This window comes from Balearica regulorum, chromosome 5 (genome assembly GCF_011004875.1).
Source record: "Balearica regulorum gibbericeps isolate bBalReg1 chromosome 5, bBalReg1.pri, whole genome shotgun sequence".
NCBI classification, from domain to species: domain Eukaryota; kingdom Metazoa; phylum Chordata; class Aves; order Gruiformes; family Gruidae; genus Balearica; species Balearica regulorum.
Window position 1 is genome coordinate 64,831,565 of NC_046188.1, and position 288,358 is coordinate 65,119,922.

The 288,358-nt window shown below is 38.0% G+C and overlaps 3 protein-coding genes across 5 annotated transcripts; 2 read left to right on the forward strand and 1 right to left on the reverse strand.

Annotated features, from left to right (window-relative positions):
- The first annotated feature begins 16,642 nt into the window (after positions 1–16,642).
- Positions 16,643–34,075, forward strand: SLC5A12 (solute carrier family 5 member 12). Its single transcript, XM_010308246.2, has 15 exons — positions 16,643–17,273; positions 19,648–19,713; positions 20,758–20,809; positions 22,076–22,143; positions 23,203–23,357; positions 24,396–24,536; positions 25,945–26,074; positions 26,415–26,503; positions 27,784–27,896; positions 29,117–29,184; positions 29,539–29,625; positions 30,299–30,480; positions 30,706–30,809; positions 31,027–31,148; positions 32,591–34,075. The coding sequence occupies exons 1-15, from the start codon at positions 16,917–16,919 to the stop codon at positions 32,747–32,749; spliced, it is 1,893 nt and encodes a 630-aa protein (XP_010306548.2). The 5' UTR covers positions 16,643–16,916; the 3' UTR covers positions 32,750–34,075.
- Positions 34,076–35,271: 1,196 nt separating this feature from the next.
- On the reverse strand, positions 35,272–239,402 carry ANO3 (anoctamin 3). 3 transcript variants are annotated; one of them, XM_075755328.1, is made up of 27 exons: positions 238,889–239,402; positions 125,057–125,269; positions 123,997–124,068; positions 111,558–111,694; positions 99,561–99,713; positions 98,527–98,627; positions 94,171–94,215; positions 88,685–88,816; positions 87,200–87,306; positions 85,801–85,856; positions 83,345–83,466; positions 82,471–82,605; positions 76,630–76,726; positions 71,045–71,105; positions 55,793–55,875; positions 54,696–54,836; positions 54,172–54,336; positions 53,047–53,083; positions 50,842–50,953; positions 49,539–49,596; positions 48,444–48,541; positions 46,474–46,619; positions 46,214–46,366; positions 45,379–45,526; positions 43,444–43,524; positions 42,466–42,571; positions 35,272–41,691 (listed from the first exon to the last, which is right to left on the reverse strand). In XM_075755328.1, the coding sequence occupies exons 1-27, from the start codon at positions 239,040–239,042 to the stop codon at positions 41,509–41,511; spliced, it is 3,096 nt and encodes a 1,031-aa protein (XP_075611443.1). In that variant the 5' UTR covers positions 239,043–239,402; the 3' UTR covers positions 35,272–41,508. The 3 variants fall into 3 exon arrangements, with proteins under 3 accessions (XP_075611443.1, XP_075611445.1, XP_075611444.1); XM_075755330.1 differs by lacking the exon at positions 238,889–239,402 and adding an exon at positions 173,152–173,294; XM_075755329.1 differs by lacking the exon at positions 94,171–94,215.
- MUC15 (mucin 15, cell surface associated) lies at positions 60,909–70,259 on the forward strand. The gene is made up of 4 exons (XM_075753083.1): positions 60,909–61,127; positions 65,142–65,870; positions 67,128–67,283; positions 68,172–70,259. Exons 1-4 carry the CDS (start codon positions 60,920–60,922, stop codon positions 68,330–68,332), a joined length of 1,254 nt encoding a protein of 417 aa, XP_075609198.1. The 5' UTR covers positions 60,909–60,919; the 3' UTR covers positions 68,333–70,259.
- Positions 239,403–288,358: the final 48,956 nt, after the last annotated feature.

Consider the following 288,358-nt stretch of genomic DNA (forward strand, 5'->3'; position numbering starts at 1 on the left):
ACAGTTGTCTTGCCATCTTCCACAAAGGTTTCTATTTCACTCAGATAAAATGATTCTTCATCTCCACTTTCTTATGCATAACATTCACCCTGTGACTCTGAATTTTCGGAAAGTCCTATAACAACACTTTTTGGAGCTGGCTGCACATTTTTCAAGGTTGTCTAGACCCTGAATTATTTGAAAGCATCAAGGACTGTACACACTCACTTTGAGGAGAGAGTGACAGAGCCTCCCCTCCCCAAGCCTCCTGATGCCACTGAGTATTGATTCTTAAAAACAACTTCCCCCCCTGCCCCCAAAATAACCCAACCCAAACTTCAAAACCACAGGATGACCAGCTGTACTTCAATTACTTGTATAGAAGAATACTTGGGTTGTCCAAAAGAAGCGGAATCACTTTAATCTATAAAAATGAAAAGGTTTTTTCCTAGCTTAAATTTTGCTTTTCAAGTAACAGGCATCTTCAGTGTAGGAAGGGGAAGTTTTGCCTGCATTCAGAGCACGGGCTCTGATTAAGGAAGAAGAAAGTTTGACTGTATTGGAAAAGAAATGAAAGGTGAGTGGGTACTAGACAATAAATTATGAGCTGAAGCAGTTCTTTCTTCTAGTAAAAACTGGAAAATAATACCACAACCTACTTACGCAATTTTAAAGAGGATCCACCAGCAGAAAGGCTTCTGGTATCTGCTCTAGTCCCTCCACTGTGTCACGAGGTTGTAAGAGCAAACCCTCCTCTGCCCCTTACCCCAGCTTTCTTGCCAAGATCTTGGATTGGTTCCTCCCAAGCTTCACCTTGGAGCAACTACTCTGTCTGCAGTATAATCATTCAGGATAATCACAGCTTTGTGGCGAAACACAGAGAAGAAAAAAACCCCCGAAATAATACAGAAGCAATCCCTTGCATACAACAGCAGCTACCAAGCACTATGGGTCCAGATGTGCGTGGCCTTGCAGCTGTATCCATAAGCTGCTGTATTTGGTATACCAACATAGTAAATTATACCAACGCTTATCTGATAAATTTATGTAGGCTGTTTATTGAGCATGCATGTACACACACACACAGAGCAGCCCCTTCCAAAGTCTCTGATATTCCCTACACACTTTGCTCTTGGGAAACTACTGTCGTAGCCCATAAAAGTTAAAGACAACAGATACGTGTATTTTTCCATCAGGTTTAACTGTAGCTGAGATGCAATACAAGTCTTGGGTAAAGCAGAACAAAAATCAAAGAGTGTTCAGGAGAAATGTGGCTGGGGAGGGAAAAAACCCGCAACCAATAGCGCAAGCATAAAATTTTAAATATTTGGAATACATTTTCCAATGGCTACATATCTCAATGCTGTCAACATTCATGTAAATTAAGCACAAATGAGGAGCAAAACATATACATGCCCTTGAGCATGTATGAACTTGCACTCATTCATTACACCAAGACACTTAAAATGGGCTTCTTGTTTCCATGCAACTGGTAATTCCTTGCCTTGATCTGGAAAACAGAGCAATTAAAACTTTTAAATCACACCACCAAATCATTGCCAATGTAGGACGTTCACATTCAGAATCAAACCATGCTCTTACACCAAAAATAAGGCTTGAGACGTGAACCACGGCTTGCCTTTCAAAGGTGCTGCTCAGCGGCACAGTGTCTTTTCATACTCTGCGTTGCTTTTGAGCTCTACCCACGCAGAGCCCAAAAACAAGTCACTGGAACACAAACAACAACGTGGTGTTTATATAGATGCTTTACCCCAATTATAAAGGTCTTTACTCAATAAATTATATAGTCCTTATGTCCCTTCTTCTAAATTAGCCAACTCCTAAGAAAGTTGTGATGTAAATATGAAAGCGAAGTGCAAGAGTGATAGTCTTACTACTACTCTTACTTCTACACAGTTGTAAGCAAAATGCCTAAGTCTCTATCAGATCAATATAAAAGCAGGTCAAACCCTGCCTTACAAATTTCATAGAATCATAGAATGGTTTGGGTTGGAAGGCACCTCAGAGATCATCTAGTTCCACCCCTCCTGCTGCGGGCAGGGACACCCTCCATTAGACCACGTTGCCCAAAGCCTCATCACTCAATCTCTGAGATTTTCCCAAAGGGAAAAACCTGACTCATTCCCAGCCACTTGTTTTAATCCAGTATTAGTCCAAGCCTTCCATCCACACAGCTATGTTCCAATTTCTATATTATCATTTCCAGATTATTCCTATCTCATCTGTCCTCCAGAAACATGAGTTATCAGCTGTTTCTGTGTTACGGAGCTGTGCCTCATCACCAACCCTTCTGGAGAAAAAGGATAAGGAACTATGCACCTTGCAAAATGAATTCACAAATGTTTAACGCAGGCTGCAGTAGGCAAGAGGAACAGCACTTCTGTGAGTGCTCATTTGTATTAGCATGATTAGATTACCAGAATAGATAACGTTTTGAGAACAAAGTGTCCTACAGTTATAAATCAAAGATTTACTACCTGTAAAGAGCATTCAGGTCGTAACTCCAAACACATGTGAAAACCTACTGATGGAACTGAGAGGAGTAGCGATACAGGGACACAGGTATTTTTGCACTGCAAGTGGGATATGGACCCATCTGAAAGTGTTTCCTTGTGCAGCACCACTAGATGCAGTAACCTTTGGCTACCTGTTAAAAGACTAATCAGTCATGCCTTTTCCTACATCTCAAGTTAAGCATCTGGTCTTTTTTATTTTCCTATGGAAAAGGGAGATAAAAGGCTGAGTTCCTAATGCAGAGCCACACAGCCGGTCGGCAGGAGTGAGGCATCGCTTCGGAAGTCCTGTTTCCAAGTCTTCACCCACAGGCAAAACCTACTCAAAAAATAAAACCAAAAAAAGACAGCTGTCTCTCTTTTATTTTTCCCTTTGCTCCTCCAAATAGAGAGCAACAGAGAGGTACTGTTCCACAGATGTTACAGGGCAAAACACAACCAAAAATAAAACAACAACAATGTTAATAAAAAAAAAAAAAAGGAAAAAATTCCCAAACCAAAACAACCAGACTTTGAAAGAAGCAGGGAAAAACCCAAATGACAGTATTAAACAGATTATCCAGAAATTCTGCCTACTGCTACTCCGTACTGGGCGCAGTATGTACAAGAGGGAGAAGTAGCGAGATGAGTTGCAAAAACCAGGAGGCTGAAAAACAGGTCCTGTCATCCCCACATCCAAAATTCTTCAGCAGTGAAGTTCTCAGACTCCCGACAGCAAGCAATTTACCCTGACTTTTTTCAGTTACCCTGTCACAGATTCAAGAGGAACATAAAATAGAAGCAAAGTAATTGATCTATTCTCAAGCAGTAGACAGGCAAGATATATTTCACTTCTAATTTTTCAGCTGCTTGTCCATCAGGGCACCACAGAGCAAAGATGGAACAGGGAGATGCCCTGTTTTCATTTGCATAAAATAACGGATAAGTTTTTCTTCTCAAAGGATGTGTTTAAAATGCTCCAAGTGTCACACGAGGAGGAAAGCTCATGTCTTGTGAACAATATATCCCGCATTTAAAACTGTAGCTTTTCCACCATAGGCCTTCATATATAGCAAACATCTAGATCCAGAATTTATTGCTGAACCCAAGTTTATTTCCAATGTCCTTAATTTCAATGTCTAATTTACTACCATTCATAGACCACATTCTACTATCATAATATTTTTCTTTTCCCTACTTAACTTCAGGGGTTAGCTTTCCAGAACTGTTCAACATGTGTACTCTGAGTCAAGTTTTCAAATGAATAAATGACTCAAACTGCAACAAAGTAACATTCAACTCCCTGCAGCTTGCACTGAGAACCACCCCAAAGTATTTTGATACACAAGAAAAAAAAAAAATCCAAACCAAAACCAACATGATGAATGGAAGAAGAAACACACACCAAATCTCCATGGCACTCTAATTCACAAACATACATATATACTTTTTAAACATATATATATGTGCACACACAAAGGCACAAAATTGAAGGAGGGGATCCAAGTAGCCATGAGGCAATCACATTTTACATAAGATACAGACACAATCACACACAATACGATATTTGGGACATTTGCCAGCATACAACAAACATTGCCAATAAGTGATGAAGTAAAACTTCTGTAATTTAAGCTGCCACCTAGGCACAAACACGATTTTTCTCCTTTTTCCATTACCTGTGAGACAAAAGCTTCAGCAGGCAACAAGCAAGGAAGTTCACAGCAGAATGGAGCCCTAATTTTTCCTGTAACTGGCTTTAATTTAAATTAGGATTTTTCATGTAGCATGTGATCCCATCCCAAACCTCCACTAGTGGGATTTGGAGATCCCAAGCCAAACCCCTGCGCAGCCACGTGCCTGTGCCCGTGGGTTGGATGAGCACCGGTGGGCTGCGGGCACAGCCCCCGTACCCTGCGAACACTTCTCCTGGGCATCAGGAAGATGCTCACTTCTGAGTGGGGAGCTGTTATTAATCTACTTCTAAAAGACGTAAAAAGGGCTGTTGATGATCTGAGGTGTCGTTTCCTTCACTGTGGTTCACGATAGTTGGGGTGAACCTGAGATCTTTCTCTAGTTTATCCTTCCAAGACCGCCCGGTCCTGCTGTGAGCTGGAGTCCTTGTGATACCTGTTCAGAGACTCTCTCTTGAGTCTCTGTCCTAAATGCAAAGTCTTTCACTGATCTGCTTCCCCTGTATGCACTCTCTGCCCCCAGATAAACAGGGCACACGCTTCCTTAATTTATCCCCAAGTTACATCTCTGGTTTACCCAAACAAGTAAAACAAAAGTGTCCCTGCTATACTGGAGTCAACAGCACATAAAAAGCTGAGCAATTTATCAAAAGGACGAACAGATGTAGGAGCAATTGTTCGCATAAGCAAATTCCAGGGACTTTTTTACAGCTATTCATGCTGTTATGACGTCCCTTCGCCTGATTTCAAAGCAATTACTGTGGCAGCACATCACACGTCCAGCTTCACATGAGGTGCAGAGCACACGCTCGGCGCTTACAAAAACAGGCTAACGTGGCACCGCATGTGAACTCCCCTACTCTCTACTGTCTAAGGGCAAAGTCTGCTTTCCATTAAGCCAAATACATTTCTCCAATTCCTAATGCTCACTTTATGTCATATTATTTTTTGTTACCCTCCAGAAGTCCCCCCTCCCCCCCTTCCTTTTTGGCCTTTCAGGGAAGGATAAGACGAGTACAGCCTTAAAGATAGTTCAAGTAAAGGTCCATACAAAAGCTCATGTACTTGAATTTAAATTACGAAATTTTAGTAAAGCAGTAAGAGCTTTACATCCCTCAGATGTAAGAGAGGAGAGAAGGTCCATCAGGGCAAAGACCTACAGAATAGCCACAGCCCGGCTCCTTTCCTGTCACCCCATGCATGTTAGAGGCAAGACTAGAGCAGGCCAGCTCTTTCACCCAATTCTTTCAAGAGAAATGTATCGTCACAGGCCAATTTCTATTTATTTATTTAAAATTTTTGCTGGATTATTTTAACTATGACTAACTCTTTATCTTTGATTAATTTATTTTAAGCTAGAAAAAAAAGTATGGCTAATAATTTGTGGAGTACAATGATAACAAGCAATATCTGATTAGTTAAACAGCTCAAGAGAAGCTATTCTCTTTTCAGAAAAATACATGAAACCTTTTTGCAGTGTGGTAATATTGCACTGTAATCTATATCAAGATAAGGATGCGAGTATGTAAGGAGAGTGAAATTACATAGGCAAAACAGGATGGAGAGATCCATTTGAACTATATTAAAGAAAAGTGAAAGCGATACAATAAATCAATCAATAAAAAAGAATTATTAAAGATGATTGATCTGCAAGTCCTACTAAAAAGGTCTTCCTTTGATTTGGGTTTTCTATGATGTGGGAAAAGATACTTTTTATAACACAAGTTCTCCGGAGTGCGTGAAACCTCTAATCTGGGGAAAGACGCCAGGCCAATTTAGTGTTAAACAGCTTCATTCCTCAGGGAGTGTCTGAATTTCCCCTTCCCCTTTAGCAGAGTGACATGTGGGTAACCGAAGGGTTGTGATCCTCAGCTTTGTTCTAAGTAGAGATGCTCATTAAAGCTGTCCATGAACAGCACAGGCCTCCTGTATGGACCATTAACGGCGATCCTGTTAAGTATACATCATGTTTCTATCCCTAAGCTCGCTGTCAAACTGTTTCCAAATGCTTCTTGCAGCGTTGAGGCAGTATTTCTACTACTTATTCACATTTGAAGACCAACACAGATGATTTTGGTTTCTGGAGCTTCTAATGGCCTAGAAACAGTGAAGCACACATTACTTTTTCATCCTTTTAAAGTGCACTCTGTGCTTCTTTGTCCTTAAATCACCTGCAGTGAGATCTCAGCTCCCTCTTTCCTTCCCATCTGCTATATACTTCCCAAAGTGCTGTTTGATCAGCGCATAAGATGCCTTACTTTTGCTGTACCTTATCCTCATTTTAAAACAAACTAGAAAGTAGCGCTGCTATTTTGTTCGGTCCTTGATTGCTACCTTTTGATGAGATACGCTGGGATCAGGATGGCTCATCGTCTGCCAGTCCATGCATCCCTCTGTTAACAGGTAGTAAAACTTGTTCAGCTAATGAAATGAAAAACCCAGCTTAACGGCCTTAGTTTGGAAAGCTAGTTCTGCCTGCAAGCCAACCAGAAGTTATGTTTTCTCATATTATTAGTACTCTGCTCTCCCCTGCAAGAATCTGAAATAGTCGATGCAGTACGAATTTCCCAGCGAAGCCTTGCCCTGCCTTCCATCAGTCCCTCTCCTTCCTTTTCTGCCACGATCACCCTCATGTGTGCTCCCTCTTTCTCACACAGACATTTTCAATGGCAAAACCCGGGGCAGGGAAAGACATCTGATTCTGGAAGCTTTCTCTGAAACCCGGGGACTTGCAGCAGGGGCCAGACATCAGAATGGAGCAAGTATGAGACACAGGTAAAGCATCCCAGTGTGATAACTGGGGAGCACTCCAAAAGAGGATGGGCTGTTCCCCAGCCCCACCTTTTAAGGAGCATTTATCACAGTGTCTAAGTGGAAAATAGAGATGATCCAAAGGACAGTCTTATCTCCTCGGTGTCCACACCAAGAGCCCAGCAGCCTTTCTGACTCATCCTGTTTCGCAATCAGGTCGGCACCAGCTGTCTCAGCACCTCCGCCCAGCTCCTATCTATTGCGTGAGCTATTGCATGGGCTACGCAGCTTATGGTCTTGACTGATCATTTATTTTGACTGATTTTGGATAAAAACATCTTTCTACATCATATCTGTGCCATTCCTGGAAAATTAATCATAACCCTGCATAGATAAGTAGCAAACTACTTTCCTATATGCTATTTTTCCCTCTACAAAAAAAAAAAAAGGGAACCAGAGGAGTGAAGCCAGGCTGCTGCCCCGCATGCAGGGTGGCTGGTGTGGCCCCACGGAGGAGCCCGTGGGAGAGGCAGCTGGGGAGTGGTGAGGATGGCTTGGGGCTGTGGGAAACTGCAGCCACACAGTAGAGAGACCTTCTTCCACTGCACTACAAGTCAGGAGGGGTAAATGATAACTGACATATGATGTTAAGCTCTTTTTTTTTAAGAATATGTTTATTCAAAATCCAGTGTTTCAGATTAGCACTTTCTTCTCATGCAGCTCCCCAGCTCACTCTCTTTGTAGAAGAGACTCCAATTCCTAGTGCCGACCACGCGTTTTTCTCCTTAAGCAGGTATGCAATAAAAATCCACCTCTGTACAGCCCAAACGGCCGTGCTCACACAGCATGCAACCGTTTGCAGTAACTCTGCAAACTTTGCATCCCAAGATGCAAAATAAAGTAGATGGAAGCAGACGGATGGGATGAGACTTCACCACCGGGCGGGTGCCCTGACGCGACCTGGTGCTGCCGCGGAAGAGTGATCCCGTGGGGAGGACTCCGTGTCCCCGGGGAATAATCTATTTTGAAACTATAAGCAATACCTGCAGTTGCCCATACTACTGGGTTACAATGATCTTTGTATAGATAAATAAGCATGTCTTTCTGAGGAAAGAGTAATCATTAAAGAGGAGACTCTTAAGAAAAGACAAAGTCCATCGTCAAAGAAAGATAATAACCCGTAAGTTTAACAGGGATTTCTGAATGATACACCTTTGATTTTCAGTGTATTTTGTGTCCCAGAAATTTACTTTTCCTCAATAAACTAGCTACTATTTCTTTTTCAGCCACCTACTTAAATGTCACTTAAATCTTCCAGTGCCTGTTTCAATGAATTTTTCACAGCTCTATATTGAAAAATATTGAGAAGGAAGCTGAAAAATAATTCAGTCATATATTGGAGTACAGTAAACCACTTGTGTACTATATAGCAAAACAAACTGTTCACAGACTCGATTTATTATCTGCATTAAAAGGAGACAACAATATCTTTCAACTACTTCAGTATTGCACACGTTTACCTGACAGCTGCCGTTTAAATGCTTTTTAGTGGAAACCAGCATATACAAAATAGAGGACCTTTCTGATCTAGGTGTTAGAAAAGAATTGCTTAGAGAAATACATGCAATATTTATTTTTTATAATGCTATTAAGAGAGGTGGTTGCTCTTTATGGATACTATACAAAGTATGTACCCACAAGGAGACCTTAATTTTGTAGGCTAAATCAAGTGTATTTTATATGTATAGATCTAACCATTTGGAGCAGCACCAACAAATCAATATCTAATTTTACATGTGATTTGATATTATCTTCCAGAATGACTCTTACATTTATAATAATGGACAAATCTCAGACTTGAATATTAAACTTAAGCATCAAAGTGAGTGCAGGATCTACAAAATTTTTAAGCCGTTTCGGAAATCAAACCTCATTTTTACCTCTTGTCAGTACTAACAATCAGACAGTCTGTGATGAACGGTCAGGTCCTGGATGTGTCACTCATGAAAAAAAATATTCAGACTAAGTCAGCTGGAGCCAGTGAAAATGCCTATGGTCTGATCATCAAGCATCAGACTACACGATGCTAGTCTGGTCTCAGAAAGGGATGACTTCTGTCATTTGAAACTGGAATCTACTCCAAAGGCAAAGATCTCATATCAAGGAGAAAAAAAAAAATACAGGTAGAAGGAAAAATTGTTACTTCCAGAACAGTGCAATACACAAGTACAGCTACCAATATTTGAATGCGAAAAGCTGAATTTTTGGAGCTGCTGTAGAAATAAGAATCATACCAAAGACTCATCACACCACTGAGAAACGTACTCAAAGAACTTGGTGTAGCAGATTGCGCACATGCGCCAGCTTGTGTACATACTGGAAGACACTGACATGATCATGAAATGCACTGTACACATCATTTAGGATAAAAAGACAGAAAATATGCAAAACATGTTTGTCAGATTAAATACTTTATATATGCATTTGAAAAAGAGGACCTTAAAAAGCTCCCTGTGTGCTCTACTCGAACACTTGGCTGCTTTCATGAGCTTGCATTTAAGTTTCTCAATTATTAATACTCTCAATCTCTGGGATAAAAGCAAAGCACGTTCCCCTGCCCTCAACCCCCCCATTACTTTACACAGAAGATTTCCAGCTTTTCTGTTATCAATAAGAAATAGACACAAGTTGACTGGTACCATATGGGAAGGAAATCTTAAATATTCATCGAGTCCCTATTGAATTGTCTGCTGGACGGGGCAAAGGGTGGTGTTTCCTTTCAACGGTGCATGCCCGCAGCCCTAGGAGACAGCTGTGTCCCTGGGAAGAAACCTTTTAGCACCCACTGCATGTCACTGTGCCATAACATTTCCTGCTCAGAAAGAAGGCGGCACATCTCAAGACTGAAACTCTTCAATGCTACCTGCAGGATTATTGTACAAGAAAAGGAATTTATCTCCAGGATCCTGAATTTTTCCATCATGAGGGAGAAGCAGATAGCAGAAACTCAGGAAACATTTCTCTGCCTTCACTTTATAGATATAAGGAATAAAGCTGTATTCTTGTGAGCAAATTCTCTATGGCAAAGGGAAAGTCACTTCAGTACACCAATGTCTTGGAGTAATTCACATTTTGCTGTTTGTGTTTGGTCCTAGATATCAGTAGAAAAGTTTCATCGTGGCTCTCTAATACTGGCAAGTAGGTGGGAGAGGCTGCTCAGAGGGGATCATCCTGCCACCTTTACGCCACAAGTCCACTTCTACCAGATTCTGGTCCCATTGTTTCAGGCCCTATCAGGTGTCTCAAAAAGACCATCTGGCCATGCAGATGTGTATCCTCACTTTACCATTTATTGTATTATGTGTTACCATAATGCAGATGCGCATGTCATTTTTCTGAAGGTTCTTGCAATCCTTTCACATCTCAACCAGCCTACATGAGATCAATTTTGTCACTCTTCACCCTCTTCTTTCATCACATCTAATGATGTTGCCTAAAGTCATTGGGAGAACTGACTCCTGGTTGGATAGTTACCAAAACCCCAGCTGTCATCTGCTGATTATTAATGGAATACTTGATAGGCAAATCCTAAAAGAATATCATGACCCCCATTTGGGGTCTCCAGGGTTGGGGGTTTTTGACACAGAAGAGTGGGCTCAAACAGATAAGAAGAATTAAAACTTTCTCAGCCCTAAAGGTGGGATGACACAAGCTTCACTGAAACTGTTCACACAGAGCATTCCGGTGCACTTGTGAAGGCTGCCCAAGTGACTCCTTTAACCAGTGCATTTTCACAGGACATGAAGAGTTATTTTGTTAGAAAAGTCTTTGGGCAAAGCCAGGAAAGAGTCAGGTATTAAAAGTTAGGTTATATTCTAGAGCCTTCTTAGCAAACCCTCTATCCAGAGTTAGAGCTCACGATTCCTGTAGATGCCACCTTGGAGAAACGCTACTGCCTCTTGTAGATTATTATTCAGTATCAACAGGAAAGACATTACACCATTTTTTTAATACGTAGCTGTTACTTGTCTCCCATTTGTGGGGAAGGAGAGTTTTTACCTTACTGAGAGAGTAAGGCTCATCTTAAAATTTGTAGCATCTTCTACAATGGAACTAGCTGCTTTTTGTGAAAAGAACCCTCCCAGCAAATCAAACCATCAATACCTTAATACACATGAAAACCAAAACTTGAGATATATATTACTAGTTATAAAATACCCATACTAAATTAGTTTAGGAACTCTGATCTGGAGGGAAATTTCAGATTATTAAAAAAAAATAACTAAAAAAACCATGCAAATTTTTGATTCAGGAGTCTATTTCAGCCTATATAACCCCCAAACAGGGTTGCATATATTGAATTTTACTAAGCAAAGCCTATCTGTCCACCCTCCAAAGGGGAACTACTTTTCACTGGAAAAACCTCATGCAAACTGAAATATGACCTTAAAATTTGAAGAGTCTATGTAAGCAGTAATATGCCAAGATTTGAAATATTTGTATTACACTAGAAATTTATGACAAAGGCATTTCCATTTTCAGACTGAAAAGGGCTAGAGCTAGAATTTGGGTTAATGGAAGCAGAAAGTCTGAGAAATCACTGTCCTACATGATTACATTTATTGAACAAATAAGACAGTTAGCTATAACCAATCATTTCTCTCCCCCTCCCCCCAAATAAATACCAAAATATATAACTAAAGCACTTAAAAGATCTCACTTAAATGTATAACAGCAGGTGATCCACATAGGTTATTCAAGACAGGCTATAATTCCAAACAAAGAACTGAATAACTGATGAAAAACATTCTCCTTTCACATGTTCTTACCTGTGAAACAATTACCACAACCTAGCGTAAAGGATGCTGCCAACTTAAACCACAATGGCAAAATATAATTCTTTGGATAGTCTTCACTTTATAAATTTCCAGTGATTTCATGTATTATATATTTTCTTCTCTGGTTGTCTTTTCTGTGCTCAAACGCCTTGAATTCCTATCATCAGTAGGCTTCATTAGCAAGCAGCATTGAGATCTACGAAGAACTTGCAAATAATATCCTCTGGTTATTTAGAAATCTACCTATAAAGCATCACGCTGAGAAAGTTTAAGTACTAGCCACTTTTGAAAAGCTAGCTCAAAGTTAGTCATTGAGGATGGTCAAATGTGGCCTTGAAGTGAGCAGTTTATGCTCAATGAACATCATCAATGGTTATGCAATGTGAGACCGTCCCATGTGGATGGCACGTGGGCACCAAAACCTGGCAGATTTCTCAGTTTGAACCTGTTCTCATGATTATGTTAATATCTAATTGGCATCATAGGGTAACAGGGACAGAAAGTAAAAGGACTCAGCAAATTAAAGCTCTGAAAGTTGTTAATCCACTAGAAGATGAGGAACCCCCATAATTATAACTATCCAAACATAAGCTATCATGAGACACTGCAGTCATTGAGATGATAGCAGGAGAACTTGCCTTATGCTTTATCGAAGTCTCTAAAGCAAAACTTCTTTAAATAAAAATAACGAAGAAGAACGAGGTGTGGCTCAATTAATTTCCAGTGATGCCAAAATCCAATGAACACCTGAGTACTATCAGTCTAGAAGCAAGAATCTAATAAATGTTCAGATAAGCTTTTGACCACTGTGAAATAATTGTGCTGCCAAATGGGGATCTTCACACTCATAACACCTCTAATTCAGGCCTGGGGGGCTATCCAGCTCAGTCCCCAAATCCCTGACCTCGGTAAGAAATTGCCTTGCTGTTCTGCATAGCATCCTATGGGACTCACCTCCATGTGCAAGACCTGTCCTGACAGACCTTGGATCAACCTGCCAAAACAACTCTAAATCTAAAGATCTGCCCTTTGTGAAAAGTTGTAAATAATTTCACTTAGCAAAGAGTCCAGGGTGTGTGTGTGTGTAATGACAGAGAAAATGTGGCTGTAGAAAAGAAAACCACACATCCGAAATTTGATAGCAAGCTAAGGGACAGGACATAAGGGGATGGGCAGGAGGACAAGGGGGTAGATGTAGCCCCTGCCAGAAAGGCTTTGGTCCTGGAGATGGAGGGACCACTGCTGCCCATGCCCAAGTAATTTGATTATTTAGAGATGTAATAATTATGTAAAAAAAAAAAATCATCTGTAGCATACATTTGCTTGTACTGCTTAAATGCAGTGCTTGGATTAGAGAGAGATTTTCACCATATATTAATTTAGGCTCCTGTGGATGTGTGAAACTCAGGATCTGGGTGGACAAGGTGGCTGTAATGGGGAAGGCTGCGGCCAAGAGAGCAGCTGGCAGAGGCGGCTTCAGCGTTGCTATGTTTCTTCTAGGGAATTGCTAATTTGCAAATATGCAAAGCATGGTACATATAGCATCACTTTTTGGGAGATTAGGAAAAGACAAGTGAATCTGGCAAGTATTGGAGAGGAATCCTCAAGTGAATATAATGCCAAGCCAAGGCCTGCTGTTTTCCTGATCTCAAACAGAAAGATGCAAGTGATATATACCCATTCACTCGAACTACGCTGATCTCTCATCTGCTGCTTAAAGGACTGATGTTCCCCTAAAACAGAGGCAAAAAAAGTAACAGCAGTTCATGGGAAAGAGCATCCATTGCAGGTTTTCCTGCCTGCAGGAAGCTGGGCTGCGGCTAATTAGAAACACCCTTATTTTTGCTATCTCTAGCACCTATTATCAGATCATAGAATGGTTTGGGTTGGAAGGGACCTCAAAGATCATCTAGTTCGAACCCCCCTGCCACGGGCAGGGACACCCTCCACTAGACCAGGTTGCCCAAAGCCTCATCCAACCTGGCCTTACATGCCACAAAGGGGCCTGAAACAGGCCCTCCAAGTTGGATTTTTTGTCCAGTTCTTGGTTCACAGTCAGATACTGAAAGGGGTATTGATGATTCAAGAAATCAAGCTTCTTCCTTGGGTTACCCTGGCTAAAGCTTCATTTCATAGGAGTTTTCACAAGTGAAATATGAAACTATTGTTATTATTTCAGAGAAATAAAAGTTTCAATTATTCCCAGCTAAGGAATATCATCATGACAGAATAACAAGTGTTTTTATACCATTTTAAAATAATATTTCTTCTTCAGAAATTGTACTTCTAAGGTATAATTTTTTCTATGCGAGATTTTGCTAAAATGGCTGTTCTGAACACCACCATGAAGTTATGCTGAGAATGTATCAGAGGATTATAGCACAATATCCAAATTTACATTTCTAACTTGATTTCCAGTTTATCCCATTAGCTTTTTCCTACTTCCTGTGTAAAATACTACCAACCAAAAATACTTTTCTGCTAGAAAGACCATTTATAATTTAAAAAGAATAATAATAAAAAAATATCTTTTGTAGGCTTACATGTATGCCAATAGGAATTTTGCTGTTTGGGAAAACTTCCTGGAGTCCAACCCAAATTGCTATGCACGGAGCCCATATGAGCTGACAGGCAGCTTTATTTGTCACTGTGTGACAACGCAGTTAGCCCAGCTGCTAATTAGCAGGGTTTGCTGATGGCAAACAGGCCATTTTAAAAATGTGTTCAAGCCAGTAATAATATAGTACACAACATTTATTTTCCTAGAATGGATGTTAAAGGGATCTTCCACTTACACTTTCTCTGGTAACATGACCAGAACAGAAACCTTCTGACCTAGATGATTTTTTTTTTTAAATTTTTATTTAAAAAAAAAAAAAAAAATATCCCAGGCCCCATGAACAGTTTTCCACCCTCTCCGCAATGTGAGACTGATGCAGTCTTACTTAAATGGCACATTTCAGCGGCTCAAGTTTAAGACGTAATACCCTCAAGTTTGATTCTTTGCAGCTTTTTGTGAATTCACTCGGCATCATCCTGACTGAGCTAGCAATCAGCTGTGGTTTGTGGGAAGAAGCACGCACGTGGTTTGCCTAGTTAGCTCTACATGCTGCATTCACACCCCATTAAATTAGCCTCCTGCCAGCCTGGGTTGATGGTTGACCCTAGAAACTCACTGTTGTAATGGCATGGCTTTTACCATCACCAGAGACATTTATTAATCAGAGTCTGTAGATATGAATTAAAACCTGCAGGAAAACATCCATGTTCTCACATGGTTGATGAGAGAAAAAAAAAGAAAAAAAAAGGGTGCAACCCCCCCCTCCAAAAGTAGAGGAATGCCTGGCAAGTGAAAGTCACTGCTTTTTTGAGAGCGGACACACCTTAAGACATTTGTTCTGTACAAAAGAGAAATATTAACCAGTGGTGGGGGTATACTTAGATAAACAAATTACTCTAAGGCAGTTGGATGAGAATTTACAGATCATTTACCTATAATGTTTCCCTTTGACAGATCCACAGTAATGCAAGATGGTTTATTGCTCTCTGATCTGGTCCCTCCACCGCACTACCCACAGGTTACAGCACACAAACAAGTGCTACAGGAACTGATGTGGTTTTAATTGATATCCTGGCTTTCACAGAGAGCTGGATCATACCTCACAAACGGTCACTTCACGCTTTTTAAGCTAAAAGTATTTCAGCTATAAATGAAGCAGTGCCTTTTAAGGAGTATCTTGCCTTTGTTTTTTTTTAAAGTCACATTCTGCAGCGGCGATAGTCCTTTCAACTCCCCCTTTTACACTCGGTCTAACCAAAATCAGCCACAAAAATTTAACAATCTCTACTGCACAAGTGGACAGAATAAATCAGTTCCAGCCATAGGCTGTCCTGGATTTCCTTTGACTCCATGCTAAGCAACAAAGGTTGCTGTGCATGTGCTCCTCTTTCTCCTGAGCAGATGGATGGGAACAGGCAAGGCGTCAGGTCTGGACACTCATTAATTTGCTGGGTACAACTGCCACAGAAAAACCATCTCTGTTTACTTATGACTTAAGAAGGAGAAGTGGGGATCCATCCCCAAAGACAAGTCTGAAGAAAAGGACTTCTGCTATTAAAGGCTATCCCAGGTTACTGCACTCTTGCCTCCAAAACGTACCCTCCACCCTTCCTTCAGGGCTGTGACTACACACACACTACCTCTTTGTACAAGTTAATCCTTCAAGACGACAAGTCATTGCCTGCCTCTTTGGAAAATGTATTGTCATGGCTTAGATAGAGAGAAAACAAGTCTGACCAAGTTGTACGTGGATAAATACAATAAGCCATCTCTCACATGAACCTGTATAAACTGTAAGTAAAGTTGCTGTTAGTAGTGGTGAGTGAAAATCAGCTGCTGACTGAAAATCATCCTCAGCGTACCACAAACAGCACTTCTGCTCGCTTGGAGGTGCCCTGTGTTCCCAAACGCACGGAGGCTGGTCTACGGTGGGTGGGGGGAAAGCACCACGGTTACTTTTAACCATTAAAGGCTCCAGTTCCTTAAGGCAGCCTGAGCTTCCAGAAGGTCTGTCAAGGAGCACACTTAGAACGTCAAAGGACAATTCTGAACCCTGTCATTGATGTTCAAGTTTAGTTTTTAACCGTATGAAGGAATTGCTGCTCTGAAAACAAACTCACGAGTGGGTTCATAGGTCCGTACACTGAGCTTTCCTTCATTTCGCTCTCATTTATTTCTTGATTGCTTTCATTTTATTATTTAAAAATGCTGAGAGGTTAGAAAAGAGATCAAGTCAATGTGTCAGGCTAATGTTTAACCTTAAATTAAAACCTCACAGATAAAAAGGGAGCATACTACAGATTTCACAGCTAAGTCCCCCACTCCAGCCTGCCTGACAGAAGCATCAGTAGCCCTAGGGTCTAAGTGCATTCAGCACCTTCCTAATTCATCCTCTACTATTTTATTTTCCTCCTTAGAAGGGAACTGGATTAAAAAAAAAGTCTCCTAGCTGAATAGTCTTTCTGTTTATTATTTGTCATTGATGAGCTGCAGATAAGCTTCAACTTTGCCATCAACTGAGTTAATCTGTTTGGCTATAGGAAACCAGAATCCTCCATCAGAGAATTGCCCGACTGGTGCTATGTCAAACTTTGTAGCTCCAGAAGTCAAAAAATTTGTGGCTTGGGACTATGTTGTTTTTGCAGCACTATTTTTAGTAAGTGCTAGCATTGGAGTCTTTTTTGCAGTTAAAGAGAGGAAAAAGAAAACTTCAAAGGAATTTTTGGTGGGCGGTAAGCAGATGACATGTGGACCAATAGCTTTCTCTCTCACATCAAGTTTCATGTCAGCAGTCACCGTTTTGGGAACACCCTCCGAAGTTTATCGCTATGGGGCATCCTTTGTTCTCTTCTTTCTTTCATATGCGCTTGTCATCATTTTTACTGCTGAACTTTTTTTACCTGTGTTTTACAGATCTGGCATTACAAGCACTTATGAGGTAAGTAAAAATAACAAAAAGGCACTATGCCAACAAAAATCAGTATCATGTACATAGGTATTTCTAGAGAAAAATCTGACAGAAGATTTTCTGCAGTGTTTTACAGAACAAGTGCATTGATACATTAATTATTTTTAGTAACTGGTTGCATTAATTCAAACTAGTTATTTATACTGCATAAGTGGAAAGCAAAAATTAAGGGTCAGAGCTCCTGTTATGCATGTATAGCAAAGACAAGATAAGGGCTTACCAGCACCAAACTAAGCTACAGCTGGAAAAATATTTAAAGTGTATCCAAATGCTTTGGATCTTACAAGTAACTATTCGACTCTGGTTTAGAGAGCACATATTAAAGATGGACTTTAAGAACAAAATTCAGTGGCATCCAATTAAAAAGCTCTAGATCTGGCAATTTGATAAAATTTCCTACGAAAGTGGGCTCTTTGGTATCTAAAAAGCTGAGGGGGGAGGGAAAAGGAGGAAGAAGATGGCAGGTGTGTCTCAAAAAAAAATAAAAAATCAGGGCTGGAGAATGAATTCAGTGATTCTCTAAGAAATTAAATGAATGACCTCTGAATTTTCTAGAGTTTTTGCCTGGCATTCCTCCTGGAACACATTATTTACTTCATATCACAGTTCAGTAGTTAAAAAAATAAGATTAATCAGTAGTCCTTGTTAAGTTATGGCTGGGCGCACAGCATACTGCCCTTATCACCTGCACACCCATAGGACAGTTTCTAAGCATTTGGGACAGCCTTTTAGTCACTTGAATCAACTGCCACAAATTTGGTCGCTCCTGTTTGTGGGCAGGTTCAAGTAAGCAAGAACTGGATGAAGAAAGCCAAGTTAGTTCATGAGGAGCTTCCTGGTAACAGAAAGGCTGCTCATGTTTTCTAAGCCCAAACCCAAGGAGGGGCTTTGGTCAAACAGCCAAATACAGCTTTGGTGTTTGGAAATGTTTCAGTTACAGGTTGGCAAAAACTGACCATCTATTTGCCTTACCAGAACTAACTGCATTTTCTAGCTGGTTTTGATGCAAGATCAGAGAATGAATTGCTTCTCTCATCTGAACCACTGAACGTGTCACTGCAGTCAGAAAGTTCCTTCAAGCATGCTGGAAGATGACTCTGCTGGCTTCATTAGTTATTTTTAGAAACAAGTCAAGTTACATAAATTATTTATTTGTATAGAAAACTGTGGGGCTTATTATGCAAAGGACAAAAAAGACAAACATGAACAAAATTAGTAAGAATCATAGAATTGTTTAGGTTGAAAAAGATCCTTAAGATTATCGAGTTCAACCGTTAACCTAGCACTGCCAAGTCCACCATTAAACCACGTCCCTAAGCACCACATGTACATGTGTCTTGAATACCTCCAGGGATGGTGACTTAACCACTGCCCTGGGCAGCCTTTTCCAGTGATTAATAACCCCTCCACTAAAGACATTTTTTCTAATGTCCAATCTAAACCTCCCTTGGTGCAACTTGAGGCCATTTCCTCTTGTCCCATCACTTCCTATTTGGGAGAAGAGACCAACATCCGCTGCTTTGGAAGTACAATGCCTAGGGACTTGTTAAAAACAGAAGTCTTTTGCAGCCTGTGCCTGGGGTCTGCTGGGAAGCACACGGGACTGTGGCCCAAGCAGAGACCCAGTCCACCCAAGGCTACTTGAGAGGCTGCCACAGGGTTAGCAACACAGATGTAATTTTTTTGGTCAACACTACAGAGACTCCAGGTGGTGACTCAAGCTTAAAATCTGGGCTTTTGGGGCTAGAGATCTACTCACCTCTGTAGCTATGTGGTAACTGGGAGACTCTCTACATCCACCTGAAGTACACAAGAGCCCCACTTACCTTTCCCTATTGATGACGCGCAGATTTGGCTTTAGACTGAGACAGAGCAAGTGAGAAAGCCAGCTTAGCTCAAGCACTGTGAAAGCCTCTATGTTACTGCTTCTCAATCTGCTCCACCACCACCTCTCTCACTACTGGAGTCAAACTGTGCTATTTCTCCTAGAGATGACCTCAAGTTTCCTCTCCATATAGTTAGAATATACTTTCATTTGCAGTTTACAATTTCTTTTCCTTGTAGCCCCTGGGCTCTTTCAGTTGTTCCCAACACAAAACAGACATTGAGCACTGCAACTCAACGTATAACTTCAAGTACATTCTACCGACGAGAACATTTCTTAAATGTAATTATCACAACGTGTAATAAACAAGGATGGTCTCCTGTTCATTACCCATAGCAGTAGTGCCTGCTGCCAGTAATTTTACTTGCATAGCAAGCTGTTACACAGGGCGAACAGAAGGTTAATAGCAGTGTCTCAGATGCTACATGTGCAATTTACAGAGGTTCCTCTTTTTCCTAGTATTTGGAGTTAAGATTTAACAAGATTGTCCGTCTTGCTGCAACATTGATCTACATCCTGCAGACGGTAAGACGACATTGACTCTTTGTGCCAATTTCGCTCAACGTTTATTTTGATGGACTAATCTCAGACTGCACATTTTTTATAATGAGATGTTTTAATGAGTACTCTTTTTTTCCTTAATTTTTTCCACTTGGACTGTGAATATTAAAAAGAAAGAATGGTTGCCTTCCTAACTTTCTAGCTTTCCTAACTTTTCCTGTTTAGGATTAAAAATGACATTTTTTGGGTCTTTGACACTTGGATGTTGTGCTGAACTCTCAAAGCTTCTCCAATGCTTGGTCTCATTACGTTCCCTTGAAGTCTCTTTCCAAATGAGTAGATTCTTGAGAATCTAGACAAGCTGTACTTGGTACATTTAGCTCATCAGTTTAACTCATCAGTTACCCATTTATGACACTGGGGTGAAGCTATCCCATTTGAAAGCTGTTGCACGTGGCATCTTCTTGGGGGGTGCCCAGGTAGCTCCAGCCCCGTGATGGTCCCAGCAGGTACCATCTCAAAAGATTACATTTGTCATGTATTTGATGGAAAGGTGGGATTTGATGGGACATTGGCAGACATTTCTTTCTACATTAATTCCATTTTATTAATTCCAAAATCTTTAGCAATAGATTTGAATGCTTATTGACTTTCAGGCTTTGTGTCTCCCTCAGTTCTGTACATGTGAAGAGCACCGAGTCAGCTACTTTGAAAGGGACTGAATGGAAAAATGGAAGCTTAATTTCCAAAATCAATCTTATTTCTGTATCACTGTTTGTGTTTTCCTGAGAGCTCCTCTTTCTATTTGACTAGGATATTTTTGTCATCTAGGCATCTTAGCAATGGGTGAAATAAGTAATACCAAGACAGATTATGGTCCTTCCATCAAAAAGGAATTTAATGAAAATATTTTTATTTTGTAAAGGCTGAAACAGAAAGCCATATGTAATACAAGCTGATCTAAAGAAACCTCTAGATCTGGTATTTTGCTCGACCTCCACTCTAAACAGAAGCCTTATCACGGAGTATTCACATACATGGTTTTTTCATGATTTTTTTTTCCTTCAGATCCTTTACACAGGAATAGTGGTTTATGCTCCATCACTGGCACTCAACCAAGGTGAGTTCCCATGCTGCATTACATGCCTACCCCAAATAACCACACCACGAGACAATCAGAACAAATGCAGTGAGGAAAATTAAGTCTAAAAAAAAAATTCCTCAAAAGTTCTGTAAGAAGTTTTCTGCCTGCACCTCGTAGCTCTGCATTTCTGACTCCCCAGCTCGCTCTCTCACATCAGTACACTAGCAGAAGCTCCGCATTTGCTGTTCTGCTCTCCTTTGCACTCAGTAACCACCTGAAGAGGTTAGCAATGAACAATTTCTCAACATCCTGATAAAGGTCACAGTACAAGCTGACGATCCAAGACCGAACCCTGTACTTTGATTCCCCCTTCCCTGTCTCCCACGTTCGGGTTCCCATGGGCATAACTCCATTCCCTGTAGCCGAATGCTGCGCTGCTGTCTGTCCACATGCTGCTTTAATCCTTGCAAATCCATCACGATAAATAGGATTAGTAATTTTACTGCCATAGGGCATAAGGAATCATCATGGCCCAACTCCTGATTTCACCAAAATCAATTAGGAAGAGATTGGGAGGCTCTCTTCATCGTTTGTCATCTGAGTTGCATCCGGTTTGTCCAACCCACCTCTCACACAGTGCCGAGCTTCCTTCCTCTGGAGCTCAACTGTATTTTATGCGGCAGCTCACGTTCATTATAAGGCCATACTTTGTTAATAAAAGAACCTTTACAAACAGATTTGCCCTCACAAACTATGCCCAGTGGGAAAGACGTCAATATAAGCCAAACCAAAATTTGTACATCTTGTGTAAAGTAACTTTATGAAGTAAAAGGAACATGAAAAATTGCTTTAACGCAGCACATTTTCGTGTCAAACTGTTCCTATTTGCAGGGAATGGAATTTAGTTTAGGGTTGGGTTTTTTTCTTAGGATTCTTTGGAAATCTCTAAAGAACTTGATTTCTCAAGAGAAAATTCTGGAGTGAGAACAGAAGGAAAGCATTGCTTATAAAGCTGTGTCCCTTAAGAATTATGTTTTTGCTTTGTGCAATTATTCTTCTTACATATTACTTTTGCATGCTTGAAAGTTAGTTAAATCCAATTTGCCAGAAAACAACAATGCAAAACAGCATCCAGTAATATTAAGAAACCTGAACAATCCCACAAAGCTCCTAATAGACACAAAAGATTAAAATTAATGACGACTCCCATCCTTCTAAGGCTAAAGGATCATAGCTTTTCTGTTACCATCCAGATGACCTACCTTCATTGCGCTAACCGTTTGGTTTTCTTTGGTTTCACAGTCACTGGATTTGATCTCTGGGGCTCTGTAGTTGCAACGGGAATTGTCTGCACTTTCTATTGCACTCTGGTACGTAACAGGCATAACCGAACAGCTGGAACACAGATTGTTAATTCAACCATCCTTTAGACATGACAGGCTAATGCAGACGGGCGGCTTCTAAATACTGAAGTTTAAAGTAGTAGAGCATAGAGATAAATTTCTTTTAGACTCTGTGGTATAAGTAAGTCTATTTGGAGAAAAAATATTTTCTCTCAAATCCTCTGCTGCATGTCTCAAGGTTTAAACCAGACAGCTTGAGGCAGAGTCCTGATAAGGAGGTGATAACCTTCCCTTGCCATATTAAATCTTTTGAGAAAATGATTCTTCTTATCTTTTACAAGTTATAGACTGAAAACCATTGTAATGAAAAACGTGCCTCTGGTGTCACCGCAGATCAAGAACAGAGTGATAAAACCTAGGAAGGATGATCAACAGGTCAGAGAGAGCTTTGCTTCTGAGTGGAAGCAACATGAGACTCGGGATTAGAGAAAAGATAAACATCACAGTGGAAGTGGCAGAGCCCTAGGGCTCAGAACAAAACCTAATTTCTGTGCTCGTTACCACTAATGAATATTTTCAATATTTTAGTCCACCCTGGTTGAAAACACTTATTATGTTGCTCTAGTACAGATCTGATCAAATATGAAAGTAGCTATGGAAGAAAGCCAAACCGCACATTTTCTGGAGCTATTTTTCTGTATTAGACTAATTTTGGACCACTGGGCTCCGAGAAACGTACAGAGTGCTATGGGAAGTACAAACAGGTCAGCTGGTATTCCCCAAGCTTTTGCTCCACACCATGATATATTCTTCAAATGCATATAAAGAAGGCAGGGAAAAAAGAAAAGGCATTTAACTGGAGGTCAAATATTCTCATATGACTGTGGACAAACCATGTAGGCTGTGTTATTTTCTGATCTGCAAAAATACAACCTCCATGGGAGAATACAAAGTTTAGCAAGAGTCCCGATTTGCTACATGTTATACATACAGCTCATGAGCTCCTGAATTAAGGGGTCTTTCTACATTTGCTGTACTTGAACAACAGGAAAGAAGATGAGAGCATATGGTTTCTGTTTGTTCTAGGGAGGATTAAAAGCTGTTGTCTGGACAGATGCATTTCAAATGATTGTCATGGTGGCTGGCTTCGTGACAGTTTTGATTCGAGGAACTACTCTGAACAGTGGACCGACCAAGGTCTGGGAAGATGCCTATGAAGGATCACGACTAAACATATTTGAGTAAGAAACAAATGGTGCAAACCTTTTTGTGTATTTAATTTTTAGAAGCTCTCCTCTCACTAAGCCAAAAATACTCAGACTTGTTATTACACTACCAGTGAACTAGTTATTACACTACTCGATGGTTCAGAGAAGTCTATTCCCTAGTTCTTCAGTTCTTGGGAACACAGCTGACCTTCCAGGAGAGCTTAACTCCTCTTTCTGTTACCCTCCTTGAAGAAATCAAAGCCCTGCTGAACTCAAAGGGAGCTTTACCATTTTTCTTTGTGTAGCTACAAAAGCAGCCCAATTATTCCTTCCAATTGCCTATCTCTTTCATTTTCTAGTCATAAAACTGGCCCTTCATTTTAAGTATACTCACCACAGCAGCTAGCAATGGTGCAGCAATACGCTGGGATAGCAAACTGATCTTCCTCTGGCTGTTTGTGGCCTTGACTGAAAAGTTCATTGATTATCATAGTTATCTGCTATACGTATCAAGATTAGCAGAATTGCAAAGACGACAGATGCAAGACAGAAAGATGTACTGGTTAGAATTACCGAGTAATGAAATTTCATTGGTTAAAAAAAGGTAACACTGCAGCTGAAGGAATTTCTTGTACAGGAAACAACACATCATGATGACGTAACTAAGAGTTTGGAGGATTTTGAGAGTTTAGTAAGTGGTGGCGTTCCTTGCAGAGGATGGGGTTCCAGGCTGGATGGCTTGCAGGTCTGTTGCTGCAACAGGACACAGATCTGAAGTCCCAGCATAAAAAGCCTTATCAATGTGATTTATCTCAATTAATTGGTCCTCTGACCAAGCCTGCATGGTATATATTTATCCTGACTGGATAGTAATGTGTTCCAATATAAAAGTAAAAAACCACTTCCAAACCCTAAACGCATTAAATGTTGCCTGTGCTGGAAAACAGTATTACCAATGCAGTACTTCTGATTCACAGGTTAGCACATACCAGCTATTTCTGAAAAAATCACCTACCTCTTGCTAAATAAATGTGTGTGTAAATAACTGAATTGCTTCTTCCTCTCTTCTAGCTTTGATGTCGACCCTTTGAGACGACATACCTTTTGGACAATTGTTATTGGGGGAACGTTTACATGGCTAGGGCTCTACGGAGTTAATCAGTCCACAATACAGAGGTGCATTTCTTGCAAATCAGAAAAGCACGCTAAACTGTAAGTTACCTGTCATTAATCTATTCTGGCAATGAAACATACTGACATGGAATTATAATAAATATAGTAACAGTTTGTCAGTTTTGGCAAATAAATATTGGGATGCCTTTGGGCAGTAGTAAGCTAATTTTGTGCTAACCGTCTTAATTTCTCTGACCATAAATGACAAACAAATCAAGAAAGAAACATGGGTAGCTATCTAACTCTTGCAGTTTATTCATTTGGGGTTAGGCTGCTAAATTAATCCTCAGAAGCAGAGCATGGAAAAGACGCCCACACAGACGTTGTGCTATCTACAGCTTTATTGGGAAAATGCATTTATTGGAATTGTGTTTATGTTGTATTTTATTAAAAATGGTTATTGATTTAATGGGGCATTATAATACAAGGCATGATCTAAGCAAAATGAGATCAATAAGTTATTAAAATTTTAAAATATAAGAATAATTAGAATCAATGGCAAAGAACCAAGAGAAATTTCACAGTATAGATATTTAAGTCTCCAGTCTGCTACCTTCCTCAAGTTCAGTATTAGTATGTGCGTAGCTAGACACACATTTTTCTAAACAACCAGATTTTTTTCATATACCTAAGGCTAACTGCTTGCCCCCTTGGCTAAAGCATAAAGGTGATAATTTTTTCCTTTCGTCAAACAGCTAGCGTTTTTTTCTGGCTGCAGTCATATTCATTTTTCTTAAGGTTATGACAGATTATATGAATTTACCCTGCTGAAATTCAGTCTCTGAAAATGTTTGGAAGTCATAACTGCGAGAACATCACTAGTAACATGTCCTGAAAGACCTTTGGGTCCCAGTAGCACAGCTCTGAACTGGCCCTAGCAAGAAACCTCATGTAAGGCGATGTCCCAATGTGACGTGGGCTCTATAAAATCTGGCAGCTCTCAGGAAGTGCAGGAGTACTGAACCGCAGCCACACAACCTCCCCAGCAGATGCTGTGACCCACATCCATTTCACGGACTAGTGAAAACACCCAAGTGTGTTACTTTGCAATGATGGCGTCACAACGACGACAGAATCCATGCCAAACAGTACTCTGCGTGGCTCAAAGGGACAGCAGCAACAACAATCTGCAGGCAACAATCTGCTCTTACAGGGAACAGGAGGGACGGACCCAGTGCTGGGTACAGCCTGTTCTGCCTACATGTTACTGGTCTTAGATCAGTCTCTCCCAGCTGTACAGTTACATAGAACCTTGCCCTAGAGGCTGTATTTTTTCATGTTTTTTAAAATCAGTATTAGACACAATTTCTTATCCTGGTGATGCCTTTAAGAGATTATATAGCTAGCTTTCATTAGGGTCTCTCTCCAAAAATTTAGTTATTTCTAACTTGTAACAGCTTTTCTGTATTTATCTTCTATTAAATAGAGTTTCTCTCCTCTGTTCTAGGGCACTTTACCTGAATCTATTGGGACTTTGGACAGTCCTGGTGTGTGCAGTATTTTGTGGTTTGGTGATGTACTCTCATTACAAGAGTTGTGACCCTTGGACTGCTGATTTCATTTCAGCACCTGATCAGGTACAGATACCCATTATTATAATTAGGAGCTGCTTTGGGCCCAGACATAGCACATATGGAGACAGCTAAAGTTTTGTGGGATGCTTTATGTCCTTTCACTGCTAAGGCACTAAGGTGGTTGCCGAATCAAGGCTATAATATCTATTCTGGCACTTCTGCAGTATTAATCTGATTGACCACTTCTGCCAAACGATATCCCCTTCGCTCAAAATCTGACACCCCTTGTTAGTTGGAACAAAACCAGAATTTAGCAACATGCTCAGAAACAGCTACTTCTCTCCACCACCCAGGAAAATCTTAACTAATTGCTTGTGTTGCTCTTGTGTTCCTTCTACCCCAGCTCATGCCGTATTTTGTTATGGACATTTTTTCTTCGATGCCAGGAGTGCCGGGACTGTTTGTCGCCTGTGCATTCAGTGGAACGCTAAGGTCTGTGAATGTGAAATGACACTTTAGCTGTGTACCGTTGATTTCCTTGAGGACCCAGAATGAGGTCAAAACATGAAACCCTAAGAAAAGCCCAGCTGTTTTTCTTAGCACATTGTAGGAAGAAGCAGTAGTGCTTTATCAAGTTACATTATATTTATGCCAAAGTCTAGCTCCACTTCTCTGGTATCTTTTTATCCCAAATACATTTTAGAATATCATCATCAACAGTCAAAAGGCTATAAAACCTGAGCAAACACTAGTTCTCTTCGTAAAAGAGCTCAGCTTCCTGAAATACCTTTGGAGCTGCTTATGGTGAAATTACCTTTACTCAACCCGACTGCCACAACATCATGGGGTAGAGAGCCTTTCAGCAAGTCCACCTGCACATGAAACAGAGTCAGACTAGGAAAAGAGATGTCTGCACTGAGAAATTCTAGAAACTGTGTGTTCTTCAGGGGGTGCTGCATGTTATTGTAGTTTCTACCCTCTATAGGCTAAACATCAAAACTTCATTGGACACTAGAAAGAGAGAAGTTTCAAGTTCACAGTGACATTATTCAAATGCCATAGAGACAATCTCCAACAGGCTGTTTCTAAAGACTATCTAAAGTCTAAAGACTTTTGTAGAAAAAGCAAGAGAGCTATCAAAACAGGATAAAAAAAAAAAAAAAACACCCAACCCCAAACAAACAAAAACCCCTCAAAAAATCCACCTAAAAGGCACTGGCTCCTCCTGGCAGGAGGCTGAGAGCACAGTTAAGGGCACCAAGTACCAAATACTATGCTGTATATGTCAATACTGCCATATTGTCACAACAAATTCACAGAGATCGTATTCACCAAATATGGGTGAATTCACCTAGCTAAGACAGTCAGACTATTCCTAGTCTGTATTTTTCAATTATGAGAGAAAACAGAACAGGCATTTTACGGAGGAACAGGGTATCACTAGTGGTCACTGCACATCCTTTGGCTTGTAAGGAAGCAATATCTTTATTGTGGAACATGTCTACATTTTGAAGGCCTCTGCAGCTTGGTAAACTGAAGGGTCAGTTAGGATGAGTTTCTGTCTTGTTCTGTGCCAGCACGAAGCAGGGCCCCTAGCCATCGCAGAAGGGACAGAAACCTCACCAGCATCAGCAGCGTACGCAAAAAGTACCCTTCAAGAACTGTATATTTTATAGTATTAATGCTGAACCAGAGGCAGTATCTCTCTATAAATACAACTTTATTTCAGATTATATTGCTTCCCATTTATTTAACATTCTCCATTTCTACAGCACGGTAGCTGCCAGCATCAACGCTTTAGCAACCGTTACCTTTGAAGACTTGGTCAAAAAAGGTTTCCCAAACATCTCCGAGAAGATGAGCACATGGATCAGCAAAGGCTTATGTAGGTACCCCAGATGGGATCCATTTGTTTAATGGCAAAGGTGTCCATCCCCCCAGCTGCTATTTACTACAGAAGAAAATTGGGGAGGATTTTGTATCCTTGGAGCCTTGAGAGTCTGAGACTCTCAGTTGACTCCGAGAGCAGTTCTGTGAGCAGTGAAGAGCACTGTCTAGAGGTACTACTTCAGAAATGCGCTTGTGCTTCGGAAGCCTCCACAGGAGCATAACCCTTTATAAACTCTCAGGGTGAACATCAGCAAGATGCTTCAGTAAAATTAATCACATGCATTATATGGTGCACTACTCAAAATCCTTTGAAAAGTTTTGTCTACTGGAAATACTGGGGAACAGTCTGGGATCTTCTTTACAGTACAGAAAGAATATCAATGTAGTTATTACCACATTACACTATAGGAGTATCGTACTACTATAAGATAATAATATTCAGTAGTAAGGCATTTATATTCAAACTTAGAGAATCACGTAAGCAGGTTGTTCAGTTTTTCAGAGAAAAATAAAAATGTAAAAAAGATAAACAAAAAACAGACCATCAAAATATCAAGCATCCAAAGTGCTTTGAATTTTTAAGACACTTTTTACAAGCATTGTAGTAATATCGTAGCCCTTTTATAAGTACTGTAATAATATCATAACCGCTTGTTGATGTTGGCAAAGATCACAGAAGAGCCCAACCAATGCTTTCTCTGTCTCCAATCTTTACTGCTCCTGCTTTTCCACTTACTGCTTAATTTTTGCACTCAGGACCTAGAAAGGTAATTTTTACCTCTGAAACCAAGGTGTGCTAGCACAGATGATGAGTTTTGGTTGGCTTTCCTCAAGACTACTAGACAGAGCTTTGTCTACCACAAAGTTAAAACTGGTGTCAAAGGGGCAAAGCCATGTTGTTTATCAGTGCTCCATTCATTCATTAGATTATTTTAAAAGTGTTATTTAAAGGCAACAGAAACGGAAACATTTCTACATGAGACTTCTAAATTAATTTCATCATTAAGTTCTGCTTCATAAGAAAAAACAAACAACCATCCAAAGACCCAACAAGATTTCACGCAAGACACTGCTGGGTGCTTAATGGTCCGCTTTAAATCAAAGACCAAAGTGCAAATTCCTCCATGCTACCTGTCCTCATCGGACACTAGATGAATTAGAAATTATCCACACTCTTAACCAGCACTGACAACCTCGCTGCCTGATCTTTTCCAGGTATCTTATATGGCATCCTGTGCACTTCAATGGCGGCAGCAGCATCGCTGCTGGGAGGAGTTGTGCAGGTATCTTGTGCTTCAGAAATGCAGGGAACTGAATGTGAACAAACAGCAACACAGTGAACTGAATAATGCTGGCATCCCTGGGGACCGCTAGGTTACCCGAACAATACCTGTGAACACTCTGCTGAGAAGAATAACTAGTAAAAAAAAAAAAAAAATCATAAATCCCTCAGCTCCTTCACTATTTACTCACTGCTAGGAAACAATACCGAGTGTCTTTCTTTAATTGTGCACTGAAATCACTGTTGGTCCCTTCTCCCCCACCATTTCCCATTGAAAATTACAGATCGAAACCAGAAGTGCGCATTCTCCCTCCGGCTGCTGCACTAAGCTCCTGTCTCTTCTCTGCATCCACAGGCTTCCCTCTCCATCCATGGGATGTGTGGGGGGCCCATGCTGGGATTATTTACCCTGGGAATTGTGTTTCCTTGTGCTAACTGGAAGGTAAGGAAAAAAAAAAAAAAAAATCCTTATCTAAAAGAAAATCTCTTTGTGTTGTTTGGTTAAAACTCCAACTTGAATTTTTTTTTTTTATTTTTTTTTTTTTTTTTTTTAGATTTAGTCTCTGGGCTGCTGCTTTTCAGCTTTAGAGCCTAGGGAATCCAAGATCTGTTTAGAGGTTTCTTTTCACTGTCTGAATTTATCCCATTTGAATTTAACTCTACCCAACTGTGAAATAATTGCTGATTAGATCCACATGAAGGCTTTATTAAAAATTATTTTTATTTCTGAGTTACTTTCATTAAAAAGAAAAAATATTCGATACTAACTCCAGCCTAGATTCACCTTGGGACGCACAGAATGATTTCAATTGCTCTGCCTTTACTAATTCAGGCAAAACGGAGTATGAGCTCATTTCATATTGCACCATGAGGAGTCCCATCACATTTACCCAGAAGTAAAACTAAACTCTGTATTGCAGTTTTGATCATCACAGTTTTGCTTCAACTTTTATTACTAGAGGGCAATAAATCACCATGTTTTATACCTTAGATGAGAGAGAACAGAATGAATTTACGCTGACAGAGGCTGTAACCAGTCATTACCTGCTCCTACTGAATTCAGGTTTGCAGAGAAGTACTTCCCACCTTTAATGTTATCTTTCTATACCTGCAAGGGTGCTATTGGAGGCCTCTTAGCTGGGATCACCTTAGCTTTTTGGGTCGGAACCGGCTCTTTCATTTACCCTGCACCACCGACAAAGTCCATTCCCCTGCAACTGTCGACCCTCAACTGCACACTGGCTAACAGTACCGAGGCGCTGGTGATGGCGGCGGCTCCCACGGCAGCTCCAGACAGGTATTTCCCCTGTCGTTACCACTTAAACCTGTGTTTTGGCACAGCGCGCTGCCTGAGCCTGCAGCCGGTAAGCACCAGGCGGGCTGGGAGCACAGACCGCTGCTGGGTCATACAGCGACCGCAGCATGAGCTACATGTGTTTTGGTGGCACAGTCAAGAGACAACGTGAACATACCCATCGGTATCATGCTAGCTGCTGCTTTCCCTTTTGTCACCTCTTCACAGGCCTTTCCTGGCAGACACCTGGTACTCCCTGTCCTACCTGTACTTCAGTGCCATGGGCTGTCTAGGCTGTGCCATCATAGGGCTGTTGATAAGCTTTATAACAGGTTGGTGTTCAATGTATCTCTCTATATAAATGCTTTTGCGCAAGAATCTGACTCAGCTATTAAAAGAGCTTTAAAAAAACCCAGCAAGCAGCTTACGAGACACAGACTCAGGAGAGGGCAGCGGGCTCTGATCCCACTCCCCACCTCATGCTCAGAGGCTCCCAAGGCTCACGCCTAGCTTTCCGTAGACTTAGGTATCATTATTTTCTCCTTTCAGGACCTAATAAAGGAGAAGATATCCCACCAGTGTTAATTAAGCCAGTCTGCAACCTGTTTTGCTTTTGGTCCGAAAGACTCAAAGCTTTCCTCTGGTGCGGCGTGCGGCACGACAGCCAGGAGGTGAGTACCTGAACCCATCGGCTCAGCCGCAGCCCGGGAGCGGTGGCTATACACGCACGTATGTATGTGAGGGCACATGCCACGCAGAGAGCAAACTAGCTTTCGGCAATCGCTTTTTAAAATTCTGCAAGGGATGCTGCGCAGGCACCACATACTGGAAATGAGATCAGTCAAACCCTGCTCAGCGTTAGTCTGTAATAAGTTACTTATTCCCTGTTTGCGCAGCACACGGGGACTCAGGTTCTCTGGAGACAAACAGCCCTCGGGACAGCCAGCAGCCCGTGAAATGGGGGCTGACCTCCCTCTCCCTGCCCTCCCGCTCCGGCAGCCGAGCGGGGGCAAAACCACACTGTACACCCCAGAGAGAAGTTCACCGAGCTACTACCTCCTCCCACCAAGCGCAGAGAGAAAGACTTTAGTACTCACACGTCCATGAAGCTCTCCTGCTGCTGCCATCCCACCTCCAGGCCTTCTCCCCTCCAGGCCAGCACTGCCGGCCCCTCAGGCAGAGCTGCAACCGCCAGCACCTGGGCTGCTCCTGCCCACCACCTCCTCCACAGAAACAGGACCAGGTGCGTTAGGGTTTCCTAGCTTGTTAACAAGCACCTCATTTTCTTGCACTGTTGTAACAGTTTGCAGAGAAACAGCATTGCTCCATCTTAGCAGAATCCAGTAGGTTTATAAAAGGAACATGAAGCAATATGTGTTTTCAGCTCCTTTAGCATATTCCACAGGTGCCTTTAAATCTTGAAAGCAATCATTCAGCTGCAAGGCTCACAGTATGCAGAGATAACGTCGAAGCTGTCCTTCCCCCTAGCTTGCATTGAATTTGACATTAATGATCTAATTTGAAGAGCAGCTGTGACTCTAGATTTGCTTCAGCTGTTTCCCTTGGCTTTTAGGTGCTCAACACAGACTTCATCTAGAACTTTTCTGGAGAAAAAACTAATCATCTCAATAAAAGCAGTAAAAACAATAAATCACATATGCATTTACACCCTTGTATTTGCTTAAAATGTAGAATTACAACATTAATCAGGTAGTTGCAGTGTGAAACCAGAGGCAAGTGTCAGCCAGCCAAAAACCCAATCCACTCAAATGTAGATAAATATGCAAATGAAAAATTAAATTTAAGTGATTGGGAACGCACCGAGGGCATGTTTGAAGACTTCTACATGAACAGAGGAGTTTGAGAAGTTGTTTTCATTCCTTTTGGCAAAGACTTTCTGTGACGGAATGAGAAAAAAACAGTGGCCGTGTATGGAGGGGACACATACACTAAAGTGTGGGTCTGAGAGTCATTTCATGTAATGAACTAACTCCTCAGATTTGTAAGAAAGGATGTCAAAATTTCAAAATGCAACAAGATACCCTTTAAGCAATGGAAAAAACCAGTGAACATAGGCTTCAAACTACTGGGCTATTTTGTCTCTTTTTTTCAGGTGGACTTTGGAAAAAATCTGCCTAAAGTTATTACAAATAAAAATGGAACCGATGACACCTTCAAGAATAATATCGACAAAGAAAACAAACGCCAGTTCCCTGGTTACAATCCCGAGGAAAATTCCTATACTAATGTGAGCAGAGAATCTCGCCTTTAGAAGCTGAGGGACAAGGGACATTTAATTAAACTTTATTTCTCTAGCTTCAGAAATGAAGAGCTCTTTTTATCGCATTTACCAGCTTGTAGATGACCAAGAGGGAACAATTGCTCTCTATAGCAATAAAGGCCAGATTCCTATTTATGAATTTCCTGACAGGCCTGGGAAATCACCGGACAAGGGGGTTTTGGAGGCACTGCTATTTCAGAGGAAAAGTTGTTGTGGAAGCTCCTGCACGGAAGTAGCCACAACATGTCTCTCATACTCTGTTCAGTAACTAGTCATTGAAGGGAAACGTGCAAAGGTGAACTAGAGATAAAGCACAACTTCAGAGAAATTTCTGAGGTCTCTTACGAAGGTGAGGCTGTGAACTGCCCTCGGACGGAGGGAGCCTGGGGGAGAGGAGGGAGGTCAGGCTGAGGTAGTCTCTGCCTATTTTTAGGTACCTCAAAAAGCCTCCCCACAGGCACGTCGTATAGACCAGACTGGTCTTCTAGTGACTGAGGTAATTGTGTTTGCTTCCTCTGTGGAACTAAGATTTCTTTATAATATCTTATTCTAAAAGCTAGAGGAGAGAGTAACAAATTTTACTTCAAATTCAGGACAGTTCTTTATCTGTGTCAGTCTTGGAAAGACGTCCTTTCAGCTCAAAAAGATCCACCTACTCCCTTGATGCAACAAAGAAAATAAAATAACATTTGATGCCTCCTAATTGATAATCCGTGCTGAATTTTGGAAAAAGGCATGTGGTTAGGCAAATTAGTCTGTCCTGTAAAATGTCTTGGAGGAAGGTACCTAGTCCACTAAGTACTCTGTTTCAGTGAAACGCATTTCCTCTAAAATTTGCCTGATGTAAATCAAACTCAATAGACCACCTCTCACCTTGACAAACTTCTGGACAGAGTTTTTTGGATGAAATTTTTTTTTTTTTTTTTAAAAACCCCTCACAACTGAATGAAACAGACCAAAAATATCAAAGACGACTCAGACAGTTATGGACCCAGCTAATATTTACCTCATATTGCTCTGCAGAACCCAGTTGTTGCTTTTGCTTCATCAGGACCACCTTTATGATGTAAATCTAGGTCAACCTGGTCCTTGAAGTTACTTCCCCTGCCTGTGTTCATGCCCTACCTCTGGGAACGGTTCCAGGATATTCAATTAGAGAACAGAAATAGCAGTCTGTAAATGACAATGCCTTGCTTGGGCGGGACAGTTTGTCAACAAACTGAGAGTTAAGTCAATATGTCTGTTAATCCCTTTTACACCACTTTTATAATCTCATAAAAGCTTACAGCTGAGTCTGGCTGGCAGCCTGCTGTCTCACATGGCAAGCTTTCTGATCATACTTCCATACTTGATACAGACATGGAGGCAGAGACTGAAACTCAGTCAATAACATTACTGTATCATTTATATCTCATGGCCACACACATTATCACTTAGACACTATCACGTTTATCAACTTAAGATTGTAAAATAATTCCGGAGTGAAAGTGGTTTAAAACACCAGTGTGAAGCTACACAGTTAGATGTTGGATTAACCCCCCCCCCAGTGGTAGTTGCAGGATATCCGATTCAGAGACATCTAACTGTGAAAACAAGTCTGCTCTGAGTATTTCTTGAGATGCTTATTCATTGCTGTGTTCTTATGCTTTACATGCTGGAAGATGCACAGCTTGCATTTTTCAGTATTTTCAGTATTTTTTCACAAGTTTAGCAATCCTTTACATTAGATTCGCTACAGACTTAGTCTCTTTCCAAGTCCTTTGCCACGAAGGAGAATCTTGATTAGTCCATTTAATGTCAAAAAAAGTGAGTGAGGTTGGCTAGAATTGCATTGTCTCAAAATGTCTTTGAAGAAATAGTCTGAAGAATTTCTCTTTAACTTCATATTTCTGGACTAGTTTTGTTTCAACTAAAGCTGCTCATGGAGCCCAAGTGTTTTCTGTATTTGTAAAGGAGCCAGGCATTCCACAAGGTTTTACTAAGTCCAAAACGTGGACTTAGTATGATGGCTAAAATCGTTAATCAGTAGTTCATTATTCAGTCTTCTACCAAGATATAAAGGTGTGGGGCCTAGCAAAACTGGAATTCAGAAAAAATTACCACTCTGATTAAATGTTCAGATCAGCGTTGTTGACAGTTTTCTTCTTATTATCTTCTTGCTTGCTTTATACCCCGAGCCATCGATCCTTCCAGAGAAGAGCTAGCCTGTGCACTTGTGTTGAAAAAATAAGCTTAAGAAACTAGGAACTTGTAAATTCTAAAACAAGAGCTTAAATTTAAGAAATTGTTAGTTACTAGCGAAAGCATAGACCGTAAATGACTGAAAATTTGAAAAGTGAGTCTATATGTGCCTTGAGACCTTAATTGTTAAAAGGTAAACAAGTGTCCAAGTCAAGTTTAACCCTTAAATTACTTCTAGGGTTTGAAGGCACGTCAGCACTCACTTTTCAAGTGTACATTTATTTTTTTTATAATTAACTTTGAATATTTGGAATAATGAAGTTCAAAGCCTCTTTCAAAGATATCCCAGTTTATTACTGAAAAAATGCAATATTCAAATGTGTATGATACAGTAAGTAGTTGCATTTGTACATGTAAACCTTGATAAAGTAAACAGCATCTCAAAGACAAATTTATGCCAAAAGTGTCTTAATCAGATCAACAACTTTTTCCTCAGTGAATTCTTTTAGTTCTGGGGTACATACCGGCTTGTAAAAGTAATCTTAAAACACAAAAGAAACCAAAAGCTGAGACGCCAGAGGAACTTCTAGCTTGTAGTGCATAAAAGTCAATTTCTCTGAAATGCTCTGTGGTACTGTTATTTTAAATATTACTTACAAAGTGTGGATTTATGAATAGAAAAAATAGCTGAAATTTTATTCTTATTCCTTACTTAGAAACCAAGTTGTATTTAAATATTACATAAATTTCAAATATATACACATTTTAAGAAATCTCTTACGATCATGATATTGCAAGTTAGCCAGGACTATCAGAGTAAAAAATGACTGAACTGTGTTATTCAGTTAGATTTCACATGAGATTATTTCAAAGAACTGAAATTTCAGTGATACTACTCTAGGTAAAAATTGGAGCCAACAGTTTGGAAGATTTTTTAATACAAAACTCTGAGTCATCCAAATAGAACAGAAAATAAAAAGATGATCTGAATTGTTTTTCAGTATTAACAGAAAAATTGTTGTGTTCTCAGTGTTTAGAATCTCATTAGCTTTAGAGTGCATTGGGTTTAATCCTAATTTCTCACCCAGTAGCATCCTAACAATTAGTTTACAGCAATAAGAATGCAAACTACAGAGAACATATAACATTATCGAGGTTACGGCAAAAAGTTAGAACAAGCCAACAGAACTAACACAAGGTAATTTCCAGTGCAGTGAGGAGGGAATACTCCATTAAGATTTCAAGACTAAATCACAGTCCTGGATTAAAAAAGTTCCTGTAGAACATGGAATTGCAAAGTAACTTCTCTACAGTTCCTTGTTGTACTGTTAGAACTTTGTGCTGTTGTGGTTACATTGTGCTATCATGGCTACGCCAAAGTCATACCAATACAAATTTCTGGTAAATGTGGTTGCAATACTAGACAAAAAATTGTCAATATGAGTCTATTATATAAATTTAAAAATGCTAGGATGGTGTAAGGTATTTAGGATGCCTGTGTGCGTGTAGGGAGGGACAGAAGGAGTGCAAAACATAGTGCTTGGAAAAGTGGCTGGAGGGACAGGTCCAGAAACGGATGGCCTAACGGCACACGTAGGTGCACCCTGTGCTTCCTCGCAACGCTCCATCCAACACATCCGAACTTGTAAAAAGCACCAGACAAACTACTATTTGTGCACTTTTTGCTTTGGCTTCTCAGTTAGGGATATCCAAAAAGAGCCTGCAAAAAATTCCGCAGTTCCAGAATTGCCCTGGAAATTGGACTGTCAGCAAGAAGGCATCATTTAATAAAACACTGAGGGTGAGTAAAGAATGAGCCAGAGGAGAGAAGGAAAAGGATCAGGAGGGCTGTCACCATGCTCCAGCTTCAAACCCTTCTTTTGCAGAACCGATCGGGGTTCTGGAGCAAAACTCGCTGAAGAGGAGCCCTTTGCTTCCTCTGCTCACCCCCAGCCTCAAAGGGCTGGCTTGTACCCCAGTAAAACATGGGCTTTGTGAGCATGAGGTTGAGTATGAAAAGACTTAGGGATCTTTTAAAGCTGCTAAAATTTCCACCACAGGAGTTTAGGTTTGCAAGTCACTTAACACTTTCAAAAAGTGTCACTGCACACATTTTAGTCAAAGTATGCATTGGAACTAACAAAATAACAAGTCTGTCTAAATGTGGAATTCTGTTGGGATTCTAGTGTCAGCCTTAACACCAAATAAACATTATTATGAAAGGCTGGCTGTTATTTGTTTCAACCTTTACCCCCAAATAAGCAACATCAGTAGTTTATGAGGATTACAAAAAATATGTTTCAGGAAGTACTACCGCATTGTAAGTGATTGTTGATACTGTTATTTTTATCTCTGTCCCTTTTCTCCTATGTAACACTTCATAGAAAATGTGATTGATTTTCCATCAAATTTATTGCCTTGATACTTAGCTGTTTGTATAAAATGATTTTATTGATATGGCCATTGGCCAGTGTATGTAAAAAATCTAGTTTATAATAGTTTTAATGAAAATTTGTGACACTCGTAAGTTAACTATGCAAGAACCGTTTACTTTTCATTTTACGGGCATGGATCATATTCAGTTAATCAACTCCTGCTTGGAGTCTGCAGTGGAAGAAGCCGCGGCAAGGAAACAGCAGATGTGCACTACTTATATTAGACTGATCATCTGAATGGCACATTAAGAATAAAATATCACCAAAGTTCTTGCCTTTCCCCATATTAACACTCACCCTAAAGCTGTGTTTCCCAAGACACTTTTCCTTCTGCAGAACTTTTCATGAAGGAAACCTCAGGAGATTAATGAATTTATGCATTAAAGTATGGACCTATTAAGCTATTTTCACTAGGCCCTCCAGATATTTTTCTTTTGAGCTTTCAACAGGACACAATTGAGCCCAACTCTGATCCTCAGAACACAATTTAAGACAAACTGTTGTCAGAAAAGGGCATAGCAACAGCTAATGCGTGTTTTGTAGTAATGGAGAAATGTACTTCTAAAGAAACATCTAAAAACCCCCACTTATTGTCCATCATCACTATGGAAATTTTAGCCTTGTCATCATCAACATTAACTTCAATGTTCATCTACATTTCCTCTATAAATCCTTTAACAAAAAGGGGTAGGAAAGAAAAAACAGAATTTAGCCATCGTGTGGTTTGCCTTGTTTCCAAATATTGGTACGCTGTATCAGGATGCTCAATCACTGTGCTGTCTTTCTGGTAAGAACAGTGAATTACAGCCTAACAGAGAGCCTGTGCTCAATCTTCAGGCAACCCTGGTAGCGCTCAGTTGTGAATGCTGAGCTCTTAACGCACCCCTCTACATGGAGACAGACTTTGAGCTCTAAGAAGGAACCTCTCATTAGGATCACTAATGAAGTGGAACTCTTTTTTTCCTTTTTTATTCACCAGAATTCAGATCTCACACATTAGGCACAAATTTAGAATGAAAATTCATTAGAAATGAGATGTGTATAATGTATGTGCACTTTTTGCTGTTTCTGAAATGGAAATTTCTTTTATCTGAATCAAGACACAGAATTTGGTTAGGAATAATTAAGACATTTTGGACTAATCCTTTGTATTTAAAAATACCTAGTTGCTCATGCAGTCTCTCTAAGGGCGCATGCATAGAGCAAAGTTGTCGTAGATTAGATCAGCAATGATCTAAAGCATTTTTGCACAAATTGAAGTTCTAAAGCTTTGTCAGATTTCACAAACGCAGCTTGCATGCACAGTCTATTCATACTGGTCATTTGTTTGGAAAGACAATATTTAGAATATGAAAAGATCATTCACTGTTCATAAAATACATTATTCCTGAGGACAGTGTGTGCCTTATACTTCAGTAAAATAACGTGCAGTCAAATGCAAACAGCATACTAAACGAAGTCTAGCAAAAAGTTTACTCGGCTTAAGCAAATGGGTAGATAATGGAAAAACCTTTAGACATTGTTCATGTCCTCCAAAAAGAAAGGAACACACAGAGTGTTTCTCCAAAACTTCTTGTGCTTTTCCAGTGTGTAAAATGCACAATGTCAGATCTACATACTTGCCTTTGATATACTCCTATACATCAGTGTTGAAAATCTTTAATAATATATATATTTAAATCTCAAATACAAAAAGGTTTTCTTTCATATGTGTTTCTGAAGTCCAATTGGAATTTGCCTAAGTATGTATCGACATGTGCTAATATCCACAGCAGAAACAGGAAAGCATAAAACAATCAACCAATATTTCTGATTTTTGCCTAATTTTATCCTGTATCTTTATACCTTGGGCCAGCCAAGGCATTTTGTTTTTAGAGAAAACATTAAAAAGAGAGCTCATCTGTGACCTTCTGAAGAACTGAAGTACTATCACTATGTGGCACAGAAACAGAAGCTGTGACACGCAGTTAATGCTGTTAAATAGTGCTTGACAATCCACAGAAGGAGAGACAATAAATTAAATCAAACTTTGTGATTCTAGAAGCACTGAGGAGAGTGCATTAATTTTTTCTGGTAAGGACTCCTGAGGAACTTAACGCACAACCCAGAATATGAAGGAACAAAACAACCTTTCCAAAATATGGGAGGCTGAGTTCCACCAGCCCTTTATCACAGAACTAATGGGTAACATATCAGATTAGACCGTACCTTCCAATTTCTTTCCTTCTTTGTGTGATACTGTAGATACTCCTATAGTTGCCTTGTCTGGTCACAGAGAGCTGGAATTAACCAAGAAATCTCATGAATATGGTGAAACGACTACAGAATTAAGGTCTGATGCTAGGCCCCCTGGAGACATTAGATCCTACTCATCCACTTTCATGGGCTCTTGACTCTTAACATTAATTTCATATGGCACAGTAAAATAAAATGATTGTGCTAATACATGCAAGTGAATACTGGAATCACACTTTTTGGGTACTGTAAGTAGTAAAAATTCAGGTCTTTTCATATTTGTCAGCAGTGATTTTGCTGCAGCTTTATCCCTAAAAAGAATGTTAAAATTTGCAGCCTTTAGAATTACTGTGCTTTGTTGACTGTTCAGTTTTTAAATTCTTCTCATCCGATATAGAGGAGCATTATTTAAAATTGTACAAGAGAAACGGTATGATTGTAACTCGGTTTCTCCACTCCCTTTTCTGCAACTGAACCCTGCACAATTGTTTAAATTAAGTGCTTATCTTTTCCCACATTAAGAAATGTTAGTAATAGACAATTTCATCACCAAAATGTGACTATAACCCTAAGCAACACCGACATATGCTGTATGCACATAAGAACTGAAATTTGATGCTTTACATGAACATCTACCTTTTATAGTGCTTTTATCCAAAAAGCCCCCCCAAACTGTAAGAAGGCATACAAACAATAATAAAAAAAATTTAAAAGTAACCACTGTATGTGTGTGCATTTATATACAATCTGTATACATATCTGCCTGTATCTAATTCCCATGCTTTGACTTATTTAGGCCAATAAAAGAAGTGCACATTACTGGAACATTTACTATTACAATAAGAAGAGCATTGTTATAAAGTGCTCTGCTTCTCCTTCCCTGAACAAGCAAGTCACAATGTTATACTGTGTGTCTGATATATATCTGCATAAGCTTGCATACTATAAAGAGTTAATTGTATATTCAGGACGAAGTCATTCGCACTGTGTAAGAATATTTCAAGTTAGCATTTTGTGAAGTCATGGAATCATTGCCCAGACAGGTCAAAAGGAACAGTAACACAGACATCTGCATGCTACGTCAGAGCATGAAAATGACAGTTCTTTCATCCTGGAAGCGTGTGGAGGTGGCCTTTCTGCACACGAAAGCGGAAAGACAACTCAACAGCCATGTCATTTTCAAATACAGCTGCAATGTGGGCAATGCGATACGTTCTCTTAGTGCTGCTGTTTTCTCTTTGAATTTAGAATTTTTGGTTTTCAACTAGAAGGATAAATTAATGACACTGATGTGCAAATCTTAAACTGCATAGTATATATTAAGCAGCCATAGACCCCTTTTTTTAGGGTAGGACCACATCCACAATCTCAACAAGAGACTAGGAAAAAACCTGACAAAACAGTAAGCCTGAAAGATCATTTACATCAAGTTATGGCCACAAAGGCAACAATTGCTCTTTTCTTCAGAGGCATTACAGATGGAGCTGAGCAATAAGAAGCTGTAGAAGTAGTGGATATCATGTAAGTTGGTCTTAGTCATGCCCTTACTGTATAAGTTCACAGGTAATTTTTTATTTTCATTGCACTGTTAGTATCTTCATGAACAGCATGAAAATTCATTGCCTTTTTTAAACCAGAATGTCCAAATTTTTAATCTGTCTGTGCATTCCTGAGTGCCAATTCTCCTTGGTGCTCACCACAGACCAGTACCAGGTAAGGCTCTTCATTTTCTTCATCAGAAGCATCTATCTTCCAGTTCCCACCAAAGCCTGCAACTGTACTGCCCAGCAAGAACATATATACACCACGAATCTCACATACTCATGCCACGCTCTGACTTCATTTTGTAACTGCACTCTTCAGTTTCCAAACAGTGTTTTTGTTGCAGCATGGTAGTGACTAAGGCCATTCATGGTGATACTGTTTCCCATTCTTTTTCCTTTCTTTCTGCAAATGCTCCAGTTCAGCCTCATACATCATTTCCTGGACTAAGTATTTCTCTCTCCTCATTCTGTCGCACAAGTCTTTGGGCATGTCTGGAATCAGGTAGGCAATGAAAGACTTTATTCCAAAAACAAGGTGCTGAAAGGAAGAACAAACATAATTGCTTCAAAGGTACGTAAATATTCATTTCTAGGACCACATTTTAAAGCCTAAAAGTCTGTGGCAAAACTGGAACTGAGATTCTACTCATGACTGAAAAGCAACTCCTTTGTTTTTTAATCTACACACATACACACACACACACATAGAGGAGTAAATGACCGGTCTATCAGAAACCTGAAAGTGCTGAAGTCTTCTGAAAAGTAAAACTAAGTGTATAGCTAGTGACCCAAATTAAGATGTGACTGCAGGATAGGCTAGTTTGATTAATGATAGCAAACGCTACCTACAAGCTGTCTTTGTTAAGAGCTTGTAATCGAAGTGAGTATCCAGACTCCTGGACAGCATGTAATACGTTCTTCAAGGTCTGTAGGCACCTCTCTACTTTTATATTAGGCTACTATCATGTATCATTTTCCTGACACACATTTTAACTTGTTATAACTGTGCTTAATGTACACATAAGTTGCATTTCTTCTCTTTCAATAAAACATGAAAGATCTGGTTGTGAACCAACGTGATTTATAAGACAACTGTTAAGGAAATATGATTTTGTAGGAACTCTAAAATCTGTGCATGCTCCATCAATTCAATTTGAAGCGACTGATTGACAACAGTTTGGGAAGGGCGATGATTTTTTTTTTTCCCCTCACTCTTGACTGTAATGAACAAGCAGTTGATGATACTAACAATATATTTATGGGACTCGGACTTTAACGAGGTAAAAAGGAATTGTTCCTTTCCATGACTAACCTCAAATACTATGATGAAGGCCAGCCGTGCTGCCAGGACATGCCAGAACTGCAAAGTGAATTCATATGGAGTTGAACTCCATGGTGGGGCTCTGTAATCTCTATACCTGTAAAGCAAAGAAAAGCCCAGTAAGTTGGCCTGTGCTGAGAAACCTGAACGCAGCGAAGAGCTCTCTAGCTTATCCCAGATCTGAGTAAAAGGAAAGAAACTGAAGTGAAAGAATACTTCAAGAGGAATTAAACAAGAAAGGAGAAGAATAGTTCACAATACAGGCAATTAAATACGGCTGCTTATAAGATCGCACTTTTTGCTTCCAAAAAATCCAGAGCAAACAGTTTCTTTTGTTGTTACAAAGTTGACGCCTTGGAGTGTTAAGTTCAAGTGTGTTGACTCTAAATTGGTTCTTGTCTTTGCTTATAAGCATTTGAGATTCTCCAAAGTTTGCACAAATGTAACACGATTCTGTAACTTTTTAGTCCATTCAAGCTAACTCTCACTGTAAAACTAAATCTGAAACCAGAAGGAGTGCACTCATGCAATGTCGTATTTCATTTTTGTGCTGCATCTCTTGTATTCATCTTGCATAACTGTTTGGGATCTCGACCTGCATTAGAGCCACAACACAAATGTCAATTGTGTATTTCAATTAATAGACCTCAGAATGCTTAACAAAACTGAAATGATACTTTTTACCCTTCTTAGCAGCTGGGGAAACTTCGAAATGAAGTAATTCATAGAGGCATGAAACACATGGCTTGCAAGAGTCTTGGAGAAACTTAGTTTCCAGTGTGTTAGTATTGCATCCTACCACGCAGTGCTTGCACCTGAGACTCCCATGTTGAACAAACTTGAACTCCAATGCTTTTACAGCCAAAAAAAAGAAACTATTCTAGCAGTAATTTAAGCACTGACTTTCAATTTAACGTCTGTATTAAAGTCTATGCCTGTATTACAAGAAGGGAGAGCACTGAAACATACCGGCAGTATCCTGAGTATCCCATCCCAAGTTCACTCAAATCGAATACTGATAAACTGCTGTTGACATACCCTTTTAAGCATCTGAAAGGAAAAGACATAGGGTCAGGACTTTCTTCATAAAGTGGTTATATAGCATAGATCCTATACATAAACATATTCTGCTATCACACATTGTGAGCATACTATTTTACTTGCTTATCAGGACAAAAGCCATTCTAAAATTTTAAGCAGAGGAGCAAAGCTTTATTGGAAAGAAACAAGTAACATGTTTCAGGGATAACACTGTTTAAAAATCTGTTTTCTGTAATTTTCATGTGTTTGCTTCTCATCTACCAGCAGATATAAACCAAAAATTGTTGCGACAGTGTTCTTCACTGTCTCCTAAAATTACTGAACTTAGAAAGATGGCTAGAGAGGCAGAGAGGAGAATGAGAGGAGAATGTTTTAAAGTCATTGCAGGATCTGCCACCAGTCTTGCAGCATATACCAAAAAAATGACAGTTTTTACGAGTTCAATCAAAGAAGGATTTTCCCCATCAGTAAAATGAATGGTGCATATATACCAAACAGCCATCTTAAAGGTAACAATTTATTTGTATTAGTGACAGAAATCACATAAATACATTGAATTATGACTGTAGGAGTGAAATTTTTGTCTGTTCTTGGAAAACCACATAAGACATCCCATCTTCTTGGAAATCTGTCCTGTAAATTAACACAGGGCCTTCTGAAAAGCAAAGAACATTTAAGAAGAGATGCATCAGGAGTCCTACTATACCTACTGAACCTTCAGGTTTGCTGTGACACCTCAAATCACTACTGGCAAAGGAAGAAATAGAATTACATAGTTCTCTATTAAATGGGTAGTGCACATTAAGCACTAACGTTTTTCTGCTGTTGTCTCTTTTCATCCTACCCTGTGTCATTCTTTTTTGCCCTTGAATTCTCTCTTCCTGTGACACCACGGGAAGAGTCAATCTCTACTGTGAATCTTTAGAGGTGGAGCAACGAGGGAAGGAAGTGCAGACCCCTGCAGTTTGGGCTGAAGCACAGTCTGTGAATGCAGAGTTACTAGCTTGCTGGACAAGTCTCGATGATTTCACTCTTATCCTTCCTCCTGTGCAATAAAGAACGTAAGTTTTGCTTGTGAGATGCGCTACAGTATTAGAAAGTGATGCTTCCTTTTCACAAGGTAACCCTGATTTCCCTATTAAAAAAAAAAAAAAAATCAAACAAAAACCCCCTCCAAAGCCACCTGTAGGGCACTGGTCTCCAAATGAAAGAGAGGATCCCCATGAGTACTGTGATCTGTTTTAGATCATTTAAAACATCACGATAGACAGTGGGAAAGGCAGACAGAGCATGGTGGACCCACAGTTCAGACACACCAGTAAGTGTCTGGAGAAAAGCGCAGGAAACCGTCCTGGTGGTGCAAAGACAGGCAAGATACCTTGCTTGAAGCTAAGATACACTATATGAGCTAAATAGTGTCAAGGCCAATTTTGCTGGAGCTTGGCTGCAAGCGTTTCTGAAGAGAAACGGACAGAGAAGGTTGAGGGTGAACAAGGCTTAGGATAAATAAAGAGTTCGGAAGTGTATATATGTGTGTGGGAGCATGGTGGGAGAAGACAGTCCAAAACTATTGCAGAAAAGAAGAAAAGCTTATCTAGAGAAAGCCTGAAAACTGCTCCAATGTATATTGAACTTTGTTGTTTGCCTTCAGGTGGGAAGACGTGATTTTCCACTTCTATAACTATGGAGTTAGTTTGCAAACTCTCTGGCTGAGTTACTTCCACTTAACATCTGTGAAGGTTTGCACAGATGTAAAAGGTAAAATGCGACTGATGCGTGTTAAGTATGTTAACACAGAAAGACAGTAGCAAAAGTGTGTTTCCACTGAAATATACACATATACATAAAGAATATCTTAATTACTTTTCTTGTCTGTATCCTTGATCTGTACAGGGACCGTATTTGTATGCATAGACAAAACGTGGAATGTAATCAGAAGTAATGGCAATAACAAAGGCATTGGTGATGACAGCCAGAACACCGATTCCTTCCAGAATCCCATACCAGATACCTAGAAACAAGAGAATTGACAGCAAAGTCATGAGTTTTAAACAGTCATATTAAATTATATAAAATCATACGAGTGACATTAAAGTCATTATTAGCCATACGGTTTTCCTTTCTTATTGAGAAAGAATTATTCTGTCAGAAAAGCTAGTCAAGATTAAGCCATGTTCCCACATTCCTGCCACCACCGTCTCCACCCGAGTGAAATCTTACAGTAGGGCACACCCTGCTGAGAAGAGCGAGCTAAGCAACAAAGGTATAACCATAATCTTTGGTTATAAAGGCAAAATGCAAGATTTTGGAAAGAGATTTCTTATTTTTATTTAACTGAGTTTTAAACCAAAAGTGAATTCAGTCCTTATATTTAAATTTTAAATTCAGTTGATTTTGGATAGCATTTTAGACCTGGACTTCCACAAATCAGAAGCCTAAACCACAATATATTTAGCCTGTTTTCAAAATTCCAACTACTATGATCCCTTACTGGAGATGGAAAGCAAATTTGAGGCGTCCTCTTAGCTAAGCAACTGAGTATGCTCCCGCTGCTTAACAGAAGAGTTGTCATTGAGATCTGTAGGTTACATGATCAATTTCACTCTTGGTGCATGAAATATTTCAGGGGTTAAGCTACATGAAAGAAGGAAACACAAAGAGACGGTACCTGACAGCGACAGTCATTAGGTTCTCTCACCTATATCTGTTGCTCTTGCAGGCATCGGTCTTCGCCACTGAGTGACAAACTTGTACGCATCTAATCTTATTTCTATGATGTTGTTAAGCAGTGCCAGGAGAGGTGCCAGTGGGAAGGCAGCAACGAAGATGGTGGTAAAGCCAAACTGTAAAACTAGACAGGCATTTCAATGGTTAGAAACTGGAAACACAAAAGATCATTTAACGTGCAACCTAGTTCCAGTTTGTTAAGAAAACTGACATCTCCCTAAATTTGCTCACCCATCTCTAAGTATTCATCCATTAAACCATGGAGATTCATAGGCTGCAGATTCCAATCTTTTTCCCACTGAGGTAGAGAAATTTTATGCTCCATTAATTGCCCTCCTCTCTTCATTTTGCGTCGTGACCACCAATTCTGTAATAAACTTTATTAGATAAACAGAGCATTATTGAATGTACTTGTTTGGTAATTTACAGTACTTGCTAGTATTGTTAAGAAGTAAGCAGGCCTACTTTGAATAGCATCTGAGTGTTTCCTTAGGTTTTTTTCTGGAAATATTTACAATATCATATAAGATACAATTCAAAGAACTTCCAAAGTTCTCAATTCTGCATTATGATTTTAATTACATCTTTAATGTGGCATGTTAAGCATTGTACAAATAAGCTTTTTGGAATATGGAATTTGCTTGCATAGACTTTTTTGGTAGGATTTACCTGCATGCCTAAATAAAAAAAACAGGAAAAAAAATCATGCATAGTGAGAAGTAAATAGTGCTTTATTTTTAATCATATAAAAGACAACCCAAATAAGTGGAGCTCAGTAAGAAGTCTATGATACTAGAATATATTGAATAGTAGAATATGTCTACCATTCTTTGAACAAACCTACAGCTCTAGATGCTCTACGGAATATTTTGTTCTTGAAGCAGGAAAAAATGTCTAGAGGTGTTGCTGAAGCTGCAAATATTTAAGGCTATTTTTCATAAAAGTGTGCAGAGGTCCTTTCACAAAGTAATTATAAATATTAAGTAGGTAATAGCCTCACAAATTAAAGTGTTATACAAATGAAAAATATTATCCAGTACTGACACAGGTGGCTATTTAAGGCTATTATTTGTTTCTAGATGTAACAGAAAAGAGATTGAAGATATAATAAGATATAAGAAATACTTTTCTTACAATTATTTTTTTTATTAACAGGCTGCTATTTTTTCTCAAGCTAATTAGGTGTTTACCTCTCGATGTCTCTTGATACTGAAAGGCCTCAGTTGCAAACAATGGTTTTGGCAAAACAAAACACTGCTTTCCATAAAGGGCTGTAAGCACGGTCCCAAACAAATTCTAGACAAATTTTAGATGCTGCTAGGCCACAACAGGAAGCCTGATAGTTCAAGTAGGTTTCTTCTTGTCAGACATCCACGTCTCGCATCAATACAGGGCACTGCACCTCACTTGCAGAATGATTGCACATGGTGAGCATGAGAACCCTTTCTGACATATTTTCAAGGCTGAGACTTTGATTAAATTAATATTTGACAAACAACCTTTTACTGAAAACATATTCTTCCAGTTTCAAGAGCACTGTAAGACTCCTAGCCCATTACTCTCTGAGTAACGTTCACTAGCTGAACAGCTCTGTTTGTATTATGGAAAAGAAAACCACAATAAACAATTTCGATGGCTAACCTACCCTGAGAAGCTTTATCTTGGAGCAGCAGTTAATGCTTCCCTTGGGAATAAAGTTACACTATGAGAGATGCACAAAGTGGAAACATTCTCCAAACATGTATTGTACTTGAAATAGTTATTTTGGCACAAGTGGACTATTTGTGCCCTTTGCTTCTCCTAGCACATAGAACGTAGACCCAGTTAGGTCTTTAACAACTGTATTTTTAGGCCTCAGAGCTAGTACTGAACACAAGCCTTGTGTAAGCACTAGTAGCAAGTCCTCCTCACCCTTCAGGGGAAGGTAGAAAATCAGCACTCATGATTAGGTTTTGAGTGATAACATACAACATGTACACCTGCTGAAGTATCCCATTTTATGTGCTTATGAGCATATACTTCCAGAGATCAGAATTTCAGGTGTTCATTGTCTTCATAAATGAATGATGATGAAGATAATGAATTTCAATTAATGATGAAATTGTGCCCTCCACTCAAACGAAAAAATATTTTTCTCTGTCACTGAATCACATTAATACATAATCAGTGTTTGTAAAACAAATTTTAACATTTGAACTTACGGATATCCTAGTTCCATGAAGTTGTTCCACATTTGTTTTAAAACCATAATAACTCCCATTTGCAAACACAGATCTATCAAGCAACCACTAGGATGACACTGAAATGAAATGCAAAAAGATCAGTACTTAAAATCAGAGAATTCCCTTCATTTTTATTTCTTCACGGGGTGAACGGAAAATACTCATATACGTTTGGTGAAAAACACTAATCTCTGGCTACGGAAATATTAAAAGAAATATTAATAACAGAAGTATTAACACAGACTTTAGTTGAAACACCTTTCAACACACTATTTCTTGGAGAACTCCCTCATATTTCCTAAGCTAAGTGTACGTGTGCTAGATAAATTATAAATGATACAGTCCATTTCACTTAGACCAATACCTATGCATTCATTTCAAAAGAATGGAGCAATATTTCATTTGTAATATCCTAAATCTGAACAGAGACTTAGTAGCTGAATCTCTGCTTGCAGTATCTTAACTATACAAATTCCCATATTAAAATGTTTAGTAATTACAAAACCTTTTTTTTAGACCACAGAATACAAAGTTATGGTATTTTACTCTGCAGCTACCAAGGTTCAACAGAAGAAACCTTACTCAGAGATAACTTCAGCATGCTAGTTATACCAAAGGAGGTGAAATTTTAACTAATTTTCAAGCTACATTTTGAAAATATTATTTTTCTTCCTTTAAATCAGTATTTTCACACTGGCAGAAATTTAAGAAGCTGATAAAAAAACCTGATGGCATTATATTTATGTCCTCCATCCAAAAATTCCACAGACCCAGGAGATACCGATCATGTAGGAGTCTGTAGTGCCTGTGAGGTAAGGGACTATCGCTGTTTGCTTTTCCCAACGAGAGAGGCAGAAAGAACTGTGTGTCTCGGGCAGAGTCACTCAGGACAGTGGAGAATGCAGAAGGAAAAGCACATCTCCTGTTTCCTATCCTCTGCTATAAATAAGAGTTTACTCTTCACTGCATTCAGATGGAATAATAAATCTTTCAAACTGGACATAATTCATGTCCTTCTGCCATTTCCTCTTTACTCATGGAAATTTCACAGGAACACAAAATCAGATTGCTTACCTCTTCCAGTCTCCATCTGTTAAAAAGCTTGTTGTACTTTCCCGGGCGGCCTGCAAATCTGGAAAATAAGATTTCTGTTTCTCAGTGGACAGTCCCAGAACACCCTGTATCAGTAGTTATTTCACAACATCCACTGAGCAAACTCATGAAATATAAACAGATTAAATCACACAGGCTTAAATCTGGTATCTGTAGGATATGGTAGTTTGAGAATGCAAACAAGGCCCATCATTTTGCAAACGATCCTAAGCTTTTATTATGTCCAGAACAAAAATCCTAGCTTCAGAGGTTTTAGATGTTAGATATTCAGACTCTCTAATCTACTTCTAAGAAGATAAGCCATTGCAATACGTAGAAATTTACTGCAGCACAGGGTCTGCATGCGTGCACTGGATTGCACCCTCAGACATGGATACAGCGGCAGAAAATAATTTCCAAACCCATCACAAGTAAATGCTTTTTACAGATCTAACAGATTCTTGTATAACAAACTGAACCAATATTCTTAATTGCCTCAGTGAAAGTTATCTATGAGAGAGAACAAAACCCCATGCCTGGTCCTACCAGACACAGGAGATAGCAAGATACAAAGTAGTTTAGAAACTGTATGGAAAAAGCATCACTGGATGTAACAAGCAGATGTTACTAACAGTCTTCACTAGAGGGTTTTTTTTCTTTTACACAATCTTGAACTGAAATGATACTATAAAACTTTGTAGGAGGTACTGTGAAATATTCTGGAGGTTCTGCACGAACGATAAGTCTGATCATACCGAAACTGAAGTGAAGATGAAGCAAGATTAGACCTGTCCAGTACCTCATGCTCTGAGGTACACACAAAAACCGGAGCCAGAATTTCTGACTCCTACTCTTGTATAAAACCTGCCAAACAATATTTACTATTTACAGAAATACAGCCTGGGAAATGTAACCAAAGGGGAATAAACAAGAAAAAAATGAATAAAGTCTATCAGTGCAGGGCTAATTACAGACCTGCGTTTAGGAAGTGGCTGTATTTTCAGAGGTTCTGAATTCTCACTTAGTAAGAAAGTCACGCACATAGACCCACTCTAAAAAGTAGACTCTTTACTGCCTAGTTTCATGAATAAAGATTTCAAGGGTCCAACCTTCACATACAGTTAAAAACATTAATTTTGCCTTATTAATTATCCTCAGAAACTGACTTGCACCTAAACCTGGCAGGTCAAACTGTCACTGTGTTTTCTTTAAACCTACAAAATTAGCAAGGTTTATGAGTTCTGTGCAAGTTTTCCCTTAAGAGCGGTTAGCAAAGATAACTTACCTGCCCAGAAAAAAGGCAATGTAAAAGATGGAGCTGTTCAAGTTGACGAACTGGAAGAGGAACATTTTCAAGGCAAAGCTGTTTTCCCATTCAGATTCTGTTCTAGGGTGCTCTGCGGAAAGACACAATATACATTATATAAACAAGAATGAAATCGAGTTATGCCTAACTTTGCTCGCAGATGAATCAACACTAACAAAACAAGTGATGGTTTCAAGTCACGGTGCCCCATCAGGTTGCAATCAATTTTTTTTTCTCAGAGCGTTCAGTCTGCAGGCCACAAAACCTTTGCCTCAGCTCAGACTATGTTGGTTTTATCTGGAAACAGGAGATACAAGCCCCTCGGTACAGAATAGGTCACAACTCTGTGGGAAGATACCTGTTCCATTTCCATGAAAAAAGTTCTGAATTCAGTGTGCATCTTTAAGGCTACAAGTATCTTGATTAAAAATTTAAAAAACCCAACAACCCAACCCAAACAAAAAACCACAACACAAAACACAACAAAAAACCCCAAGAAAAAGCAAAAGCACTTGGCATCAGCAGAGCAATAGACAGGGGCTGCCAAGGAAAGCAGAGGGAAAAGAGACAACCAACAGCCAGTTGGTTTGTTGGTTTGTCACCCAAGCATCTCACCTTCTAAATACTTCTCTAAGACCACTACTTCATCTGCAAGACTTCCCTATCATAATACTTGTCAAGTGTTAAACAGTTTATAATGCAATAAGGAAAGGATGGAGGTCCTTCTTTCTTTTTTTGGTGGTGTGGGTTTTTTTGGGTTTTTTGTTGGGTTTTTTTTTTTTTTTTGAAAGAAATGTAGAAATGCGTTGTAGGGCTACAAGTATTCTGTGTGGGTCTGCACTGCCTTGGATGTTTTTCCTTATGGTCTGTAGAACAGGATTTATGTCTGAATTAGAATTTGGTGATAATGATTAAAATTAATTTTGTTTTTTTTATAAAAGTTTCAAATTTCTTTGATGGAGTATCAGACTTGGAATATAGTATATCAATAAAAGTTTTAAAGCACATATGAGTTGGAAGTCTAAACTGCCTGGATTTTTCAGTTAAAATTTGTATTACTTTGGTCTAATGATGACTAAATAGGATACAAATGTACAGGACAGTAGCTTTACATATGGACACGTTGCTCAGAAGTTAGGATTGTCCTCTTTGATGTAAAACACTTTACAAAGTGGAGTGAGCTGCCTAGCTCAAACACCTGATGCTCCATCATGCTTAATTCAAGAAGACTTAATTCAAAACTTAATTTTTTTCATATATCTTGGGAGAAATCAGCTTGTATACTTAAATAAAATCATTATTTTCTTTCCCATTCCCTGGTCTGTAACAATATATTTAAAAGTTAAGTAGGAATACAAATCAGTGTGATCTGAAAAAATATTTTAAAATATTTGAATAATTTGAATAAGTTGACTATATATTCTGAATCTTTCTAACCTGTTTAACTGCCTGTTATCTGAAATACTATAAAGTTTTGAGCATCTTGCTTAATGCATGCTCTTCAATACTTTAACCAGAAGAGGGAGATGTTAAATTTAAGCAGCGAGATTGCTTTTAAACTATGAGAAGATCAACTGCATATTTTGATACGGTCTAAAAGAGAGCATGTAAGAAGAAACACTAAAAGATAATATACACACATAGTGTATCTTAAATGCTGTCTTTGCTTTCTTGTAAAGAAAGCTTTACCTCTATGACTGAAACATGACTAGAGGCTTCAGTATAAATTTTTAATGTGACAGAATTAGAGCTACTGTAAAATTTATGGCAACATTTTTCTCTTGGACAATGTAATTTTAACTTAACCTATTTCTCCACATGAATGTTCAAATTAGAAAACTGTACAAAAGATAACCAAACATTTGGGAAGAATGGAAAAAATCTGTTTTAGCATTCTAAGGAAAAGTATGTTTTGACTTTTGTTCCATTATAACATAACTTTTTTTTCAATTTATACTATAAAACATTGAAAAAAAAAGGTAGAAGTAAATAGATTCCTTTCTTTTCTATTATTTCCTTAGTGAAATAATCATAACATTTCTTTCTCTGATATTTCTCACTTGCTTAGCGAAATGCCAGTATCATACTACGCATAGATGAAGTTTTCAAAATCCTATTTTATGGAAATATAAACGTATATGCCACAGCTAGCAAGAACCATACCACTCGTAAAGACCTACATACCTAGGTCTGTCAGGAGATAGGCAACCTTTTCATATACCTAAAAGAGAAACAAGAGATGGTGTAAGTGTAGCCCATCATGCCTGCTGTGATGTCACATCCAGAATGAAAAAAAAGCATCAAAAGCACAGGAGCTCTTAATGAGCTGTTAGATGCTTATCCTCTAACTTCAGGAACAAACCTATGTGATCTAAAAGCAGACAAAAGCCTTACCACAATACCATTTTCCTTTGCACACATGTGCATACCGGTGGGGTTTTCCAACTGAAAACTTTCTTATCTGTCTATGTATTGATTATCTCTGGTCTTTATTTTAAACAACACTTAGCCCAAGGTAGTTACCAACTCTGAAAAATACTTCCTTGAGTATTTACTATTAATAGCAAGCTATTTTCAGTAGCTTTGCTGTGCTTGTTCACTTGAATGTACTTTTTATGACTTAGAATTATCATACATAATAACAGAAACAAATACATGACAGTTTGTTTTGAAGAATGCTTTCTTATTGCAATGAGTGTACAATCTCCTTAACAGAATTAAAAGCAATTGTTTGCTGTGCCATTATTCCTTTTTACCTGTTTGTGCCTGCATGGGAATAGAAAAATGATAAATTATATTGCAGCTGAACAATAGAGTTCATATCAATGTACATCGTGCTACCACAGCAAATGATTAAACCCGTGCTGTTACATGACAGGAAAAGCTTAAACCAAAATCATGTATCACAGTGTTTCTAGGGTTGTGCAACACTGATATCACAGCTGCATTTTACATAAGGGAAGATTTCAAAGTTATCAATTAAAAAAAAACAAAACAGAAAATTCTCAACCAAGAAAATAATGAAATTTTATTTAGAGATGCATTGTAAAAGGTAATAAAAAAAGAAAAAGCAAATGTAGAAAGCAGTAGTCTCTACCACTGTGACTTGGTGATATAAGCAAAGATGTGTAGTGACGAATTAGAGCAGGCAGTAGAGAAAAATATTGACAAACATAGTGTTAGAAGAGGAAAAACCCCTGAAATACTAGCTTCAGGCACTGCTATATGAATAAGCAAGAACATGTATATATCTGATATACAGTAAAAATTACTCTTTTAAATTATTCCTTCCTTTAAAAGAAGACTTACAACATTGAGTGACATGATGATCATAAAATTGATACAGACTCCAGTGCCAGATGTTGCAAACTGCCAATACTTCTTGATGAAATACCACTTGAAAGAAGCAAACTGTTCCATAGCTACCAGACGGTACACCACAACGGCAAACACTGCAGTGAGGACCAGTGAAATCTATAGGTGTTTATGAATAGAGATATTAGAACACAATAAACCGATTCTGAAATAATTTCCACTGAATTAATAAATTAACAAGTGTTTTAAAGATTGCTGTTTGTTTTGGTGACTAGACTGAGAGAGCAAAAATACCAGATTGCTGAATTAAAACATTTCTTTACTGTCCTTTTACAATACAACTGCATTACATCTTTTAAAAGAAAGAGATCCATAAACAAACAGTAAGACAGAGACAATCAGTTTTGCCTATATTATGTAAATCCACTAATCTTAATGAATCCACTCATGACTTGCATTACTATTTACATCAGATTAAGATTAATGGCTACGATAATTCCAATATCATTAGGCATTACCATGAAGAATATTCCTGAGACAGACACCATCAGTCGACTGAGTTTATCAGGGAAAGGTTGAAAAGGTTCAGGTTTTCCTGTGATGGGATTTACTCTTTCCACTTGGGAATATTTAGCTTCAAACTGGGGACGCAGCTCTTCCTGGAATGACAGGGCAGTTTCCAGTTGTTGTACTACTTATTTCATTGAAGTATTAAAAAAAAATATAAAAAAATCACACATACATGTGCTATAAAGTAGATTTATATTGATACAAATTCTTTTTTTATAATGCCCCAACTCAATTACCCAAATAATTTGCTCTCTTGAAAATCCTTGGAAACACTGCCAGAGACCAACAAAGCACAGAAACCGTAAGAACCTTCCCTGCTATGTACTGGTATCATGGGTCATAACACTGACTTAAAATACTAGTTTCTCTGCAGAAATTGATAAGAAAACTATAAATTAATGCCAGTTATGATGGTGCTTTTTGAAACCATTTATTAAAAGCCACCAGCTTGTATCCATGCATCTATGGAAAGTTATAAAACAAATAACGATAAAAGTCTCTATTCAGTTAGACTGCATTTGAATCACTAGTACAGTTCAATTGCAGCTATACTCACTAGTGATTTATGAAGTAAAGTAATAAAATCATTTGATTATTGCTGATGTTAAAAGATATTAAAGCAGAATGTTAAAGGATAAGTTATGTGTCTCAGAAAGATATGAAAATCTAGATTCTGTCCCTTTGCTCATCCTGGTTTTAGGCAGGATAAGGAATTTCCAGTACAAGAAACTATAGAATTGAAAGGCATCAGTGCTGACACCACTAGTAGCTCCTGTCCGTTGTATGGGCAGTATTTCCACTCAATTTTTCAAAGGATACTTTTAATAAATGTACAACTGTACTTGGAATTATAGTACTAGTTGCAGAAAGCAAAGTATCCTTGCATAGTCTCAAATATACTTGTTTATTCTGCAACTAGGGTTATAAATAAAAATACCATCTGGATGACAAATCCAGATTACTGGCATACAATGCCAATAATTGATATTTACACTTAAATCATGCTGACAGCAAGATTTACAGGTTTACCTGTGTTTAGTCTTACCTCTTCATCTTCCCAGTCTATGAGGTCCCAGTCATAGGTTAATACAGCTCTCCGTCTTTTCCAAAACTCTAGAAAGACTGTAGCTGTGGAAATCATCAACTGCATTTTAATTATGGAAAAGAAAGGAAAAAGGCCATGCAGATCTCAAGAAAATCAGCAATATCTAACACGGTAACTGCCATTAGCCACTTTCTGGTTGTTTTCCCCGTAGAATCCGAAAACTATAAGCAACTTCAGGATAATCACTGTTAAAATTGGAACACTATTTTACAATGTTTCTCTAAGAATCATTTTTTTGCTGTCTGCTGTACCTGTACAGAGGTAGGTACCTGCCGATATGAGATGCTGCCATCTCTTTTCGATCATCATTTTGCTTTAAATTTTATTCAAAACTTACATGGTTTAAAATCTTTCCTTGAAGAAAAAATTATTCCTAATCTATGTGCGAGATCATAATCAGATCTTTCATGTACTTAGTGTTTTTGGTAGGGCCTATAAAAATAATTACAACCAATAAATAACTCCAAGTTTCCCAAACACTGTAGTTCGCCACTGAGGGCAAGACACCTTGTTTTGGTGGGATTCCTGACAAAACGTGGGATTGTCCAATTGTTCCCTGGAAAACAGTGATTTCAAATAGGGAGCGAGAAAATTTGCTTCCTTCTGGCAAGTCAACTGCTCAGAAGGAGTATTGCTAACTCAAACTGAATAGGATGGTCTTACATTCCTACCTTTTTCTATATTATGTTTAACATCTTATTGGGTTTATATATAGCTATCATAATTATATACATATATAATTTATCCATACACTATATTAAAGCACACTGACTAGAAGTTAGCAGCAGTTCACCATACCACTACCCATAAATAACAGATGGCTGAATGAAAGGAACTTGTCCCTGAATATTATTTCTAGGTAGTATGCTCTTTTATTCTTCTAAGCGTGGATCTTTTCTTCACCACAGATTTCATTTAAATTTTGGATGCTCCTAACCAGAACAACACACAGCTCTCCTATTTAAGCAGCAGTGGGGTTTGCACTTGAATAACCTGAGGGTGAAACAACCTTTTCACATGGTCATTAGAAGTGCTATCACAATCAGTGCAGCATGGGACTCCCAAATGTTACAGAAGACACCACCTTGCAAGAGAAATCCCTTTCCGACATGCACTCTGCGAGGACTCAGGAGCAACGTAAGCCCGTGCTATACACAAAACAACAACGCTTTTCGTATGTGACAAAATAGGGAGAAATACAACATATTCTGCAAAACACAGTACTGGGTGTTCCTCTGCATGTCAGGCTGCTCTAGGAAGCACACCCAAGATATCCACTAGCCCTGTGCCAAAGGTAGTATGCCTGCAATTGCACAAATGAAATAATTCACTTAGTTACACTCAAAGGTAATAGAAATTAAGGAAGTGGCTCAGTTATCAGGAATAAAATAATGAATTTTAAATCCCACTGACTTAAAACACCTGAGTCAGAGAAACTGAAACCAAGCCATTGAATTAGTGGCTTTTTTTTTTTCCTTCAGTGCAATTACTGAAGAAAAGAATGAGGAAGGGCGGACTATTGAAGTGCATGCAACTCTTCTGGACTGGGAAGTATTTTAGCTTGTGTAAATATCCGTTGAAGTTTTGGAAATACAATGAGGTATTTGTAGTCTAGAAGTAATACTAGTCTATGGATAAACGGTGTCCTCAGTTGAATACACACTAATCTTATCATGCTATTTATTTCATCCTGTCTGTCCCTGAAGATTTGGGATGACTTGCTTATTCTTTAAATCAAGATCTGTCTCTAAGTTAGCATTTTCAGGCTCTGGTGTAGCATGAATAATAGGCTCTAGTATAATAACAACAACAACAATAATAATAACAACAACAACAGATGTTTTTAATGTTACTTATGTACATGAAGCATTTGATAATGCAATGATCAAGAAAATCATCCATCTAGATGAAGGAGGGGAGGCCAAATCACTAACTATACCTGCCAACTAAAGCACCTTTTCCAGACTCACCTGAGCTCTTAAAAAATGCTGCAATACTCTCTTTCACACAGTATAATAGAATTCATGGCAATTTTGCTGTGCTACAAGGCTACTGAGAAAATAGTGTCAAAAGCTAGAAGCATATATATATATATATGTTAAAAAAAGCATGCTGGAAAAAAAAATTCACAAAACTTCTCTTGTGGTGTAAACTTCTAGTTTAAATGACAGCAAAAAACCATCAGAATTTTGAAATTCAAGTATTTGTCCAGTTCTACAGGAAGCCTGAATCCTTCCTGGCTTGCCTTTACTCTATCACCCTGCAAATGCCACCCATCTCCGATGGCTCTCCATGCAGTTGAGCCCCTCCAGTCCTAGTTGCTAGGCATTTCTTACTGACTCATCTCATACCCTGATCTCCCAGCTCTGAAAACACTAAGCCTTATATCAATTACTTCTGTAAAAAACCAAGACATACAATAGATGAGTAATCCAACCATTCATACATCAAGATGAGAACATTCATGTTCTTACGTTGCTTTGACCTGGCTGAGTTTCCTTCTGCTTAATTCTGCCACTCAAGAGTTGTAGATAATTTACAGTTCAGATAATTTACAGAATCACACACAAGCCTCCGGTGTCCTACAGAAAACATTATCTGGTGCCTCCCCTGCTTTTCCCCAGGTACGTTGCTTCCCATTTTATAGCTCCAATTGCTGTTCTGAATTTTAAAGCCCGTAACATATGGTGTACTTCCATTTTTGTCCAGCATTTTGGTACAGACCTACTCGTTTAGGGATTTGTTATTCAGTGCTCTGCAATATAGTCTGCAGTTCTGCCCGTTGCACACTACCAAAAGTTTCTTTCAATTCTTAGTTAAGCTACTTCATGTTTACTGCCCTTACGCTGTCAATATTCACACTGACGAAGAACTAAAACCTCTAGACATGTGCTTTACACACTTCTTAATCTTTCAGAAGACAGGGATGCTGATGTTTGATGGTTCAGACAGACAGGAAAGATTGGTTGTGTGTTGATACAATCAAGTAAAACAAAAATTTGACATTGTCAAGAGAAGAAATGATGAATGGCTGCTGTTAAACGCTATGGAAAGGAAGACAGCAGAAAAAGAAAGAAACCCAAACAAAACCAAGAATGCAGAGAACCCGAAACTATTATGTGAGCACATCTCTTCTGAATGTTTTAAAGGAGTCACTGTGTCAAAATGAATGGCGTGTTTATTCCCTAAAAAATTATTGCAAAGAGGATTTTCGGCAAGGAGCTAGGGGACCGTCTCTACCACCTCTCTGCAGAGTTTGCCCACGGCCAGCCCGGCCCTTTCTGAATATTCTGCTCAATTACTTCTTCAGTTTCATTCAGTCAGGCTCCCTTAGAGCAACGTTATGCAATAAAACAGTCCTACAGATTTGGTACCACACCTACTACTGAGACACACTCTTCAGAATCCAAACTGCCACTTCACAAATACAGGCTATAGCTGAATGCCGGCTTCGTCTCATCTCTCTCTCCCGGAGTACTCTGAACCACCTTGCCTCCATATGGCCACAGCTCCGAATCTGCTCACACTCGGGCTCACAGCTGGAGGTTTTGCCTTCCAGGAACAGTGGGCCAGGGCTCGGTGCCAGCATCCCGGCACCGCACTGCAGGTGCATGACACTTAGCTAAGAACTGAGCCACAAACAAAGCATCTTCCATTAGGCATAAGTCACTCAGGCAAACAGTTTTTCTTTTTCCTAACAGATGAATTAACAGCTAACAATTAAAAGACAGCAAGCGAGTGCACCTTCCCGCGCCCGATGCTGAAGCCCAGGGCAGCGCTAGAGGGGTTTGACTTTCATACCGCTGTCACAGATACACTTTGACAGAATTGCAGCCTATGTATTTAAGGTTTTGCTATTTTCAAATATTATATATCTATTCAAATAGCCTTTCATTTTAAAAAACTATCAGAAAAGCTTCTCAGCACCATAATGTGTACATGCTGGTGTGAAGTATACTGTTGACCCTAGTGTGTCACTTGGTTAATGCTGCATAAGATCCAAATTTGGATCTCACGGTCAATCTGTTAGCTGCATGTCCACCCAGACCCAGCAATAAATATCAGTCGGAAGCCTGTTGATACACACTGCAGAGAATGCTAGATTCCAAAGAAAACCAAACCCACAGTATCAGACTCTGTCTTCCCTCCTCTCACAGACCACCCCACCTCACGCCACACAAATTAATTTACTTCCCAAAAAGCAATACTAGAAAGGCTAGAACTTGTTCCATTTCACAGAAAACCTTCCACTTGTCCACTGCAGTATTTTCAAGAAAACACCACTAGTTGCTTTCATAAAAACACCTCCGGCATATGCCATATCCTCAACACTTATCTCAAGAATAAGTTATGAAATAGTATTTGCACTTGATTCCTTAAAAATTTGAAGTGGAAACAGATAACAACATCATGGCATTCCACTCAATACCGAAACATTTCTGAGTTGCTCTTCACCACATACCAGGCTAGAATAAATATACATAAAGAATTAAAGAATAATTAAAAAAAAAAATCACAGGTTGACTAGATGAGCATATTAAGTTATATATGATATGCCTGACTTCCTCATCCTTACTTTAATCCAGATTGCTTATATAAAACCTAAAGTGCAGGAGTAAGAGTTGTAACATTCAGATCCCTAGCTGGTTATGTATTCCGAAGTAAAAATTAATGACATTCGATAAATTCAGAAAATTTGGATTTAGATTGTTATCTTAAATTATTGCAACTGTGAACATATTTGGAGATAGGATCACAGCTATTTCTAGCAGCATGTTTTTCGTAACAGAACTCATTTTGCTGCTCTATTTTGTAAACGACACGCCTTTTCCAGTTTTCATCTCACAAAGTGTACCGTAGGAAACTCTGTGATAATAAGCAGCTATCTTTTGTTAAATTAATAGTTGCATAGTACACGGAACAATAGTTTCTATAGTTTACAGAAAACAGTCACCCTTCTGAAATACCAGTTCAAAGACTTCCAAAGGATTAAGCAATAAGCACTGCCTACCCACTTTACCATAAATACTGCAATTTCTGTGGACTCTGTAATGACGGAGCTCGGTCATGACAGCAGCGAAGTCGGTCAGGCTGGTTCCCGGACGCGCCGTCGCTCGCAGCGAAGGGTTGCCCCACCTCACCTCGCCCGTACGGTGCGTTCCTGACTGGTGTCACGCCGTCACCTTTATTGTACCTGCGGTCCCCTCTTCCCACCAGACTAATTGCACCCAGAGCAGTATTTCAACAGGTTCTTGCATATTTTGTAGAGCTCAAGGTAAGTCTGAGGTGTTTTTAACGCTTATTAGTGGATCTGATTAATAATTGTGGCGTTGTTTTACATAGTCTTAGGGAAGTCAATCGGTGCTGTTGCAGCCAAATTCTACTTAGTGTGTATTTCTGAGAGGATAAAGTGAAAAAAACCCTGTTGTGATTCAAACATTGAAGCAGAGAAGTAGTAAACATAAGCAGTGACAGCATTTCACTCAAATTCATGCTTTTCTTTAGTGGGTATTTATGCTCCTTAACAAACAAATATAGAACTTCTCTCAGAGTCAGCTCAGAGCCCGTTTTAAATGCTGGGGGGGGAGAGGGGTTTGCGGTGCTGGGGAAGGGGAGTATTCTGTGTATACTATTTTATACCAAATTTCTGTAAGGAAAGGTACTGCTACCTTGTTACTGCTTCTGCTGAGGTTAGTTATACTGAAACAGAACAGCAAATACACACTGCGGAAGCTCTGCCAGAGCACTTGTCAGGTTGCTAGCTATTAACAGAGGGGAAAAAATTAAATGAATTATAGAATACAAATCATATTTATATTCCTTTCTATAATTCACTAAAAACTTAAAATCATTTTCTCAGTACAAAAAGTAAAATACATTTAAACTTGAAAATGTAATATTCATTGCTCATTAAATGTAGATGTATCTCATTCTTGGGAAGCAATCTGAACTTTAGAGCAAAGAGCCACAGGAGCAAAAATCCAATACGTTTCTGAGACCACCATTTGCTATTATTTCTTTCTGAATTCTAGAAGATAAACTCTCTAAATCTTGCTTTATATTTGTTCCATCTATTTTTTGATCACTGATGTTAAGATAAAATAATCTGCTTTGTGAGGCTTAAAAAGCATAGTAAGTAGGAAAGCTCTGCAAATATGAACATGTTACTCCAGACCACAAGAAACAAAGAAGTGCCATTAATAATTTGCTCATCGTGTCACCGTTTACTACATAAAGTACTTTCTAATCACTGCTATAAGGGAGGGAAACAGTGCAAGGTTCAATTTATTGACATGCAAAAGAATGTCCTTTGAATTTATAGTTCTGAAGATTGTATTATCTACCATAAGAAGAGGTTGAAATGATTATTTTCTTGACAGTTGCAGAGGTTTTGCAGACATTACACCTATCACTAGCGCTGGGTTGTGTTCAAGAAATATATGTTGCAATTACTTTATCATGCCAAAAATCTATTTTTACATACTTAATATACAACCTGATATACATTCATATAAAAATTGCCGTAACAGAATTTATTAGGACTTTTTTTTCTGTGTTGCAGAAATATTCAGCGCAAATCTGAGCAGTTTAAGGAAAACGCAAAGCCCAGGGGAGGCTGATTTGAATGGGACCAGGGCTTCACCCAGAGCGTAGGCATGCAGATGTACAGTGATGTACACTAGTAGCTTCATATTGAATACTTTCTGCTGTAAAGCAATTTTAATCTTTATTAATAACAGAATGATGAGGATTTTTACTTGCATTAAAAGAGAGACGCCTGTATGGCATAGAACCACAGCCTCCTCAACATGGCTGTGCCTACATTAGCATGTTAATCCACATCAGGAGTGTGCTTTCACGGCAAGGCTCCTGAGCATCTCCACCTACTGCCCTCTGGCTTACACCACTGAGCGCTCCTGCCAGTAAACTGAGCCATGTGCTCCAGGAGGAGCCTAACAAAGGGAAGAGATTGTGGCAAGTTCAGAGCAAACCCCTCCAGGAATGTGTGAAGAGTGGATATCGAATCCTCAGAACCTCTACAACTGGGTTCTGCAAGATCTCTTACAACTGGGCCACACATTTTCCAGTACAGACACAAGCAATGTATTATACTCAGGTTCATACTGGAGGGCCATTTTTACGGGAAACTGCATTCACGTCTTGGTGAACTCCTCAAGTAGGGGCCACTACGTCACTTCATAAAGCCATACACCAAAGAAGAAATGTCAGCCTTCCCCTTTTTGGAGCTAGATTTTTTTTTTTTCCTGTACGGCTATCATAGGTGTCAGATGAAATTTGACTCTAGCAGCACAGAAACAAATGCAGAGTGCAAAATCCACTGAAGAAACATGGTGGTGACCATCCTATGTAAAAACCTCATTCTTCATGATAAAAAAAGGTAAAGCTAATCTGCGTAACTGAACCGCAGCCCAATCCCATACCGATGTTTCTATTCACTTCAAGCTACGCCTACTGCACTGATTTCCATTGAGCTGGTACTGAGTAATGTGAATACCAGTGAATCAAAAAGCGAGACTTTTTTTTTCCCCTAATCATAATCTGTTTATAGCTTCCTTAAACACTTACTTAACCAGCTAATTTAAAGTTTGGGCTCTTCTGCAAGTTTTGGCTAATCTACAGCACAGCTGTTTTACTGCAATAGAATTATTTGCGTATTAAGCTCTAAAGACAACAAGTTTCTTTGAAGAACTTCAGTGTTTTTCTAAACTGTATGAACATTAATGTTGCACTAGAAAAACTACCTTCAAAGCAACGAGGTTTCTTCTCTATGGTACCCCCATGAAGAAGATTACAAAAGTATGCCAATCAGAAAAAATGACAAAGAATTTGTTCCGCATGGATATGGACCGCTTTGTACACTGCTCTGCAAATGAAAATTACAGTCAAAAGGAATTGAGCGTAATTTCCCCACACAGTTTAGTTACAGCAAAGGGATAATAAGCGTTATGACCAAATCCACTTTGGTTGCTAATATGACTATTAATACAAGTAAGGACAGACCATGCCACTGAATTAAAACAACAGTAGTGTTAAAATGAAACGTGTGTTGGAAAACTTTGTAAAATGCAACAGGTTTTTTTCCTCACTGTTTTGCAGTTATTAGTACTAACAAATCAAAATCTAATACTCAGATTGCACAGCATTTCATAGTCATCTGAAGGTCTGTCATTCAAATTATAATCATAATTGGAGCTGAAAATTTAACTCCGAAGGGGTTTTCTTTGGCTTTCTTGTTTGGGGTCAGAGTGGTTATCCTTGGTTTGACTGATCCTCAAGCAGAACTTCTCTCTCTTATTTTTTGCTAAATAAGTTACAAATGTTATCTGAGCATAGGTCTTTCCTGCCATATAACTGACCTTAACTTGGAAAATAAGCACTGCGGAGAAGTGGAACATATGCTAATATAGTTACTTTTTCCAGGTGTACATATCCTTTCTTCACATGGTAAAGTACCCACATACACAGACACCTAATTAATTCATGATGCTGAAGATGTAACTTACCTATACTTTTTATTGTGCTGTCACATGAGAGGTTACGTGTGGGAGTTAAAAACTGCATGATCTCAACCTGTCTCATACTTAGAAACCTGTTGCCAAAGCCTGACGGATATACTGAACGGCACACCTGCTACAATCAAGTGACTTCAAGATGAGTTCTTCTCATCCTTCTCAATCTAACGTTTGAAAAATTAATGCATAATATACAGCTCCCAGTTTCCTACAGGAAAAGAAGTTTCCACACAAATTCAGCATCATCCATAATCCCTAGACTGATTTAGTTTTCAATTTGCTCCTGGCAGCATTCATATGACACTCATTGCTCAGGGTCACAAAACATTATCTATCAACTTTCAGGGCTAATTGTAACCATTATATTTCTTCACAACGGAGCATAACTCTTCAGCATGCTCTTGGAGTTGCTGCCTGCCCAGAAAACATTGCCTTGAGCATGCCATCCAAGTATGAATCATTACCTCATTCTATAGCAAAGGGGTTTTGAATTATTCCCCTGTGAGTATGAGGCCTGTTTATAGAAACAAGGAATTTTCTTGTCCAAAAGAGCTTTTGTGGATCATCAGTATTGTATTAGGTCACTCTTTAAGTCATTAACACTCAGGAACATAAAGTTTTCAGCATCAACATGTGGTAAACTACACAGACTTCTATATTATAACAGTAACTTTTTTTTACCAGCTTATTTGGGTCTTCACTGAGTAGCTTTGTTTTACAAATTAAAATAATAGACAAAAGTGAATTTCTTGCAGGTTCTCTGTATAACGAAACAAACTTTGAAGTCAACATCATGCAACCCTCCTGCAGAATGATCTTCATTTTTCTGCTTGCAAGGCTGCAATGGAACAAAAGCAATGCTGAGGGCGGAAGAATAAATGAAACAAATCATGGAAATAGCTCAGTTACAGATAACAATCAGTCTACAGTGCAACCAACTTCACAGAGAGTTGTTCTGCCTGTGACTACCGCCAGAAATCCTTCTACCGTCAGCCATACTGCACCAACTGCCAACGCCAAAGGAAAGGTAACGAGAAGAACAGAGATGAGCAGTCGGCCAAACGGCACGCCTCCGAGGTCCACTGATGGCACCGCTTTACCTTCGAATGTCACTATGGTATCAAAAGATGTAGTAAACAACTCTGTCACAAACTTCAACAGAATCCAAATGTCTTTAGTGACATCTACAACTATGGGAGACTTTTCCGGAGTGACCAAAAGTGCTGCAGCTACTTCTACTTCCACAGCAACGCCAAGTAACTCCCTGGTCACCTACAGCACTCCTTTGGCTGCGGTGTTCCCCAGTGATGACGCTTCGGTCAACCCCACCGCGTTGTTCCCCACTGGTATCGCTCTGACATCACCCGCAGTGAAGCAGGACAGTCCTACATCAAACGTCAACCCCATTCCGCAGACAACAGAGCTGAATCATAATTTCAGCAGCTCTCCTCCTGCATCATCTAATTCAAAAGATGCCAATGAAGGTAAGTATCTAGCTGAAGTCCCACTGGTTTAATAACATCATAATGCTGAAATAAAACCTTTTTTCATTGAACATGAGGCTTTGTAAGATGTGTGAATGAATAGGTGACCTAGTACAGACCAAAACTAAAACTCACCCAAAATAAAAAATATATTTTTAAAAATTATTTGCTGTTTATTTGTTTAACACTTCCAGGAGTGAGGGAACCTAATGACAGGTACTGCTCATTCACACTGGAGTGGACCTTCAGAGCAGATGTATAGAAATAACATTTAAAACGTGTAACACGTCAACTTATTTAAGTTCAGAAACTTTTGTGACCAAAGACGACTTGTTATAAATTCTTTCAAAGGAATTACTCATTATGCATTTAATTATCAAGTTGAGTACGCGTGGGAAAACAATGGAGCATAAAACTGTCAGGGCCCTTTTCTATCCTGCTGCTCTGAATCAGGTCTTCAGGAAAAGAAAAGGAAAGATTAGAAGACAGTAATTTTTTGCCATTAATTAGCTTTCAAGCTTTTAACACAGGACTGAAAGTCTTATCCATCATAGCGAGTAGAGTACAGTTTGTACTAGGAACTGAAGGAGCATCAGACTTTCATGTTTCCCACCATAGTTCTAATAATTACAGTGTACCTGATTTTTAGATAACATGTCTGAAAAGGAAGGGGGGTGGGAGACCAAGTTCAGTTCCAAGAAAAATGGAATACTTTGAAGAAAAGTTTTATGAAATTTGAGGAAAATCTTGGAGGAATGCAGGTATTCTGCTAACTGAACAGGTGCAGAAAGAATTAGTGGATTTCTTACCTGGCATACTCAAAAACTGGTACTCTAAAACTTAATCACTTGAAATTCAGAGGCTGCAATTTTAATGGCTGGCTTAAATACTTATAAATAATTGCATTCAAAGAGTGATTACTGCTTATTTCTTTGAATAAAAGGATAGCGGTTGATTCTGTAATTAAACCTGGAACCTTTTTATTTGACTGAAACTCATTTAGCCCCCCTTTTTTTGTTTTTTAAACCCAGTTATTCCCTTGAAAGTCAAGGATGGAGATGTCTATTTTCTTTTACAACGGCAGAGAGTTTCTGCAAAGAGGCTGGTTTAGTCATAGTCTGCCAAGTGTTTCAGATCCTTGGTGAAAAGTCTCACTCCCCAAAGCCCTCAACTGCTATAAAGCAAGAGTGAAGTATCTGATCGTACAGATTTATTATTCTCATTCAGCTGTCTCTTCTTTCCTTCCTTCTCTCCTAGACAAAACCAACAAAGGAGGAGTAATAGTTGGTGTCATTGTAGGAGCCATTTTGGGATCTATATTAATTGGTCTGGTTGGATATTTTATATGTGGCAAGAAAAGGTCTGAGTCATTTTCCCACAGACGGCTTTATGACGATACACGGAATGACCCAGGTAAGGAATAGCATAAGCGTTTTGCGTAAGAACATTTTTTATTTCTGCGCAGAGCTGTTTAAATAGTCTGGTCTTACTGAATTATTTGGAATTATATTATTGAATCCAGTCAAACTAGTTTTCAACTGACAGTACCTTATTATTTTTAAATATTAGCTTAACCAATTCTCCCCTTAAATCTATGTCGCTTCCTTAAAAGTTATTTTTTTAACCCCTGAAATATCGGGAAATATCATATCTAGTATCAGTGAACCTGTTCAAAGAATTGCAGGAGAGGTCAAAACTATAGCTCAAAAGCTCTCCCAAACTTTGATTAACTAAAAAATGCTAGATGCCTTACTCATCCAACTTCAATTACAGAATGAGTGATGAAGCTATGTCTATTTTTAGAAGTAAAAATATTTTTAAGAGCTTTAAAAAAAGATTGCTTTTGTCTTCTCCATGAATATGTATAAACTTGTATTAAAGTGTAATCACAGTGTCTCCAAACATTTGTGTCATGTTCCTGGACTTTATTTTCAAATGTTTAAACAACCACAGAGAGGCTAAACACATTTTTTTCCTCATATAAAATCAAATCAAAATAAAACTCTGGCAATACGCCCTTTCTGGCTTAAATGCAAGAGCTGAAAGCTGCCAGAACATCAGATTAGGAACTAGCTTTGAAAGTTGACCACCCATGTAGTGCTGAATGGACATTACTGGGAGAACACGTTATCTTCAGAAGATGGTGAATCAGGGCCTTTATCTTTTGGTCCCCCATATGTAAGAAAGAGGTTATCTGGATTTAGCTGTGAGGGTCTGCTGAACTAAACTGTAAGGTACCCAGTGTATGAGGATAAGAATCTTTCAAGCAATATATAAAAGATAATCACATTATCCTTTCAGTTCTCCACTTAGACAACTCACTTGGACCATACAATACGAGTATCAGATGTGCACCAGATGACAAAAGCAGCGCGGCAGACAAGGGAGAGGAAGACAACGCAGGGTGCCCATCCGATGGCATTCCTATGGCTGACATGACACCATCCCACCTTTCACTGTAATGTTTACTTCAGACTATCCTCTCACTTGTTACCTACATGCTTTCCTTTTTTCTAAAATGAACTGGCAGCTGTTATCTTACAGCCATTATTGTGCAAATAATGTTTTGGAAAGCAAGGGAAAAATCACAAGATCACTGACAGCAGAGCATCACTCTTCTATGTTGTAATGAAACGATCAACTTATGCTTTTCCTGGAAGGATACTATACTTGCTTTATTAGGCATAATATAGACAAATAGCACCCAGGGAAAATTCTGCGATGTGTAACTTTGGTCGAGAAAGCAGATATTGTAACAGAGCAAAATTTGACTTGGGTTGCAATGATATTTGAGCATCAATACAAAAAAGTCCCACGTTTAACTACCTTGAGGTGAAACTGTTCTGTCCAAACAGAATTCCCATCTGATAAATGACTCAGGGCATTATTTTCCACACTCTACATTTGTACTTTCCTCAGTGAACATGACAAAAAGAATTAGATTTACTTGGATTACTCAGAGGTTGAAGTTTGCTGGGGAGAATCGAACTACTGAGGAACACAGACGACATTTAACCTTTGACTATGATCACACAGAGTTAAAATCACTATTAGAGGGACAAAAAGAAGACAAGCTTCTATTCCTCTATCTGTTGTTTGCATTGCAGGCTAGATCTGTAGCAATGATGTCAAAGGTTTTGGTACAGGTCAGATAGAAGAAATACTTACCTTAACATGAAAGGAAAGAAATTATCTCTGCCATGTATATAGATAACCTAAAAAAGCACGCTCCTGTTTTGTCCAGCTAAAGAGTAAAATTATGGCAGCATAATGCAAATAATTGCATAATTTATCCATTTGCAATTATCAGAAATGTCTAAATAGAAAGCAACAACAGGAAAAAGACATGGGTGTAAAGGTATTGAATAAACAGCATAAAGTGCAAAGAAAATAACCGCTCACATGGGATACATGCTTGTTACTACGACTGTTAAAATGCATTATTTAGTGTGGAGACTGTGGATCACGTCGATGGAGTTATCTCACTAACTGACTGTGAACGTTGCAATGAGGGTTCATTCGATGGGTTAGTAAATTACATGCCTGCACACACCAGAGAGAGAAACAATGGCAGTCACACTACAGATGAGTAAAACAGGTATTTAATTCAAAGTATTTAGAAGATTAAAGAATTGAGTGCATACGTGCAGTGTTGTCATTCCTGCGGGGGTCAGGCACAAAATCAGCACACTTCCCATCAAATCCAGAACCTGACTTCTAACACTGTACCCAGCACGTTGGCTAGCAGGTTGAAAATCTGAGACACATGCACCTGCACGAGGTGAGAGTATCACTCTGCTGCTTGAAATGAAGAAAAACGTAATGCTCAGCTTTCTTCTTCCTTAGTACATGTTATGCCATCTTTCCTGATAATGGTAAAGCTGTATCATAAAAGCAAAATTCCTCCTTATACTTAAACCTTGGCCTCAGCTGAAAATGGAAAGAGCTCTCTCTAGGGAGACCTTGAGGACAGAGATGAAGAGATGCTAAGAAGCTACCAGCCTTGTTTACATCAGTAACCACATAACCAAGTGCAATGTATTTTAGGAATTTATGAAACTAATTATTAATAATTGCACGGCTGTAACAGCAAGATTAGGATCCAATGAAGAAATATCACTGAGGCGAGCAATCAAAGTGTACCTTTCAGCTATATTTATATTGTGTTAATTTTTACAACCTAATTACAATTTTTGTGTGCATGTGCTCATTTTGCTCTTTGATCTGTTGCTGCTGTTTGTATTTCTTTTTTGTTTGTTTTTACCAGGCCAGCCTCTAAAATTTGTGACATTCATTCACTCTTCGCTTTAAGTTAGAATCATTAATGTTTATTCATACGTATTACATAAATAAAGCTGTTGCGTGCCATTTGACTCTAAAATTGTAAAACTCTGGCTTGAAGTCAGTTGTATGTATGTGAACTGGTGTTATTTTCTCAGGGTTCACACAGACGAACATTTACACCGGTAAAACTAATTATCTCTTGTTCTAATACCAGTCTTCCCTACTTTCCAGCAGCAAAATACTATTAGCTTTGGTGAAAGCTAATTCCATCAAGCATTTCTTGCTGGAACCATTACATCTGTCTTGTCTGGCACTGTTACACTGACCTTCTAAGAGAGGCAAGACTCTGTTCACTGTAACTCCTGTGCAACTGTGGTCTCTGTGGATATCACCCTGCTTGGCTTTGTGCCCCATGACATGATGTGCGTAATGTCAGAGTGAACATAATGAAGTATCAGACTGGGAATCCGAATACAAATAGTTAAATTGCTGTAAGCACTTAACATCAAATCTTTCCTATGCTTCCCTCTAATCAGCTCCCACAAAAACATTCTTATTTATTCCATAAGAATTCTCTACAATATGTGATTTTTATGTTGACTCCATAACAGTAAACTAACCTACATGTTTGCCTCTAAAACTATTTCTGCCTGCATGATATAAAATTCAGGCTTAAAGACATTTAAGATGCTAAAGACAGTCATTACATTAATGAAAAAGGTATTATTTTCACCCACAACTAGCATAGAAATTGAAGTTGATGAAAACAGAAAAAAAAAGTTTGTGTGACAAAATCATAATCCTTCTTTAAATTTTATCAAGAGCTATAATCTCCCTTTACACAGTAATCATATAAAAGGGTCAGGTGAACCAAATAAAAACGTGCTTACCCCAAATTGCCATGAAAATAGCGAAGAAGACAGTCCCTCCATTATCAAACAAATGTGTAACCTGAAATGAAAAATAAATACATCAGGAACAAATAATATTACCAACTTATCTGTTGCCCCAAAGACTCCCTGAGGACCTAACTGGTGGCAGAAGCTAAACACTAAGCATTCTAATAAGAAATCCTACTTGTACGTTTCTTTCACCAAGGTTTGTCTTTCCGTGTAACCTGAACTCTGGATTTCCAGAGTGTCACTTCACGCCTCTCCAGTCTGTTTGTTTCAGAGACACTAAGAGCTGCTCTGTCCATGTCCAGACAGGCTAAAAATTCCTCCAGAGTTCTACTCATATGCTGGGGTCAAATCTAACCTCTACATTTTCTATTTTAAGGGTTTTATAAACTTAAATAACTTCTGTCTTTTCGCTTTCCTTCCTCTGTATATTACTTAATGTCTCTTTTGATTCCATTTTCTTCTTCTCCCAAGCTATATTGCAATTTCTCTGCAGGTAAGAATAGTATATATTCCTTTTTATCCAGACATCTCAGCCTCTCAAATTGTTGACATATTCTTCTTCTTAAAATCTAGTGCCCTGAAACTCCCACAAACATTAAATAAATTTTAAATACTACACTCCTCCAAAACAAAATTCTAAACTGTGCACTTAATTTCACCTCATGAATGCTCTCCGTTTTGTTGGATTTATCCCTTATCTGTTTGTCATAAGATTTTGCAGGCGGAATAGACATTCTGCTGCAAAGTCCAAAGTCCATTTCCATTTAGCAATAGAAAATAAGTAGTAATTAGTTTTTGCATGCCTGTGGATCACTCTAAGCATTTGAGTGGATGAATTTGATGTCTCACTTCTTATGAAAACATCACAATTTATATTACAAAAATCCAGAATTTCTTATATTCAAGCCATAAAACAAAGCAGTATTTAGGAAGCTGAAATTAAGATCAATGTACTTTGAATAGATTTAAGGTTGCCAATTTATGGCAATGCAATTTATCCAAGGACAACGGGCCTGCATTTCTTGTAATGAAAGGTGATTTAAAATGTTTCTGAGCATTAGTAAGCAAAGCACAGGCTTCAAATTCCTATTTTGAAAAAAAAGGCACAAATCACTATAAGATAATAGAGTACAGCAACTTATCATCAACTGGCATATGTTAGAGGATCTGAAGAAAGAGGAAAAAAAAAAAAAGTGCTGCAAATAAATGGCTTTGATATGTACTGTCTTAAACCATCCAGAAAATTTGGAGATTTCTCACTCTTTGAAATATGAATAGAATGTCTTGAAATAGAATATTCTTGAAAAGACTTTACTTTCATTGGTGCTGATTCTGTTGATGACTTAAGGACCAATTTTTAAGCTTTTATCATGAAAAGAAGCCTGTCCTTATGCCAACAGAAGGGTGCAGGCAACCAGATTCAGTTTTGCTGTACTGTCACCTGCTCTTATATCTGACGTTACTCTGGCCAGCAGGAATGTTCTGCATGCAAGGTGTGCCGGGAGGCTGGGGCTGACAGCCTGGCTGGGGCAGATTACCTAACCTGCTCCCGTGAGAGCTGCCTGCTGCAAGGAGAACTCATCCTGCTGACGGATATCATTCTTCCAGACAGGGCTGGCATTATTGCTTCTGTCTTGTAAATTAAGAAAATTAACTCGGGAAAGCAGAAAAAATTAATAGAAATAGTGTTGCTATTTTATTTCTTATTGAGTAAAATTATTATAATATTGTGAGAAATTATTAAAAGCACACATATTTTATCTGTATGTCAGTTCTTCTTTTCTTTTTTCTTAAGGTTCTAAACCAGGAATTGACTATTTGGCATTGGATATCAATAAATCTAAATGCATAGTCTGAGACTCCATGTCGATCAGACGCCTCTAAGCAGAAGTGAACTACTGTAGGACTTCGTGCTCGTCCATCAGTATATCTGAATGATGCTGTCATCAGCATAAAAGACTTCAGGCATTTCAAATCCACCCTAGAATCATAGAATGGTTTGGGTTGGAAGGGATCTTAAAGATCATCTAGTTCCAACCTCTCCACTACACCAGGTTGCCCAAAGCCCCATCCAACCTGGCCTTTAACACTTCCAGGAAGGGAGCCTCACCAACCTCACAGTAAAGAATTTCTTCCTAATATCTAATCTAAATCTAGTCTCTTTCAGTTTAAAGCCATTACCCTTTGTCCTATCATTCAGGTACTGAAGGCTGCTCTAAGGTCTCCCTGGAGCCTTCTCTTCTCCAGGTTGAACAACCCCAACTCTCTCAGCCTGTCTTCACAGGAGAGGTGCTCCATTGCTCTGATCATGTTTGTGGCCCTTCTCTGGACTCTCTCCAACAGCTCCACATCTTTCTTGCACTGGGACCCCAGAGCTGAACGCAGTACTCCAGGTGGGGTCTCACGAAAGTGGAGTAAAGAGGGCGAATCAACTCCCTCAGCCTGGTGGTCACACTTCTTTTGATGCAGGCCAGGATACAGTTGGCTTTCTGGGCTGTGGGTGCACATTGTCAGGTCACGTTGAGCTTCTCATCAACCAACACTCCCAAGTCCTCCTCCTCAGGGCTGCTCTCAATCCATTCTCCCCTCTGCCTGCAGTTGTGCTTGGGATTGCCCTGACCCATGTGCAGGACTTGGTCTTGTTGAACTTCATGAGTTTTGCATGGGCCCACCTCTCAAGTCTATCCAGGTCCCTCTGGATGGCATCCCTTCCCTCCAGCGTGTTGACTGCACCACACAGCTTGGTGTCGTCGGCAAACTTGCTGAGGGTGCACTCGATCCCACTGGCCATGTCGCCGACAAATACGTTGAACAGGGCCGGTGCCAGTACTGACCCTGAATCAACACCCTGCTACGGGGCCCGAGGGCAAGGTGCGCTGGGCGCAGGACCAGCTCAAAGAGCCCTAGTGCACCACGCTGATCACCCACGGATCACAGAGTCCAGTTAATGCGGATGAGAATGACAGCCTGGGCATTCGGCAAGTCAGATTACAACTCAGGTATGACATGCCTTTCCCTTAAATTATAAACTTCGCTTCAGTGCGGCATTTTTAAATGGAAATAGAATAAAGAGGGAGGGGAGGAAAGAAAAGAGCAGCAACAAGAAGGAGAAAGGCATCTTTTGTATTTTGTCTGCAGCTTTACAAAAAACTTGGCAGAAAAAACATTTGAAGTATATGATTTTTCCGGCATTAGTTTGTTCAGTCTGAAGTGCTCTTCTAAAGGGAAACTTGGCAGATATTTAAGAAAAACCCTGACAGCAGTTTTAATAACGTGAAATATGAACACAAACCCTTATATAAATGAGGCAGGTCCCATGACATCAGCAGGTTTGGGGAGATAAATTTCACTTAAAGGAACTCACTTTTCCTCATTAACTCAATGCTTATGTACTCGTATACAATGAGTTATTTGAATGAGTAAGGATTAAAACACTTATTCCAGAATAAGAGCGCCAGTGCCCGGAATGAGCCAGGAATAGCTTCCCTGGTGTAGCAGCTCTTCGGTTGTGTGCGAGGAAGACAGAAACAAATTATGTTCCCACAACAACAAAACCAGAGGGAAATGCTGACAAGCTCCATCTCAGAGCAAGCAGGAAATGCCATCTTCTTTTCCCAGAGAGCAGATCTGATGCCTTATTTTCAAATACATTCTTTTTATTTATATTACTAACAGTGCTTCAGAAAGCACAAAAGAGTGTTTGATTTGAAATCAGACTAGTTTTCTAACATTACAGATTGTTTTCATTCACCAATTTGAGCGCAGACACAGTGGAAGTGCTGACACATGTTTGGGTATGTGCTGCTCAACTCGAGCAACGCGGTGGCAGGATCACAACTCCTGCTGGAAACCAGGCGTTTCCTAGCAAGAGGGTAACGAGTGAAGCTGCAGTGAACTGTTCTTCAGAGACAACACGGTGAGTGAAGGCATCGCAGTGACAACCTCAGAGTTATAAAAAGCCTCGTTGAGCTTTTTCCTATTCCTTCCCAAAGAGAAATCTCTCTCTCCCCAACTTGGGGGAGATCCAGAACAGACAAATCCTGAGATGAGACAATTTTCTGTTTGTTTTCTGTGTTCCAGTCTAAGGTTGATAAGTTTTTTTAGAGCGAAACCATTGGCAGGAAAAGCTGGGCGCTTACATGAATTTCCATCATATTTGCAAACATCAGAAAAGGGTGCCTGTGAAGATGGAATATGAGTGGTTACCGCTGGTCTTCCCTGGTTGTCACCTGATTTTGTTTCAAGGGGACTGGTTTAAAAATATGTGGAAACATGGATGGACTGCCACAATTTTTCTGCTCCTGTGAATTATTCACAATGTGATGTTAAATGTGAAATTTGCATGACTTAAACGTATGATGTCAGTGTAAATGTAAGAAAGGCAGAAAACCTGCTTCTTATTAACTGGGGATGTTAAAATAACAGGACTTAAATGTATTAATTTCCTGTTAAACTGCAGTGGACTGCTGAAGAGGTACTTGTCATTTTTAAAAAGAGGCATTTCTGGGATGGGTTGTACAATTTGCATAATGTTATTTCAATTAAGAAAGCTCTTACCTTCAGTACACATTAAAAAAAAATAAATGAGTAAAAAAAATTACAAAAAAATCTTATGGACCCACTTTCTGCTCTGGTTATAGTAGTATAAACAAAAACCAGTTTTGCCTTAAGTATGAGATTTTCAATGGTATTTGTTGCTATTGTTGCAAAATGACTTTTATTTTGGCATTACAAAATAGAAAATTAAATTTGGAACATCTAAATATAAATCACTTTTATAAATGTCAAATGTTTTTACAATTTTTCTTCACAGATAAATTTGAAATGTTGAGTAAAACTCAACATTGGTTCTATCAATAGCAAATTTCAAAATCTAACACAAAAATGAATTTTCTCTTTCATACTGCTGCAGTGTTCTTGTAATGCCATGGCCCAGAGACAATCACATTTCATAAATACAAGCTTCTGAGCAAGATTTATCTCATGGGCTGAAGAATTCCAAGAAGAATGCCAAGGCTGCTTTTCCAGCATTATGAACATACCACAGATCAAAATGTATAGCTTACTTGAAAACACTGCCTGTATACAGAAGTGCTTGTGATTATTTAAGTTTGAAGGATAGCTTCTTGCAGTAAAATATTTAGTTGTGTAAAATCTTTGCATTAGTTTGACAGAGCAAAGCACATCACAGGCACATTATGCTAGAGAATTCCTTTAGGAGGAGCAGAAACTCAATTACAAAGTAAGGGAAATAAAGAAAGAAGTCAATTATAGGGGAAAGTAAGAAAAATCTTCCAAGAAAAGTTTTGTTACTCAGGGGACTTTATAAATTGATGAAAATAGCAGGGATTTAGGAAAGAAATGCTCACAGAAAATAAAACAAATTTTCGAATAATCTCTGATCATTTCAGAGCATTCTCTTATTAGAAACATGAATTACAAAGGCAGAAACAACCCTCGGCATAGAAACAACATGTTTTGCAGGGATCTTTGCTGAAACAAGGGCAGCCATTACATAATGAAAGTGGACCTTTAGACAAAAATTATCTTTATAGCAATAAGACAATAATTACCTTGGCGTATATGCAGCTTTCATTGAGTTTTTGTAGTGTGCAATTGCGTTCGCACATAGGGCACATGATGGTTTCATTTGCCTCGCAGATCTCTTTGCTTTAGTATGAGACAAGAAAACAAAGGTTATAAAAAGGCTTTTAGCATTCTTATGATTTTCTGAGGTTATGCTGTTTGTGGTCTCTATTTGTTAACAGCATGCCTACACCGCAAAACTGGCTTAATAAAATAAATTAAAAGTGAATGTTTGGCTTGAAAAGCCTAATCCCAAATCAGTAATCTTAAAATTACAGCCCGTAGAGTAGTATGCAATATTTTGGGCCATTCTCAACACTTGTGAATATCCCATTCTCTCTTAAATATCACAAATGGAAGAACAAAACATTGTTCACTACCTGCCAACTCATTTACTGCATATTTATCATAGCGATGTAGAAGATACCAGACGTTAAGAGGATGGACATTGCTGGTATAACTACACAGATTTCAACCAACTTATCCCAGTTTACATCGGCTGAAGGTCGGTTCCACAGGATGATCGCATGCACACTTAGATCAGTTGGTCACATGTAAAAAATCACTGACAGGGATTTCTGGCAGTAGAATTTCAAGTCTCTGCATTTTTATTTCCTACAGGAGAACTTATGTATAGGGCTAATAAAAAACATTTTAATATCCTAAGTTTGGGGAAAAATATCTTCAAACCACATGCTACTGCTTAAAGATCCTAAGATTCAGGAAGATGAAGTCACTGCCTTCATTGGGACCATTCATATTCAAAATCAATACGTAAGTGCCTTGACAAAGGCAAACCAGAATTAACAGAAGTGCAAAAATTAATTTTAAGGCCTATTTTAATTGCAGTGAGTAAGCTTCTCAAAGAACCTCAGCAATCCTGTTTCCCTATCCTTTAGCAATGTTGACATGCTTGAAATGATCCTATGACACACTAGGAAAGTAGCGGTATAAACAAATGCCAGGAAATCTCTACTGATTTGTTTTAATAAACATTGCGCTTTCAGTCTCCTCCTCATAAAAGCTGAATTTACAGTTGTAATGCCGTATGGAAGATTATGTTTATTTCCAAATGAATGCATCTATTAAATCCTGACATAACAGTAAACAGAAATAAAAGATCCTGGTTGTCCAGATGTCACTTTTGTAATCTTTGGTCACACTTCACAAAAAATCAGAATCACTAATTCACTGAAACCCTCCAACCTAATGTGGATCTGACAAAGAAATTGTCCTAAATAACCCTTAAGCCAGAATGAGCAGAGCCAGTCATTTCAGAGTTGCAGAAATCTTACAGTGTGTCACATCTGAGAATCTTCTTGCTTGCATTTTCCTTCAAATGATTAAGCTCAGAAAATCATATTTCAGCAATGTGGTATAATGGTTTGGCAATAATATAAACCGTTGTCAAATATAAGGCCAAATTGTACTGCACTTTGAATTTAAATTCGACACTGTAAGTGTTAGATTTTTAGTAATATATATCTTGAGTTAAAAATCTTGGTTTGTGTTTAACAACACAGGAAGTTTCAGAAAATTATACTGACAGTGACAGGTCACACGCTTTAGCACTGCTCTGCAAAGGCAATAACATTTGCTACACAAGCGTTCGTGACAGGTGCTATTGTTAACTGTTACTGCAATTCAAATCTCCAATGTAAAAGAGCAAAATAAGCTTCTTTGTACTGTCCTCACATATATCTGAAATCTGACTACAGCACGTGCTGCGAAGCCACCTGAAGCTATGCCGTGTTTGTGCCTGGCCTTTCTGTTTGACTGACAGCAAAGGGACAACTAACAACAGTGATAATTAATGATACGTATAAACCCGTCAAAACCAAACTCTTTACAAGCATCAGATTTATTTTTATATAGTCTAATCAACATTTAACAGCTTGACATCTAACTTGAGTATAAAGACAGGTAACAGATAGGGCACATAACTTGTGGAAAGAAAAGAACCCAAATGAAGGCACTTCTAAAGGATGATTTAAGCTTTCCCATGTGACAACCACCCCAAGCTCCCTGGTTTCGCTCAGGGAGGGCAAACAGATCAAAACATATTTGAAAGTATAGGAAACAAGAAATACAAATTCATGTTCCTCATTGTTGTTTCTGCATGTCTGAGCCCTGCAAATATAATCCAAATACTCCGGAAGCTACTATGGTGTTTCTTCAACAGACACTCCATGGATTTTTCTCTTGGTTACCTTCATTTCACAACTGAATCCTGCAACTAGCTGCCAACACTATAATCTCAGTACCTGGAGGACCTCAGTGCTGGCTTCTGGCAACCACAGTATTATTAAGCTTTATTGCAAACTCACACAAGAAAAAGAGCATCCTCCATTCCAACCTGCTTGCAATAACACTGCCCGTCATACTCACCTGTTTTGTGATAGGAAAGAAAAACATCCCTGATCCTGTAGAATGGAGAAACTTCTGTTTCTGAACATGGGACACGCATGCATATTTGCTTATAATAGTGTCTAGTCCCTGATACCACAAAGTGTATGCAGGTTTTTTGTCTTCCCATCTTATTTCACCTTCCTCCTCCCTGTACAATACATTTGAATCATCGAATGATTCAATCAGACCTGAAAGTTTATTGTTTCCCTAAAACTGTAACTGAGGAAAGGACAGAGAGACTACGACAAGGAGTACAAGGCAGAGTGAGAGGGGCCCTCCCCCTGGGAAAGAAGGAGGGGTACGACCAAAAGGGAGCAAATAGGCTCCATTTCCAACTTGCTTGCGGCAGCCACAGGTGAACTCGACAGAGCATCTTTCCTTTACACAGGCAGCAGGGACTGATGGCCTCCTGCCAGGCAGAGATGGGGTCCCAGCACAGGCTGAGATATAGAGATATATATATTTAGATAATTTTATATATATATATAAAAAGAGCCACCCGTTATCAGGAGAGACCCTGAGCACAGAGCAGAGGCAGGCACTTGTACAAGTCGTAAACAAGACAAACTAGGTCTTAGGTGTGACATCATTCTGCATAACCCTCAAATTATTGCTGCACAAAACCTATGGCTGGCATCGCAAGCAACATTTGGTTCTATGGCAATGTATGCTTGTGCATTGGCTTATCCTTTCTCTGCTGTAACTGTGAAGGATGTCAGTGAAAAAAGAAGAAAACGATCATTTTCTGCCTGTGGCTGCTAGAGGGGGGCTCAGGGCAGCTCCTTGCGCCTGAGAGGCGAAGTGACACCACCGAGGGAAGCATGCTTCTGCAAAACTAATTTGATCAGTCAGTAAGTTCAAATTTTGTGGTACACAAGACAGATGAAAAATACTTTTTTGGGACAGAATTTATCATCGTACTGTAAATCAACACTATCTAACGTCCACTGACTCCTAAGAACAGGCGTTAATAGGGTGAAACCTGTTTCATATGAAGTAGTATTATACTGAATAATACTGAATCTGGGGCAACGTGGCAGTTATGACATTGCCGTAATGCCCTGGCACTAGGTGTAAATTCCAAATTGCCACTGGGTCTCCTGTGTCTAGATTTTGTACCCGACTCCGTTTCTTCCTGACAGCTGCTGAACATTGCATTTGCATACTGTGGTAGCTGCAGTGCTCAAAATCAAATGATATATTTTAAAACCGTTATGGATGTTTATCTAGCAGTTTTCTTTAAATGACTGCAGAAACATTAGATAAATAATCTCACAGCCCCAGAATATGGCAAGAATAAGAACAGTTAGGTGGTGCAGTCTGCCTGCCTGCGAATGGATGACTCCTGTGTGCTCTAGGTAGGTTTCTGTCTAACCTTCACTAACCTCTTCCAGGCTAAGTCAGCAACTATGGCAAGGAGCAGCGTCTGTTATCACTGGCCCTTAGAATTACTTAGGTACACAAGGTGAGGCAGAAAACATCTACATACTCAACCTGATTGTGACTGGCCTGATAAAATGTTAGTTAAGCTCTGTTCTTGAATCCACATCTCACAGCAGTTATTACTAACTTGGTCAAAGCAATGCACTGATACGACAGTATTGTCACGACTAACCAGAGGTACTGCAAAGATTCACAACGTGAAAGGCAGAGAGGACCTTTTGGCCAGAATTAACACATCCAGACTCCAGATGTTCTGGGGCTGCCACAGAGCACACAGCTGGGGCTTCTGCATTAACCCACCCTCTGTCAGTATTTTGAACTGAACGCTGGCTAATGTTAGCTATAATAAATGTATAAATACTCCCCACTACTCCCTGGATGCTTCTAGGGCTTATATGGTGGATCACCTAACTTTCAGGCTTTTGCTTCTGGAATAGAGTCCCGAGCCCCTGATGGACACCTTGGCGCTCTGTGCAGCACTGAGGCACCTCGGGATGGGGCCCAACACAACCAGCCTCCACGAGGAACAAACTAAAATCTGCATGTTTTGTCTGCAGCTGCTCAACAGCAACCAAGGGGAAAAACTTAGGGCGTGAAACCATGAAAGCTAGCCTACCTCTGTGTTCCTGTGATTTACACCCTGCAACCTTCAGCAAGCAAGATAATTGTGTCTCTCTATTAAAAGAGCTAAGCGGGATGTCGTCTCTCCAAGTCTTCTTGGGAAAAGCATACGGCACATAATAGCTTACAGTTTGAAAAAAAATTCAGTTCCTGATAATAGTAAATTAAGGCCCTTTGTTCCCCCCCTTGTTGAAACTGCCATTGTACATCTGAAGAATACAAGATTTCCAGTTCAACAGTCCTAGTCTCTGTGCTCTGACAGGCTGATCCTCTACTTCACACTAGATCCATTGAATTTTACAGATGTTTATCATGCAAAACAATCCTAATACAGAGAAGAATTTCTTAAAGATTAGCATAGTTTCCTGTCTGATAACATTTATTGCATTTAATTGCATTTAACTCAGTTTGAAGTTGTAAAGTCCCTCAGGAGTTTGCTGTACAAAAGCAAACCTAAAAAAGCCTTAATTACAGCACTGCAGAATATAACAACTCACTGCGAAACAGCAGCTAAAGACAATTCCATAAAGAAAACGTAAAATAGTCCTGCTCAAAACCAAGAAACAGCACTTCCTATGAAATCTGACTCCAAGTATACTTACAGTCTAAGCATCCCAACTGCTTGGAGGAACAGTTGCAATTTTAAGAGCACCGTAAGAGACACGGTTGTGTCTGATGACACCTAATGGAAAACTTTGTCATAAGGGTGCGTCCACTGAAACAGTTCCTAAAAATACAGTCAGCACTTCACTCGATCACATTCGTCACTATTTCTATATTGATACAAACCCCTCCCAGAGCAAAATCACAACAGTGGGGAACTTAAAAACTAGGTTCATTCCATGTGGTTGTAATCTCCCTGAAGCTGGGTCTCCTGGCTGCAGTTTACACTGACATAGTTAAGACTGTTGTTAGGCTCAAAGTTTGCCACTATTAACACTGAGAGAAAACAAAAGCATAGACAAAAGTCAGTTGAAGTTTAGCAACTGTACTACACTCTGGAAGTTACGGGCAAGATGGAGGAAAAGAGGGAGTATGTCTGACTGTTTTTTCACCCGTTAGCCTTTACTAGACTGAAACCCATTGCAGTACCTACGACATTAGAATTGGTCTCGCTGTTTTTCCTTACAGCCAGAATGGGAATCACTGCAGATGATTCATTCACCTGCTGTGAATGGTACGCATCCAGCTCGATGCAAAACAGATAGACAAAGTGGATACACTTGACTGCAGAACCCACTGTTTTATTTGGTTACTTTTACATGATTACTGTATCTGGAAAGCATTTATAAGTATAATAATGATCTCAGCTCTTAATTTTCAACCGGCTATTATGTTTTTAAATAGGATTTTACCTTACTTGGCTGGAATCCATCGTAAATAATCCATAAAGGAAAACAAAGAGCCCAACCAGGGCAGCAGGAATAAGCATTCCAGTATACCACCCCAACCAGGCAAAATACAGTCCAATTTTTTCACCAAAATATCGCCTACATGGAAAGGAAACATACACATTATTTAAAGTTAAATCTTATTGTGATCTCTGTCTATTGTAATGAAAAGGAAAATAACAAAAAGAGAGAGAAATAAAACCCAAGAAAAACAAGTAATACAAATGAAAAACAATTGCTCACCACCCACCGACCAATGCCCAGCCAATCCCTGAGCAGTGGTCGCTGCCCCTCTGGCCATCTCCCCCCAGTTTATATACTGAGCATGATGTCATATGGTATGGAATATCCCTTTGGCCAGTTTGGGTCAGCTGTCCCAGCTGTGTCCCCTCCTAGCTTCTTGGGCACTTCCAGCTTTCTCACTGGCAGGACACGAGAAGCTGAAAAGTCCTTGGCTTAGTGTAAACACTACTTAGCAACAACTAAAACATCAGTGTGTTATCACCATTATTCTCATCTTAAATCCAAAACACAGCACTATACCAGCTGCTAGGAAGAAAATTAACATTATCCCACCCAAACCGGGACAAAGTTTCACGCTGCAAACTGTCAAGCAGCTGGATCTACGTGCCTTTTATGCAGCCTCATTGGAAATTAACAGCTCTGCACAAAAGACCACCAAAAGAAGCAACTTGAAGAATTTAAGTCCTACCTGATAATACTGAATGGCTAAATTTTACAGCAAAGCATAAAGACAAGGAATTTGCCGGTATGGTTAATACACTGTTACCAGGTTGGCTGTATCACAGAAACAAGCTACTCTTCAAAGTACTAATACCTGATTAAATCAAGAGGTTGGTATTTGTACCACATTCCCCACCGTGCCCAACGCTCATATAAGAGGTGTCTGTGATTCTGAGCTCCATGTGTTTTGATGGGATGTCTGCTTTTGTGGCTTCCCTGAAAAACACAAAGAAATAAAAGTATGTTACTAGGCGCTATGGAAAAGATATAAATTTCTCAGGTATTTCAATATATTTTTAAATGAGGAGGTCACTGTTTTTAATAAATAGGTCTCATATTATGGCCGCCTCTAGGACACATCATCTGGAGCTAAACACATCAGCCTGACAGAAAAGATATGGTTACGTATGTTGCCAAAATGACCAGTTGCTCTTAAGAATTAATGAGAAAACCACACTAGTACAAGGCTATAAAGAACTACTCAACTTTTTATATTACTTCAAGTACAGTGCTTCTATTTCACAAACATATGCTTATTTGTATGCTTTCATCTAGTTCAAATTTTCAAAATTTTTCATGAGAGGTTTGTGATATCTTTTTTTCTCCTCTCCTATAAAATTTTAGAAATTTCTGGTATGTCAGCTTGGTCGTCCTCTCCTAGACATTTTCTATGACTTTAACTCCTGTTAAAAAGTACAGAAAACCATAGTCTTTCGGTGGTACATATTTTCTAAGATGACGGAAACAACAGAACCGGTGTTATTTTGAAGCCTACGCAGGACTCCCAGAGGCATTAAAAGCAAAACACAGAATCAGTCTGACCCAAAAGGAGTCCTCCCAGGCCGCACCTGGCATTTACAGACTGCCTGACAGCCTGAAACTTTGAACTTTTTCCCCCAAAAAAGACCCCACCACTCAAGTTATGGTAAAGAAAATCTTTCATCAAATAACTGCAAATGAGCCACATAATTTCTTGGGAGGAGAGCGAGTTCCCCAGAGCAGTACTACAGAGTTAGCAATTGGACAGATTCTTGACCCTAGTAGATCCAAGTAATTTAGCCATCTAGCTTTTTATCATTTATTTGAAATCTCGAGCATTCCCAAAAACTGAAAGAACAGTATTTGCTCGTTGCAATGGGCTGACCCTCTGGTTAAAGAATGAGTTAAAAACAAAGTTAAGCATAGCAAAGAGTCCAATTCTACTAATTCCTCATTAAAGTCAGCAAAGAACCATACAAATAATGACAACACAGCGTGACCTTTGCAACATATGGAAACACCTAGGAACAGAACATCAGCTTATTCTCACAGTCACTTGGATGAATGAGTGCAATGCATGAAGCATTACCAAGTATTGTATATTTTTAAGACTTTTTTTTCCCCCTCTGCTTCTTTCTGCACTGTTTACCCGTAACAGAGTCCAAGCCTCAGCATTTGCACTGGGACTGAATTTTCACTCTCAGTTGCTCGCGTGATTTAAAAAAAATTAATAAAAATAAAATAAAACTGCGTGTTCAATCACTAGCCCTTCGCACCAGTCAAGCAGCAATTAAAGTAAGAGCGGCTTAAAAATATGACTTCATTAACCTTAACTGAAACTTTGAAACAGTAACTTATGACATAACAAAGGAACATATACATAAAATGGATATGACAGCATGGTTGTGACAGCCAAAGAAAACTTCACAGGGTTTTCTGGTAGTATGGCCAGCTTTTCCCTAAAGTCAGTAAAGCACAGCGGAAGCGTTAACAGTGATGTTCAATTATTTATCTAAAATACTCCTTCTCTATATTCCCAGTATTTAATTATTAATACCATATAAAAAATTACTCTCAGCAATTTGTAAAGCACAGGTCAGTCCTTCAAAACAGGAGATCAAGTCACAACATTCAGCCCAAGCAACCATGGAGTTCACAGCTGCAATTACCAAGCTCCTGATCAGCACTTAAAATGACTGAAGATGTGTGGCTTGCTGCTTGCTCTTCAATACACAAAGATTGTCTGAAAACCCTCTGAAGTCAAGTTTTGCATTTACTTCACAGATTTACAGTCTTCAGTAGAAGACTTCAGTAACCTACTAAAGAAGATGCTGTCAAGTAGAAGTGATCCAGAACTATTCACAAAAGACTAAATAGGAAATAATTAACCAGTCTCCCTAACTTTGATCAAGTGCACAAGCTATTAGAAGACCAGAACATTTTGTAGATGGCAGGCAAAAATAATTTAACACAACTAATTGGAATAATTTGGAATAACTGATATTCTCATTAAGAACTCCACAGGCAATGTCCGGTTGATAAAAATAAAAAAAGGATTATAATGTTCTAGTTCAGTAAGAAAATGCTCCAGGAAGATATTAAAACACATTACATAAGAAAAAATTTAAAAGCCACTATTAATGTTAGAGCTAGAAATAAAAAAATGTCTCAACAGATTACACAGTGAAGTTAAAGGTTTGCAGGACAAAATTAAAAATAAAGTAGGATCTCAAAACATTAATGCAAGCTTTAAGCTAAATATAAAGACAAATGCATAATTAAACAGGTTACCTCATGTGGTGGAAATGCTGCTTCATATGTTCCATTATTTAGTAATCTATTAATACCTAAAAAGTAAAAAAAGCATTAGTTCTGATATCAATTTTTTATACACACTTAATTTCAAGCAGTGAGAATTTTCAAGTTGCATATTGAGAATGTAACTTAGTATTAGATGCCCAGGATGCTGCTAAACATGACAATAATCAATAATCCCACCCATCGTTTGTGCAGGTCTTGCAGATCCCTCAAGACTCAAACTACAGCACCTTTCTGAGGGCCAGCGTCTGCGACGTGTCAGATCAAGCGTGAGAAGACAGTTACATTCATGTTGTATTCATCAGAGCAGATGATACAGATTTGATGGGTGACCAGATGATCTGACATACACAGAGAGTGGTATGGACAGACAATCCTTGAGGCAGCAAAACCCTCGCAGTTTTAAAAGCTAACCTGTTGGTATTTTGGAATATAAGCCAGCTGAAGGAGTTTATGTATCAGAGCAATGCTCTGCATCATACTGGCTACAGCATTTTGGATCAGTTCCTAGAGTCTTCCTAAAAACAGATTTGTTGTACTATCAGAGCACAATATAAAAAATAAATAATAAATAACCATTGATAATTATAACAAAAAGATTCAGTAGCAGCACACTCATAGCCAACAGTTTCCCCAAGAAATAAGTACTCATGATGGATTTCAGATTTGTCCATTCAAACATACAAAATATGGTAAACTAATCTCACAATGAAATTTGCAGTCATCAGCTTGAAAGGCATTAGATTTGAACCGTTGTTTTCTATGCTTTTCTTATTACAACTTTCTGTAATTTCTATCATCTTATTTCATTCTTAATTTAATTCTGGCAAAGAAAATAGGAAATCATACATACATCCCCTGATCACTGCAAATGAAAACGAATAGTCAGACCTTCTAAAAACAATACTGTAATAGGGAGTTGATATAAACTGAATCTAGTCTTCAGGCCAACTGTCTCTGAGCTGCACGGAGACCTCAAGTAAGTTAAGGGCAGCTCACATTGATTCTGTTGGACTGGAAATGCTGGGTAGTAGCAGAACTACGAGGACCAGTCCTAGAAAACACTCGACAGTTTTCTGAGGGATAGGTTATCTTTATTGTGGCTCTTGATCACATAAAGTTATCATAATCGCTCCAATTTATTTTAAAGAACGAGTAATTAGACGAAAAATATTGCCAATATTCACTGAGTTGAAGAAAATAACTGACATGATGTGAATGATGTGACATTCCTTCAACTCTGTTACTGAGCAAACAAAAATATTTCAAGGAATGGCAAAATTGACTTTACTCAAATGATACTTTTTCAGGCAGGTAAAGATATGAAATTTTTATAGCTTCAGGTTAGGAAAAAAAAATACAGCACTCTCACCCATTTTGGACTTTCCATCTTCATACTTAGTTCTCTGTAGCATGTGATGCACAATTCTACTTCTTGTGGAATTGCTGAAGAAGCTGTCTTTGTTGTTTATGGTAAAACTATTAAAATAATGAATGTCTTTTAATATTCAAAACAATGCCCAGGTGTTCAAACATAGCTGCTCACGTGTTTTCTTCTTACAGTGATTTATTGGATCTTTACCCTCCCTGGTACTGCGCAAGATATAAATTTTACATCCCTAGAACATGTTCTCAGGTCCAATAAGTTTATCATCATCACAGATTATTGTTGGGAAAACACAGCAATTAAAACTGAATTCTATAATGTTCCCCTGTCTAGGTAATTTCTGTTCTGGATATAATCAATTAAAAAAAAAGATCTTCAGAAGCAGTAGTTGTTCTCAAATTCAATGAGTTGGCAGATGTCTGTGTCACGGAACCATCAGAACTGCTATTTAGAAAAAAAAAAGAATTATCTCCTTGCACTGGACACTTGAGTAGCAGCTCCACCACCACTTTCCCTTAGAGAATCTGAGGATGGAGCCAAATCAAGCATCCTTTCCCAGATGGCTCTGGATTCCAGACGCCAGAAATCTGAAATTTAGGAGCTTTTGCCTACTCAGCTGTGCCAAAAGTGACGCTATTACAGTTGATAACGTCAGCTGAGCTGGTTGAGAAATGACACCAAAACGGGTTATTGATTCAATGCAATATAGTTCATACTGAAAAAAAAAAATCAGATTATAAAGCAATTACTCTGTCTTTCCAGGGTAAAGTCAGTCCACTAGCATATATCTTCTTTACTGAGAAGAAAAAAAATTCTGTTTAGCCTAATTTATCCTTCTACTTTAAAGAACATTTCTCTCCTAAAAGAATTATCACAACATACTTTAAAAATGAAGAAACAGCGAGAATTTTAAAACCTAACTTTTTGGATTCTGATAAAATTTATACCACAGTTTAACTACATCATCACCATCAACACGCTGATCTGAACACATGCAGTTTTTATTTGGTGTATAAATATTTATACTTTCAGAGACAAAAGCATTTTTTAAATGCAGATCTGGTAAGAGAGAAAAAGAAATCATCACTGGTTTTAGCTTGCCTCCAGGTGTTCCCCATTTCAACAGCTGCCTCAGGTTTTGCCTAAGTAAAATATGTAATTACGCAAAACAAACTCGAGCCAGTATTTGCATTTTGTAAGGTAATGGAAAGAAAAACTTCTAAACCAGAAAGGCAGTGTTCATTTTTCAGTCAAATTTCTGCCTATACTACTGAGTGACCATCAAATAGCAAGTAAGAGAGTAGAATTTCGCTTTAAGAGAAAACCCATAGCAAATATCCGATAGGAGACTGGGTATTTGCCAGTGACCATCTGTTAACGGCTGCCTCTATGGCACTTGCTTAGAAGAAGTGAGAAAATAAAAAAAATCCTTGTGGTCTCTGGCGCTGCCTTTCCAGTTCCAGCACTTACTGGTGTATGCGTGCACGGCTAAAGGGTGCTGTGTAGCAATCTGTTTCTTCCAGATCAGGTAGGGCCTCCTTATCAAGCTTCATTGGATTTCTGGGCAACCAACTTTTCAGCTCTCTCATATTCCTCTGCAAACTGAGACAATTAAGAAATCAGATTTAAATGCTCTCACCTGCTTGTTATTTCTATCTCTGACATATTTAGTGACATCGTACTAGAAATGACATGAAAGCAGGAAATTTCCACATTAAATAAACTAAAAGAAAATAAGGAGTTAAAAAGCAAAATTAACAGTATTTATTTGTGATCTATCTTGCATACTTTAGTTGAGCACAACTCATCCTAAAATTAGTGGGAATGTGGTTTGAGATGGGACCGCAGTATTGAGTCTGGGGAAAATACTTTTCCAAGGCAGTTCATCGGCAGAAAGAATTGTGGATGCTTATGCCTTACTCCAGAACCCATCTAATTACTGTCTCTAGCCCCATTGAACAAGGCAAGCGTAACTCCTCCTCCCTCCCTTGCCTGGCGACTCGGAAACTAAAATTCCTAAAATTTTCAGGTAAATACAAGACTGCTCAGGATCAAATTTTTATAGTGTTCTGATTTTAATAAAGCCTTCCCCTGCAAAATTTTCATCAAAATGCAAGGGCTGATATTGTCTTACAAAACAGCATACCCACAGATCAAATAAAGAAAGGGAAATGTTATACAGAAATGGTAATACAGATAAAAAACTAGGTATGGCTTCATGCGGGTTCCTAAAAACTGACATTATAAAACACAGAACATAATTTTTGTATCCTCAATTCGATTATGTACTGGTAACAAAAAGGGCTTTCTTTCACTGGCAACTTGCCTAAATAGTATCTCCGTATATGGTTTATACAGGGGAAAGTTTAGTGCAGTGCAGTTAATTTTTCAGCAAATGCTAAAAGTTACCTCCTTATTACTTCAGTTTTGCACTCCTTGCTGACCTATATTTTTTTCACATTCAACTGCAAAGAAATATGGGTATTTAGGGAGTACGTCTCATATTACACTAGTGCTGTATTATGACACTCATCAGAAATCCAGAAAAAGTCTAATTTTTAGAAAAACATTCCCTAAATAATATTTTTTCAATGGGATTTGGGCCTTACTTGATGAACACGTATGTATGCATGACACATAAAGCATATATATATATCTCATATCCACAAAAAACTATAAAGCAAAGTATCAGAATTTTTTATCTGAGGTGAATACTGAGCTAAGCAGAAGCAGAGCTACCCATTTCGTAATTAATAGTAAGTGATGACACAGTAAGTTGCTCTCGGGTAGCAAAGCCACCTTTGTGAAAACGTACCTCTTATTCTCAACATCAGCAAAAAGCCCGTTCTATTTAACACTGTCAGACAGAAATCTAAGTCAAATGTGGGATCAGAATTTACACTGACATCTAAAATTCTCAAATTGTTGTTCTTGCTATATATTGCCAAGGTATTGGTGCACACTATGTGTAATTGGTGCAGCACTCGAGGGACAGCACTCTCGCTGAAACTAAGCATTATGAGCTGAAGACCATCACTACATTCATAAAGCTGAAACACAGAAAACGGTTCCCGGGCAGGTGGATCCCTGAGGTGTCTCCTCTACTCAAATAACACCTTACTGTGCGAGTCGATTATCTTCACTGGTTCCAGTGGAAGTTCTCTCAGTACAAAGTTATACGCAGTATATGTAAGTCCAGTTTTTACTTTTTCTTCTTTTTTTTCCTGTTGTATGCATGCTGATTTTTTTTTTTTTTTTTAGTCAAACCCCAGGCTTTAATGAGGAAAATATACAGATGCATCAGGAAGAAGAGCAGAAGAACAATGCATCTGAATTCAGGTTTTTTTATTACAAAATTCTTTTAAAATTGGTTAATTGAAAAGCCTTGATCATTTCCTGCTCCAAAAAACCCCTAAAAAACTAGTAGACAATTATTATCTTAAAGAAATTAGCTCTTTTCAAAAATTCGTGTCTGCTGCTTTTAACATGCAAACTAATGAAGATCAGTATTGGAATAAATTAAAAATTACATCCACATTACATTTGCAATTTCTCTTCTGATGCAAAAAGGCTTTTTATCTAAGATGTGATTGCTTTTTCATTACATCACTTATGGCTGATCACTCCAAAACTTTGTGCCTTCAGATAGCATAGACCATTTCACCTGAAAAGTACCTGCCTCCCATGTACAAAAGCAATCTGGCAAGAGAGACCTCTTTCCTTGGCTTACGTTATTTTACAGCTGAAGAAGAAACTGAAGTTTCATTCAAAGTAATAACAAAATTCAGACAAATTTTTGCCTATAACATAGGACTAAGTATTAGCATTTTTACTCAGAGTGGCTTTCTAGGTCAAAAGTAGCAGTTTAAATGGATTCCTGCTTTAATCTCTTCAGCGTAGTCTATTTAGTAAGAATAAAAGCAGACAGAGCTGGTCTGGTGAAGTCACTCATGAAGTCGGGAGTTCACGCAATGAGATCAAAAACGTCCCAGTGGAAGAGTGCTGCAAGATGTGGGCTGATACGTCAGGTACGGTTTTATTGAAAGCACTCCAACTGGGTCTACCACAACTTTATGCACCTTGGACGACTGGGATATTATTCTGAAACACACATACATTTTATTCTTAGATATAAAAATCAATATTTTATGAAGATGCCTGTAATTTCAGCTTTGCTCAACTATACTGTTACATTTTATTTGGTTAGTTCTTTTTTCCAGAACTAGTTTAGTCCGAAAATCCTTGCAGATTATGTTTACTCAGCAGACTGCAATGCAAAGAAACACAGTCTAGGTGAATTTGGAATTATCTGATCTGCCACAAGATACCTGAATTAAGCAACTGCCACTGGTCACGTTAGGTATTTTTGACAGCAATCACCACCCAGCGTTTTGCTCGGTGTTTCTGCCTCATATATTGACAAAAATCTACAAGACTGGCTGGAACTGTCAACCGTATGCCACCAAATTACATGGACATGGTACTATGTTTTGTAATGGGAAACGTGTTACGGTTCACAGATTGAATACATGGACACAATCATCACTGAAAAAGGAAAAAAATGATGCTATACTTGTTCGATGGAACGACATTAATAATTTCACTTTAGTGTGCAGGTTGAAATCCAAAAGGTTTTAAAAGTCCTTTGCAAAGCATGCTTACTGCAGCTCAGTTGCTCAACAAAGCTAGTTTTGGTTCTCTATCCTTACGAATACAAATTTCAACATTTCAGTGGGCAGAGTGAAGCTGCATACTTAAGCTACTACCTTTAAATTTTCTTTTCCCCGATGCCATTTTAACCAGCATGAAAACGATGTGTCTGCTAAGGCAGATACAAGACTGATTCATTAGATTATTCAGTCTTAGATCTGAGAGTTCAGACAATTTTTGATACCAACATTATTTACTTGCACGTCCCACTTGTAGCAACTTCCTTTGATAAGATTTGCTGAAATATTGCTCTTAAGGAACATAGTAAAATTATTTTTGTAGTGCATCCCTATGAATAGAATTCAAGCTCCGTAAGATTAAGTACAATGCTAAGGTTTTTTCCTAAGGTACGTAAATAAAGATATAGTGAGATGCCACAGAGATATCAGACATAAGAAAGATAGTATTAACAGTAAGCATTACACTTACCTTCTGTCCTTTCACTCGTGCTCCTAATAATCTTTGGCAGACTTTTTAAAAGATATTTATAGATATATACATCTACCATATAACCACATCAGTAAATTCAGAGTAGTGTGCATGTCACAGCAGGGTCTAATATACTAGTGTTACCCCATACTCTTAAATTATACAAACTCCATAGCCTTAAATTTTACCTTTGATTTACAAAGATTTTAATATAGTTCTTCATCAAAGCTCTTGTAAATTCCACTTAATGACTTAGAAACATTAATGAGATATGACAAATTACAGAGAAGCAGTGAAGTTTGAAAAGTTGTAAGATGCAATGAAACAATAATAGTAGCAGAAGTTAAAATGATGAGATGCGTATGACAGCAATTTTAGAGTTAGCTTTCATTTTTCAAGATAATTTCTTTTTCACACTATTTTGCGCACTGGATCGTGTAAAGGGGCAGAGAAAATATTCAGAAAAATATTCATCCCCAAATTCTCGCAAAGTAAATCACAAGTAAAAACATTTGTCTCAAATGAAAAATCAATCTGGCATGAAAACTGTTTATTATTTGGTTCACAGGTACTGTGCAACAACTTCAATTGCACGTTTCAGACATCTGCCCTTCTAAATAATGAAAATAAATTCATTTAATATCTCGGACTCACCAGATGGATAACAGATGAAATGAGACAATTTTGCAGTAAAGCTCGTTGATTTTGCCTTTGCATTACAAAGCACATCACTTACATTTTTCATAATGCACGCTAAAATGGAGCAAGCATGTGAATGACTGGGAAGAGGAAAAACTGCAGTTGTAAATTTATGTTATAGATTGTTTTATTTCACTATATTTTATCTGATTATGTTTAAAGTTTTCTCGCTTTACCGTTCAACAGTGCTTTGTCTATTTTCGTTAGCTGATCTTCCTGCAAGCTGATATCATGAGACTACTGAAATTGTTCCTAAGAAATAATGAGAGCCCTTCATCATCTAAAGTAACAACAGGAGAACCCAAATCAAATGCAATCTCATCTCAAGATCCATCTCGAGAAAACCCGTGATAGAAAACTCTTTCAGGAGATTTCCCTCATGTAAAAATTTTCATATCTTTTCCGTAGGTAATTAGGATTTACAAGATATCATTATGCTTGACTAGAGCAACAGGGAGTGATTACAGCTCACAGTGTCCCCCGTTCTTCCTCCCCAGCTCCCCCAGGCTCCTTTTGCCCGCTGCGGTGGCCTATTGTACCCTTCTCCTGGCTTCTTCTGACGGAAGCAGAAACAACAGCAGCTGCATATATCTGCCTCCCAGAGAGTTAAACAGCTTTTACTGCAGCGTACAAGTTATTCTGTCAGCTATTAAATAAAAATTCAATACAGGCTTTGGCGCATGGCACTGATTTAGCCCTGATCACCGGAATGCACAGGAGAGAAGTTACGTTTGCATGTCTAAGGAAATAGCTGACTACCAGAATTTGAGGCATGCACTCAAAAGTATCTTCCACACTAAAGAAATACGCCTTGGTAACAGCAGACGGAACTGTAGAGATGGCTCCAGTATTAAATCTTTGCTGCCAGGATAAGGCCACTTTTTTTTTTTTTTCCTGGCGTAAACACTTTTGCATTTCTAAAATGAGAACTGGCAAAGCTTTAAAGTATTGCATCTTGTTACAGATGAATATTTTAACACTTTGAGCTAACATATTTTGAGTTTTCAGGAAAATAATCTAATTTTCCAAGTTTCCTGGATAAATTTACAACTGCGAATGGATTTTCTGTAGCAGGGTGACTATCTGACAAAATTAGAAGCTGCACATCACCCACCAACCTGCCCATGGTTTTGCTCCTCCAGTCAGTGTAATAACATTTTTTCCTGAAAGAACAGCAAAAATCAGCTGAGAATAATCAAGCAGGAGACAGCTGAAAAGGACATATACATTATAAAAGAACACCGGACATTTTAAAACATGCATTTTCACAGGCAGAAGGGGGAAAAACAGTTAAAAAAGGCAACTAAAATAGAATAAGTCATTAAAATGCTGTGATTTCACATATTTTCAAGTTCAAAATTTGTTCCTGAGTCAAAATTAAGTTTTAGATTTGTAGCTAATAATAATAGCTAATCAAAAATTCATTCATAAGCCATCCATCAGACAGGATTCAATGGTGTCATGCTAGTATTCATTTCATGTGATCTTTCTTAGCTTAGATTCTTCTTAGAAGAATCACCAGGGCTTCCATGCTATTAAATGCTTTATGCACTCTATGCATTAAATACCATAAGCACGTAATGCCATTAGATCTATCCTCATTCTGTAAAGTGGTATGCCATCACCTCCCCCTGACATTTTGCGTCCAACTGAAGAACACTACACGACCCTAAAAATCTAAGATTACTATCTGTAACAAACAACTCTTATGTTAACAGTTCTTTTCTCTCCACCCTTCACTGGTCACAGAAACTTAGAGAAACAAGACCAGAATTTCCTAGTCAAGTCTTCTGAGAGAAGTTATTTTGAAACCATATAGAGACATATTTGGTGCAATGTAATATTTTATACATCTAGTTTCATTTTTTCAGGTTTTTTTTGTTTTTTTTTTTTTTTTTTCTGGCTGCCTCCTATCATTTCATGTCACATTTCAACTCCACAAAGGCCTCAATCCTGCAGATTCCTCGGAGGATCCGTATCTTTACCATGGCACTCATCTGGGGACACCAAAGTTCAGCACCAGGGGCTTTGCTCCTCTCTTAATTCATCTACTTAAAATTTGCCTAAATCCTTTCTACATTGGCAATGTTTATTTTTTAGGAGGAATTAAAACAAGCTTATTTGGATAGATTAATAGAAAAGTTTAACATTATTTTCAGTTGGTATTTTAACCTCCCCCTCTCCATTCTGACACACACAAAAATGGAGGTTTACTCTGGATATTTCTCCATCTCTTCTTAGCCTAGAACCAGACATACTTAACAAGATGTCCAACTGCCCAGCTGTACGTTACTTACATTACAGTAACCCAGTGAAATGAATACATTAAAAGGATTCGAAAAGAAATGTTGCCTAGAAAATACGTGGCCATGGGAAAACCACATATCTACCAATCTGCAGGCTGTTGGCAGCCTCACACTTGGTACGAGTAGGCAGAATTGTAAATGAAGCAGTGTAGAATTATTAAAGGATTTTCAGACATTATTTTTTTTTTTTTTAATAAAACCCTTCCTTCATTCCCTTTAATTGCCCTTAGCTGTTTTGCACAGATGGAGTCCAGCTAAGCTACAGACACAACTAATTTATCCATTACACACAATGATAATTATATGTGTCACAAGATATAATTGTAGATACAGATAAAATTAAACTTTTGTTTGAGTTTCAGAAATATATAATAGATTTTCATTTCTACTGACAGACTATATACTTCACAAAAATATCTATAAATTATTAAAAAAAGTTTCAGTCATGATCTAACCTTGGTGCTAACATAAATCCTGTTTGAAACCATATACAAGAGAACAGTGATGACCACAGACTGGTCTTTTGAAGTGTTAGAAAAATGTTATTTTGTAATTGAAACCCTGAGGTTCCATCTATATTACATATATGATGCATACTATATATCTACCAATACATTTAGGTATAATGCCATGCTAAAACAGTTCTGGGACGCTGGGTGGTCCCCTGGGTCAGAAAAAAAGCATTTTTACTTTTCAGCAACAGAGAGAAATACTTCTTAAGCCGTGTAATAATTCTGTTTATTTTGTTTAGATTCCTGGATTGAGCAAAATGAACCTAAAAAGCATGTTTAATTCTTCATGCATTATTCATGTAGGACGCCGACATATGGTATATTTTAGTGACCATAACCAAAAGCCAAAATTTTGCAACACTGTGCAAGAGAACAAGGGTGTACGGCATTAAAGTGCTGCAGGGAAGGTTAGCTCTCTTCTTCGATTATGTATTAAAAATGGACAGTCAGAAGCCACTGATAAATCAGATAAAGGCTAAGAGAAATAATCTGTTTTTAGAATCATAGACGATTCCTCTGTCCATTGAATGGAGAAAATAGTTACCTCAGGAAAGTAATATAAGCCATCCAGTCAAGAAAGGTTTGATTTAAATAAGCAAGCTCAAGATGAAGAAAAAAAAAAAAAAAAAAAGTGCTTTTGACAGAACATGTAATTAAATTAAAAAATGTGCGGTCACAGGATGTTGTTACGGAAGTGTAGATGGCTATTTCTGCATCCATGAAAAGCCATTGGGGGCTAATATAAACAGAGATGAAGACATGAACTCTGCCTCAGAAAGCCTCTAAACTGCAGCCTTCTGGAAAGAGAGAAGGCATCATGAAACACACCTCCAGATCTGCTCGGCTGCTGTACCACACACTTCAGCCTGGCTGCTGACAGAGCAAGACAGACCTTTGGTCTATTCTGCTACGTCCACTTTGTGCTCACAATAAAACTGTGTTCACTTTTATTTTTTAAAAAAGAACGGAAATTAAAGAAACAGATTGCTTGAAATATTCACACAAGTTCTAGATTGCAACTTCATTTAAACTCCTACTAAAATCTTTTTAAGGTGAAAAGAAATGGTGATCAATTTAATATTTCTCACAGTTCTATTATGAGGTAGAGGTAGACAGTGGGCTTCTGTCTTAGAAGTAAATGTGTTTCATTCTACAGCAAAACTGCTAACAAAGTCAACCAGCAAAATTTAACATTTTATCTACTTTTGGTGTACTGAACTGAGTGGGATAAAAGGAAGCTAAAGCAACAGCCCAGAAACAAAGAAACATGGATCAGACACTTTTTGGGGAAGAAAAAACCAAACAAAACCAACTAATAAAAAAAAGAGACTATATATACATGTCAGTTAATAATATAATAAACAAACAGGACTTTGAATGCCTTCAAAATAAAGCAGTATTGCAAAAGTCAGCCCTTTTTTTTTTTTCTGAAGAGCACTACTGATCTGTGAAGTTATAAAATGATGAAGAATTCAAATCATTGCTAAATCCTAACTTAATTTTGTGACTTCAAGTATCAAAACCAAGAAAGAACTATTTCTGTATCAGAATTTAGATGATTGTTTATGTGTGTGTACTCACATATGCAAACACTTCTATATTTAAAATGTTGACAAGTATTATTCAAACTAGAGAAGATCAAATGGCACTGTAATAATATTCTCAAACATATGGGAGATGACTGTTACAGAAAAGATTGTTTTTTTAATGGAAAGTACTTTGAAGGCTTTACGGGATGATGTGGAAACTCAGCATAGAACTGAGTATTTGAAGGGAGTTTTGAGCAAAGGATGCTTCACGATGACTGTTTCTGGCTTAGAACCAACGCAAGAGAGCCACGCTGCAATAGCTGAAATCGGCAGGGACAGGAAAGAGAGAGCACTCGGCAATCCAAGTGAGAAAGGAGTGCTGTAAGGGTATTTTCCGTGAGTCACACAGCTTTGGCATCTGGTTACCACTTTAACTCCTGATGAGGTTTACAGCACACTACATACTCTTCTCTCTGTCGAAGAATATTATTTATCGATTTCAAAAGGGACATTTTTTCCTTTAAAAGCTTCTGTATTATTGCAGGGGATACTAACTTGTCCTACAAATAAATAACAAATATTTATCGCAAAAACATACGATAGAATTACTTTAGCACATAGACGAGGAACTCGGTTCAGTTCATTATTCTGCCAAAGGAAAGCTAGAGTACCAAGAAATAAAAGTATCTCGTTTTCTCCAAAGTATGCCAATATGCGTTATCTTGGAGACCGAGAAGACACCAGCTATTTCTGTCATTTCACTTGCCTTTGGGTAAGACTTCAGGAATACCTGAAAAACATGGAGAATACTTGAGCCCAGATGGAGAATACCTGCAACTCTGCCAAGGACATCCAAAACAATGTGTGAACTATTAACAGTATTTTCTGAAGACATATGCTCGATTTGACTTGGAAGGTCAGCTTGAAAACAAGTACCACAGGTAAATGGGAAAAGCACAGTGCCTATTATTTGTTTCTCCTCTCCTCCCTCCATATCATCTCACTAAATTAAACATAAGCATGCCTGGCCACAATGCAGCAAAGACTGCATTTCAGCCTTAAGGTAAGTAATGAACTTTTAATATTAAAACTAAATTACAAGTTTCTTAAAATAGTTTCCACAATACCTGAAGGGCATCCTGATGTTCATTCTTTCTGCGTATTTGCACAATGTCTCCCACGGACAGTGAATTTTAACAAACATGATATCGCTGTTTGTAACAGCTGGCTGTAAAGAGTAGTAACAAATAAATACATATTAATAATTCAAACCTTTATGGCATTCACCTTTCTAAAAGCATTCTTCAGGGTCAAATTCTGCTTTTAGGCCTGAAGTGGCGGTGCAAGTCTGAAAACACTCTAAGTGCTCTGAGCTAGACAAAAGAAAATTAATAACTTTTTTTTTTGCCAAACCCTGTAATAGGAGTAAACTATTAGAGATATTAACTTGGAATTTTGGGAAAACAAACTAACAGATCAGAGTCAAGATAACAAAATCACACCCATGCAACTAAAAAAAAAAAAATTAAAAAAAAATCCCTTTTAAGACACAAAGGATTTAAAAGTTTCAGTATTTCAAGGGAGGAGGGATTTGACAGTGAAACTTTGCAATCTGCATAAAATATGATTTTCATTTTTAATACTATTAGAATAAGAGGCATTCAAGAAAAATTAGAAGCCTGAACAGCAGCACTTAAACTGTAAACTAGCCTAGCTGAAAGAACCCAGTGCAGATCGAGCCCCGTAAACTAGAGATGGATTAACTTGGCACTGAAAATCTTTACCCCTTTAAAACCAGAGGCATTTAGTATCATGCATTCAGGTGAAAGACACAGAGGTTATACATTAAAGCAATAACATGAGTTACTGAAGCTTCTTCTGTTTTGCAGATAAGGAGCTGGGATCTATACTGCACTACACCTGCTCCAATTGAAAAGTGATTATACTTGGCAGGGTACACGTGTGTGTGCATGTATGGACAAGCTTGCATCTCAAAGACATGTTAAACACACACCATCAAACAGCTGTTATTATTATTTTAATAGCATTAAACAAAGCCTAACTGGAAAGGTTTGTAAGATTGTCACGAATCATTAATACATCCAATAAAGTACGACAGTATTATAAAAGTTTTTTACACCACATAAGCTACAAAACTCACCTCTCGTTCTAACATTAACCCTTCTGCTCTCAAATTCTTCTCAAACGTGCTTCTTTTTTCTACCTGCGGACTTGACTTCTTGTAGACCAAGATGTAATCAATGCGTTTTTTGCCATCTTTGAAGAAGAGGCCTGATGATGCCATGGCATCAGTCTGGAGAAGATAAAATAAAAATATACTAAATGTGGCATTCATAAAGATGAAGAGCTCCATCACAAATTCCATGTAACACAGCATTTCCTAAAGCACGGAAACGTCCACATATCCACAGGAAGAATATATAAAGAACAAGTCACAAGAACAAGCAGTTCATATTCATCAGTTGCTCAGGATTTAAAAATAATTAGAATAAACCAAAATAAAAGAGCTCCAGAAACCCCATATTCTAGCTATTTCTTTCAGCTGTGGAAAAACCTTAAAATTATTGTATGGCATATATAGATATAAACCTCTGCTAATCCTTACTTTCCAGTAGGAATTAATAAAATTTGAAGACAAGTAAATTAAACCAAGTTTGCCAGCTTTGTTCCTGGGCAAATTTTATATAACAAATATATTTTCTCCTAAAGAGAAATAAATCTAAAAAAAATTAAAAAAGAAGTGCTATTGTTTGGAAAGTTTTCCTGGATATTCCCATTGAAATGCTTTTTCAATGTCATGTTAGCAATGTTTAAATCTTGTCTGGTTTCTTCCCACCACGCTTGCAAACACCAGGGATTCTCTGACCTTGATACAGAAAATCCTGCTTTAGATGCCGCTGCTGAAAGCTATTTTTGCATTCTGTGTTTTGCACGATTCAGAACAGACAGTGGCTATATCAACTGGTGTCAGACTATGACGGCTTTGAAATCGGAAAAGGTAAACTGAGAAACTATCATCATCATCTGGAGAATGCAGCACTTGTTTTAACACAAACTGTCCAGAACAAGTACATTAGTTTGAAGTAAGATACATTACATCTACATATAAGGGACCAGAAGTCTATGAATACTGCATCTTTAGTCAATAGGATGCTAGTCTTAGAAATTCATCCTATTTGGATTGTTTGATATGAAAGTTGTAATACTCAGAGTTACACCCAATAGTCACACTTTCTACCGATAAATAGAATCAACTGTTAGTGCACGCTATCAGCAGTGTAAATACTGGATCCCGGCTCACTTGTTTCTACATGAAAGGTTTTTTTTTAACTCCCACATAGCTTACTGCCAACTTTCTACATATGCAGTGCTTCTGAGAACTCAGTCTGCAAAAACTAAAGTTTTCTAACAAGATTCTTCCTCTTTCTCTGCTTTTTTAACTCCCAAAGCAAAAACCAAGGAACAGTCATTCTCAGACCACCTAGCGTTATGAAAAAGCACATCATCACGTCTGGGAACATTATTTAAGTACATTAAGCTTCAATTTATGTACAGTTAAGCTTCTTTTTCCCCTCAGCAGCTGGTGATGGCATCGTCTGTCTTTTCCAGATGACACTTTTCAAAATTAACCATAAAAGCATTCTGTTACCTGCTCCAAGGTACATACCTGCTTATGTACTTTACTAACAAGTCTATAAATACAAAATGAGCGTTAGAAATCTCAGCTTCGTCACACTTGGCTAGAGTTATGCTGTCACTTCCATACTCTGCTTCAGGTGCAACCATCCAGATGTGGAAGCAATTTCAGTCTTTGGAACACAGGAGAGCTGAATTCAAATCCCTCCAGGCTAAGTCAAAACTAACCTGAGTCTTTCTACTACCTGGGTAAAGGTCTTCATTTCTAAGCATAAAGATGGCATTCTTTTCTTTCCTCTTGGGATTGGCATTCGTCATCTTCAGAGGTTTCTATTTGCTTCACGTGCAACTTGCTGGGAGAGGCGTCACCACCTCAGGGCTAGAGGGCGCAGGGCAGCACTGGGGCATTTGGTGTACGAGCGCTGGTTGATCCCCGCCGCGCTTGTCTCCTCCTGCCCACTGCTGCCTTCCCTCCATCACAAAATAATGGATAATGTAGCATTCAGAAACCTCTGAATACCTGCCCTTAGCCCAACCGAGGGGAAACGCTAATCCTAAATTATTTTGGAAGTTTGTTGAGAACAAGAAATATCCTTTCCTTTTGCTTGGCTTTTGATTTCAGATTTTCATTTTTATTAAGTTAAAGTTAAATATAACAGAAAAAAACAAGGAAAATAATTTATCAATATATTTATCAAACATTTATTGAAGAATAGCATACCCTATACTCCATTAATTGTTTATACATTATTTTATTTCTATTTATCTCAAGATATTCAGATAAATAATATCTGAAGCCCAAAGCAAGCTAACCAAGATTGTTAACCAAGATTATTAGTCCACTGAATACAGGGTCTGTCACCCCTTCTAAGAATTCTGAATGGGGATAGTAGTAAAAACATTCATTTTTATTATTTTTTTAATGTCGTAGATGTAGTGATCTAAAGACACAAGATGCAGAGGTTTGAAGGTGAGGCAGAAGATGAAAGACTTGCATATTCAAACTTGCACGTTCATATTTGTGAATGCCCAAATTTTTTTCAGGTTCAAGACACAAACAATGAACCCGCTCTTCAACAATGAATTACTGTGCAAGTACTTCACAAAAGCAGATGAGAGCAGGCTGCTGTGGTCCACGAAGGAGGCAAAATCACATACAAAAAGCCTGACCAAAATTCCCCCAAAGGGGGGAATCTGGAGCTTCTCATATATAATTTCTGCTCATGCAGTCACTCCACAGACATTATGCAAATTAAATCTACCTTTACCTTTCTTTGGATTATTATTTCCAGCCTTTCTTTCCTCATTTCTAAAATATCTGCTTTTCTTCAGTCTTGGAAAAACACGTTTTCTTTCTTGGATTAACAACAGTGTGCAAATATGCCCTCAGATTCATCTGCACCAAACAGAATTCTTTGGGTGCAATGTTCAATAAGTAATGACCTGTGCTGATAGTAGAGAGAAATTTTCCATCTGCTCATCTCGGACCACTTTCAGAGGCGTACTGCCACAGCCTGAGATGTGCGATACTGAAGCCGCTTACCACAATCGTGCAGTGAACCCAACCTATACTCTAGCGATTTCAGGACTGATTCGCTTTAATGCTACTCGCACTTTACTGGTTTCACTTTAGTGTAATTCTCAAGCAACGCTGTCCATCTACGTTAGCAGGAATGCCTGTGCCAGTAAAAGAATTTATCTGGTGATTGAGGTGTTTTTTCAGTTCAGCTGAAGGAGCTCCATAACGTCTAAGCAGAACAAGGAGCAGTAATTTCAATTAAACATATGAGTCAAGGTGAATTGGCCACTATTTACAGCTAGCACAGTGAATCAGTCTTTTAGTACAATGGGCATTCAGGCAAAAGTACATTTATTATTTATCTGCTGGTTTGGACCAGTAAATATCTGATACATTCTTTCACCTTTTTATCGACACAGTGGAGGAGAAAAGCATCAGAAGAAATATTTTGTGCAAAGCCCTTACACTCCTCTACTCTTTTTAAGATTTCCTGTCGCACCTGGAAAATGTGTCTAAAGAGGACTGATCAATGCTGGTTTTTCTCTCTAATCCTCTCCAGCCTCTTAGTTTTCCAGATCTTCTGAAACAATATCCACCTGATCAGCTTTCCTACATTGACATACATATGAAAACTTACTTAAGGTTTGAGAGATTCCTTTTAGAGTATTGCTATACAGTTCAGCTTGCAAACCCAAGTTTTAACTTCACCTTGTTCTTCCCAAGTCTTTAAATACATGAACTTTAAATCTTATCTATTTGCGTACTGAGGCTGTGAAGTGCTTCCTCACTCAACGGTAAACTTGTTCATAATGCAGAATTGTAATACACTCGTTTGCATCAAAGTAAAATATTACCGAAGGCTTTGCCACTACAGATCTGTTGCAGTTCCTTGGTTTTCTTTATTTATCATTTTTTCATTGATTCATAGCTCGTGATTATTACAACAAATAACATGACACACTGCTTCGAAGTCTGAAACGGTGTAAAATTCAGAATACTGACATTATCGTTCAGCTGAAGTTTACAGTTTACACAAGACAAAACAAAGTGATCAATTTAACCTTGGAAAAGAAGCTTTGGCTCTAGCAAGAAAAGTGAAACAAAAGTATAATAGAAATATCTAGGAAAAGTATAAAATAAAAAGACTTTGCATTTCTATTCAAATCTGGTACAAGAAGAGTTTGCTTGGATTTAGCCAAGAAACATAGATTTTTCAAGAAACTATTTTTCAGATTCTAATTAATAAGCAATGCCCTCTTTACAAAGTGGGAACAGCTGTTTTACAGGCTCTTTCTCTCCCCAATTAATTTAAATAGCACAATTCACAGAAATTATAACTATTTCGACTCTACTGCTCTGTAGATTAAACTTTTGCAAATTTTTCACCCCATACATAGAAACAAATATTCTAGAAGAGTGAGTTGGAACCATTCCCAAAACAGTGAGCAAATTTTAGGTTCATGTTAGAGTAAATGACATGGTATGGTAGGATTTAGGTTTGCAGTATTTTATTAATAGCAAAAGCACTGGCAAATTTTAAACTTACTGAAGATTAGTGAAAAAATACACTATAACATAATAAATCAGCATGTTACGATCAACATCCAGTAAATCAAGTCTGATATGAAAGAAATTGTCTAACTTGTTTGTTTCATGTATAACATTTTCATTACCAATATCTAGCATATAAATGCTAAACAAAGAGCAGGGAACAAGAGCTTTAAAAGAAATTTGCCAGCAATGGCAATAAAAATAAGCACGATTGCTACATATTTTATACATACATACATACACACACATAACCTCAGAGGCTGACAACTCGTTAGTTTAACGTCATCTGTTAGTAGTTTGCTGCTGATGCACTTTGTAAGTTGCTTTAGAATGTATGTAAACTATAGTTTCACCTGCTACCCTCACAATCAATAGTTCTAAATAAAACCTCGATAAAAGCAGAACACAAGTGCTGGTCTGGCAGCACTGGACTCAGCCCAGAGCAGGTTGTTCTAAACCCATAGACCATATACAGGGTGCCCATATACAGGGAGAAACAGCTTTTACACTGGGGTGTAGCTCAGGCAGCGAACAGCCTGTGTTTTAATTTCTGACGTGAAGGAGAGTCGTTTACTTAATAAAAAGAAGATAAGTAAGTTTCAATATTTATATGAACATCCAAAGAACATCCATTCTCAGCCACAATCAACAACAGTAGCGTTCACTTACATAAGTGTCGCCTGATACAGTACACAAGGATTAAGCCCTCACCGCACAGTATGTTTATTTTGCCTCTACAGTAGACAGGATGAAGTTCAACTTTCCTCTACGTGGGTGGTGTGATTTGCATTTAGATTTGTAAAATTATGTAAAGGAAAGCAAATACACCAATAGACTAGTATCTGTGATCCAAAAGATAGATGGATGCGCACAGCTGGACCTCAGGATTCCTCTTGTACAATTTGGACCCCAAATTTACTAAATTTCTCTCCCCAAAATCTTTTTATTTCAAGGTGATGATGTTTAGAACAAAATTCATTTCCTTCCTAAGACGGCTTGTGAATTCTGACAGCTAAATGTGCTAGAGAAAAATAATTTTGATAAACTTTTACCAATAATGAAGCAACATACTAACGAGAGACTTAAATATCTTGGGCTTTTTTCACAGGGTAACTGTAAGAAGAGAAGGAAAGAATCCACCAGTAGAAAAAGTGATGCTGCTATTGGAAATGGAAGCGCTGAGTCCCAGCATCACCGCTCCATAATAGCACCACCTCGCCAGACGCATTTTTTTAGAGACAAAGACGTAGGGAAAAGTAGGAGAACCAGAAAACACGTGAGGAAGAATAAAAGACAAGTAAATAGATTTTGAAATGTATTTTCTTCCTCATGGAAACAACAGTATGTTTGCTGACCTACTGCTGACACATAAAGTTTATTGGCATGGAGTCTTACAGTCCAAACAGGACTGTGGAGAATGTCTGACATATAGACATATATCTCATATATATATACATATATATGAGACATAAAATCACTTGGTATATTTGCAAGGAAAATCAGCTTGGAATGGAGGAGTAAGAGGGGGAGAATGAAGTTTTCAATGCAAAATACAATGGTTATCAGAGGTGGGGCAAGGAAAAGCACTTTTCTGTATGTCTTCAAGCCTTAGTTTTTAAGAGGTGTTTTAGAGATAATAATGGATGAGTTCAGGGCTATTAAATCATGTACAAGAGAGAAGTAGCCATGGAAACAATTTGAGGAACTAGGGCAGGAATTTTGACAGAGGTAAAGTCTGATGCATGAAATTCTTAGGCATGGTAACTACCTAAAACTGTAAAATCTAAATTAATAAGCTTTCCTGTTCTAACTCCGAGTAGATTGGTTATTTCTCATAAAAGAAAACTTAATACATTATTGTTCTTAGAACTTCAGAAGACCTTATTAAGTAGAGCAATTACTGGCTGATTCATGAAAACCACCTCACTTAGTTTGATTACTAATTCTCCCTAATACTACTGCCATGAACTTCACATTAACATCTTCAGTTATATTCACGCTGAAGGATGCCACCATTTCAGTGACTTATGACTCAATTCTTACTTTTAAGTATTTTCTGGAAATAAATACATTTCTAACTACAATGGGCTTATTTCCACAAACAAAAGTGAGACTCCTAATTAATGCTTGCTTTGTTACAGGATGGTTAAAAATCAAACCTGGGACCTCACAAGCTTACAGGCTTCTTAAGTTACATGAAATTGGCTGTGAAAATATTTTAGAAAATTTTAGGCTATAGCAATGCATTTATTTAAAACAGTACTAGACTAATTTTTTACATTTTAAAAATCATACTCTGCTTAAGAATACTCCAAGATGTGCTTTATGAAAAATTTTCTACTTTATAAATTTTATAATTTATTATAATTAAATCTTTTTTTGTGTTTGAAGGGTTTGGGAATGGATAAGCCAGAAATAGATTTATTATAGTCATCCTTTCAAATACTTAATTCCAAAAATATAGATTGATTGATTTTTAAATGTATAGTGGTGGGGGTTTTTCGTGGGGTTTTGTCTTTGATTTTTTTTTTTTTTTTTTTTTTGGGCAAATAACCGTGAGCATAATAACCTAGGAAAGAAAATTGGGGACATATTTGCATATGCAAAGATATCCATACTATCTTGGGCATCAGAGACAAAATAGCCTGGTTAACAGGCTGCTGTACTTACCCATGCTACTGTATTTCTGCGCATGCTACACTGTACTGTGCAGAACCTAGATGGTTTCTGAACAGAGACTTCCAGAAATATCTAACCTTCCTAATAAAATTGCAGTTTAACTTTTTAGGAGTAAACTAAATAATTAGTAATTATTTTAGCTTCATCACAGAGGACATTTTTTTCCATTTTCAATCTATTCAGACTTACAGAGTAAGCATGAAAAATACCCTTGCATATTATATGAAAACTATATTTTGCTTCAGGAAAGGAGTAGATTTAGGTGATCTTATGCAAAATTTTGAAAGAAAGTCTGTTCAATGTTACTGAATGAGGCAGCAGCAATGGAGGATATTTGGAGACAGGAGGAAGCTTCCCATTTTTAATACTTAACCACTTCTATTTGCTCTTTAAGTCTAAGAGGGAGGCCTTAATAAGAAGCATACTAACATGACCACTGAAGGTTCTTCTTTACTTTTTTTTTAAAAAAAACTTTCATCTTTCCAACAAAATTCCTTATTATTTTCCCTGCATTTCCTTTTTTTTTTTTTTTTTTTTTAACTAAACTGCGCAGCAGATGAGAGCCATGCACTAGAAGCATAAACATGAAGTTAACTTGTTGCACTTTACCCTGTCATTCTATTCTGGGATAATGCTTTTATCTGTTATCATTACTTCTAAATTTTATTTATGTTTGTGTTGTTAGACTGCATTTGGGGACTACTCCTTATCTACCAGGCTCCCTTTGCTATTCTCCTTTCCAGTACACTGTTGTCAGCTGACAACATCTTGTTCTTATTTATACGCTGAAACATTTTTATTGCCAAACCTTCTCTTTCAGCATGCATGCCTGACTTCCACTGAACACAGGAGCAGGATTATGAGTGAAATAATGTATGTGAAACAAGTGATAAATCGACAGGATTAGAACATATAGCACAAATAACAGGAAAAAATCAAACCACAAAATAATTCCTGAAAAAGTGTGGCAAATAAAATATTAAGGTTGAAGAACATTTTTACTCTGCAGATATTACATTTAATTTATTCCATTTTTCAAAAACACTTACATGAATTTCTGTAAGCAAAGTATTTGTTTTGCAGGAGAGAGAGTAATAGTTATGCTCAAAATCACAAAGAATCCAATAAAATGCCTAAACAGTATAGTTCAGTTTTCACAGGTAGATTTACCCTTTAACAATCACCGTAACAATCTACACCGAACAGACTGAGTTCTGCTCAAATTATAACGAATTTTCAGCAGTACATCCAGCTGATTAAATACAATTCTCCATATGTTTTGGCCAATTGCTTATTTAAGATCTTATTTAAAACTCCTTAGAAGTTACGTAACTTTTCTGGAGACTAAAAGAGAAAGCGTTTCAGATCCTATCCAACACAAAGCTGGTCTGGACATGCAATATTATAATGGGTATCAGTAGATACCAGAAAAAGGCAGTGAACTAGGCTACTGTATAAGCAGCATTTCTTTATAGTTCCTGAACCCATAGTGATAATATGTGAACTTTGCTCTAAAAATTCTTTTTTTACCTTGCCAGATAGCAAAATACACTACCTAGATAAAAAATTCATCTGAGGAAAAAAAAAAAAAATCCATCCGATCAAAGAGAGTAACCGTAAGGTAGCAAATGAAAGGAAATGGAAGTGTAATTTCTCAAATATTCCTATCTTGCCACTATACACATGATAGTAATTGGTACAGAATTCACTGCTACTGACTTTGCTGCTTCTCTGGACAAGTGGTGCCTCCATTCAAGCGATAAAGTCTGTTTAGCCTGCTTTCTTTTCTTAGCGAAAATAGAACATTTCAAATATCATCTTTCCAGTCAGGGACCTTCTCATTTCCTGCATTTCCCTTGTAAAAGCAGTTACTACTCTTTCCGTACTTTGCTCAGCAGCCACTTGTTGGCATCATTCCTCTGCATGAGATCCCTTGGCAGAATCACATACGTGAAGTCATACTTTCTACACAATCTCAACAGCACTTGGTGATGAAAAGATGGCAGAGATGGATAATGAAAACAGCTTTTTAATAGGTCTGAACGACTCACAATTTTCCAGTATGAAATCTGTAGATTCTGAAATGATACCAGCCTACACTAAAGGAGATTATGAGTTATAAATCATAATCAAGGAAACGAGAAAAGTAGATGGCTATCAAGATGAATGTTGGCATCAGGATGCTATATGAAAATTATCTGATGTTTCTAAAGGTTCAAAATCGCAGCAATACAAATCAGATTTATGGAAAGTGATGTCTCACGTATGTGATCTGAAACACTAAGCAATTCCTGAAAAAAAAAGGTGCACTGGCTTTCATCATGTCAGCAAGACAACATCGTTATTGCTGAAGTATTCAAGTAGCTCATCACTGACAGAGATAATAGTACCAAGTGTTAATTGCAAATAACTTTTTTAAGCAATTTTTCCCTTAGTCTCTCAAGTTTAAAACAACTCTTCCAAAACAAGCCTAAATTAGAATCATTAACAAGCAGAGAAGAATACGCTTTTATCCTTGTACACTTTGCCAATGCGGTGTTCCTCATTTTCATTCTCTGGTTAGACTGAGGAAACTTTATCATCATGATGGACCAGTTTCTTTTCCAAGTATATGAGAGTACTTACCAGCTGTAAAGCTGCAGAGAAGTCTTCTGTGCTTTCAACACTCTCAAAAAGAATTAGAAGCCTCCTTCTGCTAGTTTTATATCCATTTTGGGAAGAAATTTCCCTTAGACAGCTTCCACTAATTGCCACAAAGACTTGTACAAGACTCCAAAGGCAAAATAGTAGCCTTTCTTTTCTAATATAAGACTAATCTAAATCCCCTCTCTGCCTTTTTCCTGTGGAGGCAGGCAAACAGTAAACAGCAGGAGAATCCTGCTTGGTTGCCTCACTTGCTAAAGCAGTATAAAAGCAGAAGGAAGTTTCCAAAGTAATTGCTGTGATAAAAGGAGTTGTCAAGGCTAAAAGCCAGATGTGGCTCGAGAAGACTGTTTTTAAACTCTGAAGCACTTTGTTCAGTAGGTCAGGACACACGAAGATCGAGACATAAAAAGTGCATTTTTGTTTAAACTTAATACAAATACAAGGCTTCTCTTTAAACTTTGACAGAAAGTTAGCTTACTGCCTGCCTATAAACTTTATATCAGTCCTGAATGCAGGGCTTGGAGAAAACACAGCCAGCGGTCATTTTATATTTTACATGAAAACACAAAAAATATTTTGCTTTAGGACAATGAAATGCCTGTTACTAGATAGATGTTACCTGTTGCTAGATTTTTTTTTTTGGTTCTCTATAACATAGCCTAAATTCTGCAGATTCTGCATTATGTTTTCTCTCTTTTAGGCCACATTTAACATAAAAGGCTTTGTCTACCTAAACAACAAATAATGGATGTTCTTGTTTGATTTATTTCATTAATTCTGCTAGCCTTGCAGAAACAAAAAAAAAATTCAGTGAACACAAAAAGTTCTCATTGCAACCCTTCTCTGTCATTATCAAAGTTTTGTTTTCATGTCACAGATTTTCAATCTGTAAATATGATTACCTGTAAACTTCTCTAAAAGTTATTAGAGAGCTATTATTATAAAAGTCGTCTGCTAAAAACATCCCATGAAATGAAATCTCAGAGATCACATCAACCTGCTACCTGTGTTGCAGAATCCTGTAGTAATGACAACCAGTGTGGCCGAGAGAACAAGTTTTACACGTCACATGACTCCTGTGAAACATGTATTCAATGCTAAAATCACAAAGTGCTACAGCTACAATAGATGAGAGAAGTGTATAATGGTCTACTGAAAGGTATATTGTCTGTAAAGCACAGAACCTTAAAGCAATTTCAGCCTTTCCAGATTTGTAGCATGGGATTATTCATGCCTTTATATACCAAAAATCAGAGAATCGCTGGTAAAAAACCCAACAACTGTGCTGCAGAATACATGACTTCCAGTGACTGAAGAAGAAAATTATTCAGAACTTCTTGAGGTTAGGTCGTTTGTCATACATGTACAAGCAATTATGCTTAAAGGAAAGGAGAATTAAGGGTCTCCTAGTCCAGAATGGGAACAAAAAAAACCCCACATGTTTTGAACTGAAAATCTGTCATAATTCTTTGGCATTACAGTGGATGAACCGCTGTAGAAAATGCATTGTGATGAATACTGTGATTAGGTAATTACTAAGCAAGATAACATGTCAGTTTTACCTGGTAAGATGGCTTTTCAGGGCTTTAGTTGCAGTTCCTGAAAATACTCCTACACTCTCCTATACATAAGCAAATTTTATCTTTCATTCAATGTGTCTAGCTATCATCTGGGTTTTGCTTAGAAGGAGAATCGTACAATTTAGATCACTCTCAACTGATTATTTGCTACATGAACTTAATTATTCCAAACTCTCAAAATTTCTTGAGGCCTCCCAGCTTACATGAATTTCTCTCCATGCTGGGAATCCTATGTCCTAAATTCTGTGCAATATAAATTTTTTGAAAGAAGGCTACTGCCTCTTAGATGAGTCAATACAAATCATTAGAATCCTTGACTCTATATGATTTTGGTCGCTTTTGGTACAGACAATTCCATTCACAGATTCTTTTGGTCAAACTATAATAATGGAGTCACCTAAATTTCTTACTGTGAGATGCCTACTTAAGCTGCAACTTATCAAATCTCTTAGAAACTGTATTTTAAAAAAATATATAAGCACATTTTGACAATTGATACAGTTTATTAAAGTTTTGTGTCCATTACCTTTAAAGATGATTTAGTTCGAGGTTCTGTTTTTTGTCTGGTAAGCTTGTTTTGAATAAGCAATGACTGATCTGTACGAGCATCATAATTTCCATGTTCTGAATCATCTGTGTACGTGTCTTTGTCCTTTCCTATGTCTGAAGGAAAAACAGAAGAAAACAGTGTGCTCATTTTAGGTTATAGTGGAGACAAACTAACAGTATTGTTACAGCCACAGTTGAATATTCCTTTTAAGTATTCACTTCTCAATAAATTATATTCTATCCTTTCCTGCAGAATTTTTTTACTTGAAATGTTATCGGTTTGTCTTAAACTAGAAGTGACTTCTATTTTTTGTAGAAGGCCCATAGACACTTTTTTAATTACCATTCAAATAAAAAAAAAGCCCACAACATTCTTCAGAGTAGTTTTAAAAACCTCACAAAGCTCTGTAAAGCAAATATTCAAATGCTTTTGTCCTTGACTCACAATTGTCAAGACTCAAAATGTGTTATCAAATAGGCAGGTACATCCTGGAGACCAGAGTAAGATCTCATGATTTAAATTTAAATAGGCAATCGAAATGCCCAATTTCCCTTCACACGTGTTGCTCATCATTAGATAAAATACTTGAAAATTTGCATATTAAGGTATTGCAGTAACCACTTCAGAACACATTTTAAGAGATGTACCTGATGGTGGTAGAAGATAGTAGGCACCATGAAGAAAGTGTTTTCCATTTCAACAGAGTTGTTTTTAATGGTTCAACAAAATTTTTTATAAAAACTTAGTTGTGTATCCTACAATAGCTGCAGATGACTGAGGACCTTCCTCAAAGCTTGTTAAGACCCACTCTCACAGATTAAATTTCCTCCTGCATCATCACTGCAGGCAAGTTAGAAGGACTTACGTCTCTGAGTCACACTACATCCTCTATCAGAAGGGAGACTTTTTTTCAGACATTTAATTTCCTTGCACATTCTCCATCAAAAATTCATGACAATACTTACCATACATACCCAGCAGGAGTAAAATGAGGGATAAAGCCTGTACAATGTTGGACCATGTAAGTTTTAATTAATGCTGGAACATGGTTAGTCTTGAAAAAAATATTTTAAAGATGAAAAAGATGGAATAATTATTCCCACACAATTATATCTTGGACAAATTGGAAATAGAAACATATTCAAAAAAGTTACCCACAAATCCTGAGCCAAGTTCTCATCTCAGCTTTCGTATCAACATGGGAAAAGTCAGGGGAACTGGGAACAGCATTTAGCCCAGTAATGCTAAACCCTAAATAGAGGCCAAGAAACAAGTCATGGTTGCTGTGGGAACCACAATCTTGAATTTCCTGAATTTTATATTCATAAAAGCTCATCTGCAACAACAAAGTATTTTTCATTAAGTTGTTCAGTTAAATTCTCCACAGTAAATACTACAGAAAAAAAAATAACCACAACTATCTCATGTAGCCTAAACATTTCTGAGATGGAATATTAAACTGGAACATTTTCCAAGAGCTCTTTTTTCTGCAATTTAGCTACTTACACAATGCTTACACAAAATGAGCTCTCGGTAATTCCCAATATTGATATTAACCTCAGTAAATCTGTGAAAGGATTTCCTAATGTACTAAATAGCACCAAAATCAGAGATTTTATTTATTTCAAACAATGTTTTAACTTAATATACAGCTTACACTCAGTTCAACAAAAATGACTGCAGTAAAAAGACTGTGAAGAAGGTTGCAAGGAGCAGATATACAAAGTAGGAAACAGGATACTTAAGCAACTTCTCGGAATTGACTCATGCCCAGATGTGATCAGCTCTTAGCTTTACTAAAGATCAAGGTCTTGTAATAGAAGCCAGTAAAATGAAAAGAGACAGGCCTATGAAACCAAACTCTTGCACCTAGATAGGCCATTTAAGCAAAAAGAAAGACTCTACTTAGATTAAAAAGTCTATTTTTATGAGGGAAGTTTTAGAGGATTAGACATTACGAGCACACCTAATACTCAAAAAACCCCACTTTTGCAAAAGTAGATAATGTTTTATTTATATAATTTAAAGTTATGAAATGAGTTTTCCTTATTGCTCAACATACTTTTACCTGCTAAACATTTTTATGTTTTCAAGGAGACAGCTTTTGTAGCATGTATTTTCTGTAAAAAAAAGAGATTACTTCTGTTTAGAGATACCTGCTCTCTTGTCTGAAATGTAGTCAAAAAAGGTTATAGCAACAACACCCCCACACACATAAAAATAAAGAAATTTAGAATTAATAAGGTAGATTTCCTATATAGAATTTAATGATATTTGCTATTGTACCTTTCAGCAGTTGATGACTTATTTTACGCATCTAAAGCACTGCCCCACAAACTCATGGTATCAATATAGTAAAAAGGGGAGGAATGAAGATTAAAATATAGCATTTAAACAGTGCACATGAATCAACTTTTGTTACACCTGTCTGAAAAAAATGTCAGACTGAGACACGTAGCATACCATCTATATTTTAAAAGTATATCCAAAAGTGTGCACTATTCTTAACATTCATGCAGTTTTATCCATTAATGTAAAAAAACCCACCAAAAGCATGCTTTGTAGATACTTTGAATAGACTAGCTGGCCCATTTACCTCTTCTGTAGCATACATTAAAACAAAAATCTTGAATATAAATAATTATACTCAAAGAAAAAGTTCAATGGATTTTGTGTGTGTTTTAGGAGGCTCATTTTGTTTCTGAAGTTGAACTTTTTGTAAATTTCTTTTGATTAGTTTCAATTTTTTTAATGAGTTAAATATGTTGAGTTTAGAAAAAGATCTTTAGAGAAGATGACAGAAATGAAAAGTTACAAAAACATAGTCAGTGCTATTTTAGTGGCATTCTTCTATGACCAAGTGCTGTTTCTGTAATAAGGTATCCACCGCTTTTATTAAGAGAGAAAGTCTCTCCTGTAATTTTCCCACCCACCAAGCCAAAATTACATTCTCCTACTAATAAACTTACACAACCTAAATTAACTTGAGCTTGATCGCTCCTAGTGTCACCAATGCGTGCTATGACACAATGCACACAGTTACTTAACTCCTTAAGCCTTTCTTCAGTAAGGGGAGTTTTTAAACTTCCATGACATTTTTATATAATGGTTGTCAACAGAGTAACACTACTTTCTGCCATCCTTCCCTATTGTTTGGGTTTACATTTTAACTGCCGTTTGGGATTGCCGCAAGCCAAACCAAGATAGCATCCCTGAATGTTGTGGCTGGAGTTGTACCACCTAAAGATGTTTTTAATGTAACATACCCCAAAAGCAGTGACACGGACTAACAGCCTTTCTATTTGACTTGCATTATAAGCATCCATCTTTAAATTCAAACACGGAGCCTTTATTTGGCTGCAGCTCCACAAAATGTCACGAGAAAAGCTTGGCTCCCTCAAGCTCTTTTCCTCTGCACTGTGGGAAAGCTACTGTTTACTTCACTTTTTATTTCCCATCATGCCTTCCCTGGCCTACAACAACGCATTTGGTGGTTGTTGTCATCAAGAACAACTGTCAGCTCTCCCTGCTCTTGTAGTTCTTGGATGGGCTGTAATGCCAACCACCACAAGTAGCCTGCTTGACTTTGGGAGGGGGAGGGTGTAGGCAAGAAGCCACAGGAGATTAAAAAAAAAAAAAAAAAAACAAAAAACCCAAAACCCACAAATCCAGTTCATGTTGCTCTAGAAGCTCAGGCTTTTACACCAATTAACAGAAAGATAGCTCCTTAACAGACCTCAGACCACACTGCCCGCGTCCCCAGGCATCATGTTCTGTTCTCCACTGTTAATAAATGCTGTCCCACCTGTGCTTTGCTGGGCATGTCTGAAAGACATCAGCCAGGAGCATCCCATCTATGTATGTCACTGGAATTCCAAGTGCTTGCAATTTTTTTAATGAAGTGTTTCTAGGGTTTTGTTGTTAGTTTGAGGGTTTTTTTTGGGGGTGGTATTTTATTTTTCCTCTTTTCAGAGCTAAAAAAACGTTGATCAGATTCTCAGCTCACTAAAATACTGTTCTACAATGGCCGATGATCGATGTTTTTATGTTGAAATACATCAGCTGAGCAGATATAGTGTATTTAGCTTTCAGTTAATCTACACTGCAGGTATTAATTCAGTAAGGTATTAGAGCAAACAGTAACTTCCAGAAATGACTAAAAAAATCTAGTTAATGTAAAAATATGCAAAGTTGGCAAAGAGTGTAATAATTGTTTATGAAACATTTTTCCATTTCTTCTTTACTGCAGGATCAAATAAACAAAAAAAACAATCCAAAACATAAAAGAATTTCTGTCCCATTGGGGAGCTCACTTACATTAATGTTAAAATAAATAGCAGATCTAGAGTTCTCTGAAAAACTCTGAAACTCTGCAAAACCTTAAGAGATGTAAAGAAAAGAGGGGAAAAAAAGAGGTGAAAAAAAGCACAATTGGTGTAAAAAAGAAAAATAACAATTCAGTGGGAGGACTGCAAATGGGTGGATGGTACTGGGGTATGCTCAGTCATGTCCATGTCCTCAAAGTGACAAGGCCATCTAAAGGACATCTGTCTTCATTCTTAACCCACTCTTTGTTTTTGAGCTCCTAGTAGGATTAATTTTTTTTCCAGGAATGTTCAGGTAAAATATTATTGCTAATGCAAACAGAATGTGCATGACCCTTTACATGACCTCTTTATTTGAGTTTTCAGAGTACCTACTAAAGGAGGAGAAAGATTTAAATATTTATCCTACAAAATCTTTTATTTAAAAGACTGCGTGCTTGCAGAACAGAGTCAACAACTATATAAAGTAATTATAATGCATTTTTAAGCAATTAGTATAGCCAATATCTTCCTGACGTATTTCACTTATTCAATTCCGTTAATTAAAAGTCGTGTGGCAGTTGAGAGCTTTTTGAACTGTTGCCACATAAAAAGTCTTATTTTAAAAAAAGTCATTAAAGTTAAACACACAATTTGCAAGCCCCAAGTGATCTGTTACAGAAAAAAAAAATAATTATATGTTATTAGGACTTCAAGTCAGGAAAACGAAGGTTTCTGTATTAAACTGCTTAGCTTTCCCTAACACTGAAGATTAAAAAAAAGCAAAAAAATCAACTCAATTTTAAATACAGATGAGGATATTAAATCAGAGAAAAGGGTGAAAGCTTGTAATTCTAGAGGCAGAGACCAGATCATATTTCAATAAAGTCAGTGGGAATTTCCCTATTCAATTCAATAAGTCAAGGACCTCTCTTTAATTAGGTACATACTTAAGTTTAATTAGGTATATAACTGTTAGCATACCTGAACATACAACTAAGTCATGTGTACTGTCAGCTTGGATCCACACTCAAGTATAAAGTGATTTTAAAAAAGATTCAAGCATTGGAACTAGATGATCTTTAAGGTCCCTTCCAACCCAAACCATTGTAGGATTCATCAAGCGGATAACGGATCTCTTCATCCTAGCAGTTGCTGTGTTTTGCTATCTTGTAATACAGAGCCATGATGAATAACTTCAACCTTCATACATCACAAAAACCTACCTATAATTCTTGACATATAGATTTGCTATGCTTGATGCGTGACAGTAAGATTGGCCCTATGGGCACTTATAGGATAAAGTGTTGGAGAGACTTTCATTTCTGGGACTCTTTTACCTAACAATGCAGAAATATTTAGTTGAGAAATTGATTACTAGGACCACACTTTGCATCTTCATTTTCAGGCCTTTTAACTGCTTGGCTACCTTTCTTTCTATCATACTTTCCTCAAGGACCAAGAGTGCATTTTAATTTTATGACAGTTAGAGGATAAAAAGCACTTGTCCCGATTTCTCAGTAACATGGAATCCACTAACACATTTTAGATAACTGTAGTGTAGGATAGCAAATGTTTCTCAATTCAAATGTGGCATAGTTATGGAAAGGAAAATTACTATGAAAATGACTCCTAAATAGTTTCTGTTTCACCAACTTTGATAGGATGACTCGACTCAATCTTTTGAGCCTTTACACATTTAGGATAGACCTAGTAAAGCTTTAGTAAGAATGAGATTATTGGGCAAGAAATTAATCCCCTTTTGTCCTAATTTTAGTCCTAGAAACAACAAATGACCTGGAGAAGGATATCATTAGAAACCTAAATAAGTGGCATTGTGATGGATTTAGGTCTTATTCTGCTGTGTACCTGGAAAACATAAATAACATAGAAGGTTTTTCAGCTACGTGTGTATGTGTATTTATATATCAAAATCTACCATAACAGAGAAGTGCAGGCTTTTCTTAATGTACAATTCTCATGAGCTTTCAGATAGTGGTAACCATTACTGAGAATAAATCTCATTTTTAAAAAGGGAGTCAGGCAGGTATTACTACTTTTTGGACGAGTTAAGATGGTGCACAGAATTGGTAGAGGCACATTAAATGCCTAAAGCACTTTGATATTTTGAACCTCAATATTAGGCTTTCTGAAGACTAATCCTTATTACGTTTCAACGAGCACTATGCTCACAACGGATCACACAGCTTCTTCACCCATGCTGCCAGCTCTCCAGGCATGAACCAGGTCTAGTATGGGAGCTGGACAATTCCCTCACACACCAGGTATAGGAAAAACTGTCCTAATGCGGCTTTTTGGCCATCTCTCAACACAGTCAGAATAGATGTGACGGCCCTTACCTATGCAGGCATTGCCTAAGGATCACAAGCTTCTGAAAAAATTATTCTGAAAGTCACAATGGAAACATCACATTTCTATTGAAGCAGAAACTGAAACCAGTTTTCCTGAGTCATATCCTCCGTGATCTTTCAATCCCTTCTTTCATGTTAACACTGTATTGCACAGGTTATTCTGTTCATTTTGGTTTATCATAACATCACTTAATCAAAATTCACTTACAAGCACTTCTGTAATCAAGTACTGAAAAATGTTTTTATCATGCAGTTATTACGATAGTTTTTTGGATTGTTAATTTTGGTTCAGGTCTTCATTTCTCAGTTCACTACAACACAGCACGCATGTAAATAAAGGAGTTTCTTATATATAAGCTTTGTAGTAATTAGATTCAGTATACATTCAGAACACAAGGTAACCATTATAGCAAAATTATGAACTACATCATTCATGATCAAGTTCCTATCTAGGAAGGATTTCAAGTCATGGTAAGAAAGATTACTTACTATGCATAAATCCCTCATAACTAACCTAACTCAGAAAAAAAAACAAAAACAAAAACAGAATTGAAAAAAGAATAAATGAATTAGTGTTGGTTTATTTGCTAATGAGCATTGGTTTTATTTGCCAAATAACTAACTTAAAATTAGATACTCATTATATCTAAATCCTGAATTTCTATTGATTATATTAGACTTTACTCATTTCTTACATCTTATTTGAACTGAAACATTTCAGCCTAACAGTGGAGCACAGATCCTCTGATGATCCTCTACAATTTCTGATGGTAGGATCTGCAGAAAGCTACCTACATGCTTATTTGTGTTCGAATGAGCAAATTGTATTTTTAAGTTAACAAGCAGACTATCAGATTCACAAGTTTTCCTCCTAGTCTAATTGGATTTCCAATATGGCCCAACTCCTGAAAATCTTGATGCCATGCATGTGATAAACTGGATTTTTAAAGGCATTAATCTGTAGCTCTTTCTTTCACAGTTCTTTTTCATCTGTACCATGCATTAGAAGAGAGTGTTTATCTCAGCTACGTCAAGAAAAAAAATGATTCTACTTAGAAAAAGGGAGTTATTACTGAAATAAAGTAAAACAAATTATCCTGCAAATCATGTCAATTCCCTTCAGCTTAACTCAAGAGTACTTTTCAATTCAACAATAAATAACTGCTAACTTCTCTTAAACTCAGTCAATTGATTTCTAAAGCACACTCAAAACTTCAAAGAGGTATGGAGTAACAATCTCCTACAACTTTTACAGAGATTACTGAAGATGATTTTTCAACTGTTCATGGAGATAAAATTCTAGTATAAGTAACCTTTATCAAAATTGTTTACATTCAGATTTCTTTTGGAAAAGATGGCCAGCCAAATTTGTGATTGTTCAAAGATAAGGCTCATTCCCTTTATGCATATGATGGCCTTTAAGGAAAAAGAAAAGTGTTATTTTAAAAATTTTCAAACAGAAATTGCTGTTTCTTTGTACATGCATGTGCACACAGATGTACCCCCACATCAGTAGAGCAACTCCTGGATTAACTAACTCATTAGTTAACCTTAATGTGGCTGCAATTCTGTTATGTTTCTAGATCTTGGAAAAAAAAAAGTTCTAAAGGAAAACAAGCTTTTATTCATGTGGCTCTCTGTATGTAGTTACTACGTAGCTACTAGGAACTAACTATTCCCCACTCATTTTTTTCCAGCTCCAACCGAAGCCACAAGCTATTATTGGTAGCTGCAGTAAAGCCAGAAATTCAGTAATTGGAGTTAAAGCTATGTCATTTAAATCCAGCTGGCACAATTAAAGTAATTACTGAGCATGTCCTTGAGAAGAAAAACAAAGCACAGTGAAAACAGAATGGAATATAAATATACACTACGTTTTTAAGCAAGAATCCACAGACAGAAGACTTTGAAAAAAAGTATAATGTTGAACTCCCTTTGAGAGAATGAACGTCAAATGTCTGAGTATCTCTGGTGCGACTTTCAAATGTATTAAAAAATGGATGACACTGAAATTATATTGTTACAGCAATGAGTTCAGACTTTAACATCCAGGTTCTTGCGTAACACAAACTTACATGTATCTACAAATGTAACACAAATATTTTCATTTTTTCTTGTATTTACCTTTTATAAGATCGTGACCCTCAATTCCAAAAAATTTGAAAAACATTTTTCCTGTTCTGCCAAGTCTATGCCTTTTAGGTATTTGTGAGTATTGCATCAACATGAAAGAGTGGTCCAGGTAAGTCCTGCATCACAGGTATACTATTCTTGTTACCTAAAATACTACACTGAGACTTAGTCTGACTGTATCTCTCATTTCACGCAAGCATCTCTTCTGTGCCTGGCATGAAAGATTATATAGCTAGGCAGCAAATACTGTAAAAGTATTACTACTGTCTCTGTAAAAGTTGCTCTGAATTCTTCCCATTTCATACTAGAACAAAAGCCTTAGGTGTATTTCAGGAAAAATTTCAATTATTGCCTCACGACAGTCTGTAACTTACTGTTACAAAGTTGGTCTTTCCTGTACAATTCAGTACCTGAAACCTCGGTCTTCCACTTCCCTGACCCACAGCTTCCACAGCAGGGTACTGGTTACTCTGCAGTGGTCTCCTCCACAGCGAGAAATCCTACCCTCTTCTAACCTTACAGAAACATCTCTGAAGAAGTCTTGACAAATTGGAATGTTCTCATCAAAGAACTTATTCAGAAAATTCCCCCATGTGTGTGGTTGTAGGATTTGACTAGCTACTTGCAGCTAAATGAGTTGACAAAAATAAATGCGTCTTGTTGTCGAGAATAAATTCACTGTAATTAGTTTTTCCACTAACTATAATACATTGGTTAGCAGGCATATTGGTCTCTTGGAGAAGTTCTTAGGTAAAAAGGCATTTTCTGAACAGTCAAAAAGCAAGAATCTTTCACTCATTTGATAAGTAAAAGTATTAAAAGAAGCTGCAGCGGAGCTGGAGGAATTAATGTTCTACGGTGGACTGGGAACTTTGATCTTAGGTTTTTGTTTTGTGAACTCAAGTCACAACAAGTGACAAAGGTCACTTAAACCAGAACTTTATACTCTTCTATAATGCAAACATACAGGAAAAGAAAATGCTTTCTCAAGGAAGTAGAAGAAATAACGTGATTTTGCTCTGAACGCCAAATCCTACAACCACGCTTTGAGAAATGCGAGGCATAACATTTTATTTAGTGTCCAGATGGAAGCAATAGGTGCCTTCCACCTAGGTAAGATCTGAAAGCCCTGATCATAACCTTCTCTAGGTGGGAATTTCCACGAAGCTTTGACTGAGCATTCCAGCGCATCTGAAACCTCATAGTTCACGTTATGTGTTACAGAAGCTCAATGCTCATTACTTTGCTGGAGTTCACTGATTCCTCAAACTAAAACCACTAGTTACTACCTAAAATTGACAGAGGAAAAAGAACATAAATCCATAACATCCTTGATCCCGTTTGTCTGTGTTAGCAGTGACAAAGGTGTAATACATTATCTGCTTGCTTTATAAATCCATCAACATCACTAACTAAACGAGTCCAGCAGATTTATGGCCTCATCTATAGTAAACTGAAATAAAAGAGAACTTTTCCACTGAAGTCTTTTATCTGATGCCAGTTAATCCCTTTCTCACAAGAAGATAGTTTGTCTATGGACACAATTCTGGAAGAGGAGAAAGCTATTTGACCTATTTTGTGTATACTTCCATGATCCTGCCTAATTAAAAATTCACCATGTTCACTTAATTCAGCATTCTTTCATGTTCTCAGGAGAGCAGTTGAGAAAGGTTCACTAAGATGATGATACCCATTAATCAGCCTGTTTTGCAAACTCCATCAAAGTGCAAGAGTATTGACTAAGGCACGTAGCAGTGCTGCATCATTCTCACTTGTTTAGTAATCAAAGTTCAAGCAACAATATTCCTTTCTTTTCTTTTTTTTTTAAACCCCCGGATTCAGGATAAAAAGGAAACTTTTTAGTCTTGGAGACAAATTCTTACCCACATACATAGGATCCTCAAGCATAAACAAACTGCATTTTGAAGCTTTACAGAAAGGCCATTTTTTTTTTTTAAATGCACCTTTAACTGTTCCTGATTTCTCTTAGTGAACTTAACTGATAATGCTGACTTTTATATCTAAGGCAATTCTTACTACTGACTTCTGAGACGTATTTATAAATACTGTTTCCCTTCTTGCTTGCAGCTGAACATCCTAACCAATTACACTTCTGTAAATACAGAATAACTTCACCGATTTCAATGACTTAATTTGGGATTGACTCAATTAACACAGGCAAATTAATGAATCAAGTTAGCAAAGGGCTACCATTTAATTATTTTTTCTGTCTCTTCAAAGAGCATAGCTGTAATCAGAAGAGGAGAAACATCCACACCAAAGTTTAATACAATTTTGAGCTGATGCTATCTTGTCCTCAATCGCTGAGCCCTCCATGTTTCTTTTCAGGTTAAAACTAGGTGATGTGAATAAAAAAAAAGCACATCATTTACTATGAGGAAGAATTACTGCTGCCATACATAAATATGCAAGAATATCAGCACGTGTATGTGTAAGCAATTAGAAAAAAATAGAACAGGATACCAAAAAAAATTGAAGCATATTATAACAGTGAAATCTTCCCATACCTGTGCTTGCCTACCCAATGAAACCAATTACACTAGGAGAGTGCAGTAACTTCAACTGGAAATTTCTGGAGACAAGTGATTTTCTTATACAATCTTCATGCCAATTTTTTGCTGTGTGTCATGACTCTGGAACATTTTGATTTTTTTTTGGAGGAAGTATTTACCAGTACCTGCCTCTTTAGGAGACCTTGAAGAACCTCTTATCTATGATATATTTTGGGCATCAAGAAAAAAAAAAATCAATGCTAAAACATGTTAGAGGTGAGCAGAAACAGCTATCTGAAAGCAGATCTCTCTTCTTCAGAATGAAGATAGCATTCCTAGTTTAATGCTACACTGACTGCGAGCAAAAAGAACTTTCACAGTAGTTGTGAAGGTGCAGCAAAATCTGCGTGTACTTCAGATGAGTAATGCATGCCCATGGAATTTAAAAATTAAATAATTTTGGAACTTGTAAATTACTATTTATGTGTGTTACACAGACTCATTTTGCAGTTGCAAGGATGGGATTTTTCTAAGAATAATTCCTTTCCTATTTACTTTGACTTAATTAAAGTATCAAAATGACATTAATGCAGGTACAAATATGCCCCAACTATAGCTATTTTTCTACGTTACTTTTTTTCCCCCAGATTGGAACACATTTTATATGTGAATATCTAAAGCAAATATATATGAATATATAAAGCAAAACTAACAACATAACTGCAGCTGTAACACTTCTGAATAACATGACTATAAAGGAATAATAATAATAACTGAATAATAATAACAACTGTTTCAAAGGAATTTCATATCCATGTTTCCAAGTGATTGTACAACGAAGGATTGTTATGGGAAAAGGTTACACTGAAGGTATGAAAAAAATACTTCTCTGTCTTTAGTCCCTATTTACTGGTAGTCTAAAAGGTGAGAAAGTATCAGGAAATTCATGACAGCACACATTTCCTTAGTCACATTTCATCTCCTTTTTCAAAAACCTGACAGTTCAGGGTAAGTATGGCCTTTCCACTTAAATACTGCAAGTGCAATCATCAAGAATCATTAATTTATTATTTCAGTTCAGACACAAACTTACCTAAAAATGCATCGCTGTATTCTGTACTAGATAGCTTAAGCAAGTTGTTTTCCAAAGTCTCCATCACTTTGGCTGGAATAAATGCAACATTTATATCAGCATTAACACGTATTTTGTAAATAAAAGATACACTTTTTAAAGCCGCCAGGAAGTCAAATGAAAAACTTTAGGCTGAAATTTTCAAGAGCACTTTCCATTGGTGGAAAAAACAACAAGACCACTTTAATGAAGACTTTCACTCTGTTCCTAAAAGAAGTTTAACTTGGTGAAATAACTTACTAGAGTAAGTTAGTGCCTATCAACATTAAGGAAGGACTTATCAAAGCAGCAGAAACCAGCCGATTTAATCTGTTCTATAAAGTTTCACACGCAGTTGGCAATAGCGTATGGCAATAGTTGGCAACAGGTGACACACACAGTGACTGGGATCTCCGACGAGACCAGTGTCTCTATTAAGGTGTATTTACCTGTTAAAATAGAAATCCTAAAATAAAAGTAGTCCCTTTTTCCAAGACAAGTTAAAATTCATAGGGATTTTCTCACTTTTCTCTCATTCTCTCTATACCACTCTTCCCTGATTCGGCTATTCATGAATGAACGCATCTGTTCCTACACGTTCATACTTAAAGACATTTCTTCCCAAAGTCTAATTTTTTTTTTTTTCTCTCTCTCTCCTAGGACAGACTACAGAAACCTTCGTGCTCTTCCCCAGCATACAGGAGCACTTTCTTCTCCTGTTTTCAGTGAAAAGGAAATAATCTTGTAATTCAGAAAAATAAAAGAAAAATTAGCTTAAGCTTCACTTCAAACACTATAGAGATTCACTCATAAATTCAGTACCATGGTGGTTCTAGCTGTTTTGTGCAAAAACATCTCTCTAACAAACCATAGGTAGCTAAACAAATCAAAGCTTATCAGATGCCCCTATAACTTAATGAAAGATGCTAAAAAATTATATCTAAGATATCTCTGAGGCACCACAGGACTTCAAAGGATGTTCCCATAGATCCCTCCCATTCCCAGTGCTGGAACAAGCTCCTGAAAGAGAAAAACTTCCTACCTCGTTCTGACACGACATCCACAGTAGCTGTAGATGTCCCTGCACTTAGAGGCTGAGGCCGGGGCTGTGGCTGCACACGATTTGGCTGCAGAAACGAAGAATGCTTGCTCAGACTCTGAGGATGCGTTTGGCTCTGGGCTAGGCATGGCATAGATCTTCTAGAGGGTTTTAACGGATGCTCTTTCACTGTCTCGCTCTTGCTTGTATTCATACCTAAAAAAGCCAAAAGAAAAAGAACATAAGCTCTGCCATATTAGGCATTGACAAAGACAGACAGCTAATTACGAAAACTGACGGTGATTCATCCACTTAATAAGCAACTCTCCAACTAAACAAAATGTTTGAAGTATTTAAAGTTCAAAGAAGATTACAGTTGGGAACAAAATCCAGGAATTCTTCACCTACCCTTCCATCAACAGCTCACAATTCAAATTCACAATACTCTAAATCTGCTGATTCTGTGGTACATTCAGAAGCAAACGACAGCACCTAGTGTCATCTACACTATGATTGCTAAACAACATTTTAATTCAGTGGTAGAAATTAAACACGGAAACAAACCAAAAATTGAATACAAGCAAAAGATGTTCACAAGCTTCCTGAAGGACTCATGAACACCTTCTCCTTTGAAATGCAGCTGTTTGCAAGTTCTGATGAATACGTTAGCTGTTTCTAGATTTTCTTTTGGGACCCATGCACAGTCTTGGGTTTTCATATATGTTGCCTGACTTTGGGTTCATTTTGGGTGCCCTCATACAGACAGATGCACCAGTCAACTGTGTGATATCAGGAAGAACACTTGAAAAATACGATTGTTAGTTTAAATGAAAAATGTGATTTGGGGATCATTGTTATCAGTACGTCCTTTAAAAAAAAAGTCACAAAACTCATTTCCTGTTCCGAGTTTGTCCCACCTTAACATTACAACTCCACATCTCTCAAATGTATCTCCAAGAACCAATTTTCTGCTTCTTTTACTTGAAAGTCTCTTTGACAGGATGCCCAGAGTTCACTCCTGCCCAGTCTGCAGTGTGCAGTCCCCAGTGCTGGTCCCAGTACAGAATTGTTCATCAATGCACACCAAAAAATGCATTATCATCAACTTTGTTGCCATTATTATGTTTATCACTTAGGATTTAGAAAGTGCAATTATGTGCCATGAAAACATTATTCTTTCCTTTTTACCCCCAGCACTATCAAAGTGTTCTCATTAATACTACTTTAATTCCACTAATCAACTAAAATGCAGACCTGAAACAATTTACTGGCACTCACTGAATACTAGGTATGTCATAAAAGAACCTGTTGATATTTGCAGAAATAGGGTCATATTCAGCTATCATTATCCATAAGCGTGCTCATTATTCCACTTCAGTAATTACAATTAGCTATATTTCTAAGTGTTCAGGTTTGACAGACAGTAAGTATTTAATAGCGATTATAGAATGACAATATGAATTTACAACTGTGACCCTGGAGTAAGCATGCCTTGTATTGTATTCTGATATTTGGCACAAAGGATGGCTTATAGGCACTATGCAAACTTTAAAGCTGTTCCTGAAAGGCTCTTGTATACTATGAGGTGTGAATTTAGGGGCGGAAAAAAAAAAAAAAAAGAAAAAGAAGGAGGTAAGATGCAGACATTAAGGGCATTCCATTCTGCAAAATATTTACACTTTCCTTTCAAAGCTACAAAATTAATTTCCCCTTCGCCGTTATTGAATTATATTAATGCTCTTAATCATTTTACCTATTGGGTAAGCTTTGTTACATGGTGGCAACTCCCTCCTATTTCAAAGTCAGTTAGGACAAAACAATTGAGACAATGATAGGGGAAAACCCCAACTCTTACAGTAGTTTCTGAGATACAAGGAAACCAAGTAGCTTTCCTAAGTTTATATGGAAGAGGAACTCATGATACACCTTTTGACTCAGTCTATGGCCCTGATACACCATCACTGTAAGAAGAGAAGAATTGAACACTGAGCAAAATGCAGGTCCATTACAGAGCTGACCTAAGGTATTCAGCTCCATGACGGCCAGGGTTTGTTTCTCCTGTACCCCGGGAACCGGCCGGTCAGGCAGAACATGCTGGAGCACGGGGGCATTCCAGGAGCTAAAGCCTCCTGCCTGTACAGGATCAGCAGATCTTCTGTGATTGCTGTACACAGTGTCAAAGATCCTCAGAAGATTAGTGTAGAGAGTCTGTTTTACTACACTATTTCCCTGCTCGACAGCACAATTTAGTCTGCAGCATGTTCTTATAAATCTTAGTCTCTCTGTGACAGATATCACCTCTCTCCGGCTGTGCCAGTAAGAAATAGACAATGTAAAGATTGCTGCTGCTTGGAGTGCCATGAACTTCCAAGGAATTTTCCCCATCAAAATCCATGCCACTCAAAGAAGGATGTCACACTCAGCAAGTCCCTCTCTTATCTAGATCTCAACGTGAGTCCACAAGGAAGGTCCTTTGATTAGCAGGATACTCCCCATATTTACATATAATAGCTAAGGTTTAAAAGGATCTTTCATTTAAAAACTTCCCAGAGCTCAGAGAACATGCTTCGCTTCCATGTAAATGTGCTCTGTCAAGAAATACAGACCTTCATTAGTCCACCGAGGACAGTTCTTCCAGATCTGCAGCATAGCATCACAGTTCTTGGTCAGAAAAATTAAGTATTAATTCAATAGGAGGCTAAGGTAGATAGAGGTAAGCTGTTCCTGCCTCAGAAGGCGCAGCAGGTCTTTAAATAGGTACGAGCAGAAAGGACTCTGCTTCTTAATGATTCCGAAACGGACGGTCTGTGCCAGCTGAGCACGCAGCAGCACTGGGACCATACTGTGTTCAGACAGAGCCACGCTACGTAAGCTGTCTGCGGTGCTACTTGCAAGTTTTGGGGGAAGTATTCTTTGTAGTTCTTCCTAAATGGACGTGTTTATTAGACCAAAGTCTACGGTAGTTAGACAAAGCAATGGGTAATGTAGAATAATATATCAAAAGATATATTTTGTGATTGTTCTGGAAGGCTTTAACTATCATTTTCTTAAGTAGTGATATGCTGTCAGTAATTACGGACCCTACCGCATACTTAATACTGTTGCCAAAAATGAATGTTTCTTGCATCTGTGTTAGAGTCACTGTGTGTAGCAAGATGAATCACTTTATTACCAAAGAAATTTACAGTAATGCAAATAACACACACTGTCATTCAATTTTAACAACAGTTTAAGCGATACATATAAAAAAAGAGTATAATTCTTTTATGAGGCACTGCCTCAATTTAAAAGAAAATTACTCCCTTTTGCTCTCTCACTGTACATCGTCTGTGTCATTTCAAACAGATGCCTTAATGCCATGCTGCTTCTGCTTGGAGAGAGCGCATCACAGCAGAGTAACCTCAGAGCACATTTGCTGTTACACTGGTAGTATGATCTACCTTTGCGATTCAAACTTAACAAGTTAATTCATTCTCTGCTAGTGGGTCCAGTTCTGTGATACGCTAGTTTTGGTGGCATTTGCTGTTGCATGCCAATGCTTACCCAGCTCTGGCACACAGCTTATGTTTGACATCATCAACTGGGTCACTAAATTATTTACTGAAATTATTTTTATTTCTTCCTCTCTTCTCCATAGGGGTGTTTTTTAGAATCTGTACCTTTCCACTTTCCAACTAGAATTTTGCTACACAGACCTTGCTTGTTCAGGGATATTTGGATCTGCACTAAAGGACACGTATACCCTTAGCAAAAAAAAAAAAAACATTTGTTTTTCTATTCAAAGCCCATTTATTGGTTCTTTCCCTACAAAATATTCCTCTTAGGATGACTATGGACATGAGTATAGCACAAGTATAGAAATTTCTCATTTTGGAGAAAAAGATAAAGTTTATGGATTAATCAGATCCTGCCTTTTATTTTAGCACGTCTGCCTTGGAAACTGTTCTTTTCGAGGGGAAGCTGGGAATTCCTGTTATGTAGGCAAATCCCTACATGGCTCAAAGCCAGAATAGCCAGCCGTACTACATCTTCTCATAGCTTCCTGGCAGACCAGGCAGGAAAGATGGAGCTAGAGTATGATAAGCTTTCCTGATCGCCAAATCAGTATGCACAATTTAATGCATGCTCAACATTATATGGAAATCTAGAAAGACTCTAAATGAAGCCAGCTCTCAGATGCCTCCAGGTTTTGGCCATCAGAAACATAAAGGAAAAATTCTCTGATGCCTCATTCTGTGAAATACAGATACACTTGATCATTTCTTTACTATTGAGAGGAAAAAAAATGCATTTCATTTGCTCCTAATTTTAGATGAGCTAGTGCATATACACTGTTAACCCAATGCTGGAAGCACACTTAGCGAGGCTGGACCAGTGCTAATTTCAAAAAGAACAACCCAGTAACTATTGTCCATTTAATCCAGCATAATCCTTAGCATAAAATAGTTGTAGCTACTATATAAATGAAATCAATAGCATCAGTTTTATAGAGATATGCTACATAATAATGTCCACAATCAACATCAACAACATGCGGGTCTTACCAACTACTCATGACATCACAAATTTGCTTGTTTCTTAATTGTAAAAATACTTCCGTAAATCCTTGGCTTCGACTACCGTACACACTAATTAAAATGAAATGTCATTCATAAACCCCATTAAACAGACTGAGAAACTGATAAATCTCAAATGTTTCTGTCAACGGCATCATCACAACTAGAATCTTCAATCACACAAAATATGAAGAAAAGCTTGCAACGGTTTTCATGACATTTAAGTTTAATGTGAAAACATATTTCTACATGTATAAAACAGCTCGATTTTGAAGAGCATTTAGTTTTCAATACTCAATGGATGTCACAGGTACCTACTGCTAAAGAATAAGCTTACTCTGATTGGCACCTGCAATCTACAAAAGAAAACTTAATATAGGATAATTATTAAGTCTGAGAAACAATAACCAAAAGATACTTAATAATGAAGAAATAATAAATTATTTCAATAACAGCAGAAGTTTTCTTATCTATTTCTAATACCTCAACAAATACAAAGGGTATTCAGTTTCACATTAGACCTGTATTTGAGTAAGTCAGGAATGTAACCACACTTTCCTTTTTTATATAAAAGGTAGAATAAAACTGGATAACCTCTGACTTCCTTCTATATTCTTAGAGAAAAAAACCCCCTAGCATCAAGTATTCTTATTATATTAGCAAACACACTTAAAAAGCCTCATAAAACTGGACAAAATGAACTAATCCCTTTCTTATGAAGAAAAGCAAGACACACACTAACCAGGGGAAAAAACAGCCTTCAAGGATAAACCCTATCTCTCTTCAGTACTATCAGTCTATCATGAAAACTTACGAATCCCAATTTTCTAAAGGTAATTTTTCAGATCACCTTTACTGCCTTTTCCATTACAAAGCGAACAGGTCAACATTATTCCTACTAAACATTTGAAATGCAGCCACTGGGTGAGTATAACTCCTGGCATAGCCGATAATTACATCCTGAATGACCATAAGTCATTGTGATGGTATTTTTCAATTTCATCCCACTACACAGATACCGTTGCTTTATGAAGGGGTTCATGAAATAATGAGGTTTAATGATATCATCAATCATGCCTTTGAAGATTGCTTCCATTAAATACCATGATTTTACTTCAATCTTTTGCAGTTGTAAGTATTGTGAAAAGAGGAACGTAAACAATTAAGTAAATTGTAAATGCCTATACTCATGGTAGCTTTTTTTTTTTCCTCCCAAGTTAGACATGTGAGAAATAACCTTCAATTCAGAACCATAGCTAATGAAAGGGAAAGGAACGGGTGGGATTATCTGAAAGTTCTCCAGGAAAACACACACAAAAGGACTTTAAAAATAAATGGTTAGTTCAATTAGTGATTATTTTAAAAATACTGAATCTTGGTATAACAGTTTTCAGAGACGGTGATTTTTTCCCCATAGATCTTGCAAATAGGATCAACATTTTGTGCAAGCTTCAGTTTCTCATTTTTCATTTCATAGTGCTTTATATTAAGATTAGGAAATAGAAAGCTACTACTTTACTTATTTAGATAGCCACACATTTTGATCCCAGATCAAATTTTTTAAAAATTTTTTTAAAATTTATTTTTCTGATGAGCTATTTAGAAAGAACTACTTCAGTATAGTGCTATACAGAAGGCTTAACAGAACCCTACCAGTATTTCAGCTTTTTTTCTTGACTTGACAATAAAGTGTCATGCAACTTTCCAATAGCACTGTCACAACAGCAAACCCAAAGGCTTAAAAGTCCCATCAGCCCTTTTGGCTATAGGTCTTCCATGGAGAGTGATTATCTTTTATAAATAGCTGCCCCTTGCAAAAATAAAAAACCCTTTCTGAGACACTGTTTCCCAGGAAAACTCTCCAACTTCTGTACTGAAATACTTATTATTGGCCAGCAGTCAATTTAGCAAGGGACTCAGTCCTCGTGCCCTCTGCACACTAGCGCAGCGATGAGTTTACATATACTTCCAGGTCACTACTAAAAATACCCGCTAGGGTTAAAAATGATCCCGAGAGGACTCCAGTGGAAAAGAAAACTCGTGAATAACTGGTTTACTATTTTTAAGTTTTATATTCCTGTTTGGGTTGGCATTTGATATCCCCAGTAATACTGAACTCTCTTGGCTCCCTAGCATCTTCACCTAGGCATCTTCCCTTTGGGCCAGGGGAAGCGAACCGATAGTGCCCCAAAACCAAAGCATTTAAAGAACATTGAAGACATGCCTCCCATTTAAATTATGTTTGCAAACAAGATTCTCTGTTTCTGCAACTTTGATTGCAAACTCTTTTCAAACACTCATGGCCTTATTTTTCTCATAACTGTATCAAATGCAGAGTAAACAACAACCAAGCACCCCCCCCCCAAGCACAGACCTACTATGGCGATTTCACAGAAAATGAGAAATTATGTTTCTTCCATTATATACTTCTTGCACTCGGGCCTATGAAGCCAAGGCCTATTTCCTTGTGGAAGCAGCAGGAAACTCAACTACCGGAATTAAAGAATTGATCTCAAGCTGCACAAATGTCTCCTCCTAAATATAGCAGGAGGTTGGTTGGCCTTGCTCCCACATGGCACCTACCAGGCCAGTTCCTGGTAGCTGTAAAATTAAAATGAGATCTATTCCTTTAAACAGCTTTACCTTGAGAAAAATTACATAATTAACTCGCAGGATGAGAGAAATAAAATAAAAACGGGACCATAAACATGGTTTCATTTGTGATTTGAAAGTATGTATCTACAAAACATAGAAAATTGTCCCAAATTGCAAGATTTATAGAAGCAGCCAGTAAGATGCCAAGACTTAAGGGCTGCTGTATTGAAACATGATTAGAAATCTATTTGGGGTTTTTTGGGGGAAATAAAGATATTTATCTCATGAAATCTCTGTCCTGTTACACCTTATGCTCACAGAATTAGGACAACACAAAGGCTTCTGTTACAGAGAACCATGTGTCGGCCCCAATAGCTCTTACCTGAAGTCTTGTAGGCCTCTGTGTGGTATGGATTGCCTTGTATACACATAAAGACTGTTAGTATTCCCACCTAAGTACAACCACGTTACCTACTTTGGAATCAATATGATTCAGCTAACTTTTGAAAATAGCAGGTTTTTCACATCCTCACCTTTTATTACTTCACCCTATTTTCATGATTATCTAATACAGGCCCTAAATCTATTCTTTCTTTATGTCTGATTGAGAACTGCTTTAAGACTTCATTTTCTCATCTTCTCCACATAGAAATTACTTTAAATGAAACAGATTTGAGTTTACGTATTTTGAAGAATGTCAAAATGGAAAGGCAAAATGGGCATTTTTTTTGTCTGCAAAAATCGTATTCAAGTTAAATACAAAATGTTGGGTTTAGTACTGCATCGGTAAGGCAGGACTCGTATCAAATTTAACACATTACAGAATACTCTTCATTTTGTACAAAACTTTGAGACTGTCTCATGATCAGTATCACAAACAAGATTATACACTTTCCTGACATGACCCATGTTATAGTGAGATGTACGTTCAGCATTTTTAAGTGCCTGATTTGCAGATAACAGCCAATACATTTGGTCTTTCCTGACAAAGGTGGGAGAAATAGTTTTAAAGTAAGGAACAGGTCAGACAAGCAGAGTGGATTTTTTTTGCCAAGGGGGTCTACCTGCCATTGAAAGCACAGTTAAAAGAAGTAAATAGCTTTAAATGGTGATTTCATTCTAAAGCTTTATGCAATATCTTTTATAAAGTTTATCTCCATGATTATCTGGTCTTACCTAATTTAAACTTTAATTTTAACGGAATGAAACTGGTGCCGGACTAATCAATAATACTTGCATGCAAATAAAGCAAAATATTTTTATGCTTAATTGAACATGGGAATGAAAAGGCTTCAGAAGCCTGCTGACTAGTTTGGAAGATATCCAAAGTTGTTAGAAACATATCTGCCAGAAAACATTAGAAATCCACCAAATACTCTATTTTCTCCCCCAAACCCAATAACATAGTAAATCTCCAGAAAGCTGTACATCCTCAAAGTAGCCTATTCCCCAGGCCTCATTCTTGGAATTCTTCAGAAAATGCTTTCTCAGAGCAACCTCAGGGGACCGGCACTGGTACAATTGAGTTGATTTAGCAACAGCATAATGAGGTTACGAAAAAGGAAGAAAGTGCATTATTGCCTTTTAATAGGGCAAGATAGGGCTTAAATGCACCAAGCATAAAATGAATAGGTATCAAGGGTTTTAAGCCAGGTTATAATATTTATTTGCTAGCCAAACAAAAGAGCAAACAACTGGAGTGAACAGCCCAAGAAGGCATAAACCTCGACTCCAGAGGAGGGCCACGAAGCTGGAGCACCTCTCCTATGAGGACAGGCTGAGAGAGTTGGGATTGTTCAGCCTGGAGAAAAGGCGGCTCTGGGGAGATCTAATTGCAGCTTACCAGTACCTGAAGGGGCCTACAGGAAAGATGGTGAGGGACTGTTTATCAGGGAGTGCAGTGACAGGACAAGGGGTAATGTGTTCAAGCTGAAGGAGGGTCGATTTAGATTAGATGTTAGAAAGAAATTCTTTACTGTTAGAGTGGTGAGGCACTGGAACAGGTTGCCCAGAGAGGTTGTGGATGCCGCCCCATCCCTGGAAGTGTTTAAGAGCAGGTTGGATGAGGCTTTGGGCAACGTGGTCTAGTGGAGGGTGTCCCTGCCCGCAGCAGGGGGGTTGGAACTAGATGATCTTTAAGGTCCCTTCCAACCCAAACCATTCTATGATTCTAAGATATTGGTGCTCTCTCTCACTGGCATATCCAATTGGCTCCACTCCCTTTTCAGCTTTGGAGATGAAAGGTCTGATAGCAACCAGCTCCCTTATGAGCAAGACGAATTGTGAAATGTCTTTACTCACCTTCTGAATTCTGTCACAGCTGGTCGGATTAGAAGTCAACAAGTTAGAATAGGGTCCTATGACCTAGTTCAGATTATAACTGATGGAACAATAAAAGTGTTCAGGTAAGACAAGAGGCATAGTATATTATCAAGCCATACTATTTTGTGTACTTAACTAAAAAGTCAATAGGAATAGGATTACAAAGTTCAGGTTTTGCTCAGCTTTCTGCATATATCTTTGCAGAAGAATATATAAAACCTGTATGAGATCTGCCTTCGGTAAAAAGGATAACGAGTTGTGCAGAGCAAATCAGAGTTAAAAAGAGCTGTTCAGTCAGTAGAGTATTAATAGCCCAATATTCCTCAGACTTTGGTGCAAATCTATCTGGAATTTAGTTCTGTAAGAGACTTGGACCACAACAACAAAAAAATAAATCAACCTGCAAATGACTTCAATTTGTACTTCAATCCCAGAAATTGATCTAAAATTAGCAATAGCTGGTTAACTACATATACATCAGGTGCACGGTGCTGCTTCAGGTCTTGCCCTGAACAGTGCTTAGGCATTTACCAACTTAAAAAAAAGAAGTCGCTTATTTTGGTCATCGTATTTTCAGTCATAAGCAACACTGCTCTATATATTTTCCATCAGATCTGTAAAAACATCCCCTCCTACCCCCAGATTTCATTTACAGAGACAAACCTAGTTGCAGTTTATAACAAATGCCAAACTCTCCGTCCTTCGGTTCCAATTCAAAAGAAACTCGTGCGTAAGTTGAAAAAATCGATGCCTGTAAAACTTCAGCTGAGAATTGCAGGTAGGCAGAAGGTACTCAGGAGGACGACTTGACTGAGGCTTACAGTATTTCCACGGGAAAAGTGGTGCAATGAAACCGATTAAAAAACAGAATTCATGCCGGAAGAAATTTGTTTTGGGATAATACTCTGCTATAGATCATAACCGAGCATACTGGAGAATAACCATAAAACTAGTATCCTCAGAGAAAAGCCCAAATATTTTTTGAGGATTCGTACATGCTTGGCAGATGGATTGGTGCAATGGAAGAGACTGGAAAAACACAAATATGGTAAACTTTAAAAATAAATGAGTAAAAAAAAAATCAAATTTAAAATTTTTTGTTGTGCCAAATAAGACCAAAAAAAAGGTCTGCAAACATTTTCACATTTTTCTAAAATGTTAAGATGAAGAGAGATCAAAGCAGAGAATAACTGACAGGTTTGCATAGATGGACAGTACAGCAGAAGTTAAAAGCACTGTACAGTGCTAAAGACAGACTGTTGTACAGAATGGACCATCCTTTCGCAGAAAGCAGAGCCGTGTAACAGGCATTTGAAAAGCTGAGTGTGGTAGCGTTTCATGTGGCCAGGCAGGTTACAGAATACGCAAGACACAGAGGATAAAGCACTGTAGTGTAAAATACTTTTAAATGCAAGTATAAACACAACCTGAATGGTTTCAAATAATAAAATGCATATAAACATTTACTGAAGGAAAGATGAAATTTGGTATAAGATAGTACTATATCATAATAGGTGCAATTAATATGGAAAAAAGCATTCTCACTTTTGTGGAAGTAGGAGTCTCTTTAATGAGGCACAAAATGGTCCAAAATAAACATACAACCTAAAAAGCAGTATCAAAGTAAACAAAGATGAGATAGAAGAAAACGTCTAATAGCATTAATAACCTGTTTAGATTGAGGTAGTTAAAAAAAAAATAATAAAAAATAGTAAAAGACAAACAGTAGTGAGGAAATAAGTTGGAGAGTTTTATCTGCCTTTCTTCCTTCTCCAAGGGAGACATCCCATCCCATCCCAGCGGAACTCCCCAACAGAAAAATTCAGTCAATTTTAAGAAAAAAAGAGACAAGACAGAAAAAAGCAAATCCATATGACTGAGAAAAGTCTCCAAGCCAGTATGGCAATGTCTTACTGAAAAAGTATAACAAAGAGTATAAATACAAAGTAAAAGAGAATGTAAATAATCAATTCCAAAGTTCATAGGTTTGATAGAACCTGTACCATACAACTGTGTAATTAGTCACTTTTTCCTGTCAAATCATCAAAGCCTCACCCTTTTAATTCTTTCTGCATCCAGTTTTTTGTATTCTAATTCCAGAAATAATTCTAAACCTAACTTAAACTATTACCTCAGTTATAAACTAGTTGTTATTACCATTCCAACTTCTCTTCCTACCGACTCTATTCTTCTGTCAGCAAATGGGAGAAAGGCTAAATTATTTCTTGTTGTTAAAAGAAAAAAAAATCATAGGACTTTCAATTTTTGCAAGGGATAATGAAAAAAACATACACACTCTATTTCCTAGATTGTGTACTGCAGTAGAGGTGCCTGTCAATAAAACTGTATAAATATCTACAATATAATAGGTATTTGTTGCAGTTTAAAAAAACCCAACACATTTACTGCTTCTAATTTCATCCCTGTGGTCATACTATGGCAACAGAATTACTAAGATATAGTTAACTCTAATTACAAGTTAAATCAAGTTCCAAAGAAACACGCTGTTCAAAGAGATATTTCTACGAGACCGTAACACATGTAGGTATTCTTGAACAAAAGGTTTAACCTAGTGAGCATGAACGAGGACACATAAAAAGTTATTTTTAAAGATATTGAAACTAAAATCTGTTATTTGAACACTACACTAATACAATTAAGAGGGTTCACGCTTTTCCACTCTTGTTTATTAATTACTCTGTCACTTTTTTCAATAACTTTTTTGTAGAAGTTGTATTTTTTCAGGTCATCGGACTGTTAAGAGGAAAAAACAAGGAACTCCTCTAGCATCTTTACACTGATTTGTGATTTATACTGTGTAGGCAAATGAAACGGTCTATGTGTTTTCTGTAGGGTGCATTGACCTAGTAACTAGTTACCATGGAGAAGGTGCTCTACCTAATCCATCCCTTCTCACATGTCCAGGGACCTGGCCACCACAGCAGGAACGCTGCTCACAGAACACAACCCTGCAAAGAGCTCGGCCGTGTAATTCGATTTAAGCACATCACTACTCGGTTATAAACATTTTGAAATTGTAGGAACTAAATAAGCGTATACTTTTGCTGCACAGCCACGTGTGTGGTTACGGTGCGTGCACTTTTCTTATTCAAGACTTTCGGGTCAGAACCTAGTTACATAAACCAAAAGATGCTCAACAACATCAGCAGCAGGCAATGAAACACAACCTGGGTTTAAATGCATTACTCGTATAATGAAAATAAGATGGATGTTCTTGGCTAAGCAAGATCTTAAAGACCCCTCTAAGAAATGTAAGCTTTACTGTAACAGCAAGTGGAACTTGAAGATCCCAACATGTTTTCTGAGATAGTGCTAGATCATCCCACACCACTTGCGTCTCTTCCCTGGCTTGCAGAAAGCACCGACCACTCTGGGTGAGAGCCGTGCTACTGAACACCGCAGAAGGGAGAACATGACTTCCAATACAGACCTTCTCACCCTCCTTGCATTGTTAAGTAGTTGTTCCTCTCTCAGCTCGCAGTAAATAGTGGCAATGGTATGTATATTTTTCCAAAATATTCCAACACTAGAGATGAATTACAAAATACAGCAATACAAAATAAATCAATGTCTAAAACCTCCTACAGTTTACCAGCCAAGAGTTTTCATTTTTAAGTTTCATAAAATTTTTACTAACTCCATCCATTTTGACAGCAGGCATGTGCCCCAGGCTTTTTTTTTTTTTTTGTTTTTGCCAGTTTCAATTAAAAAAAAAAAAGTGCTTTAGCTGTTTCAAAAAGATTGGAAAAAATGTATTTGGTAATGCTTAACAGGATTCTGACATTTTCACTGTTTAGAATGGGATACAGGAATTTGCAAAAGCCTTGCTTTTTAAACATACAGACATACACACCCACATTTGGTCAAAGTATAAACTCCAAAAAATCTCTCCCATGCATTAGACAATTTGTTGCAAAGCCATGTGCTTCCTCCACTCCACCCTCCGCATTATTAAACTTGCACACTACTAATTCAGGCACGCTGCAGCCCTTTTGTCCAGTGTTACTGATACGTGTGCTGCAGAATTCTGTGCTAAGATGCTGAAAGCACGCTGCTGGCACCCAGGAAGAATGCAAAAAAAGGTATGAGGGCAGCCATATGAAACAGAATGAAAAAGAAATGCTGGTTAAAATACCCTGGAAATATCACAAACTCCGTGAATAGAGACACTGGTCAGAAAGAGAATATAATTCTCTGAGACATGGCTTGCTCACATTAATTATTTTTCATAACCTTTTCAGATGGCAGGGATCTGTAGGTAGCCAGTTGTGTATTGCTGACTAGAAGGAACACAAAAAGTAAAGTAGACACCAGTATGTATTTCCCAGGAACAAATCTGATCATACTAGCCCTATTTCTTACTACAATAGAATATCAGGCCTCATGGAGGCAGAGAAGCATCTTGTATATCCTCTACCTTGATTTAGTAAGGCTTCTGATTTTACTTCATATGGAATTCTGATTTCAGAGATTATGCAAAATTGTCATAGCATGGGTTCAAAAGCAGTTGGTCCCTACTCTGAACAAGGGTTAAAAAAATAGCCTTTTTTCATTAAAAAGGTATGACATGATAAATATATTGAAATAGTTAGCAATTCATTTTAGAATGGAAAAATGGATCACGTAGTCTATCAGGGAGCACATGGAATGGAATCAGAGTTAGCACACATGTCCGATGAAGAGGAATTGAACAAACTGGGGTTGTTTAGTCAAGAGAAGAATGAAGAAAGACCTGGTGATAGTCTTCAAATAAATAAGCATGTATTTGAGAGGAAGGCAATCAGTCTCCCTGTCCACAGCAGTCAAGGCAAACAGCAATGAGCTCAAGCTGCAAGAAAACCAACTGAATTACACGCTAGGTAGAACTTCTTAACAGATAAGGTTAGCTAGCCCTAAAACAGAGTGCATAGTATTTTTTCTTGTTTAGAAAAGGTTAAAAAAAAATTGCCAGAAATAATACAGTAATCCTAACTTGTGGATAAGGAACAGCCTAGCGATCTCAAGAGGACCCTTTCAGCCCTATGCTACAATAGCCATGCTCAGGAGATGCTGCAGTTCTCTTAAGAGGCTTCAGGCTTGTCTGCTTAGGTGTGATGGCAGTGGCTCGGACTTCGGCAGCCTTCAGGACTGTTTGCATCATGCTCCTCTGAGTTTGCAGGTTCTTTTGCAGCCAACTGCAAGAGAGCTGATTAAATGCAACAGGATGTGCTATATGATATCTGCAATTAAGGTTGCAGAAGCAATTTATGTTCTGGCTTTTCTGAACTGATTAGCACTGTACAGTCTACAAAAAAATCATAGCAATGGCATATGAAAGGAAGTCCAGTAGTAACTGAATAAATAAGAGTTAACATAGGATTATATTAAATGCAATATGCAAAAATATCAGCTATTTACAATTTACGTTCATAGTACTTTCCCTATCAATTTTTATAATCTTTTAAGAGCTGTTTCTCAGTTAAGGCCCTGAACTCCTTGGTTTCAGTTCAACACACAGAGATAACATCTTCTAGTTCTCCTTTCCCTTGTATGTTAAGCTAAAATCATGCTACTATTTTTAAGTTGCCTTCAACAGATGACTCGGGAAAGTGCTTCTCCAGCCTCTAGTACTCAAAACTATAAAAAGAAAAAAAAATTAGTAAATATGATTTGGAGAAATACAAAAGACTGGAGAAACCAAAGGAACCCATCCCTGCAGATGTGCTCACATGGTGCTTTTAAGGGTTTGACACAAGAAAGCCATTCCTGCAGATGGCCTAGTTTTTACAATAGTCCCATTAGGATTCACAGCCTTGAAGGCTTTATCTCAGCAAGCACAACTGTGCTAGAGGCTTTAACTCTTCCAGAAGGAAGCTGTGGACCAACCCCTCAGAAGAACTATAAGACATGACAGAAATTAAGCATCTGGAAGGGTTTGTTCTTTCTTCATTTTCTTCTGTACTTCCAGAGCTGAGGATCAGCCAGTCTCCCTGTTTGCTTAACGCACTAGTTCTCCTCTTCTTTCAAAGATGACAAATGAGTTTGCTGCTATACTCTGGGATAAGCTAATCCATAATCACCAAAAATTTCATACTACATTTCATATGGGGATTTAATGACTTAATATGTGAAGCAGTCAAATAATCCCTGGATTTAAGAATCCCTAAGCACTTATCTACAAAAGTGACACTAATGGCTTCAAAGCTCTTTGTACAGACTTTTAATACGTATTTATATGGTCATATGCATTTCAAAATGCCTCTAAATACTGTTATGATAATGGACACATAACAAAAGTACACAAAATGTATGTAGAGCTGAGACCAGGAATCACCATGATTTATTTGGTGATGCAAGAAAAACTTCTCAAGCATATGAAGAATAAACTCAATTAAAGGAAATCAATTCTAATCTGTTGAAGAACAACAAAAGCAGTGAAATTGCTCTTAATATTTTAAACGAACATGTAAGCTGAAATTATATTACCCATTACTTATGTGCAGATAAGTGAAGATAAGGGTTCAGGATCAGAAAAAACTAGGTTTCTTGCGTGTCTGTCATCTTGATTCATCTCTGATGAATAGAGAAATATTACAGTCCTCCTGCATGAAAAATTGATTCAAAGTCTACATACACTGGGAAGTATTTACTGGAAAAAAATAAAGGTCACTATGAATTTAGTTGTGCACTCACTGAAGTAAGGATTAAACCTTTGCTCATCCTATACCATTTTTCTCTGTGTATAGGAGGGCTTAGCTCAGTGTTTGAAAACCAGCCAGGATCGAGTAGATAGCACTAGTGAAACACTACAATCCTACTCCCACATGTCTTTTTTGTTGTTTAAGGCACATATACTTAAAGCTGTCAATTTTGCCTTCAGAAATTATGATTAAGGTTATCTTAACAGACAATGTTTGAATTTAGTTCTGATTGGAATTAGTAATCTTCAAGCCTAGAAACACAATAAGCGATTTATCATAAGATAATTTAGAATCTAAGTGCCATGCAGGAGGAAGGCAATCTGCAATGCCCTTTATAAAATATTTAGAGGTAAAACCTGTTAAAGATGACTAGAGCATGCACTTAGCAACATGGTTCACATTAAAGACAAAAAAAAAAACCCAAACTGGAGAAAACTGCTGAGATTTTTTTGCTCTTTGTCCCCCCACGGTTGTTACTACTTGCGCTGTCCTTTTTAATTGCATTAAAAGCTAAACCAGCAATTTTAGAATGGATGATTATTGTTACGTATAAAGCTTAATTTACCCTGCGCTGAGAAAATCAAATAGGCAGAAGTGCGCCTTTCCAAACTGAAGTGAAACCAGCTGCATCACCTTCAAAGGCTTCTATTCCCACCTCTCTGTCCTGCCCCTCTGCTGAGGGCTACTGACCCCCAAGGGCTACTGACCCCACCGCAACGACTGAAGCACGGCAGCACTAAACCCATTCCCTGCAAACCCCAGTGCTCGCTGTCTGGCCCACCTTCGTTATCCGCCCCAGTAATACCACTCAGCTGCGTAATGAAGCAACCGTACCAATGCGAATATGCTCCTGGTTTTGACTCTCCTGAGATTCTAACCTCCAACAACCACGTTTACCCTCCCAAAGAAAGACTGTCTATGAGCCATCACCGTGAAACACGTTTCTGTTCCCTTAGACTGTGAATCAGTTGATGGCACAGACCAAGATCATAAACGTCTTCTGAAAAATACTTACGTCTGTGCAAAATTAATGTGTCCATTTGAGCATGACTTCTACGGTATCAGAGCTTTCAACGTGGTGAAAGGAGAGAAATATTGAGGGCTATAGTAGTAAAGATAATGTTGTAATACAGCTTTAAAAAAACCAAACAAAAAAGTTGTCACACAGAAGTATGCTATTCCAGTAAAATTCGAGTACAGACAGGAAACCAAGATCTCTTCTCAGAAACTGGCTTATTTTTCTGGACCACTTAGACTACTCAGTCAACACTGTGGACCATTGAGACAGATTCCAAAATAATTTTTTTAGAAAAAAAGAATGTTTACATTCTCCAGAAAGCTATGAGCTTTCACAGTTTGAGTTCTGCTCATTTTCTGAAAATTTCTGCAAGTTGAAAGCGAAGTGCCAAATACTGGTTATATTTGCAGTGCAGTTCCACTGTTGCTCTGCTCAAATGCACACTGAAGGCATGACAGCCTTAACACGAGTCTGCAGGCAGAAAAGGACGGGGAAAAGGAATTCAAAATCTGAGGAAGTCTCAGCATACAGCTGTCTTCAGATGTTAGCACAGAGGGTGAAGACTATATTATAATGGGGTGTTCACTGGGAGAAAACACGTTCACAAGTGAAGCCAACACAGAGATGTTTAAGCAATCATTTCATGATCTTCCAGGTTCAGCGAGTTGCGGTATTATTATTTTTGTTTTATTATTGCTGAGGTGATAGGAGGAAGAAGAGTATGCCCAGAGGAATACTGGGAAAGGAGAAATGCCTGGGTTAAATTTGAAAGGCCGGATATGGATATCCATTTACTATCTGACATCTCCATTTCCACATGGAAAGGAAATATATTCTGGATGGCTTTTAAAAATCAATTATGCATGGATATTTCAAGTTCTCGTGTTTGGAAGCCAGGTCAGTGCCCATGCTTTTGAGAAAGACAATGGGAGCTGGTGCTTGGCACTCTGCCAGGCTATCTTTAAAGTCTGTTCTTACTCTTGTAAACGTTAATATCACCCCTGAGGAGACTTTTCCTTTACTTTGACTTATAGCCACTATCATGTAACTCATTCTCCTCTCACATTTTCCTATAACTTAGAGCGAAGCAGTTCTGTCCAGATTCTTTGGTACCTGTACAAATGATTACACTTGCCCTCCTATATAATTCTTTTATGTGCTTGGATTTAAAGCAGTGACAGACTGCTGCCTGATGGCTGGGAAGGAATACTTTGCATGCTAGGCACGCTTCTGAGTAAAGTAAGATACATCTGTTTCAGATGTGGTATTAGACAGTGCTCAGAACTAAATCATCGACACTTCCTACTTTGCTGGTACATTGTTTTTGCAAGAAATTGGATGAAATATGTCACGGATGGGATGTGCAATGAGGTATTATAAATGATTGCTATTAATATTATCTGGTTAGTACTTCTTCAACATTTCATTAAACATCACCTAGATTGGAATGAGAATTTTAAAAGAAATGTATTTGAATGTCTGCAACCTGCATTTGGTGTCTTATACACCACATACACATTGCTCTCCGAGTCTTTTGAGTCTGGGATAAGTCTCAGCCATCTTCTCAATTTGTTTTAAAAATCAGTCAGAAAGTCCCTTGTATTGTACAGGGGGACAAAAAAACCCAACAAAATCAATAAAAAACTATTGACACTGACTAGATAACATAACCTGGATTTCCATCCACGAGTCAGGAGACCAGAGCATCAGGCTCTGTGGTCAATTTGCTGTGCATGTCTCAAGGCATACAAACATGTCTTAGACATCCTGACAAGGTCCAAACACTTATAAGAAACCCACTGCAAGCAAGAACTTACCACTTTCGCTCATAGTTTTGAATTCTACAGCTTTTCTGTTATAATTTTAAACATTCCATGTAAGGTAGTACGCTGATAATGAACCCGAGGCCCCCATGAAGATCGCTGTCTGGTTATACTTGCCAAGAAGGAAGGAAAAGCTGCAGAGCTGCTGCAGTGACTTCAAAATACTAGGAGGCAGTGGAGAAATAGGGAAACTTGCTTATATGTTTGCAAGGAACCGCCACGCTCTCTCACATCCAGCACACAGAAAACAGCCGTGATCCCTGCAGAGTTATCATCGCGTCTCTCATTTTGAAATTCACTCTCTGCATGCAGGGAGCTGTGATAATCATCCATACCATAAAATAATAACACAAGAAACAGAGCACTACACGGCAGCCTTGTCTGAGCTAACGACTAACACCCACGATACAGCCCTTCTGCATGACAGGTTCATTACTGTTTGATTTCACAAGCATTTAAACCAGAGGGATACTGGACTACTATTGTTATTTTTTAATAGAATGTTATGTTTGGACACTGGATTGCTGATATTTACATAGCATGTGCATAAAAAAGTTATAATCTTTTGCATTTCAGGAAGATAATTAAGTTTCTGACTAATTCCTATGTCTTGAGTGCAATACTTATCTCGATTCCTGAAGTCAGAAGAAAAATTCCTTCTATATTTTAGGTACACATTCACTAATCAATTTTATTTACTTAATACTTTACTGTGGTCTTTATTAATATCAGTTATATATTTGGAAAACTTTTCAGTGACAACTGAGAAATAATCCTAAACAAAATGAAGCCTGCCATTGACTCTTAATAGTGCTTCCCTGGGTTGGCTACAGGGTATGTGCAGCCCAATATCGCCAAAGCTCTTAAAGTCTTTAGAAAATACGCTCTGCTGTTCAGAGAGGTATCCACTGACTCAGGGTATAGCAAAGTTCAAGTGTAAGGAATTCAGGCTGGAGAGTTCTTTCCTAAGGCTGAGTTTGTCTGAGATTGATGCAATAGAGTACAGTGCAATAGCAAACACTAGCTACGCATTTTAATTATGCCAAGCAAGTAGAAATGTACAGAAATATTTGTTATTGCTTTATTTTTTTGCTTTAAAGTCCTGTGTAGTTGCATTAAGATGGGGCAAATTATATATGAATGATATATCAAAATAGCTGTCTACACACTTAAAATATCCATCTTCTGTCCTGCAAAACTGCCATAGAAAAGACGATTTTGTTATTTCAAAAGCTGGAATGCAAAGGAGGTGCATACAGAGGGTACTGGGAAAGCCAACAGCACTTGGAACATGAGGAGACACAAACATCGTTGAGCAGAGACCAATCCAGAAAAGCTATTAGGCAGAGAGGTGATTAGTATGTCTGGCCTTTCCCCATGAAGCTACAATTTCAAACGATTGAAATCACATAGTCTAAGCCACTATTCTGAATTTTACTCCCTTAGGTTAGGCCGAGCCCCAAAGTACAGTCTAACCAAAAGTGCCCATTCTCAAAAGACTTCTTAAACACGCCACCAAGCCAAAGCAGACCATGTTCCAATCGGCACCTGTGGCACTCATCACAAGTCATTCATTAAGTAGGGTGTTTCCAAGTATCCCATCAGAAAATCCATTTTTCCATAAACACAGGAAAAGAAAAATTTAAAAGAAAGAAAAAAAGTGAAAACACAAGAGTAAATGTTGCCTTATTTTTAATGAAGCAAATAGCTACCTGCCACCTAACTCCAAACATACCCTCCCAGCTCCCTAATTCATTGTACAGAAGTAAAAATCAGTCCAGTATTTATTTAGTTATATATTTAAATCCATCCCTTGGTCATGCTAGTATTTTTTTCTTCCCATCAAGCACAGATCTCAAGCTGAGACGCTTATTTTCACCAAGTCCTTCTCCAAACTGCGTTTCCCGTGACTGCATGCATGACCACGCTGTCAAATGCAACGTGCCGTACCTCCAAGCACGCTAACTCGGGCACAGGACACAGCCCAGCCTCGGCAGCACAGGACCCCCCGTGCCCTGGGGTACCCCTTCTATTGGCAGTGCAAATCAGGACTATGACGCCCCACCAGACGCAGACAGGAGACCTCTACTGCAAAACGCGAAGCATTCTGTTGGTAGCACTACACACACCCCAAAACAGTAAGCACTATCAAAGGCACAGGCTCACCACAACCGTAACGTATTGGTCTAGATTTCAGACTGGAGCCGGTTTGCGTCCCATAGGTTTAGACCATAGATAAAGACAATGTGCAACTATCTGCATCCATCGCCTAGAGTCTAAAATAACCAAGTCTAAATTAACCAAATTGTCTAAATTAAGTCTTGAGTATAAATTTTCCAAGCTAGCCAATTTAAAAATATTTTAATAGCTGACAATATCCTTTGTTACAAAAGTTAAACTTTCTATTCCTTGCATAGCATCACATAAGTGGATGTACGATTTCTGCTTCATTCCAAATACAAAAATATTTACTATTTTGACTTTTCTTGTCATGATCTCAGTCTTTAACAAATATGTACTCTTTCCCTTTTGCCAGCATTTTGTTTACTTTTTATTTCACACTTTTCATATTTTTCTTCCCATATTAACAGGAAATAATTTTTAGATCCTTCCCTACCTGCTTCTAGCACGTTTCCTGCCTGTACCTAGCAGATGGGATGAAAGCAAAACCATTTTTAATGTTTTCTTGAGCTGTGCCATATACTCATCAGGAATCCATTTAAGTATTTAGAAGTTTAATTTCTAAACATTTCAGATCCTCTGGTTCTGAATCACCTCTCTCTCTTGAGATTTGCACATGGCGTCAAAGATACTTTTATAACAAAATAAATGGATGAATGATAAAAATTTTGCTTCAGTAACTTGCTGACTTATTTCCATTAGCATCTAGTTTTTCTGACCAAAAAAAAAAAAAAAAAAAGCACCAAACAGGCAGAGTTGCAACACCTGGTCACACGCATAAGAAGTGAGGATTGCCCAGAACAACGTCCATCAGATAGCATTGTGTTTGCGCTGGTAGGTAGCTGAAACTACTACTATGAATGCAGCACCTACACTGTAGATAAATAACCAAGTTTAGTGTCGAGGGAATTCAGTCCAACAGATTTATTTTTTTATTTAAGAACTCTGTATATTGGCAATTTGGTTTTCAGCTGCTATGGTGATATTTTTTCTCTGTCACAGGGTTATCTGAAATGCTTAGGTTATGGTTTTGAGACTTAAAATGTTTTTCAGAAAAAAGTACATGTATTTTGCTGCTGCTTTAAAATGCTGCCTGCAAGGTTAATATCAAAGATCTGAAGCCCTAAAGGGACCTTAAAATCTGACATTACTAATGGCTACACCAATTAACTCTCTCATGAAAACATTTATTTCTCCTAATTAGTAACATCTGTAATTAAAAAAAAAAGACATCTTTTTCACAGTCACCTCATTTCTGAAAAACAGAGTACACAAGAATAACGTTAGAAAAGCTGACTTTGCAGACAAGTTCTCCTGAGCAGCCTCAGCCAGGCAAGACTTCCAAAGACTTCCCAGAACCAAAGACGCTGGTATCCTCCATTCAGCATGGGAAACGCTGCTCTTGTTCTGTACAAACTGCTTTGAAAACCCAAGGAACAGAAAGTCCTGCTAAATACTGCTAAACACTCCATAGTCATGTTCCCTTAGATAGACTGTAGCTCCATCTGGACCAAGACAAAGATTCAGATTGTTCCAAATCTTTCCATGATGAAGCAAGCTCTGAAGCCCTTCTAAGACCATGATTTTTTAATTTGTTTATTAAAGAGGTCTGCTTTTCACTGTGAAAATCTAGTTAACTCCTGAGCTTTTTAAAATGGAAACTTTGTAACTCACACATTTGTTGCGTAAGTCAACATTTGTGACAGAACCAAACCCCAGCATCACATAGCACTATTTAGAAGCAAAGCTACATAAATTTCGCTCCTAAACGCTTTTGGATAAGACAAAGGAATGGATGCCTTCCTGTCTGAGTTTACAGGCTGATGAACACACAAAGGCTGACCAAGGGGCACGCAGGATGTCGATACGAGGCCCAGAAACATCGAGTTGTGACACCTAGAGCAGAAGATTCGTCTTAACCCCAGCTGCCAGTTTGTCTGTATGAAAGTGAAATTTAGTTTTTGTTCTCACACGTTTGTTTGCACACACTGAAACAAACCGAGATGTGACTTCGTTGCTTATAGGCCATATATGAATTGCCAACACATGACGAATATGGATGTCATCGTTGTGCAATTATTGTTTGCCTGAGAACTTGTCTGCAGATCACCACAGTTGGTGACGCTGAAGAACTGAGTGATGTTTTTCTCTACCGACTGCGGTGTAGTCGCCCCGGTAGCTTTCAGGGACTGATGAGATTTAGCAAGTATTTTGCTTCAAGCAAGATACAATGAAAAGCCTGTTAATTAAACGGCTTTCTTTAGCCTCCTTCAGCAACCTTTGTACTGCACTCAAGTCAGCTACCTGAACGTTAGGCCCACGTAGACAGCTCAACGTGTCTTCAGATATGCTGTGGAGGTGTACAGAGCTATTTTAAAAATCTGTAATTTTATAATCTTCCTAAATTACAGGGGAAAAGTTGAGATCATTACTAAAGCACTTAAAAACTTGAAAGGTTAAATATCTGAAAAAAAAAATAAAAAATTACCATTGCTCTTTCAGAGCCTATGACTTAAAGAGAAAATGATATCCTTTCAACAAACACAATTAAACAAAATGTACAGAACTATGCAACTCTTCTATATTCATCTTTGCACCTGATTTAGATTTCAATATTACTGTAAGATTTTTTCTTTTCGTGAATAATGTCTTTTAACACATCAAGAATAGTGTCTTTTCTTAATGTTTAACTTTACGAAATGACAGAAGGAAGCTATACAGAAAGAAGCTACAGGACCACCTTGAAAGGCAGAGGTGGTAGTCACCATGGTCTACAGGGAGGCAAGTCTGGTTTTAAGTATGTGTTACTGCCACAAGCTCAGCTATGACAGGACCGAACATGTCTCATAAAACAGGTTTTTTTACAATCGTTACAGGCTGAAGAGTATTAGCTTCACTGATTTTGCATTATGTAAAATAAAATTATGACCACTGAAAAGTATAAATTGAAAACAAGCGTGCAGTTTCTCTTATTAAATATAATGTTTAAATAAGGAATTGACTCACTGTCTAACTTAAAATACCTGGAGAATTTGTAATTATTTCTTTTAACTTGGAGGTATAAATACCATCAAGTTAATCATAGATGTATTTTTTAAGTAGATTGCAGGATCTCACAAGAATCTGTATCACAGCTTGTATTTAATCATTTTACTAATACAGAATCATACACCAACTGGGGACCAGGAAAGCACTCAAAATTTTGTCTCAAAATATTTTCAAATTTCTGTATTTTTAGCATCCTGCAAAAAAATAGTTTAACAGTGCAGAATTAGGGTTGCTTCATGGTCTGAAGCCTCTGCACGACAAAGACATTAGAAAGCCCAAGAAAATACATTTGAGTCCAAAAAATTTTGCAATACAGCCTAAAAATAAAAGCTTATGTTCCTTTCCTTGCTTTGTAATTTTTGAATTCAACACATTTGTATATAGTATATTGCTGCCACATCAAACAGAATCAGTGTATAACAAGATGAGAGCACAGAAAAACAGCTGGAATGTCACACCATGTCAAACACCCGAGGAAATACGCTTTTTTTTCTGTGGCTATACAGTTAGCTAACATTAAAAGAAAAAATAATAATCACGGTTGATGCTACTATACTGTTTATCTGTTGGTTAGAATAGTCAATAACAGAGAATGCATTAATCTACAAAAAGTGAAGATGATGATAGGGCAGGGGAGAAAAAAAATCATGTTTAACACAAGAAAGAGAAGTTGCCTCTAGGGAACATCCTGAAGTACAGGATAGGCAGAACAATTCACAGATAGTAAATTCAAATATGCATCAAAAAGTAGTTTCTGAGTACCGTTCAAGGAACAGCTCTCAGCAGACACTGCAGTTGGAGTTACATAAAATACAATGGAAGGTATTCTAAAAGCGAAACACACTTTGAAACCGTTCAAATCATAAGTCAATACTTTTATTAACTCACAACTGTTTGATTTCATACCTAGAAATGGAGACAGGCAATCTGAAAAAGTTTCGACCTAACTTTCATGTTAGCGTTTAGCACAGTAGCAACATGCAACGCAGAGCCTCAATTTAACAACACGTAGTCCCATGCATTATTTGAGGACTACTCACGTGCTCAAAGTTAAGAGACATTCGAGAGGTATTCAATATTGTGCAAATTATGTTCGTTAACATCAAACTTTCCTACAACAAAACAAGCGTGCATACATAGCTTTGTAATATCGTAGCACAAAATTGTAACTATTTCTAACCACAGTGGAATAAGTTATCAAATACCAAGATGACCCTGATTAATTTAAAATTCAGTAAGATCAATTAGACCATCTGAAAGACAAGATAGTGGACCTTGCCTAAAAGAGGTTATTAATCTCACAACAATTTCTTAATTTACATTTGAAGTTTGCAGCTTTTATTTCAGATTTACAAAAAGTTCTTACGTCCTTAGAAGCTTGTCTAACTTCTCTAATTATGCTAGCTAATAAAAAGATACTATCTCTACCACTGCAAAACTTGCCTCACTTCTCCTCTTAGAGCATTGCCTTTAGAATTATTAATATTATGATGTATTCTGTATAATTAAATGTAGAGGAGTTATGTCCAACACAAAATGAGAGTTTAAGTTAAATCCATGGAAAGCTTTTCTATAGGTAATTATTAGCCTTTTAAAAATTACTACTACCGTTTTAGGACTTGGAAACTATTTCTATATATCTTAGTGCAAAAAAGGGGGAAAAAAGAAAAATGCTTTAATTTTTAAGGGAGTGGAAGAAAGGTGAATAGTATGAACAGCCGGCACTAGAGAGATTGCAAAATTCACATTTTGCGATTAACCCATTTCACTCAACATAAAGACTCACATACCTGCTGGAGCTGATTTTTTCAATTTTTCCTACTTTTGTTTAAGATGGACTTTGAAATAAACAATGATACTTGTTTAATACAACACTCTCCTTGCAGCCCAGACCTGCAAGGAAGAATCATTCTGAGCCTATCCAGAAAAGCACAGAACGTGCTCCCAGCACACTCTCATGCAGTAAAAGGGAAAACAACTGATACAATCTTCAAGATTTTCCAAATTTATCAGCATTAGCATAATTCAACATGAATACCATCAAATTTGGCTGAAGCAAAGTTCAAAAGAGTGAAACTTGACTAAAAAGCCCATTCTAACCACCTAGCTCAGTGTGTGGACCTAGGAACCAAAATCAAAATATGAAGAGGTCTAAGGATGATGCTGAGTGAGGAAAACATTGGTTAAACAGCACACTAGCACCTAATGAACAAATATGTCAAGGTATTAATACACAGTAGATGGATCAACCATATCAGGACTTCAGAAATAAGGATACCTCAGTCCTTGAGATTTTCTAGCCTAAAGTCTGTTTGGTTTTGTTTGGGTTTTTTTCTGAATACTGGTCCTCAGCCATAATGCCCAGGAAAGAGCTCTACTTCATATCTATATACTTGCAGCCATCACAGCCGATGTGTTCTCATCCTGACAGCTATCTCTAATAAGGGGCCATGCTGAAGATGACACATGTCCAGTTGCAAACAGGACCCCAAATCATTTCTGACTGCCCACTCTTTTCTTCATCCCATCATATAGGCAAATCATTACATCAAACTGACTACTAACATCTGCTTTTCTATCACAACTTGCTAAGACAACAAAAACGGGTCCAAAATTTTACCTGGCGCTATGACAAAACTTTATAGCACTCTTCTAGATTTATATTGCTCAGGTCCCCAGCTAGGCTAAATACTGGTAACTCTTGCTAACATCAGCCATAAAAAATTAGTTACCTTGGTTGAAGATAATGGGGCTGAACACCTCTAAAGTTCAGTATCTTTTGTCAGAAATACTTTCACAAAACCATATGTAAAACATGAAATTAATTATTTTTATATATGTATAGACACACAGACACACAAATGCAAAATTTACTTGACACTTGAGGTTCACTTAAAAACCCCTGTTGTTTTTCTAGAGGTTATAACATATTGTTTATGTTAGATATGTAAAGAACAGTAATTAATATGAAATTAGCATAAGTAGAAAGACCACATCCCAGTGCTTCCTCCTTCTGTGCAATCTTGCTTCCAGTCACAAATAACAGATTAGTGTAAAATAAAGAAAATAGGCAGTACAGGAAGAGAACTTCTAAATAAATTGCCAGGGCTGATAATCTATTTGAAAGAAACATATCCCTAAACAGAGTAAAAGAGTGAATATGTACAAAAGCTCTTTTCAGCTACACTTCAACACAAAGCCTAATGATATATTAATTCTAAAGACAGCAATGTTCAGCTGACAACCATTTCTAAGCATCAGCGTACATAGCAATGACAAACCGTGATTTACAAAACCTGAAAATTATTTTCTACTAATTTATATTTATAGATGTCTCCTTTCACTTCACGAGCTACGCAGAACACTTCAAACGCACAAAAATAAGTGTCTTCCAAATAAAATGGCAAAGATGTCTTCAATTATTTTTTTTTTCATAGCTGGAGAGTTTATTTAATTATTTGTAATGGCACAGTCTTGGCTAGGCTGCCAAGAACATAGCTATGGACCTTCTTGCTTTTCCTGTACTCCCACCCACAGAAGCAGCAGGCTGCCTTTTCAACAGCCTTAAACGTCACATCCTGACGAGCGAGAGACTGTCCCAGTCAGGTCATTACAGAAGACACCAAGCTCATATCCTTCCAAGGGTGTTCACAGGGGACAGAGGCATTTTCAGGGAGAAGGCAAAACGAAGACTAACGAGAAGGTGGCTGCAGAGGTGGGTCTTTTCACGAGCTAGCGCATTTCCAAGGCTGTCTAAAGTACCATGTGAGAACCTCCAACCCTGGGGCTGCCCAGTGAAGTAAAAGCAGCTTAAAGATTACAGCTAATCTGTATGCTCTGCTTCTATGTTAGGAGAAAGTGAAATGCCTTGGATAGTACCAAAGACTGTAAAACTTCTTGGTTCGTATTATAAGCTTCAACACCTAGAAAACGACACCAAGATGTGTGGTGGGGTTGACACGCTGGAGGGAAGGGATGCCATCCAGAGGGACCTTGACAGGCTGGAGAGGTGGGCCCGTGTGAACCGCATGAAGTTCAAATAGGCCAAGTGCAAGGTCCTGCACGTGGGTCGACGCAGTCCCAAGCACGACTATAGGCTGGGCGAGGAATGGATTGAAAGCAGCCCCGAGGAGAAGGACTTGGGGGTATTGATTGATGAGAAGCTCAACGTGAGCTTCTTGCAGTGTGCACTTGCAGCCCAGAAAGCCAACCATGTCCTGGGCTGCATCAAAAGCGGCGTGACCAGCAGGTCGAGGGAGGTGATCCTGCCCATCTACTCTGCTCTTGTGAGACCCCACCTGGACTACTGCATCCAGCTCTGGGGGCCCCAGTACAGGAGAGACATCGAGCTGTTGGAACGAGTCCAGAGGAGGGCCACAAAGCTGATCGGAGGGATGGAGCACCTCTCCTCTGAGGACAGGCTGAGAGAGTTGGGATTGTTCAGCCTGGAGAAAAGGCAGCTCCAGGGAGATCTAATTGCGGCTTACCAATTTCTGAAGGGGGCCTACAGGAAAGATGGGGAGGGACTGTTTGTCAGAGAGTGTAGTGACAGGACAAGGGGTAATGGGTTTAAGCTGAAGGAGGGTCGATTTAGATTAGATGGTTAGAAAGAAATTCTTGACTGTGAGGGTGGTGAGGCACTGGAACAGGTTGCCCAGAGAGGTTGTGGATGCCCCATCCCTGGAAGTGTTTAAGGCCAGGTTGGATGGGGCTTTGGCAACGCGGTCTAGTGGAGGGTGTCCCTGCCCGCAGCAGGGGGGTTGGAACTAGATGATCTTTAAGGTCCCTTCCAACCCAAACCATTCTATCATTCTAAAACTGCCACTCCCAGGGACAAACAGGTAGGGAAGAGCCTCCTAGTCTCACCAGAAGAAAATAAATTTAGAATTGAATATAGAATAGCAGCATTTCAGTTGGTAAGGACCTACATGGATCATCCAGTCCAACTGCCTGATCACTGCAGGGCTGACCAAAAGTTAAAGCATGTTAAGGGCATTGTCCAAATGTCTCTTAAACACTGCCAGGCTTGGGGCACCAAGCCCCTCTCTAGGAAGCCTGTTCCAGTGTTTGGCCAGCTTCTCTGTAAATAAATCTGTCATCCTCCTGTTTCGACCTCAAAATTTGAAAGATGGACTTCCCTAATGATCCAGTAAAACTGGCTTCCAATGAGAACTACATTCCTACTTCCACCATAAAAAGAAATCCAAAACTTCCCAAATGAACCAAATTCACCAAATGGATTTTCAGCCCTGCTACTGAATTAATACCATAATACTACATCTGACCAACTGCTTAGATTCAATTTCAGATAAAATAAAAGATATTCTTACTCGGTACTTGCAGGAAAGCCAAAAGATTAAACATTTTCTGCTGCAGTGATTCCAGTTGTCTGTCTCCCCAATCTTTCAGCCTTTGAGTTCAAATGTTGTTTCCAGATACTACGGGAAATACATTTTGCTGATAGAAAACCTTTGCACAGTATCATTAGAAACACTTTATCACTATAGCTGTTCATTTTCATTACATTCTTGCTGGACTAGTTACTGAAGCACAAAGAAATATTGACAACAGTGGAAATATTTTATCAGAAAAACAAAACTTAAAAGAGTATCTTTTAAAAACAAACTAAAAGCACCATGCTTTCTTATAATATTCATACAAAATTTTAGTGAGGTAGATGCAAAAGAATGGCTTTCTGTTCTAAAGCTCTGACCATGTCATATAGAACTAGCTTCTGCATAATGATAAAGATGTTACATATGCGGTATATAAGCAACTAGCCTGAAAAAACAAATTTACACAAGTGTTACAATTCATTTCAAGTCTGCTTTTTCTGATACACCGGAAAGATGAAAATAATTCATATTTGTCTCATAAAAAATTTAAATTAAAAAGAAAATCCTTTGTTTATATTTTAAGTCAATTTATAGAAAAAGAACTTCTAAACCAAAAACTTCAGAAAAAAAAAAAAATCTTCAGTCTTCTGCTACTCTGAAATTTAAACTTCTTCAAAGCTTCTCTTTTTTGCTGGAAAAAAATAAATGGTTGAATGAAAAATTGCTTGCAATTCCATATCTTTTAAAATTCTTAAACAAGATTGGAAGAAGCAGTGCCAGGAAAGCTCACATTTTAAAGAACTGAAATTTTCTTGGAGATCTGCAGTCATGCATGGAGGACAGAATTGCTAATCTGGGTTCAGTGACCAATTAACTTTTGAATGTTTACTAAACGGAACTTCAAACTAAATGTAAAATATTCCTCGCCTTCACTGAATCAGTGTTATAACAATGGATGTTACTTACGTGATTGGAAAAGTCATTCTATATATTACATGTTGTATTTATTCCAAAAAATTGCGTCAAGTGAAAGTGTCTTAAAAATTCTGAATTGACTGAAAAATAAACATTATCTCACACAAATCTTTATAATTAAAATTCTTGTAAAAGTCCAGTAAAGCTACGTCTATTCAACAGAGTCAGTGCTAACATTAATCAGCAAAACCAGTTTGGGTCCAAAGTTTTCCTTTTCTTTCAAACATTGTTAATAAAAGGATAATTATAACTTCAGGTTTAGTCAGTAAATATTTTCATAAGTCATTTAAATCCTAGGTGTGATCAGTAAACACTAATGGAATGGCTTACTACTGCCGTACAGCTTTTAATTAATTACTAAATTAATATTTTTTTTAAAAAGCCAAACATGGCAAATAAGAAGATTAAAAAAACCCCCTAGATTTCTTACTGTAAAGTTGTAGCAAGTAATACAGTCTTGCATTGAAAGACACCTCTATCCTCCTGGTTTGCACACCAAGACAAAGGACAACATTTAGTGATATGTATCTGGCATCTCCTGAGGCTCATCAGCTGCTTCAGTTAGATACGTCTACTTCTCTTTAGTGCATTTAGTTGCCTTCAACTTTTTGCAAAGCTCCATTCGTGAACTCCGTGCTCTTCTATATTTGACTTCAAGAGGGTGGACCACTTTCCCTAAGAAGTCAGTTTTCTTAAGTACTCAAGTCACTGCTAGAGTCTTATTTCTGATTGGCAAATTGACAAACTGATGGGAAGTCTCCCATTAGTGGGATATTTTTTTTCACCCCTATCAGAAAAACCCAAAGGGTTGGTTTGGGAAGGGTGAGGGGTTTTGCGCTTTTTGGTTTGCTACTGGTAGGATACATGACTTGATTATAGTTATTTTTTGATGGCAGCTTTTGAGGCCCAATTCATTCAGTGTGTTGAGTTAAAAATAAATAAAAACAGCAGAGCTCATCTAGAGTTGGTGACCTGCCCTTCCATGAGTCATCTATGCCTATGAGAACTTCCGACTATAGCCAGGACTTCAAATTAGAAGGCATTCAGTATTTGGAGCCTTGAAATCAAAGTTTTATATATGACCTGTTAGCTATTCAATTACTTTATGAGCTTCTGCTTCTGAAGAGAAATGTTAGCTACTCCAGCAGCCAACTCATTCATCATTCACATCAAATGATTGAGCCATGCATACTTCTTTTGAATAGCTCCCTGCTGAATTTGTTGGTGAAAGCCTTAATACTAGTTGAAACCAACAAAAAAATTTAATCTAGAATTTCATGGTGATGGCTATTGGCTATAACGATCGACAGCACGCCTCTCAAAACACTGACTCCCAGCGGAATCCGCAGTGAGCCCTTCCAGAAATGAAGGCTGATTCCTCATTGAGCTCCTTTGACAGGTGTGAAGCCAGGAGGTCAAGGGAAGAGGACTATTCCCCTCTAGTTGACCCTCCTGCAGCCACATCTTGAACGGTGCCCAGTTTTGGGGCCTCCCTGTACAGAAGACCTCAACATGCTGGAGACAGTCCAATGGCAGGCTACTAAGATGGTTAAGAAGCTGGAGCATGTAGCGCAGGAAGAACAGTTGGTGAAAAAACACTTCACCATGAAGTCTAAGGGACAACTTAACTCCACATCCAAGCCACTATTTGCAGATACCTCCACCACCTAAAAGGGGAGTTACAGAGAGAAGAGAGACATAGGTGCCCAGCAAAAAGACAAGCGAGAACAGTCACAAAATGCAACATGGAAAATTTCAATTGGTCATAAGGAAATAATTCACTCCAGTGAGAGTGGTGAAGCATGGGGCTGTAGAAAGGGAGATTTTCAAAACCTGACCGGATAAGGCTCTGAGCAACCTGGCCTAGCTTTGAAGTTGGACTGCTTGGAGCAGAGTTTTAGACTAGATGCCTCCAGAGACACCTTCTGACCTAATTTCTTATACAGTTCTAGAAGCTTTTCCTCAGAGCAAGAGGAGGGGAAAAAAAAAAAAAAAATAATCTGCAGAAAGAGTTAAACTAATAGAGCAATTACAGCAGAATGAAAACAAAAGATATTTTATATATATATTTTTAAAAGGGAACTGATGAAGGTTCAAAATAAGGTAACAGAAGGGGCAATGGCGATTCAAAAACCGCTGATTAAGGAGAATCTCCCAAGTTCTGCCAACTAACAGAGAAAGGAAATAAGGAAATAAAAAGATGCAAAGGAGTAGAGATGTCTTTCAAAACAATCACACCTGCTTTTAAAGAGTTGCCTGAAAGGAACTTACCTTTGCTAGACAGACGTCGAGCAAATTCAAGGTGGCTGTTATTGGAGGTTACACCTATCAAAAGTTTTACTTTCTGTATCTGTAAGTTTAACACTGCAAGTTGATATGGCAGATGGCCCCACTGAACTACATCTCTTCCTATAATCACAATGTTTGTAAGGGTTATTTTACTGTTTAAGTATCTCAGTCTTGAGTTTTGTAATATTTATGAAAATTTATTTTATAGATAAGTATGCAATTTTTAGCGTATGGTACTTTAGGGATAGTTTCTCATTTTGAAGTACTGCCAAAGATGTAAAGGTTTTGTAAAAATGAAGAAATGGAAGTTCTGAGACCTTTCTCTACAATCTTAGGTTTACCTAAGTGATCTGTTGATTACTGCTGGTTTTCCTGAACTTTTTAATTAAAAACATGGATGTCCATTTTGGAGAACTCAGCCACAGAAAAAGTTGCCTAAACTCTGCAGTTACGCACGCAATCCTCCAGCTGCAGCTATCCTCAATGAAACAGCTTGCCAATAGAGAAGATGACAACTCTGTGCAAAATCCATCTGCTTACCAAGAAAGACAGACTACGCTGCATATAGGACCATCAGTTTCCCACTAGTACAGATCGAGTTTTTACATGACTTCCTGTATTGGAAAAAATACTATTTGTGGAAAATTTACTTTGCATCATATATTCATTCAGGACCTACAATAAGACTGTGAAACAGCTCTATTCCCTAAGCAGTTGTCACACATTTCCTGCTACCGCCCTTTTTCATGAACTAAAATTCATGCAAAAACCTAACCCCAGCACAATTTTATAAAAAGTTTACAAATCAGATTTGCATTAATCTGAGAGAAATTCACGAGAGAAAAATAGAAGACGATCAAGAATGAGTAATTTCTTGATTAGAATAACTTCTCATTAAGCATTTATTAAAAAGTGTAATTTCCTATTCTGAGAAGTAGTATTTTTTCCTCACATTGGGAACAGTTATTCCCAGAGATATAACTAGCAGGGTTAAGATGTTCTCTCTTTCTCAGTCTCTCTTCTCCCCTCCCCTTTGCTCTCTCTTAGTGCAGGCTTTTGAATGGAAACTATTAGTATTTTAGTCTACGGCTGCTTCCATAATGCAGTGTGATAGAGTATTTACCTATTGGATGCCCAGATTACTGTATAAAAAAAAAAAAAAAAAAACAACAACAAACCTCCAAATGATTAATCAGTATCTTCACATTTTTTTTGCCACTACCAATGAATGATTTGTAATTCTTCGTCAGATTCTTAAGCTATCTCTGTTTTCTTGGGGGGCAGTAGGGGAGGGGGGAAGAAAAATGAAAGCATGTTTTACAAATCTGAAGAGAATTGGACCATCAGTGCTGTGTCATTTTAAAACTCGGACAATCTGCAGGCACAACAACAGGCAATCTGCTATCAGCACCCTAGAGCTATACTGTGCTGTTGATAGATGCTGAAATAGTTCTCATCAGATGTATTGCTTTGGTTCATTTCTAAGCATACAAGGACTTCATATGCAGTTATACCCTTATTAGCATCCATGATGCCAGTTTTTCGGGGGAAAAAAAAGAAAAAAAAAAGTGTGAAGTCTTATTAGCAACATATAATGAACTGCTCACTTACATATGGGCTGCATCAAAAGAAGCATGAGCGGCAGGTCAAGGGAGGTGATTCTGCCCCTCTGCTCTGCTCTTGTGAATAGAGCACTGCATCTAGAGTGCTGCATCCAGCTTTGGGGTTCCCAGTACAAGGAGGACATGGACCTGTTGGAGCAAGTCCAGAGGCGGCCACGAAGGTGATCAGAGGGCTGGAGCACCTCTCCTATGAGGACAGGCTGAGAGAGTTGGGATTGTTCAGCCTGGAGAAGGCTCTGGGGAGACCTTAGAGCAATAGTAATGCAGATTTGCATCTGCCACCTGCTACCTTAGTTTTAGTAAGCATTTAGAAAAAAAAGAAAAAAAGAATCACAAAATTGGTAACTCAACAGTTATTGTGTAGCATAAAAATCTATCTTCATCCAATAGTTTTAGTCAATTTTTAGGCTAGAGGTTTTTTTACAGTGACTTCAGTACTTTTATACTTTAAGTTTAAAATGAAATTTCATCAGATTCAGTGAGGAAAACCTTGTGTTTACAAAAGATAGATCATTACATGAAAAACGAACACATGAAATGAAAAACGAAACAGCATGGGAAAGAAAGCACATAACCAAAACCACATTAATACATACTTTCAGTGGAAACTGTATTAAACAATCATCTAATAAACACAAGGAGTAACAAAATGAAAGAAAGTGGCAGCAACAACAAAATGGGGTGTTGCCCCTCTCCCCTCCAGCCATTCATCTCCTGAAAACAGTGAATTTCATATGAAGAGAGGAAAAAACAGGGAGAAAATACTCAAATGAATCTAAAATAGGCTAAACTAAAAGGCTAAAATCTCTAAACTAAAATGTATTTTTCATGAGAGTATACATTTTGAGGATATTCTTGATGAAATCTATGAAAAAATCTGGACAAAGCTGCTGCTGGTTTGAATTCAGCAGTCTGTTTGCTTCCTCATGGTGTATTAATGCTCACATAATTAAAGTAAGAGTGATCGTTTAAGAGGCTAGCATCTTTTCACTGACAGCTGCATCCTTTCTCCGAGGTATGGACATATGTACCGGACATATAAAATATAAATGTATATTTGGCAGCTTAACAAGCATGCTGGAAATGAACTAGAAATCTCATAACCATGTAGAAATGGGCTATTTCAAGGCCCCAGTGTCACTCAAGGATCCCCAGATGAGTGCAGAGAAAGAAATAGCTTCACATACTCAACAGCGAGAGACAGCTACCAAAGCTTCGACCTTCTTTCCAGCCACTTAATCTCTCATCTCTCTAGAAGTCATGAAAGGGTTCTGATAAGCATAAAGTAACAGATCCCACTCACAATCTCTTCCTAATAGCACGGTTTTCTACACAAAGTACTGGAAAGCTGAAACTAGAAAGCCTTTTTTCCTCTACAGTCTGAAAGCTGGGATGGGAAGGGAAGAAGGGCTTGATCTCTTACAAAAGAATAAGTTATATAAATATGCTGGTCACAGAGAATTACCGAATTACAAAAAATATAAAAACAGATATTTGCACAGTAGGGAGGGAAGTCTAGCAATGCAGTCTTGTCCTTGGTGGAGTGGTGGAGCATGATCTGTTACTTCGTCACTTCAAACATCTACCATTTCAGGCATCGATAGAGATAACAGAATAAAAACACTAATTTTCTGTTGGATATTCTCTATATATTCTCCTTGGTGTTATCTGGTATTTTTCTCACCACCTCCAGGATTACAAGATTAGATTATCTCAACATTCAGAGGGCAACAGAGAAAGGATCTATCTTAAGCCTTCAATTTATAAGATACTGTCTTCATAGCATTTCCCAGTTGACCAGACACCAAGTGAGGTCTCTTTGCAATCCTTCTACTCTTTTTAGCTACCTAGTCATGAATTGGTAACACCACCAACAGAACCGGTCAGAAATGCTCAAAACAGGGACTTCTACAGCAGCCAGTCCAAATTTTCAGGGGATCAGAATTTTCTTGAAATTTGATCAACTCTTCCAACCAGTCACGCTAATGCAGCTTTCAAAACAGTCTATTAAAATTCCAGTAAAAAAAGAGTGACTGGCAGTAGAAACAAGTGCATAATTATCAAAACCAGAAAAAAATTAAAACCATGATATGCTAATTATTCCACCTCTGCATAGCACTCTGAGTTGATGTCTTAAAATTCATTTCTCCTGGGAGCCTCTGTGTGAACATGAAAAGTGTTCAGAGTTAAAAACTGGAAAATAAAAAGTGTTGTTGTTTCTTTTTTTTTTTTTTTCCCCCTACAGTAGATTTAAAAAAGCCACAGCTTCAAAGTTTGGGGAAGCAGGGGGGAGTATGCTGATGTACTTATAACTATAAAAGACATCTTTTTCCTACCTCCCCCCCCCCCCCCCCCCCCCCCAATTCATGGACAAGCATCACATTACTATTTGTTCTATTACCCTTTTTACCTAATGATTTCAGTATTTTTGAACTAATTGTTCTACGTGCCAAAAAAAGAAAGACTAAGGAACATCCCCAGTGCTCTTTTGTTACGGCTGAATTTTGAAACTTTTGTGGCATACCTGGAAGATAATAAAGAACTGAACAAAAAAGAACAGCCATATAAAAAATATTCACTGCTTTGAAAAAAATAAATGTATTCTATACTGCTCAGTGTATTATGAAGACAACAGTCATCATACACTCATAATATGAAATCTGGTAAGCAGATAGCACAAACTAATTTTAATATTCATCTTAAAAAGCACCCAGTTTCCAGATGTTTCTCTCTTTTCCCAGATCTCTCTCCTTTGCCTGGAAATTTACACAGTATTTTGTCGAGAAGTCATGCCTAATATTTTTACTATTTGTATTTGTCATTAACCATCCATACCAGACAGTTGTTCTTTTCCCTTATAATACAAGGCTTTCAGAGAAGTCCAAGGTTACTCTCAAAAAAATTTAAAACAACTGCAGGATCGTTAACCTCAGACAGAATTTAGCACTGGTAAAAATGCTTTTCTAAGTTAAAGGAAGACTTGTTTTGAAGGGATTTGTCTCCTTCTCTTTTTTCCTTGTTAAAGGGAAAAAATTGCTGAAAAGCCAGTTTTATCAATTTCTTGATTTCTTGCTTTGCCTTGTTTTCAATCCAGCCTGTCAAGAAACTTGGATTCCTTCTGTTTAGGTAAAAAGTCTGACAGCAAATACCTATGGATGGCCATAGGTATGAAATTAATTATTTCTAAGAGATTATATATGAACTAGATGATGGCACTAGTGGGTAACAAGCATAGCTTCCTTCTTTGCTTTTATGTGGCCATGAGAACACCTGACTTGGGCTCAGATCCTCCAAGAGCTAGTAGTTCACTCCTAACAATAATACAGAAGTGATGCACAACATGAAGGAGGACAGGACAGAGACTCTTTACCTGATCAACTAACACACTTGTGAGAAACGTAGCAGCATCAGAAAGCTCTAGGCAAGTCCCGTGCGAACTGAAGAGACACTTTAATGTCCAAATCTTATCAAACTGAATTAAGTCTAATAAAAGGCAAAACAATAAAAGATTGTTTATTTTGATAAATAATCAAACTACAGTACTACTACTGTTGGACACTAGGCACTACACTTATCTTCAGTACAACCAAATCTTGAACACCTTAGAAACAAAGTCAGTGGCCCCTCAGATAACTCACTCCAGAACTAATGCACCAGAATTGGACATAAAGTTACAAGTGGCGACCAAGATGGAACACAGTCTTGTCAGACTGACAAACCGATCTAAAGCCTTGTCATTAGGACAGGAAAAATCATTTTTCTTTCTGAAGAACATCTTTCCATTAAAGTACAAGCGCTTACAAATGAAAGTTTCGAAACACTTTGTTTATTCCTCAGACTGAATACAAGTCAATCTCACATTTATTTCTAGATTTCCTCCAATAACAACATAAAATAGGAGAACGGTGCAGATCTTCCTTTCCTGCAGTACAAAATATAGAAAGTTGGGACTGATCCCTAACAACACACTATATTTGCTTCAGAGTAATACTGCAAGAAGTAGTTGCTTCGTGCTTCAGCCATGGAGAAACCTCTGACAGTCCAGGAGACAAAGATCAGGGAACTTCTCTTTATACGAGACCAAAATTTGAAGTATTGTTCTCACCTCATTAGCCTGTTCTCCTTATCATTTTAGAGCGTGACTGATATAACCGACATATGACAATGAGATACAGGATGCATCATTTCTTATTCATAGCTAAACCCCATAAAAGCAAATCCAATCAAAATCTCAGGTACAGCCATTGAAATCTCATTGGTATCAGCAGGAGTATGCAGGGCTTCTGTGCGGACTACATCCATAAAATCTTTATGGCAAAGTTTTATTTATGTTCAAGTATGCTCAAGATAATTGCCAAATCAATCATCCTGAAATACCTTTGAGTCCAACCACGTTTCAGGAAGGACAGCAGTAATGATAAGTGCTTTCTTATGACAGGCTGTTTTTCTACTCCGTTTTTCCATTTTATTTAGATGCTGGATTCCTAAAACAGCAACTTCAAAGTCCTGCGTTTCTGAAAAGTGTAAATTATTAATAGCAACATGGTTAAGCTCCTGTACATTATTCATTTATTCCTACTAACTATTTGTACTTCTGAAAATCCTTCTCCATTTTTGCCGAACCCTACGTGCCAAGGCACTTCAGAATAGCGAGAGCAACGCATTGGTGGTTGCTGAACAGACAACAGCACCTGCTTATAATATTGTAAAATAAACAAACTGCAGCGCACAACATTTTATCAAAAAATCCTTGCTTTTGCATATTAGAAAAAGGTTTTGTAGTGATTGTAAAATGTCGGTCCTAACGCATGCTGATTCGGTTCCTTCCCTAACGAGTCTTACACAGTCTCCTCCCGCATCCCATGGTGTCTCCCATACCTCTAGGCAAGGGCTCCTCAGTCTGTGATGTGCTGCAGAGAGCTGCTGCCAGGGCCCGTGGCTTTTACATCTTCTTTGGTTCGCAGTTGCTTCAATGATATACGGACGCTGTCTACCAATTACACTCCGGAGGCCAGACGGCTTACGATGAAGCTTGGAGCTGCCTAACTTCAAATTCTGGGCTAACCCTGGGTGTAGCCGTAACTACACCGTAACGAATAATTTAAAAAAAAAAAAAAAAAAAGAGATAAAAGAGAGAACCAGGAACAGCTATTCAGGTCTGAATTCATATTCTTAAGGAAGAACTGAATTTTCTGGAAAACATAGACTTATTTTTAAAAAAGTTTTAGATATTTAGGGTCAGTTTTTTAAAGTATTGGTGTGCATTGAATTCCAACACCTTGCAAACAGCATTAGGCGTGTAACTCCTAACAATTACTGCACTGTTAGGTATCCAAGCGCTATTAAAAACCCTGACAGGTACTTGCCTGCGTCTTTGAAAATCTTTAAAAAAATCTGATTGCGAGTGATTCAAAGCCCCTCAGGTGTAACAGTGTTCCGTGGAATTTCACTTAAATAGCTTTGAAATGACAGCCTTCCCCTGCAAAGGATCAGTCTTCAGAGATGTACAAGTGTTTATTGAATGCTTAATATCTATCCAAAGTAAATTTTTAAAATATATAAAAATATAAATATGTATATCTCTTGTCTATCTTTAAATGTATTAACAAAATGGAAGTTTTCTACACAAGAGGAATTTAGGCCCCCAGGCCTTTCAAAATCCAGCAATACATTTTACCACATTTCAGTTTTAGGTACGATGCCAATACAAATCAGAAACTCTTTATGCGAGACTAAATGGTAACGCATATCTTGCGTTTTTCTCTCAGCTGAAAGATCCAGCCTCTGCAGAGAATTCAGACATTCAGATTTTACCTTCAGGTGGTACCTGTTTCTCTCTGAAGCATTTGGCTCTATGCACACTTACATTCCTCATTTTTCATACACTCACACTATCACCTTCTTTGAAATTTGAATACCGTCTACCTCTAAGTTATTTTGTCCCCTTTCTTTTAGCCAATGACTTTGAAATCAATAGTCAGTGCTGAAGCTGGCGCTGCCAACATGGCTTTACGTGAAGAGGGTTCTGCTGAGATACCTGCAAACCCCCAGCGCACAGTCCTACTTCAGCAGAACCAGCTAAGGAGCGCTGCTGACACACCGGCGACTGCTCGAGATGCTCAGGCTGCTTTCACTACCTGGCATTATTTTATCTAGCTAGCTACCCACCCCCCTACCAGTTCTGTGTCTCTGCATCAATACCCACCTTTCTGTGTTTGTTTTTATTGACTTTTTTGTCCTTTAAAAATTCTTCCCTATAGTCTCTCGACTCATTCATAAATTTTGGAAATTCTTAGGATTGCCTGCTTCTCCTAGCATTTTCACTGTTTAATCCCTTTTGCTCTTTTGTTGCTATTTTCTCATGCTGTTAAGTTACTTTTAGAACAACCACACAGAAAAGGAAGGTAATAGACTGCTGCAAAATAGCCTCAAGATAAAGAGAGTTTTTTGGTTTGTTTAAACACCCCCCCCCATCCTTCTAAAAATTTGATTAATGGTTCAGGAAAATTAATTCATTAAAAGTACTAACTCCATCAGTTTAATGAAGCGGAAAGATAACAGAATGCTTAGAGAGGCATACTGTTGGTGAAGTTACTAAACAAACAAACAGTAAGGAGTAAGGATTTTTTTTTGAGCAAGAGTAATTCTACTGAATCAGAGAAGCACTGAATAGAATATGACATTTCAAACATTTTCTAACTCCAAAGCTTGCCATCATGACAGTAGTTATCTGGAGCATACGTGACTAGATACAGCTCTTCAGTAACTGTGATGTACTTATGAATTTTTCAACGCAGATTTGAGAGAGCTCTAGTTTCCTTTGTTTGTGTATCCTTCTTGAGGTACTGGCACTACACAGAAATCCAGTAAGAATCACAGCCAAGAAGCAAGAAAACCCATGCATCTTCTTGTCCTATGTTGTTACTAAAGAAACAAACAACCGTATGGACAGTGGCAATCTGTTGTTCAAGAGGCATTTCTGCAAATACTCTTCATATGGGTTGCTCTTCAAACTACACTTCCTTTTTCTGAGCTTCAGAGATGGAATCTAATTCATTATGTTTTCATGGGTTCTGTTTTTGACTTGAGAGAGTGTACCTTTAAGCAGATCAAACAATTATATCATAAATGTTACTATTTTCCTGATGTTAATATATTGGAGATGACCTGAAAGGGTAACTAAGGCATCAGCTTCTTCAAAACCCCATTTAAAATAGTCAAATGGATTGTGAATTAAACTGTGACCTCACCAGTCAGACAAATGAACAATTCCTCACTTAAGTAATCACACTGGCTTCAAGCCCTCGCAAACCAGATGATAACCCAAATTGAGGCAGACTCAGAATCTCATTCTGAGAAAGCAGTGATGAATTTTCATTCATTGAGGCTCAGAGTTGTTAAAACATACTGCCGTACACTGTAGCTTGGTTTTGAGTTACGCTTGTCTCCGATAAATCATCTACCGTAAATATGTACTCTAGGATATATAGAACGGAACCAATTCTAAAACGAGCTTGGTAAAGGGAATTTGAGATTTGTAACCTCGGCAACCCCACTTATGACGCTTTCTGAAAATTTCATTGCATGTCCAACTGGAGACATCACAGACACTCTCTTCAGCTTAGACTTAGGCCCAAGCAGAAAACAAGAGATCTTCACATTGCTCAGCAAGCTTGTGAATTCAGCACAGTTAATTTCTGCAATACAGTATGTCTAAAATACAAGTGGCTATTCTTTTCCTCACTTTTCTGTGGGGAAAAAAAAAAAGCATCATTACTTTTCCGGTTGCCATCTAGCTAGCTGCGGTGCTTGGAACACAGGGCTCTTGGTACTGTTACTTAAGACGATGTTTCAGTTTCTCATGGTTGTTAGAGCTGTAAAATACCCTTATCATAAAATATGTTGACTACTGCTAATTTTGTTGCAAAACTTTCTAACAAAATCTGGTATATTGAAACTGCTATGACAAATATTCAACAAAATTTACAATGGCTGAGTTGTTTCATTTATCATCGTCATTTAGCAGATTTCAAAAATGACAAAAAGCAGAATAAACCAACCAAAATAGGAAAGCAGAACTGGAACTTGCAATTTTGTGGTGATACTCAATGAAATATAAATGGCAAAATGAGAGTTCTAAAGAGAATCAGCGTTGGCGGGGGTTGCCTATTTTAGTGGGTCCTTACTGAGGAAGTTTTGAAAAGCTTTGGAATAGGTACAAGGTTTTTCCACAGATAATACTATATCAAGCTTTACTTACATGAGAACGTAGGAAGCAAATGCCCAGACATCTTACCACAGCATCGTTGTCTGTAGTCACATAGCAGTTATGCGACAAACCAAAAATTTCTGATTTCGTTAGCTTTCTCATTTAAAATATTCATTCAGTGAAAAAAAAAAAATAGAAGCAATATTTAACTTATTTCTATAGCACTCCTGCATAATATAAGCTGTAGTATGTCAGATATAATGATTATTTTCAATGAAGCTCTATATTTTATTGAGGTTACAACCTACAACAGTATAATCTGGAATAAAGAGACGTATTATGGGCCCTTCTAAGGTGCCTGATTGAAAAAGGTGAAGCGTATCTTAAGTTGTACAGCTGTACCAGGCAACAAAAATAAGAGCAAATATAGCCAGGTAAACCTCATTAAAAACTGGGCCTTGCTTTTCAATGCCCTGAAAAAGCATTATAAATGGCACTACTCACATACGGTATCATTTTAAGGAAGTGTATTAATAGCTGCATTGCTCTCAGCTTTCAGAGTCAAGATGAGGATGGCTTTGAAATCTTCTGTACATGTTAGTGCTCCTTGGAATGCAAATGAAAGAGCTCAGCCCTAAAAATTCCTTTACTCACCCTGACATGGAAACCTTGCCCTTCTGCTCTGGAGAACAGCAGCAAAGAGTCACAACCTCTCAAATTTCTGCATGACGGATTTGCATCTTCTAGTAATTTCAGCAGTCTCTTTAGATTATTAAGCTTACTAGGTCCACTGGTGCCACCGAAGTATCAAACATCCTTGGAGAATTCTCCGTGAGAATCTTAATTACAAGTTTCTGAATACTGAAAACTCTGGAGCAATATTAAAAATGTGATCTTTACGAACCCTCATTTAAATTCACCAGTTAAATGCAAATTAAATTCACAAGTTGTTTTATAAAGAATGCAGGTCATTAGATCTTAAAATTAGAGTAAAACAACAACAACAAAAAAACCTCTACTCTACAACAGCAGCGGTCCTTTAAGTAGCTCAAGGCGGTTTAACAAGACCAGTTAATGGAGTAACAAGTGCTCCCATGAAGGGAGAAGACTGTAGCTCTTTAGAGATTCTCAACCCAACTCTCAATCCATCTAAACCGCTCTACAACTTCAGATGGCTAATATAGAAAATGAAACAAAATATTCGGCACTGAGCAGAAGTTCAGATCTAGGAATAGGTCTTTTATGGAGATACCTGATTTGCTCGGAAGTCATGGAATTTCAAGATAAATCCCTTGAGAAGCTAAATCAGCGCTCTCATCAAAGACATAATGCATATTTCAAGTTGCTGAACTCCTTCCTGTCCCATTACATACCTTGAACAGGAAGCACGAGAAGAACCCCAGGTTAGCCGCTGGATTTTAATCTGCAGACCACGTTCCTAAGCCTTATACACCATGCTAAACGCAACTCAATTTTAAGGCATGAACGTATTTTCTTTTGCCCAGCCTTGAACTCTTTCATTAAAAAGCTTTGATAGGGTATTAAAAAGAGTAACAATAGTCAATAAAAGCACCCAGCAGAGTATGCAGGCAATTGCAGTCTGTGTATCAGGACTAATGTCCTAGATATTTAAAATTTTAAGCATCCTAATTGCCTTGACCTGCACCCTAAACACAGGTTTTACCTTATGCCAGGCCAGAAACCTTCAAACCCACTCACCATCAAATTGCTGTTAAAAGACGAGCCTCTTGCAAATTAGGTTGCCTTTCCTTCCAAAGGATACAATTTTTCAATAGAGCTTCTTAACAAACCAGGCAATTGCTTTGCACCAGTCCCGTACCCATTTCGGAAAACACAGAGTCTGCTGTAAGGCTACTGTATACTTTATGTCCTGCACTTAAAAGATTGTTATTCAATTGTGAATGAGATCAAATATCAAATCCTAATGAGCTGTCTTTCCCTGGAATTATTCAGCTACAAATTATGTATGGAGATGGTCTTTGTTCCCACTAACATTATCTTACTCTAAGTAATACATAATTATTCAGGAAAGAGAAATAAGCCGTTTTAAGCAAAACTGTATATCGATGTCTGAAGATGGAGATTTTTCTTTTCTAAAGGAAGGTTGGAAAAAAAATAGTAAATAAGGAACAATTTTCCTTTTTCCTCTGACATAATTCTTCAGAGGCCATAGGCTGCATCAACTTTTAAAGGGGTAAAAAGGATAAAGGTATATATTTAATAATAAAATTTTTATCTTTGAGAATATTACTGAGGAAAGTAATTTCAGAAAAAGCAGTTTCTGCCACAGCAGAGGTTAAAAATAGCCACAAAATACTATACAGATGGCTCAACAGATCTGTGCAGAGACAGAGATTAGTCTACCTCTAGGACACTGCTCTTTTTGATAGGCATACCTTCAGATACAAGTAGAAGAACAAAAATTGTGGGGGTGAAGAAGAATAAGATTTGTTTTTTCGCAACTCTCAGTGTCTTTTTGTAACATTATGTTGAGCTCTAGTGCAGCTTTTGAAAACTGAGGGTTTCATTCTGCATACACAATCTGAACAAAGAGCAAGAGAAAACCATGGCGGCACATTATAATGGCAGCCTCCTACTGTGAACACCTCCTCATTCTGTCAAGAAGGAAAAAAGAAAGAAAAAAAAACAACAAAAAACCCCACAAACTCTAACCAGAGACAAATCCTTGGGATATAAATGCTTTTTTTCTCTCTTTTCTCCTCCCTGTTGGAGATTCCTAGACACCCAAGAGACTGGAGAACTTAGTCCTATTCTTTCAAGCCTTGTAAAGATACTTTTGGTACCAAAAGGACTACTTGTCTTCTCAGTTAGGACAAAGTGCTCAGAGTAGGTAAGGAAACAAAATTCCCATTCTATCTCCCATCTTCAAAGTTACGCCTCGTCTCTTCAGCAAATGAGTTCGAATATTACGTTACCTGGCAATAGGAACAAGCTCTGTTTCTAAAAACGTTAAAATTAATTTCTATTTGTTTTCAGGAACTATTATCTTCGTTGATTTATATCTTTCCTATGTGATTGAGAATCCATATAAAAATAATGCCCTTTCAATCCCCTCAAAGAAATGAAGCTTGGTCTTAATGCAAGTGAAGCATACAAGGCACAGCTGTGATGGGCAGTTGGCCATTTCGTGAGGATTACCACTGATGCTGTAAAAAAAGGGAATTTAGGGCACTGCTCTGTGAGCAGCTAGAAAGTAAACAGTGCATTTAGCCAAAATCTCAGCTACAGCAAGTTAGAAATAACAGTAACTGAAATCTTAAATTTAAAGTAGGAGAATGATATCAAATACCAAATTAAAAAAAACTACACAAAATGACATGATGCTCTCTACTGCTGAGAGATCAGTGCCTATGAACTTCAGCATACCAGATCCTCAACTTCTTTTAAATCATAGACTCATAGAATGGTTTGGGTTGGAAGGGACCATAAAGATCATCCTGTTCCAACCCCTCTGCTACGGGTAGGAACACCCTCCACTAGACCACGTTGCCCAAATACCTCATGATTAGATGATGAGGTCTTCATTACGATTTATGTTTGCTTATTTTTTCTGTAGCCTTTTGCCCAAGATTTCATGCTGTCCTCCCCATCCCTAAAAGCTGTACGTGGAGAAAAACAGAAGACCGAACTCATTCAGGTGTATTTAGCACACATCACACTGCATACAAGATCTTCAGGAGGTGACACACAGAGCAGTCAATGCTGTACAGGCTCCAGAAGAGCATCCTCTCTTTTCCAAAGCTTTTTGACTAGCAAGGCATCTTAATCAGGATTTCTTCAGGAATAAGGAGGAGAGAACAACAATCTACTTCTCAATAAGTAACTGGCAAAACCCACGAGGTTATTGTAAAGTTTTATGACAACCACAAACGTACAATTTCATACATCACATGGTGCAGCTTGGTTTCAAGCAACTAAATTTCACCCCTGAACTTGAACATAATGAAGTTAGGTTTTGGGTGGGGTTTTTCAAGTATTACTACAGAACAGCTCCTGAAGGCCCTTGAAAGGGATGCTGGAGTTTACTAATCGCTGCAATATAAGAATTATTTTCTTATGAAAAATTAAAGATAAACAGTGACTCCAAGTCACCTGGTGCTTTTATGAACATATCTATGACAGTTGAAAAAAAGATTTTTTTATACTAATTAACTTTGAACCTGACTAAAGTAGACATTTTACAATTTGAAACAGCACCGCTGATTACTGCATGCAAGATAGGCATTAAATGCAAAATCTCTACAGCAAGGAACTAAATTTATTATGGAATTACCAGAATGGAATAAGTGCTTTGAATTATTTATTTTCCACTAACCATTCAAAGAAAAGAACCTGAATGAGGCAAAATCCAATGAGTGAACCCATGATTTATGTATGAAGTAAACCATATTAAATCAGAATTTATGGCATATTGTACTCTAAGAAAAAAGTTTGTTAACAACTAAAACAACAGGAAGAGTGCAAAGGGATGCTCATAATGAAAGAAATCTTGATTTCATCTGTCAGTAGAATTAGAAAGAAAAAAATATAGTAGAAATATCAGTTCCAGGATCAAGAAAAAAAAAAGTCCATTGTGGAAATTATCTTTTTTCTATTGCAAACACAATAACGGTTTTACAATTACTGTAATCACAACTGAGAATTTACCTTTGTATTTGTTGACCAGCAAAAGCTTTTGGTTTGCAATTAAAAACCCCAAACAAACAACCAGATAGGAGAACTGAACCGAAGTAGTATTTACACTTGTCACGCCAGAGCTGCCTTCACAGTTACAGCTATTATTCCTTCTCCAGATTTAGATTTGCTATAAAGACTATTACAACCCGACACCACCAGAAACAGCAGCAGCAAACTCCGGAAGGCGAACTACCTGTCCGCATCTGTAAAATCACCTGTACAGCCACTGAAAACAACAAGCCAGCACCGTTTCTCAGGGAGAAAAACTTTCTCGCCGAGGGAGCGGCTGGCGGAGGCTGGACGGGACCGGGGGTGGGTCGGACCGGGCCGGGCCGGGGCCCCGCGGTCCCGCCAGCCGCTGGGGCACGGGAGGGCGGCTCACCGCGCCGGGCGTCCTTCCCGTGCGCTACAGCCTCATTACTTGAAAAACCGGTAAAATACCCGAAAGCATCAACACCCCCTCCGAGCACAAGCCCGGCTGTCAGGCGGATGCGGACACACAGAGGCATGTGTGTAGGCATGCACGCACGATGCACCTGGCACCCCCCCGGGGCGTTACTTGCACGGAAACCGTAGCGGGGACCCGCACCCGCTGGAGGCGGCTTTTGTGTGTGTGCGCGTCCCCCCTCGGGCACCTGCACGGCAGGCAGCAGCACCGGGGCCGCCCCGATGACCGCCGGAGGCAGAGAGGGGGTTCTACTGACCTTTCTGCTGCCTAAAGGACTGGATGGAGCCCGAATGGTGAACCATCTTGGCGGACGGCAGCCTGCCAGCTGCCAACCCGCCGGTTGCGGGGCGGCGGTAGCGGCGGCGGCGGAGGGGGCGGGAACCCAGCGGTGCGGCCTGGCCCGCCCCGGCCCAGCTCGGCCCGCCCCGGCCCGGCCCGCAGCCCTCGGCGCCGCCGTTGCTCTGGTAACGGGGGGAGCGGCCCGGCCCGCCGCGCAGCGGAGGCCGAGGGAATGGCGCCGGCAGCAGCCTGGCAGGGAGAGGCAGTAACGGGGTAGCGAAGGGCGGGCTCGGAGCCGGCGGCTTCCCCCACACCCCGGTGAAGGGGAACTCAGTCAGCTCCGCCCGTCCTCGCAGCTCCGGCGGAGCGGAGACCGGCGGCGGACGGGAAAGTCGGTGCGGACTCCCCCTGAGGGGGAGTGCGGCCCCGGCATCTCCTCAAAACCCGTCACCGGGCTGGTTTGATTATTCCCGTTGCCCTCCTGTACCCTTGTCTCTGCTTAAAAGACATCAGGTATTACTGGTGAGCTAAAGGGACGCCAGCGTAACAGAGGCGTTTACATCTAGGCGTTGTGAGTTAAGTTTGTATTTCAGCCCCTCTATCCCTGTCCTTGCACAATAAACCTGTGTCGCATCACCAGCTGCTTTTTTTTTTTCCCATATATGTTATAAAACTCACAGACTTAATCTTACTGGACATATCTTTTTACAAAGAAGACACTAAATTGCACATTCAAGGCCTGACGTGGCCCGCTTCTATGCTATTTGTTGTAATTTCCCTTTTCACCACAGTGTATGCCAAGAGGCTCATTCCATATGATAAAAGATTCAAATTTGTAAGGCTTGAATTTCCTTCTGTCTCCCTCCACTCACGTTATTCTCTCTGGACTCTGAGTAAGTTTCACAATAGCATCATTCAGCTCCTGTAGAATATCTTGGGTTTAATTTTTCTACCACAATAATCTGTTTTTGCAATATTTACAGTCAATCCAATATTCCAGCCCGCGTCTAGCAGTATCTAACTCCATGTCTCCATTTAGGGATACTCACACATCATTTACTTGACAGAAGTTGATTACATCACCTATTGTAACCCGCGCAGATAGTGGCAAATTTTGTAATTAAACATTTAACATTTAAACATTAAACATTCCTTTAAAGTTTGTGTCGCCATTTGTGTGCTAGAAGATGTACTAGAGATTTCCTCCGAGAGTGAAGCAAAGCTAGAACTCTCCTGTAGTTGACTGGGGTTTGTAGTATACCATCTGCTTAAAAAATTGCATGATTGCCACCCCTTACTACAGGCCAGTCTGTACTATAAAGTTGTACTACTTTGTCTACATCAGTTTAGTTAAACAACCACAACGGATATGCACTTTTTTTTAGTATAAGCATGTTCTTCCACTATGAAAACATACTAAACAGCCATATATAAACTAATACATCCATACAAGGGCTCTTTTAGGTAGACAGATAAAATAAAAATTCCATCCTTACTGGGGAGGTATTCTCCAGCACTTTTTTCTAGAGTATACCAGACATTGCTCTTATGTAAGGTGCAGCTGACACATCGAACTGTTACCATAAGGGGAAAAAAACCCCTATTTACCTCCTCAGGATAGCTAACCAAATTTTGTTCTTGTTTGGAACATTTGCAGAAGGTTTGTTGTCAGTTAGTTTAGGAAAAGATGCAGAAGCTACGGTGCCGTGAAGACATTATCCTACTCATTTGTCAGTCTCCGGTGGCTTTCTGCACACAGAAGGTAATAGATGAGGCATCCCTCTGCACTCCTGCAACTTCAGGAAAACTGCTGGGAATTGCTCTTTCCTGCTGAGAGACAGCACTGGAGATGTTGCACAGCAGAATAAGGCAAGTGGCGACCAGCCAGACTGGCTCTTGTTCATCAACAAATGCTGGAAAATCAGGAGGGAGCCAAAAGAAGAGGTAGAATCAAGTGCTGCTTGTTTACTTTCCAGCTTTAATGAAGATGTTAAAATGGACAAGTAGGGCTTAAAACTGAAATCTATACCCAGCAACTGCAAGTCACCAGAGGAAAAAAGCATAATACAAACTATAAACTTAGTAATCATATGTAGTCTGCAAACAGCAAATGTACTTCTTTCACTATAGTGATCTAAACCTTTGTAAGGTTCTAGACCAGAGCTATTTCTCTGAGACACCTTGGCTGACACCTTTGACTTGCAGGTGAAGTAGAACAACGGCATACATTCTGCTCCCTCTCGTACCAGAGAAAAACAAAAGAGGATCATTATCTGCTCTCTTACCATAATCTACAAAATGTGGAGATGCTGATAAGTAAAATTACAGCCGAAAGAGGTTATCTCACATGCTCTTGGAAAAGAGGCTGTCAGATGCGTGGTATTCAGGGTCATCCAACTAATTTCTGGTCCACAGTCCTCCACGGAGAGTTACAGAACTCCTGAATTCAAAGATTTATCCGACCCTATTAGTGCACAGAACAATGGGGACAGACAGCTAAGGTAGCGCTCAGAAACCCAGCAGAAGAATTAAATTCTGAGGACAGAAATTAGTTATTTTTCTACTTGTTTCTTAATAATAAAGCTATTTTTAGCAGTAGATAGCATGTACGCATGAGACTACAGATATGACAGCTGGGGGTAAGGTCTACAAAGAGAAGAAAAAATATCTCTACAAAGGTGTTTTAAATTAAATCCTTCACACTGTCAACTAAGTGATAATATTAAAATATGATAATATGAGAATCTGGAAAGATAATTCTTTGGTGAATAAGGAGAGATTGGTCCAATTTAACTGTATTTTTAGAGTGCAGACAGAACAATTATGAATTAATGGCCAAGATACGTAGGAAATGTATACATTCTTAAGCTTCATATGCACAAGCTACATTGGCTCTGAAGCTTATTAAAATAAAAATCGATACTCACACTCACTGTTTAATAAATACTCTATCTTTTGAAATCATTAGTAGTATTAAGCTAACTCTCACATTATCCCTCTGTAACATTTTATAAACCTTTTCTAAAACAGATCAAGACTCTGGACTTAGTGAAGAGATCAGGATCAAACAGAACTAGACTTAAACCTTGTATCGCTGCAAGTCAACAGAACCAAAATCACGACTCCAAATCTTAAGGTTGATGTGCCCACACATCTGACTGAGTTTTTGCTCAGGCTTGAGGTATTCAGTTTTGACAGTAAGATTAACTCTGTTTTAAAGAAAGATATGCCTTTTTCATGAGATTGAGTCCTTGTCAGGAGAGTTTAGAAAGTAAGATTTGCTATTTTGGTCTTGCTTCATAATAATATGTGTAGCTCCATGCATATCTTTATTACTTGAGATCTGTAAAAATTTGGCCTGATAAGAGCAGGAAGACTGAGTCTCCAGATTTACTTTCTATCAGGAAGTTGTTTTGCTAATAAAACAAGCTATGAGAGAGATAAGTTTTAAATTAAATTCTGTACTTCCATAGTGCTTTTCAGAAAGTCACATGAAGTAGAACCTTAAATTAAAACCTAATTAACCTAAGTGGCACATGCCAATTATTTCCTTAAGAAATACAGTCATCTCAGAAGTTAATTATAGCCAGCTGTTAACTATTTCCCAGAAAGAAAACTAAACTTACTCCAAGAGTGTAGAATTCTGCACCTGCAAAACCCCATACATCAATTCAGGCTGAGCAGCAGCTCTGATGGGAAGGACCTGAAGGTTATGGGAAACACTAGTTTGAACACCAGCCAACTGTGCACTTGCATCACAAATAAGGCAAACCTTAGGAGAAATGTAGCCAGCAGATCAAAGCGTTATTAATCCCCTTGTCTTGGCATGACTGTAGCTGCACCTGCAATTTTGTGTCTAGCTTTTCCACTTCACATCCTCTCGTTTCAGGAAAGGTGTTGGAAAACTGGAGAAAGTCCCTAAAAAGGCTACCCAAAATGCTCAGGGGCCTACAATGCATAAACAGTGAGAAGCTGAAGAAATTGGGTTTATTTAATCTTAAAAATAAACTAATGAGCTCCAGCAACCTACAACTATTTGAAAGTCACTTACAAAATTGACAGTACCAGACTGTTTCTAGTCCTAAATGATGTGATTACTGACAACAGCCACACATACGGCGTGTGAGGTTCAGACTGGACGCTAAGAATAAGTTTTTACAGCATAGGTAATGCACCGTCAGAACAAGTTACCCACAAAGTAGTGAAATATCTATCCTTGGAGGTTTTCAAAATTGCTGATCCAGTTTGGAGATGGCAATGGTAAAGCATCAGAACAGGAGGTTGGATTAGATGACCTTCAATGGTTATAATAGAGGATGTAATAAAAAGCAAATGAGGGCGACTTGGAACCAGACTAATTCAAACCAGTAGGTAGACACACAATTTTGAATTGTTATTAAAACAAATTAGAAAGTTATGTTATTTTTTTCATACCTGTAATGAAGGATTTGGTTGAATATATGCTTATGCAGATCATCATTATGTTATTTTTTTCATACCTGTAATGAAGGATTTGGTTGAATATATGCTTATGCAGATCATCAAAGCACAAAATACCATGATGATATTAAATGACCTATAACAAACTCAAAATGAAACGTCCCTTCTCAAACATAACAATTTCTAAAGGTGTCAAAAAGTGCAATTTCTAAAGAATTTGCAAGATGATCGTGGTGATTCTTTGGTCTAAAATATCTGAGTGAGGGTACTAAATGTTTACAGCAGCACCCAAAATTATTGATTTTCTATCAATTTTTATGTAATACATTTAAACACTGTGAAAAATTAGTGTTTACAGAATTGTTGAGTCCACCTCTTTCAAGGAGGGCAGTTCTGTACTATTTAAAGTTCTGCAATGCAAAATTCATCTTGGTCAATAATTGCAGTAAAACTGTTTGCAAATGTCCTGATCTTACTGAAAACAATGGGAATTTTGCCGTCGACACTAGCATGATGAGGAGCTCCTTCATTAGCTCTGATAAAGGGGTCAGTCACTATGGAGAAGGTCTAGAAAGCAGATTATGGAACATGCTAAAGTGCATAGTAGATGAACTGAAAAATCAAACATTTCTATAAAGATTTTACTTCGTGTTGCTAAGACACTAACGCTTGAAATCTCACTGATTTCCATATTTCAGTATTTCATTTCTATGGTAATTTAAGAGCCCTTTTCTCTCTGACTATATGGAATTTTCATATATCCATTGAATTGACTCTGTTTTCTGGCTGATAGAACATGTTTGGGCCTTGATTCTGTTGCTCACTGTCACTGCATGCTTATTTGTAACCTTGTGTTTTATAGATTCGTGTTTACATACTAATCATTTCCCTACTAGAGTTACTTTTCCAGTTTTGGCCGTATGTTATCCAGCTACCATGAGAAGCAGAAAAAACCTCACAGTTCATATGTTTAGGAAAAATTAATTTCCCTCAGCAAAACAACTCAATTTTGTTCTAAAATATTTGGGTCAAAATACCAAACTAGAATTCTAAGGAGTTCAGCATTCTTGTGCCTGGTATACACTGGAATCCTTAGAACAGAGTGATACAGAAGTGAAAAAATGGTGAAATGTCGGTTTGCTATAAAAGCCTTCTATAATAATGCAAAGAGAGTATAAAGAAAGCACTAATGTCAAGAAACAGGTGAAGAGGGAAAACCAGAATTATAATAGCAGCATCCAATATACACACCTATCCAAATTTCCCAGGTAGGCAGGCAACCTTCTACATAGTCATATTTTTCTTTTCTATTATACATTTCAGTTTTCTTATTTTACATTTTATCTGAAGCAAACAACAAGAAAGACTATTGTTATCCAACTCTGCAGTACCAGTTACCAATCTGCTGCAATATAATTCTATTTCTGATTACCAGCCTAATTTGTAAAGAAGAAAATAATCAGATGGACTAAAAAAAAATCACTATCAATGATGAAGTCATCTGTCATTTAATTTATGGTTCCCCTGTATAGACCTATTCTGCAAACACATGCATCTTTTGTTTAGTACTTTAGTACTCAGCACAGGATCCTTAAGAGTGACAGTAGTAGAAACTTTTAGAAACAAGATGTTAACATAGTCCTTAGCTGTATAGTCTAAATTTACAGTTAAAAAAAAAAAATCATTTAGGTATTTGATCCTGGATTTACTATTGATTTACTATCAGCTCCTTGGTTTAGAGATTAACCCTCTGTTACTGCTTAGTGCATTTCTGACAGCCAAGTCTTTCATCACTTCCAAGCTAGTTCTGCATAGAACCTGTTAGTTCTTACTATTTAGATTTCTTTGGCCACATACCTGCTCTTTTTCCCAAATACATTTTTTACCCCCTCTCTCCCACCAAAAAAAAAAAAAAAAAAAAAGCGCCAAGAAAAGGCACCTTACAAACTATTAAAAGGTGAAATGGAAGGAATGAGCATGATGAGCCACTTACTATGTAAAACCTCTACCTGCATGCCATTTAGCTATTTCCATGGATATCAAGATGGAAACAGTATGGCAAGAGTACACAAGTGTGACATGTTACCTGTACATGGGGGAGAAGTGAAATGAATTGATATGGTTCCTTCAGGAATGACAGTCTTTCCTGCTATACATTTCTTTATAGAACTCAGAACAGCAAAGTCCAAGTCCACAGCTGAAAGTCCTAGGATTTCAGTAAAACAAACAAAATAGTTCAACAAAACCTTTAGGACATCCTCTTGGCAGCAGCTAGCACAGTAACGGAATGTCACTGCGTAGCAATATCCGACTTTTCCTTTGCAACCTGCGTAAAACACTGAAGTTCAGGTATAGAATTTTACTTTTAAATTTGTCTCACAGCATGCCTGCATTCCTTGTCAGCCAGCCTGCCATCTTCTGAAACAAAAGGAACCACTGAGAACTTCTTCAAAGATGTCTGTGTCTTCATTGCAGCAGCATTAATGAAATCATAACAGGGTGTTTCAATTAGCATCCTCACAGGAACATCCCTCTCCAGCATCATGCCCACATGCAGCTTTGGCCTTATTTCCCGTGGCATGACTAGGCTCCTTCGTGGCCGCATAACCCCATGCTGGGTGCTGTGTCCTCATTCCAGCTAGCCACTAGATGTATGGCATGTATTTTCTCCAACAACGGCATCTGAGAGTGGATCGATGCCAAACGTGCGAGCTGCCAGCCCACACGCATATTTACCATGCATCAATCACCTCCCCATCATTTTGGAAGAAACATACTGAGGTGGGTTACCCCATCCCACAGACTTCTGCATTCCACCACCACAGAACTTGCTTGCTTGGCTATACCAGGTGAACTCCCACAAGACTCATGCCTCCTAACATTAATGCTACAGACCACGTTTTGCAGAGAAATTAGCATGATGCCATCTGGCCTAGCGATCCTATATTCTGACCTGGGAAGAACTATACTATTACACAACAAGAAGATAAGCAATAGTAACGTGGCAGATGCTTTTTTATAAAATTGATCTTTCTGAGTGTCCTTAACGTCACATCCAAGTGCAATAATGTGGGCTTTAAAAAAAAAAAAAAAAAAAAAGTTTTCTTCTTTAATTATAGGGCAGAAGTACAGTGCTTTGTTCCATACCTGAGTATTTTATATAGATTTTCAAAATACCTAAGACTGATAGAAAAGTGGGGTAAGATTTTCAAATGTAATATGTTTGTGATCAAAAATTACTTTTCATTTGGTCATGATTTATCAACGTCTCTGAAAATTTCAAATAATAATAAAAGCTTATGTATTTCTGTTTTTAAAAGTCATGGAGAAAAAAATGTTTCAGGATTTAAATATTCTCTTGTTGAATTTGAACCCAGAAAGTCAACGTAATGCAGTAGTGCATGATACCTGAGGAAAAATTAGACGTCATGAAGTGGATGATGAGAGAGGAGCACTTGTGTCTACAAACACCACACTAATTTAGTGGCACTGTCATAGGCTCTATATGAGCTAAAAGGACTCCAGTCAAATCAGCTGTGAAAGTTCTCAAGGATTTATTTTAAAAGATATCTAGATTACACTGTGTTCCTGTGCATGCATAGGTAGTCTATTAGTCTGTAAAAACATGGCTTACCCTCAGAAAACGTATTTATTTCTACACCTCTTACATGAGCCAAGTAAACTCACTGCAGACAGGATATTTGTACATTACTCGTATCCTGGACAAATAGTAATTACATGCCAAATACTGTAAAAAAAAAAAAAAGTCTCTTGGAACACATAGTATATACTGTTAAAGAATAATAAACAAGAATATGAATGCTGGGACTTGTGGACTACTCACCAGAAACACCTGCAAAACCAGAATGTAAACCAGGGTTAACCAAAAAACAGATTTATTTTTATTTTTTCTCCTCCTACTCCTTTTCCAATTTAAATTCTTCTTTTCAGGTTCAGGCAGTGTTGTATTTCTCTAGTTTTCTTATCCTGAATCTTTTGCATTTAAAAGATCTCATACATGGAAAAAATGAGTTGTGTGTGGCCACAGAAATGATACAAAAATGCAGTCGGTTCCATATACCTTTAGGTATAATTTTCTAAGCTATTACAGTGAAATAAAGGTTTTCTTCTCTGAAGAAGACATTGCTAGCTTAACTTTCTCTTTTTTCCTTTTCTTTTAAATGGAAATTGGAGAAGTTGTGAAAACGTGCAAGTATCAGTGCAAAGGATTTTTTTTCCCCTGAGAGAAGAATGGCATTTTTCTTTTAGCTTTTACAGTAGATGGAAGGGCATGGAGCATGTTTGACATGATGTTCTGTAGACCAAGCAAACACTAAGCAAAGAATTTGTTCTGCCTCCCTTCCTCTCACTTTTTTCCTGTAAGATATCTATGCAAGAAACATAGGTATATAACACGGGGCCAGAATATGAAGGAATACTTACAGGTACTATCTATACATCTCTCTCTCTAGTCTGTAGACTTTATATGGGACATAAAGCAGGAAAGGCATTCCCGCAGGCTCCTGGGGCAGGTGAGGGGACCAGCTTGCTGCCAGCACTCACCCTGGGGAAGAGAAACTATCCAATTCCGTCCGACTTCAACAGACAAATAAGGATCATGGATGCTCCCTCCCAAACCCAATTTCTACAGTTTGAATTGCTAAGCCTATTGGGAAATTTGTTACCATGTTGTTTTATAGTTACGAGCTTTTGAGGTGGGATTGGGTTGATGGGGAAGTGTAAGAATGTTTAAGAGGTTTGGAGGTCAAGATTAGGATAAAAGTTCGTAAGGCTTTTGTCTTTACTTCATTAGGAATGGCTAACTATCTTCATTTCATTTAACACAAATGACAGAATGATACACATAAACAGAGCTCCTGAATAACTGAAGCTATCATCTGTATAAATTCACACCAAGTTTTCCATCTTGCTTCATCCCACTGGCTACCTTTGTTTCTGCTGCCATGCAGGCCTGAATTAACAGAAAGCTGGAAGCATTGGATATAATATCTTCAATTTAAGTACAACAGATTATTCACTTTTAAGTTGGTAGGACAACTTAGGAGACTGTATTTTCAAATCTATTTTTAAAAGGCTTTAATGTGAAATAAATTTAACAGCTATTCAATACCTGATTCTAAACAACCTGAAAAAAGGCTGATTATTTTCAAAGTGGAATTGCACACTATGGAACTGTATTTTACTTAATAAGATGGCTGTAAATTAAGGTAATAATAGCGTATGCACAGACACAGCTTTCCAAGTCTACTTTTTCTGTTGGTATTAGGTAGGATTCTAGCCATTCAAAAATGTTAGAAACAGCAATGCTTTTGTAATGTAAATATTCATGATTATAGTGTTAATACGGAAATATACTGATTAAATACACAATGCTTCATTGTTTTTAGTAACTTATCCGTGCTAGTTACTCTGAAAAATGTATTCTTGTAAATTAAAAACTTGAAAAAAATGCTCATCTGTAAGATGGTAGCAGTTTTGATCTCTCCATTTATTTACATGCATTTTATTCATTGAAATACATATATTTGGTAGTGCATGAAGAGACATGAGTAATCAGTTCTACTTCCACAATCATCCCAAAGAGAACACAGAAAAAAAAAAAAAAAATCAGTACATACCTACTTCTTGCTTGGATAGAGTGTTTTGAATTCACATGCTCTAAAGCGCTACATCTCAGCAGCCCGTTCAGTGGTGTTCAAGGGTTTGTACTGCTCTTGAAGCGAGCGTTGGTCCTGACTATTACTGCTGCAGAAGTAACGTGAACTGACTGACTGTACTGTATCTTATTTCAGCAGCATTTAGAACTATACAGATGAAGGAAGCTGTCAAGAGCAGAAAAATATTTGTCAGTCTCAATGCACCCAAGGCAAAATCCGCAAATTGTTTTCTCATACCCATTTTAACTCCTTGGTTTTAAAATATATACAAAAGCTTTGCACCTGAAATCAATTGATACCATTTCCCTCTACGAACTGAAAACAAGAGATATATAGTACAAGGACTGCAGTTTCTCAAAATGAAAATGCCAGTTCACCTCAGTCTGCCGCAAGCTTCTTGTTTCGCTGTTTATCTCGAAAGCAGATACTGCCAGTGCTGGAGAAGAGCTTTGATGGCTTTATGATGTGCACTCAGAGGTTTCAGAACAGTGACAAAACATTTAAGATGATTATTGAAGCACTCTTCTCTTTTTTCCTTCAGAAGTGTAAAGAAATCATATTCCAGTAAGACTATATAAGTAGCACAGTTGCCAGCATACACTGTGTCACTTAAACCAGATCCTTCAGCTCCCCTAAACAGTGTAGTAGAATACTCAAGGATAGAGGAAAAGAGGAGAACCTGGCAAGTGTACCCCTTCCCCCAGCCCGCATGCGCACGTAAGGAGGAAGTTTTCAGCCATTCTACCATCTATTCTCTATTCAGAGAAGCAGCGTCATATTTTTAACTGCTTCGGGAAAACGTTTTGCCAAATCACTGGCAAAACCTAATTTTCTAGCTCAGTTAAGGTGCGTAAGCTGGCGTGACTGAAGCAAGACATGCTGGAACCTAAAAAGGCAAATGGTGAGGTGCTTATGGAGAAGCACAATCGCTACAAATCGAACATTTTAAGAGAGGCATGTTATTAACAGTTTCAGCTTTAGACAGCCCCATGGTCTTCCACATTTCTGCTGTTAGCTGTCTTACGAGTCGAAGCTCAATTCGATATCTAGAGAGAATTTTAGCTGAGAAACTTTATGGCTGCAAAACTCGTAGTCATTAACAACCTAGAGGAATCCGCTCGGCTTGGACAGCTCAGGCTGCAAATTGTCAGCAAGTCGAGCTCTGCGTGTCTGTATCTATATGTATACATCTATTTACTCAAATATATACATACATGTGCATATTTCTCACTACTTTTTCCAGGAAAAGAATCACGCTAGCACAGCGGGCTTTAGCAGACTGTGCTATAGAGTGCTGTGGAGGATTGTGTAGGGAGTGAAGGTTCTTCTGGGAAAGGCAGGTGGAGGTGAGGAAAGGAAAAGGGTGAAAAATAATCTTCAGAGGCCCCTGAATGTCAGGCATTTTGTTCTGACCACTCTGCCAGTTTTTTATCTCCAAGTATAACACTTTTTGAATCATGCAGTGGTAGTTGAGACGAACACATAGTTTTTATATATATACACACATATGTATCATTTGTACATATATGCATGCACATGTATATTTGTCATCACTCCAAGCAATCATTCTGTTTATACTAACTGGTGGTGTAACGGCAGTGAACAACGAAAGCCTTGAATTTCGTGATTAGTAGTTAATGAGATAGGGAATTAGCTGGATGGTCGCACTCAAAGAGTTGTGGTCAACGGCTTGACGTCCAAGTGGAGACCAGTGGTGAGTGGTGCTCCTCAAGTATTGAGGCCGGCCCTGTTTAACATCTTTGTCAGCGACATGGCCAGTGGGATCGAATGCACCCTCAGCAAGTTTGCCGACGACACCAAGCTGTGTGGTGCAGTCAACACGCTGGAGGGAAGGGATGCCATCCAGAGGGACCTGGATAGGCTTGAGAGGGGGGCCCATGCGAACTTCATGAAGTTCAACAAGACCAAGTCCTGCACATGGGTGGGGGCAATCCCAAGCACAACTGCAGGCTGGGCAGAGAATAGATTGAGAGCAGCCCTGAGGAGGAGGACTTGGGAGTGTTGGTTGATGAGAAGCTCAACATGACCTGACAATGTGCACCTGCAGCCGAGAAAGCCAACTGTATCCTGGCCTGCATCAAAAGAAGCGTGGCCAGCAGGTGGAGGGAGGGGATTTTGCCCCTCTACTCTGCTCTCATGAGACCCCACCTGGAGTACTGCATCCAGCTCTGGGATCCCCAGTACAAGACAGACACTGAGCTGTTGGGAGAGTCCAGAGGAGGGCCACAAAGATCATTAGAGCAATGGAGCACCTCTCCTGTGAACACAGGCTGAGAGAGTTGGGCTTGTTCAGCCTGGAGAAGAGAAGGCTTCAGGGATATCTTATAGCACGTTCCAGTACCTACAGGGGCCTCCAAGAAAGCTGGGGAGGGACTGTTTACAGGGGCATGGAGTGGCAGGACAAGGAGGAATGGCTTTAAACTGAAGGAGGATAGATTTAGGTTAAATATTAGGAAGAAATTCTTTACTGTGAGGCTGGCGAGGCACTGGCATAGGTTGCCCAGAGAAGCTGTGGATGCCCCATCCCTGGAAGTGTTCAAGGCCAGGTTGGATGGGGCTTTGGGCAACGTGGTCTAGTGGAGGGTGTCCCTGCCCATGGCAGGGGGTTGAAACAGTATGATCTTTAAGATCCCTTCCAACCCAAACCACTCTATGATTCTATGCTTGATTGGCAAAAGGCAGCAAAAAAGATGTCAAGAAAATATGCAAGCCTGGTAACCCACGTTGTTTCTAATTTTTAGCACACTGTATCCTAATCAACAAATTTGTTACCCAGTATTTATGGAACAGAGTTTATAACAGCATCCAATGCCATGTTTGTCAAATCTAAGTGTAGCTTCTGAATAAAAGATGATTCCCATCACATGATTAGATGTATATGACAATGCTTCCAGTCACAACATGATGATGGAGCTATAAGGAGAAAATTGCCATAGCTGCTTCTTCAGCCACAGCCTCCTACCACCTTATGTCTAACCGCCTGGAGCAGCAGGGTGCGGGTGGTTCAGCGCTGTGCACCAAAGGTCTGCGTACCACACAGAGTAAATAATCCCATCCCAACCAACAGCTGGAGTAGGTTAATTGCCTGTTTTTTTCTCATCCTCGACTTTAACGAATCACAACAATAACATCTTATTAAGAAATGTGAGCCTTTTTTTTTTAAATATATAATTCATTGATATCATTATTCAAAGTTATCCATAGCTATTTTTAGTTATATTAGCATTATAACAGTGACATCCACTGGCCAATGTAAATAGCACCAAGTTATTTTCCGCTGAATAGGCCTGTTATTTAACTGATAGGGACTTTAAATACCTTAATAGATTTATTTAGGATTAAAGTAAATAAAATTGTTCAATGGAAACATGGAATATTTCAGAGATTATGGTACTGTAGTACCACACATTTTACATTTAAGCCTAGTATCCTCAGCTAAGGAGATAAAACTAAAATAACACTAAAAAGTAAAACTAAACTAACATAGCAGCAAAAACCCCAACTAGTCTGAAAAGAAATATTCATCACAAAAAAAGTAATTATGAGCAGATATTTATTTATTCTGAGGACATCTGCTTTTCAGTTATTCATTCTCCAAGAAAATAATCATGTAGAATTTCTTGGCATGTTAGAATTGAACTCAATTCTGGGTATTGCAAAAAAGAGATTCTCTGTTTCCAAGGTCAAATTTATACCAGTGATAAAGACAGTATCATAACAATATAATAATGCCAGCATGGTATGCAACAGCAAGAACAAATCACATGCCTGTAGCAGAGAGGGTGAGGAGCAGAGGAAATACACTTTGTTAAAGATCAGTTGATGCTTTAAGCTTAGGAGTTTGCAAGATAACCACCCTCCAAGAAAGTCAGAAGTAAATTGCATGAGAAATAAGGCAGAAGTAAAATTTAGAGAAAAGAAAGATTATAAATCCATTTCCTGTTTGCTGATGGCTTATAGAAGATTTAAATGTAAACAGAGCAAAGAAAAAGTAAATGTGCATAAAAAGCAATTTATAGATGTATTTGTGTTCTGAACAATATTTTCAGAGAACTAATCTGACTTCACAACTAGCATTGTCAAGAACGATTAAACCAAGTTAAAGTTTTTCACTGTTCCTTTAAAAATTATGTCTCTGGCATCTTTTTTTTTTTTTTTAATCTCCTCTCCACCCCACTCCCCTGAAAGAAAAATCACAGCATACTCTCTGTAAACTGTCTATCCTGTTAGGAATGTACACAAATAAAGACAATCCCTATTGCTCCAAACATTATGTATCTGGACCTCTTCCCTGGACTTAAAAGGGAGGACCACCCTGGTGACATGTGGCAGGAAAAATGGTAATAACATAAATCAGTTAATCTTGGTGTTGATGAATTGTTCTGCAGGAAAGGATTTGTGACGCGGAACCTGTTTATGCTGCGAAAAGGAGCCTGTTGTCACAGTAAAGAGCAGCAGATGGGAATGGGAGGTAAACGAGGAATGTGGGCTTGGATGGTTGAACTTTGTTCTGACTTTGATTTCTGTCCTGTCAGCTCTGGAGAAATAAAATGTGCAAAACAGTGCTCAGGTAGGGTGGGAAGAAAATGCCCTCTGATATCTCCCTGCAACAGCCATTTGTTTGATGATGAGGCACTTGTCATTTTTATGCCACTGCTTTTGTCTGGGATGCAGATTTTGGGAGAGGCATCAGGAAGGGGAAGCCTGCTGCAACTTCCCAGAGAGCCTTAAATTTATTGCAGTTAAATCAGTTAATTGAGTTATTTGTGCCATGGGGTCCTCCTTTCAGTGTAAACGGACTTGAGCATGAGTGATAAAAATAAAAACATTAGCCCGTTCAGAGAACAGCTGACAGCTGCTGCTCTTCCTCCTTCCCAGGGGAGAGCTCACCCTGCCTCTGTGCTCCTGCAGCTTCATCAACCTACCACCTTGAGCATTTTGCACACTGAGATGAATTTATTCTCAAAACCGGGTAAGAGAGAGGTCTTGAAGCAGCCCATGAAGTAGATTACGCAGCCTCCCTTACAAGCCTGGAAGGAGAGGACTAGAGGGATGCCACAGAGGCAGCATGACATAACACGGACGCAGATTTTTCCCATTGCTGGGGGGCTGGAAGTAGACCATCGTGTGCAGAAAGCAGGAGCTGGTAGGAACTACTCCACCCTCTGCAGAGAAGCCCTGCTTCTGTTTCCTTATCTGGCTTCATTTAAAAGATACTGAACCATTCACTGTTATTGGTTCTTGTTTTTCAACCACAGTCTTGTATTTTGAAAAAGTGAGAATCTCAGCTTTTTTCTTTTCTTTTTTTTTTTTTTTTTTTAACCAGAAGCTACTGAAGACAGAAATCACAACCAAGAACAATGAAAATAATCCAGTTACAAGTAATTGCAAACAACTTAAAAACCGCATACTGTCACAATCCATGAATTTTGCCCTCTGGGAATCAACAGTGCTAAGGTTATGCCTATTTTAACAAGCAGTGGAGTGAGGGAGAGATAAGATATTCAGGATATTACAATTTTCAAAGAAACACAAATGTTTCATTTCTATGTCTTCCTTTGGACCTGTGCCCTACCCACACCTGAGCATTCAGTCCCAGGTTTTCCTCCTCTTTTCCCTGGTTATTAATGGAATTGCATCTACCAGCACCAGACAGCCAAGAGTCTCATGATAAATGTTCTTCTAGAAAGCATAAGAAATAATTCAAATCTCTGCTCTGCCCCCCCCAGTCCATTTCACACCAATTAAATATTTACATGACCACAGGAGAAGGTATTTGATGACATGTGATTTCAGCTGGGTGAAAATTGCTGCTATGATAAATACTCAATAATTTATATGAACTAATGCCTCTTAGAACAGCTTCGGTAGGTGAGAAAGGAAACATCTGGTAGATAAGAGACACCTGGAACTTGGGAGGTTTACACTGCACTCTATGTTCTGAGACATGGCACTCAATGAATCTCTTAAGATGACCGTGTTGTCCTCCTGCTATCACAGACAGCTCCGACAGCTTCTACATTTTTCTTTTCCCGGCCCATGACCTACCCAGCTGCTTTGCTGAAGCAGGAGCGCTGGTGTGTACATGCTAAAAGCATTAAAACAGTTTCCTGAGGAGCTGTGCTCGGTGTGAGTTACGTTCAACCCAGGGGCTGTGTAAACACACCGACAGCGCCAGGCTCCAGCAGTGAAGTAGGCGTGGGGTTGCCCGCTTGCAGGGCTGGGGTTGATCTGGGGATGTCTGCTCACAGAAATGGAAACCGGGGCAGGAGTTTGGCTGGATTCAGGCCATAGGTAGCGCTGAGAGGATCAGCAAAGTCTGAAAGGAAGTTCACTTACATTTTCAATCGAGTTATCAGCAGTATCTTTGCAAAAATCTCCCTTGTATATCTCTAATACCATTTTTCCTGTTAATGTCTACCCATTTAAAAAATTTAAATTGAAAAGTTCACTGTTTTCATTTGCATTTGGGCAAACTTGTGCATTTAATTTTGTGTGAGATGTTGTGGACACATGAAAAAGCAGTGTTATTCGTAAAGTACAAGATAGAGTTTTTAAACAGCTGTGTTCATACATGAAGAAGCTAAAATGCAGTAAATGGCTGTGAATGACAAAGTCCATGCTCCAACGTGCGATAATCTTAAAACTATTACAGACTGCATCTGATTAATCTTGTTGCTAAGGACAGCTCAACTCATGGCAATACCCAGCAAGTCCCTGTTTGTGCACGTTTTACACTCACCAACGTGGGATACAGGTGAACGTTTCCATTGGCCTTTCGATGGTCAGTGCTCGATACAGCACTGAATATGAAGACGCACAAATTTTATTGTTCGGTAAAGGCAGCCTGCTGTACTAATGCAGACCCTCACTACAGTAGTGGGAGGCGTTTGTAAATCCTCACACCATGATGTGGAGCAAGGACACCTCAGGTGTCCCCCAAGGGTGGCCTAACCATCGGGCTGTGGACGGGTGTTGATCAGCACGTCCTTTGGAGCTGTTCTGCTTAGCATTGGGAGTTAAATTCTCCTTGTATCAGTGAGAGAAACACCAAGCAATTAATTTGTGACATGCCAATTAATAACAAAAGTTTAATTCCTAAGTCGGGTCTGGCTTTGACCTTTCTGTCTTCCTCTCCTTACTGAAAGGTCATTTTTAGCAGACAAGTAAAAGTCCAGAATTTCTTTTCAGGCCCCTTAGCACCAGCAACTATAGAATTCAGCTGCATCCCATGAGTTAATCTGGGGGGGCCAACGCGGTCCCCACAGACACACCAACCACACGTTGCACTGGAGTGTGAGTTGAGAAATACTACTATCGCAGCACTAGTGAACAACCAAACCAAAATGAAAACCCAATTAATTTTCCCCTGCTACACAGAGACAGGTTGTTAGGGCTCCTTTTAACACCTGTGGCAGAGCTAAAGGCTTTGTATTTCTTTGCAGCACCAATAGGAGACAACGATACTAGTGATACTAGTGCAGGTTGGCTGCGCGGTGTCAGAGAGTCTCAGCGGCTCAGTCCTGGCGTCTAGGTCACCTTGACAGTCTCACCCCAGGTACCCCAAGCGTGCTCTGAATGTACCCAACGATACCTCCCCTCAAACAGCAGATTGCCTGCAGCCTTCAAACTCATATTCCTACTGTTTACATGCCACTTCCTTCTCTCTTTGCTTCAGCTTTCCCCCGTCTGAAACAGAGATGGCTATTTAGATAAGCATTTTAGAAAAGGATCATCTCAGAGGTATGTCCAGCATTCGTAATGATTAATTGCTCACTTTTAGCAGAAAGCATTCATAACTTGAAGAGTTAACTGAATAAAATCAGGATTCTCAAAGAACTTAACTCCTACTAAATCGGTAAATGAAAATCACGTGCCAGAACACGAGCAGACCTGGGGCTTTGGAAAAAAAAATTATAGAAGCTCAGGTGGACCCCCAGTAGCAACAGTCAGGCTTATTAAACACACATGCTCCTTTACGTGCTTTGAGATTTATGAAACACGTTGTCATCCTAGGATGGTAAAAGCTAGAGTCACAGATACTACCTTAGCACACTTTGTTAGAACAAATAATAAAACTCCAATGGATGAAATTTTGGTTCCTTTAGAAATGGCGTGTTCTGTAAATAATAAACGGGAAAATAATTTCTGCAGTGTTAGTATAAATATCACCAAATCTGAACGATTCTCTCCAGTGGAGGGCAACAGCAACAGGGCTGCTGGCATCCTGGCAGACCAGAAAGCCTGTGACGCAAAGTAAAATAGCAAACTATGATATGCTAAATCCTGTGAGATTCTCTTCAGCCATACAGGTTTAACTTCTGTGTCTGAATCTGCAGAGTTCTGAGGATGTGCCCAGGTGATATGGTCAAAATTGATGATGTCAAAGAACAGAAAAGTAAAGGAGGTTGTTTGCTGTCATATGTACCACTCTTGATCTGGGTACATTACACTTTAGTTTCCAGTGAGTCTTCCCATACGTTCATTTGGATATTTTTAAGGAGCATTGAAACTAATTGAAGAGATTGATAATATCCATTATCACAATTACAACTTAAATCTAAACGTAGACACCCAAAAGGATAATTGAATCTATTCTCCACGTGTAGACTAATGGAATGAAAATGAAGAAATATGAAACACTATTCTATTAAAGGAAAAAATGATTTAAGTAAAATGGGTATATAATGGTTATTTCAGAATGAATTTCCAGGGAACCGTGCAAGTTTTAAAACTGGCTCTCTCAAGCCAGTTATCATTAGAAATGAACAAGACTGGCTTGAACAGCCGAATTATGAGTGTTTGAGAGTTATCTTGCCTCAAGGCCAAGCGATTTCTACTGCTCTCCTCTCAGCTAGATGGGAAATCGTGAGACTGTAGCTTCAGGGGGAATGAATGGCTCTTCAGCATGCTCTTGTGTTTTTCTCATGTTTATTGTTACGTCAACAGATCAACTTAAATGGCCTCCTTACTTTAGTAATTGGAAATAGAATCACATTTGTATTTTCCTTGATGTACAAGTTCCATTGCACTTAAAGACAAATGTTGACCTTTTGTACTCTATGCATGTTCTCTTTTGATTACCCGATTATCTGATCAGAATTTCACTAGCCTCTGATTTATTAAGCCAATAAGCACATAAGCAAAGTTTTAGAGCAACTTTCTGTCACAAAATTTACGGCAGCAGATCAAAACATCAAATGAAATTAACAGTTCTGCCCTCACTGGTGCTAACGGAAAGCATCAGGTCCTCTTCATCGTTTTGTGTTACCAGGGGTAAAATTGCTGCCTCTGGTTTGGGGGATGTTTGGCTCAGTAACAACAATATTTTTTCCTCATGCTTCCATATGTAGACAGAAAAAAGTTTTAATTTTAATTTGGATTCCCAGGAGTCAAAAAATTAACTCTGTCATTGTAAAATGTGTGAAAGCATCACTCCAGATGTGAGCTACAAACATCACCTCTGTATATTTTCTAATTCTTATTTCAACATTAGGCAAACTGACCTATATTACCTAAAATAGTCCAAAGGCCATTCTCTTGGGAAACCTGCCAGAAAGTTGTTGTTGTGCAAAAGTTTATTGAAAGCCATTTTATTATTTTATATATACTAAAATATCTTGCAAAGCCACGTTTAAAACTTTGTCATCTTTTTACCTCCCTAAGCAGCACACTATTTTTCCATTGTCCAAGAAACAGCATTATAGCATGAATTTCTCTAATTTTTTCTATATAAATAACACCGGTTTATTTATTCCTTACTGAATAAGTTAAAGAGATAGGTTGCAGCAGCACAATTCCTACAGATCCTTTGGATAGGACAGCAAAATAGTTGTCAGAAATATGATCACTGAAGTGTCATGACTCCATAAGAAAGGGGCCTCAGAGGGATCTTTAGAAAGAAATCAGTAGGATAAGGTCCTGACAGCTATTCCCAATACCATTATTTATTTCCCCAGTCTGCACCAGTTCTTCATAGAGTTCTTTATTAACAGCATTTGGGAAATGGCCCCTAAAAGAGATTACATCTCAAACTCTCATGCAAGAAACAACCTTAAAAATGAACTTAAAGAATGTAAGTCAAAGGCCAAGTTTCATTCCAAGTACTATGTACCTCCTAAGGGAAACATATCATAAAACCATCAACTTCACAGATGTTCTTCCAAGAGTACATGCAGACTAAGAAAGAAAGGAAAAAAAAAAAAGAGCTTATAAAGCATCACATACTGAAGCCTAAATAATGTTGATTCAGTCAGATGTGATTCTATGAGTCTATATACCTCCTGATCATGTAAGGAACAAAGAGGGACGTCGTCTTCCTGCAGATAGCTAAACAAAAATTCCCTAAAAGAAAATCTGGTACTGCAACGCATCTAGAAGAAACAGCTACTGAAAATCATATTTCCATTTCTCTGACATAAAGATACCTTGGGCTCAAAGATCAGCATGGTCGAGCTGCACTGCTCTGCTTATCCTGCAGAGGTATGACACGATCAGCAAGTCGTATAAATCAGCTCAAGCTGAAATGACTCTTTGAAAGGATCAGTTAATAGCACAGTCAACGCAGACTAGCTTTGTGAAGCTATCTAGGGGTAGATAACTTAAGTGAGAACATCCTGTAGAAAAGAAATCAACAAAACATATTTAAAACAGTCTTACAGAACCTCTTCTTGATACCTCCTGTCCCCCTGGAACAGTTATTTGTCACAGACACCCAGTCAATCCAAACTTTTTCAGTATTACATTTCAAAAGTAAAATCTAGAAGGTGTTTGCATATGCAGTTTCAGTGATGAATGGCATTTACTAGCTGCAATTAAATGCTGAACTTGCCTAACAAAGTCTGAACTGAGGTTTTTGAGTAGGGGAAGCATGCTTAGCGAATGATCAAAGCCTGCAGTCAGGACAGCTAGAAATAGGCTTGTCTGGATTTAGTCTTAAGCTAGGGCTACAAATTGTTCGCAGCGTAAGAACTGAAGGTCTGTTGGCAGAGGGGCATCATAAATCAGATGCGCTCAAACGCCTTGATTCATCTGTTTCTGAGGCACCAAAACAAGAGTCTACTGTGGTCCAGTAGGCTTTTAAATACACTGACAGAGGACCCTACCCCAGTGGAGGCATCCTTCCTCCCAGCAGGTTTTATTATTTCAGGCAAGGAAGCTCAGGACTAGGTAGAGCAAGTCCATACATACCTCTACCCAACAGTGAGGACAAAACCTCGATTCATTTATGGAAGTACTACCAACATATTTTTTTACTATCAAATGGGATAATATCACTTTCCTCTAGGTCTTCTCTACGTTATATTTAGCTCATGAGGACTTTGGAGCACTGGTTATTTCTCATACAAAATGTACGAGCCTTTCCTATTATAGAGTGTCTGATTTTGTTTGGGCTCTCTGGGCATTGGCAGATTAAAAAAAAAAAAAAGAAAGAAAAAAAGATTAGATATAGGCAGACCGGATACTGCTCCTCCCTAAGTGACTTGTGACAGATCAGATTTGGGCCTAAAATAGAGTTTATTTATATTAACTGACAATCTGAGCCTTCTCTCCTCCCCTGTTTCTCAAAACAAAGCCAAAATTAACCTAATTGAAGGACTCCTTGACAATTCTTCATCTTCACCGTTGTCAATGCTTCCTCATATTCCTACTGAAATCAGTCCTTGAAGCACCAAAATATCACAGGAAAGGCATTTCACACGCTAATGACTGGGAGCAGGAAATAAAGGAAAACTCATGAGAAAACACATCTGGCAAGTGTATGGGCTCAAATCACTGAGATACTGTACTTCAGAAGAGTAAAAAAAAAAAAAATTGCTTACAATTCCCAAGCTGAACCTCAACTATGGAACTCATAACCAGTCCACGAAAGCAGTCAAAGAGAAAAGAAAGAGTGAGACACACTGGGTGGAAATCAGTTACAACATGTTGGGGGGTGAGAACAGGGAACTGCAGAGGAAATGTTCCCACATTTGTGCACCTCCTAAATTATTTAAATTAATTATCCATATTGTTTTAATTATTTTTGCTTGATCGACTAGTGGAATGTTTGATTTTACTTAAACTTATTCAGAGAAAAACCATATCGTATTTTGAAATGTCACTAGAGGGAGCTCTGAGTTTATTTATAACTAGGAAGGCCAACCTGTGTGGGATCTCATTTGTTTTGGTACAGTTTTACCAGCTTAACTGAATATTTTCCTCTTTATCCAATTACTTTACTAAGAAAATCAAAAGAAAAAAAACAACACTCAAAAACCAACCACCCACAGATTCACTCCAGTATTCATGGGATACAGTGAAAGATTACAAGGATCTTGTTATTTCTCTGGATAGTTTATTCTTTTTCTCTCCATGACATAAAAACAAGGCCCTTCATTTCATTTTTACACTGCCTCAGCCAGAAGCCATGACATTTCATAGCCACAATAACACAGAACTTTGCTGTGATGGAGTAGCCCAGATTTGCCAAAGAAATCTCATAGGGACTCACAGAAATACAATATGTTACGGGATTATGTATCTAATTATTCCTGGTGGATTTTTTTATATCATGCCCCCTATTAAGTTTAAATATTCACAAAAAAGCTAAGTAATCAATCTGAATTCCAATGAGTTCCTACTTCAACTATTACCCAGATTTTCTAACGTATTCTGCGAAATGTAATAGGAAGTTGCATGAAACCGGTGCTTGTTCCCCAGTCCTACCAAACACATCTTTGTCAGAATTTTTACACAACAAGTTTTTCTTCTGTGTTACACCTTGGGTGACAAGTATTATAGAAGACACGATTTAGGGGAAAAGTGGGACCAATGTAGCTTTAAGCTCATCCTTGCTGTGTTCAGAGCAGCTCCAGGGCCTCCCTGGAGACAGATGCTCAGATTCCCTAAAATTCCTGAAATGAAGAGAGGTTTGCACAAACCTCTCAGCGTGCAAAAGCTGCTGCTTCTTTCCAAATGCTATCTTTCTGTCAGAGATATTTCTTCAATTTGCAGAGACAAGAACAACAGAAAAAAATAAGTCACTTATCTCAGTGGTACACTGCTCTGTAGCTAGGCTGCTTTAGCATGGTCTGTCCCTGCATCCCTGTGTACGGTCCTGAGTTCCCGAGCAGCGCTCTGCAGAGCAGCTCTGCTCCAGCCAGGAAACATTGCTGGAGCAATGCAACACTGTCACAGAGAAACCTCTCCATCCACAGGCTCACTGCAGCAGCAGTTTGCAATAAGAGCAGACAGCTAATTAAAGAGAGCACAAGGCAGAGCTACCTGAAGAGCAGCTCCTGGGCTGAGGATGGTCTTTCCAGAACACACAACAGAAAACATCTGCCCATTGTCATCTCCAGGTTATAGCACAAGAATTGCCTGAGCTCCTGAGCAGTCTGTGCTGCTGACAGGTAAGAGGCGATCCCTGCAGAACACTTCATCCTGCTAGGGATGAAAGGTTGTAGCATCTCTGAACAAATCCCACTAATTTACAAAAAAAAAAAAAAAAAAAAAAAAAAAAAAGAAGAAATTGCTGTTTCTTATACCACCCAGAGCAATTACTTCAGAGAAATAGGAGTCTATATGGAAAGATTAAGAGATAAAGTAGTATTGTAATTCTAACCATGGAAATCTATATATTTTTGATAAACTAGACTAATTTAAATGAAGCTTAATATATAGTCTTTAAAATTTTGTATTAAGGATTGCTGATGAACACATTTGTAGAAGAATTGTCCAGAAAACTGCCCACCACTATCTATCTTCATCCTCATTTCTAGAAAAAGTAGATTTTCCCTGTATCCTCTGAGAAACTGAGCCCAAAAGAAGTGACCGTATGATCTAACAGCCACTGAATGCCCAAAGATCACTTCACTTACCATCTAATCAGAGCTCGTGCTCCCCATCCCCATCAGATGATACTGAATTAGTAGAAATTTCGAGTCCTTGTGGGCATAGGCTGAATAACCTTTCTGAAATACAGACCTTCATCCAGGTCACTTGGTTTCAAGAGAAATTTAACTGTGCCATTGTCTCATATATATGAGAAAGACTAAAGTCAGAAAACAAAACACACACACACACACGATATATGTGTTAACCAGGAAAAAGCCCTCGCTGAATAGGAGTATTTCTGTCCCTCCAGGAAAGGCCGAGGCACAGCGGTTGTTTTCCAGTGATACCAACTGAGCGCCATTCTTTGAAGACTCAGAAACATGGCATTTTAACTATCAAATTATCAATATTTTTTTTTTTTAAAGCATCTCAATCTCTTATTTGTATGTATGAATAAATAGCTACAGGATCGTGACTAGACTGCAAAACCCACACCCTAGGATAACTTAAGGAAAAAAATAAAACAAACACCAGATCAAACTGATTTTGAAATAAGGTTAAGACAACCAGTTTTTCTTTGACCTCACATACGAATTTCATCGTAGACAGTAATATACTGTCTCATAGAATCAGTTTTTAACATCTCAAACTGAATATCTTTGAGTGTATTATACAAAACTATTTTCCCTATTGACTAACTACGTCCAGCTTAAAAATATCCTAGTTCTGCTTTCCTATGTAGCACAATGGTTTTAAATCCTACAACACTTGTAAAGATTGGAGAACATCAAAATGACCCACCAGATGCATTTGCTGTAATTTTCTTCCTTTTTCTAGCCATAAGCTTTGCTACCATTCAATTTTTCAGTTCTGTACTCCAGCAGATCCATAGATTAAACTAAAAATTGAACTTTGAACTGTGTTTCAGCTTGGTTTTTGCTACTGATAAGACCTACAGTTATTTTCATGTCCTCTCCTGACAGTACCATCTGACCACCTAGAATTGGAGCAAATTAACAGGAAACTCTGGAACACTAAAGATAAAAATATAGGAAAAAAATGAAAAGCCATAAAGGCTGAATTTCCCCACAGCTCATTTTTTCATCATTTCCTTCCCTTGTGTTTCTTAGCGGTAGGCTCTGACAGCATGATCCTGCTTCACCACATAGCTCCAACAGTTCCCGTTATATTTGTCATGTCAACTTAAAAACTGAAAATAGATAATCTTTCAACACAATACTGCTAAAGGCTTATAGTCCTTCTAGGAATTTCTGAAGCTGAAAAATAAAGAAAAATAATTTCAAATGTGACAGATGTATAGATAAATAGACAGAACCACCCAAATTCAGCTCTAGAGTGGTCCTTGACCATATTTCAGATTAAAAAAAAAAATCAAAAATGCACCAGTTACTGAGTTATTTTCCCATCCTGAATGAATAAAAGCATTGACGTTTTTACCACAAGAAGCAGCAGGTACTCCAGTACTTCTGAACCCTTGATGCCTATTAGGAACATACCTGCGTTAGTCTTTTTGATTATTTTTACAGTCCCTTTGTGCAGTTTGCCTTCATTTAAAGTCTCACAAAATTTAGAGTTGCACATCCTTATTATACAGCCTACATTTCTCACAGTACATCTGAGATTCTGAAATACTTTCCAGGTAGCTGTTACTATTATTAGTACTGTATTTGACACATACCTTCAATTAAAAAAAAAAATCACAAAAACTTTATTGAACAACTTTATTGTATTTGGAAAATCAAGTACGTGAAAGCTTGGGAACAGCAACTTTAGAGCTACTTGTAGAATCTGAGTTAGCATCTTCCGCATCTGTTATGATGCAATCTGCAATTCCACAGCACATATTTTTTCACCCACATAGGGCAAAAATGATGCCTTACGTGCAGTTAAGGTTCATCTCACAGTGAAGAATTTTTTTTTTTTCATAGTCAACTGTTAGAAGCACAATTTGTTAAATTTTAGACATTTTGATTTTGCAAAATTATTTTAACATAAGCTTTTAAATTTATATTTTCAATTCGATCATGTAAAAACATATTGATTTTCTGCCTTAGTCACTGCAGTGCCATAGCCATTTGTTTCACAACAAAAGCCTTCTTCATTGACACTAAGTTTGTTTTCAATACACACCCTCAAATTTAAGATGAGGGATGTATATTTTTATCCCCAACAAATCATAATATAAATTATTCAGAGTAAGATCTTCTATCATGGGATAATTACTAGGAATGGATCACAAATATATTTTGATCCTACAGTTCCAAAGTGACCAGATGTAGTCGTTTCCAAAAGATGACAGTACTGGAAAAAGTTCAACACATCTAAATCTATAGTTACATAAAAAACATTTTTTTAATCAATATTTTTTTATTTCTGCATTTATGTTTTTGTTAATAGGCTTGACATTAAGCTGTTCTCACAACATTTTAGAGATAATAGCATTAAATATAAAAAATAAACCTAATAGCTATTCTGATTTTAATAGGTCAAGACTACCCAACATGACACTAGCTTTGTTGCTGCCATAAAAAAGTTATATTAACAATCAACCTAAATCCAGACTAGATGGTAATTTCTAGATATAGAATATGCTTAACTGCCACAAAACTAGAGTGATCAGAATGAAAGACAGTCTAGATAAGATCAAACTTTTCAACATGAAAAAAATCAACATTTGAACACTCAGAAAAGAGCATCTTTAAACTTCCCTTCACAAATCTGAAATCAAAATCATATTTACAGTAATATGTTATCTATTTTCTTATGAAAATAAAGAAACTATACTGGGGAATGCTCCTTCTGTTTTCGGCTCCAAGCAATGAAAAAACGTGAGATAGCTGTATGAGTTGTCTTCGTTACTGATAAAACTCCGATAACCACTATGATTTTATTTTTTTTTATACTGGTTTATAGGTCAAAAAAAATGTATTCAGTCTGTAAGAAAGACTGAAAATTTATCCCAACACAGTGAACTGTATTGATATCAACTACTTAAATTCTCAGATACTCAATAAAATGAAGGCAGAGTGAAATTTATTCATAAAGATGAGTTGTTCTCTCATTTATTCAACAAACACAGAATGAAGTTTAATGTGGTAATGATATCTTAAACAGCATCACCAATGCGAAAAATGAAGTTCTGTGAACACATTTAATGTTACAACCACTGTCAGCTGATGCAGCAAAAACCAGATGTGCAAGCTGGTGCTTTAAAAAACAAGGAGTCTTTCAGTTCCTCTAAAGGTCAGTTATGGAATTTGTGGGGCTAGAAAGGAATGCATAAATATGATTTACAGTAAACACAGAGAAGTTGCTTCATTCTAACAATGCAAACTCATGTAGTAGAAGATTAAACTGACAGATGTGCTTGACATTACATTTTATTTGCTCATAAAGAATTTTTTATAATCTTTATTCAAATTATAAGGCAGGGACTAGTTTTACAGTGACTCTGGAAGATGGGCAGTCTGAGCTCCTCTCCTGGCTCTGCGAGAAACATGCTGCATAATAAAGCAAATTATTTAACCTTTTCCAGTTCCATTAGTTGTGAATATGAATCATGACTCACCTCATAAAAAAGGGAACAGGCATTTAACAAACATTTATGCCAAGTGTCTTGAATATTGATATTGCCTAACTAAATCAGTTGATTACCAATTGATTATTTTGATTATCAAGCAAGATTTGCTGTATCTAGTTAAAGATCTGTGTTTACATTGGTTTAATATGAACACATACCCTATGATTAAGTGTAGCTCGATGAGAACTATACACTACTATTTAGGTGAGCAGCCTCTTTTTACTTCATATTCTTTGTAAAAGACAGAAAACAAAGAGAAATGGTGTAGGAGGACTTCCTGTGATTCTGTAAGACAAGTATAAACATCAGAAGATTGGGTAACCAACCACATAAGTCAGCAAACTCACTTGGGCCAAGCCCACTTAACTTCTCCAAAGCAAGATTTTTCCCATGGGAAATACAGACTCTCTGTCCTTCAAATTGCAAATGTCAGTAATGTCAATTGAAATTGGCTGATAGCTCCAGAGATGTCTCCATCTCGTTTCTACAGTCAAACCCAGAACAGGGGGATTTGTTAGACTTGTAGCCTCAGATGATTTTAAGTGGCATTGTATAAGCTCATTGCTTCTAAAGAGTAATATAAAATAAAAGCGTAAAGAGCTCGTACAAAAACTCTGGAATAGAACTGATTAATTTTTATATGCATTACTAATTATATCAATATGCCTTTGAAAAAGAATCCTTCCTTACATATATGCAGAAGACACCTGGGGGATTGTCTTGGCTCCCAGTTGCTGGTGTTTGTCTTCTGTATGATGCACAAGTTTAGGATGCAGAGATGTTGGCTATAGCTAAAGCTTATTTAAATTTGTGTCATTTTTTGCACTGATTTCAAGAAAGCTTTGGGCAAGACCTTTAAGTCCAGTCATCTGTCATACTTGTAAGCAAAAAACCCACATGTTCTGTTATTCTGAATCTATGCTTTCCTTTGTCCTGCTAGTGAGAAGACAACCCAGAAACTGTTGGCGGAGCTGCTCAGGATCCGCCCTGAAGAACACTGTCCTGGCGAAGATGTTGTAGAGAAGGGCACGCAGCTTAAGACGTACAGGGTCCTCCCCTTTTCAGGCATGTCTGCTCGCTCACTCTGAATTCCCTGGGATGCAAGCATAGAGCTCCATTACATCATTTCTCACACAAACACCTCAGTGAGGAACCGTTGACCAGTCTTTCCTGTCCTCTGCGGCAGAGCCACGTGGCATCCTGGCTATGCTGCAGCCGAACAGCAAAACTCCCATGAACGTAAAGACACTCCCTCAGAGTGAGGTCTGCTGCTAACATTTTATCCCAGCCTGCCATAGTGTGATTTAAGATATAAGTGGTCTCACCCCTTTCAGCCATTCCCTTTCTCCCTGGGACAAAGGCCATTCTCCAGCTCCGGCCCTTTCCCAGATGCTTCTAGCTCTGCTGTGTTGTATTCCAGGTGAGGTATCCAGGGCCACGCAGCACACTGAGATGGTGTACACAGTGTTTTACATTATGGCTTAGATATGCTTTCTGTTTGGTTCTCAATTTTTTTTTCCTGCAATTATTCTCATTTTGTTTTCTGGGCATGACTTTGGTTTGAGAAATAAGGTTTCTGGTGCTAACAGAAAATATGAAGTCCCTCACTGTATTTAGGCCGTACTTGCTCCCTCCTCCCCACCCTCCTGGCACTGCTTTGATTTTTATCAAGCGATGGATTCAAAGATGAATATTAAGCAGTCAGACAGCTAGAACCACACTGAGCACACTAATCTGCATTTTGCTCCAGAAAGACTGTGTTATCATTTTTGTCCCACTGTATTCATCAACATTTTAAAAGATGCTCAGTTAGAGATAAATTTCAAATCATAGTACCAATAAAATCAGTAGCTACAAGCAAATGAATTCAAACGTGCAGCACTTAATAAACACAAATTGTTTTTGTAATAGTCATAGCTCAGGTTTTAGTCTTAACTCTCACCGACAAGATCAATATCAGAAAAGATAGCTAGTAAAAATAGAATATTTTAGTCTAGTCTTTGACATTTCTTTTTCCATATCTTAAGTAAGCTTAGCTTATTAGCTTTAGGTGTTTTCACCTTCCATATACATAAACTTTTGTGTACCACCAAACATTACCTTAATAATCTCTTTTCATTTCAGTCTTCTTGTTTCTTTGATCACCTTTCCTAGTGGTGGTGAAGAGATGTCCCGCGCCCTAAGTAGTACTCTAGATTTCACTGCACTTGATAAATGTGGGAAGACAACGAATAATGGCATTTTAGGGTATGGAGCCAAAGTACAGCTTCAGAGATTTATCTGACTTATCTGAAAGACACAACAAATCCTTTTTTTCCCTGTTGAATCATGTGTTTAAAAATTTAGCCTTTTGTTCTTCAGAGCCTGTGAATTCTAAACTACATCAGAAAGAACCATTGACAACACAAAAAGACCAAGATAATCCTCAGCTGATTTAAAAATTGGCATAGTTCCACTGGCACATTAACAATAACGTAAGACTGGTCCGATCATGTTTCATGTCATTCACAAATGTATGTAGTATAAAAGCAAGATTCTGGCAGCTAGCTGCTAGTAAATAACTCTAACTTGGCAAGTCTAACCACATATAAATACAACCCACCAGATCTGTACGTTGCTCCAGATCTGTGGAGGATTTTCCAAAATAACTCCACCTTTTAAGCCTTGTAATTAGGATTTTAGTTGTCCCTACCAATAATTTAGTAGCTAATTTACAAAGTTACTGGGCAGAGGACATTACTTTTTAATTTTAGCATGAAATTGCCCACATGAACAACGCATGTTCCGGTTGGCTTGTGCGTTTCCATAATTTGGGATAATCAGTGATAAAATCTCGAAGTCCTGATCCCACGCGCTGCTCATTTGTACTTCACATATAGCTTATTTGTTATAATGCTACAAATGCATTTCACAACGCAATAAGGAAAGTACTTGTAAAAAATCCCACAATAACATACCATAATGAAGTTACATTCTTTCCTGAATCTGTAAATTTGTTGCTTATAGTATTTGGCTGCAGGGTTTGGGGGGATTTTTGGTTTATCTGAGCACACTTATTAATTTTGCGCAAGTTGAAAACTCAGAGATATGCATATAAACTTCCATTAACTGAGCGTGAGCTCACAGGAGGACACAGCAGGCACATGGGACTACAGTATCATACCTGGCATGTTCATGGGGGTTCTCTACTCTTTGATCCTCCTGAATAAGTTGTTTTCAAAGTGCAACAGCAATTTTTTTTATGTCCATCCTTTCTTATCTTATAGTGATTCAAACCTGAATGAACGTTTTTTGACCTGCAAGTAAAACACCAAGTTACCCAAGACTGAAATCGCTTTTAACATTATGTTTCGCTGTCCTCAGTGAACTGAAGTGACATTTGAGCCGCGCTTTGCCAGGAACGTTGTGCCAGGACAACAGCAGAATACAGAGCGTGCAGCCATTCGCTTGCACCGTCCGCCTGCTGCTTACAAAATTAACTCCCCTACGGCTCTAATTGTACTGTGGTACACAGGGGTTTTTGTTGAATTGGGAAGATTCAAAAGATTTGTGTGTTTTAAAAGGGAGAAATCACTCTCTCCTAAAGAGAAAAACACAATCTGTTTTTTTATAGGGTATGTGACCATTCTGTACAAATACAATTGACGAAAAAGCAGAACTGTCCCCCGCGTGCCAGTATTGTTTAGAAATTTGATTCTCTGAAAGTTGCCTGATTTTTGAAACAATACTCATTTGACCAAATACTTTTCCAACCGGTAGCAGGAGTCTACACAAAAAAAAAAAAAAAATAAAATAAAAAAAAAAATATAGCCACATAAATGGTAGCTTTTAACAAAATACCAAACTGAAGTCCCCAGCTAAGTCAGGATGCTAAGCAGATTTTAGTCTCACAATACTCTAAGTCTTGTACAGCTCTTCAGTTCATATTTTGAGGATGTAGATAACCCACGATGAACAGTTTATGCCATAAAACTGCTGGAAGGGTGGAGAGGGTACAAATCTTATCTGTCAGAATGCATATACAAAAAGTGCACAAACATATCTCTAAGGACATTCATTATTCCACTGAATTTGAATTATCTGCATGCTCAAATGAGGTAGTGCCTTACAGTCTTATTTTTATTGGACTAATAACACAAAATATAAATAATAAAAATTAATAGTAAAAAGTAAACCCATATTTCTAAGCCTCTGATGTATTCAGTGAAACAGAGCCAAGAGCAGTGTTCAGGAAGAGAACCATTTGAAGCATCAAAATAATTGCAACCTTAAAAAACCTGAATATATACTTTAATGATAATTTGTTTTGTAAAAAAAACCCAAACCACTCTAATAGATTTACATATTCTGTGAGTTTGATTTTATAGAAAGGAAAATAACAAAATTGTACGATTATTTGCAGTGATTTATCCTATCACTTGAAATGGCCAACATACAACGGGTATAAAGAGACCAAAGGTGATTGCTATTTAAACACATCTGATAATACACCCTGGAAATACGAAGCAATAGGTATGACTTCCTAGCTAGATATATTGCCAATAATGAGACAAAACCTAGACTTTGCAGATGTGTAGATAAAAACAAACCAAAAAAACCCATGGCACTCAAGCATAGAAATCACATCTCAAAGCTACTAGAAGCAGACAAGCATCTGACCAAGAATGAAGCAGCTGGTATAGCGTATGGTGAGATTATAAACTATAAATTATTTCAATAATTTATCTCACCAAAGTTTCTTAAAAAACCCCATCAACTAAGGTGCTATAACAGACAATGATTTTTTTTTAATAGTTTAATACCTATTTAAAAGATAGGAACAAAAGGTAAGAAAAAATGGAAAGATTTCCTAATGGCAGAAAAATTATTAGTGGATAATGTACTGGGACCTAAGCTGCTCAAGATATTTGTACATGAGGAGGAAAAAAAGAGTAAACAGTGAAGTAGTAGCATTTATTGCTGATAATAAATTATTCATGGAATTTAAGGTCAAAGAAGGAAGAGCTACAGAATGATCTCATGGTAATGAGTCACTGGGTAAAAAAAATGAGAGATTTAATGTAATGTTGATTTTTCCACTTTGACTGTAAGATGTGTGATGTGTGATGTGAGGCAATTGCTGTTCTCCTGACAGGATATGCAGAAAAGAAGTTACCAGAAAAATATTTTTTTTTTTTATGGTGAGGGTGATGAGGCCCTGGAACAGGTTGCCCACAGAAGTTGTGGAAGGCCAGGTTGGATGGGACTTTGGGCAACCTGGTCTAGCAGAGGGTGTCCCTGCCCACAGCAGGGAGTTTGGAACTAGATGGTCTTTAAGGTCCCTTCCAACCCAAATCATTCCATGATTCTATGAAAATAATTTTCAGAGAATAGAAAATAAAAATAGGTGTGAACAAAAAAATAATACAGTTAATTGGGCAACTAGAGGTTCCCTCTTAAGAAAATGAAAAACATCAAGCAACACAGAACAATAATAGCTGAAGTTATCTAAAGTAAAGCTAACTCAGCCATCCTTTATAATTAGAGTACTGAATTCTTATTTTTCAAGCGTTCACCATGTCAGATAAGAAATTCAGCATGATCATAAGAAACTCAGTTTTTCTTACACTACAATTTTCATTACAGTTGAAGACAACTAACTAACTGAAATCTTCAAATACTCAATAATGCTGCAAAGCAATAACAAAACAAAATGGAAAGGAAGCCTTATATAGCCTAGTGGATGATGTCATAGACCTAAGGCTACTAAGCTGTAAACATCATTAAACCAGATGAAAGGTTTCCTTATATGGTAAATTCTTACATACTGGTCAGCAGGAAGCCCTTTGTTCATCAGGTTAGTTACTTCAGAAAGCATAACCCACTTCATCTTACATTGAACAGCAGGATAAAAAAATAGTTTGGCACGTGCACAGATAAATATAGGAGATACACGGAAACAGTAAAGCTTGCACGTGTTGTTCAGTACCATCAATGGAGTGATATTTCCAGAAATACTCAAGTCCACCTCCCTATTCTCTATTTCCAACCTCCCTCAACACGTGCATGTATTGTACCGTAAAGCTGCAGGATTCTATTGATTTCTTTTCTGGCAGACTTTAGCTTTTTTAGCTGAAGTCTTATATTTCATTTGGACAGTTCAAAGCAAGAGGTATTATTCCCCAGAAAATTCATTGGCTTTAAAAGGACATGAAAAGCTCTGGCAAGCTATGTGAATTAAAGAAAAAAAAGAGCATTTCAGCAACCGAATTCTTACTCCTTTTTCTTTCCAGTAGAAGCATATTCTTAGCTGTAGAATAAACGTATTTTTAGATCTCAGCATCTAAAGCATACAGATTAACTCTCTTAAAGGATTTAGGTGTATGCAATAAAACCTCAGGTAGCTTCAAACTGCTAGCTATTTTTTGACAGGGCAAAAACATTTTTTTCATTACAAATGTGCATTTGATAATATATTTATGCTGACCTTCAACTTTTCATCAAAGAGCATGAATTTGAAACACTGGTCAAATTTAGCTGTTTTACATTTTCCTTCAATATATACAAGATTATTACTTCAGTTTTCTGTTTTGTTCTTGGCAATAAATTCCAAATAAAAGAGACTGAAAATGATACATTGGTCAATGCAAATGCATATACAAATACATGTCAAATGACATGAATTGTTGGAGTCCTTCCAGTACAAAATCTGAGCTATCCACATGTTTGACCATTGTCCACATGTGGAGCTGGTCAAGCAGTACTTGCACAATAGTTTTAAGACTAAGTTTAACCAAGTAATCTGACTTGTACACAATAATGGTTTTTGTTAAATCAACAGTTATGTTACGGTGAATGCAGGCAGGCTGACTCTCACATTTTTAATATACTTTTCATGAAGACCTAAATATTGTCCATAATCTGTTCAGGTGGCAAAGCAAAACGCTAAATCACTGCTATTACTTTTGATATTTCATATAAACTGAAGAAAAAAAATACCCTGGAAAATATTCATGCAGATTTTACAGTGTAAATTCATAAACTTTACATCTCAGAGTATACTTTGAAACAACTTAAGATATGAAATTGAGGAATGAAAGGTTTAAAAACACTGTCACTATATAATACCATAAGGAATAGGTGGGATACTATGTTTTGAAGATACCTCACAAAGCTTTCTACATTTCCAGTATTTAGCCAAGTGTGCACCATGAAACCACAGAGAATATAGCATCATACAGAAGATTTTTTTTTTTTCCCCCACAAGAATTGCATAATACGGGTGTTTATCAACATAGAAGCTGAAGTAGTTTGAGGTAATCCATTAGGTAATCCAATAGTTTTTGTTATTCAGCTGTTGTGTTGAACAGCAACAACATGGCATAAACGCTATCAGAAGTTAACAGCTACAAAGTAGTTGTATGGCAAGTACATATCCCAAATCAGGGAAATTTTACTAAACAAAACACTGACTGCAGCAATTTTATTGAACCAGCATGTCAGATGGCTGGAACACATGCCCCATGAGTTGGGCTTTGGGAGAGCTGGGCTTGCTCAGACTGGAGAACAGATGGCTTTGGAGACAACTAACAGCAGCCCTGGGCACCTACAGGTTGGTTACTGAGAAAATGGAGCCAGGCTTTTCGAGGAAGTGCGTGGAAGTAGGACAAAAGACAAGTTTCAAATGACAGAGTTCATGCCAGGTGTAAGGAGAAAGGTTTTCCCCATGAGGACAGTCACGTGGTGGCTCAGGTTGCCCAAAGAGGCTCTCATCTTGGGGACTTCAGGACATGCCAGGTCTGTCCTGATAGGCAACATCAGCATCAGCCTGGCCTGAGACCTCCCCAGGTCCTGACCAGTCCACATGATGTCCTTAATTAACATATTCAAAAATGATGGATGTCAGGCCAATGTAATTTCAGTGAAAATAACCTAAATGCAAGGATTTAAGACTAATGTCAGCACATGTTTAAAAAATGGTCACTGGCACCATCTCTTCTCAGGGAGCAGACTGAGTTTGCCAGTGTAAGTTGGAGTAAGCTCTCAAGAGATTTTCTGGACATCGCTATTGCTTGGTTAGGAGATCTTGCTTTAAACATCCTACCAGAAAAGCAGGGGTTCGACAAATATTATATCCTCTCACCATTCCTGAGAGTTTCAGTCTTTACAAAAAACTTCTGCGAACTAGCAAATGACAGGGTTGAATGAAAATATTAATGCTCTACAAATGAGTAGTTTAACATCCAAAAAAATATTCATACAAAAAGCACCTATCTCCTGTGGAATGAAGGACAGAAAAATATTAGCAGTATCTTTTCATAAAGAGGTGCATATCTAATCCTTACATGTTTTAAAATTGCAAACTGGAAGTAGAATATCTTTTTAGTGGTGAGCAAGGCGGCAATTTTACTCACTTTGCTGCATTAGGAAAGATTTGAAAAGTGTGCAAAAACTCAAGGTTGAGGGAATATCTTTATGTATTGTCTGATCCAAAATTCTGCAAGGACAGTGAATGTTCCCCTAGATTAAACTGCTCAACGTTTCCTAATTCAGCAGGAATACAATAAAATCTCAGCTTCCCCATTCAATACAGAACAAGCATGGTAGTTTATAAGGAAGAGAAGTATAAAGCAAATACATGTCACCAGGACTTTTCCTACATCCTAGACTGAGCCACAAACAGCGCAGTCCACAGCACAGTAGAAGTTCATGAAATTCTTAGTCTCTGTGCTCAGATGTATTGACAGTAGAAGAAGTTCTCAGTGATGGTGAGCATTTTGTTAATCGTCAAAGCACAGGAGGATAACGGCTCCTTCTGCTTCGTTCAGGCTATCAGGGAGAAAATAATTTTAACATGACCTGAGATATGAAGAAACTGAGTAAGAAACTTTTACTGGATTCAATTTACAGCAAACTGAATTCACGTGGTACTGGACTCACCCTTGGCTTGTATGTGGGTTACAAGAAAACATGTTTTTAAGTGCCGTTAAAGTATAAGAGAGATAAATGGGTAACAGAAAAATGAGGCCAACTGCTCCGTTAGTTTGCCCCATAAATCAGCATATTGTAATTTTTTTTTTTAAGTGCAGTTCTAATAAAAACAATTACTTTGTCATATGAGTTCAAGCATTTCTACGAGGAAACTTCCACACTTTGTGAGTCACACCTGATTAACCCACATGTTTATGGAAAGAGACAGCAAAAGAGGTCAAGTATAGCCCAGCGCTCAAGCTATTATCTAGCCTGCTATTTATGTAGAAAATTCTTAAGAAGTGAAAATAGCTCTACATCCAATGGGGTAGGATAAGACAAGGAACGTTTAATGATCAGGAATATTTTTAATATCGTGTCATGCAGTTGTCCACAAGCCTCTGAAAAGTGGAGAGAACAATAGAGCCCACACTGCAGACATTCCGGCTTCCCCAGGCAAATCTGGGAGCGCTCAGATATGCACAGGCTGACCACCCACTTGAAGTGATGTACCACAGGGTTGCCTCTGGAGATTATGGATGGTATGAAGAAAGTGGGAGGAGAAGAGTGCCTTTGTGTACAGACAAGGGATTATTAAATAAGCTCTGTTATACCTGCATCTTCCTTTTACTTAATGGTCACAGTACAAAGACACAAAAAAAGCAAATAGGGAAGACAAAATGAAAGAAGGAAAAACATTCTTTGCAAACTTAAGGAGAGACTCCAAAATCTGTCAACACTGACATCTGCCGCAAAATGAGAAACTGCTGATCGGAAGAGAACAAGCTATATACAGTTCTGGCAGCAGTAAGTCATTCCAGCTGGTCACAAAAGCATTTTGCTTCTGCACCCCACCAAACTTGCTCCCCCCTCCTCCAGCCACATGCTCCCGCCTGTTCGCTTGCTCACTCTCACTCTGGCATCCATCAAATCCTTCCCTGGGCTGTTTCAGTTAGCAAACGTAACAGGAAATTAAATCGGCAGGGGAAAAAAAAAAAAAGGGTTGTCTGCAGAGTTTGCAAGTTGAAGAAGCTTACCAAAGAGCTCAACACACGAGAGTTGGTGCATACTGTGTGCTGCGGGTGGGAACAGGAGGGAAGGGCAGCGAGAATACCCCTCTGTTGTGACTGCGCTGCTGCTCACTTCGGTGATACCCACCAGAATCACAAAATCACAAGCCCTATGGACATGCCATCTCATAGCATTGATGTTATTGTAAAACCCATGCTCCTGATGTGTTCTCCAATTTAATACAAAAAACGCCATGCAATGCTGGAAAAATACTGGAAGAAAATATATTTGCAAAAGCAAAATTATTTTGTATGGCTTGCTAGGCTTTTCAGATGCAGTTTAACTTTTGCTGAATAGCTCCAAGTAATATCAATATCTTTTTCATTTCAGCAGTAAAAGCCAAACATATGTCACGACAGTGAATTCTGCCATACCCCTGGCAATGGACTAACATATAGTTATATAGAATGACAATAAACTTCCAAAAATTCTAAGGTAAACACCAGTTTTACTGCTGTAAAAGTATAATAAATAACTTTTTTTTTTTCTAGATAGCCTATAGTTTCTCTTGATTTGGACCTTCAGTTCTGTACCACTGGCAGTTAGTTCCTTACTTCATTCATTGCCTAAACTATCTGTAATTGCAATTACATTTTGTGGTATTTTCTGATATCTATTGTCCACTTCTGATTCCCTCTCTCATTTTTAGAACATACTGATAATCAACAGTAATAGCAATATACAAATATACAGTAATTACGTTTTTAACTTTAATAGCAGGAGGCACACAGCAACCACAGGTATTAAAGCAGTTTTATGAATGAGTAAACTGAGCTTCAAAAAGCTCGAGTGATTTACTCAAAGCCACCCAAGCAAGGCTGTAGAATATTTGAAAGAGAATCGAGAAACCCCAGTTGCCCTGGTTTAATCAGTAGACCACATGCCTTCCTCTCATAATGTGCCGTTATACTCAAAGCCATCAACACAGCTATAAGTTCAACAAGCTTGAGCAACCTTCTCACATCAGTGTTTACCAATTTTCATAAAATAATTCTGGTGCCACAAACTCTCACTACATTTGCTTCTGAAAACTTAGCTATAGCAGAAACAGCATATTAATTACTCAAATAAGCAAAAGACCCAACAACCACTGAAAAATTGAGTCATTAATTCCTATTTCAAATCCTCCACTTTCTTTAATGGCTTAAATTAGTATAGTACATAAAAAAGATATGGCTAAGCAGATCAGAGAGAGGACGCTAACATTCATTTAAAACATCTGCATTTAACCCCAGGAAAAGGCATGGTTCTCTTTTAAAAATATTGGAGAACTTAATGTAAACTAAGTAGCAGCCTAGGAAAGCATGAACATTCATCATAGAAATGGGGCTTGCAGTCACCTCTCATCTACCCATCTCCAGTCAGTTTGCAAACAGCTGTGTTGGGAACAGTGCTGACCTTCCATGACAGCGAGCCTGTGTCACCTTGGACAAGAGAATTGGAATTTGTTAAGCAAAAAAAAAAAAAAAAAAGGGCAAGAGATCTGAAACAGTACCTTATGGTGACAGATTAGGACATGAATATGACAGGAAATTCAAACTACTACAAAGTATAAAAAAAAACCCAACAAGGCGTCATACATTTAAAGTCAGAATTTAATAAGCACAAAGGAAGAGACCTGGGAGTCCCCCCCCGTCACCACAGCCCCATGTCTGTCCCTTTTTCAGGAAGCAGAATGAGACAAGTCATCAGGAGAGTCTCAGATGACCTAGCAGAGGGACCTGGCAGCCACCCTACCAGCTGTTTCTGAAGCTATAGAAAAATAACGCTCAAGTAAGCATATGCCCTCATGTCTTCAAAGACAGAGATCAGCATTTATGGGTATTGAGAGAGTAAATGGCTTGAAGGTTTGAACTCTCTTCAAATACCAAGAGATAGTAGATATCTTCAAGATAACATACCTTTTGGGTACCATTTGTGGTTTGGTTTTGTTTGGTTTAAATACATTTTTATTTTTAAAAAGCCATTAGACAGCATATAGCCCACCACGGGATACCACATGAAATGAGACCAGAACTCAGGAAAAGACCGTTTGCCATGGAAATACTTAATCTGCATCAATTACGTTTTTGCTAATAGGGTGTTTCTTTACATTAAAATTTTGTGCGAGTTAGTGGGAAAGTTTGCTTTCAAATACGTGCTTCAATTGAATAGAGGGAAAAACTTTCACAAGGAAAACAGTAGATTTTTCTACCTGGTAGCTTTGCAGTATCTTATAAGTATTCCAAATACTTTCTGCAGTATTTCCATATGCATTAAAGGTTTTTGGAGATATTGTCTCTTTGACTCAAACTACATGGTTTCCCAGTATCTTCGGCTAGGCATCTGAAAAGGAACAGCACTGCAGCTTGACTCAGCCATCCAGAAAGTCCCGAAGGACAGGATGCTGCAAAGCATTAAATGAAGTTATAAAGAGAAGGCAATATAATTGCTTTACATATATTATTCTAGTGATGTTATTTTAAAATTGTAAAAGTAAATCTAAACCCATCATGCTGGAAAATCAGGCCCAGAATGTTTAACAAGATACAGCCCAATTATTCTTTTCTCTAAAGGCATTGGCATCTTGCCAGATGAATGAATACTGAGCTTTCATTCAATTTATATTTTTTGTTAATATTGCTACTATTAAACCTGAATGAATTGAGCAATCAAAAGAGTAGAGCTGTGCTTATCATCATCATACAATTCTGTGATGTTATGCAAAATCCTAGCTCTGTATTCAGTTAACCACTATTATCCAGCCGTAGTGCAAGGCTCAATTTGACTAACATTTCTAATATTCTTTGAGATGCTTCAGGCACTTTGTGCTTGAATGAAGGATGCAGAGTGTTACTGCTCCTTATCTGAGGAAATCTTTCTGTTTTATCAGTGTCTTCATTCCAAAGCAATTGCTTAAAGAGATGTTGTATTTTCACACATCACCTAAAACCAATAATAAAACAAATCCTACAACACAGGATTTTACAGTGTTGTTTCTACTACTTTTCACAGTAAATGTACCTGAAATATCTGAGTTGCTAAATTAGAGAGTAACATGAAGCAGGCAGAACACTAGGGTAGCTGGTAACAGGAAAATAAATAATTTCATTTCTATCATTGCTTATAATATTTTAAGACATTGCTAAGATGGTTTTTAAATAAACTACGCAGCTTTCACTTCTAATTGTCGCTGAGTAGATGAAAGGAATGCTTTGCTGCATTGAAAAGCATTTGGAATGGATTTTAGTCTGGATAACTTACATAATACTACTGGTCTTCATTTTCCTTTGTTTCCCTTATACGGGATTGAAAAGAAATGGGAATAGTTCTAGTGACATTATCCTGAGGTCATAATATTCTTAGAGGAAATACCAGGTTTAGAGGCTTCATTGCGTCCAAGCACAATTAAAATCACTAAAGATATTTTAAAGTGCTATTTGCAATAGACATCTTTAAGCTCCCATAAAGTTTGTTTCGTTTCCAATACATCTCTTGAATCAAAGACCAGCAAACTATTAAGGGAGCACATATAGTACCATTTTCCCTACACATCTCTGGATTATCTGAGCTGATGTTTCAAACTACTTGACTTTCTACCCAAGACTACAAGAGTTTGCCTAAAAATACTAATAAGGAGATTGTACAGCTGTGTGAACACACTGGTCATAAAAGAATTGAACATACCAAGAGCCTGGTGTTAAGGAATTTAGGTTTTGGGTTCTTTGCGGTTTTCTTTTTGTTTGGTTCGTTTTCTTTAAATAAACCCTTATCTCTGTTCCATAAAGTCAGTTTGGAGGAGTGAATAGAAATTTTGACCATGCAAACTCTAAAAATTAAAGCAAATATTATTCCTATACAGTCGCATTCCAATCATCTTACCCAGTAGCTGGTGACAGATGTAACTGAACACAGATTAATCCAATGGCTTCACAAAATGTTTCAAAGAGCACAAATCACTGCTAATATTACTGCACATACAATTCAAGCATGCAGATACTATAAGATGCTATAGTTCATCTGTTACTAAAAGAAATACCATATAGAATGAATTACTCAATTCTGTAGAAAAGTTGTGCACAACTAATTTTGATAAGTGAAAACAGGTTATGACTGTCATGAAATTAACTACACATTTCTGCAAGTAAAAAAAACCCACACTATTTTTATTGACCTAAACATTCATAAGGCAACCCCATGTCCTTTGAATTTTATTTTTTCATGTTCAGAGAAAAAAAAAAAAAAAAAATCTATATTCTACTCAGCTTGCCAATACCAGCGGCTGTGCTGAAGTTACAGATGTGGTATAGAGCCACAAAGGGGACTAATTCCCCCCTCTCCAATTCATAACTGACACCATAACCAGCTGTAAACAGGTACACGAACACATGCACATGAACACCAATGCCGAGTGCCATTCCTATTGACTAATGACAAATGCCACGTTGAAAATAAATTCAAAATAAACAGACTGCCAACGCTTCATTGCCTACTTTGTTGTAATTGTTTCATTTTGCACACGCTTTATTTTTTTTCCCCGGGAAACTTGTTTTAATGAACTTGAGCCACTAGACAGCATGTTCAATCTGTTTGGGTTCCACCGGATAGATCTGTTTTCACAAAAGTTAACTAGTGTCCTTCGAAGTATTTCACACATGCAGAGTAGTCTGAACTCAGCAACTACTGTTCGTGCATGACAGACACACATCATTCATCAGGTGGCTTTGGTAAAGGTACAATTGAAACCTCTGGTTTGGCCTACCCGTAACACACATTTTACCTCTCCTCAAAAACGCTTCATTGAGGAAAACACATCCGCAGCATAAATTATATGTACTTTCATAGCATAGAGCATGGTGAAATGATTAAAAATTGTTTGCTACTGAGCTTGGCACTTGGTATTTGTCAGGTAGGTTTGGTACAAATTGTATTAGTCACATTAACTCTTCCACACCATACATCCGTACTGCAATAATAAGCATTTTAAGCCTGCTGTCAGTAATAATGAAACCACTCAATTTATGAAGTAATTCTGACTTTAGAAACTGTCACGTTATTCTGAATTTGAAATTCCTCTGTACGCGTAAGTCTTTTGCTATAAACGTTGAGACAAAAGGCTAGGCATGAAGCAGCAATCGATCTTCATAAAAATCAGAGTTTGGAAACATGTTTTCCATCTGATTCAGAGATCTTACTGTTTATTTTATGGTTTGATTAATTAGTAAAATCATAATAAAGGCTCACACAATCAAAACCAAAAGACCTGCACCCCGGCCTATAAAACTCAATCTCTTACCCTTGGTTGCTGCACGCTATAAACAGTTAATGCTTGGATTAGCCAGAGAGAATACAGATTTGTTTTGTTATCTCAGAATGGCACTTGCTAAGAGTGTAGTAGTGTAAGTTGAAGATCATGTAATCTTATTTGGAAAATAGCAGTAACCCGTACTACATACCAAGTATTGGCAACAGTTAACTATCAAAGCTGTAAGTGTTAATAGATAATAGCTACAGGCTACTTCAAAGAAGAGCTTGCTTTCTTTTTCTCTGCACATAACTGATCAGATTATTGTTACACCCTTCCTTCCAAATGTACTTCCATCTTTTAGTGATAAAGGCAGAGACCAATATTTACACCTATTCTCAAAGGCAGCACGTACAGGAATCTGCAAGACATCATGCCAGCAAACTATCAACAATACCAGATGGCAGGGGATTTCTTTAAGGTTTTCCATCCCATCATCAATCATTCTGGCTGTATTATATATGTACATTGAGTCTCATCCAAAATCCATTGATGGGTTTAAATTCACTTGGGCACTGTTTATAGCAGACCATACTTTTACCCCTAAGCCTTCTAATGGTACCAAGAGCACCGGAAAAGAAGCTCCAGCCCCTCTGAGGACTCTGTCCCTGGGACACGGCGCTCCTGGAGCGCTGAGCGGTGCCGGGACAGCGGCTTCAACAAGCAGGCGGAGGTCCTACATGTTTGCAGTCGCGCAAGAGCTTGGTTCGGTGAGCTCAGGCTTCAGGCGTGCAAGAAAAGAAGAACAGTGCCCTTAGGAAAATTATCTCTCTGCATTCTACATACTGTGAAGGAAAGCAGATAATTTTATTGAGAAATTTTCTAAACTGTTTAAAAGTCTGCAAACCTCAGGTTTAAAAGGTTAAAATGTGGTTTACATAATGCATAAACTGTTAATTGTATTCAATTCTTCCCTTCAAGAACTAAACACAGAAGAGTTTCTGTATATTTTAAAGGCAGAGACAGCATTTTATCAACCGTTGACAGGTCTGGGCTTTTGAAATACGACATCTATCAAGCCAAGTTCAGTTACACCCTAGCAAGAAATTCTTAAGTTATTTCATTCTGCCATCTGGGTCAGGAAGAACTCGAGGAGGACGCTTTTTTTAACCAGTTCCACCATTTGTTCCTTCAGGCTACTGTCACATTGACTCCAGGGACCTGAAAATAGCCAAAGGCCGGTGATGTCTGGTCAAGGCCTCTCCTGAGGTAAGGACTAAGAGTAGAGACAATAGAGAAACTTCCCGTCAGTCTTGCAGTAGCTGAGGTGACATCAGCCAACCTTGCAAACCCTTTGCATCCTCTCTTAGGCTACCATGTTTCCATGTTTCCAAAGCAACACAAGAGAAAAATCCACATGAACGGTCTCAAGGTAGTCAATTAAAGTAACGGTCTTCAACCTTAAGTCCCTCAGTCATGAACTCTTCTTTCAAAAAGAGGACGCTGTTATAAAAAAAAAAAAAAACAACCCAAAACCACACCCCCACCACCACGCAACTAGAAAAAAATCATGATAATTCATATTATGTGCAGGAAATACATAACTTAAAGGCATAGGTTCAAAAGAATACTCATCAACAGCCTTGTGCCTCACTGGAATAAAACCAAACTTAAGTTTGTGCTATTAAAAATAGTGGAAAATCCTTTTCTGAAATCCAAAATTTTTCCAAAGAAAATTTAGCTTTCAATCAATAAAATCACTCCTGCACCACAAAATGTTTTCAAATACCTTTTAAAATTTTGAAAATATCCTTTGTATTACTTCACGAGACCTACTTGTATCAAGTATAATTTAGCTGCAAAGATACTCGTGTAAGTATAGCTTTGAAATCCCTTTTGTCAAGGAAGGTTGCTGCACAGTAAATTAATGAAATTTACTTCCATACAGCAAATATAATATTAAAAGTCACAGAACTGTACACTGCAGGAAAAAATTATTTTTTTTTTAAATATAAAAAAGGCCAGAATTTAAAATTGAAACTTGTTCTGAACAATAGACCTGAGTCATCTTGATGCCTAGACTTCCTAAAATACCATTCTTGTCACTAAGATAGCATTCAAAAGACCAAAGATAGCACAAAAGGGAAAAGATAGCATTTTAAAATCAATTTACATGAACCAGGAAACAAATTACTGCAGTACAGAAATGACTTGATAAAACAATCCTTTATCCTTTTCAGAAATCTAACTTCTTGATCTCAAACTTGAGCCAAGCAGAGCACTACAGATGAGAACCCATCTTCTGCAAAAGTGCCATATGGAAAGCAACCACAGTTGAGTTTAACACTGGCTTAAATTGCTGTTTAGTCAAGGAATACCAGGACTGTAGCACAAAGGGTGGGCTGCACAGAAGAAAGCAAATCAGTTACAAAGAACACAATTGGTAAGTCTAGAATTAGATAGTTTTCTAGCCGTCAGAAAAATAATCCTATTGTGATGTGAAGAATGGTCCATTTAGATTAGGCTTAAATATATAACCATATCCTGACTTTTTCCCAAAAAGTCTTATTGGGAAAATAAAACTAACATAGAACCTGTTAATAAATAGGGCAACCTTTTATGCCCCCAATTAGCATTATCCTAGTTTTGTTCTGCTTCACATTCAAAACAAAAGATAACAACAACAAAAAAATCTCAGCTGAGAGAGCGCTAGGATTTTTTTTGTTAGGTTTGAGGTTGGTTTTTTTTTTACCCCCTCCAGATAAATAGCTTGCACATTTTATTCCAAGGTGCCGTAGGGAGAATATTCAAGTCTTCAAAACTAGTATGGGTTTATCACTACAGAATTAAAAGCTGTTCCCCTCTTCAGTTCTCATTTGCGCATATCAAAGTGCCAGAAGCATACTGTTAAAACTTGACTAAAATCAAGTTTTAGTCCACGCTCAATATCTAATACTATAAACTAAATTGATTGACACAACACAGTCAAGGCTATACAGATCCTGCAGTGCAAAGTATTTCTCTCTCATGTCAAGAGGGAGCCAGAAAAATTCTCTGTGAGACAGACATCTCTGACGTAAAGAAATGCAGACCAAATCAAAGTCAATGAAAATTTTACGTCAATTATATGCTCAAATATATCAAATTTGAACCTGCACTTCTTGGACCAGTGTCCCTCCAGCATCTTAATTCTTGGCACCACTTTGTTTGTCTTTGCCAGTAATGTTTTTATGGGCCACCATAAGGGCCTCCCGAGACCAATGATCAAGATCCACTGATAGTGAGCTAGACAAAACACATTATAAAATGTATTTTCCTTAATACAGGGACTGTCACTAGCCACTCACAGCCTATAGTCGTATATATCTGGAGGCAGTAGCCCAATCAAGAACAGACATACATGCTTCAAATAAACATGTTAGCCTGGGAACAGGACTAATGTATGATAAAAATAATAAAATGAAGTCCTGTCACAGTGGTTGTATTTCTTCAGACTCATTCATTTCAGCTGGGAATACAAGTATGTAAGAGAAGAACGGAGGGGTTTTGCTCTGTGAAGTAGCTGTACTACATGGATTCAATAAAGGCCTTTCCATTTGCCAACAGGCTTCCCATTTCCCTCTTATTATTTAGAAATGTATAGTACATCTGTAATTTTGCTTCTTAGACGAAAAACTCATTTAAAAAATTTCACATATAGAAGTACTTTGGATTTTTTTTTAGCATTTAAAAAAAAATAAAGAAAATTTAAACAGTTCCTTCTTTCTTGTTTTCTAAACATTGGGAATCCTAAATGTGAGGCTTCTCTATTACTTTCCTGCATGTTGCTTAAGTTCGATGGGAAGTATGCCATAATGTATACCTACAACAGTACATACCATTTTCTACTTGGAAGTCGTCTTCAAATATGTACATATTTTGATACCTATTCTTAAAGCGAGGAATTAATTAAAAAAATCTTGTTCCTATGCCTTCATATCATATGCATGTTTCATATTACTGTGATAGAAATAATCTGCTTCCTTCACAGGTTACTTTTTATTGCCTATTCTTCTAGATCATGCTTTTTACCTTAGTACTCATTTTGTTGTGTCACTCAGAGGTGGAAGAAATCTATTTGATATAATGTTTACAATTAATCAGTTCTCACATAACTAACAGTATTTATATCCAAGCAGTTAAAATTTCCATAATAACAATTCCCATCTGTACTGAATTCTGTAACACAATTTCAGACTTTTCTTCCTATATCCAAATACTAATGAAATTTTCTTATAGGATTTACTTGTCTGATTTGCTTTGTAAGGCCAGAGTAAACTACAACTTACTGTTTTGTCAGGATTAATTTATATTAACTCAATCAAACAAAATACATTGAATACAGCTATGAAAAAGTGTGAGTTTAGATATCTAGTCTGTTCGATAAAATAAGCGCATAAATTTTGTCCAAACTTCCTTGTGGTGTGGAACACCAAAGATAAGTGAAGATGGGCAGAACTACTGAAAAAGTTATCCCAATATAATGAATGTTTTAACTTATAACAGCCATTTGAATTTGTTGATAAATTATGACCATTGAAATGTATCAACATCTTTAGCAAGGAGTGACTCAGAAAAGATTAAGGCTTACGAAATCTATTTAGATGTATTGTTTTTGAGGGGGAGGGATTTTGGGATTTATCAACTGGGGACCCACTTCAAGTAGATGTAAGCAACTGCATAGGTTTTTTGTGCTTTCATCTTTATAAGTGATTTTGCGAGAAGACTCCAACTTGCATGGAAGTGGTGTGCTCATTGTAAATCGAGCCAGAAGTTGAGTTTTGAAGAAGAAAATAAGTCAAGGTTAAGAGTGTAAAAACAAATACTTTCTATGCGGCGGATACCTGAGACTACTTAGGCTAATATTTGTACTGTCAAATAATTATATCATTTCCAAATCAAACAAAATAAACAAGAAGAATCCTTCTCAGAACATTTAAATGATAAAAAGAGATCTTTCTTCAAAATATTAATCTTCACATTTTTAAAGAGAACTCATTCCAATTTACTGCTCAAATCAAAAGATATAGACAGAAAGCAGTGATGGGTTTTTTGAAACCTTTTGGTGTTAAGAAAAAAATTGACATGAGAAACATTGAGACAACAGTGTAGCGCAGAGCAGTGGTAACTGCTCATGTCCACATTCAGATCACAGAGAAGGTGATTAATTTTCAGCTATAGTGCAGAGGAAGACCACACAGATAAGCAGCTACCAGAGCAGGTAATACAATATACTACCTGCCCTGTGCTTTTCCCTGAAACACTTAATAGTGCAGGTACATCTTGATTCATAAGAGTGAGATTAACTCAAGTTATTCAAGTCCCTAAAAAATGAGCACAAATGGAATAATCACAACATCTAAATATTCAATTCCCATCGAACTAGTGTGTTTACATTTTTACACATCAACAGACTCTACCTTCAGGTTAAACAACTCCTTCAGTTTATGGAGTGGGAACTGCCAGATCACTTTAAACAAAGACTGGGACAGTAGTGAGAAAACAAGCAAATCTATTTTAATCTGAAAAAGATGATTTGAACAAGAGTTCTAACTCAATCCCTCTCATATCTGACCCGTTGTGAAGCAGGAATGCATTAACGCAAACATTAGATTCAAAATTTTGGAAATGAAAAGGCTAACCTTACCCAGATGCCATGGAACCATCCCTAAGCAAGACTTTAGTATAAGACAAACACAACATTACTCAGTAAGAAGTGGAGTTTAGCAGTCAAACTTCCTGGACTGTTTAAGCACTTGGCTTAAGAGGACGGGGAAGAGGAAGAAGCAGTTAATTCTCCAGGAAGAAATCCCATCTGGCAACTTCTGGGAAAACAGATCTGGCATGAAAAAGTACAGTTTCAAGATCTATTTCTCCAAGGTTGTCTTGATTTGTCATAAATACTGTAGATAAACAATAAGTATATGTATCTTATAAAGAGTAGCTATTACTGTAAAAAATTATCTTCTCCTCCCCCCCCAAACCATTACGCAGTACAAAATGGGTGTTTAGCACATAAGACAAAACATACAAAGTTCCATTAGCAAAACCCTGCTGCTGTAATTGCTTTCTCTATCCTTTCTAGACGAGGAACTCAAGAAAACAGAATACTTGTCAATGGTGTTTTGGTTGAATGAGCATACTTTCTGTGTAGCTTCAACATACCGAGGGTCTGAGGCCATGTCTCTACCAGCAAAATAAACAATTGTGGGCACAAACACGTGTTGGTTTTTGCTATGATGTTGTTAATGTAGAACACAGGAAGTTATTAGAACAGTCTGTGGCGTGTTTAAAGGCTGCCACAGTACTCCCAAACAAATCCTTTGCGTGATTCAGAAACATGGGTCAGCGATTACTAACCATGAATTTCAATGGTACCACGCCACCAGCATACTCCTAGGTTGGTCCTTTGGCACTATTCCAGGAGATGCCTTTTCCCCATGAGCACCTACATGCTCTCAAGTCACGACCAAACACTGTCTCGGTATGATCCTATAAAAATTCCGTTCCTGGAAGCCATAAAGAAGCCTTATAATTTTTCTCCAGCTTCAGAACACCACCACAGATTGTGGAGGAAGAACGCCGAAAAGCAATGTGGGACAGAGAAAAAGCATATTGGAAGAGGTGGGTCTACCTTGTTGCCTTACCTCCTAGAACAGTTACATTTTGAATCAGTTAAACATTTCAAGCCATTATAATTTAGGCTGAAAATTAAAATCAGCTTAATGGCTGATGGTTGCAGGTCATGCAGATTAAATAGGCTCAAAAGAAAAGTAGTAAACAAACCATATTTGAATACATTTAGAGAACTTGTCTCTTATTGATGATGCTCTACATAGATTATATTCAACTGCAGCAGAAATTTAGAATTGATCCAAAAAGATTTTTCGCTAGAAAATAAATTTACCCTTGGAAGGATGTGTTTCTTTTCATTCTTCCTGTTAAAGTGGTGTGTTGACCTATCAATCACATCATTTCTCTATTTCAAATTCTCTCCAAGGAGGGCGAGAATCACAACACAGGACTTGCAATATGGACATCAAAGACGAGAATAATATTAATAGGAGAAAATATTAGAAAAAAATCTTTAAGTTACTGCATCCATTTGATGGAGGCAGCTTCCTCAGGTTGTCTCTAAGCTAAATTTTAGGCAGGGGGAAAAAAAAAAAAAAGAAGAAAAAAGAGCACTAAAAGTAGCCCTTTATCCTTCAATAAATGTAAGAAAACCAAAGGACTGCAAAGAAGCCACCGAAGAGCGGGGAACACTAACGCACCACTTAACACAAAAATCCATACTTTCTCTCTGAAGGAGGATACTAGCTTCATTTCTCCCTCTTACAATCTGCTTGGCTTGGACATTACATAGCTAGCTAGTCCAGACTTGGCCTTCTGGAAAATACAGTGTTTGTACTACAGATAAGCTGAGTATGAAACTCACTGTTCCAAGATTTCAAGGAAGCAAAGGCTGAGCTTTTGTTTCTTGTAACAACACTCTTTTCATGTAAATCAATGATACTGCAAACACAGAAATAAAACCAGGCAAAGCACATTTTACCCAGTACTTATTGATCTGTATTGTCATATTGCAAGGTACAAATCTTCCATCACGTTAATTAAGTAGAAGGGGAGTCAGAAAGGTTATTGATAGAGGAATACAAGAGATGAAAAGAAATTAGCCGTGAAGTTATGCCTATGTTGATCATTTTTATGTTCTGCAGAAAGATTGCATGATAAGAACAGAGACTGAATGTCTCAGAACCACCATATTAGCACAGTCATTTCTGGTAAAGTAAATCAAAGAGGGCTTGCAGAATCAAAAAAAAAAAAAAAAAAAAAAAAAGAATTTATGGCATTATATTTCATTAGCTAAGTGACACAATGCTGATTTATTTTTAATGATTGGTTCCAGAGGCTATCAGTCAGTGACATACACATCACAGGCTCATTTATTTATGGAGACTATGCATTCATGTTTTTAGTGTTGAAGATGTGCTTCCTCACCATCAATAGACAGTAGCTTTCTCACCACACTCTGACTTTCGTCCTAAAAAGTCCCCATTGAGCTACCAAATTCATCCAGGGGAGAAGTCTACGTTCTGTGTCATATTTAATCATCATGAAAAGAGCTGCGATCTCATCTACTAATGGTTTCTAAGTAAAGTGAGAATATAGAAATAACAGTACTATCACAGCAGCCTTGATTCAGTGCACTATGTAAAAGGAAAGCTGTGCTCACGCAGAGCCCTCGCCATTTCAGACTATGGTTGCAGAAGTAATAAAACCTCCAACTTTCACCTATTTTTTAGCTAAGTCAACTCCAGACCAAGTTGTCAGCTTTTCCATGTTACACCTGGTTCTCCAGCATTCTTCAAAAGTAAAGTTAGTTATAGAAGGGCATAACCTTTTAACATAGTAGTTTTTAACACGTAGCATAGTTGTTCACATGATGCATGTCAAACCAGATACTATGAAAAATAGCTTTCACAAATGAATATGATTTAAAAATTGCCTTTTAATGTTTAACTAGGTGGTACTCTTCCATCAACAGCCAGTCTGACAGTTTTCTTATAAGTACTAACTTGTGCCCAAGCTAAATAAATGTATTAAACAGTCCAGAAGCAATAAATATGAAGAAATAATGTCTCACATCTTAGTTGTTAATTCTGTTCTTTGTATGTGGTGTCCAGTTTCTCCAGTAAATGCCATCTGAGTGAGTTCTGTGAAGCAGAAAGACCTTTGCTTTGCCGTGCTATTTGATGTCTAGGTTTTTTGGTTTTTTTCCTGAAAGATTTGGTAACCACATAGTTCCTGTGTATTCAGGATCCTGATACTGTGATACTAGGAAACACTCCTCATTAAGACAGATGAAAAGACAAAAAATCTGAAGCCCACATCACTCACTGTGAAAGTGTCACTGAATCTGATAAAATCTAAGATAAGTTCTAAAATGCAGCATGTACATCAGAGAAGTGACGTTTATCAAGGTTTCTTATTTAAGTAAGGTATTTTGCAAATCCTTATCCTATGTTAGAATTGCAATGGCATTTATAATGAAAAAAGTGTCAAAGACCACAAAAATTCAGTTAACACACTGCTGGTGAAAGTCCTTGTTAATGGTAATTGTTAACCATGTCTCTTCCCTGAAATTCCATTAACTATTGGTTTTCTAATGGAGGGGGTGTGTGTGTATAACTTTTGTGGGGGGGAAAAAAAAAAAAGCTCTAATTAGGAAATGCTATGTTCTGTCATTAGAGGATGTAATTTTTACTATTTGTTTCCATACAACAAAACCTTCACAAAAGAAGTGGTCAAACTTCTTGAGATGACTAAGCTTACAATTCTTTTCACTACACCTTGTGAGGTTTAATTTTAGCTACACACCTTGAAACACTGATATTGAATTTTAGCCTAAGCATATACTGCAAGAACATGGCCAAGTTAAAATTCACCTGCAGAATTTCCTGATAATTTAATCTTTTTGACATCTTGTGCAACTACCCACATTTAAAGACTGTTTGGATAATTACTTATTGTGTGACTGCGTAAGATTTTCTGTTGGAATTAAAGTTTCAGGAAGGAATAATCAAAGGAACTTTAAATTCAAGGCTCAGTGTATTTGTAGTATACCGACGCTGTGCAACTACTATCTACTGGAGCATGTTTTAAGCATTAACTGACTTTCAAGGCAATAAGACCGCAGTTTCAACTTGTATTATACTCCGGTGCTGTGCTGCAGCTACCGGAGGCTGACACTGAGGAATGCAGACCAAGGCCCCGGGTTTCTTAAACAAGCAGCCTCAGAGGCAGTGCTGGTGCGTGCCAGTGCAGAGGGGGAAAACAAAGAACTTTGTGCGGTCAGGACGCTCAGTATCCCTTTCAGAGGAAAATTTAGATACACAACAAAGACAAGTGCAAGCGTTTTAGACGGCACTGGGTGCTACTCTGTGGTGTTAGCAAGGAGATTTTTTTTTTTTAAAGTTATAAAATGCGTCAAAATGTAATTCAGACTGTAATGGCAAGAAGACAATATGAGACGATAGTTGGATTCCACTTTTGAGAACAAAACTATCAGCTTGACTCTAAACACTCAAACCCTTGATTGGTTATAAATGCCTCTTCCAAAACCTGTTTGGATTTCTTAAAAGAGCTCTGCACAGTAGCTTTTGTTCACATCTGATCATCATCTTCAATCTGAGGAAGGAAAGCACATTTGGAGTTGATTTGGACACTGGGAGCTTTGTTAGAGAATAAAGGGAGTTGGCTTGTTGGTAGTTGCTTTGTATAGAAAAGATACTATTGGGTGGAAAGTCCTTAAAAATCTTACACTCTTGTATCAGGTTCATGACAGTTATCTCAAGTTTTTAAACATTATCAGAATCATGTTTCCTAATATCAATCATACCTGTAATGAAAGGAAACTTCTGGTCAGGGCTCTACCAGGTAGTCTGACAGCAAGTAGGTGCTCTAACTTGTTATAAAAAAATCCCAGTGCTTTACTAATGAAAGCTAGTGTTGCAGAACAAGCCTGCAGAACTGTTGCTAATTAGCTAAACAAGATGGTACGTTCTTTCATGTGTTCGAACAGCATATTTAAGGCTTTCTCTCCTACTTTAGAAAAAAAAAAAAGAGAAAATTTTTGCCCTGCTGCCCTGTGCAGCAGCAGAGAGAAATAGTCCCATGGCATCATTAAACTCTTGGCATTACCATCAGAACTATTTTTGGAGGACAGTTTGAACAAAGCCAACTTGGAATGTACGGTAGCTTCATATTTGTAACATTCATCTGGTTTTTATATCCCTTATTTTTAAATATCTTCTCAAAAGCCGAGGGGGAACATTCGGGCGTATGATTATGTCCCGCTTGCTGTTACAAATCCAAAGCCTGGATCGCACGACACCTTTGTTTCACTCGCACATGGCACGCGTGGCAGTGAACAAAGGAACCCTGACAGCGCCAAGTGGTCGCCTTCCAAATCTGTTCTCGAAGAAGTCAACATATGTATGTATGCACTGTGAGTTGTTCCAGCTTTTAACAAGATCTCAAATCACCACATAAAATGCTTCAAAAAGCACGTTGCCACAAGCTTGGCACATCCAAGAGATTCCTTGGTTCTCCTCCTCATCTTTTCAGGAGAAACAGCTAAACCGTTTTTTCACTCTTAGCCGTTAGTTGCAAATTCATTTCTGCAGAGCTATCTGCAAGCATTACTCTAAACAAATCGATCTGCATTTCTACAAAAAAAACCCCAAACCCATAAAGTAAAAATCTTTCTGTGAAACTCACCTCAACTGTTCCTTTGCAGTAGCTGAAGTTGCTTTATGGTTTGTTTGGGGTTTTTTTTAACAAAAGATTAATGCTTAAAATATAGCCATATGAGTAAATGACCACTTCATTGCACCAAAAGCTGTCTCTGATGAAGGAGAAACAGTGGAATAGTCTTTGCGCACCTCATCGCTTCCTCCAAGTGACTCCTCAAGAGCTTCACTATATGATTCAGACAAGACAATTTTTATGCTCAGAGTTGAACTTCCCTGTGGCAATATTCTACAGGATTAAAAATTATGTATGTCTGTGTTACAAGTTTGAGGTAAACCCCTAGCTGAAGCAAAAAGGTGAAATTCTGTGAATGAACAGCTGTTCTCAGCTTTATAGCAGCAGGAAACCCTGCCCTTACTGTGCCTACTTTTAAAATTGGAAAAATAAAGGATAACATGCTTATCCCTTGGAAATGAAAATGGCACTCCTACTCCAATACCAGCTTTCTCTTTGGATTTAACAGAGCATATCCTGAATTCATGTGTATTTTGCCATTTTATGAAACAGCATTACTGATACCTTAAAAATATCTTTCCTGTCTAGAAGTAGAAAGTGTTATATTTTATTCTTGCTGAATTACATCCAGTAAGCTCTATAAGAAATGCTAAATTAACAATATAATTGGAGAAAATTGAAAAATATATTTACTTTTTTTTTTTTTTTTTTTTTTTTTTTAAACCTAGAAGTAGCTTTATAGACTTTATGGCTCACCAGCTCCTTCATGGTCTTGGACACATCAGTAAGGACTTATTTTTCCAAAAATGCTAAAGTGGACCCATAGCTGTGAAAAATGAGAAGGAGCTTTAGTGTTTGACTTTTAAATTGAGGCTCCTCAATCTCTTCATATCTCATTTAAAAGAAAAAAAATCCCTAAATAATAACAGAGAAAATTCCTTCTTACTGGGGACATTCAGATATACATAGATGGCATACATCATATCAGATCTTGTGTAGTTTTTGCACTCACAAAAATTGCCTAGAAATACCAACTTCAAACTCCCCTCCTTATTTTAGCTCTCTTCCTCACAGAAAGTATTAAAAAGATAATTTTTCAGACTTTTTTTTTTTAAAAGGAGAGAATAAGATTCCTCTATTTTTTGAAAAAAGAAGATTAAGATAGAAAAGGAAAATATGAAAAAAATAGAAATAATTAATGTTAGTAAGATCATACAATTGGGACTAGCAGAGAAAGTCACAAAAGATCTCATTAATGAGAAACAAGTCAGAGTATTAAAAAAGTGGGGTAAGAAAAGTTAAGGTACTGAAAGTACCTGAAAGTTAAACAATTGGTTTTAAAACAGGAACCGAAGATGGATGTTTAAAGCGTGTTATAGTTGGGAATAGTTATCACTCCTAAAGTGAGAGGTGTAAAGGAATGAGTGAGAAAACAGATGCTAAAAATAAAAAATAGACATGCAATGTGAAGTGAAAAGTCACAAGTGAGATGAAACTGAATCAAAAGTGTTGATGGACAGATAAGAAAAGTTACCTTTATGCAAAGGTCAGGAAAAAAGTTAGGAATTTGAGTAGAGAGGAAGTCTGTTTCAAATACTCAATATAGAGTAAATCAAAAGGGAGAGAAGAATATGTTCTGGTCGTGAAGAGCAGAGCTTGTGAAACTCTGAAAAATATGAGCTACAGAGAAAGAAAAGAATCAACATTGGTGCCAAAATGTGAATACCAGATTACAAGTCAAATTCCTAATGTTAGTTATGAGGTTTTTCAGTGAAAATCATAAGATGATCAGTTCTAGAGGGTCGTTTGGGTTTTCTTCAGACTCATTTCAGCAGACTTTACCCCAATTTTGCATTAGCTAAAAGCAGTGGTTTGGGAACTTGTGTCTCAAGTGACTGAACTCTGCATTTGTGAAACTGAAGATTGATTTTTGTCAAGCTGAGTACCAGACCTCCTGCAGGAATTCCGCACTGCTTCGTTTGATCAAGTGGTAGGATGTCCTTGAGGAAGTACTGGAAACATGGCCAACGAGTTGCTTTCCTGTTCTCCTCTCCTCTGAAATAGCAGATACTGATCGCTGCCAGAAACAGTATACCAAACAAGGTAGATTTTGACCTTAGTCAGCATGATAATTCCCTTAAGTCATATGAAGGACAGAAAAGCCTAACAGTTCCCTCCCAGCGTTCCCAAATCTTCTGTGCTTTGCTTTTCCCAGCAAAGAAGATCAGAAGAAAAGCTTATGGAGATCAAAATTATGACATTAGGAAACAAGGTTTTCTAAAAGTAACAGTTATCACATTTAATTCTACTGTAACAGATACTATTAAGAGAAAGACTAGAACATGCCAAAAAAGCATTGTAACAAACTTTGTGAATTTTGAGGATGACAAAATGTCTATAAATTTGTACTTCTTTGAATGAGCCTTCCTATTTCCTTCCTGAGGTAAGTGAACAAGCCAGTAATATATCCTGCGTGAAAAGTGTGTATTGCGTTCTTCCAGAAATGAAGCAAAAAGATATAAAACCCCTCACATTTGTTACATCATTTAGTTAAATTAGTCAGAGAACAAGGCCAAGTCACTCTCCAGAAGAATAAGATATCAACATTTGGAATAAACTTCATTCAACTTAGTTTGGATCATCCTTGAATTCTGAAGATTTATGTTCTCCTTGGGTTCTTATAAACAAAAATAAAAAGGTCACATAAATATACAGAGACTCAGAGTTCCTTAATCCTGAATGACTCAATCTTTTTTCTTTTTTTTTTTTTGACAGAAAGAAAGAAAATATATCAGTGCTATCCCAGAATACACTTGCTATTTTTACTACTTCTTACTTCTAAAATAGCATTAAGTTTAGTCAAGAGTGAGCAGTGACAATCGGCACCTCATACCAGGCATTCCGCAGAGCCACAATGAGCAGCCAGCTCAAGCATCGTAGCAAAATTAGGCTTCTCTTTCCATCATCCTTTGTTTTCTCAGAAACAACTTCCAGAGTCCATGCGTTTTTCAAGACAGTCATTTTAGGAAACCCACGGATGAACATATTATACTCTTGATTGATGTACATCAAAAATTGCCTTTCCAAAAGACTGGCCATAATCTACTCTTCAGTCTGTCAAAGCGTCATTGAGTTAAAAAAAAAAAAAAAAAAAAAGCCATTTTGGCTTGGCAAGGCTCACAGGGCAAGAACCTCTGTTCATTAAGTTTTGTTTCTCTATAGCTGCACTAACGGAGCTTGCCTTGGTGAGGATCCTGGAAGAGAAAGCGTGCAGACCTTGTACGTATCATCCTTTGGCAAAACAGAATCAGACAGCGGGAATCTGGAGCATAAATCTATGACATAGCAACATGAGATTTTGATGGTAGTTCACCTAAAAAATGTATTAGTTTCCTTGTTCAGGTTCAGCAAAACGTTGTTGGGGTGAAGGAAAGACTGAGTAAACAAATACCCCTAGAAGGGTGTTTTCCCTGAATATTTTATAACCTTTTCTTGCAGAATTGAAAACTTTTGAATGGAAAGAGATGTGGAAGCAGCTTTGGAGTGTCAAAAGCATAATGTTTGGAATATAAAAGGCAAAGATATACCATGATAAGATGAGAAAAACTTGCAGTGTGGACTGACCTAAGTTATTTTAGTGACTTCGTGGAATTCTGGTATCTAGCCCTTTCTCAATGCCTAGGTAAGGAAAGCAGAAATCACTTTTAACTTCTTATTCACAATCCCAGTGCTGTGCACAGTATGATTGACCTGTTATTCCTTATCATTGAAGAAATAGAACAGGAGAAAAAGAAGTGAAGTAAAAGAGTATTTAGAGCAATTACCAGAAGCAAACCTTGCAGATAAACATAAGTAAGAGAGAATTTCCTTCTTAATAGGATGTACGAGAAAATTCTTTGTTTCAAAATACGCAAGAAAAAGGCACTGTGGAAATTAGCTTGCACTGTAGGACTCAGGTGACTGATACAGTTCATCTTCAACATACATCATTCTCTTCCTTTGAATAAAATTCACTAAACATTTTACTACCTTTCTTGTTAGCAGCATTCTGAAATAATTAATATTAGTAGCTGACTACAACATGAATTTTCATGAAGCACGCTGCATTACAGAGCAAAGCAGAAGTATAGCAGGAAAATAAGGAAGGCTATTGCTTACTTAAAAGATTTACCATACATGATGTAATTTAGGACGGTGTTTTGCAGTGCTATCTATTTCATTTTGATACAGAAAAAGAACCTATGTATTTAAGAATTAGTCATCTTAAATGTTCAATCAGAGCATTAAAATAGAAACCTGAAGCTAATTCTCTTTACAAAAAATATACAGCCAGAGGCGTGGTATAATTGTAATGGCTCAAGAGATTGATGCATTGGGATCTAAGTGACTTCACCATGCCCCTCCAAAGGCAGGACCACAAATATGATAAAGATCTAAATAGCTACTTATACTTTTGCATATATGAATACATAACTCTGAAAGATACCATCAATTTATTATTTTAGCGGCAAACCAGTACATTTTAGTATTGAGACTAATAGGCAGCCAAATTCTTTCTCACCATGTGCTTTTGGAAAAACATACTTGTCTCTTCCAGCACCACTCAAAACTCTTTCTATTTATAACATTCAGCTGCCTGCACAGATAACTCTGTGTACAATTCTCTCTCTCTCCCATGATGTCTCTTCTAAATATTACTAAGCTAGTGTTTTCAGGAAGTTTTTGTTGTTGTTGTTTTGTTTTTTTTTTTAAATAAGATTGACTTACATCATATTACAATACTGATACAAATATCACGAAGGTCTAGAAAATCTGCTAGAGTTTCTATACATTTATGATAGTGTAACAGAAACCCAAATACAGGTTGTTTTATTAACAGAAAAAAAAGAAACCCATTGTAAGCAATAGCTTATAGACCATGTACTAAATGACATCGTTTGTTTCCTTATTGCGTACTGTCTAGACATTGCCATTAGATCTTATAGGAAAGTCTGTGTTCAACCATGGAATACAACTGTATTCTGCACCACCAAAGAGCATTCCTTACTTACAAAGCTTATCAATACGTGGTTATCGGTCCACTCTGCTTGTAACGCTCATGACCTCCAGACTTGTTCTTTTAACACATGTTGTTATAACAGCATATAGAGACATATCCTCAGACTTAAATTTTTAAGAAAGCTGAAATACCTCAGTGACCTCCCCATCCACACTAACTCATCTTGCATCCTGTATTATAGCTGGAGACCTGCTTGCCAATTTATGCCCATTATTCAAGTATAAAAGACTTAAGTATACAGACCCACTACTAACAACTAAGACACAAGGGTTTCATTGCTGTATTCAGGCTTTGCAGGTGTAAGATATGCTGTGCTATGGGAAGACTGTTCCGACTCATCTCTCGTTCCCCATTTTTTGACCCTTTGTTACCAAGTCCGCACTGGTCTGTTTTTGTAAGTGTTGACTTTGCCTTTCAAATCTGGGAAAGTTTTAGCATTATCTGCGAGGGCAACGTATTCTGTGTGCAGACATAATTCATCTGTTGCTACTGAGGGAATTTGGGGAATAAAATCCATGATTATAAATCATTGGAGGGTCTTTACTCAGAGTTAGTTGACCTACCCCACTCTCAAATAGAAAGTAAATAGCTCATTAGAGGAAGGAAGAGCACAGAAGAGAAACAATGCCTCTGGGAAAAATTATATTTCTATATCCAGCTTAGTTTCCAATTATTGTAGCCACATGAGGATAGAAGTCATGACCCCGGGGCCAGAGGTGAACGCCTCAGTATGTTAGGCCTCTCTACAATCTCCGAATTATTCATTAGCTCCAGGTTTATTTCTTGTATTATTAATGAAATTTTGGTACAGAGGATAGCACCAAAGAGAGAAAGATCTTCCAGTTGTAGCTTGTAGTACATCTTTAGGCTGAAGAGCAAAGAGATTGACTGTTGGTAGTACTAAAGTCTCAGCTCAACTGAAGACACGCTATGTAACTTAGGTGCACAGAGGCTGGGACTCAATGAACAAATACACTTTCTCCCCGCTTTCCATCCATCTGTAATGACCACACAAGAAGCCCACTTCGTTTTCAAAATTTACTTACGGTGATTTGGACATAGTAAAGTCTGCCTCCAAGGTAAAGTTAGAATTAATGTTATCCATCTGAAATAATGAAATGTGTTCTGCATTGAGGTTAGAGACTGCTAATAACTCATATTTCTGCTCTACTGATGAATTATGTTTCTTGATGGCTTTCAACTAAATGTTAGCTTGACGTGGCATAACAAGTAGAAGGATTATTTCTGAATATTGATCTTCCTGACAGGAGTCTCTCAACTGCTTCTTGAAATGATGGAAAAATGCATTTCTTGACCTTTTGTTTTACAAGAGAAAAATGGAAGAGAAGAGCAGAAAAATAGCACCTAATCTGAGAAAAAAATACTTAGATTTATCAGTTCAAGTAAACACATAGTTTCAAAAATTAGGTTGCTGTAGGCGGTTCAAGTCCTGATTCTGCAATGGACTGCAGCTTCCTACAGAGCTCACGTGAAGACAGACTTCAGTTGGACTGTAACCATTAACATCATGTCCTGTGTATCATGTCTGCTCCCTTCTGGGTTTTACCATGTAATCCTAATGTGAGTAATTAAGGCAAATTGCTGGTGTGGTACAGATTTATGCGCTAAGCTACAACTTTTTTATTGAGTCCCCTGGCCATCATGATACAACTATGACTGAACCACTTCTCAAATTTTAAATAAAGAGAAAGAAAATTTCATTCAGCAATTAAACTGCCTTGTAAAGTTTATAAATAAGAAACACTGATTTAGCAGATATTCAGTAAGCAGAAGTATTTTGGTGTTTCAGGAAACATATTCAGTTAAGGGATGCTCATGCAGAGCTTTGCAATTAAAAAAAAATATCAACTAAAAGCTGTAGATTATTTTGGATTCCTCCTCCCCCCAAATTCCTGTTAAATATTTCCATTTCAGTGAAGAAAATGCTCTTTTTTGAGGACAATGCTACACCATTTTGTGATACCAGATGAAACTAGAAGGCAAAGTACATAATTTTATTCCTCTGCGATGCGACACCCCCGTAAAGCCGTGATATGTGGAAAGTTTTTCAGAGGCAGTGATGCAGCAAGATGTCTAGACAGGTTGCTGAGAGGGATAACAACAAGCACTCAGAGCTCAGTCTGCTGCTGCCTCTTAACCGTCTTGGAAAGGAAAAAAAGGGGCAGATAACTGTAGAAAAATTTGGTAAATTGTCCTTTTCATCCTATTTATTCTGATGGCAAACTAGGACAAGCTTGGCTTATTCTTTCTTCTTAATCTCAACATGTTCGGATGTCCAGAAAGGGATTTCATTTTATGTTGATGAAACTCAAACCACCCCCTAACTCTTGAAAGTATTTATTCAGTTACAAGATCTTTACCCGATAACTCCCATTTTCTTCTCTCTGAGCATCCTGTTAGCCTAGCTATGTTTTCTGTGCCACATGGATTAAAGCATTTTGCAGGAATGTGCCCTTAATCATACAGCATATAGGTGATTTCTAATACATAACTAGATCAGCAGTAAAAATAACTTCTGAAACACAGCAACTATTCTCTGGAAAATAACTTTCACATCCCTTCCCTCAAAAACTCATCAGTAAAAGAACCACAAAAAGGGCAGGAGAAAAAAAAAGTGTTTCTTTAGCCTTGTACCATTCTACCAAAAGTCAAAGTCAAATCTGTGTGACAGTGCATGTCTCATTTCATGAGAGTCTGAGTGACCCCACCACTACCAGTTACACTACACTAAGACCTTACTTATGACTCATGCTTTTTTTTTTTTTTTTAGTATGTATTTAACAGGTTTCTTTATTCTTGATCAGGAGTTATTTGGACAAAACCATCACTAGGAACATATTAGAGAATTTATGTGAAGTGTTTGAGTATGATTTGTCTTATAGTTGTAAAGCAAAGATTAGGAGAGAAAGGCCATTATCGTAGGTTGAAAGTTTTCAGTCATTTCCAGGCTAATAAGAGATGAAGCAGAACAGCATCTATCAGGGATAGAGTAAGGTTTATATCTGCACAAATATCTATAGCTGGAATATTCAGATTAGCTTTGCTTCCTGTGAGAAGTCTGAACAGCAAATACACCAGGTCCTGGAGGAAGTTCTACCCTGGCAAATACAACAGATCTGGTCTTATAATTTTTATGTCACAAATAGCCTTCTGTGGTCCATTGGTGAAAAGAAATTGCTGTAGCTGTGACACAGGCATTCATGTTATCATATTGTGTTAAAAATTCTTTGCAGAATAAGTAGCATATAAATCAAAATAAGCGTTATTTTCTTAAAGATAGCTCGGCGTCTCTAAAAACCCATCAACTCCACGTTATCCACTGTGTCTACAAGTATCACTGCTCCATTCAATCTTTCACTCAGAGTCCAGGTAACCCGAGTGCTGTGGAAACCAACATTGGTCATCAATGTGCTCGTGGAGCATTCGCCAACCGAACTTGGTCACACATTTCAGAATTTCATATTTTGAAAAAATTCTCAGAGTTACACTGCAAGTGATAAACTCCCAAAGATCCTAATAACACTCGGTATGGAAAAAGTATGACTTCTATACACAGAATGTTAATTTCACAAAAATTGTTGTTCTTATTCTAGTATTATTACTCTCTGCAATGTATTATCGTATATCTGCGGATCTCAAATATGCCTCAGGATTGGTACTTGCATCAGAATTGAAAATGGAGTGACATGCAGAAAGTTAAGCTTATTAATAACAAAATTATTTCTTATTTAACAAGAGAGATGTGGGAAAGTAATTTAACATTTATATCCCATTGCAATGGGTTTGGTTAAAGCAGGTTCAAAAAAATATAGTTAATATTTTCCTGTCCCAACAACTCTGAACAGACATCAGGTCTTCTAATTACATTTCCATTTTCCATTCCAAGAACATCAGACTGAATTTCAGTGTATCACTTAACTTTGTCAGAGTATTCACTTCACTGTATTTGCACTGTTAGGTGTTATGTTTAAAATTAACACATCACTACTACAAGAAAAAAAGATGTTCTTAAGTGATAATCTCTCTATATTGAATTATCTGTTTTATATACAAAATATCATAGCACAAGCATGGCACAATTTTAAACAATAAAACCCTCATAACAACTGAATATGCGGACAGCAGATTGAACAGAAGAAAAAGGACACGTTCTTTTCTGTTGCTGCTTTTTTGTAGGTTCACACTGACTATTTATGTTCTCATATCTTATGTACCTTATACAACCATTTGTTGATTTGAGTTATTTTAAAGGAGAGATCTTTAAATTCTCTTTAAAACACATTGAAAAAAATTGACAAGAGCATTGAGCCTAAACGTAAGATTCCCAAGGCTGCAACCGTAGAGGGTGGAGTCCTGTGGGGCAGAGAATCCAACACTAACAAACCTCAGTGCAGCACCCTGATGTATGATGCTGATTTCATTGAAGATTTTCATACTATTAATGCTATCTGAGAAAAACAAAACCATAACTAAATTCTAAGAGCAAAATTTCAGTTGCTTCCCATAGCCCGAAGTTTTCATTTTGCCTATGAAAGATCATTGTTGGGAAATAGTCTAATCATGAAGAAATAGGGTCTGTCATTTCAGTATAAGCAAAAGCTGTTTATTTTTATCAATAGCCATGGCTGAGCAAGTAGAAGTTCCTTTTGGAAAATAACATGTGGAAGCCAAATAGGACTTGTTTACACTGTTCCATTCAGACTTCAGCCAACACAACACTGGAAACCACAAAGGGCTTGCTTACTTTAAACCCTAGTAAAATAAATACATGACAGAAAATTTTAGAAGGCAAAATATGAGATTGCATTTGCTATAAGTCATTGTTCATAAAATCCCAAAATACTAAGACAATATATCAACTTTATTTTTATTTTTTTTTAATTCTATCCATCATGCCAACACACAAACCAAGAAATCTTCAAACTCTGAAAACACATTTGTCAGAGATACTTGCTAGAACTGTTCCTGCTTTAGGAATAGTAAACAGCGTTTGCAACAAATATTTGCAAGACAATTATTTTAAAAAGAAAATAATTATCTTTCCAAATGGAAGAATCCCAACAAGGAGATTTGATTTTTTTAGTGTCTCTTTCCTGCAGAACTCTGAATGGTATAGTTCCACAAACAATATGCTGCTCATACTGAAAATTCATTTTACTCTTGATCGACTGGGTAGGCTAGAACAGATTACTTTGATGCTTAGGGAACACAGCAAAGTAGATCAGGTAGCACAGGCATAAATTCTTTAGTGGCACTTCTTTAGTGTAAAAGAGGTCATTTTGATGTCGTGTTATAGGATCCCAGGAGAACAGACACTTGTTTCCTGACCTTGCAAAAACTTGCTAACATACAAGATAAACTTTCAAAAGTACATCTACTGAGAAAATTCTGTTTTACAAAATTTAGTGAAGGCTTTACAGGAAGCAAAGTTAGCAAATCGCTATTAAGGAAAGCACAAGTTATCTGGTTTTCTTGCAAAATAACAGATAGTGTGACATTCCAACCATTTGACCATTTTAATGTGTAAGAACTGAATTTATAAGTAAAAAAGTTCCAAAAGTTTGTTGCAGAGTTAAAAATATCAAAGATTTATTTACGTATTCACCGACTTCAGCCAAGTGAAAGTTGCAATCTTCCACTACAGGTTGGTTGTCCTGGCACAAGATAAAGTGTCACATTCAGATATTCTCCATTTCTCTTGTCTGTACTTTGTTCCGGGGGTCATAAGCAAGTGAAAACATGATCAAAATCGAATTATCCTTTGGGAGTTGTGTGAGTTAAGACACATATATAGTTCACAAGAAATCAGAGTAGTCATTCCTAAAAGGTATTTTCTAGGTGAATGACCATCCAGTACTTTAGAAGGTGCTAACTGATATTATTCCATTGATTAAATGCAGCTGCCAGGGTAGTTACATTCTGTATTTTTTGTAAGTATGAATTTTCAGAGAAACTAAAGTTTCACAATGCTTATTTAATTGACATTTTTGGGGACCTGTTCTGGCTATACATAACACCTGCCACAAAATTAAAACAATAAGCCACAGTGGTCAAAAAAATCTCACAACTTCTGCAGTTCTTCCTTTACAAGCCCTGATACGATAAAAAATACTATAGAAAAGCAGAATAGGAGCCACAGCACTAAACACTAGAGAGCACACCTTATACACACACTTGCAAAGTCGAATACCAGAGCAGCTGCTGGGATTGCTCTGAACTTACACAAAAACTATGTCACCTCCTATGGAAAGCTCATCTTTCAGGGAATGCAAAGGTAACAGTCTCTTGGGCTCTTCTTCCAGCAGTACTCTATATGCTACTGTGCTCAGGAGACACTAAATTTTTTTTTTGAGACATATGTTCTACCCTTTATCTAAATTAAAAGTTACTTCATATATTGCATGCATGTGACAGTAAAGAATCCCATGCGTTCCTTATTGGGTCTTACAGTTTACTTGGAACACGTTACATGAATAAAAAGATACATATTTGAGGAAATAGTTTGTATAAATGCATGCTTACCAGCTGGTGCAGAATGCGAGCAGTGAAGTTGAAAACCGTGATAATCGGCACATGATTCACTGAATTTGCCTTCCTTAAAACCTGACTTGGAATCCTTTTTGGTCTCAATCTCATCTGAAGAAAGCTTATGCAGTTCAATTATCACAGCTGACATTGTAAGATAGTCTCAGTATAACTCAAAATAAAAACAAAGCTGAAGAAGCCACTTGAAGTTCAGCTTCCCCAAACTTGCGGTCTGGGAAAAAATAACTTCCTATCACAAAAAAAAAAAAAAAAAATCCTCAAACTGTAACAGTGCAAAATGTTTTTAAGTCAATGACTGAGAAACTGCACTTCCATGAAGCTGTTCTTCCAGCTCTGCAGCATTTGCTAAATATTGCAGCTCTTGTCTAAGGTAGAAAAGTACAACTTTAAAAAGTTCTTCTGTTCTCGTATAACAACAGTATTATGGCATTTCTGTGTAACTGCTACAAAAATAGCAAGGATAAGTGGAGACATCTGTATGTCTGCTAAGTTGTGGACTTACTAACTTTGTTTTAAGAGTCTAATTCACATTTTGTTACCCTCTGGTCCAGCTGGGAGGGGCTAAGCAATACCAATGGAAACAAGTGCATCCCGCACGCCAGCCCAGCAGCCAGCCTGGCAGCTGCAGCCTGGAAGCTACTCATGCCACAGTCCGGTTTCCTCGGTGAACACTCAGGTCTTTGTCTGGGCTGTGTGCAGCAAGATAAATGACCACAGGCTGCATCATTCCTTGAAAACAAAATAAGAACTGGAGAGCCATTTCATAGAGCCTCGAGTCTAAAAAGTTTCTTTCTAGGGAAACCAGTGCTAGTAATATCACAAGGAAAGTGTTTTAATCTTTTAAACTTTTTAAATTATTATTATTTTCCTTTCTTTAGATGCAAGTAAACCTCCACAGAACTCAAGACAAGAAAAGGATCCGTTTCTTTCCAGGCTCTGTCCCACATAAGCAGTGCCAAGAGAGGCACCCACTGGCCATGGTGGGAAACTACACGGCCACGAGTGATGCTCGGGGGAGTCACCCTGGGTTGGGAGGCCTTTAAGTGCACTGCCAACTCCGAATTTCCCTTAAAAACAGCAGAGCTGGTAAAGCATGAGTTGTCATTTACAAAAACGTATCACACGAGTTTTCAGTAGGAAAAATGCCAAGCCTTAGCCAGAGAAAATGCGATATAGTGATAGGGAGCTAATAGCTGACAAATCACCTTAGCTTTTCTTTGCTCAGGGGGAGAGAGTAGTAAATCATACAAGAAAAATCTATGTAGCCACACAGCTTTTACTAAACAGTCCCTTGCCCTGCAAGAACAGGACAAATCCAAAATGTCTCAACTCAGCTTGATAGAAGTGAATTTTCAGGGCTGCCCCTGCTAACGAGAGTCAGGTTTAAACCGAGCTGCTGATGGTACCCTCAATGATCTCTACACAAGCAGGGAGCAGCAGGTGGAGCTCCCACGTGCTTGCACAGAAACATAGCCTAAACCAGGGCCCAGCTGCTAAAAAAATAGATTAAAAATAAATTAAAAAAAAATAAATCAATGTACCAGTGGCATACTTCCCTAAGTTAAGGGACTTTGTACGAGGAAATTTCAGACAGGTTACGATCAAAGCAAGGAACCCAAGTGGGGTAACGAGGCTAATACTAATAAGTAGAGCAACATGGAAAGGGAACTGAAAAAAAAAAAAATCACAAGGGAAGCTTTCCAGGGAAGCCAGAAATAATACATGGCAGTTGTCTGTTTTTCATTTCACTTCAAATTAATGCACATCAGGGGTAGGAAAAAGACAGCTTGGTGAAAGTGTCACAACACTTAGCAAAACTTTAGAAATGGTTATATAACAGGGAAAACAAGCAAACAAGCATTACATAGTTTGGAAGGCAAATTCAGCATGGCTCACACCAAGAAAAAGAAAGGAAAACACGGCACCACAGACTTGCATTGCATCCTCTTTTTAATAGCCCTCTATTTCAGTTCCTCTTTTAAATATGTAAAGTCAAGCTATGCCATTATTGCTGGCTGAAGTAATCTGATTTTGTCATCTGAAACTTTCCCCAAATGACAGTGCCGGCTGCTAAATTGGTTGGAAATTTTCCAGGAGGTAACAGTCCTATCAATATATCCCAAACAAAATCCATAGCTGAAATTGCACTTCCCGATTCATAAATATGCAAAAGATTTATGTTACATAGAGTTGTTACTCATTTAAGTCCAGTATATCAAGACTTCTAAAGAAAGCAAAAGATAATCCTCTAATGACAAAGCATCACAAATGCCCAGAGGGAGAATCATTCTTCCGTTCAGCATCCTAAGAAGTTTACACTATCCTTAACTGGGTACCGGTAACTTTTCCTGATACATGAGCAATTTCTGAAGGTTTTAGGTTTCTCCAGTGACATTAATCTCAATGTGATTTAATTTAAAAATGAAGTGTCTCATTAGTATTGCTGCTGCTAAGTTTCCCATGTAACTCTGAATATGTAAATCAGTCAAGGTCATATTAAGTCTTTAGCAATCTGTGACTATTTCTTCATTTTTTCCAAGGGTTTTGGGTTTTTTTACTCCTTGATTTCATGCATTTATGCATATGACAAAAGGAAAGGCACTGTTCCTTGGCCGTTTAGACAATCCCCAAACTGTTCAATTCTCTACACACATTATGTAGTGTATGCAAAACCCCTGAAATACCAACTAACTCTGCTGGAGGGTAAGGGTCATCCTTTAACACAGAGAAGATGACAACATGTTGCAAAGAATTATTTTTAATTTCCAGCTCTGTGGAAAGCAATTTCCTAATGGTGAAATATGACAATCCATACTTTTTGTTAGTGCAGAAGAGCTGAAAGGCAGCAAACGCCTTTAGACCTTTCCCTCATGCTAAAGCAAACCAGAGGTGCAAAGCCCAACACTGCATCTGCTTTCATCTTGCAGAGCTAAGCCATCCCACGAGCAGCTCAAGCCCCGTTTCATTTGGCACCTCTGCTTTCCTTTGTGTCCTTTTCCCTCTTCTCACAAAGTAGATGTCAAAACTGGGAACCTGAGCTATTTTGTGGTTTTAATACCTTTTTATTTGTCAAGTGGTTTTGAGGTTTTCTGTTTCTTCCTCCCTGCTCTATCAAAGACTGTCATTTTTGGCAAGATATCTGGATGGTATTTTTGTAAGTATCATGGGAACATAAGTCATTTTCAGAACTTTATTTAGGTGCCTAAAGACACATATAGAGGTACCGAACCAAACCAAAAGCACCAGAACCTGCTATTCATCCAAACTCTGAACTATTTGACTACTGTTATAAAGCTGCCCTGTAAACAATATTTACTTTCAATAAATCAGGTCATTAAACACTTATGCACAGTTTTTAACGATTTTTCAATTCCCATGCTTCTAAATATCTACCATATTTGAAAATATGGCTACACCCCCAAAATGTCAGTATTTGCATGTTGTGAAGTGTTCCTGAAAGTAGCGTTTATACCACTGACAATTTTTTTTAGAGATAATAAAAGATTCTAAGCCTTTCAGCTTTTATGACACCAAACTAAGTTAAATTTAATTCACAGAGTCCAGTTATAAATACTTTTTCCACAAAAAGAAAAAAAATAAAAGAGCTTGGTGTCAAACTGAATTTTCCAACTTGTATGAAAAAGTACAATCTCATTTGCAGGGTTTGTTGGGGGGATTTGTGGGTTTTCTTTAATACAAAAGAAGAGATTGTTTATACCGTAAGTGTTAATATAATTTTCGCTTTGTCCAACACATCAGTGTCTAGGTATTCATGTAATGGAAGACCCAAACTTAATGACCGCCTCTGCTTGGACTGAGTTGTGTCCATTCCCACGGAATGCTCTAAAATACTCCAGTCTTGTTGGGGAATGGACATGGTACACTGAACCTCTCTTGTCATAACCCTTTGAACTACAGATAAACAAACTTTGAAAACAATAAAGGTGCAAGAGAGAGTACCTTCCCAGAACAGGGCTGAAAAATCACACAGAATTACATTTATTTTATTTTGCTGTGATGCAATTAGTATTTGTTAATGTTACAAGGTGGGAGTGCTCTAACAGTTAAGAGTATGGGAAATAGCCTACAGATTTTGTTGCATGGCATCTGCTCAGAGGTGCAGTATCTTCATTTGAACACATATTCATCACCGGGTGGGGGGAGTAAATATAGATGTAGGATCTCTCACCTCTCATAACTGTTAATCATAACTGACTATATTTTTCAGCACACAAACTCTACTCGATTAGCAATTTGCAAGGCCTTAGCAGTGAGGACAAACTCAATTAGGTTCAACAGACAAAAGAGTAGAGGCTTCAGTGCACTCAAAGGTAAGAATTGGATCTGGCCGCACGTTTTCAGGAAGGAAGAAACAAGGTGCGCGAGAGAAACATTAAGATATGCATTTATTGATAAGTTCCATGAATTTCTGTCTCATTCCTAGGCATGGCTGTTGACACAACCTGGAATTGTGAAAAGGAGAAGGAGAAAAAAACAACTTCTGAACTCGTACCAAAAAACCCCCAAACAGATGAAGTATAAAAAAGGTCAAGCCCTTGCTCCTCATTTAGATACCTCTCATCCTCATCAACGGTTTCAGTCACACAGATAATAATGACTCACCACACCAAGGGTCAGATTGAATTTCTGGATCCTTCACTCTGCACAGGAAAAAAAAAAAAAAAACAAAAACAAACCTGACCCAAAATGTCTTTGCCTGGTTGTCTCCTTCCCAGAGCTCTTGCTAAGAGCTTCAAGAGAGGCCAAAAGCTGAGTGGAAATAGCTAAGGGAGACAGACACAGAAGTAGCTGACCTACAACAAACTTACTGAAGAAACTGTAACCCAGGGTGAACCTAACTGGACTTTATGAAGTCTGCTAGCCTTGCATGAATAGGTTCCCCACACAATTGACAAGATTTCACGTATAGCAAGGGTTATGCAAGAGTTTTTCCGGGGTTGTTGTTTCATAGCAGTTAAAGCCAGCTGTTACTGGTTGGCTATCTAAACCAGGATTTTCCTGAACATCCAACTACCCAATGGAGCTCCAACAGTAATTAGAATGTTTGTCCTTTCTTAGTCAGTAAAACAGTGACCATTTCAGAAAAGTACAGGTCAAAGGGTATTTCCTTCTTTCACACAGAGAAATCTACCCATCACATTGATTTACTTTACGCTCCAAGTCTAATTAGCATATACCAGCTTAGAAAGGCTATCTAAATAATTGCTTACCATGTAAAAACATAGGATTTCCTTGCTCCACAGCAAAACACTGGTTCTCTAGAAAAATGCCCAAGGCACATCAGAACATCTGTGATTTCAAAAACATTGGTATTATTCTGCAAGCAAGAAGTAAAAAAACCATACTGAACTTCAATGCATAGAGAAGAAATTTGATTTACACACAAGAAATGAACAATTCCTGTCTTACCTAATAGGAAGAGAGAGACCATATTATGCTGTAATAAACCAAGATAGTTTTTAAATAGCAAAAAAATGTTTATACTCTGGCACGCCTTTTGATCATGTCTTTTATAGTAATTGACGAGTTACCCATTTAGATTTAAACAGCAGTTATTCATACTATACAAAGAGGTCGGGAAGAAAATGCCATCTGTCTTCTGTAAGCAACCCAGGAACACCTCAGACTGCCTGCTAAATCAATGCAGGCACAACTGGAATTTTATTATTTTACTATATAATCCCTATCATTTTTGAGCTGGTAGAAAAGTGAGGTAATTTTGTCTACATTCTGCTGATGAATTAACCCACGTCAGTATGTTTTGCAAATAGCTTTCTCAGCACTATCGAATAGTCAATCTTGAAAACAATTTTATACCTTTCATTTTTTTATTTAGTGTTGTTGGGAGGAAATACTTTGTAATTTTGAATAAACTGTCCCATAACAATTTAAAATTTCCTTTAGAATTTACTGCAAATTGGTCCCTTTTTTAACATTACTTGTAGGATTCAATGAAGCCTTACCCTAAAATAAAACAGTGAAAATCATTCTCCCTAGGGAAAAAACCAAAACAATCAAGTAACCAGTAAGCACACCCTAGCGAACTTTGCCAGGTGAAACAGGAAATTAATTTGGGAAATTCAATTGATAGATACAGACTTAATGAGCTGCAGTCCAAAAATCTGAAATCTTTAGACTTCCTACTTGTATGAATACATTATCTAAAGGTAATTTAAATCAAACTAACTTTTCTATACAGATATCTTACCAAAATATGCATATTAAACACACACAAACCAGAACATGCTCTGTCAGTACAGTGCGAAGAAACATAGCTTATATTCCTGAATCTTTAAAACATCTATTTTGGCTTTGGAATCTGCTGCTGCCATTTATTTTGTCCCCCAAGTAACATCTATACTTTTCAATTTTTTTTTTTTTTTTTAATGTGCTGAATCCATACAGCACAATAGATTAGCAGTTTGTTAATAAGTGAGATTTAACATTAGGTGCTTGACATGACAGAACTACTGATAAGAGATTAACCACTTCATATTATTATTTTATTCAAAAGAAATACATTCCATTAATTATTTTTTTTCAGAAGGGCAAGAGGGCACCACTGCTTAAGACCCACATCAGAAAGCTAAATGTATGCACAGAACTCTCTCTTACTCAGCAATACTTTTCTGATAAGTATTTTTCAGGGCTATCTGGAAAAAAAAAAAATATTTTTCCAAAACCAGGAACACGAGAAAGGCAGCCCATAATCACCAGCTCTCCCTGTATAGATAGATGAATTCACTGTGATATCAGATACTGTTTCTCTAATGTACTCGAAGGCTTTCGCTTCGTTAGGCATAAAGTCCATTGGCAGTTGCTAACATATAATAAAATCTTGATGTGGTTAAGCAACGTGCTGTTTCTGCCAATAACACGTTGCTCGTACCCTAAAGCAAAAGCTAGAAAGCCAATAGTAAAGGCAAAAGGTCTTGCCCAATTAAGGAAGACAGTTCCTCTTCCAGTCATTCCCTAACCACCTAACAAGGTGATTTTTTAACTTTACAGCACATTACAGGTACGTGGAGAAAGCTGTTGTAATCACCCTTACTTAGAGATGAAGAAATGAAAGAGAAAAAGATTAACCCCAAGGAAACCAGTGGCAAAGCCCAAGTCCAAAATGCATCTTAATTACAAGGCAATTAATTCTCTCAAATTTCCTCTACAATGCTTGACAGAATAACTCCTTAGAGACTTACACGTGTGGTTTTTTTCCCAGTAATGATCTACTTCAACATAGATTCTAATAAAACTAAGTTTAAACTCAATGCATGATTATAATTATTAAATTCAGCTAAAATAATTTAAAAGTGGATTTGGAAATTTAAATACCATTAAAGATATTGATGTGTACAGTGAAGTGCTTTGGAGTTTGAAAGTTTGAACTATCACAGAGGTGTCTCAGTCACACTAATGTCAGACTAACACACATGTAATCCAACCCAACCTCTCCAGTGATTTAATCCGTCTAAGCAATTCAGTTATTTACAGACAGAAATGTAGATGTGGGGCAGGTTCACCAAGACTAATCTGTCACATTTCAAATCACACTGACAATGAAACCGAGACGTCATTAAATATGGAAAAGTTCTACCTGTTTCGCATTTCAAAGAAATTTCAAGATAGAAGGGTCAAATCAGTCACCCGGATTCACATTTATTCATACATACAAAGGTGGCAAAAGCTCCAAGGATAAGCAATAGAGTTTTCATGAATTTCAAGTTTTCTACCAGTCTGGATTTTAACAGTTCTGGGCAGGAGAACTTTTGTTAGGACACCTATATGTGCATCTCAAAAACTAGAAGCTTGGCTAGTATAAAAAGTGCTCCAATGAAAAAGGATAAAATGAATTTTTACCTGAAGCCGCCTTCTGTCATGAAAAGAACTGTCATACTACAAACACATAAAAGCTTCACCTGAGGTTTGGGGTCTGAGATTATACACAAGAATTTTGTTTTGATTCAGTACATGACCTCCTCACAAGCAAAGCAGAGCATCAGGAATAATATTATTTCCGTAATCTCACTTATAATGAGGAAGTATCTTTCTATTATAATTCTTATGTTAGGTATGCAAGATGCTGTATTTGAGACCAAAAAAGCTGCCTAGATTCATTAAAAAAGTTCTAGAAAGATCACCTGTTAAGGAATTTGACATGTTGAAGTAAAGTATACTAAGTACTCCCTAGGCAGCAGGAAATCAGGCAAAACCCTCAAACTTTCAATTATCAGTTACTTTTAGAACCCAAGATATCACATTGTAAAATGCAGTCCTTTTTCCTTACAGACAATTAGAGTAAATATTACTCAAAACACTAAGTCATGCAACTTGTACTGCAATTCAGTATATTCTTGCAAGATTCAGATTTGTATTTACTATCAGTCTACTAGAAGTCACTTTTAATCCTTTAAAAATTCACATGTAAAATCTTTTAGATGCATGGTATTTCCTCAGTGCCAAGCAACAACTGTATGTTTAGCGTATGAATTATAGACTCAGTGAATTAATTTCAACTAGACACTAGGTGTCTGACTCGCTTCATGATAGGATATGCTTGTTGCTAAACAAAAAGGAAATGAAAACGATCAGAGAGCAATTTACCCTGAAAGAAAACATATTTTTTTTTTTACATATATATATATATATAAAAAATACACCATGTGGCTTTATCTTTCAGTAAGAGCAAAGCTTACAGTACGTGTGTCTGAATCCTTTTGGGCAACCCAAAGGAGATGGGGAAAGAAACCACTCCGTTTTACACAACTGGTCATAGCTGCCCCTCTGTGGAGAGCTTAGTGCTAGCCAAAAGTAAATGTCAGTCAGGCCTGGCATTTCAGGGATGTGCTCACAAGTCCCAAAGCATAGGAACAGCAATTCCACATTAGCCTTTTTATTCATAGCCCTTGTATTGAAAGAACTATTGCGGTGCCAGCAATTTTGTCTTTTTAGTCCCTTTCTTTCATGCTTCATTACCATAGCTGGCTCTGCTGTTGATATCCGTCTGTAACTGCAAGTATACAAAACAAACAGTACAACAGTTCGCCAACAGCAGGTTCTCCTTTGGAGAAAGCACTGAAGGACTGGTTAATTAACTGAATGCGGTATTCACTAATTGCACTAAAACATACCATGCCTTGTCTAAAGAAAAGGGCAAACATCTGCTTTCATGTCTCCACAAAATTAGCTGGTTGATATCAAGGGAAAATAATGAGTCTAACAAATCTTACAGAGTTTCATAATTTCAAACTTAATCACAATGGGTGATTAAGTCACAAGTTTAGACCTGACAAATATTACTGTATATACATACATTCATACATTTTTTTGTGCCTCCCGAGGCCACAGCAGAGCCACAACTGTAGAACCAAGTTCCATCTTGAAAAGAGATCTCAGGGTCCTGGGGTTTCCCTGGCCTGGTGCCACTTTCCCTTTCTCTCAGCATGAAAGGATGCTTAGCAGCCACTTTGGACAGGCAGCTAGAGCTCCACAGTTTCATGGAAAGGTGTGAGGAAAAGATCAAAAGCCTCAGAAGAACTGCCAGATCTAATCACCTTTATTTCCTCCTCATTACGCATACTTTTTTTTTAAATTACTAACCTCAAGAGTTACAATAATAGTAAGGTTCTTTTGAAGTTAAAAGTGTGAAAGTGATTAGAGTAACACAGTTTCAACACTACCCTAGTACCATGCACTCATATTCTAAAGTCTGGTAAACAACCCCACGCTAACAAAAACAAAACCAAAAACAAACCCACCCACCCCCCCAAATCAAAACAAACTTACTTTGCCCTCATATTAGTTTCTATAGTTGTGGTGAGCATCCCTTTGACAGCAGGCACAGATCCCATGCTGCAAAAAAAATAAGGCCAGATTCCTCCATTCTCACTCACATTCAACAGAATATTAAGGGACACTAAAAATTAATTACAGAAGAAAATTGAGCCAACAGTTGAGGGTGTGCTCTTATCAAGAGGTCACCATCTTGATTACTCCCTCTCATGCAATGCTTTTTTGTCTCATAAGGGAGATAAATTATCTAATCATAGAAGAAAAGAGGTGTCCTGGGTACAAGTAATATCAAGCAATAAGACACACATATATAGAAGTTCAGTGTACACCTGAGATCTTTATTAAGTAAAGGAGATATGAGATAAATTTTCATGACATGCATGTCTTCAGAAAAGAAGAGAAAAAGGTAAGCATTTCAGGAAGCAGAAAGACACCTACAAATAGCGTCAACCCTCATTGTCAATATTACTGAAGAGAACAGAACATTTTTTATGACAGACACAAAAAAGCTATAGAGGAAGAGAAGGTTATAAAGCAAAAAAGGTATTATGTGCTGAAGTTAGGGTTATTCATTTGCATGAAAAAGGGTCAAGTTTTCAGGAACACAAACCTGAACGGCTTGGGAGGGAAAGGATGAAAACAAACCTAACTGCTATGAATAGTGTCATATTTATTGACAACTGCCCAAGGCATTCCAGATATGCTTAGCTAACCTAGCTAACCTCATTCAGTGACAACAGCCTCCAAGGTAATCACAGACTTGAAACAGAAAGACTTCAAAAACCTAGCCAATGCCTAAGGAAGTTAAGTTTCTGTTTTTGAAACTTAGACACCCAAGTTGCCTCCCAAGAGGATCATTGCTACTATTGAAAACTGTTTCAGAGCTCCATCTTTATCTCTGCAACCAAGAGAACAGAAAATGGAGTTTGACAGGAGTTAGTGTTGGCAAACGCAGATGTTACGAACCACCCAAGTCATCAAGTCTAGTCCCCTGTCATCATGGGCAGACATTTAATTCCCTATTTTCAGAGAAAGTCAGGGTGAAATAATAATTGGGGAACCATATATTATATCATATTATCAAAGGATCAGCCTTTCTTGACTCCTACAGGGCAAAAGATAATCATAGAATTATGTGTTGCAAGGAAGTGCAGCCTGCTCCTTTCATAACCTTTTAAACATATTATGGAATCATATTCAGATTTAATTTTCTCCAGAAGTTCACCTGTTCTGGTTTTTTCCCCCCATGAAGTTACCTAGCTCCTTCTCTGCATAGCTTGTACTCTGCTCCCAGTCCCACCTGAAATGTTATTCAGCTACTTGAAAATTTAGAAAATGTCTAAATGGTATGATGAACAACTTCAGAGTATTTACTCTTAGAGCACTAGTCTTCCTTAGCATAAGGAGAGAGAAGAATTACTTATAGCATACATATTTTAATTAGCTTGCAAAGCAATCTTAATTTTATTAATCCAAGATAAATAGTCGACTACTTCAATTTTATGTTTGTTTGAGTCACATCAGTAGCTTAAATTAACATACATTTATCTTGAAAAATTTTAACCAGGCTGTACACAGTACTTAAAATCAGATCATGCGTATCCTCAAACTGCAGCACTAACACTTCCCTCTTTCCGACAGAAATGCCTTGGCCATGTCCTCCAAAGTCACACTAGTGTTTTTCACAGCTCCATCACATTAGCAGCTGAAAGTTATCCTTTGATTAGCTTCATTCCAATTCCTATTAGTCTGGTGACAAAAATCACACAGTGTGAGATGATTAGTTCCTCCTCAACTCTACAAATATTCCCGACATGTATTTTGTCCACAGATTCCATATGCATGTACTCATTTCCTACTCTCAGGTCACTAATGAACATTCCAATTCCCAACATTAAGTAGCCAAGAATATCACCAATAATTTCTCTCAAGGTTTTAGTGCAACCTGTTGTAGCAGGTTCCTGTGCAACCAAATCTTTATTCTCTGCATTTATCCCCTTAATCCCCCTTTGAACAATAATTTCCTACAGGGAATGGCATCAAGTTTTCTTGAATTGCAACACATTTCTTGTGTATAAGAATGAAGCAATAAAAAAAACCCAGGCTATAATTTAATCCCACTTTCTGTTCATTTCCACATGTGTAATGATTCTTTGCTTCAAAAAGCATACTAATTTTCACATGGCATTGAGGTGGATCGCCTCTCCCTTCTCTTCCCCTGTTCTTCAATGGAGTTAGAAGATTATGTATTATCTAGCCAGACTACTGAGTCCAATTCCACAGATTAACTAGAAATCTTTTCTTTTGGATTTGTGACACTAAGTTTTTAGGCTTAGAGAATTAATAAGACCTCCTGATATTGTCACAGTATGGTCACTATGCCCCATACTGCCAAGCTGTAACTTGAGGGGATTTTTGGTGTTGTGGGTTTTTTTGTTTGTGCGGTTTTGTTTTTTGGTTGGTTTTTGTTTTGTTTTTTTTTTTTTTTTTACAATAAGGTAGAAGTCTAGCTTTTAGGGAAGATCTCTAAGCTAATTATTTATAAAGTATCTGCATTTTTCAGGTGTTTGTTAGCTATAACAATAGATTCAATTTTGGCACAGTTTCTGGGATTTCATAAATTTTGAACATGTTGTGAAAGGTGACAGGCATCATCTCCCTCTGAAAGGAAAAAAAAACTAATACTAAAGAATTCAAGGAATTTGACTTATTCCTGATCTGTAAAATCTTTAAATGGATAGTCTTACTAAAATACGCATTAGTGTTAAACATATGCTTAAGCGTTGTTGTAGTTTCCCCTCTAACTGCAATAAAAGGGGGGGGGGGGGGGGGGGGGGGGGGGAATCAGGAAGATTTGCACATTTGATGGCCTAAAAGAGAACAACTTCACAGACATATTTGTGAATCCAGAATACTACTATTTACTGTATTTCTCTTGAAAATTCTACTAGGCAATATATTGGTTTATTGTGTTTATTCTTGCTCTAGAACATGCTACATGTTTAAGGAGGTTGTGGAGCATACTAGTAACTGTATTGCCTTAGATTGCAGCTTCCAGTGCAACACAGTGAAGCACCTGCAAAGAAATTTCAGCCATTTAAGCAATCAAAACAGATTATCGTGCTGCTGCATCTCCTTTTTTTTTTATTTCCCACTTTGTATATATTTTTGGTTTAATTAAATTTAGTTTTTGCTTTGTCTCCTCTTTAAAGGTTGTGTTTTTCATCTTTAATCATTTGCTTTACAAATATCTTTTGCTGTCACCATTATTTGCCATTTTCAGTAAATCTGAGATGTTTCTCATAGAAAACGGAGTTATGCGCTCTGTTTTCTACATTTGAACTTAAAAATAGTTAATACTTAGAAAGCATTTTGAATGGCTTGTCACTTGTGACTCATCTGAATCTATAAAACAGCCATGATTTTATGCTAATATTTTAAGTGTGGTATTTCTAATTCCAGTGCAGAAAAAAAAGAGTCTTCCTGAGTCATCCAAATCCTCCTGACTCATCCTAATGGACACTGACTACTTGTATCAAAAATAGCAGGAGTTATTGGCTATACAGCCAATTAACGCTTACTACTACTACTGATTGCTGTGGTAACACACTGAAATTTGCCTCTAGTAATTGGTGGGTGCACTTTTTCTAAAAATAATTCTTAGGTTACTTAGTTCATAGCACAAAAACATTATTATTAATTCCTAATTAACAATTAGATTACTTTTTTTGAAGCTGTAGAGTTAATTTTTTACACTGAAGATAGACAGACACCAAAAGAAACAGAATGAATACATGCATGCACATACTACACTCTTTCTACAAGGGTGGTAGAAAAAAATAAACATTAAATTTTTCAAATCCGTTATGTTGCTTTAGTAGTTTAACTTGCTCTGAATTCTGGTAATAACTGAATATATCAATTATGCTGACTCGTAAAATTCAAGAGTAAGAAACATCGAAGACTGAGACACGGATTTTTTTAATACTCAAAAATATTTGTACATTGTGCAAGCTAATAAGAAAAGCTAGAAAATCCATTTCACTTTTTTCCCTTATATGTGAGCAACACTGATCGCAGCAAAGTATGTGATTGCAATCTGTTCCGCTTCCTACTAAATCTTTTGTTTCCTTCAAGGCTTAATAGAGTCAATCCATTGCTACCAGTATGTGCTATATTCTAAGGATCAGTAGATTCTGCAAACTTCCTCTGCAGTTAATCGCCGTGGTGTAAATCTGCATTTCATTAAAATCTTATCTTTCCTGAAGAGTGATTTAAATTAAGGCACTTGATCATATAATGCCAAAAAAGAAACTTAAATGAATCAAATCCCAAGATGTGCTGGATTTCTGACTCCCCACCACGGCTGCATCATTGAAACAAACCGCCACACTTTAACAGGGAAGTACGCAGCAGGGAACTGAAGATGCCCTTGGTTACAGTTTTAGAAAGTTAAGTAAAAGTAGTAAGTGAATGTCTTGAGTTGTTTCGGTTCACTTTGGTATCTATACTCAAAGTACAGTCAGGTGAAGATAATTCTTGGAAAGAAACTGAATCCAGTTTCCACTGGTTTCCATTTCTCTACAGATGGGATGATTTTTCAGTCTAAACAATTTCGTTTCACCTGCATCATTTCCCAGTCCAATGTAAGCACAAAAAATTGCACAAGCAAAATACCTTCTAATTTACATTACACATTCTTTAATTTGTACTTGTTGAAGTACAAAGAGTATATTTAGTGTACTTATATGCCTAGCTCTCATGCCTCGCTCATTCCACACACAAGTTTACAAAATGTAACATATGCTGTTTTTCTCAGTAGTATCTATCGCGGCATAATTACCTCAGACCAAGATCTTTCTTATGCAATGCAATCCCTCCATTAAAAAGAATTTGACATCCATCTTTAGTAATATTCAAGGAACATTCTCCTTCACAACACCTCTTAAAGTAACATTAAACAACCCAGCACGATAATATCTTCATTTTAACAGGCCTGCTGCTACTTTGATCTCCACCGACTGACATACTTCAGTTCCCTCTCTCATCTTACCTGCTGTCACACGTATTCAGTAAAGACTTTTAACAAAGTTCTCGCCCCTGCCTCTCTTACTCACCCTGACTTTGCTTTTTCACAGCCTCTGTCTTATAATCCCTTTGTCATTATCGTTATCATCATGCTCTTGTCTTCAAATCTTATTCACAGTTCTTTTATTAGCATGTAATTTTACTTTGAAATGCAGTTTTTTCTGCATTAGACATTCAATGAAAATAAATCTGATACATTTACAAGTATTTCTGGAGATTCTGTTAGCTCAGAACAATGCATGAGACAACCCTTGCTTTAGAGAGCCTGTCAATCATTTTGTATTACCATGGTATCTAAAGGCTTCCTTTTATACCCCAACTGTAGACATTATGGATTTACCAAGAGAGAAAGAGGTATCATTGAAACTGTTTTGACAGAAAAATGAATACTGAATTATACTCCAAATCCTAACAGACCTCACAAGATTTGACAACAGATTCCACTGGGAGAATCCAGAGTATAATTCCCAGTGCAGTCACTAAGACAAGAAAATGCAGTTTCATAATTCTGGTAGACACATTATCTTGTATACTATTAACTAGCCTGTATCATATTTTTCAAATTATGAAAATGCTTTATTCATCAAGAAATCACCACAGTTTTCATTACAAATGTCATCATCTGGTGGCATGCTTTCCTCTCCCGAGATGGTCACACAACTGTGTCTCAGGGGCATCTGAATCCCAAGAAGAGTAGGCCCATGTTAAAGGGAGGTCTCTTGGAAGACACAGATACATAAAAATTGAAGTACTTATCTTTCGGGTACTTTTAACCCTCCCTGCTTCCTTAAAACCTATAGTATTTCTCCTGCTTGTCTTAATTATTTTAGAAAATAATGACAGAAATGGGAAAAAAAAAATCATCACAGAAACCCTGATTTAGACTTCTCACTCTAGATTTAATACATGAAAGCACTGAAGTGTCTCAGGTTCAATACCCTAGACCCAATTCAATGCTCTAGTGTTGACTATTCCTCATTAAGTTATATACCTATGCCTTCTTTATTTTTTTTTGGGGGGGGGTGGGGGACACAGGGACAGTGGGTTGGGTGCATGTTAAACTAAGAAAGAACTGGATAATGGTTGCACCATTTTTCCCCCTTTTACATCCTTGCCTAGGGGGAGGGCAAATGTCACCAAATAGTTTCACATAGTCAGGCACCTATGTCTTCTCTATCACAACAGTTTATGGTGGTGTATAGGAGTGGGCTTAGTCTTGGGATAGAGTGTAGGACATTGGTGCTGCACTGAACACCCGAGTCCCGCATCCCGCTCATTCTCCTTGTCCCCATCAATCAGCTGGGAGAGGGTCTGCAGCAGAGTCCTGTGCCCTCCTCCCAGCACATCCCACTTCTCCCAGATCCTGTCCAGCACCAAGGCATAGCTGCAGCACTGGTGTTGCCTTGCCGCCATTTTGCACTCATGGGGACAAAACAGCTCCAGGAAGTCTCTGCTCTACCCGAGACTGCCAGTCTCCAGCAGTTAGTTTGGGAGAGTTTGCTTTCACTGACTCCCAGAATGACTCAGGCCAGAAGGTACCTTTGGAGGTCTTCTGGTCCACCTGGATGGAGAATCCGCAACCTCTCTGCATGAAACTGTTTAACTCCCTACGTGCTCCCATTTCAGCCATGCCACAGTGATCCAGCTGTACACTAAACAATATCAACTATTCATGAATTGAGTAAATAAGCTCAGGATTTGTGAATAATTGCACGACCTTTTTATGGCCTGGTCAAAAATATGTGATACGAAAAAACTGTACTATCTTAGATAGCAAGAACTCTATGCATAGGATTGCTAAACTGCAACAAAATAAAGTTATTTGAGCCATGGGAACAATTTGTTGCTTTATACACTCAAAGCTGAATATAATTATCTCATCAATTACTAAAATGAACCAAGAAGCAGCGACAGGCCAGAGAGCAAGATTTGCGTTGTTCAAAATGTTGCTGTTGAATCCGGAACTTAAAGAAGTTTGTTTTCTTTTGGCACATTAGTTCATCCTGGTGGCTTTTCATAAACTTCACCGCAAACATCCTGCCCTGGCACACTCTTCTCTTAAAGAGAAATTGTGTGTCATAACCAGAGAGAATATCTGGCTTATGGAAATAACAACTTCTTTCCAGTTTGCTTTAGAAGTGCTCATCTACGCTTTATTAACTCTAATGTGTTTCGCATGAGATAGAGTTCATAATGTTCACGAGCGTGTATGTTTGCTACAGTACTTATGATTCTTCATAGGACAGAGTCTCTACATTTTAATTTCTTTACAAAAGGAAAAATGATTTTGACTGGCAGAATTAATTTCTTCCTCACAATAGTAAAAAAGCAATAAACTAACAGCTACACAAAACCATGGCTTTGTTTCTTCAGTAAATTCTTTTTAATCTGCTCTAAACCAAACATCTCTGGAGGAAAACGTACAAATATACAAATTGTCATATTGCAAATTCATCTTACTGCTCTCTGTTTCTAACCAGGGCTGAATTCACATAACTACCTTCAGGTGCAAGATTCTTACAGTGTTTCCATACAGATATGCCAGATACTAAAACTGAGCATTTGTTTAGACACACCCCCCCCCCCCCCCCCCCAAAACAAGAAAATTAGAATCAATTCACCAGGACAGATGAAATTGGTTCTATCACAACAGCAATATTTTGACTACTTTTCCAGGTATGGTGTGTAACAGAAGAGCAGAAAAACTGTCAAGACCTAATAGCGGCAACAGAACTACAGCTTTGATTTTCACTTTCAGAGAATTAAAACCCCCCAAACCATGCAAATTAACATGTGAATTATGAGTATTCATCTCATTCTTCTCCCTCTTAAAATAAGTGAGTAAATTTGCACAAATGTAAGATGCGCAGCAGCTATCACTACACTGTGAATGCCAGATAAAAGTTTAGGTGCCCAGACAGAAGCAGGAACAGTTTTGAAAATCTGGTTCAAATATTGTATGTTGGCTCCTATAGAATATCTGTGCAACAAATGAAGCTCTAGATGACACTATACAGATTTTAATTCGATGCAATTATTTGCTGGTACCAGTGGCAGAAGAGTGAGTCTTGCAAGTAACAGCTAACAAGATCAAGATGAAAAATGTTCAAAGGAGTAAGGAAATGGGTGGGGGGAAAAAAGTGTTTAGGAGTTAAAGGGAGAAGAGGGAGAACACTGCAGCAGGCAATATCAGTCTTCATTTGAAGGAAAACACTGGGGTAAAATCAGTACTGGCAGTAGTTGTAATAGATCGTCCCTTCATGCACTTTGAGTGTTGGCACTCATTTACAACTAGTTTAAGATATTCTCTCATTATTTAGAATATCTTTGTATCTTTCTGTCAGATTAATCCTCCTTAAAAGTATTGCAAAATGAGAAAAGCCAAGTATTAGCAGCAGTAGTAATAGCCAGATATGAATTCAGAGCAGCTTCATTTTTTTAGAAGTTTGCTTAAGGTAAAGAGTCTCTGGATGTTGCCTGTCGCACAGATGTCGAGAGCAATGCTCTCAGCTTTCACACATCTGCTTAGTACAGTAGCCATCGGGTTCAACATCCTGGCCTGTACCTTTCTCCTCTGATGTATAGCACTTAGCTACACCAGATTAAGAGAAAACATTTTTCCTTTTTCCTTCTCTGTTATCAACAAGAAAAAGAAAACATTTAGTAGTACTTTTATAAAGTTTGCTGAAATGTTTCTCTCCAAAACATAAGATTTTTATATTACCACCCACCAACAACTTAAAACTTCCAGTACATAAAACCAACATTGAAAGTGATTTTATAGTTAGTTTTATTGTTACCTCTGTAGGCAAGCATTCATTTGTGCACTACTCCATCTCTATACTTCGTGCAACAATCAACATGCAATCAACAATTCATTTGTGCCTTGACTTTTTTATGCACTGAAGAAATTAGGAGATGCTATTACAATCCAAATCTTAAATCTCTTCTGCTGTTTAAACACCTATCCAATATTCTCTGAAGCCTATAGAAGTCTTCCCTTTAAAACTTCAATTACTGAAGCAAACTCAGAATAATAATTTTGCTTGATTAAGGACTGGGCAGATAATTAGGAATAAGATCCAAAGGCCCATATACAAACTTTTACATTCATGCTTAGTTCTCTAAGAAAACAAATGTCACAATAGACTTGTGTAACACAGGCTTAAACTTTTTCTACAGTAAAATTGCTTAAGACTCAATCTTGTTTCTAGTAAAAAAGTGTAGCTCCCACTGATTTAAGTGAGTTCAGAATTAGTCCTACGGTGATTTCACACTTCCACTAGCAGTTTTTCGGAATGAGTTTTTCCTTTTCTTCCCAAGCAAACTGTCATCTCACTGATCCATAGCTAATATGTGCTTGTAGTTTCTTAATAGCTTTCCTACAGTATTGGTGGGAGGTTTTTTGAGTTTTGTTTTACAGTTCCCTTAGAAGGCACGTTACTTGAGACAGGAAGACAGGCAAGACAACTATGCCGGGCATAGCCAGAAGCTGTGCAAACCATCAAGTCTGACGGTGCTTCCTGCACTGCAGCTCTCACTGTCCCCTAAGTGGATGGATGTTAGCATGCCATTTGTGTTTGGTTTTTTTTTTTGTTTGTTTTTTTTTTTTTTTTTTTTAAAAAAGACCATTGGTACTTTATTTCAGACAACTCCTTGATCTGCGACAGTTTCCGGAAGCATAACCAGTTGTTCTTCACACCTATTTTGCACAAAGAAATTAAATTTAATTTGAGTCAAGAAGTTTTAGATATGAGTTCTAGTGAGAAACTGGGACTGCAGTCAGATTTCTGTGGCTTCCCTCAGTAGTAGTGCAAGCATCCAGAAAAGATACTCTTGTGACAACCATTAAAAAAAATTTAGCACACATCATCCTGCAGTAAATTAGAAAAGTGAAGATAAGGAGCTATTCTTTCTCTAAATCTTCAATACTTGCATTATTTCCTTCCCTCCCTGTGTATTATTATGCAAACAGAGATAAAATCACAAAGAAAAAAAAGTTACACAGCCTGAATACTACTTTTTCAAACTCCCATAGACCTGATTTTATAGAGGCACTACTCCTCTTGCTTTTTTTGCCATTTTCTTACAAGCTTATTTGACACAAAATATTTGTTGTCTGACTCTTCCTTTGCACCTGAGCAGCACCAAGTTCCTGGTCAGCTTTACTCATAATTTGGTCTGAAATCTTATTAAGAATCAACAATTATGCAAACTCCTTGCCATGTCTGACCTGTGTATATTTGGGTCAAAAGTAAACCAGAAGTAATTTCATACAGGCTTCTTTCAGTTTCAGGAAGAAACACAGCAAGGTACATATCTGTAACATCAGTTGGCATATGAGAACCACGTCAAGTCCTTCCACTTACCCTGAACAATTTCTTATCAGGTATGTTACTCCCCCTCATCCCCTCCTTTCTTTTATTGATGGTACTGAAAAAAAAAAATCAGATTTTGCTTACTTTATTTTTGCTGTAGTACCTTATGAAAATTCTTTTAATTAATAAAATATCAGAATTACAACTGAGATAAACATTTGGCAAACTATTCATTGGAGGCAAAAAGACATTTCTAAAGTAGCCAAAGCTATTAGTGGATGTGTTGCATTTGCCAAATAGTTTTACCCCTGGGAAGAAGGTTACAACGTTTAAGTTTTATTTGCTTTTCTAAAAAAAAAAAAAAAAAAAAAATTAAAAAAATCTGCAACAGTGATCTGTTTCTCTCCGGTTTTCATGGACAGTTAAGAGAGAACATGTCATTCAAGCACAATGATAGGAAAACATCTTGTTCAGATATTTTTAAAAGATACCAGTAAACCCCTGCACCCATAGCAAGGGGAAAAGCAAAGAGCTGAAGCATGCTGCTGGTTTGCCCAGAGAGGCAGAATCCAGTTTCCTTGGTTATTAAAGGTAGGAAGTTCTGGATCCTCAGACCAATGAAGAAGAGACCAATAAAGTCCTATTCCCACAGATTCCCCTATCTCAGAAGGCTGAAAACTTCTGGGTACAATGCTATTTAGTTTCTGAGTTGCATAAACTCCTTAACCAGCCACTATGACTTTTTGACATGAAAGCAAAATTAAGACACTTCTCACATGTCAAAGACCTGAGTAAGCTGGATCCTGTCTTGGTACTTCCTGAGCATTTGAACATGTAGGTTCAAACCCCAGTAAGTAATTGGGTATTCTGAAGGAAGATTTTATTGAGACATACAGAGAAGGCAAATATGCCAAGTCCTTTCATGTGTTCCATTGGTATAATAAAAACATATTTATTAAGGAAAAAAACATTCAAATCTCCAATGGAACAACTTCAAGAGTGAAAGAAGGAATAAACACAATACTGTTTTGCTAGTTGAAGTTAAATATTTACATAGCCCTTATGTCTCAAATGAAAATTTGAGAACCTAAGCTTGCCAAGGGCTTGGACAGAACAGAAAATATCTTCCAGAAAATACAGGGATAATATGATCAACGCTTGAGAATGCTATGAACGTAAGAGCTTCATGCTCTGTGCATAGAGCCAAGTCCAGGTTTGAGCACAACTCTTTAGGGATGCCGAGAGGTGAGCCCTCATATCGCCCCAAACACCAAATTCCCTCTGCTTAGCAAGCTGCATGGCTACAGCCTCAGCTCTGGCAAACGTGCCTCTGAACATGCATGATTAATATGTTAATTTTGCTAAAACTCTCCTAGCTTTGAAGAATTCAACAAAATCTTAACAAGTAAAAAAAAAAAAAGAAGGGAAAAAAGAGGTAACTCACAAGACCAAGCAATTTATTATATGAGCACAAATAGGAACAACTTAATGACAGGTGACAGATTACATCAGTAACAAGCATATATATCATGTCAGAGGATGGCCATAAGTGAACAGCAGCATTGGAAAACAGAGATTCAAGAAAGCAAGGTAGGCTTGTCTTGTTCTGAAAAAACATGTTTATCTTTCACCATTTCCCATAGGTCATTCACACATGAGAAATGATTGTGCATGTGTGTATGTGGGAAGGAAGTTTCAAGAAAGTTGTGGGAAGGAAGATCATGCAAAACCCTAGAGATCTGGAAAAGCATCAAACGCTTTGTGAATGTTAACATCAAATTTCAAATTTAGTATAAAGTCATTTGAATGTGCTTGACAAACTAAAATAATTTTATCATGACTAATACTGATATTACATCTCGGTTGAAATTACTTTATCTCCAAACAATGAAAGCTAAACCTGCTTAAAAATAGAAAATATTCAAACTTCATTGTAAGCATTCAACTCCTAGAGCATAAATGTGCCTTTAATGCAAGTAAATTAGAGTCCAAACAAACGATTTCTTTCAAGCCACAGGGCCACTGTTGCATCAAGACACAAAAGGATGAGACCTTGAGATGTATAATTCTTACAGAAAAACACACCAGAATCTTACAGAAGAGGTCCAGAGGGTACACACAACTAGTTGAGCAGCTCACAGATCGTACTCCCAAGGGAGAGTAGATTATTAGCTGGTGTCACATCTCAACCAGGTAATGGCCAGGAGCCATTTCCCATTTCAATGGGAATGACCATTTCTGCAGGCCCAGCATATGCCTCCAGGGACATTCTGTTTCAGCTCCAGAAGCTGTCCGAGGAGAAACTGGACTCACGATAAGCACCCACAATAGGGGTGGGGCAGAAAAGGTGCAAATATCAGAATACTTCTGAACACTTGTTATATTTTAAATGCCTTTGGGAAGCAATTGATCTGAACTACATGCCTGGACTCACTGCTGCATATAGACAGTGTTATTACACATTGCCCTTAAAAATGAAATCATGAAGTTCTCCCTTATGAAAAGCTTCAGCTAGCTTTAAAAATGCTGAGGAGTTACACCACTGGACACTAACAATACTTGCGTTAGAGCTCCTGGGTAGAAATAATGTTTGGAAGCTTTTTTTTGGGGGGGAGGGGGGAAGCTAGCTAGGAATGTCAAAGGTCCTAAAGGCTTTGAATACATCAGTGTTTATATACTTGTTTTCCTCCGTGGTATGGTTATGAGAATTGGGTACTAGCATGTTCATTTTCAAGAGAGTTATATTCATGATATTGTCACTGTTTATAAACTTTCACATGAGCGTATGCATTAAAGTAAAGGTCTAATTGATTAGGTGAACAGCTGCTAATTACAGGGCACTATTACGAGCTTCGTGTGCAACAGAGAAGCCAAGGGAAGATAAAAGGAGGCCATTAGCTGTGTATCAGCTTGTCCATCTCCTTTTTTACCTGAGGTAGGATCACCAGCTCAGAACCGCAGGCAGAGGCTGGGAGCTTGATGTGCAAAAATCAGGAGAGCGAGCAGAATGGAGAGCACAGGGCTCTGGGCTGTCAAATCTAACATGGAGATGGACAGAAGAGTGGGGAAAGCAAACGGTAGAGTGAGCAATACTGGGCAGAAATCAGCTGGGTAACAAGTATCTGGATTATAAATTTAACATTAAGAAATAATTCATAGGCACCAGAGGGAAGAAGCATTACATAAAGGCTATAAGAATGTGCTAAAGGTCACCTGCCCACCACGTTTTTTCCAACGGCCAATATTATAGAGCTCACATCACCTTAACAGTCCTTTGACCCTGCTGAGAGCTGCTGTTTCCATTTTGTGGTTTTATTTTTAATGAGGGTGGAATCAACGAATCAAATTTAATAACAGAAACTACCTTTAGATACCTAATAGATAACAAATGTTATCATTTTCCTAACAATTGACTAATGAGAACATTTTTAATCAGTTTTAAGTTTTCAGATACAGTACTGACTTGATGACAAATCATGAAAGAAGGATAAATTGCCTTCCTCTAAGACAAGTAAAACATAGTAGTGTTCCTTCTGTTACAATAATGAGTAACAGATAAAGCAAGCTCATTGTTTGGACATAGCTTTGTAATTTGATTAGCATTCATGTAAATTGTATTAGCGTTCTGCTCCCTCCAGAAACTGGGCTTCCTTGATTTAAGATTTGGAAAAGTAAACAGAACAGGGAATAAAGATTAAAAATGAGAAAGGAACAAAGAGAGAGTGTGCAAGACAAGTCTGCCAAAAGGAACGTACAGCACAGTGTCATTCTCTGACCACTACTTACAGAAGGCAACTCTCCTCCCTCTCACACTTTGGATGTATCTGCAGATGTATTGCTCGTGCTTCATCAGCCCCCAAGCGATTGAGTACAATTCCTCTGAAACACATTGGGCCAGACTAGCATAAAGGAAGGTAAAAAGCATTGTGAAAGATTTTGAAAACAAATTGTAGCACAACTGCTGTAAACCCGTAGCACTGGAAGTACAATGTCAGTTCAGCCAAGGTCCAAGTACTGTTGTTAACCGTTTTATGCATACAGAGTTGTTTCGAAGAATAGTGATTTTAAAAATAACTTTTCAGTATGAAACATGGAGTCGTCATTGCAAGAGTCATTTGGCAGTCTGCATCTTCATTATCTACAGCCACCCCACACAATGCACTTACCCTTGGAAGACAGCTAGACCTTTTAAAAAGCATCTGTCAAGAATTTTTCTCGATGCTATCAACTGACAAAAAAGTAGCCATTGGCCAGTAAACAAGATAGAGCAAGTGTTAGTATTTAGTATTTTGTGCTGGAAAGAATATACCTGAGCAGTATAGAGGCATAACTAACCAAAATAAACAAACCTCTCCTGCCCTTGCAACCATAAGGAAGAGAAGAATTTGAACCTTCAATTGTCTTTAGTTCTCACAGTCTATTTTATAGTTTATTTCCTCCACTGTAGCCTCAATATTTTATCGAAGAAATGCTATATTTTTCATTAATCTTAACTGTTTCTCCAGGCTCTCTAGTGCTCATATCAGCATGCACTGCAATATATACAGAATATGGAAATACAGTTTGCCTGATGTGTTAATAAAACTTTCAAATTCATGGCTAAGTATCACACATTTGGTTAGATATAAATTCATTTTCTTTACAAAGGCAGACTTGAAAACATTGCATTAATTATTCTAATCCTTAAAGGTATTGCAGAAAGGGCTGAGAAGTCAAGCTTAAGTCAGTGACTACATTGCAGGCAGACCTTTTGCCCCCTACCCCCCTGCCAAGCAGAGGTGGCTTTAAGTAAAATGATCAAGTTTAAAAACCATCAACCTCCGCTCTTGGTTCCAAGTGAAACACTTCATTTTTCACCGTTCTTGTATCATGACCAAAACAAAGTATGGTGTATCCTAAATCACCTAGTTGGAGCAATAACCTGCGCATCAGTATAGAAGTGGAACACCCAGAAGGAAACAACAAATACCCTTAGACAACTAAGCACTTTAAGTTTGTGGAAGAGATACTTAACTTCAGACTGCCCATTCAGTCTGATATTCACAGCCTGAACTTGCACTTAAGTGCTCGAGTCGATCTTCCACTGGAGACCTAAGGTCCCGTCTTCCTTTTCAAATGTGTTAAGAGAAATGACCAGCCCTTCATCCTCTAATCTGTTCATTCAGTAGTGAAAGTGCCTGTCAAGACAGAAGCTGATTTGGGATTTGTGTGTGTTTTCAGTTTGAAAAAAAGAAAATAGGAAATACCCTAACTGAAAGCAAAGTGAGAAACTCTGCTCTTTCCAATGCAGCCAGGCAGAAACCAAACCACAAACAATGGAATTAAGCTGTGCTCAGTTAGAGAAAGCACAACAGTGGGCATGATACTAAAGAACTCGATTAGGATGAAAAGAGGCTTAAATCTCACTTAACAGACACACACTAAAATGTACAAATATTCCTAAAATCCTTAAGTCTTTGACTGTCAGAACTCACAGAGGGTTAAGGACAGAGTGAAGAGGAGCTAGTGAAACTCATCACAAACCAAGTCTAAACACAAGCTGGTTTTTTTAGCCTTTTCTACATTCCACTGGCAAGTACAGCAATAAAATAACATTTTGGGTTTGGATAACCATCTGTCAGTAAGGGCTAGATGACACGGTAGCACCTGGAACCAGACACTAGCCATACAGCACGATTCAAAAGCAGCCTGCTGAACAGAGGTGATTTTCTTGACACAGTAATTAGGTTTTGGGTTTTTTTAATAAGTACGCTTGGTTTTCCTCCTTCATCTAAAAGATGATGCTGAGGTTTATAGAAAGTATGTGTACAACTACAAAATTTTAACGGGGGAAAAGTCTCAAAAGTACTGAAAGGTCAAGATGTCCAATGGAAAGCACGCTTAAATTGCTTAAACAACTTTGAATTTCTCACCAATTGTGTTTTAGTTTGACTTCAGGTTGATTTGATTACAAACATCATTCATATTGCCCCAAAATGAATTTTAAACAGGGACTGCTCTGTTAACAGATCCTGCATGTCACAGGCATAGATTCTTTACTATGTGAACTACGGAAAATGGATACATTTCACATGACTTTGATTAAACTATGACAACACAATATGACTGGCAAGACAGTACCCCACTAGACAGAACCCCAGGACAGTGTTCTGTATATACTAATAAACAAGACCAACATAAGACAAAGTGAGAGAAATTCGTACCATTGAGGGTAGAGAAAGCCCCATTGATCTTCATCCCTATATACATCAAAAGGATTACTACAGCACATCCTGATTCAACGACAGTTGGAGAGATTTGTACGTTTCACTGTTTCACCTGCAAAGTGCAACTTCTCATCTGAAGTGATTTTAAAGGAAAGATATTTTTTTTGCTATGATGAGTTTATTGGCTAAGTTCATTATTGCCATTGTTAGGCAGAAGTCTCTTCAGAGTCCTACTTATCATAACAGAAACCATAAGATGAATAGGCTAATTTCCCTTTTAAAAAATGAAAACTGAGAAAAGAAAGAATTCTAGACTAAGAAAGTTGAATCAGCCTAAATTCCCAAGTGAACTAGTACAGATTTTCCCAGCTTGCAAATACAGCTGAAGGCTCTTCAAATGAATTATGATCTCACAAAATAAAGAGTAAGATCAAGCAAAATTACTCTCTCCATGCATCTACTAATTTCATATAGACTAGAACACTACGTATAAAACATTGTAGAAAAATAAACCACTTATTTACACCAATGGCTGTTGTAGTTCCAACTCACCAGTTGGACTCATCTCCCTTCTGTTACTCAAAATATTCTCATATTCCCTATTGCTGCATCAGTGTAACTACAATGGATAATGCTCCTGGAACAATGCCTTACACCATTTGTACTGGACTTTCCCCTTCCATCATCTATTTATTTACCGTACATTGGTTACCTCCCACTGAAGTCTCTTTTCTTCTTTTCTCCAGGAGGATTTATTACACCCACTTAGAATATTCTCCCCCACAATTATCATTGCCTCATGCTGGCTTGACATTCAGGCTTTCAGCAATTGCTCTTAAAGACAGAGATTAAATTACAGTTCATTAAATAAGTCCATTTTATCCTACATGCATTTTGATGAGGCTTATGCATATGTGTGTGTACCTATACAGAAAGTGTTTTCTTGCACATGTTCCTTAAGTCCACAAGAATCTAAGTCACTCTGTTAGAAAAGTATTCAAATATTTTAAAACTCTCTCATTTCTAAGGGTTTTTTTTGGTTTTTTTTTCTCCCCTCCCCCCCCCCCTTAAGATCACAGTGACTTCTGTTCAGGTTTTTTGGAAAAAAACAAAAAAACAACAAAACCACCAAAAAAACCCCAAGCCAAATAACAACTCTTGGTCATTACATGCAAAAGAAAAAGTATTTGGTTCAGTTTCCTAAACGGCATCAATTCTAATAATTGATAAGACAGGTTTCATTAATACAGCTGCTCACAGGGAAGCAAGAAGAACTGTTCTAGGCAAAAATGAGTTGCATTTCAATCTTACAACTTCAACTTTTTATGTCTGAAACATATACCAATTAGAATATACCTATCAATGGATAATTGTGGCACAGCAATTTTTTTTTTTTCCTCAGAGGACAGATGGTAAGAAATCAGTGTAAAGTATTGGGTGCTTAGCTAGAATTACACTGTTTTATGGGAATGCACAATGATTTCTTTACTATTTGTTTTCCAAATATCTAAATAGTTCAGGAGTATGCTATGTTAAGTAGTAAGTGTGTGGGTTGCATCAAGATGCTAGAGGGCTTATTCTTTTAAATTCTTAATTAAAAATAGGTTTCTTTGCTATAAGAAAGCACAGAAAATAGTAAAAAGTTTAAAACTTGAATTTTTATTAGCCAATTAATTTTATTACCTCACTACCTAAAAAGAAAAATCAAGGAGTTTAAGAGTAAAACCAAGTTTATTGAACTCCATTTCTTTCTCCCTGTTCTGACTGTTATCCATATGTCTCTGTTCATTTTAACTCATCTTACACACTATTTTAGGAGGTGCTTTATTGCACTGATGAGAAGTGAAACTATTTTGATGATATATAACTTGCACAATTTTTCAGTACTATTAAGCTTTAATATAAAAAATGCAAATGACCAGATTTGTATACCCAAGATATTTATGGCAATAATGAAGTTCATAAGCACACTAGACTGTATGGGTAGAAAACAATTCAGTAGGAGTAGCACTTAATCATCTTCTGAGGCATTATCTTGCTTGGGAACAATCTAGAGTTTAAATAAATGGGCTAACGTTTGAATAACAACCCAGTCTCTCCTCTCAGATTTCCCATTAGTCTAGTATCTAAACCCAGAACGCATTTCATTCATATTTATTAGACAGTTTGTCATGCTCCAATTTTCCCAAAAATATCATTAATGAACCACAGATTTCCATTCAGATTAATTGCAGATTAACTCTTTGAATGCAGTTTCAAGACTATCCAGATAGATTTTGAGCAAAGTGTGGTATTCTGATAATATCGTTACTTGCCTCCAGTGCCACTCCTCTGAAGAGTCCCTAACCTTACACTGAATTAAGGAGAGCTTAAAAATACCATTTACTTGGTTAGTTATTGCCTGCCCATTCAACCCAAAGACACTAACATGAACAAAGTTCTTCAAATGTCTGCTAAGCATTTAATCTTACTTCTTTCCTTCTCACCCATATGAATGGAATTGCTTTTCATTATAGATAATTTATAAAATGCATTAGTATAGTGTTTTTCTGCAAGACTTCAGTCACAGGAAATATATTGTTGCAGTGTCAGTGTGGCAGTAATTTCTCCATATTAAAAAACGGACCTTCTTTCAATTCCATTATTAAAAACTTGTTCTATGTAGCTTAAAGAAAGCAAAAATAGAAAGCATTCACTGCTTCCAATCTACACTTGCTTTTTAGATTGTTTTGCAGGTACCATTGGAACCTGTTCTCAGTATGAATAGTATCTTGCAGTTCTCTGTTTTAAATGGCACCATACATAATTTTTAAGGCCACGTCCCCCATTTTTAAGACAGTTTTGAATTTTGTGCGAATTCTTTTGTATAGCCTGTACGCTTCAGAGGCAAACTCCTGGCCCTTCACCCATTTCATCCATTAAGGATGATAATCAACAAAAGCAGATCTAGGACAGACCCCTGCAGAACACCGTTCTTGCCTGAAGGTGACCCACTTCACAGACGCTCTGTGCACCACGAAGCCAGCTGTTTCGGCAGTCACGCTGTCATAGTTTCATTAGCACGGCGCTATCCCCCTGTTGTTGAGGCTGAGCTTAGAAAAATCATCACAGAAATAACAGTTTCTCCAGAGGGAAAGCCTAAGATGCGCTCTCCTGCAGCAGGGGAAGTTGATGTATTTTTGTAAAGCTAGACCTCACCTTTCTGGTGAGGAAATACATGGATAAATATTTGTAGCAAAGGGCAGAGGAAGAGCTTTAAGAAACTGATACAGCCACAACTCCCTCCAATGATTTGTTCACAACAATCACACAACTTATGAATTGAGAAGGTTTCTTTCAAGTAGTCAGAGCTAATATATACTTAACTTTTTACCTGCCATCTTGTCACCCCACTGGTACAGGTTTCAAATACAGTGACGTGATTAAAGCACTTACATAGGACAACAAACTATTAAGTGCTCTACAAGTCATCTTTGGAAAACCAAATGCCAGTCACATCTAATTTGTCAGAACCGATGTTAGAGAAAAGCAAAGCTCACGTGAAGCTTTGTCCACTAAAATTGGTGCTGCACAAAAATTTCTCTCACACATCTTTAAAGATGCTTCCAGATTTAGAAGAAACAAAACTACAACATAGATTGTCTAATTTCACAAGTACTTGATCTCCTACCAAGAAAAAACAAGAAATATTTCGGCAAATATTTATTTAGCAGATAGCTGCAGGAGAAGAAAGTGAACTAAATTTTTAACACCAAGATAGTTGACACAGCTCCTGTGAAATCATAGTAACAGGGCTGATTTAGGGATGGGAAGGGTGTTAAAAAAATAAAGAGAAGTAAAATAATTCAGAACCCCAAATTCATCAAAAAGTGTGCTCTGTGTTTGTAAGAGAACTATACCACAGGGTTCTGACAGTCAGGTACGCTTTACGCAGATTACTCAGATTTAATATTCACAGTCCTCACTTCTCTCAAATGTTTTATGAGGCCAGAGCAAAAGCATCTTATATCTCTAGTCCAGAGCATGCAATATTTATGATGTGCTTAGGGTAATGAAATGGATTTGATAGACCTTCTGAATGCATATATAAAGCAAGGTCTGTGTTGAGACAGGCAGCAGCTTTCACACATCACCTCAGTCACCAGAATATCAATAGTGTGGTCCTCCCTTTCCAGAATAAATGAAGAAATGGCAAGGTAGTTCACTCTGCTTTCCCCGCCCCCAAGGTGGGATAGCAAAATTCCTTCTTTCTACTCCAGGCAGCTTCTTCACTCCTGAATACTTATGGCTTGTCCTCTGCATCTACCAGTCAAGAGTGAACAGGAATCAAACACGGTTATAGGAAGTCATCTTGCCCAGACATTCTTTAAAAGCATAAAACTTGCATGGCTATAGAGCCAGAGAACAGCTCCTCATGTAAAATATTGTTTCAGTATGAACTTCTTCCAGGAGCAAAACAACACAATAGAAATTTAATTCTTTTTTTAAACAGCTTTCATAAAACTGGATCAGTTAACATCCATTTCTGCCACCTCTCAGACACTTAATTCTTTGAGTGTTCATGACTTGAATTCCTAAATCCAGGTTCCTCATCCATAATGAATAATATTGTACTGCAGTATAATAGGATTTATCCTAAACAAACTTAGAATAAAACCACCGCCTGCCTACACTTCTTTTAGTGATGTTTAATTGAAGAAACTACAGTGTTTCAGAAGATACTCTCTTCTCAGACCAATGATTAACACTAAATGTTTGTAGCAACCTCCAGCTGTTTAACAACTTGTCAACACACCTATGTGTATATATATATACACACACACTTTCAGACAATAAACTTTCCAGTTGCTGTCCACTTATGAAGACAGGATGAAAAAAGCAAGGAACATACCAGGTACTGAGTTGCTCAGTTATATCTCACAAAATTAGGCTTTTTAAAGAAATTTTTTACCAAGTGGCACAGAACAAGTGACCACATTGTGCAATATCAGGAAGTATTCTTTACATCATATTGGCTCTCCTACTAAAGCAATGATGAAACACCATAACTAAGGAAATTTCAAGCTTATTTTTCAGGTCTTCAGGGGTACTTCACACCATAGATGAATATAAAAGTAAGGAAAAAGTTTTTTGGAGGTAGACTGCATGAAAATGTACTGTCTCAGTCTTTTCTGAAGTGTTCTTTTAGTCTCAGAGAATCCACTATGAATAGCAATAGATCTTTTCTTGAGATGATTTTCCAACAAAAAAGGATTTTTCCAACCTCTAAGGAACAAAAATCAAGTTTTAGAAAGAAAATACTAAATCTGTCAAGGCCTAGGTTTTTTGTTGTTTTTTTTTTTTTTTTTCTCTTTCAAACTGCTTAGAAAATAATGAAATAATTTTTTAAAGTTTAATTTTCAGAATATATAAATTATAGAGAACCCTAAATTCATGCTTAAAACAAGGCACTTGTCAACATCATAATTTCCCATTGCAAACCAAAATCCATTTTCTAGCATCAGCTACTCATTAAGTTGCGGATATCAGTTAAAGCTCTCTGAAATTCATTCTGACAAATACAAACAGGATTTCCCCAAGACACTTTTGAATATATATACTTCTCTATGCCATAATTGCAAAGCAGACATGCATTTTATAAACTCATTTGAGGAGAACGGAGCTTATATTCTACATTTCGGGCCCACATCAAAAATATAAAAGAATATAAATGGCTTTCACTTTCATAGTTGGTCCAAACTTTGTAGATATAAAATAAAGAATTAGCCCAGAGGCCTTGCAAAATTCATGGGTATTTGTTCTCCCATGCAGTTCCAGCTACAAAGGAGTATCTCAAGTTTGAAATATAACCCAAACTAGTGAGATTTATTTTTTTCTTTACTGCAGAGTATTGAATTAAAAAAAAAAAAAAAAAGGCTGTCAGTAACATTTCCCCCCCTCAGAAATTTAGTGTTTGAATTTTAAAATTCATTAGTGAAAAATACAGCCTGAGTGGTGAGGTTAGTAATGCTCACGTTTCTGTAGACAAAAAACAGTTTCCCATTAACTCCCCCCTTAAAAAAAAAGGGAAACAAAATTAGTATTCATAGATGTTAGGGATCATCTCTGATTTTTTTCTATTTATTCTAGACTACAGGATAATTTATATTGGAAAGTATCCTTAAATGTCATTTCTGCTGTGACATAAGGCTCTTGTTCAAGCAGTTGCCTGGGTAAGTTTTGAATGACTCCAAGGATGGTTGTCATGGCTTTCAGCTGGGATAGAGTTTATTTTCACAAGAATCTGGGAAGGGACACAGCCAGGACAGCTGACCCCAACTTCCCAAAGGGGTATTCCGTACCATATGATGTCATGCTCAGGATATAAGGGGAAAGCTGGCCTCCCTGGGGAGGAGCTGGGCATGGTGAGCAAATTGCATTGTGTACCACCCTGCTTTGTATATTCTAAGTACTGTTGTTATTTTCCCCTTCCTTTACTGTCCTAGTAAACTGTCCTGATCCCACCCCATGAGTTTTACCTTCTTCTTCTGATTCTCCTCCCCATCCCACTGGGGGAGGAGCGAGCAAGCTGCCAACTGGTACTTAGTTGCCAGCTGAGGCTAACCCATGGCAACAGTGTTATTCAGCCTCTCTGGGCAGCCTTTCTGGTGTTTCATCACACTGGTAGCCAAGAAAACTTTGTATCTCACAACAATTTCCCATTTTCTAAATTGCATCCTTGTCCCTCATCACACTACAATGCTAAGGTCACTCCTTACACTGCTCTTCCTGAGGCTGAAGCTGCCTGGCGCGCTCAGCCTCTCCTAATGCGCAACTTGCTCCAGCGCCCTGAACGCCTTGGGGGCTCACTGCTGGACTTGCTCCAGTATGTCAGTCTCTCACTGGGAAGCCCAAAACTGGGCACAGTACTCCAGGTGCTGTTTCAGAAGTGCTGAACATAGGGGGAAGAATTACATCCCTGCCATCTACCCTGGCTAACGTAGCGCAATAGGCAACCAGCCTTCCTCCCTGCAACGGTGCGTTGTTGACTCCTGTTTGACATGTTCACCAACTCCTTTTCTACAGGAAAACTGCTTCCAACCCAGACAGTACACTGCTGGTTGTTACGTGGGGTTATATCACTCCACATGGATTGACCTTTGTTGAACTTCATGAGGTTCACGTCAGCCCACTTCTCCAACCAGTCAGGATTCCTCTGACTAGCAGACCTCATTTTGACTAGCAGACACAAACTTTGACCATCCTCTCTCTATTCACTCTCTGCAAACTTGCTGGTTTTAAGGCCACTGCGCAATATTGTCCGCAGTACAGGTACCAGAAAAATGGCACTAGTAACCAGCTACTACTTGGACTTTCTACCACTGATGACAACCCCTTGGAGACTGACAGCCAAGCCAACTTTCCAACCATCCTATAGACTACCTTTCCAGCCTATATCTCACCACTCTGGCTATTAGGATTCTGTAGGTGACCCTGTCAAAGGCTTTTCAAAGGTTTTAAGGTGCACAACATCCACAGGTCTCCCCAGTGCACATTGGCCTGGGCAGCTACAATTTGCCCCCAGTAAATCAACAGGCAGCCATTCAACTACCCTGTTCCCAGTGAACATTCCTGCCATTCATGAGCTTGAAATGGCTTCTGGTAGCATTTTGCAGCTAGGGACAGTATGAAACCTATGCCCCAAGAAACACAAGAGAGTCACCTCAGTCCTTTCGATATAGCATGAGAGGAGACTAGTGTCAAATAAAACTGACACTTTCGGAAAATTAAGTTAACTGATAGCTTTGATACCCCTTCACAAGATAAGGAGAATGGTCATTGAATAAAGTGGCAGAAAATAAATTAATACATCTTCTAATATATTTAAGAAGTTCCTTTCCTGAATGTAAATTAGGATAAGAAGAACTACAGATGACCAACAGTGAAAGAAGGATATCCAAGGAAGAAAAATTGAAGTTATAGATACAATTGAAACTAATACATCAAATAGAGAAGAAAAAAATCCCCACAGAAGAAATATACTATTTCCAATTTTACAATAAAAATGTTTACCTCTAATAAATTAGAATTTTAGAGATCTGCACCTTTAATACCTTAAAAAATCTTTATCATTCAAAGTGGGACAACACATCACAGTTGTTTTAATAGTTTAGTTCATTATACATTGCTGCAGATTCTGTCCTATTAAAAGGATAAGTGAAAAACAAAGGCAGATGTAAAATGTGTTCAGTCAGGTGTCTAGTGTTAGCTAAAGCCACCTGGAGTAAAACTGAGCAGTACATCACTCCATCTGTGAGAATTACTGAGAATTCAGGTAGTGAAGAACCTCTGCTAAAAATAACGTGGCAGGGAACCTGTATGACAACTGAAAACACAGTAGGTTTTGTACTTTTTCATTAGATAAAGCATAAAAATTAAAAGCAGAATTGGTCAGATGTTTTCCACATGAATTATTGCACAACAGAAATACAGATTTTTTTCCATTGTCACTGCAGAGCAATAAACTCACAATCTATAATTTTGCTTAGGCTTATTTAGAATGATTCATTTAGTTCAGCTTGAGAAACATTTCATTTTATAAACTTCCATTGTAATATTAACCCACTGTCTCACATAAACTGTAATCTCAGTCCCTATACAGCTCCTGTGAGAGAGGCTCTTCCACTCTCCTGAGCAAATTGCAGATTCCCATCTTCCTGAGAAGTGCACTTCATTACCGGCTTATCATGAAGTCAATCTAGCTCTACAGAAGAATGAAAAGCACTGGATTCTCTATCACCACCATAATGATTTACACTTGAACACTCAAGTGACTTGACATCTTGCGCCCATTCAGTGAAACATTGTTTGGTTTTCAATCCAAGATTATGAAGAGGCTTTTATACTTTTGAATAAAATTTATTGGTGGAAGGCCACCTGAGACAAGGCTTAGCTTTAGTGCAGGTAGTAATGCTACTTTCAATGCGATTGGTATACAAGTTAATTAACTAATTCTCACCCACTCCCTAATTAACCTGTCTGGGCAAGCTTTTGCTTTATCTATCTCTGATATAAGAACAGGGATTTGAAAGATACCAAGATAAAAATTCTATCTCACAAGACATCCACTATTTCCTATTTCTTGTTGGGATGCCAAATCTGAAATAGTTTTCTCCCCACCATGTGCGGCCCCAGACTGATAATATCTTTTATGAGATTTATGAAATTAAAATTCACTATACTTTTATAGATGTAAAAATTTAATACAAATCAGAGACTTCTGAGCACACAGCAGTTTTACTTATTGCCAGTGAGACCCAAATAGAATTCAGAAGACATGACTCTACATATTTAACAGTCTATCAGCAATAAAACTGAAACAAACCTGACTGCAGTTGTTTAAGGTGAAAATCAGAGATATAGAAAAGAGGATTATCAACCCACTAGTTCAGTTCACCTACACACACAGCAACATGAATGAAGACTAATATATTCTTTAATACAAAATAAAGGTACAGACATCAGCGTGTGGACAGCTTCTGAGAAGTAGCACAAATTCTACTTATGGGTAGCCAACCACCGACCCCCTCCAAAACCCAGACCCACGCTGACAGAGCCTCTCACAGGGCTGCTGCTCGACAGAGCCATCATATACACTAGTAAGAATGAGCACAAAGTATGACACCATCAGGAGCAAGCTCCATGGCAAATCATAAATAAATCGTCTTTAGAAAAAAGGCAATGAGAGTCACCCACAGCTTCTGCTCAAGATGCTTTGCAAATTATAGTGAAAATGCATTCTTTAAGATCTATAATGAAAATTCTCTTATCTTCCCCCTCTGAACATTAAAAAACCCACTGAAAACACTGTTTATTTGGTGATTTCAGATAGTCAGTTTGCAAGGAATAAAGAAAATACTCCAATAGCTCATGAGCTGCATCAAAATTCACTAACAGGTGTGTTTAAAGCTTCTGGGTACTATAATTACAAAGACCTGGCACACAGAACAGTTAAGGCTATAAAATTAAAGTTTTGCACAGAAATGTTTGCATTTGCCAGCAAAGGCAAATACTCCCCTAGAGTAAAGGTAAAATTGGAGCTGATCAAATCATGGTTTGTTTTTTTGTTCATTTGTTCTTAATGGAACAAAGGAATTATTCTGATGTTTTCTAGGTAGGACTCATAAGTGCTACGAATTCACTCTGGACTAGAAGAGCATGCTTGTAGCCTGAGAAACACACACTTCTTGAGATGAATATCACCTTTTCCACCTGCTGTTTGGATACAGTCTGTCAGTCACATACCCAGCCCTGCAATGAAACGTCCCAGGCCACCTGCCTGGGATGATACTCAGTTCTAATTCAGCACAGACAGCTTTTCCTGTCCCAAAAGCATTTCATGCCATTACAATTTTAATTGCAGCACTTAATAAATGTAAAAACACTCTTCTAGATTCTGCTGTTGTATATTAAAATGCTGCTGCCCATCATAAGATAGTAGCTGAGGTATTTTTAAATGTAATGTCTTCATTGACAGGCACTGGCAGAGAAGCACAGCTGAATTTATGCAATCATTACTAGAAATCCACACAAATTTTCAAGATAACAGAATGAAGCAACATTATTTTAAAGAGGAAATAAAAAAGAAAATACCCATTCAGTTAATACAAATGAAATATCACTGTTTTCTATGAACATAAAAGACCATCCATATAAAGTTTTGAAGGATAAAGCAATTACATATTTCTGCATGACATCTCTAGAGTGTTTTGCTTCAAAATGTAACACCTGCAATGTTCATGAATGTTTTGCGTTTCATGTTAATCAAATTTCACTGTCTCTACTATCAAAACTAACTTTTTTTAAAAAAGGGAAAAAACCCCAAACCCACCCAAAAACATGCTTAGGAAAGATGTTGCAGCACAGCCTGCTCTCAGGTTATCAGACCCCTCACCAGAGGCATCTGAGACAGGCTGTGGTCAGTTTATTACCATTTCCACATCTGCATTTTGAATGCTATTGAGAACAAGCTCCACATCAATTAATATAGACACAGAACAGCTTGATTTTCTAGTCTCTGGAGCATCCTTTTTTTCCTCTAGAGATTTTTTACTACCTACCTATCTTCTAACTTGAAGGCTTTTTTAAGTAAGAAAGGAGGGGGAAAGAAAGAGAAGTCCATTCCTCCCTCCCTCCCTTTGTCCATCTACAAGCAAAAACCATTTATTCACTACAAGATTTTCCTGAAACAAGTGAAGCTCACATATTAACAGCAAGGAGATTTGGGGGACAGCAGCAGAGAAACATAGCAGAGAGGATATGTAAAGCCAAGCACCAGGGACATTAAGAAGAACAAGGCAAGCCAGGCTCCATGCCGTGGGCAAGGGGGAATTGAACACAACTGAGCTAACAGAAAGCAGCAAAGTCTCCCAGGAAACAAGAGAGTCAACTTCTCTCCAAGACTGAGAGAACACAACATGGTTTTACAACAGCAGAAATGCTAGAAATGACCCCATTACCATCACCAGGCTTAGCTTGACGTACCTGTTTGCAGGTGAGCAGCCAAAAGGAGCCTCTGCAGAAGCATGCTCCCCATCACTCCTGCACAGGAAAGTCTGAAAACACTGAGCTCAGAGGCACTTCTGAAAGCAGAGACAAAACTACAGACTCCCACCAGAAACCTGGCTACCTACCCCTCCCCAGCCAAGGCAGAGCCATGCCCCAGCCTCTGGCTTTCACAGGCAGAGGGAAGACAGGTTGTGGCGCTTTGCATTAAGAGTGGCAGCAGGGATCATTGCCCCCACCTGGAGAGCACAGCTCCAGGTGATAGTCAGTGTGCACTCACCCTGTTTTGTGCTTCTTAGCAGGATGAAAATGTAAAAATAGAACTGAAGAAATGGTCCCCAAGTTCACCTAGGCTTGTGCTAGGAGACAACTGCCGGTGCTCGGTGTTTGTGCAGCGCACACGGATGAGGCCCCTCTGCTGCCTCTTTTCCCGCTGCACCTTCACTGTGCAGGGACCTGCGAGAGCGCACCCCGATGTCCCTTTTCAGTACCTCAGAGTGACTCCTCTTGCGGCCCTGCCGACTGCCGGCCTCCACAGCAGCCTCCCAGGGCAAACCATTTCTGAAGTCTGCTGAACACCGCATGCTTCCTTTCACTTCTTTTAAACCAAGCTAGCGCGATGTGGTGAATATCAGTGCCATGTTCCCCATCCCCACTGCCACCAGAGTTTTGTGAACTCAGGCACTCACCCCCCACCCGTGTTCCCCGCTCCTCACCAGGAATCCTGATTTTTCAGTCTCTCTTCCCAAGGCAGCTGCTCCTTCCCTGAAATCACTTCATTGCCCCTTTTCTGGCTCCGTGGGGACCTTCCTGAGGTGAGAAGGCCGGAGCTGCTCGCTGTCTTCCAGTCACGGGCACACCGAGGCTGTACTCAGCAGCAAAATGATAACTTCTCCCTCATTTTCATATCCTTTCTGCTGGCATCCAACACCTTGTTAAGGAAAATATCTAATCAATATTGTCTTCTGGATGTGGGACAGTTAATGTTTCTTGGTTTTTGACTGAAAATGGGTTGTTTGCATGTCACTCTGCTCTGCTCCCTCACATGCAGTGTGACTGACTTGTTCAGAGCTGCGCAGCCACAAGTTTTCAGGTGCTGCTTTATTGGTTTAGAAGACAAATTTCTAGTACCCTAAATGATTAGAAATTATTTTTTCCCATATGTTAACCCGTTGACGTCGATGGTGTAATTTTTACTGTTAATCTAAACTCTTAACTAGCTTCCATAGTAAGACCACACGACAGAAACCTCTAACCACTGGAAGAGCAAAACTGCAGACAGAGCTGGAGAGCCCATCCAGCCTGGCGCAGCTTACAGAGTATCCCTCTGAAGTCGGAGAGGAAGGATTCAAGGCAACATTCTGTCCTGGCCAGAATGGGAGGCTGAATCCAGATCCTCCTATCTCAATCCCAGAGCTCCCATATTTTTGGGCCACTTTTCTTTAAATCAGGGGTCACATATTCCAGCAGAAGAGGCAGAAAAAAATAAGTAAAATTTGCACAGTGAGCCTGCTTACGTCATACTTGCACAGCCAGTGAGACTGATACAGTACAACACGAGTGCCTGAACCTTCTCCGAAAAATCCAGGCTGTCATAAAGAATTAATTGTCAGGGTGCGGTATGGACGCTTGGATGCACGTGACTCCAAGCAATAAACCAGTTAAACCAAAATACTCAAAAGGAAGAGAAGGACTTTGCTAACTAGTGACCAGTGCACACTGTTTACTTGAAGAGATACAAATAAGAATACGTCAATTAAAATTCCGCTGTGGCTCACAGGAGCAGGCACTGACAGAATGCATTTCTCCAGAACACACAAACCATATAGAAATTTTGCTCACTTGTGCTCACAACCAACCAAAAAAACTCTAGCCCCACTGCAACGTGTGCTTCCTGATGCATTTACACTGCGTCTTAATTCATTTGGTGCAATGCCAAAAAGTCTTCTCTTTCTCACCTGTCATGTAAGACCAGTGCAGAGTGTAATTAAAAATAAACAGAACAGGTGGTTCTTTTCTTTTTTTTTTTTTTTTCGCCTGGTAAGACCTTTGGCTTGCATTCATATGTTTAGTTTTCAATGTTTTTCTGTATTTCAATAAGCCCAGTAGTTTTAATAAGATTTTTAAGTCTGGTACCAGCAGGAAAAACATCAGAAAGATGTAATGAGTCCATTTTCACTTCTGACAAAATTACATGCGTGTTGCCACGTCTGAGGATGACGTCGCCAGCTAAATACCTATCAGATGACTGTATTGGGCCCAATACAGCATGTATTGTTTTAAATGCACTGAGACTAAGAAAAACCCCACTGTGCTTAAGGTTTCCTGGCAGTCTTTCAGGATGTCAGACTTTTAGCTTTCTTCAAGCTGAACATCTCACAGTCTAAGCACCGAGTCATTGCTTGGCTCCTTCAGATTTTCTCAGAGCTTGTATTTCATAGTCCCTAGGAACTGTGAGTCTTCATATCATGATAGGATATATATTTTTAAAACAATCTGTCCCGTTTGATCTTAGCTATATCTTTGAACTCCCTACTCCTAAAAGAGAGTTTTCACATCCTGAAGTGGCTATGAAATCTTTTAATAAATAAACTGCATGGCGGTGATTTTTTTTTTTTTTAGTCTTTTAAATGACAGTTATAAGTCAAAGTTAATAATTTAACATTAATGTACAAAGCTGGTAAGAAGAACTTTGTTTCTTTCCAGGGATTTCTTAGTCTGACAAGTGCTGTACTGTGCTGTGTTTTATTTCTTCCCTCCTTTCTCAAGAGTTTATTCTAATTCACCAAGTAGTAAGATAATTAAAATGTACTTGCAGCAGAAACAAGCTTTAGAAAGGAGATCTATGATGAATTTTTCATAGCAGAACTTTGCTTGGGCCTTGATGCCTTCTCAGCTGCTTGTGTCTAAAACTAGAAAAGCACAGTTCAGCTGCTTTTGTCTGTTAAGATTTCATTGTTTTTAAAATGATGTGATTATCAGTCACTAAGGCCTGAACAGACAGGTTATGGATAAACATACAGATGCTAAGGAAATCACAGTTAGGCTTAATGATAGATTGTGTAAAATTGTATCCTCAATCAGCCCAGCTTTTTCATGAAAAAGTTGGGTGGGTTTTTTTTTGTTTTGTTTTGGTTTGGTTTTTTTTTCAAATATTGTGAAAAAAAGGAGAAAAAAAGCACCGTAGATCTGTTCTTCCTGCTGAGAGCAGGCTTCTCATTCTGACAAACCTTTTCTTAGGATGTTTTCATTCAGTGTTTTGCTTACTTAAGTGTTAATGCCATAGAAATACTCACAGATAAAGACACTCAAATGTAACTGAATTTTTTGACAAATTTAAAGTGGCAAGTGAAAAGTGGAGGAATTATAAAACAGTTTGAGAATAATGTTTGTCTTTTCTGAGATGGCCGCAATGGACAAGAATTAGAGCAGCACTCTGCTTTAAATGGAGAAGGCCGTCCCTGAAATCCCCTGGGAAATCCATATACATCTAACTGCCTTCAAGAATTGAGATAACAACACTTCTCTAGTTGGTCCACACTAATCTCACATTACAGTAAATCAGGTGTTTTCTATTCTAATTCCAATTTCAATTCTAATTCTTTTCTATATGTATAATTTATTTGCCTAAAATATTCTTGAAGGAATACTTGTCCTTGTTTAATAGATGTATAACAATTCCTGCAGTTTTAATGTAATGAAATAATTACTCATTCTATGGAATCACACTTTTTTTAGTCACTGGAGATTCAGAGTCTGCAAAATAAGATACTTTCCAAGAAAAAAATTGTGGATAAATTGGCACGGTTATAGAAGAGAGAGCTAGTAAAAAAAAATCACTACGTGCATTTGATAGAGGTGAGTAGGGTTTGACAGCACTACCCACCTCACCACTAAAGGGAATTTAAATGAACTTCCCCTAGGTTTAGATGTCGCTCACTGAAAGGACATACTCATAAATAAAAAGAGATTTATTATGCTTTTCTATCTTGTGGTCTGTTTTTAGGATGTGTCAAAACCACAATTTGGAAGAGAAATATTATTATGAGATAGTCCTTCACCAAGAAAAAAAGATATTGCTTGTCAAAACACTTGCTATATCTTAAAAAAAAAACTTAACATTTTTAAACCGAGAGTGAAAAATATATGCATAAAGTTCTCTTATAGTTTTGAAATCCACAATCTCAGGAGAAGAATCTATGAAAAGAAAAATAAAACAATAACCTTAAGACATTCATTGCTTAAGTGTTCCAGTTCTTGAATTATTCAGTTTACAACACATATAATTCATAGAAATTGATGCTACGTTGTTAAATTAGACCATAAATGCGCCAAGGCAGATATATTAAATCATAATAAACCCTCAGACAGAAGTGCTGAAATTTATTAGGTTACTAAAATAACCAGATGGATTTACAGATTTTACTTTAATAGATTTCCACCCACTATTATTGTGGACATTTTCTAGCTTCGGTTAAATTACATTTCAGTTCTAACCCCTTTTTTTAACCAGGTTCTTCAAAATTTTACTCTTCTTTCTAGATCACATAATTATATTAATTATATTAATTTTATATATGTTCATGACATTTGAAATAAAACAAGTTCATGTAAAGGTAGTATACATTCTTCCAGTTTTTCTAAAGGATATGTATAAGTAAAGAGCTTAAAAGAAGTAGCTACAACCATTTTTGCATGTGTATCAAGCATGATTTATTTTATACAACTGTGGTATCTAAGCCATTTGGAGAATTAAGATACAAAGAGCCTCAAGACAAAAAAAATACAATTTTCATTTTGCTGTGTTCCATGGGTAATGATCTGCTTTCTTCTTCAGGAGTAATCTCTTCTCTGAAACGCAACAGGCTTGCAAATAACATCAACCGTAGTGACAAAGTATATGGCTAAACTAAAAGAAAAATACTCTAGTCACACCGTGAGGCAAAAGGAAGAGCTATCAATGTTATTTTTATTAACTAACATTACAATAATGTTTCACAGTAGAGTACATGGGTTCTCATTAGAGCAATAAAAGCTTGTCTGCAGAATATAAATTCACAGGTACATCTGTAACTTCGCCATAACTGTAAATCTGGCTGCACCCCGCCATTGGCTATAACCTCCTGCCAGCTGTTCCCTCTCTCAGAAGATAATTTTATTTTCCAGTAAAAAGGGAGGCCTCTCTACTGCTACACCCATTCTCTTTGCTCCATCCGTAGCAGCTGCCCGGAACAGGCTGGTAGTACACAAAGGAGTTGCAGTGGGATAGGTAGGAGCACCGAGGAACGTGTTCTCTCCTAGCAACACCTACAGTCATGGACCAAACCACCTGGGCTGTGCTCCAAGTCCCAGTCTGTCCGAAGAGGATTCACACCTTTTTCTAGGTCCATTGCCATCATCATGCTTTTTCTTCCACAGCAGTGAACTTACTCACACCCGTGCAGGGCAAACTGTGAAAATAAAAACCAAAAAACTTTTAAGAGAACTAAAACATCTGCAAACTTAATTTAACCACAGACCTTATTTTGGCCATACTGTATCCAAAATTCATTTTATTTATGGGTGCAGCAGAATCTGAGCTGGAGGATTCACTGCAAAAAGTCCTTCAGAAGCTAGACCAATGGATTGGCAAACCAAAGAATATTCATGACTTTGAAGAAGATGAAGATGTAGAAAGCATTCTGCAGTACCTAGCACGCCAAAAAATAAAATCTTACTCTCCAAGTGAATTGAAATTAATTCAGCAAACAACATTGTTGAACCAGTATGTAGAGAACAAAAAAAACCCCATGTGGCTTCAGTCATGCCAACCAAATAGATGTAAGAGCTCAGTAGACCTAAGTTCTGTACTAATCTGAAATCAAGCTGAAATCGGTGTTAAACACTGTCACCGGTAGAATGGGATCTAGTTAACTGAAGTTTTTCTATGATGTAATGCTCTGAGAAAATGCAAAGTGTTAGGTATAGTATATTAAACGCACAGGGAAAAAAGATGCAAGGCAATGGTTAGAAGTCACAGCAAGGTATAGTCCAGATAGGGAAGGGGGGGGAAGAAAACCCACAAAAAAACCCCAAACGCAAAATGACAAGGATTCCTCAAGTGCTGAGACAGGTTTCCCCAGGAGGAATTTCTCTCTTGTGCAATTTCCATTTTGGAAACTCAGAATTTAACTGGACAATGCCTTGAGCAACCTGAGCAGCTTTCGCATTGGCCCAGCTTTGCAGATCAGGCAGGACCAGATGACCTCCAAAGGGCTCTTCAAGCCTAAATTTTCCAAGAGTCCTTGAAAGTATGCTGGGCTACTCATCACTTATATTTAAAACTAAGGTCACTCTTACCTGTATATGCAATTCCCAGAATTCTTGTAAAAAACTACCTACATGTATTGGATCCAGCGTGGATTGCCAAAGAAGATAATGTAGATAATTAAATGGTATGTTTTTCAGTTTAAATGGCATCCACAGCTGCTTGCAATTTGATTATTACAGATGAGTTTTATGGCTCATACCAAAGCTGCTGCATTCATAGCACTGCCTTGCAATATCAATAAATAAAAACAAAATACTATATATTCTCAAGTGGATGTACTTTAGTGCTTCAAGGTAAAATTAATGAGAAATATATGCATTTCTTTTGTTATGAATAACTTAATCAGCATATCGAATCACTTTAAAATTTATTTATGTGTCAGGAACAAAATTGCTTTCTATCTCCTGTTAACTGCAACCTTAATTGGGACTGGAGATGGAGTAGAAATATTTTATTAAATAGCCTATCATATAGAAAATTACAGTTTAGCGTTGTATTTGATGTGTAAAGCTCTGGTTGATGTGTCTTGTTTAAGCACTACTGAATTATAAACACATTGAAGACTGCAGCTGGTATTACTTCTTCATTTAAAGAACAACTGATGTAAACATGTTGTTCTCAGCTTGTTTTTTCTGTATTCTGTTGCCGCTTGCTGAGTCAGTGCCAATAACAAGTTTTAGAAGCCAACACCACTCCATACTTCTCAGAAAAAAAACCCAAACCAAAACACTTCGTATTTTGTTTCTTAATAAATGAGCCACTACACTTTTGCACTGGCTTGGTTACTTCTGTGCGCGTTTCACCCCTTCACTGCATGCTTAGTGTGATGGATACCAAAGGAAAACCCCTGCGGACTGAAATCGTGTGTTTATTCACTGAGCAGTTAGAACACAATCCATCTCCTTTATATCCTGATTTTTATTATGTCCAGGAGAAATAAAAGCTGTAGGAGGGAGGAAATACTGTAAGTGCTTTTGTTCTGTACAACTTGAGGGAACAAGGGAGTCGTGAGCACCCTGAACTGCGAGCAGGTCAGGCTCGTGTTGCTCAATGGAGACGTCCTGCTACAAGGAATCAGGAATCTCACTCTCTCCACGTAAGATAAGGTAAGTATCCGTAAAACAAATTACTTCTATGCCTAATTTCTGTTCACTTTGTCAACTTGTACCATAGAGTAGAGACATCAGGCAGTTGTGACTTTGCTTTGAGGTCTTGGCTGTTTGAATAATTAAGATGAACACTCATTTTGGATATTTTGGAAATTAGACTTACAGTTGGTTCTGCTTTGAAAGGTGGCTTTGCAGATTGCTACCAGACTGTTTTCTGAGAGGAGGTGGCTTTTACTCCAGGATCACTTGGACACCTGAAGCTGGAGCCCTGGCTGGAGGCTGGCACAGCTCAGCGCAGGACGTCGGGGCCCAGGAGCACCACGTTGTGTCCACCCTAACCCTTGCCCTGTGCCCTCAGTGGCACTTGGGGCCAGGATAGTGTGGAAACGACTGTTTTCAGGACAGAGATTTTGCTAATGAGACATCAATCCATTTGGCCTGTGTACAGCCCCAAGGTTATACTACATGAGCAAGTCACGAGCAGCATGCTCAGCCTACGCTGACAGGAGAAACTTCTTAGGGTTGGAGTTCAGCAAGCAATTTTCTTCATTAAGAAATTATTTTTTTGTCCCATGTTCCTCAAGGACCAAAGGATTCATTTGTAGAAACTTATTTTCCATAGTTAGTATGAAAACTTCTTTTTAATCCTCACATTGAAATGCAAATCCTTTATACAGAAAATAAATCTGTGGGAGGTTTGACCGGTAAAAGAAATGGTCCCAGATGACCTGTGAGACACATGACAATTACATCTAGTGTGATTTAAAGAGATTTTGGGGATTATATTCTGAAACCTGAGATCTTTAGACAGGAATTTGCATATGTGTCTGCTCTTGCAGTACCTCGTCTTGCTGTCCCCATTTCTTCTCCCGTTTAGTAGAGGTTCCACCCTCTGGAATTGATCACACTGTGTTGGTGGCTTATTGTTTTGCCTTTTACTGGTGTGTCTACACTCCATCTCAAATAGCTTGAATTTATCCTGTCCAAACCCATGTTGTGGGGCAAATGACCTCTGACGGCAGGTGGGGCTGTGTTCCCCACCCACTGTCCACTGACAGGGTGCAACCATGTGTTTTTACCAAAAGCAGCTCCTCAGAGATTTTCTTCTTCAGCCAACGAAGGAGTTGCTCCTGACCTTATTATCTTTACCTGTTTGCAGAGGAGAAGATGAGAAGAAAACAAGCACAGACTTCTCACAGCATCAACTGTAAAACACTGTGCTTGTTACACCTGACCAGGAGCAAAATTAGGTGCCTCAACCACCCTCTATTAGCCTTTTCACTCAACAATTGTGTCTTTCCCCTACCTTGAGTACAGCAACTACCTACATCCCCCTTCTGGGAGCTTCTTTTCTGCCTTTTGGTTTTTTTCTGCCCTCCAATGCATCGCTGGAAGAGAAATTGCTAAGCAAACACTCCTGCTGCTCTTCTGCCTAATCATTTCCAGTTCTCCTAAGTAAATATCAAACAAATACTGCTAACAAATTCTTTAACGTACTTTCTTCAGTCCTGAGGAGCCACCTGAGCAAAGGCCCAAGTCATTTTTGTTTTGCTTCATAACAGGACTTTCAGAGATTTGCTTGTGATTCCTGTCATGCCCTAATGAGAAGGGTCCCTCATAATATCAGCTCTTTTGTTGGTCTCTCCTGGCACCTTCCCTCCTCCTAAACAGGTCACTTGGGACAAATATGGTTCTTTATGGGCTGGTTGACTCAGGTAGTAAATAAATGCACATCTGATGTAAATTGTGAAACCAATTAAAACTGTAGAGATTTACAGCGTTGAGGTTTCAAAGGCACTGAACCCAAGCATAAGCCTGGATTATGATTTCCAAATGCAATAAAAGTCTCTGCTAGAGAAAACTGTTTGCCAAAGAGCAGCGACATTGACAGCAGGAGGAGGTCATGCTTCACCACCTCTCCGCCAGTCTGATTACCTTGTTGTAAAACCTGTCTCTGGCCTTTCGCTATTGACTGTTTGCATTATCTCAATTAAACCTAAGATTTCTGGGTCAGGAGGATGAGTGCTAATCCCAAACTTATAAATGTCACTATAGCAGCAGGTGCAGTGTGATATGAAAAGTACCAACAGTGGTAGGAGAAAAGACAGAGAGAAATATTTCCTCTCCAAGGGTACTCATTCTTTGTTTGTCCCCAAACACTCATCGGTTGCCACCCTTTTATATATTTAACACCACATACTGAAAATCTGGCTGAGGTTCCTGCGCTTGCTTTAATATTTGCTTTTTTTGCACAGCTTTCAGGGTAGGATCCATGAGGTTCAGACATGTACACAGAGTGTCTCTCAGGTCTGATGCTGGCTCGTGTCTGGCACCCCAGACAATTTTGCTTAAATCAACTGAGCATCCCGTGGACACAATTTTCACACCCAACCTAGCAAAAGCTGGCACTTAGGTGAGATGGTATCAGTCACAGCGCGCATAGTGCCAGGCTAAGCACAGCCAGATAGAAACAGAAAACATAAATGATGCTAAAATAAAGACAGAAACAGTGACTTGAACATTTTTTGGGAGGATTCTGAGGCAATCATCTCTCTGCAGGCAGCTCCTCCTGCTGTTAGTTCACTTCTGCTTGCAGACGTTCTCACCAGGACAAAAACTACTCCATCATGTCACAGGTACAGCTCTTCCTGAAGAAGAGTACACAGAAAATTATTTATACTCACGCGCAGGGCGAGATCGCGTCAAGAGCACAATATCTGTTCCCTCTGAAAAACGTTTCTGTCTGTGTTGGTACTGTCAGAGATGTTGGATGAGGAACGTGGTTCATACACTTGTCGATAACAGGTGTTACAGCCACACTTTTCGAGTCTAATTCCAAATCCAGGAAAATTCATGAGGGTTTCAGTGGATGTAAATCAAGAAAAATAAGCCAGGAGAGTGTGTGTGTGTGTATATATATATAATAGTTGGTTTGCAGGGTTAAAGTAACAGCAAATCTTCTATGCTGACGAGTATGTATTCAAGCATGCATGTAAACAGACATAAAGCAATACGCAACAACTCCTTGGATAAACATCATATTTTTATTTTAAGTCTGTTAAATACTTTTTTATTCATTAATAAGATGTAAGCACACAAAACTTAGATAGAAATTTACATCTTTATATTCCACCTTAATAAATCACCTTGGTTTTCAGTCGGTCATCCCTTTGATGACACCATTGACTTAAACAGATAAATAACCTGTAAGAACAACTGGGGTTTGGACAACACATTGCCTCAGAAGTCTTTTTTATCACCACTATCACCTATAAGAGAGTAAAACAAAAAAAAAAAAAAAAAAAAGATAAACTGATAGTGAGGACAACGTGACATCGCTTTATCATGTTTATAGACTTTCTCTCTGATAGATTCACAGAGTCTCCAGTGTGATTATAGTAATTGATATTGGGTGTACACTGCAGAATAAACAACAGGGACTCATAAAAAGTAACCTGACCACGAAGCACAATTCTGTTACCTTTTCTCTTTTTCCTGCTTGGCAGTTTCCACTCAAGGAGAAAAATTTGGTGTAGTGATATATAAACTTTAATACCTTAAAGCCTAAGCAACTGCCCAAGACTCTGCAAAACAAGTCTGGAAAGCAGAAAAATAGCACTGATCACACAAATCTTTTATTTGTGGCATCTTTCTGCTGCTCAGTCCCCAACTGTCCATTTACACAGAGGATGAATTGCCATCTGTTATTCCTGTCCTTTTAACATCAGTGAACTACATAGCAGAGCAGACCATATATTCAGACTTCCGACAGCAACCTGTTAGAGAGCACGCAATTACACATTTACATTACATGCTTCTTAACATTACAGAGCTACACACAGACACACGATGCATGGAGAAAGCCCTCGCTGCACAGAGCTCAGACGTGGCCACGAGCACCCTCTGATGCTGCCGTTCTTTTTGGCCGGTACAGCTGTCTGGATGGTGATCGCTGGTGATGGACAGCCAAGAGGAGTTGCCTCCTGCATGGTTGCTGACTGCTGTGGCGGAGGGCATCCATCCCTCAACAGCAGCACCATCAGTTAAGCTTTGGTAAGTGA

Excerpts from the sequence above, each read along its gene's own strand:
- SLC5A12 (XM_010308246.2), top strand. The coding sequence starts at position 16,917 with ATGTCAAACTTTGTAGCTCCAGAAGTCAAAAAATTTGTGGCTTGGGAC. Across the intron at positions 30,810-31,026 it reads GTTGATAAGCTTTATAACAG|GACCTAATAAAGGAGAAGAT; the intron begins GTTGGTGTTCAA and ends TTCTCCTTTCAG. Across the intron at positions 31,149-32,590 it reads TGCGGCACGACAGCCAGGAG|GTGGACTTTGGAAAAAATCT; the intron begins GTGAGTACCTGA and ends TCTTTTTTTCAG.
- MUC15 (XM_075753083.1), top strand. The coding sequence starts at position 60,920 with ATGACAGCAGCGAAGTCGGTCAGGCTGGTTCCCGGACGCGCCGTCGCT. Across the intron at positions 61,128-65,141 it reads CATATTTTGTAGAGCTCAAG|GTTCTCTGTATAACGAAACA; the intron begins GTAAGTCTGAGG and ends AATTTCTTGCAG. Across the intron at positions 65,871-67,127 it reads TTCAAAAGATGCCAATGAAG|ACAAAACCAACAAAGGAGGA; the intron begins GTAAGTATCTAG and ends CTTCTCTCCTAG.
- ANO3 (XM_075755328.1), bottom strand. The coding sequence starts at position 239,042 with ATGTCAGCTGTGATAATTGAACTGCATAAGCTTTCTTCAGATGAGATT. Across the intron at positions 98,628-99,560 it reads GGTTAATGTTAGAACGAGAG|CCAGCTGTTACAAACAGCGA; the intron begins GTGAGTTTTGTA and ends TACTCTTTACAG. Across the intron at positions 41,692-42,465 it reads CCTTCATCATAGTATTTGAG|CACCTTGTTTTTGGAATAAA; the intron begins GTTAGTCATGGA and ends TCTTCCTTTCAG.